The 273,694-nt window shown below is 46.9% G+C and overlaps 7 protein-coding genes and 2 long non-coding RNA genes across 14 annotated transcripts; 3 read left to right on the top strand and 6 right to left on the bottom strand.

Annotated features, from left to right (window-relative positions):
* Positions 1-1,353: 1,353 nt before the first annotated feature.
* LOC144727711 (cilia- and flagella-associated protein 20) lies at positions 1,354-7,126 on the bottom strand. The gene is made up of 6 exons (XM_078606744.1): positions 6,562-7,126; positions 5,104-5,183; positions 3,689-3,800; positions 3,321-3,509; positions 2,645-2,755; positions 1,354-1,962 (listed from the first exon to the last, which is right to left on the bottom strand). The coding sequence occupies exons 1-6, from the start codon at positions 6,643-6,645 to the stop codon at positions 1,957-1,959; spliced, it is 582 nt and encodes a 193-aa protein (XP_078462870.1). The 5' UTR covers positions 6,646-7,126; the 3' UTR covers positions 1,354-1,956.
* Positions 7,127-11,417: 4,291 nt separating this feature from the next.
* Positions 11,418-20,893, bottom strand: LOC144727710 (casein kinase II subunit alpha-like). 2 transcript variants are annotated; one of them, XM_078606741.1, is made up of 13 exons: positions 20,799-20,893; positions 19,230-19,377; positions 18,450-18,561; positions 18,236-18,337; positions 17,681-17,731; positions 17,355-17,414; positions 16,814-16,897; positions 16,419-16,529; positions 15,826-15,927; positions 15,617-15,717; positions 14,943-15,091; positions 14,353-14,433; positions 11,418-12,787 (listed from the first exon to the last, which is right to left on the bottom strand). In XM_078606741.1, exons 2-13 carry the CDS (start codon positions 19,328-19,330, stop codon positions 12,669-12,671), a joined length of 1,173 nt encoding a protein of 390 aa, XP_078462867.1. In that variant the 5' UTR covers positions 19,331-19,377; positions 20,799-20,893; the 3' UTR covers positions 11,418-12,668. The 2 variants fall into 2 exon arrangements, with proteins under 2 accessions (XP_078462867.1, XP_078462868.1); XM_078606742.1 differs by having other exon boundaries at positions 12,125-12,784.
* Positions 20,894-44,598: 23,705 nt separating this feature from the next.
* On the top strand, positions 44,599-140,112 carry DNAH5 (dynein axonemal heavy chain 5). The gene is made up of 81 exons (XM_078606740.1): positions 44,599-44,773; positions 60,144-60,278; positions 61,163-61,247; positions 61,737-61,888; positions 62,460-62,714; positions 63,246-63,383; positions 65,004-65,180; positions 65,918-66,031; positions 66,941-67,048; positions 67,461-67,583; positions 68,137-68,352; positions 69,711-69,818; positions 70,658-70,743; positions 71,575-71,896; positions 73,524-73,742; positions 74,265-74,436; positions 75,779-75,924; positions 76,462-76,589; positions 77,655-77,935; positions 78,633-78,823; positions 79,983-80,079; positions 80,190-80,323; positions 81,367-81,568; positions 82,097-82,332; positions 82,974-83,192; positions 83,738-83,800; positions 84,448-84,686; positions 85,463-85,703; positions 86,565-86,764; positions 88,337-88,490; positions 89,050-89,213; positions 90,041-90,197; positions 91,256-91,468; positions 92,306-92,530; positions 93,132-93,304; positions 94,054-94,232; positions 96,029-96,216; positions 96,755-96,949; positions 98,076-98,210; positions 99,099-99,206; positions 100,554-100,707; positions 101,352-101,498; positions 102,103-102,344; positions 102,990-103,166; positions 103,707-103,911; positions 104,398-104,540; positions 105,333-105,467; positions 106,128-106,250; positions 106,986-107,199; positions 108,645-108,868; positions 110,347-110,545; positions 110,818-110,990; positions 111,849-111,979; positions 113,568-113,721; positions 114,720-114,987; positions 115,916-116,039; positions 116,451-116,558; positions 117,134-117,248; positions 117,583-117,759; positions 118,513-118,716; positions 119,122-119,301; positions 119,796-119,933; positions 122,240-122,375; positions 123,566-123,663; positions 124,499-124,717; positions 125,153-125,308; positions 125,857-126,039; positions 126,422-126,665; positions 127,517-127,631; positions 128,220-128,410; positions 129,108-129,229; positions 129,817-129,966; positions 130,620-130,865; positions 131,413-131,632; positions 132,062-132,267; positions 133,137-133,340; positions 133,969-134,184; positions 135,213-135,425; positions 136,010-136,162; positions 136,573-136,807; positions 137,418-140,112. The coding sequence occupies exons 1-81, from the start codon at positions 44,765-44,767 to the stop codon at positions 137,570-137,572; spliced, it is 13,884 nt and encodes a 4,627-aa protein (XP_078462866.1). The 5' UTR covers positions 44,599-44,764; the 3' UTR covers positions 137,573-140,112.
* A 1,800-nt stretch (positions 140,113-141,912) lies between these two features.
* LOC144727707 (uncharacterized) lies at positions 141,913-146,678 on the top strand. 3 transcript variants are annotated; one of them, XM_078606737.1, is made up of 5 exons: positions 141,913-142,015; positions 143,385-143,450; positions 144,527-144,578; positions 144,710-144,759; positions 144,962-146,678. In XM_078606737.1, the coding sequence occupies exons 2-5, from the start codon at positions 143,402-143,404 to the stop codon at positions 145,165-145,167; spliced, it is 357 nt and encodes a 118-aa protein (XP_078462863.1). In that variant the 5' UTR covers positions 141,913-142,015; positions 143,385-143,401; the 3' UTR covers positions 145,168-146,678. The 3 variants fall into 3 exon arrangements, with proteins under 3 accessions (XP_078462863.1, XP_078462865.1, XP_078462864.1); XM_078606739.1 differs by having other exon boundaries at positions 141,920-141,978; XM_078606738.1 differs by having other exon boundaries at positions 141,932-142,003.
* An 8,563-nt stretch (positions 146,679-155,241) lies between these two features.
* LOC144727706 (copine-3-like) lies at positions 155,242-179,994 on the bottom strand. Its single transcript, XM_078606736.1, is given in 18 exon segments — positions 155,242-156,272; positions 156,709-156,945; positions 157,360-157,496; positions 157,902-157,953; positions 158,109-158,163; positions 158,498-158,631; positions 160,786-160,845; positions 162,466-162,549; positions 162,805-162,903; positions 165,790-165,879; positions 169,688-169,771; positions 171,129-171,200; positions 173,266-173,337; positions 175,179-175,334; positions 175,868-176,036; positions 179,691-179,798; positions 179,800-179,876; positions 179,878-179,994. Coding segments are annotated over 18 exon segments (1,896 nt in total). The 5' UTR covers positions 179,980-179,994; the 3' UTR covers positions 155,242-156,164.
* Positions 179,995-187,006: 7,012 nt separating this feature from the next.
* Positions 187,007-249,260, bottom strand: LOC144727705 (copine-2-like). 2 transcript variants are annotated; one of them, XM_078606734.1, is made up of 16 exons: positions 248,179-249,260; positions 232,566-232,714; positions 231,337-231,516; positions 228,926-229,000; positions 227,348-227,419; positions 225,815-225,898; positions 220,777-220,866; positions 215,618-215,716; positions 209,653-209,739; positions 207,360-207,419; positions 203,080-203,213; positions 198,074-198,128; positions 193,993-194,044; positions 192,429-192,562; positions 189,973-190,209; positions 187,007-189,414 (listed from the first exon to the last, which is right to left on the bottom strand). In XM_078606734.1, the coding sequence occupies exons 2-16, from the start codon at positions 232,707-232,709 to the stop codon at positions 189,304-189,306; spliced, it is 1,614 nt and encodes a 537-aa protein (XP_078462860.1). In that variant the 5' UTR covers positions 232,710-232,714; positions 248,179-249,260; the 3' UTR covers positions 187,007-189,303. The 2 variants fall into 2 exon arrangements, with proteins under 2 accessions (XP_078462860.1, XP_078462861.1); XM_078606735.1 differs by lacking the exon at positions 187,007-189,414 and having other exon boundaries at positions 190,160-190,931.
* Positions 249,261-252,725: 3,465 nt separating this feature from the next.
* Positions 252,726-258,762, top strand: TELO2 (telomere maintenance 2). Of its 2 annotated transcripts, none has more exons than XM_078606733.1 (3): positions 252,726-252,769; positions 254,273-256,418; positions 257,520-258,762. In XM_078606733.1, the coding sequence occupies exons 2-3, from the start codon at positions 254,289-254,291 to the stop codon at positions 257,895-257,897; spliced, it is 2,508 nt and encodes an 835-aa protein (XP_078462859.1). In that variant the 5' UTR covers positions 252,726-252,769; positions 254,273-254,288; the 3' UTR covers positions 257,898-258,762. The 2 variants fall into 2 exon arrangements, with proteins under 2 accessions (XP_078462859.1, XP_078462858.1); XM_078606732.1 differs by having other exon boundaries at positions 252,732-252,815.
* Positions 258,763-259,029: 267 nt separating this feature from the next.
* On the bottom strand, positions 259,030-260,581 carry LOC144727703 (uncharacterized). The gene is made up of 2 exons (XR_013587432.1): positions 260,497-260,581; positions 259,030-259,943 (listed from the first exon to the last, which is right to left on the bottom strand). It is a non-coding gene; the product is annotated as an uncharacterized LOC144727703 (long non-coding RNA).
* A 3,098-nt stretch (positions 260,582-263,679) lies between these two features.
* LOC144727704 (uncharacterized) lies at positions 263,680-266,922 on the bottom strand. The gene is made up of 4 exons (XR_013587433.1): positions 266,830-266,922; positions 266,007-266,102; positions 264,928-265,099; positions 263,680-264,759 (listed from the first exon to the last, which is right to left on the bottom strand). It is a non-coding gene; the product is annotated as an uncharacterized LOC144727704 (long non-coding RNA).
* Between the last annotated feature and the right edge of the window lie 6,772 nt (positions 266,923-273,694).

Here is a 273,694-nt window from a genome sequence, read left to right as displayed (position 1 = left end):
CACAAACACAACGACAAACTCAACGCATCCGCCAACATCAGAGTGGCCTGAATGGGAACACATACTATATATAACAGGCGACGTTTCGGGCAAGGGCCCTTTTCATCGTACACGTGGTCCATTTTTTTGGGTAATGGCCTTGTCACAGCGCACGTGCTATGAAGAAGTGTTATTGCCCGAAACGTCGTCAATTTGTTCCTCTTTTAACGCAGCGTTATTGACTATTTGAGTTATGTTACAATATAGGCGATAGAGCAGCAGGTGACCATCTGCCACCTGGTGGCGTGGATAGTAATTACAGATATCTCAAACTCATAATTAAAGGGCAAGTATTTGTGCACAAATTATGTAACCAGCCCTGTTGTTAATCCATCACGAGATGCCCCCACACGCGGTGTGGGTCGTGAGTTATTTGACCATACTTCATCACACTGACCAGTGCACTGCCGTAGAATTCCCACAACGGAGCCATGTTTGTTCATGGTACATAGGAATGCTTATCTTGAGATCCAACGAAGTGGATATCATTTGGTCAGTCATATTAAAACATTGCTTAAAATCAGAATGCTCTGTATACTTTATAACGACAAGCCAAAAATGCCAAGCAGATAGCAACACAGCACTATCAAAGTTGTGATAAAAATTACCATATTTCTTCATTTGAGTAATTAATACTCTTTGTTTTTTTCGGTCGTCACGTACGTAAAAAATAATAGAAATGTAAACTTAACTAAATCACAAATTAAATAAATAAAAATAACCGCCACAGCAAAATTACGTCTTCAGGTTCAACCTGAAGATGAAGGCTTGTGTTGCTTCCAAAACGTCGTGATTAAACTTTTTTCTCATTTTTTACTTTATTTATTTAATTTAGTTGTTTTCATTTCTATTATTTTTTTACCTACGTGACTTTACCGAAAAAACCAAAGAGTATGGATCCTTGCAGTCACGAAAACTTCAAAGCTAGAATGAGTTATTAATATGCAACACGTTTAAGGAATACTCTATTCGAAAGCATGATACTTGCTAAACACTGTTTAGCTGCTGTGCCTCTTGCAAACCACTAGGTAATTTCACAATGCCGTTTAGTTTTCAAAATACTGACTACATCACGAATATGTATAATCTAAATCTCATAACATATGGCTGCTGATGTATTTGTATACATTTACAATATTGTTCGAGACTAAATTTGGAATTTGTATAATCACCAAACATTAGCTACCCATAGTACTCTACTTAATTACATCACTCGGTTAAAATAGCTTAAAGGGTTAAAAGTTACCCCTTTTTAAATAGTTTTTATAGTAGAAAAAACTGTGCATGTGTTCATTAAACCAAAAAAGTGTAGAGTTAAATCGACAATAGTGTTTATTTCTGTAGACAAAAACGGCTAGTCAGCCATTTTTGTCGATCGGTGGAGTAACACATAAATCAGAGCACTTGTCACATTAAGCTTACAAAATACTGTGAAGTTACCATTTGATGTGTATGACAGCAGCATTCAATGTACACTAAATCAAATTGTGTGAAAATCGTCACTTTCTTAAACAGAGCTAATAAATACATTTTACTTCAGCTAAGAAAAGGAATTACTGTATTCAAGTATAAAATTCTTTATTTAATTTACGAGTGTACCATACAAATGCAAGGGATGAACACTGCCTGGTTACGTTAGTAATGAATAATTAGTAGTGATAAGGTGAAGACTGAGTGGCCGTAAGGGTGACGTGGTAACCGATGTGTGTGATGGGGTGGCAACACCGATGGGAATGATCGCAGATTCACATGTAAACAAGGTAGCGTTAGCTATGCTATTTCACATTCCATTTCAAACACTGCCATCGTTAATGTATATTGCCAGCCAAGCAGTTGCTGCTATGGTGTGTGGGTTCGGAGTTGTCTTATTCTGTCTGCTTCTTTAAGAGTTGTCCTGCTTGGGGAAGAGGGGACCTGTTAAACCTGGAAGAAGAAAAATACCTGTTAAACCGAGCTTTATAAATGGTGATATTCTATAAACAAGCACATTTTTTCACATGTTTTTTGTAAATGAACAATGGTTTGGAGTGGCAATGTACACGCATTTGCAGGACACTTTGATATTATAAATGCCCCATATATTTTTTTGAAACAAATATAAACTCACGAAAAAAAAATTTTCTTTTTAATGTTCATAATAATGATGTCCCTTATGTCTCCAGACCGCTTTTTAGGATCTTGCAAAGGATACAAAATATATATATTTGAATGTAATGTAGCATTCTATGTAGGGTATAACATAACCAGATGTCTAAGCAGATGCAGCATCAGCTTAAAGGGTGGCCATCAGGTAAGTTGATGTTCGTCAATTTTCATGGGACTTATGGACTCTTGCGATTATATATTTATTTAACTGACTCATCATCACACGTTGTATGACATCGCTTGAAAGGATTGCTGCTGACGCAAAACTACATTTACTTGTGAACCTGTCTGAGTGGACATTTATATGTTATGGGTTGGGCGGGAACAACACAGCATACGGTGTCCACCGATAATGAAAACAGTAATTGTGTGTAATTACCAGTTTGCATAACAATTGTGTTGTGGGTGTGTCTGCATAACGGTCCTGTGTAAAAGGGCACATGGGTAACCGCAGAAGCACCTTTGTTTTATTCTGCACGGGCAAGTAGAGTTTGAACTCTGCCGGGAGCTCGTCTTCTGAGTAGAGGCGGTCCGAGAAGTAGACTCTCCGAACGCGGCAGTTGGCGTGAATCTTCCCAGACACAAAAACAACCGCAAACTTAGTACAATGATAGGACAAACTCACGTGATATTTGCTGTACAAAGGCGACTGAAATAAATGTATGTATTTTTTGTTGTTTATAAAAATTGTTATTACTGGACACTGTGGAATCAACAATGGTAACAATGCACCCCTATACACCCATCCACCCTTCCTTAGCCTCCCTACCTAGCAATTTGATTAATTTCATGGTCATAATTCGACTGAAGAATTGATTGTTTTTTAAATCACATTTTTCTTGTATAAGTTATATTTTCTGTCTTCACATTTTGTCTTATATTTTGTATTTGTTACATTATACTAAGAATAGAATTTGTATTCATTTTAATAGATTCTTCCATGCATAATTTGACACGAGTGTAAGAATTGGTTTTAATCGTTGAATCAATTAACCATTACACACCCTCTCAGCTGCTACACACCTATGAGCGGTAATATTCACAATGAAAGGCATGATTCTCAGGGCTGATTTTCCCATGCAGTGCAGCTTTCCACTGTGAACGTGGTGGAGGGGGTTGTCGGGGGGAAGGGGTACCTGCACGCGCAGTGTCTCGATGTAGTTGGTCCCGTATGCTCGGCGTGTGAAGTCCGAGAGGTTGAACTGAATCTGGTTCCAGCCATCGTCGAGGCGCATGGGCATGGTGCAGATGAAGGGCTTCACGCGCGTTGTGCTCTGGTAGTTGCTTGCTCGGAATCGCCGGCGCACGTTTTTGTCGTCCAGAACCTGTCCCATGTGAGAGGTCAATTGCGACGGTTAGAGGGGATTTACTGCTTTGTGATGATAAACATTTAATAAATTACATTTTAGAAAAATACAATTTGTTAATGTATGAACACTTGAATATAAATTTTCAACATAACAGCAAAAAAAAATTATTTTGTAATTGAGTGTTTTTAAATTACCTGCACTTCGAAGGTGAAATACTTCTTTAGATTCTTGATGATCATAACTAGAAAGGGAAGCTTAATGCCCAGGGTTTTCTTCGGATCAGCAGGGCATGTGATGTACGTGGTACTGCAGTCAGACAAAGGCATGCCATGTATATCACTACATAAAGAAAGCCACACACACCTCCGATTATCACAGTTGGCTACGTATGGTGCGAAAGAAGTTCAACATACTGTACTTAAAATTAAAACAGAACACACTTCACCTTAATAGTAGGCACTATATCAAAAATAATGCCTTTTTGGTCAGGGAGGGTTTACTGAGTACATTTTTCAGGAGGAGTCTATATTGAGATGCTGGTCAATTTCAGAAACGAATGTTTAGCTTTGTGGGGGAGGAAACTGAAGCGCCCCAAAAAAAGACTCTCTCGCATACGAGGGTGATAACATGAGGGAAATAACACAAAAATCCACACAGTATAACTTGAGTGTTATACTGTACAACATCCTGCCCACCTCATGTGTGTGGTCCTTATCAATCATGTGCCTGTACAACGGTCCCGAGACTATTCACTAAACGTTTTATGAAGATAAATTCAGCTCAATTTTCCTTGACATCTTTTTTTCTTTCTTGGTTCTTTCGGTAAAGTCACGTAGAAGGGAAATAATAAAATATTGTTTTATTTTTATTACCAAGAAGATGAATCCCTGCAGTCACGAAAGCTTTAAATCGAAATCTTTTTTGCCATTTATGTACAACCAAATCAGCTATCAACCAGTGTCCCCAGAAAAACCTATATTATGGACAACCAATGTACACAAGTGTGTAATATTTCATTTCTCAGTTCTTGTAAAATGCATTGCAGCCCTTTGTTTTTAGTAAAGTGAAATCCAGCAGTTATTTCGTTTAAAATGTAAATATGATGAGGTAGTCAGGTGACTCAGAGGTCAGAGTATTCAGCTGAAATTGCTGTGATCCTGGGTTCAAATCCAGGCAACCGCCTGTAATTAAACTCCGTTTTGAAGTGCAGTGAGTTTATGGTCGTAGCCAGGCAACCAACAACACAAAAAATGACAAAAAAAAACATTTCATTAAATGTGTTTCTTTACATTTGGCTAATAATAATCTCTTGAGAATTTAAAATATATATTTTGACTTGTCATTTGAAAAACATTGCTTTCTATGTCAGGGTGGGTAGGATAGTGCCGCCCTCTACTGTGTACACCAGAAGTTACTTGCAAGGATCCTTTGCCGTAGTTTTATGACATCTGACTGTGGCCCATTCTCTAAGACAGAGGATGTTAATGCTCTGCGAAGCATCCAAATGGAATCTTCATTTCATGAGAGGGTGCTGATAGCAGTCGAAATAAAATTGGGGGGAAAAAACGAATTATTGGTATTTTTCTTTATCTGCACTGGTGATGGTTACCTGACGTTGGTTCCCTCCACCTCCAGCACCAAGGACTGGATGTCGTTGTCTGTGATTCGCTTGATGTGCCCGTTCCGCACCTGCCCGTACGTACACACCAATCACCATCACAGCCAACACCGTCATTAATTGCATCGTGCTTTTCTTTCACAAAGGGCCTGAGAACCCAGCTGACCTGCCAGAATTGAGCTGCACAGCGCATTTTTTTTATCTACAGCAAAAGACGAAAACTGAAGTTACGTCTTCTGCTATAAAAAAAAAAGTTTGTAATTAGCTTTTTAAAATAATAGTTGTTTATTAAAGTAACGATTGTAAAACTGATTGCACAGCAAAAAATGTCACACCTTCATGAGAAAAACTTATCCAGCTTAAGGTCAGTAGCTGGTGGCATTAAATCCCTGAAAGGCAATTTTCCATGAGTGTAGGTACAATTATTAAAAAGGAAAACCACTTTAAGGTGCTTTATGCAATCAGCAACGACGTGTATTTACTAATCCTTATTTTGAGGCAATTTAGGAGGCATGCCGATTGCATAATCCCACTTATATGGTCTCCAGCTTCACCAACTTGCGCTGACCAAAGTGGTGAAGTATGGTCAAATAACCCCCCAGGAAGCAGACAGCATGGGAGACAGCATCATCCAGCAATGGACTGACAAAATATCTGTATATGAATAGGCAACATACATAATGTGTATTTGTGCAAAAGGAGTAATTTCTACAGTACAGGACTCCTAATTACAAATCAGTAATTATTATAAACCTCACAGATACAGTGATTATGAGGCCTTATGGAAAACCAAGGACCACTGCCATAATCATGATTTGGGAAACAACAATTCAACGTATACAGGGGCAGTGCTGGAAATTAAAGCCACATAACATTTCACGTCCCCCCTTGTCTGTGTATTCTCCTCGCACCTGCAACGTAAATTGTTCTTACACTGCAGTAGTGCCACAATCTAATCACGTTACAATCTCAACACGCACAGAATCCCAAGCATGGCACTTTTTATACGTTACATCCCCTAGCAACGACAGCTGCTGCTATTGAGATTGCCATTATTAAGAGCAACAAACGTGGAAGGCAGCAGAGGCAACGGGACGACATTGGAAAGAAGAAGGGATTGATGGAGGAGGCATTAGCACGGGGGGAGGAATGACAAACAGAACGACGCCGCATATCCGATGATCGCATATCCGATGATCGCATATCCGATGATCGCATATCCGATGATCGCATATCCGATGATCGCATATCCGATGAACGCATATCCGATGATCGCATATCCGATGATCGCATATCCGATGATCGCATATCCGACTCGCATGGTGCGGTGCAGTTTAGGCGAGCATGTGTAGGTTTGATGATAAGTTGTCCTTTATATGATCGCCAACAGTGTATGACTAAGTAATCGTGTAGAGAAGAATTAATAATTGTTATGACGCTGTTTCTCACCTTCTTGTCCCATATCTGAAGGGGCTTGCTGCCGATGCTGTACAGGATGGACAGGAATCCGCTCTGGAAGGTGTTTTTAAACATCGTCGCTCGAATGCTGTAACTGCAAGCTGCTTATTCGCGATAGTTATAATTTAACAACGTTTTGTTTTAAACAAAATATGAATTCAAGTGACTTGGAAGACGCCGCTCGATGTCTCCCCGCTGCCACTGCCGCGGGCCGCGTTCGGCCTCCTCTGCGTGGAGCCCCGAGGTCCCCGTCACCCCTAGCAACCAAGATCCCTCCGCGCGGCTTCCGCAACGGACAACCCCCAAAGCCGCACGGATTATTTTAATCGCCCGCTCGCCTTTTGCCAAACGAAGCTTGCCCCGGAGGTCTCGCCCCACCGCACGCGATGCAACGGTAGCGTTAAATCCGCCCGTCGGATGAAACAGTCGTGAGCCTGGGAACTTGGGCGCGCTCGCTCGCGTCTTGCTTCTGCTACTACTGCTGCTACTGCTGCCGCTGCGGAGGTTTCTGCACGCGGAGAGGCCGAGCGGTGGTGAAGCGGCCGCCCCCGCGTGTTTACCCCCTCGGGCTCGCGCGCGTTGCCATGGCGAGGGCTGGACGGCGCGATCTCATTGGTCGAAGACTCGCCCCTCCCACCCACTGCCGTTGCCCTAATAAGGCGAGGAGGTGGGAGGAGCCGTCGGATTTGGCGCCAAAAGAGGGCAGGAGGGCGACCCGCACGTGTTGTGGAAACGCGGGAAAGCGGCGTGGTCGCCAGGCGCAGTGCAACACGTGGATACCTGGCAGAGTGGGGAGGAGGAGGCACTTGAGATTGTGTTTATGAGCACTGTGGTAACAGCCCCCCCCACCACCCACCCCCTCTGGACAAAGACACGAAGCTTGTATTCAGGTTTCCATTGGGACTGTCTGAATTGAAATAATGGGGCCGTTACACACAATATTGCTGATACGTAACTGGCTGGGTTTGTGATAAATAATTTATGGGTTGAGTAGATTGTTGCCTTCCATGTGTACTTGTAATAAAAACAATAATTGATTTAGTCGTGAAAATCTGATTTAGATATTTCAAAGTAATTATAAATGACACTTCTGATTTATTGAAATACGAGTCATAGAGTACTCTAGCAAATTATAAATAGAGCTTTGCATTGTATTTTGAACTTCTTTTGCACCCTACTTAACCAACCGTGATAATCGGAGGTGCACAACTTATATCTCGGTTGCATTGTCCGGTTTGTTGGCCTATTTGTGGGCCTATTATCACTTCTCTGTAAAGTCATCTGTATCATCTCGTTTGTACCAATTTGTTCTGTATTGCTATGACCATTCGTCTAAATCAAGTATGTTTTACCTTCTTGATTTAAAGCTTTCGTGACTGCAGGAATCCATACTCTTTGGTTCTTTCGGTAAAGTCACGTAGGTAGAAAAATTAATGAAATAAAACCAAAAATAATATATCACGACGTTTCGATCGCAACACAAGCGGATAAAATAATCAATCGAAACGTCGCGATAGATTATTTTTCTACCTACGTGACTTTACCGAAAGAACCAAAGAGTACGTTTACGTTTTCAAGCATTTAATATCGACTCCTACACCCAGTATTCGATATCTCATATAAGCATAAAGGCATAATTTAATTTTTTTGCACGTTACTGTTGAATCATCCGTATATTGCGCAACATCCCGTGTTAAACACTGCGGCTTCGTCGACCTTGTTTTGCAACACAGTTAACACGCAAACCATCATTCTACTCGAGGCACAATTTCCTCCCCATCTCGCCCCCTTTGTCGAGAAAATACACTTTTGCAGACCATTTCCAGAACTAGGGCGATATAGACGGATAACACGGGAGTGTCATTTACCATGATAAAGGCAGATTAATCACGGGTTCTCTTATCGATACAGCCCGTCTCAGGCAACACACACACACAAAAGACAGCCCGTATTGAACAAGTCCTTTGCGTTACCATGACCCCCGTCCACCCAATCAAAGCACACCGCAGCCGATGCAACAGCAACACATTTCAAAATCGGGTTCGAACATTTTGTCACAAGTCGCAGACCCGAACACATTATACTCTTTAACTTCCACTTCGGCTTAAACGACGACGTATTCGTTTTACACGCAGAGCATTATCACACGCAACATTTGCGGTCAATTGTCGGCAGCACGCATAAAGCCAGTGCCATACTCCGTTATCGCCGTTCCAGTGAACTTTTCAAAATGTATACATTGTACTTCTTGTTCTAAGTGTACAGTATTCGTATCGCAGGGGTGTTCCTTGCAATAAACGTAGACAAATGGCGATCTTAAATAAAACTGAAATGAAGGCTCACTGTGACTGGTAAGGGATAACTGGTCAACCGTAGGTACGCAGAAACATGTTTTATTGTGAAATGTGGGTTTCAAACATTGGACAAAAATGTTATCCGGGTAAAATGGCCTAAAAAAATCAACTACGCGTGAAAGAAAACCCACCATGCTCGAAATTAGACAAAAAATATAAGGAATTGCGTTGGCAGTGATGTGCAGGCACCACACAAAACGTACCACATCCGTCATTAACACTGCCCTATAACAGGCTAACGTGTCGGGCAACAGCCCTTCTTCAGAGAAGAGGGCAAAGCGAATGACTTAGTTAATTTCCTACCCACTCGCTGATTACCCAGCACAGGAAAACACAAAACATCTCTTTAGAAATTTCAATCCTTTGATCAGTGCAACACCGCAAGTTGCCAGGACGCACGGTGGCCGCGCATTTGAAATGCAGCAACGGCTATGGCAACGCGACACCCAACGAGCGCACAATGGGGGGGGCAAAGCTTTATCACGTTTATTAAAGAACAGCGTTTACACCCCTGACCGTCTCCTCTCGTCAAACATCCACGCACACACACGCACACAGTCGCTGTTAAGGCGCATCCTGCACGGGGGGAGGAGGGGGACACAGACAGCACCAGTGGGCACATTGCAGGGCGGCGTCAACATTCAAATCAAGTCAGACCATCGCAACAGTTGTTATTACTACTGAAACTAAGAATTTCTTCTCTTCTTTTTTCAGTATTACAAAATGTGTGTACTGTATTGTAAGCAGCCACTGCGACGAACGTGGGCGCACCGCCGGCCATTCTCTGCGGCCGTGCGGCTATCGACTTTCCATTTCAAAAAAAAAAATACTGAATTAACAGGATTCGAGTGGAGGCCCCATTTCGATGTCTTCAAGGTCCTGGTTATTTATCAAGATATCAGGAGCCGCCCCCCTCTTCCCACCCCCCCCTAAACAAAAAACACTAAAACGCGTGCATGTTCAACGACAAAACTTATCATGAGGACTCGTGGCCAGACGTTTTGCGGTGGTCAGCACTGGGTAAGAGACGTTTGGCAATTCTCGTGACCCAAGCACCTTGTGTTCGTCAATAAATGTCATCCATTGTACCGTTTGGGTGCCTCTGTCCTGAAAATGTTCGGTGTCAACTGGTGGCGAACTTTGGGGGCAACTTAACTATCGGTTTATGCCTGCATGGGCCGTTCTTTGGGAGCAACACATAAGCAAGCCGAACTGAACAGACATGTCTGAGCACCAGGTTGGCCGAAGGCTGCCTCTGCACTCCGCCACTGTCACCCACAGTTTGACCATCAAAATGGCAGACGCTTCACGCATAGCAGGGCCCAAGGTGGAGTTGGTGGCAAGAAAAGCTCCCATCAACTAAACGCTGCAAACACCGCTGCCTTGCACGCTGCAACGCATTAGTATTGGGGGGGGGGGGTGTTTAATAGCGCGGTCACGCACAGACCACTCACGGACGTGTCGTTATGTTGGTGCCACTGGCCGCTAAACATGAGCGCTGACCACTAACCTGGTGGGCAGCGACGCCACGCACCCACACCCAACAGAAAATAGTAAATGGTACAAGGACTGTTGCATTTTCGGTACGGAACTCGAGATACAATACGCACCGTGTACTTTTACACTATTTGGTCAGAATTGCTTAGTCGCGGTCACATGTGCAAATCACACAAGCGCTGTTTTTACCAGTGTTCTCTCTTTTTAATGTGGTTCTTAAACATTTGGCGATCCCCTCCGGTCAATGCACGGGTGACAGGGAAATTCGAGGCGATGTTTGCAGCAGCAGCAGAACGTGAACGGCACAGATTCAAAAATAACAGTACTGTAATTTATATAAAAAAGATAATCGAAATGTGACCGCTGGCCACTCCGATATTCCACACCCTGCCAGCCAGTGGAAGCAAACGGTGTACGCGACCACTACTCAACAGCACAAACGCATTTTCAGCCAAAGACCGGCAAGGTAACACACACACAGCAGAGGGCCAGGCCTATTTTCAGCAGATGCTTCCATAAACAGTTTGACAAGTTGATTGATCCCCGTTTCTTTACATTTCATTCTCGTTATTTAGTTTTCACCAAGTAGGCTGTTGTTGCAATAACCCATCCACAAAACTATGTGAACAGGTCATACTATGGCTATGGCGGTCTGCCCAAAGGTAGACCTTGATGCGTTTTAAGTTATTTTTTTACTGGCATTAAACCTTTCCAATACATAAACAGCACAGCACAGATCACAACGGGGGGGCCTTTTCTTCCCACGACAATCTAATTTCCACATTGATCAAGGTCCATTTCAGCCTGCTGCACATCGAGTAAGAGCGAATGAAGGCGTCTTTCAAATGGACATTGGCTTGCATGTCCGCTTGTACAATTGTCCATGTAACAAAATAAAAATAATCCAAAACAATAAATAAACATCAGCGTTCGCAGGTTTCCAGCAGTTGGGAGGATATTCCATTCCATATGGAATTATTCATGTACACAACATAATTAGAAAAAATGATTTCCTTTAATGTAAATATTAGGTTTCACCCTTTTTAAACGTAAGCAATGTTCTCAATGCATTATTTCCACAAGTTGGACGAATTGATATTTCACATTTTTCAAGTGCTCTTTCTGAGTATGATATCTATTAAATTCTGGAGTAAGGCTATTGCTAAGCACAATTAACTGTAAAATTAGTACATAAGCATTTAAAAACTGGTTTAAGTTGACATCATAATAGCCCAAAGGCCAATATCAAAATAAATTATCACCTCAGCACTTGCACAGCCTAGCATGTTCTTTGCTTTTGCGAAATCAATCGCCATTAATTTCTCATGATGCCTTTTGCACAGGAATGCAAACCTTCCTTTCCGTACCCTATGTCATTACCATACACATCCTGTGGACTGCAGTACTGCTATTTTTACAAAGCCATGAAAAACGGAAATGTTAAGCACCAAAATGCAGAAAACTTTTTTCGTATTGTAGTCACAAAAGATGCTACATGAATGCATACTTTTTCCTTGAAAACATGGGATAAAATAAATTTGGGGGAAAGAAAAAGGCCCCTAAATAAGGGATTTCAAACACTGGAAAAAAACAACCTCACTGCCTTTAAACACGTGCTTTAGTAAAGGAACTCCTTCCCGCCTTATGCATGTCTGAATAACCTTGGGCTCCTCTCAAAGAACAGTCAGGAATCATTTGGTGAACATGGAAAGGGTACAAAATTGTACGGCTCCACCTTTATGTCCAAATGGCAACGCTGGATGCAGGTCAAATCTACAGAAAACTGCCCAACCTTGATTAGATGCCTTTTCAGCCGATACTGAACATGTGAACATCAGCAGTCCCTCCACAAAAGTCCGTCTGCAATAACATATTTGTGTTGTACCCGTGAGGTCTTGTACGAATGTTTAGTATATATTGCAGTATATTAATAAAAAAAATAACAAAAAAAATTAACAATAATAATTAAACAAGACCCTTAGAAAATTCTAAACCTTTGTACGGCCTGTGCATCACGACAAACTGTAAATCGGATTTCCAACCAAACCTGAGGAAGCCAGCTCACCCGTTCCGGACAACGCCAAAACCTGACCCATCCCCCGCTTGCTTAATGACATTAGTGGCAGGTTGGGAGATTTCTGTTTTACAGTGGCTGCCCCAACCGATTGCTCGGTCTCGGCCGCACACACGTGTGGCCACAGCGGCCCATCGCGACATCCACGGGGCCACACGGCACCCCCTCAGGAGCTACTGCTGTGACCCGCCGACCGCTGCTGCCGTTTGCAGGGGAGGGGTGGCGGGAGCCCCGGCGGGGGACAGCATGGCCCCCCCTGACGTCAGGCTCCCACGTGGTGAGCTCAGGCCTGCTGGAGAAAGAGATGTATGAGGGGGGAGGAAGTGACTAAAGGGCATGGCAGAGACACGGCATTACACACCGCCCAAAATATGCCTGATCTCACAGTATAAGTTGAGTCTGGACAGTGCTTGGATGGAGGGCCATGCTCACCAGTTGTCATAGGCAGCTGTGAGGCTACAGGTGGGACAGTAGAGGGGAGTGATTCAAAATCCATTGCTATCTTGTATTTCTTTGCTCCACACCTTCACCAACCCACACTGACCAGAGAAATTTGGACAAATAACCCCCACGACCTGCACAATATGGGAAGGCCATTGCAGTCAGTGGACAAAGGGCTGTGAATGTCTATGTTAACAGTGCTGATTTAGAGGCCCTCTGATGACTCAAATTCAGCACTCTTCCGCTGTGTTTTTTTCTGTGTCCTTCCCCCCAATATTATCCCGATTGTATTATTGGTGTTATTTTATTCAGAATGGCCCGAGGAAGTCGATATCACGTAACTATTTCCGAGATGCCTCTAAGTGACCTCTGATCAACACACTTGGGGGGCAGAACTTTCCCACCCACCCTGCTTCAAGGTAATGCTGTCCAGTGACAGTCCTGATGCTATTACAAATATTGTAGCTGGAATTAATCCAAATTAAGTGATTAATTTGTTGTTGTTGAGTTCATCATACTAAACTTAACCTGGTACAATAACAGCGACTGCCTGGATTCGAATACAGGACCTCAGCAAGTGCAAGCTCAGCGCTCTGACTTCTGACCCACACGGCCACCTCCATTTACACTGTTTCTATAAAACTATCAATTCAACTATACGTGATGTGCACCAGTGGGCCATCACATGCTTTATACACATTCTGCCACAAGTATTGCATAAACAATTACTAATGCAACACTTATTTGCTTGGCCAAAATTTATTGAAAACACTCGCCATTTGAACCTTATGGGCAGGTCCCCGGGGGCTCCATAAGCCCCCGGCTCTCGCGTAAACTGTGTTGCGACGTCATTGTAAATCTGTTGAAGGCGAACGATACGGCAATCTATTCCTCTCGACGAGCTCTACACGATGCGCTAATAAAAGTTGTTTCTTCTGCACATTCGTCCTCGCTGCGCTTGGACATGACAACAGAATGATCCACGCCAGGTGGGTCACGGCATTTATGTGCGCGGTGGGACGGAGTCGCTAAAAATAAATTACGATTTTGACTTGTTTATTTGGGACCCCGGGGTCCCGCCATAAGGTGAATTTATCGCAACACTGCACTGCTGTGTATAAATGCGATACATTGAGAATGATGTTACACTACGGGTTACAAAACAAGCAACAGTCTGCAAATATCATTCAGTATCTATCCTGTGTACACTGTGGTAGCCAACAATGAACTGCATATTCAATATCTTTATACCGTATTAAACAGATACAAATCATTTACCACTAAGTTATTGACCAAAATAGGCATTTCAAATCATGCTGTCACTCTCTCGTACATTTTTCTGGCTAAAATATGAAAATGTCACCCACGACTTGACAACAATGGCAATGATTTGCCAAGTCATGGAGCGATACAGACCTGGGGTGGAGCTTGGGGTCGTGGAGTTGCCAAACAAACCACTCATCGAGCCCTTCCTGCCGTGCTCCTTCACCACGGGGTCTGCCAAACACAACACAAACCATTCAAACGACCGCAACTTCACCTTCAAATACATATCAATGATTTGTTTATGCATTATGCTGAATCATTAAAATATGATAAACATCTAATATTTTTTTAGGCAAAATTATGAGGGTCAGACTGAAAATGTCCATGATGTTTAACATGCTCTCAGTGTGAAAATAGTGTTAAATGGTAAAAAAAAAAATCGGTAACCGTGGAAGGAAATTTATTTCACGTGGAACATGGTTAATATTTTATTATTCCAAGTATGCCTGTGTATGGTCACATCACTTTATTTTCAACACACTTTACAAGCTCTGAATGCCAAGGTCCCAAAGACTAATGAGTAAGTATTATTTGCCACATTGGTGTAATAATATAACAGGCATGCATCATATCAGAGGGACATTAGAGAAGCAGCAAGATGCATCACACTGTGTGTGTGTATATATAAACAACTTGGCAAGGGCAATGTGCACGCTGCGCTGGCACCGTGTCAGACGTACAAAAGTATGGATGCTCCATGGCCTCGCGTGGCGTGAGCCGGGTCTGATGGTCGTATCGCAGCAGCTTGTCCAGAAAGTCGAGCGCCTCGGGGCTCACTAGGTGCTGGTTCTCGCTGTGCACAAATCTCTCCCAGCGTTTACGCGAATGCCTGTGGGCAACATTGCAACACAAATCAGTTGGCTCGCGTTTGTGTGGTTTACAAGCTGCAAGTGAATATTTCAGCATCAGTGGTGGGGAATATTTTCTTGATGACCATAAATTACTTTCAAATACCTTTTGTAGGCCAAACATTACATACGTAGCATTATCCAATAAGAGTTCACCTTTACAGGGTGATTGATGTACTAAAATTACAAATGATTTTGCCTGGTCTAGCCAATTAATGTGGCCAAGATTCTTGCGGTGCTGCAAAACTATCGTTTGCAAGCTATTACGAAGTGGTAGGCCTCGTGTGGAAAATGGTGGCATGAAATAAAGTAACGGGCTGATTGCAGTTTGTGGGCCATAGATTCCTCACTCCCTTTAGTTGTGAACACACCATAAAATTCCCATAAGAAATGCAGCACAAACCATGCAATGACTATTGTTTCACAAGCCTAGTTACTAATGAAGGTTTGGTTGATACAGAAACCGTAACTTAACTACAGCTGAAATGAAGACCTGTGGAACCCACCTGCCCAGTATGTCATTGAAGCGTGGATCAAGATCGATATTGTACTTGTCGATGTATGTGTAGAGCTCTTCTGTGCCCAGCACGCGTGCGATACGCACGAGCTGTAGACATAAACATACATTCACAAAGAGTTGCACTGATGTTTTCAACACACACTTGAGCTGTATAAAACACGTGCAGTGAGGAAGTGTCCAATTTAAAGCTCTTACCTGGTCATAGTTGTCGTGCCCATGAAAGAATGGCTCCTTGCGGAAGATCATGCTTGCCAGCATGCATCCAAGACTCCACATGTCAAGGCTGTAGTCGTACATCTGACATCACAAAATCAACATCTTAATATCATGGCCTCGCCAATAGCCCTTCTGGGTAAAAAGTTTGACTACGAATGGTGCAAAAGAAGTTCACCATACATACAAAGGCCAAACTGGTAAGTAGCAACATAATTTGCTCATGACAAAATTACACAGAATGCACCTGATCTCATTACAATATCATAATCTAAGTGGTGTGGAGCCAGGACAGTGGTTGGATCGGCAATCAGCATGCACAAACAGGTTATTATAGGCTGCGGAGCTGCATGATGAACATCAGAGGGCAGTGCCGCACAACAATCCATTGTTGCACTCTACTTTGATGCTCCTCACCAATACCAACCAGCACTGATCATCTTTAAGTATGGTCAAATAACCCACACACAACCCGCACAGCGTGGATTGACATAAGTGCTGTATGTGTACAATGTTATTTGCAGGAAAGTAGATTGTCTATAATAACTTATCCCACTTGCCCAGTATCCACCAACCTGATAGTCAACCAGCAGCTCGGGGCCTTTGAAGTATCGGGATGCCACTCTTACATTGTACTCTTGCCCAGGGTGGTAAAACTCAGCCAGGCCCCAGTCTATTAGCCGAAGCTGTAGAAAGACATCGGACGTACAACACATCAGCATGGCTCAGCTGCATTTGCACAAGGCTGTAATAAAAGCTGTAGTGTAAAAACCCACAAATAATTGAGTTGACAGATGTCTATGAAACATAAGAATAAAGACAACTCTCATTAGGGGTCTTATTACCAGGAGCTGAGAACCCAAGCCTTGTAGCAGGAGTGAAAATAGCACATGCATGTTAGCTGTGAGCAGTACATCAATAAGTACTTGATCAGCATCTCTAACCATCTGCAAAACTAATGCGTTGTTACCTTCCGGTTCTCGTGATCAATCATGACGTTGTGCGGTTTTACATCCCGGTGCATTATGCCCATGCTGTGACAGAAGTCGAGGGCCTTCGGAAAAATGGCAGCAGCAGAATACACATCAGACTTTCTCAAGCACAAAATAATTTTATCACAAAACTATAGGTCAAGTGAGACGTTTCAACACTGCAAATTGCATCATAAAAGAACCTGCACTTTGGAAACTGAACTATGGTCTTTCCCCCTGACATCATATCCAAAGGTACACAGCTTTTTAAACTGTAAAAATCTACTGTCTCTTCCATAACTGTATGACATCATGCAGAACATTGTGGATGGGAGATGTTGACAGTTGCACCTCAAGTATTCTTGCCAAGTTCTGTCAGCTCATGAAATACGAATGAAAGTACAACTGGACTACAAACATTACAAGTATAAGTCGAAGAGAATGTATTCATATTCAGATGCAGGCATTTGTATGCCTTCAGTCTAGTGCTAAGCAACACAAGATAAGGTGTGGGATAGATGGATGGCATTAGTGCCTCACCTTCAGGATTTCATACATGTAGAAGCGAATGTCCTGATCTGTTAGCGTCTGGTAGAGTTGCTGTAACAAAAGAAAAATGTGGCCATGGAGGAGGAAAAACCTTTCAACAGTTTTCTGGACATTTTGTACAATGAAATACTTAATATGCAAGCCAGGCTTTTTAAGCCTAAAAAATTACCAAGTTGAACAGTGTACAGAAATTAATAGCTTACATAATTGTGTATATAGTGAGAACATGCAAAAGCAACAACTGTACACTACACAAAAAAGCTACAAAAAACAGGTTGCCAAGCTAAATGAGCATGTGGGAGGTAAAAATGCATTACCTTGTAGTCTGTGTTGTTAACGTATTCAAATACCAGGGCCGGTGTCCGGGACTACAGAACAACACACCACATGCCCATCAGACCATGGCAGCAGGGTAAACAAAGCAATGCAAACTTTCCATGCCATACCATTTCAACTACACAACAAAAAAAATGTTAGCTTAATTATTAGCCAAAGCATGATTACATTATTTGTTTCACTTGTGTCCTTTTAAATGTTGAAAGGTTCTCGTAACTGAACAAAAATGTATTGATTTACAAGGTTTCCTGAAGGTCCTTTCTGAGTGATGGGGAAAAAAATAGCCTCACAGGAAAGACCCACAGACATCACCTCTGCTAAATAGCAGGGTGGATATTCAAATAATTGTATTGCTTAAATTGACGACCATCCTTCTCCTTGCAGTACCATTTGAAGCAAACGATTGGGTTTTCGCCCTCAAGGACTTTAAGGACACCCTGCAGGCGCTTCTATGCATATTGCTCAGTGTGCCCTGCATCAGAGTGAAGGCAGCAGTCCTGCTCTGTGCAACAGCGGTCGTACGATTTAACACACACCACGGGGTCCTTGACGATGTCCAGTAGAGTAATTATGTTGGGACCTCCGCGCAAGTTCTGCAAGATCTTGATTTCTCGCTTTATCTTCTTCTTTTTGACTGGCTGCGCGCACAAGGGGATTTGCATCAGCCACTGCCAACACTAAAATAGCACGAACATCCAACACCGAAGCTTCAACGAGCAAGTGTGGCTGCAAGCAGTAATGCTTACCCACCTTGAGAATTTTTACCACGACCTTCTCGTTGTTGGTGATGTTTATGGCCTCGAACACCTCACTGTACTTGCCCCGACCCAGCTTCCTCACCAGCTGATAGTCGTCCTGGTTCCTGGAAAGTGTGAACAAAGCTATATTCACAATTCAAGCATGCACCAACACATGGTTCCAACCGCACCACCACACTGAGAAGCACAATGCACTGCACCGTCGTCTCCCAATCGAGCCCTCCCACACTACATGAACCAGGGCATTGTTTATTTATGCCGTACTCCCATACTCAAGGACAGTGGTTCACAGTGTGTCACATGCTCCTGGGATTTTGGACCAATGGTAATTTGACTATAAACCAAGGAGCCATAAAACAAGGAAATGCTTGACTGTGTGACAGCTATTTGCTTTTAAGCAATAAGGAACTATGGAGCAAAAAAACTCAACACCCGCCTACTGGACTAATGGAGCTACAACAGCCTGGTTTCAAAACAAGTTACAAACGATCTGCATGGTTCTAACCAACGTCTAGCCTGAGACACAAGCCTAAAATCTAGACAAAAGACAAGCAGCCATAAGGCACGCCACAAAAGGCCGGTCAAGCAGAGTGGGTGGGTCGAGATAGGGGGATTGTTCTGTTATATGGTAATTTGCTAGTAACAAAAGCAACATGTCAATGTGCCTGAACAAGAAAGTTTACATTATCATCAATTACACACACATATACATCAGAAATGTGAACAATGACGAACAAGATTAGACGCGGATGATTGTGCGCGCGCTTCTTACCCCCACTCCACGACGTGCGCCTCATAGTCCCAGTAGTCTCTCGCTCGGTGCGAGTTTGCCTCCGCGTACAACTTGGGTCGGCTAGCCACGGGGCCCGACATGGCGACCACAAGCGGCGGCACCCTGTCCGTGCCTCAGGGGAACGTGGCTGAGGGACGAGAGAGAGACGGGGGCCCGTGAGCGAGAGTGACGGTGGAATGAGGAAGAGCTGACAGAGTGTGCTTTGCGCGACGAAGTAGCCCGTGGTTGGGGTGGGGATATTAATGCCGATTGTATGGGGCTCCTTTCATCCTGGAGGGTTGTACTTAAAAGAAGCTTGCCTCACACGTTCCCGGGATCTGATTACGGGGAGCGATGGGATGCCCGCGTGATCTGGGTCTGACCAGGTATTGGTGATATGTTAAATTGGGGACTGGCCAGGTAGCTGCGTGGGGTAATAATACCTGATGCAAGGTTCACGTTGGGTTTTATAATCAGGACGGGTGTAAGGGTCGGGTCAGATATAGGACATAGGTCGAGTATAGACGGACACAAAGCTTAATTACAATCGCCAGGCTGGTTACGTGGAACTTACTTATGCAAGGACTGCTTGTATAATAAAAGACAAGCCCAGTACAAAGGCCAGTCCGGGAGTAGGGGCCCACGACAAGGTACGGTTGGATACAGGGATACGGATATTCGAACTCTTTAGAGGATGCGGTGAACAATTATGCCCTGCGATTGGATTCAACCACGGATAAAAAGAGACGTGGCACAGGATAGACGGCCCTGCTACTGGGTATAGCGACCAGGCTTAGAGTATAGCGATTTGGTAAAATAATCTGTTGTAGAGTACAACAGGCCGTACCCACAGAATCCAGATACGAGATAGAATGTGCTATAAGAACCGGCTGTAAGATATACAGCCCTGCTATGGGAAACAGGACCACGCTAGCGCTATTGTGGTACATAGTCCTACTAAGACTTTACTTTCAGGGGGGGGTCCATGCTGATAATGGATCATTTGGAGGTTCAAGCCAAACAGGGCCCTGCCGTCAGGATGTACCGGGCCCTGCTAGGGGGCTTAAGGCCCCCCCAAAACACACAACGCCATTAGGGGGTAGAAGGCCCTACTAGGCGGTATAGGACCCGGTCAGGGTTATGGGACCTCGCTATTTAATACAGGATTCTTCCAGGGGATATAGAAACATGCTGGGGGGTATAGGGCACATTTAGGAGGCAGAGCCCCCTCCGCTAGGGGGTACGGCACCCCTAGAGGACCCAGATAGAGGGGTATAGACCCCGATTAGGGGGCACAGGACCCTCGAGAGGACGCGGCTCTCAGGGCCCGGCTCGGGCCGGCACACGTGACCGCTAGGCCGAGGCCTCGTGCTCGCCTGACGGGGAGGTCTCAAACCTCGCCGCGCCCGCGTTTCACGGAGGGCGCCTCGAACCGCGGCGAATTCGCGACACACGACAGCAACAAAAAACCGAGCGGAGGCGAAACCGTCGTGATTCTTTTCTCCATCGAGTATTATTTCATTCGTTTAAAAAAAAAGTGGAATGGGGGTTAAAGAAGCAGCCGCTTACGTCGCGACGCGCGGCCTCGCTTGCGCTGCCCGGGCCGCCGTGGAGCCGCAATATGGCGGCCGCTCCCTCCCCGAACCCCTCCCCTCCACTCCCCCCACAGCCCCTCCCCTTCCCCGTTAGCCCCTCCCCCTTTACCACTAGCCCCTCCCCCGTTCCCACGGCACCTCCCCCTTTCCCACGGCCCCTCCCCTCCAACTACTCTCCCTTTCCCTTAACCACCCCCCCCTCCTCCCCTCTTCCTCAACTCACGGCCCCTCCCCCTTTCCCCCCCCGTCGACCCCTCCCCTCCGCTCCAGCCCGGTCACGTGACCGCGCGCGCCGATCGCGGGAAAGCGCGCGCGTGCGCGTCAGTGGGGGAGGGGAGGGGGCAGTGGGGGCGGGAGAATCGATGTGTTCATAGATTACAAGCGACTAAATAATCGATTAAATGTATTACAATCGATATTTCATCGATCAATTTAATCGCGAGGAAATTATTAAATACAGGTTCATCTGAATCGATTCATACACGTTGCTCGCATGGTGCGCTCAACAATCGATATTTCATCGATTATTGCTCGCATGGTGCGCTCAACAATCGATATTTAATCGATTATTGAGCGCACCATGGCGAGCAACGTGTATGAATCGATCAGATTAATCTATTTAATTATTTCCTCGCGATGTAATTGATTGTGGCGTTCGACTCGCGAGATTCTCGACAATTGATTTTGTCTCGATTTGAAGCTTTCGTGACTGCAGGAATCCATAACTCTTTGGTTCTTTCGGTAAATTCTAGATTTGAAGCTTTCGTGACTGCAAGGATTCATATTCTTAGGTTTTTTCGGTAAAGTCACGTAGGTAAAAAATTAAAATTAATAAAAGTAAAATAAAACAAAATAAAAAATCACGACGTTTCGGAGGCTTGTGTTGCTTCCGAAACGTCGTGATTTTTTATTTTGTTTTATTTTACTTTTATTAATTACATTTTTTTACCTACGTGACTTTACCGAAAAAAACCTAAGAATATCTTTCGGTAAAGTCACGTCGGTAGAAATGATTTTGTTTTTACACAGTGCTGAGTGTAGCGGCCTCTAGTGGCTGTAGGGAGTCACGCGAACGCATTTTACAAAAAGCATACGTTTTGAAAATTCTAGATTTGAAGCTTTCGTGACTGCAAGTATTTATACTCTTAGGTTTTTTCGGTAAAGTCACGTAGGTAAAACATAAAAAATAATACAAAATAATAACAAATAATAGAAATAATAATAGAAATCAAATAATAAATGGTGATTTATTATTTAATTTCAATTATTACAAATGGTGATTTATTATTTTATTTCTATTATTTCTATTATTTTTATTATTTATTTTTATGATTTATTTTTCCCTACGTGACTTTACCGAAAAAACCTAAGAGTACGTTTTGAAAATAAGTAATATTTTAAATAAATTCAAAGCACGCTTTCATGAAATGTACCGTACTAATAATGGCAGAACTCCACGATTCCAGGAAGTGGCCCCGAAGCTTGCCATAACGTAAGGAACCGTGGCCAATTACAGCCAACGTCAGTTTATCGTGGACAATTAGACCCAAGCCGAAACCAAATATAAAAAAGATTGTTTAAAAATATATATTTAAATTTTTAATGATAAAATGTAGTATTGTCATCAGTATGACATAAGTATACCAAGTTTGCAGTCGATACCACATTGGGAAGTTGGTTAAAAATGAGTTACAAATTTTGAGGACACAACAACAGTGAGTTAAATGAAAGCGTGTAAAAAAATAGATGTTTACACGCTTGATATAATCGACATTAATCGATAATTGTATGAATCAGTACACCCGGACTGAGCAATATGCGAATTCTTTAACCAGACCTATTTGTCCAGCCTAAGCAGGAGTTGAGCACGGATAGTGCTTAAATCGCCAAAAAGGACGCATATAATCATGCGTTCTAAGGCTGCTGAGGAGCTGTATTGTAATAATAATCATTTACAATTGTTAGTCGTATTTCATCCGTAGATCCCAATCAGTTGTACTGTAGTATGTTACCATGCCCCCCCCTCACCCAGCAGTGCTATTGGCATAGGGCTGCCTTATTAGCACCGAAACATAGATTATATTTTTGGATTTAAAGCTTTCGTGACTGCAGGGATTCATATCTTGGTTCTTTCGGTAAATTCTAGATTTGAAGCTTTCGTGACTGCAAGGATTCATATTCTTAGGTTTTTTCGGTAAAGTCACGTAGGTAAAAATTTTAAATTAATAAAAGTAAAATAAAATAAAAAAATAAAAATCACGACGTTTCGGAGGCAACACAAGCTTCCGTCTTCACCTGAATTTTAATTCTTTCGGTAAAGGCACGTAGAAGGGAAATAATAAAATAATAAAAATATAAAACAATACAAATTCTCAATCATCAGGTGTGATGATGATTGCTTGTGTTGCAGTCGAAACGTCGTGATAATTTTATTGTTTTAAATATTTTATTATTATTTTATTATTTCCCTTCTACATGACTTTACCGAAAGAACCAAGAATATAGAGTATATTGTTTCAGGCAACGGTCCTTCTGCAGAGCACAGAGGGGTTCAGTTTGACGAATTATAGTTGGAAATCGGCCGGGCAGTGGCAATTTTCCACGGAGTCTTTAACCCGACCCTGTGGATGCAGCGATGGTTGGTGTATCACACATAGATGTTGTGAAACTCCCTTCCCGTAAGGCATAAGAGAAGGAGCTATATCCTGGCTCACCAGCAGAAGGCGGTAGAGCAAATTGACTAATCTGTTTACATCTGTACGGGGATAGAGTGTTGCCCCCACGCGCAAATGGGTTTTCTCAAGCTCCTCCGGTTTCCTCCCGCTTGTATAAATACTGATCATTAATTGGCTGGAAAACATCTTTAACAAAATAACCCAATGTCGCATGACTCTCATGATAAAGGGTCATACAACTCAATGTACTATGAATTAATACGTAAAGAAAGCAAAGCTATTGTGTGTATGCAGTATGTGTTATACAGTGGAAGACTGTTAAAATTGCGAATCTAGAAACACTGATTCCTTCGGGGGACTTAGTTGCACGTATATGGAGTATAAGAATCGACTTTTAATTGAAACATTGTTGCATAGGTACACCCCAACTTAATAATAACGACGCCAGTGATGACAGTATTTCCATTTTTTAACCAGGGGGGTGCTCGTTGGGAAAAGCTGAGCTCTTTTGCAATAGAAGTCAAAGTCTCCCTAATCTCATTTCTGTTGGCAGCCCTGAGAAATCTGTACATTTCACATTTCCATGGCTGGTAACAGTCTATCCATAGGACCACCTCTGTTGACTTCCCACAATGTGGACATTAGAGTATGTACTCTGTAAACATGCAACGTTGGGGAAAGGTTGGTATTGTGGTTGGAACCGTTGGACTAATGTTGGCCCAACGTTCCATGTTTACTGGAAAGTAACTACTGTATTAGGCATGAGACGGTTCACCAACAATTCGATGATTAGGGGTAGTGATTTTCTGTGAGTCGATTATCCTTTTTCATGTCTACCGTCTTGTTAGTATGTTTTTAGATTATTGTTTTTTTCTGCTTAATTTGGACAATTTTCTTCATGTCGCTAGCCTACGTAACAAATAACTCGTTTTTCTTTTTTCAGCCATTTGTCAATTAACTGCTGTTGTGAATGTCTGTTGATCATCGGGGTTGTTTGAGAATACTTCAACCACACTAGTTCGTGCAGATAAAAGAGAGGCAGCAAGACAAATTAACATATAACTCGCCACTTATGTTAGCAGCGGCACTTATGATTCCACGCATCTTCAAATAGCACAGGTTGACGACGTACGGTGCGAAAGAAGTGCAATATACATACGGCAGGGAAATTAACTCAGGTAACCAGGTTCATAGTGTAGTACAAGTACAAACTGTGCAGATTTAATATTTAATGAATCGAATTAAACGGGGTGTTCTTTTAGTTGTGGTTGTCGATGTACAGGTGGCAAATACACCTACTTTGTCACATCATAACGTTCTATTTAAACGTAAGACAACGTTTAAGGTTCCTTTCTCAAACTCCGAGAGAGGAAGGAGGAAACTTTTGCAATGTGGCGACTCAGTCCATCAACATTCAAAATAAACACTCGGTTTTGCAAACTGTTTCCTTAAACTGTGTCATAATCTGCCGTTCTCATGTATGCTGTCAAATAGGGACTTTCACCCGGAACTTCATCGGCGGCTCTTCAGTAATGACTGGTCGTTTGGTGTTTACGTTTCCAGTAGAATCTCGATTATCTACGTGCGGTTTAGGGGCCGTCCATAATTGACGTCACGCACCTAGGGGGGGGGGAGGTCAGACATTTGTGACGATGTGTGACGAGGGGGGGGGGGGTGAGAAATTTGACGTGACATCAAAATGCGCAACTTTTAATAAATATAGACAACACGTTCTACTGAATTAAATAGACTTTTTAATAAAGGTTGTCTCCTACAACATCAGAGTGCAGCGCCACAGTAAATACGCACTACAATGACAATAGTTTAAAGCGATTTGAAGCATGTTTAATTTTTTGGGGGGAGGGGGGGTGTCAGAGCTTTGTGACGTCATATTTGAGCCGAATGGCTCACAGGGCTGTACCAAATAAATGAAAAAAAACTGAAGCGGAATTGGCCAAACATGGTGCCAAGGACACTCCTGAAGTCTTGACTCCAGGATGCTATCTCAGTTCTGCGTGGCGCCAAGAGGTGGCGCTGCGGTACCGTATACGGCCGGAAAAGTTTCCAAACCCCCAATCAACAAGCGAGAGAGAAATTATGACTTGCCGAGACGAGGCATGAAAGAACACAAGGTGGCCGTCCATAAATGACGTCACGCGATTTTGGACGATTTTTGACCCCCCCCCCTCGTCACACGGGGTCACTAAAAGTTAGCCCCCCCCCCCTCAAATATGACGTCAAAAAGCTCTGCCCTCCCCCCCAAAAATAAAACATGCTTCAAATCGCTTTAAACTATTGTCAGTGTGGTGCGTATTTAATGTGGCGCTGCACTCTGATGTTGTAGGAGAAAACATTTATTAAAAATTATCTTTAATTAAGTAGAACGTGTTGTCTATATTTATTGAAAGTTGCGCATTTTGATGTGACGTCACATTTCTCAAACCCCCCCCTCATCACACATCGTCACAAATGTTTGACCCCCCCCCCCCCCAGGTGCGTGACTTCATTTATGGACGGCCCCCAAGTCACAATTACGATACATATTCGTGATACGGGATACACTAATTTTTGGACCAAAACCGAGTAATCAGTCATCATTATTCCGTGACCTATCGATTGCTGGACGAAGGATTCCCAAGTGATCGCCGTCTCTCCACCGTCTCGCGATGCAAACGTCCGTGCCTGCTCCTTTGACACGCGATCTGATCTCATCGCTCCATCTCTGCGGTGGATGTCCTCCCGAGCGCGTTTCCCTCCTTTTGATTCCACTCCGTCGCTAGCCTCGACCACCGGGGACGTGTCCCGTCTCAAGTCCACTTTTCTTAACAGCCAGTGCATGTTGCAATATTTGTTCGAATACAATAAAAATAACCTATAGTGGTGATGAACTTACATTTGTTTTAGTTATCATGCCCTGCACGTTTGTTGAATAGATGGCAATTTTTCACATTTGATGACACCTCATTAGCAGTATCACCAAACGTGCTTTGAAGAAGGGCCATTGCTCGAAACGTCGCATCGAATATAACTTTCTTGTAAAGTTATTGACAAATATGTAAAAAAAATCCTCCTTAGACAATTACAGGCGGCGAAGTAAAAAGAGGTTTATGACTGCAAACTGCGCGTTATGGCCCATATACAGGGCTCCCCCATGCGAGGCGCTATACGTATTCACACACACACTGACACACACCTGTGGATATGGAATATATAAGGCAACGAGGGCAGAGGTCGGGCTCACAGATACGAGAGCGACACAGAGGCGAGAGCCACTCCAAGGGGATGGAGTCGCGGAGGTCACTGAAGGAGCCATGGAGCATCGTCAGAGGCAGGCTTCAATCCATCCTCATCCCGACGGCCAACCTTCAAGAGATACAGGTGACCGAGTTGCATTCATTGAGTTGTATATTACGCAATTACCGAACAGTGATATGTGTATATACAGGTAGTCCTCTACTTACGATGAAGATGCGATACGACGACCCCATCGTAAGTCAAAAATATTGTAAGTCGAAGATGGCCTAGCCTACCCATGAGTCTTAAAGAATGGTGATAATTTAGCAAAACAGAGCAATTTACAGTAGCGTACTGTATAAACTATATACTGTATGTATTTATTAATTACAATACTGTATTGCACAGTAAAATGTAAAGTAAAAAAACCAAGGCAAATTCTTAGCCTACCTATATGAACTGAAATTTAATAGAAAGTTTTTTCAGGAAACAATCCTATCTGCTATAAAAAAAAACTTTTAACATGCATTGAACGTATCGTATCGTGGTAACCCTAAAATGAAATCGCTAAAGCTACGTATCATACATGAATTGAACGTATCGTTCGCTGCTGCGTTTTCCTGCCGCGCGAAATTTAAAATATTTGACAATTTTGTCGTATCGCTATAGTAGAGGACTGGAGCGGTGGGTCGCACGTGCGGTGGTTAGCGCACTGCGCTACGCATTCGGCGATCTCGAGTTTGCTTCCAAGCCACCAGTAACATCGATGATGAGTTTTACGAGAACCGGTCCTTGGGCACTCCTCTGCATCGAACCGCACTGTTCCTGAGTGGTGAAGTATGGCCAAAACAACTTCCATGCCAGATATGGTATGGATGCCGTTATCCAGCAGTGCATTGACAACATGCTGTATGTACATTTGGTTTAACACGTAGGCTTTCGCGACCAATATTATTCATAATCAACGTTTTTGGGTTAGATCGCGTACTCAAAAATTGTACAAAAAAAATTAAATGTTGTGGTTTCACGCTTCAACACACCGGTGGGCTAAAGCAGTGAACTATTTGTCTTTTGTCAACGTGACACTTTTTTTGCTGATTGGCCGTGTCGGGTGGTGGAGGGTTACGACACATTTATAAATAACGCGATCTAACCCAAAAACGTTGATTATGTATGTACATTGTTAGTGTTACGCATTTACACATGCCAATACAATTACTATACTACATCACTACATTTGCAGTACGAATGTGTTTTTTTTCTCTCGTTGCATCCGAAACTTTTGACATCATCCTCTGACTAGAAGGAACCTTCGTCACAACGTGCACTGTTCGCTTTGTGTACTGGACTTCATGTAAGCAAGATTCATTATTCGTATTTGCAGCGCGTTGTCAATCCACTGCTGGATGAAGGTTCCTTTATACTGTACAGGTCGTGGGAGTTTTGTTTAGACCGCACTTCACCATCGCTGGTCAGTGCCGCGATGGTGTGTACATACGTATGTTGAACTTTCTTCACACCGTACCTAGCCCACCGTGCTAACTGCACAAAAAGCAGTTCTAAATAAATTAGTTTTCAACCTAGTTTTAAAAGTCCAGAGCTCCACGTGACTTCCTAATATCGGAAGGAAGAGCGTTCCAGACGGCCGCAGAAGCGCATCTACAAACGTGCGTGTGCATTTGACCGTCTTGCCATTTTTTTAAGTGCTCAAAAGACACACATTAACGGCGTGTCCCCGTCGTGCTGCTAAAGAAGTTTACAGGAAGCGATAGCAACTTTCGGGGCCATTCTACAAGGCGTGCACACTGCTCACTGCGAGAGTTTCACAGGGACGTATAAGCAATAGGCGTGGGCGGGTGAGTGTCGGTGTCAATGTGCCCATGCAACCAACTGATTCCGCTTCGCTGCCTTCTGCTGCCCACACAATAAGCACCGCGAAATAATTCATGTGGCCTGCACTACCACTTAATTAGCTGCACACATTACGAGCACCCTTCGGAGCGGAGGGTGGCTGGCCGGTTACTCACGGTGCATGAGAACTGAGCGGAGACCCCCCGTGTACCCAGGACAGAGAAAGACGATCCCACGCAGGGGCACATTTCATTATTTCCTGGCCACACATTAACCCATCGCCTGCCAAACGCGTTACCCTGGCTGGGCTATAACCGCATGGCTTGTATGTGCCCACCACACACAACTGACTGCCTATATATGCACTTCGGTGGGGTTCGACTCCCGACAGCGTTTTTGTTTCCGTTTGGTTTGGAAACACGTGTAGTACGACAATTGTAAACATCAGAAGTTGTAGAAGTTAATTGTAATTTATTACAAGGGACACGGTTGTTACGAGTGTGTGGAGAGGGAAGCAATGCGCGGGATACAGCAACAACAACAACATCAGCAGCAACAGCAACAAGCAGAGTTGACACCCGAAGAGGTGAGTTTGGTCGCGTGGCAATGTTTAGAGGGGAGCGGTGGCGCAGTGGTTGGCGCACTGCGTTACGTAGCAGCGGATTGACAAAAAGGACTGTAATAAGGTAACATCACCATCAGCCGTGATCTATCCGCTGCGTGTGTTGCCAACGCGCTCAGTCGAGGCAACGAGCTGATGGCTACAACAACACAGCGGCTAAAACAACTCTGCCGAGTTCCAGTAATTCAAATCGATTTGAGTCTGAGCACTGAGCGGCGTGGTGAAGTATGGTCAAACAACTCCCACGGCCGATACGGCGTGCAGGGGGTCTTCATGCAGCAGCGGATTAATTGACAAAGGGTCGTCCAGCACTCGTAACGATTCACATTCCTGGCGACGTTACATTATTTAGTCTCGTATTAAATGTCTTCCATTGTTTCTCGTTTTTTCTGTCACGTTCAATATAGCTTTGATCTCCTCGTAACATAGTAGCTCAAACTATCTATCTAATACACACATTTTCTTACGAACGAGATTCGATTCACCATGAGCCTAATAAGGGTACCGTCTACGAAACGATGAATCGATGCTTTGTTACACCTCCCAGTATTAAAGCACGTACAGTAAATAGTGTAATAGTTGTGTTTAATATCTCCTGCGTCTGACGATGATGATTATAGGAGGGATTGCATCTGATAACGCGTGCAGGTTGTTTAATTTTAAACTAATATACTGTACTCTATAAGTGTAGGACGTAATTAACTTTACGTATTCACCCATAAAAGTCCCGCCGATCTCTCTCGAGACTCTTTTTCAGGAGGGTCCTTTTAGATTTGGGATGTTTGGCGTCGTGTGGGAAGAAACCCGAGCAGGCGGATAAAACCAAGCCACGTACTGCCTGCCTTCTCTGGTCTATTCGTAGCCCCATGCCTACGACACCTGGCAAGCATTGGTAGTGGTCACCCATCCAAACACTAACCAGGCTCAACTTTTGCATGGCTCACGAGATCGGACGCGATTAGGCGCGTTGAGGGTAATTTGGTATTTTGCCAATTACTCGTACTGTAGGGCCATTATAAGTAGCCCTTAGCGGGCTTATATTGGCACTGCACTCGACTTCACCAATCGGAGATTCCTCATTTGGCCTTTGCCGTCCCTTAAGTGTCCATCCCCCACGTGTGTCTAGAGCAGGGGTCTGCAACCAAAGTAACAAGAGCCATTTTGGGGGGGGGGGATTCGGTAAAAAAGAGAGACAAAACTGTCTTTCAAGAGCCGCAATCCACGTGAATACGAGACGATGGTTCCGAATCAATGACGTCACGAAGCAGCAGTCCTTAAAGAGCCACATGCGGCTCCGGAGCCGCTGGTTACCGACCCCTGCCCATGGTGAACTGGACTCCCATGGTGAACTGGAATTCCATGGTGAACTGGATTTACACGTGGAACTGGACTTCCATGGTGAATTGGACTCCCATGGTGAACTGGAATTCCAAGGTGAACTAGACTCCCATGGTGAACTGGAATTCCATGGTAAACTGGACTCTCATGGTGAACTGGACTCCCATGGTGAATTGGAATTCCATGTTGAACTGGATTTACACGTGGAACTGGAATTCCATGATGAACTGGAATTCCATGGTGAACTGGACTCTCATGGTGAACTGGAATTCCACGGTGAACAGGAATTCTATGGTGAACTGGACTCCCATGGTGAACTGGACTTCCAGTTGTCAGGGGTCAGCAACCAAAATTACAAGCAGGGCCATTTTTGTTAGAATTTCAAGAGCCCGCACTGCAGTCCTTAAAGAGCCGCATGCGGCTCCTGAGCCGCAGCAGGGTGCCGACCCCTCGTCTCGAGCGTGAGAGCTCGGGGTGAATACAGCGCTGGTCACAACTCCACGTAATGGGATGTAGATTGTAAGCTCACCGAGCGAGGGGCCCTGAATAGATAATTAGCTTTCCACGGGAGCTTCAAACGCATGTTTGCCGAAGAGCCATCGTGTCCAACCGGATCCCTGACTGAAGTGGAGCTTGAGAACGGGCGAACATCAGCCCTTCAGTGACAGCTGTGTAGCCTATAAGCAATGTGTGTGTGTGTTTTTTGGTGGGGGATGGGGGGGTCAGTATCGTAGTGTGGTTGGCATGGGCCCCTCGTACAAGGCTTGAAATGAGCCCCCCCCCTGTCAAATCTCTCGCCCCCTCTCTTCGTAGCCCAGTGCCTTGGCCCCTGAGACTCTGGCCCGTGGGACCCGGTGCAGTTGTACCGCCTGCACACTCGCTATCTTCCACGCCACTGTTTTGCAGAGATGCGCGCTGTCTAAATGTCCATGCCATTGAAATATGTAGTTTCCCTCCATTTGAAATGTGGATTTTTTGTTTCTAAATTAAACACTCCAAAGAAATTGGTAATGGATGTCTAAATTTACACAAGACACTGTTCCTTGGTAATTTCTATATTTACAGTAATTACGTTTCCTCCAGTAGTATTTCATCGGAATGTGTTCCTCCCCTCCTAATCAATATTTGCTTAAATCATTAATTGTTGGGGGGTAGAGGGGGTCGGTGGAGTCCAGGGGTATCCACGTGGCTAAACCCTGTGCGAGTAAGAGTTGCGTTCGTGCAGCACGGTCGTTGTTATTGTTGCTGCATGAGGCTCTGGACCTGGGATCACCACCGCTATTGGGATTCTAACTGAGCCGTCGATGCTGCATGGCATGGCTTGGCAACAGGGCGTGGTCGGCTACAGGGTTTCAACGGACGCAGAAGTGTGGGTGAGTACATGCTCGCTAACATCACTTGCCCCAACAGTCTGTGAAGGCTGTTGGGGCACATCACCCCCATCGTGTCCCGTTCCGGCCTTAATAGATGCTCGCTAACAACACTTGTCCCGACAGTCTGTTAAGGCTATACGGGGATTTATTGAGAAATGGAGTGATATAGATGGTGCTTGGACCGCCTCTCGGATTTCATATTTCCATCGTCATGATGATGATCATCATCAATCGTCTTGGAGGACTAAATCGCCCGGAATGTGTTCGGTCTCGACAGATCTCGGAAGCTAAGCCAGGGTTTGAACCTCGATAAGTGCCTCGGATTGTATGAGCGCTGCAACGCAAGTGTTTAAAATACTTTTGTGGAGATATACCTCGTCGGCAACGGGCATCCTCGGCGAATTTCCATTGCCAAGCAGCGCCAACCTCCGACATTCCACCCACCGACCGGCGTCGTGAAGTATGATCGAGGAAGCCACCGCGACCCGCGCGGCGTGGGAGGAAGGCCCCCTTTTATCGAGCGGTTGAATTCCACCTCCCAATTGCTGTACGGTCAACGTTCGTGTGCTGTGCGGCTCTCTCTCTCGTTAACGTCCGTGCCCAGTGGCTCGCTCCGTCTTTGTCTTGACGCGCGCGTTACTTTGATGCACGAGCGCGGTCATTTGTAAGCGAGGACTTTTAGCCGCCCACGTGAGCAGACCACGCACGCCCTGTCATTCAAGAGGCTTATTAATAAATACTAATCAATGTGCGCTGCATTGCACACAGTTCTTTACACTGCAGCTGAATTCGTGTTAACTTGTATTTTGAGTCCGCTACCATGGGAGTGTGTACACAGCACTACATATATGCGACGTTGTGAGCAGTGCAGCAACATCTATACGGTCCATCTTCTTGGTTATTTCGGTAAAGTCACGTAAAATGTAAACAGTAAAAATAATATAATAAAACATAATAAAATAATTCTCACGACGTTTCGGCTACAACGCAAGCAGCCGTCTTCAGGTGAAGAATGAAACACTGCCAAGCTTGGAGCGTATATATAAGCTGGGTTGGAGGTGGAAGAAGAGCGCCTTGACAAAATAATTTGCATATCAAGAGGAATTTAGCATATTTATGGGAAATATGACTTTGAAACCCCCCCGCCCACCTCCTACGCATTTCCCATAAATATGCTAAATTCCTCTTGATATGCAAATTATTTTGTCAAGGCGCTCTTCTTCCACCTCCAACACAGCTTATATATACGCTCCAAGCTTGGCAGTGTTTCATTCTTCACCTGAAGACGGCTGCTTGCGTTATAGCCGAAACGTCGTGAGAATTATTTTATTATGTTTTATTTTATTCTTTTTATTGTTTCCATTCTACGTGACTTTACCGAAAAAACCAAGAAGATGAATCCCTGCATTCACGAAAGCTTTAAATCGAAATCTATACGGTCAATTAGTTGCACTGCACTTCTATGCTCCGACGCCTACATTATCTCCCATCTTCACCAACCCGTCACTGACCAGTGCGGTCATTAAGCACAGTACGTGTCAAATAACGCCCCACGACACTCGCAGGCGTGGGGAGGAGGTTCTATCATCCAGCAGTGGATTGCCAAGAGGTGTGTGCACACGTGGTATGCGTGGGGTGCGCGGTGTGCTTAATGTCCATTTCTCGACGTGCGTGGGATGTCCCCCGCTCTGTGCCCTTTCGTTGATTGTCTCTGCTGGATTCTTGGAAAGGCGAGCCAAGTCGTCGAGCTGAGTGCGGAGCGATCCATTGATTCAATGATTCGAGGAGAGAGAGACAGAGAGGGTGAGGGGAGAGGATGCAGAGGGGGGGGGGGGCAAAGGCGAATTCTTTGCCTGCCTGGCCAAGACGTTTCGATTGCAACACAAGCAATCAGCATCACCTGATGCTGATTGCTTGTGTTGCAATCGAAACGTCTTCTTTTTATTATTTTATTCTTTCCCTTCTACGTGACTTTATCGAAAGAACCAAGAATATGCTTGCAACTAATTACCCGTGGCAGACGACGGGACGGAGAGTAGAGTCAAGGATGTGCCGCATGGAAAAAAGAGAAAGGAATGGGAGAGGGAAGAGAAAGAATGGTGCGCAAGAGGAAAAGGATGGGCAAAGAACGGAGAAAAGGAAGTAAAAAGCTCAGGAAAGATGAGGCTCGGGAGGAAGAGGCTACGTTAGGCCCTAGCGGCTGCACGAAGCAGTGGCTGTTTTCGTAGGGGGCGGGGAAAGGGGAGGGATTTAGAGTGAAGGTGGCCACACATAAATTACATGAATTATAACCTGATGCTTGCGATATATAGATGTATGTTTCTATACACTTCAGGAGCTATCAATCCTGCATTAATATGTTTTGCTAGGTGCTGTAACTTGAGTAGGCAGTGGGTATGTGTGGGGAGCGGTAGTGTAGCGGTTAGCGCTACGCTGCGCTATGAACCTGGCGAACCGGGTTCGATTCCCGCTCACGGCCAACACCCAGTGACGATTATCTAAATCGGTCCTGGGCCTCCCCTAAGTCGACTCATCCTGAAATGAGTACCTGGTGTGGTGTGTAAACATCGCCACTGGGGAGACAAAGGCGGTCGGGCGTGGTGCTAGCCACCCACCCCCTCGTGTACCGTTCCGGCCTTCATAGGTGCTCGCTAACAGCACTTGCCCCTAAAGTCTGTTAAGGCTATACGGGGGATCTTTGTCTTTGTATGTGGGAGCGGGAGTGCAGCAGTTGGCGCGCTGCTCTACAAACCCGGCAACCCGAGTTCGATTCCCACTCACGGCCAACACCAGTGACGAACATCTGAACCGGTCCTGGACCACCCCTACATCGTAATATCTGACCCAATTATGCATCTCCCCTAGGTTGACTCCACCTGAAATGAGTACCTGGTATGGTGAGAAAAATATCGTCACTTGGGAGACAAAGGCGGTCTCGGTCGTGGTGCTGGCCACCCACCTCCTTGTATACCGTGCCGGCCTTCATAGGTGCTCGCTAACAGCACTTCCCCCAAAAAGCATGTTTAGGCTAGGCGGGGGGGATCTTTGACTCGTCGTATGTATGTAGTGTGTAAATGTCAGCACTAGGCAGATAAAGGCGACTGGGTGCGGTGTTGGCCACATGACCCCCTCGTGCAACGTGTCCACCTTAATAGGTGCTCACAAACAAACACGCAGTGTATCAGTGCTACACAGGGAGATCTTTGTCGTTTGTTTCCCTCTTGTGTGTCCACGTGTGTGTCCACGTGTGTGTATGTGTGTGTCGACGTGTGTGCGTCGTGTGCTAACAGCACTTGCCCCAACAGCCTGCGTCGGCTATACGGAGATCTCTGTCTTTGTACGAGTGTGGCACGATTGGCCCTTTTAAATAGCTGAGCAGAAGTCGTTTTCATTAGCATTTGTTCCGTCTCCCTGTCTCCTTGACTACAGACGCTGAGGCTGTGGGTCGGGGTGCCACGTGATGGGACAACACACACGAACTTTCAAAGCTTTATACCACGCTGCAACAGTTTTTCAGTTTCATTTATTTCAGTTTTCATTTATCTGGTATAGCCCTGTGAGCCATTCGGCTCTTGAATCGGGTGCAACCGCAACAAACAAAAAAACACATGAACAAGAAAACATCTTAAAGTGACTATGCGCAAACAGAAAACAACTGCCTTAATTCGCCACAAAGTGGCTGTGACGTCCCTGCCGCGATTGTGCCAGGCTAAGTGCACTTCGAGGCCATGTGACGTGTCGGAGCCTTGCTGGTAGGAGGAGGTTACAGGACAGACCCAGGTTTTATGGCTTAAATGACCAGGATAGCTGGCACGAACTGCTCCTTCCTCGTCCAACTTGATAGGTTTTGCGTCTACGGTATGCCCTCGTTATTCGCGAGGGATACGTTCCAGAGACGCTAGTGAATAGCACATTTCGCGGATAATGATATTGGTCTACGAGAAACCTATCTTTGAGGAATTACCTTAAATAAATACATAAATAAGCTATTCATTTTTTCGATTTAAATCTTTCGTGACTGCAGGGATTCATCTTCTTGGTTATTTCGGTAAAGTCACGTAGAAGGGAAATAATAAAATAATGAAAATAAAACATAATAAAAAAATCTCACGACGTTTCCGCCACAACGCAAACAGCCGTCCTCACCTGAGAACGGTTGTTCACCTGAGGACGGCTGCTTGCGTTGTGGTCGAAACGTCGTGAGAATTATTTTATTGTTTTATTTTTATTATTGTATTACTTCCCTTCTACGTGACTCTACCGAAAGAACCAAGAAGAAGAAGAAGCTATTCATTACTGTGCATGGAAAATATCATAACACGAACAAAAATTTGGTTATAATAAACATCCCACGCCATGGATGTCATAGCGTGGGATGCGCGCGTATCGTACACGAATTTAGTCAACGTCTGCAGATGCCTCTAAAGTTGCGTGAAGTTCTCTTATCTCATCGCTTAATATCATCGCTTTATCTTATAACTTTATCTCATCGCTTCGTCTCATCGCTTTATCGTATCACTTTATTTCTCTCTCTCTCTCGAGATGCAGTCATGTAGAGTTCCAAAAACGATTCGCGGAGAGCCAAACTCATGGATAGCAAATTGGTAAACAGGGAGGGAATTCTGCACTCAATGAACTCTGTCGCACTGCACGAGAAGTTCCACGCTGATGATGAATATGTCGCCGATGAACCCCAACTTCTCTTCTTGAGTGTTCTGTTGACCTTCCCCCGCACCCCCGATCAGCATGGTAGGCTACTTCCAGTGCGAAAGAAGTTCAACATACATACATATTGCCAGGCATCCTACGCGAACAGGACACTTATCGATTCCTCCCACATTTGTATTTGAATCAATATTATTTCAAATGAAGTTTATAGTTATTTTATAATTTGGAAGCTAGAGTACAACACATGTGGACTAACACAATTACCCCGAAAGCCCATTGGATTAAAATGGGATACCTGTGTGTAATGTTGGTGTGTGCGTGTATGTTTCTGTGTGTGTGAGTGACAGTACGTGTAGCGGTTGGCGTGCCACGCTACGAAACCGAGTTGGATTCCCGCTCACGGCAAACACCAGTAACGATTATTTTAACCGGTCCTCCCCTAGGTCGACTTAGCCTCATATGAGTACCCGGTGCGGTGTGTAAATATCGCCACTGGGAAAACAAAGGCGGTCGGGCGTGGGGCTTGCCACCCACCCTCTCGTGTACCGTGCCAGCCTTCATAGGTGCTCGCTAACAGCACTTGCCCCGACAGCACATAAGGTTACAATGGGATGCCTGTATGTAATGTTGGTGTGTACGTGTATGCTTTTGTGTGTGTGAGAGATAATGTATGTAGGTGATTAAATGTGTTGGTGTGTGTGTGCTGTATTGGAATGTGCATGTTTTGATTTCCGTGTGTGAGTGTTTTTGGAGTTTGTTGGTATGTGAGTCGAGTATGTTGGAACGTGAGGGTGTTGGAGTAGATTGGTATGTGATTGTATTGGTGTCTGTCGTGGTGGGGAGTGGTGATGCAGTGGTTAGTGCGCTAACCACAGCGGAGTTCGATTCCCGCTCACGACAAATTAGTTCCTGGGCATTACCTTGGTCGACTCAACCTCAGATGAATATTCTGGTGAGGTGTGTAGATATCAGCACTGGATAATAAAGGCGGCCGAGCGTGGTGTTTGCCATGCCACCCTTTTGTGCCGGCCTTCATAGGCGTGAACAACATTTCCCCTAGGTCTGTTAAAGCCTTTATGGGGGTCTTTGCCTTGTGTTGGTGTGTGTGCTCACACACCCTATTTGTGACCGCCTGTGGTCAGCTCCAGGGTGCTGATTATACCCGTGCCGAGTAATTAACGGCCCTTCTTGTGTTAAGTTATGCGCTTTGCATCTTTGCTGGCAACATTGGTCAATTAGTGGTAATTGTTGGGCCCTCAAATCCACGTGCGAAGGTGAAGGCGGCCTTCTGTGCGTGTGTGTTAGTTGTGTGGGGAGCGGTAGTGTAGCGGTTAGCGCGCTGCACTACGAACCCGGCGACTGGAGTTCGATTCCCGCTCGAGGCCAACACCAGTGACGAATATTTTAACCGGTCCTGGGCCTCCCCTAGGTAGACTCAGCATCAAATGAGTATCTGGTACAGTGTGTAAACATCGCCACTGGTGCTCGCCTCCCACCCTCTCGTGTTCATAGGTGCTCGCTAACAGTACTTGCCCCAACAGTCTGTTAAGGCTATACTGGGGTGTCTTTGTTGTGAGTGCAGATGCGCACCGCCTTCACACCAAGCAGCTATGCCACTGCCACCACATGCGAAACACATACTGGACATTTGTGAAAAGAGCTTCATAGCTCATCGGATTCCTCCCGTCTAAATACAGATTCTAATTTTGCCCACCAAACATCCCAAAAGCAGACATCCCACGAAAATGAGTTTTGAGACTCGGCGGGTCTTTCCCGGTAAATGAATGTTCTCGAAGCCATGAGGTCACCATATGATCGTGCGATGTGGGTGTGTGTCCATCTCCAGCGTCATCGCTATCGAGCGTGCAGACGGTCCAACTGCACCGGAGCTAAAATCCTAGGCTCCAGACTACAAGGGGGGGGGGAGAAATCAGAAACACGGGGACTCCGTTTCATTCCTTGCACCAGGGACCATTCTAATGACGTTGCACCACTGACCTGGCTTGACTCCTTTCCACCGTCAGTGTTGTCAGTGACCAACATCAGAGGCATTGGAGGCACCGGACGGCGAGTGGAAACTCCACATTACTGGTGCCGATCCGATTGTGTTGCACAACAGAAATTTTGGCTTGCCATGGAGCAAAGACGGTCACTGCATCACGCGCTTTCAGATGCGCTTCTGCGGCCGTCTGGAACGCTCTTCCTTCCGATATTAGGAAGCCACTGGAGTTGTGCACTTTTAAATCTAGATTGAAAACTAATTTCTTTAGAACTGCTTTTTGCGTTTAGTTTGTTGTCCTTCTCCCGCAATTCTGATTAGCACGGTTGGCTACGTACGTTGCGAAAGAAGTTCAACATACATACATAGTTGTGTTTTGGTAAACAGTGGCACAGCCCCCGTAACGTTTGTGTGGCGCGGCGGCGTGTCCTGTTGTGTACATTGCCATTTACCGGTGATTGGCATACTGAGGTTAAGGGGAGCGGTGTGGCATGCAATAACAGATGGGGAAAGACCGCGCGGCATTAGCCGTTAAAACTCACAGCCGAGCAACAGGGAGTATGCCAACTTAAAACTTCTACCTGCTGCGCTCGCAACATCCTCGGGAGTAGATAGCACGATAGATGTGAAGCTATAATTGTAGAGCGAGAACAACACAAATGTTGAATGGCAAATTGAAATTCAGTCGATGTACTTTGTGCAAAATATAATTGCTCCTGCAAACTATTTGAAGCTGGTGAGGAAGCGAGTGTGGATTCTGGGTGGTGCGCTGTGGTGGCACCGGTGGTCATGATCAAGAGCCGGAGCAACAAGGGCGAGAAATGGAGAGAGAGTGTGCTTCAGGTGATGCAGGTGAGTCTCGCGGAAAAAAAAAAACACTCGCCATAGAGATCGGCCGTGTCGTCCTCTAGGGATGTCATGATTGATCGATTTGTCAGTTAACGTCGATTCTTGAAGCTCGTGGTATGTGCAGCGTATTGCGTGTGTAAGGATTGTTGTGTTTAAATTTAGAGTGCGTTGTATTGAATGAGTTCACGTGACCACTGCAGCCACTAGACGCCGATACATTCAATGCAATATATATTTTTTTAAAGTTATATATTTATTGTAATTTTTGAAATATAACCCTCCACCACCCGACAGGGTGAATCAAGTCAAGTTGTCAGTTGGGTAAATGTGACCATTGATTTGGTTTTGCAGAGAATCGGAGGAATGTTGAAAAGCAAGCTTCACAATTGCCAACATTTGAAATTAATTGGCTCTGTTGGGTGGTGGAGGGTTTTAGTGAGAAATGTACGTTATGCCTTAAACTAAACTATTACTTTTATTTGACCAGGTAAGGCCCACTGAGCTTTTATAGCTCCTTTTCAGAAGTGACCTGGCCACAAATGAGAACTCAGCGAAGTGGCTTATCACGTGAAAATGTATAGTAGCAGCCAAATACTCTAAACGCACATGGATTCTAAATGTGGAAAGAAAAAACTGGCTACAGGGAGAGAGACATGCAAACTCCAAATATACAGCAGGCGTCAGGGTTGGGTTCGACCCCATGACCTCCTGCATACCAGGCGAGGGAGATAACATCTCACCACCGCAGCACACCTCTCATATTTGTCGTAGAAGCTGAGGTTTTAACAACAATCTAATCATGATCTTGCATCACAAATGTTCATTGTATGACATGAGAGTGCATCGTTACGCCACTGGCATCCTACCACTGGGTTGCTTTGGGGCGACGTCATTTAGGCCTGTTCATGCATTTTTGGTCTTTCCCATTAATAATACACCGGACAAAAATGTCAAAGCATTGGCCTGTCTTGCGGCTGCCTTATGTTTAATGACGATTGCATAACAGCCTTTAGAGTTACCTTTTTTTAATAATGAACCGACTGTCATCATGGCCGAGCATGACTGGGCTTGCAGTGTGCAAAGTAAACGAAACAGACTCTCGCAAATACCTAGCGCAACGGCGGCGTAGTGTGCTGTGGCACTTTTAGGACCCGTGTTGTGTATACACCCACACCCACGGTCAAACAGAAACAACTACGTACAAAGCTCCCCCATATAGCGTTTTAACAGACTGCCCGGGAAAGTGCCTGGCAGTAAGCGACTATGATGACTGGCACGGGAGAGGGGGGAGGGCAACATCACTGGCACGGCACGCACACATGCACACGTCTCCATGAATATAAGAAAAAATACAAAGATTGCCTGTAAAGTTTATGTTAGACTGCTGGGAAAAGTGCTGTTAGCGAGCGCTCAATAAGGTCGACATGACCAGGACTGTGCCCGACCGTCTTTGTCTCCCCAGTAGCAATGTATGCACATCACACCAGGTCCATACTTTTTGTTTTTTTCGGTAAAGTCACGTAGGTAAAAAACTAAATACAATAAAAATAATTTAGTTTGTAAATACATAAATATTTTTTTGACTTTACCGAAAAAAACAAAAAGTATGGATCCTTGCAGTCACGAAAATTTCAAATCTAGAATCACACCAGGTACTCATTTAAGTTTGAGTCAACCTAGGGGAGATACAGAATTGGTTCAGATATCACTGACCACTCATGTTAGCTGAGTCTGGGAATTGAACTCAGGTCGCCGGGTTAGTAGAGCAGTTTGCTAAGCACTCCGCCACAACTCGTTGAACACCAACACGCACGTTCGCACACTCATACATAACACGCATATACATGCAGAGTTGTACATGCATACACGTACTACAATAACCACCATTCGCCAATAAGTTCAAATGGTAGTGTTGGGCGGTGAGCGGGAATGGAACCCGGGTCGCCAGGTTCGGCTCTTGATTTGGGTTCAACCGCAACAAACAATAAAATTACAAGATACACCTAAACTTCATTGTACACAAATCTAAACATCACATTACGTAAACAATAAAATCCTACAGAAAAAGCACAAACCGTCCATGCTGCGTACAAAACCGCTTCCCGCAAAGACATATACACACGCACTGACATGGCAATGCACATATTACCACACATTAGCACACATGAATACAAAGACAAAGATCTCCCTAAATAGCCTAAACAGACTGTTGGGACAAGTGCGCGGTGCCGTCCTTCGCCGAAGGTGCTCACAATCATGCACACAGTCACACACACGGTGTGTTTATTCCCGCGCCAGATGCAACACATTCCTGCGGAGGGAGCTGGTAGGAACGTTGGGTTGCTCTGTCAATGGCCAGGGTCAACGGCGGCGTGGTGTATTCCGCAAATATGCCCGACTGTGAGGGCGGGCACAAGCCGGCGTGAGTAGGTTAAACATTGAGTTTTATAAGGGCACCACGGGGTCACAAGCTCCTCCCCACCCAGCCCCACCCAGCCCCACCCTCCCCACCCAGCCCCTCCCCACCCTCCCCTCCCCACCCAGCCCCACCCTCCCCACCCAGCCCCTCCCCACCCTCCCCACCCAGCCCCTCCCTGCACGACGGACGGACACAATAATCCCCTGTGGGCTGGTGGAACCAGTGGGTTCCTACCAGTAGAAAGCGATCCCTTGCCGAGTGTGGCAGCTCCGTCCGTGAGCTGCGACAACGTTTACGGGCAACCTGCGCGCACATGCACTGGCACTTGGGGGCCGTCCATAAATGACGTCACGCGATTTTGGACGATTTTTTACCCCCCCCCCCTCGTCACACGTCGTCACAAAAAGTCAGACCCCCCCCCTCAAATATGACGTCACAAAGCTCTGCCCCCCCCCCAAAAACATATTTCCATTTTGAAAATAAAACATGCTTCAAATCGCTTTAAACTATTGCCATTGTAGAGCGTATTTAATGTGGCGCTGCACTCTGATGTTGTAGGAGTGTTGTTATAATAATTAGTGTTGTTATAACAACTAGTGTTGTTATAACAATTCTATATTTATTTAAAGTTGCGCATTTTTATGTGACGTCACATTTCTCAACCCCCCCCCCCTCGTCACACATGTCACAAATGTCTGACTCCCCCCCCCCCCTAGGTGCGTGACGTAATTTATGGACGGCCCCTTGTGAATTAATCTGTCCCCCCCCCCGAGCGAAGTAGGGCAACGGGGTGGTAAAGATGCTCATGGTGACAACAGTCGGCACTTCGGTTTGAAAGGGACGATGGCGTCGCTCGCTTGCAGTGACAGCCAGTGCCGGATTATCCTCGTGGCACAAGCAGCTACATATGTAGTAGCTACATATGTAGTAGCTACATATGTAGTAGCTACATATGTAGTAGATACATATGTAGTAGATACATATGTAGTAGCTACATATGTAGTAGATACATATGTAGTAGATACATATGTAGTAGCTACATACACTTTCAAGGGCCCCGCGCTAAATGCGTTCAAGCGATCAATTCCGGTTCAGTGATTCTGCACTTGCTCTATTGCTATAGTACTAAACCGACTTCAACTTTTATGAACGACTGGGTGTTTAGGGTGAGCGATTTGTCGTATTATCTGGCTGTATAGCAAATGAAAAAATACGATTACTTGACTATGCAAGTAAAAAATGTATGTGTTTTAATAATTGTGTTTTTTATTTCAATTTAGGGCCCCTTTATAACATATGCTACAGACCCCGCACTAGCTTAATCCGGCACTGGTGACAGCATAATGAATTATCCCACCCCCCCTGCCACACGCATATCTGTAGAGGATCGTGTGTCCTTGCTCAACACATGCGGCTTGTCGTGCTAAAGTCTTCTCTTAGTTTTTTTTCACGCAACATCTCAATTTGTGATGCTATTGCTCAACCCAGAAAAAACCTCGCTTTTCTCAGAGGGATAATTTTTTTGAGAATGTTATGTCAGTCCTGTTTGCTTTAGTTTGTTTTGGGCTTTTGAATAGAAACCGCAGTGCTCGGAGAAACCCACGCTGAACAATGTAGAACGCTCAAACTTAACTTGTATATGTCAGTTTAACACATAGTAGGCTTTCGCGACCAATATCCATAATGGAGGGGATTTCTGTTGGGTTATATAGTATTAATGTAAATGTGTTGTTAAACCCACCACCACCCGACACAGCCAGTTAGTAAGGTTGTATTTGAGCCATTTGGCCGTGCAGATTTTGTCACGGTTGTACATAGTGGCATGTGGCTGAACGCTGAGAATGAAATGTGGCACTGGAGTTACTCCCTCTTACCAAATATGATTAAATAGTTCACATTGCACACATTAATTTCCTCCCTCAGTGGGGTACGCTCCCAGAATATTTTTTTTCAATTTTTGTTGTTATTGACCGCTTGGATAATAATTATGCATGTTAAAAAAATAAGTAACCATCCCTATATGATTTCAACAAGGTCTCCCACTATATACCACACACGCAATAGCTCTGCCTGCTTATCAGCAGCTATAATTTTTGTCAATTTCTCTACCCTCTCTGTCTCTGCTCTGAAGAAGGGCCATTTCCTGAAACATCAGTCCACTCTACATTGTCATGTTATCAGGCAGCCCTGTGTTAATATAACTGCTCAACGGAAACCTCTTCACACCCCGTCGGTCATACTGCACCATGCTGCTCAATGCGGATCAGTGAAGGAGGGTGCCAAGACCGTTTCAGATACCACTCACCACTGATGTTAGCTATGGCTGGGAATCATACTCTTTCTAGATTTGAATCATACTCTTGTTACTGGGTTCACAACCCACTGCGCCAACAAACCACCCCCGAACCCACACTTTACCTCACCAAAAACAATCTTCAGTACGCACACACATAAACATACACGGCACAAACATGCGTGTTGGCGTGGCATACATGCCGTTTGCGCACACTCGCGCGCACACACATGCACGCGTGTTGCTTTCAAAGACGCCTACGGAGCGGCGGGGTGCAGACGTTGTTTTGTGAGTGACCGCCGACCGTGCAGTTGTTAATAATCGGTGCAGCGGGGCGGTTAAGACTCCCTTTGCCAGGGGCCACGTCGCTCTCCCTGAGTATACAGCCGCTGTTTGCGCCCGTTGAGCGTCCAGAGGGCTGGACGTCACTGCCGTCCCCCTTTGCGTCTCCTCGCCGTTGGACGAACGAGCCGGCGTGCAAAGCGGAGATCGGTGGGGATTGGCGGCGTTGGGGCGCGGGGTGTCAGGGCGGCTCTCGGCAGGGACCGGTCTGCTCGCCGGTCACCGGCTTGAGACGCGCTGTCCGAGACGGGAGACGGCTGCGGTGCGAGCGAGCGCGATGCAGAATGTAAGTTGCTGCGTTTGGAGCGGTGATCGAGAAAGCGAGTTCGTAAATGTGACTGGGACATTTTTGCCGTTCGGTGAGGTTCATTTTTGCATGTATTTTGTTATCAGGGTGGATATCTCAAGAAGTAGACACAATTGTGGATGTATGAATCAGTAGGCAGAGAGTGCTGATTTTGGAATGGTGCGTCGTGTTGTAAGCATTGAACTTTGACCTTCTAATTTAAGTTCTGCTGCCTCTCCAACAGAAAAAAAAATCACTAATGTCTGGGTGATCAGCCTGGGGCTGAATACATAGGGAGGCAGAAAGAGACTTCCTGTCGCGGTGAGGAAAATTATAATTTGAGACGATCTGTCCCATGGGTAGAGGTTTTATAATCATGTTTTTTTTTCTTCCAAAGTTAAATATCCAATTGTGCTTTCACATCGTGTCATTAGATCAAATGCCCATTTGGAACTCTCACAGAGCACTATGGATAGGTATGTTGAACTTCTTTCATACCGTACGTAGCCAACCGTGCTAATCGGGGGTGAGGGGAAGGAGCAGTGCATCATTCTGTGTGATCGAGATCTGTCAGAATAAGATATCAAAGAACTGCTTCTGAGATAACTTGAAGTGATCTTTCATCTACAAATTAGGGTTGTGCGCTTTCACACACACCTTACTATAGAAATGTATCACGTGGCATTCAAAAAAATGTATTGGGTTTTTTTCTTCTTCTCAGAAATGTAATTTAGTCACATTAATTTAAAAACCACATTGTGACCGGGCTAAGACTATTAACCCAGTTTAATCACAGGCTGTTACTGCCTAGGTTCAAGCTTAGGACCTCAGCGCTGCTGGCTTTGTACCCGGACTCGTGAGCCACGCAGACACCTCTTGTAATAATGTTGTATTTTATGAGACCGTTGCGTTTACCGGATCTAGCCCAGAAGGAAAGTGGATTCATTTTTTGCACCTCGTTTTGCACGAGTGCCAGGTTGTCACATTACAGCTAAATTAACCGCCACAGCCCCGCGGGGTATTTGGCGGCCAGTGGTAGTGTGGCTGCTACGGTTGTGGCAGCGCGGCTGCACGCACCGGTGATCAGGGACGGTGCTCACGGGGCCAGGAATCCCAGACGCAAGGTTTTGTGACATTTCATGGACTACGTGATATCGTGAGTTGATGTCCGCGTGCGTTTGTGTAAATTTGCCTTTAATTTGTGTTACACGCGATGCAAATACTAACGTGGTTTAAAGTCTATATGCCCCGAACAATGCCTTTTGCTCAAATGGTGCCAGGTCTATGGATCGTTCTGCCTGATCGTATCAGGGCATCGACAAGTTTGAAAGCAATTCAAGAACACACTGAAGGCTAACTTCTTTCAAAGCATTCCTTATTAACAATGGATTGTGCATTGTATAAGGACACAGATGGATACAGATTGTTTACTTCGTTGTATTTTGTTTGAATGGGTTTTTATATCCGCATAGTAAGTGTAGTTTGTTGTGTTTATAGATCCCTGGGCATTTGGTTCATTTTGTATGCGCTTCGATATGTAATGACTGACATACGAGGCGCATTCAAAATACCTTATGAACTAAAACAGATCAACGCATTCGTCAACAATTAGTGTGGCCTTCAAATAAAAATGTAATTAATCGGTGACGTTTTGGGCAATGACCTTTTGCAGATGAGCCATTGCCTGAAAAATTACATATTTATATACTTCTTTTAAGGCCACGGTGTTGTTGACGAATATGTTGAGATGTTTTTGTTTGTTAATTGTGCGTGTGCACCACTGCCAACGCAGCAGCATCACCAAATAATTTCTTTACATTCAAAATATTAAACGTTAATGATAATAATGCACGATAATAAATCCTACATACGTAACGTGTGTACGAATACAGGCAACTGTATATAATTTCACTGGGGTAGCATCTATTCGTGTAAACGGTTTCTGTGAGCTGAACACACCGATTAGCACCTCCGATTAACACGGTTGGCTACATACGGTGCGAAAGACGTTCAACATACATATACACAAGAATCGTTTATACCCATCCTGGCAATAAAACAGGCGTTTAGATGTTCAAATTCCAAAGAGATACCTATTACAAGGCATCAGGTGTGCTTGGCTGTCTCTGGTGTAGTCCAATCAGTTTCAAAGACAATACATTTATTATCAGAGCATGTTTGTTTGAAAGTTTTGCCACAAGTACGTGTGGTTAATGCAGACTTGATGCCTTGCAAACGGTATCTGTTTAATGTTTGAATATCTTAACGCCTGAATTATTGCTCAGAAGGCTAAAGCCTCTTCTTACTTTTTAACAATTTTCATACTGGCAAAAATGCCCCATAGATAATACATATACATATATATAAGTATACACTTCAATTTATGCAATCGCCTGTAACATCATCACCATCATGAATGGTCCGTATCCCATAAATCATCCGCTGGCTTGTGTTTACCGGCCATCGCTAGGTTTCCGCAAAGAAGCAATCTCGCTGTGCAAACACGCGGTGCCTCTGCGTGTGTGGGACGTGGGAGCGTGCCAAGCAAGGGAAGGGGGGTGGTGTGTTTGGGGGCTTGGGGGGGCTGAGAAGTGTGGGGGGGGGAGAAGTGGCAGTGGCTACAGTTTCTAGGTGCTCAGGTGGTGCCAGGGTCGGCAACCTTTCAAAGAAGAAAGAGGCAATTTTTATTCTTGTTTTTTTGTCTTTGACCAAAATAGTTGGAGAGCCGCCATCAATGTGCAGAGCTCCTTGTACACAAACACAGCAGGTATACAGCAGACGGACAAACAAATTCTGGCTTAAATAAACAAAAGAGGTGATGGAATAAACCGCGTCTATTTAGTTCCCCACCCCCCTTCTTCGTTATTATTTTACAATACAGTTTGACTGTTGTACATTTTGTCGTCACCAAGACATTCCAGAGTGACCCATTCACTGCCACATTTAATAACTTATCTTTACGTTAAATAACGTTTAAGATTTACTTTTTATATTTCTAAAAGGCTGCCCGCAAGGGGGCAGCCAAAGAGCCTCAAGGGGGCAGCCAAAGAGCCACGAGGGGGCAGCCAAAGAGTCACGAGGGGGCAGCCAAAGAGTCACGAGGGGGCAGCCAAAGAGTCAGAAGGGGGCAGCCAAAGAGTCACGAGGGGGCAGCCAAAGAGTCACGAGGGGGCAGCCAAAGAGTCACGAGGGGGCAGCCAAAGAGCCACAAGGGGGCAGCCAAAGAGCCGCCATGCGACTCCGAAGCCTCAGGTTTCCGACCCCGTTGCCCCAGAGGGACACGGGTCACAGAGGTCAGGGCAGTGGAGGCGCGTGAGCGCTGTCCCTTTACAGCGGCGTGGCTAACTGTTGGCATGGCTCCCCTTTGAGACAGCTTGTGGGGCTGGGTAGGAGTTTTATATTCCCCGGGCGATCAGATCTCAATTCTAGATTTGAAGTTTTCGTGACTGCAAGGATCCATCACCTACGTGACTTTACCGAAAGAACCAAAGATCAGATCTCAAGATTAGTTTCTGTCAAAGTCATCATCGCCATAAAAACTCGACATGTTCATCAGTGCCACTGTGGCGTTAAAGAAAGGCGTATATAAACAGCGACGTTTTTGGAAATTACCACTATTTCATAGCGCACATGGCTATTTCATATTTTTTTCTTTTAGAGCCACGGTGTTATTGATGGAACATGTTGAGTGTTTTTGTTATTTGTGCTTGTACACCACTGCCAATGCAGGGACACCAAATAATGTGTATGATCATCATTATGATCATCATGATCGAACATACCGAGCAAATGTATTAGTTTTGTGTGAGGAAGTACTGCTGATTCCTAGTGACAGTCATCATCGCCACCTCCCGCGTTCTGTCATCGCGATTATAGCATTGGCACCAGTTTGGAAACGTGATGGAATTTTTTACGCGCTAAAACAAACAGGAATGTCGAGCCAATATTGCTGGGGCGACGTTTCAATAGCATCTGGCCGTGAGATCAATGTTAGGTTTCGATTTCTTAGCCCTGGACTGGGAGGATACTGCACGAGCAATTGTGGTGCTCGTTAAGCGGTAGCGATCGCTCGTGGCGTTCATTTTATACGTGGAGAGACAGAGACATACGAGGGAGGCGTTGCGATCTGCTAATCTGTGTTGTTGCTTATATTCTCCACAACGACGCTGACGCTTTGTTAGTTTGTGTCTCGTGTAATTGGGTCTCCCTCGTGTGCGCGGGCGGCACGTTTCTTCAAATCTCATGTCAAGCGCACACACGTGCACACACACAGGCACACACACACAGGCACGCGCACACACACACACGCGCTCTCGCTCGACAAACATTTGCGTCATTGGCAAACGGACGCTTAAGACGACGACGACGACTTAAACATCCATCCTCGTTTTCAACCGTGTGTTTCTGGAGGTGCACACGCATGCTCAGACTTGAGTTGAGCAATAAAGAAGGAAAACAATCTGCGCAATAAAGGAACCGCGGCGGCTTCCTTTGCACCCAGGAGTGTTTCGGCTCTCGCTGGTAACCGAGCGGTTGCGCGCTAGGGTGTGTCAGCTTTGTTTGGCTGACTCAGTGTTGTATGGCACGTGTTGCCACGAGAGCCCGGGCTTCTCCCGGCACCGTGTGCGGCGTTGATCAGCACAAGCCACCGCCACCACCACCGACACCACCCATGACCACCACTGCAATCACTCGCCGCTGCTGCTGCTGACAAAACCACATATGCCGCCACTTCCACTTATCACCAGTACCACCACCACTGCCATCGTCGTTACCGCTGCCACCACCACCATTGTGACCAATGCTGTCACCCCCGCCACCGTCGTGACCATTACCATGAACAACACCACCACATGACCACCACCACTACCACTGCCATCGCCACCGCTACCAACTCTGCCATCGTCAATACCGCTGCTACCCCTCGCCACCACTGACACAGCCAACACCACTGCCACCGTCTCCTCCACAGTTGTCACCGCCTCAAACACTGCAACTGCCACTATCACTGCCACCACCACTTGCACTCTTATCATCATTTCTACTGCTACTATCACTGCTAATACTGCCACAAATCATTACCACCAACACAGCCACCACTCACTACCACCACCGTCACCATCACAACCACCATCATTTTGACTGCCACGTTCATTGTGACCACTGCCATTGCCACCACTTATCAAGTGACAGAGGCAGCCACCACCACCATGTCACCACTGCTACCCCATGTGTCATTGCGGCAGGAGCTTCTCCCCGTTTCAAATGATTTACAGCCTGAGCCACCGCGTCTTTAATTTTTCATAGTAGGTCATTGCCGCTGCCCATTAGCAGGGCACACACAATGGGAAGGTGTGAACAGGTGTGGTCAGTGGCTGTCAGAGGCAGTAACTCGATCCGTCAGAGACGACATCCCTTCTTGCTTTCGCCCCTCGCCAGAGGGCAGCACAGGCTTGGCATATGGAGGAGCAGGTGAACAGGGCGGGAGGTGGGATGGTCAATTGCCACTGCGTTGTAAGTGCTGTGGCTCAAAGAGGGTGTAAGACTGGTGGCACAGCGGGCAAAAATTGGTCAGAGGGCCCAATTTCATTCATTGTTCATAATCAACGTTTTTGTACCAGTGTGCAACAGTGGCGAGATGTTAACCACCTCGCCTGTTATACAGGAGGTTATGGGTTCGATCCTGACCCAGACGCTTGCTGTATATTTGGAGTTTCGCCCTTTGATCGCGTGAATTTTTCTCCGAGTCCTACGGGTTTTCCCTCCACATTTAGAAACATACGCAACTTTGTTGAGCTATCATTTGTGGCAAGGTCGCTTCTGAAAAAGAGCTGTAGAGCTGAGTGGGCCTTACCTGGAAAAATAAAAAAAATAGTTAGGTCTTTAGTTTAACCATGCTATGCCAGTAGTGGGCTTTTAAAATATTTATTAAAACAGACCATAATTAAATTCCCCCCACTTTGAAGTTGTCTCACCTGGCCATGGGGGAATCACTTTGTGATCAGGGTTAGGCAATGTACATTCGAAAATTGGAGATTCTTGACTGGAGCACTTGCTTTTTTATGCACGAATATAAAAAGTATAAACTTTTTTTTTTCAGAATAATATATTTAAATGTATAATCGGTATAACTGTGCACCACACCCTGCATCAGAGAACTTCCCCCCGAAGATGATGTCACAAAACGACTTCTTAAGTCACTTTAACAGACCTCTTCTTCCACATTAGGGGACACCTTTTGTGTACCCTGCAAAGGCAACTTAATCTCGTGTCAATAAAACTGCGGGGTTTTGTTTCAATTCCGAGAGCCGGAATATGCTGTTTGACTCGGCCAAAACATCAACTCCTTCCTCTTGCTCGGGACACCGGATGATTCACCAGTGGCTGGAACGCCGATTCAAACCTCGTTTCTTCGCTGGACTGTTGAGTGCCATGATGAACCCCCTCTGAGCAACCCGGCAAACCCTCGAAGTGGGAGGAGGTTCTTGAACGACCGTGGCAGTCGCTGACCTGCAAGTGACCCCCCCCCCGTTGCTTGCTAAAAACATTCAGTGAACCATTTCTGGCCCAGATAACTCAACATTGCCATCGCCGCTGCCGCCCACACAAATTAGCCCTTGCGTGTCGATGTGGTGGTGCAGTTCGTGGTGTAATACTGGTAGGAACCTCCTGGTTACACCAGCCCACAGGGGATTATTGTGTCCGTCCGTCATGCAGGGAGGGGCTGGGTGGGGAGGGAGGGGCTGGGTGGGGAGGGAGGGGAGGGTAGGGAGGGAGGGGCTGGGTGGGGAGGGTGGTGAGGGGCTGGGTGGGGAGGGTTGTGGAGGGGCTTGGTGGGGAGGGGCTGGGTGGGGAGGGTGGGGCTGGGTGGGGGGTGGGAGGGGTGGGGCTGGGTGGGGAGGGGCTGGTCACCCCGTGTTGCCCTTATAAAACTCAACGTTTAACCTACTCACAGTCGGGCATATTTGCGGAATACACCACGCCGCCGTTGACCCTGGCCATTGACCGAGCAACCCAACGTTCCTGCCAGCTCCCTCCGCAGGAATGTGTTTAATGTTTTCCCCATTCTGTTTGTGTCATAAAGAGTCGCTGTTCAACCGGCACAATATTCAGACAGACAGAGAGAGAGAGCGCCACACCGTGGATTGCTGTTTGTTTGTCAGACGCGGACAAACACACGGAATCAACTTGGCGGCAGGATTCAAATCAAAACTGCGGCTGGATTATATCCTGCTAACTTAATTTGTATGAAGTAACCGTCGAGATGATGTAAATTTGCCGGTTGATCACCTCAAACGCAGCACTTTGCCACAGTACCGAAATAATAGTTATTTTAAAAAAAATTGTCGCTCATTTCTGAACGGCATATTCCCCATTTAGCCTGCTTCGTTGAAGCTCCTATTGATTGGAATGAGGAAACCCTTTCCCCCCTACCCCACACCTTTCCTTAACACAATGACAACCTACAAGACAAAACACTCGTTAAATCGTGCCCGTTTCCATCACGACGGAAGTGTGCGCGTGTGTGTGCGTGTGTGTGCGCGTATTTGTGCGCGCGTGTGTGTGCGCGTGTGTGCGTGTGTGTGCGCGTGTGTGTGCGCGCGTGTGTGTGCGTGTGTGTGCGTGTGTGTGCGCGTATTTGTGTGCGCGCGTGTGTGTGCGTGTGCGCGTGTGTGTGCGCGCGTTGCTGTGTTGATGCCTTCGCTGCTTGCGAAAGGAGCCGGCTCCCCGCACGAGCGTTATCAGTGCTGCAGCTGAGCCTCCTGTTGACGCACGCCCTGGCTCTGACCTTGCTAAGCTGCATCACGAGACGTACGCGCTCGCTCGTGCGTGTGTGTGTGTGTACGTGCGGTGGGGAGCGGTAGTGTAGCGGTTAGCGCGCTGCGCCATGAACCTGGCGCCCACAGTTCGATTCCCGTTCACGGCCCACACCGGTGACGATTATCAGAACCGGTCCTGGGCCTTCCCTAGGTCGACTCAGCCTCAAATTAGTACCTGGTGCGATGTGTAAACTTCGCCACTAGGGAGACAAAGGCGGTCGGGCGTGGTGTTGGCCACCCACCCCTTCGTGTGCCGTTACGGCCTTCATAGGTGCTCGCTAAAAGCACTTGCCCCAACAATCTGTTAAGGCTATACGGGGGATCTTTGTTTGTACGTTGAACTCCTTTTGTCGCACCGTACGTAGCCAACCGTCCTCATCGGAGATGCGGGAATGTGGTCGCGTTAAGACGCTAAGAGATGATGAGGGCGCAGCCCTGCAATCCTTACTCGTGCCACTGCTGGCAGAAGGGGATCCACAGGAGAGCCTTACTAGATAGCTTTTGGTCTACTCTTCCACACTGGACAGTCATCTTGTGGGTGGGGGGGGCGGTGGCGGGATTTAAGAAACTTGCATTATTGTCGCATTGAATCCAACTGACATGACAATGAATTAATTCAAAGTGTTTTGTAATGTACACGAGATAGCTGGTCCTTTGCTCTTCTTAGCACGTATTATGGAATGGCCCGCAGAGGAGATATCGGAGAACAACTTCTGAGTTCCTTTAAAGTGACCTCTGATCCACACCCTAAGTGCTGCTGCACCTTTCCTCTGCCTCTCCCACTGTAGAATGTTTTCCACGTGGTAGTCAATGGTAAAATCCTTAATTCTCAGAGATGGCAAAACTCAGCGAAAAACACAACTTCAACATTACAGTTGTTTGGGTTTCTCATAATTGCTATTTGGGTTATATCGCTTCTATACAAAGACAAATTGTATCGTACGCCCTCCTCGTATGTATGTGTGTATGTATGTATGTTTGTTGAACTTCTTTCGCACCGTACATTGCCAACCGCACCCCGCACCTCCTCCACCCGGCACAGCCAAACAAATCAAGTTGTAACTTGAACAAAACTTGCCCATTATTGATCGTTTTCAAGAAAACCATTTGCCTTGAAGACAATCCCCTTCAGCATTTGACGATTGCTTTATGACGAGCCGAGTGTTTGGATGTCATCGTGCCGAACAACCCGGAGCCACACAGCATACAACCGTCAACACCGGTGCAGTGGTGCGATCCGTGCAGCGTTCAAAACCACTTGGCCACATTTTGGCTTAGCCCCAACGCAACAACGGGGCAACCGTACCCCCCCCGCCTCCTCGTCATCTTCGTGGTGTAGCCGTGCCTCTGGGCGACCACACACAGATGGGAGATGGAGCGCGTGGCCCCTTACACCGCCGAGTGCCACGGTTCGTTCTTTGCGCGGACAAAGCGGGACAAGGCGACGGGGGTAGCCCACCCGTCACCCCTGCCGCTGCGGGGCTTTGTGTCCGGGAGGTTGGTGGAGTTGTCCAAAGGATGGAATTTATTGCCGATTGGCGGGGGTGCGGGGTAGCTGTGGGGGGTGGTGGTGGTGAGTGGGGGTGGTGTTGGAAGGCGGTGGAGGAGGACGAGGAGGAGGAGGGTGAGAGAGCGGCGCTGGGCGTGCGACATTCGCTGGGTCACGCGAACGTGCGCTCCGAGAAATCCGTCACGGCGCAGCGGCCGCGTTCTTCGGACAGCGACGACGGCTTCGACGAAAAAAAGCGACGGCAAAATAATTTTCAGTTTGACGTCAAAGTTATTTCGGCCCGGGGCGGTCCTCCGCCAATCTCTGCGGGGAAAGCCGTCGCTAACACAGCGCGATTATAAGCGGTACATTTATTCGCGAAGTGAAACATTATTCGGGGTTGTCAGCCCTGAGCTGGGGTGGTTTGGGTTGGGGAGGTGCCTTTTGCTGAGCTGCGAGTCACAGAGAGAGAGGGGGGGCGGCGGTGAGCGGAATTGCGAGCGCGAGGCGACCCTGAGCGGTGACGATTCCTGTGAGTCGTGGCTCGAGGGGGGCCATGGCACTGGTGGAGCTGGGCCGTCGCCGGGGGAGAGGCGAGAGCATGCAGACGGTCATTCCCAACAGCCAGATCACGGCCTACAAAGTAGGGATGCACCCCCCTCCCCTTCCCAGGCGGACAGCGTTGGCTGTCTTTGGGTCGTGTCGCGGTGTGTTTTTGTTGCTGTTTTGTTGTTTGCCATGAAGTATTGTGTACTCTTAGGTGATTGTGTTTTCATAGTGGCCAGGTTTTTGGGTCACCCGTTGAGGCAATTATCCAGTTAAATGCTCAATTGATATACCAGCTGCTGAGGTTTTCTTGAGTTGGTCAGTGGTCTATTACCGTAGGTTTCACATTTGTGTCTGATGCATGACGTTTTTTGCATTTACCGTGCAAGTACTGCATTGTCGTTTATGCAACCAACTGCCCTGTATTTGTGTTGGCGGATTGACATCTCCATGTATCCGTGTAAAGACATTTCTTAAAGAGACATTTGCACAAATAGCCTGGCTCAGTGGTGGTTTGCCGGTTGCACAAAGCACCCTAAATAATCTACCTCCGGCTTCACTTGAACCATTTTAAATGGCCGGTAGAGTGAATTCCACTCAGGATGTTTTGGGCCACCGACCCCAGGAATGTAGCTGCTCATCTGATGCCTGCCTCACTGGCGTCTATGAATCTAGAATGACTGCTCTGATATCAGCATACCTGTCAACCCATACGGTTTACCTGTGTTCTTGTACAGGGAAATTGAGTTTTCAGGTCCATACGGCGTACAGCCGTTTCAATACGGGCAAAAAAACGTCTATTTGTTTGTGTTTCTCCCTTGTGATGTGACTTTGTAGAATGAACGTTGAGATTTATAAGGGCACGGGGTGACCAACAAGGTCTGAATTGCTCTGTAATAAGGTGGGGCACTGGTACGGGCTTGACAGGTTTGTATCATAAACTGTCTCTAGGGATGCAGCGTCAAGCAACATTTGAAGTATCTAGCCTGTGGATATATCTAGGTAATAAAACACTGATCAGCATCTCCCATTAAAAAAGTTTAACTGCTGGTCTCAATGGACTTTCATCGTACTTCAGTATAATTTGCAGCAGTGCAGTAATGTATTGCTGAATGAAGGCCTACTGTGTCAATTGTAGGACTTGTTTGACCATACTTCACCACGCGGGTAGATTGATGAATGGGGGGAGGCCCAGGGCTGGTTTAGAGTATGAAAAGTAGACAGTCATTCTAGATTTGAAGTTTTCGTGACTGCAAGGATCCATACTCTTTGGTTCTTTCGGTAAAGTCACGTAGGTGAAAAAAATAAGAATGCAAATAAAAAATAGAAATAACTAAAATAAATCACGATGTTTCGGAAGCAACACAAGCTTCCCTCATCAGGTGGGACAACCACTACAGTAATTTTGTTTCTTGCTGTGGTTGTCCCACCTGATGATGGAAGCTTGTGTTGCTTCCGAAACGTCGTGATTTAATTTAGTTATTTTTATTTTTTATTCTTTTTTTCACCTACGTCACTTTACCGAAAGAACCAAAGAGTATAGACATTCATTAATGTACATTTGTGTTGTAACTTTCTGACCCGCTGCTACTACACATCTGGGGTAAAATAGCTTCATAGCTCATCGGATTTCTCCAGGATAAATACAGAATCTGATTCTGCACGGTAATGTTGTGCAATATACAACACTATTATAATGTATTCTTCTTCAGTGAATCACATTAATCCACAGGAAATGAATGGATGAATGATTCCTGAGACTCTTGCATTCCGCCCGCTCTTCAGGTGCAGGATTATGAGGGCCACTCAGAAACGTTTTCTGAGCGAGATGCTAAAAAAGCGAACGCTGCCCTAATGGAAGGCTCACTTCAAAGCCCCATCTCAGTGGGGCCAATCCCGCGTGTCAAGGAACACGGCGACCACCGCGGAGTTGTCGGCTTCTGCATCGACAAGTCAATACAAAATATTGGGTATCTTGACGTACGCGCATTCAACACGAATAATATGTTTAGAAATTCAAACGGTGTCCTGCGTACAGGAGCATCTGAAGACGCTGTACGAGGCAACCACTCAAATGCAAACTGCATGAAACGTAAAAAATAAACCCCAACGAAAATAAACAAAAATGCGAGTAGGGCGGATTGAGCAGCGGTGTGATGTGCCACCCGTACACCGTCTCACCCGCTGTAGCCTCCACGCTATCAGAATCAGACTAGGACTTTGTTAATTCCCCTGGCAAGGCCCCATGGAGCTAAGCAGCTTTGTTACAAGGACGGCCACAGCCCAAGACTGTCGGCAGTGGCGGCAGTGCAGAATCAGATTATTTATTTATACTGGAGGAATCCGATGAGCTATGAAGCTCTTTTTCACAGATGTCCAGTAGGGGCGGGTAAGAATGTTATAACACCAAACAAGCAGATCATTGCGGGGTGCAGGGAACCTGCGAACCGACAAGGAGCAAAACACAACAGCAGCTCCCCCCCCCCCACAGCTATATAATCCCTCGTCACAGCCATCTCTTAGGCATAATTCAGCGATTGTTTCTTTACTGTGTTTGTCCCCACCTGAGGACGGACGCTTGTGTTGTGCCCGAAACGTCGTGATTTAATTTAGTTGTTTTCATTTTATTTCATTTTTACCTACGTGACTATACCGACAAAACCAAAGGGTATGGATCCTTGCAGTCACGAAAACTTCAAATCTAGAATTATTTACACACAACCCACGCCAGAACTCACCGCAAACAGGATCAACAAAAATCCTTGTCACAGACTTGCAAGGAAATTATCCGTGTGCACAGCCTCATACATAATGGAGCTTGGTCGTAGCGTTCGTAGCAATAGTGGCAGAGGTGATCGTGCAGCGTGGCTTTAACACACGTGATATATGTGCTGCGACGTTTACTAAGCGTGGGAAGTGCTGTAGTGGCAAAGAGGAATGGGAGGGGGTGACGATTTGGATGTATGTGGAATTGTGGTTCATGTGACGAGAGTGTCCTGATATTAATGATGCCATTGTAAGAATTGTTTTTATTAATTGCCTTGTCTTCCAGTGCGTTGCTCGCAATACTACACGTGTATGTCACAAACAGCAAGGAGAGAGGACATTCCCATTGTACTAAACTAAAAATAAACTATTTTATTTTATTTTAGCAGTGAAGACCCACTGAGCTGTATACGGTAGCTCTTTTTCACAAGTGACCTGGCCACAAATGATAGCTCAACAAAGTGGCCTATTATGTGGACATTAATATCAGCCAAACAATCGAACCCAGGGCTCGCCAACCTGTAGCTCCAGAGCTGCATGCGGCTCTTTAAGGACTATTTCGTGACATTATTTACTGAGGACCGTCTCATTCACGTGCATTGCGGCTCTGAAATATCGTGTTTTAAAACCGACTTTGAAACAAAAAAAATGACAGCTCTTTTTATTTCGCTTGCCGACCCCTGCTCTCAACGCACGGCTCTCCGCTGACCAGGTCCTATTGAGATCACGTGTGCTGATAAACCCTCACCCTGCAACGGGGACATTGACTGGGAATTTGCATCCACGACGAGAAGCCGACCGTGCTGAAGAGCCGCGAGTGCCTCCGGATTGCTCCGTCGTTCGGCGCTGGTTCGGCACACTTGAGTGCCTAAACACCGGAGCATTGCCTTTCTCAAGGCACCGCCCGGCAATCCACTCACACTCGCTGCGCGTAATCGACCCCCCCACCACCACCCCCGCTCTCTCTCGCGCTTCGCTGGCGCCTTCGCACGTGAAGCCCTCGTTATCGCAAACAAGAACCCCGGAGATTTTGGGCGTCTTGTTTGAACGATTGAAATGCTCACGTTTATTTAATTGCCACTCCGGTCACTGCGCAGGCAGCGGTCTGAGTAGTGGTCACTGCTACCGATACTGACATAGAGGCCAGTGTGTGCATACTCTTTGGTTTTTTCGGTAAAGTCACGGAGGTGAAAACAAAATAAAATATAAATGAAACAACTAAATTAAATCACGAAGTTTCGGAAGCAACACAAGCATCCGTCATCAGGTGTGACTGCTCCAGCAAAATTACTGTTGCGTATGAAGAGAGCTATTTAGAGACACATGTCCATATATATTATACAGTAGTTTTGCTGGAGCTGTCACACCTGGTGACGGATGCTTGTGTTGCTTCCGGAACGTCGTGATTTAATTTAGTTGTTTATTTGTATTTTATTTTGTTTTCACCAACGTGACTTCACCTAAAAACCAAAGAGTATGGATCCTTGCAGTCACGAAAACTTCAAATCCAGTGTGTGCATGTTGTGTGCGCGTGAGATGTGTGTTCAACGTGTGAATTACTGCTGAACCGGGTGTGTGGGCGATGTGTGCCAATGCCACAAAACATACATTAACAATCTACAGTGTCTGGAAGTATTTAATTTGCAAGAGACATTATTGTTGTTATTAATCATACTGCGAGTTTATTTATAGTTGCGTGAGACTGAAATAATTGAATATATATTATGACATTTTTTGTGCCCTCGGTGACCGTGCTGAGACCATTTAACTCTGTACACTTGAGAACCCAATTTAAACTCGGGTTCTTAGCAGCGCCGGCTCGGTAGCACTCCACGACACGGTTCATTGTGATCTGCGTAAAACTCTCAGCCGCATCGCTTGGCCCATGGTTCCTTGCGCTGGTGGCAGTGAGCTTGTGAGCCTCTGCCTGATCTTGATACTGCACACTGGGCATGCATACACCCGTCCTTTTGGCAATTTTTTTCGTCTGTCCATCAATCCACCTGTCTGTCCATCCATCCATTCATTCGTCCGCCCATCTGTATGTCCATATGTATGTTGTCGGACAGTTTCATGGTCTGACGCGTGTTGTGACGGGAGAGAAAGCGGCCGGTGAGCTGCTGCCGAGCGTTTGTCGATAACAAAAGCCGCCCGTGCCACCCCAGTGAAAAGACCACGCAGCTCAGGGTGATTTGTTTCACCCTGGAACGCAGCCACGACGGCTACGGCAGTGACGTGGCAATGTTTTACGGCTGCCCGGTCCGAACGCCAAGTTTTCACTGTTGTTTAGAAATAAGAGTGAATTTTAAATGTGTGCCCAGGCCTGGCTCAATGAGAGTATGTATGTTGTACTTCTTTCGCACCATACGTAGCCAGCCGTGCTAATCAGTGGTAATGGTTGTGTTCTTGTCCTGGCTGTAAATTGTTTCGTGTTTGCCTCCGTGCGGTTGTTTATGTTCGCGTGTCACCGTGCGTAGTCTTCTTCCGATGTCGATTTATGGGTGTGCATGCATCCGCGCGGGGTCTGTGTGTGAGTCTGCTTGTGGGTAAATGATGGGGCGGCGAACCCGACGACCTGAGTTCGATGCCCGCCAATGGATAACATGAGTGAAGATACCTGAATCAGTACTGGGTCCCCCCCTTAGTCGATTCAGCCTTAAATGAACGCCTACATAACTGCCCGCCAACAGAACCCGCCCCAACAGCCCGTGTAGGCTACATCGGCTGATCCCTGCCTTTGCGTGCGCAGCAAAAGCTAAAGGAGGAGCGCGATGCCAAGCGGGCGCAGATGGACGGGCGGCACGAGCACGTGCTCGCCGTGGTCGCCTCCTGCCTGGGCCTCGAGTGCTCGGACGTCGAGGAGGCCGTGCTGGACGGCACTCAGGTGAGGCTGGCGCCGTGCGGCCCGATGGGGCAATGCGGGAAACGCGTCGGCGGCGACGTTAATATAAAACGAGCTCCGTCGCTCGGCATGGGGCTGCGCGGACGAGCCGTGAGTGCGCGCCGAGGTCATACCAGGCGTGCACGCACCCGGCAGTCGGGTCAGTGCAAATGAATATCGGTTCCCTCCCCATGTATTTGTTTTGCGTCAGGATGTGTGGCCAATTGCAATACAGAGGGTTTAGGAAGTGGGAGGACACCAGAGTACCCAGGCGACCAGCCCCGCACTTAATTGACCGTTGACCCTCGTAAGCGCCGTCGATATTGCGCGGTTCATGCTGCTGATCATCGTAGCGAGGGGTCGACGGCAATCAACCAATCAATTTCAAACTCGTAACCCGCCGTAATTGAGCGAAAGCCGAGACGGGAGCGTGGATGGCAGTGAACCAGACTGGACGTGAGGGGCGCTGGACATAAGAATTGTTGTTTTAATATGTGGGCTTAAAAACGCCGTTCATCGTGGTTGACCGGACGTCAGCAGGCAGCGCTGTTCCTGACCATCGAGGCCGCCGATGAGGAGCTCCATTCTGCCGACTTCAGCCGAGTTTGGTTTTACACTCAGCAGGTCCCTTCCTTGGCGAGTGTAGATTGCATGGGGGTGGTGGTGGTGGTGAATATGGGAGGATGACGTCGCTCGGGGAAGTTGTTGGTTGGCCGGTTGTCTGGTGGCCCTTTTTGTTGACATCCGTCGTGTCGAGGATTGGCTCAAAAGCACGAACAATTGACCAACTAAAAAAAAAACATTTTACCAGGTAAGTCCCACTGACCCTTATAGCGCTTTTTCAAATGCGACCTGACCACAAATGAAAGCTCATCCCCTCTGTGCAGATTGACAGGATGGAGCGGTTCTTTGTGAGTGGGGGGACCCCCCACCTCATGTTCTTCTACCAGGATGCAGAGCACGGGGACGCAGGTGAGGTCGGGCAGCGCGAGTGTGAGCAGTGGGGTAGTGGTGAGTGATCATTCGGGGGTGCGTGTGTGTGTGTGATAGCGAAATTCGGTAAATATGTTGGTAAGAATGGTGAGTAACAAGGAGGACGCTGTGTATTGAATGGCATAGGGTGTGCGCAATGGTGAGGATGAGTGTGTTAGTGTCATTTGGTATCATGTTGGTTGTGAGGATTGTGAGCATGTTGGTGAGGATAGTGAGCATATTGTAGACGATGGTGTTAATGATGACGAACATTTTTGAGGATGGTGATCAATGAGCAGGATTGGTGAGTGGGTGCATCAGGATGGTGGTAATTTTTGTGGTGAGTGTGATCGTATGTTGGCGGTGGAGGCCGGTGAGTATATTCCTGGCGAGGATGGCGAGTATCTGGCAGGGCAGCGAATCTGTCAGTGAGCGTGGCGAGCGACGATCGTGGCGGTGAGCGGCGCTCTCGCCCCCGTGTCTCGCCAGTGCCGAGCTCGCTGACGGCCGCGCTGTCTGCGCGTGCGCGGAGGCCGCGCGTCTTCGTGACGGACGGCGTGGACTGCGCGCTACACGGGGCGTGCGTCGCCTTCGTACGCCCTCACCCCGACCGAGCCATAACCATCGACAACGTGCACAAGGTGCCCCACGCCCGGCGCCGGTGGTGCGAGCAGCGGCGGCTTAGTAGTTGACGCACTGCGCTACGATCCTCTGCGCGGTGTAATGAGTCCCAGCTTCCCACTGGGCGTACGCGTGCGTGTGTAAGTGCACGTTCCTCTGTGTGTGTGGGGAGCGGTGCTCTCTAACAGCACTTGCCCCTACAGTCTGTTATGTCTATATGGGGGATCTTTGTCGTGTTTTTGTCTTGTGGGGAGCGTTAGTGCAATGGTTAGCGTGTTGCGCTACGAACCCCGGTGAGCCGAGTTCAATTCCCGCTCACAACAAATAACAGTGGCATATATCTGAACCAGTCCTGGGCCTCCCTTAGATCGACTCAGCCTTGAATGAGTACCTGGTGTGGTGTGTTGGCCTGCATAGCTGTTCGCTAACAACACTTGCTCCGACTCTCTGTCAAGGCTATATGGGGGGTCTTTGTCTCTGGTGGTGGTGGTGGTGTTGGCGGTAGCCTCCTCCTGTCCCTCTAACCCCGTGGGCTGCCTTGCCCCCCTACGACACTAACCCACCGGCCGCCACCGGTCGCGCCGTCGCCAGGAGGTGAGCGTGAGCATGCTGGACGTCGGTGACGCCGGACTGCTCGGCGCCCTGGAGGAGCTGCTCACGCAAGTCTTCCTGCCGGCATTGCGGAGCCAGGGGCAGGCACCGGCCCAGGGGCAAGGGCATGGCCAAGGGCAGGGCCAGAATGAGTCTGACGGCGTTCACGTGGCCGCCGCTCGGCTGAAGCTCGCCGGTGCCTTGGACAACTTCGTGGGGGTGCTCTCCGGAGCCCAGGCCAGCCTGGCAGAGAAGGTGACTTGACGCACGTGATGCATGCGCAGGGGGGGGGGGGGGGGGTGATGAGGAACTCGTCCTGCCCGCACCCTGAAATTGAATGGGGCCACTGTTTGATTGCGGAACTGATCGTTTGTGGCAGCCGACTGTGATTAAAGTGGGTGCTGCGGGTTAACCGTCTCAGTCTGGTGACCAATTACCTCACCCATCACGTAAAAAAAACATCATAATTTGGTTAAATTCCGCCTCTGAGAATAAAAAATACCATGTGAGGAACAATGTTTAAAGACCCGACTGTTTGGGTTTCTGGCCATGGCTAACATCAATTCTGAGGAGTGATTTCTAAACCGGTCCTGATCCTCCCCTAGGTCGACTCAGCCATAAACCGAGTACCTGGTGGTGTTTGTAAACATCGCCACTAGGGAGACAAAGGCGGCCGGGCGTGGTGCTGGCCACCATTCGTGTACACTCGCAGCTCTTGCCCCGACAGCCTGTCCAGGCTACATGGCGGATCTTGATCCCTCTCCGTCTCCCCGCCGCCGCCGCCAGGTGGTGCTGAAGCCGTGCTCCACGTACGACCTGCGTGGCGTGAGCAGCCCCGGCGACTTCGCGGCGGTGGCGAGCAGCAGCGAGAGCCTGGAGCGGGTGGAGGCGTGCGTGCGCGTGTGGCTCAAGCAGATCGAGCAGGTGAAGTCGCCGGTGCCCCCACCCCGCCCCCCCACAGCTCCCAAGATCCCCCCCCCTCCCCCCGCGACTATTAGGTGTGTGTAACCGTTACTATTACTGTTAACAAATATTAATCTAAAACTATTTCTCTTTTACCAGGTAAGGCCCACTGAGCTACGTAGCTGTTTTTTCAGAAGCGACCTGTCCATAAATGATAGCTCAACGAAGTGGCTTATTGCGTGGAAATGTATAGCAGCCACATCCTCTAAATGCACGTTGATTTATAAATGTCGAGGGAAAAACCGGAGGACCCGGAGCAAAAACCATGCGACCCATGGGGAGAGAGACATGCAAACTCCAATTGTACAGCTGTCAGGGTCCCACGCCCTCCTGCATACCAGGCGAGGTAGTTAACATCTCGCCACCATGCTGAGGTCGATCTCAAATGGAAAGGAAACGCATACTCTGCGATTGTTTGCTCGCACAACCGGTTGCACGAGGGCCTCCTCTATAGAGGTAGCTCTGGAGAGCTCCACTTGGGAGTGTTCACACTTTACCCCACCACGCGCGACTTGTCGATCGACTGACTGTTGCGCCCATTCATGCTGCTGGGTGCAGAGAGGCGGTGGGTTGTAGGCGGGGGCATGGAGATTGAACAATCTCACACCGCTGTTTCAATTGTTGTGCCTGCTGGGAGACTGAACCGGCGACCTCAGTCCAGTGCGCGCCTTAACCCTTGAGAAGCACAGAAGCATCCATTTACGCAGATACGAAAATGAAAACATTCTTTGGCACGTGTCGTGATGGGTACTGCAAGATCCGACCATGTCCGGTCCAGTGCTTGCCTAGCTGCATTGGCTTCTGGTTGCCGAACGAACACATTTTTAGGTCGCACTCATTACACACAAAGTGCTTGCCACAAATGAACCACAATACCTTGCTGATCTCGTCAAGGAGCATAAACCATCACGCGAACTCTGGGCATCCTCGCAGCGGATTTTGGTGAACTATTGAACGAAAAAGGTCACTGCATCACGCACTTTCAAATGTGCTTCTGCGGCCGTCTGGAACGCTCTTTCTTCCGATATTAGGAAGCGACTGTAGAAATGCACTTTAAAATATAGATTGTAAACTAATTTCTTTAGAACTGCTTTTTGTGTTTAGTTTGTTGTCCTTCTCCCGCACCTCCAATAAGTACGGTTGGCTACGTACAGTGCGAAATAAGTTCAACATACATACAAAGACAAAGATTCCCTGTATAGCCTTAACAGACTGTTGGAGCAAGTGCTGTTAGCAAGCACCTTTGAAGGCTGGCACGGCACATGTGGGGGTAGGCGGCCAGCACCACGCCCGGCCGCCTTTGTCTCCTCAGTGGAGATGTTTACACATCACACAAGGTACTCATTTGAGGTTGAGTGTACCTAGGGGAGGCCCAGGACCGATAATAAAAATCGTTACTTGTGTTGGCCATGAGCTGGAATTGAACTCGGTCACCGGGTTCATCACAGCTTGCTAACCGTTGCACTACCGCTCACCAAAACTTACATACAGATGCACACGCGTGTGGCTTTGAGAGAATCGCTCAACGACCCCCTGTCCCCCCGTGCCTGCCCGCCGCGCCCCGTCCTCCCGGCCCCGCAGGTCCTGGCGGAGAGCGACCAGATGCGCCGCGAGGCGGACGACGTGGGGCCCCGTGCCGAGCTGGAGCACTGGAAGAAGCGCACGGCACGCTTTGGCTTCCTCCTGGAGCAGCTCAAGGGGGACGAGGTGCGCTCCGTCCTCGGGGTCCTCACCGCCGCCAAGTCCAAGTTGCTCAAGGTGAGGCATCGTCTCGGTATGGGGGAGCGGGGGTCAGGGGTCAGCTGTCACGTTTTGGTCACGACGAGGATTGTGGGTATTGTAGTTGGCTTGGTGGTTCAGTAGTCTCCTCCACAGTTGGCACAGTAGGGGGGCACAGCTGGTGCATATTGCCAGTCATTTCAGTCAGTAAACCCATGGCACCTGGGTCTGTTCGGTGACCCTTTGTCAACGAGACTTTGACACTTCACTGGGCCTGAAAGGGCACCTGGCCTGGCACAGGGGCCGTGGCGATGTCACCGCCACTTCATGGCGAATGGCGGCTATTACTGTTGTTGTTGTTGGGGGTTCAGTGGGACTCATAATGGCCTAGTCAGTGCGCTGAGCTGATGTAAATGATATATGTTCCCTTATAGGAACCATTATACCCGATGGGGCACTCAATTGGTCCATTAAATGTTTATTTTATTTTTTATTTGGCATAAATGTGCTGTTTACGTGAATATGTCTGCCCTGTACATCATCTTCAGATGTTTATGTTTTCATGTATTATTAACATATCCATTATTATTGTCACTTATTATTTAACTGGTTTGAGTTGCTCTCAATCTGACAGCGCAATTGAGAACCCGGTTTAATCACAGGCGGGGCTGTCAAACCTGGAATCGATCCCCAGGATCTCAGCGATTGTTTCCCCGGTGCTGTGACCTCTGAAAGCACGTGGCCATGCCGTTCTGCGGTGGTGACTTTTGTTGCAGACGTGGCGAGCGCTTGACGCCCGGATCACGGACACCGCCAACGAGGCGAAGGATAACGTGAAGTACCTGTACAGCCTGGAGAAGTTCTGCGATCCTCTCTACAACAGTGACCCGGTCCGTGTGTGTGTGTATACACGCGTGTCTGTGTGTGTGGGGGGGGAGCGGTAGTGCAGTGGTTAGCATACTGCGCTATGAACCTGACGACCCGGTTCGATTCCAGCTCATGGCCAACACCAGTGACGATTATTTGAACCGGCCCTGGGCCTCCACTCGGAGGGACAAAGACCGCCAGGCATGGTGCTGCCCACTCACCCCCTTGTATGCCGTGCCACTCACTAACAACACTTGCCCCAACATCCTGTTAAGGCTATATGGGGGATCTTTGTCCTTGTGTGCGTGCTGACACTCTTTGCTCCAAGCACTCAGTAGTAGCAGCAGCAGCACGTTAGCACTTAAGGCGCTCATGTGAAATGCATTACGTCATTATTATCATTGTGGCTGTGATCGTGATCGTCATCACCGTTGCAATCGACATCACCGTTATAATCAGCAGCAGACGTGCTGTCAAAATCATCACCATCACCATTGCCAATATCATCAGTAGGATCAGCAGCAGCAATAACAGCAGCACCAGTAGCAGCAACATCACTGCTGCCAATACCACCTTTATCGTCATTGTCATAATTTTGTATCGTTTGCTCCAGGGCTTGTGTGTCGTGCACTGCGTGTGACATGGTGTGTGTGTGTGTGGTTCATGTGGTGTGGTCCGTGTCTTGTGCTGCGTATCCTGCGGTGTGTATGCTGTTTGAGGTGCATGTGCTGTGTGTGACATGGTGTGGTGCGGTGTGTGTGGTGTGGTGCGTGCGGTGCATGTGGTGTGATGTGTGTGATATGGTGCGGTGCATATGGTGCGGTGTGTGTGGTGCGGTGTGTGTGGTGCGGTGTGCGTGGTGTGGTGTGCGTGGTGTGGTGTGTGCGGTGCATGTGGTGCGGTGCGTGTGGTGCGGTGCGTCTGGTATGCAGGTGAGCATGGTGGACGCCATCCCAGGCCTCATGAACGCCATCCGCATGATGCACAGCATCTCGCGCCACTACAACACGTCCGAAAAGATGACCTCGCTCTTCGTGAAGGTGCCGTGCAATTCTGATTTCGTTACCAAACCAAAGACGTGCACCTCTTATTTTAATTAGTGGATACACACACCTCGGCGGTATGCCCCGGGCTATCTGATATGAGTTTGAGGCTCTCGTCGCATCTCAACAGTACAATGTGCACTCATATACCGGCATCTAAATGCGACCGCATAGTAAGACGCTGTAAAGAGAGTTGTGTATTTATTTTATCGAGAGAGGCAGCCGGTCGTAAAGGAACAAAAAGGAAGGCTTTGCGTCTCGACTTGAACAGGGGCAGGGGGTCGACAGCACAGAGAGCTGGAGGAACGGAGTTCCAGACTTTATGATAACGATGCTGCGCGCGTGTAATGAGACATTGCGGGGAATTGTATCTCTGGGAAACTCCTGTCATGACGTCCGCCGCTCCCAGGTGACCAATCAGATGCTGACGGCGTGCAAGGCGTACATGAGCAACGACGGCACGGCGTCCGTGTGGGAGCAGCCACAGGAGGCCGTGATCAAGAAGATCGAGGCCTGCGTGCGTCTCAACCAGGTACGCTTGCAGCCGCCCCTCCCTCCAGGCCCCCAAAGCGCGAGCCTCTCATATATTTATTTATTTATCGACGTCATAAAATGGCGCCAGGAGATATGAGAGAACTATTTATGTTGTTTAAATGTTTGTGAGTTTCATTGGCCGGTTGATGTGTGATAAACTATACATTGTTGTCGTATTGTTCTGACAGGGCCCAATAGTATCTGGCAGCTCAGCATCATTTGTTCATCAAGCTGACGAGGCCCAAGAGGTCGAAGACAGTTCAGAGTATACTTGCTGAAACAAAGGCTGTTGGACAATATTGGTCTGGAAAGTTAGTATGTTGATAGGCTGAGAAGTATCGAATTTTATGTGAACAGACAAATGGGTGTCTTTGTTAAATATTAAAAGCGGTGCAGTTATAAAATAAACAGCAGGGAGTGAGAAATGTTAGTGTTGATCGTGGAAAACACTTCAAATAACCTCTCCCGATGCCCCCCCCCCCCCATTTTCCCCATCGCTCCTGTGCCCCCACCCCCACCCCGTGCTCCCCCCACCCTCCGTACCCCACCAGGAGTACCAGCAGTGCTTCCACCGCACCAAGAAGCGGCTGGAGGAGACGCCGGGCGAGCGCCCGTTCGACCTGAGCGAGATGTACATCTTCGGCAAGTTCGACGCGTTCCAGCGGCGGCTCACCAAGCTCGCGGGCTTCTACAGCACGGCCGACGCGTACGCCTGCCTGCAGCACTCGCGCATCGAGGGGCTGCAGCCGCTGGCCGCCACGTGCCAGGTTAGGGTTTCCCACCGCGTCCGAGCTGTGAAAAACCCAGGAAGATATCGTGGGGAGAAGATTATCTCTCGATATCGGAAAGGGGGGGAGTTATAGAACTACAAGTAGTGGCATTGTCGTAGTAAAACATGTTGAAGCGTGGGGCCAACTTAACACAATTGTTGTGTGTCTAACTAACTACACGGAAACGCTTCTGGAAGCAACAACAGTCAATGGACACCAACTGTAACACGAAGGGGTACAGCCTCCCTTCTCGTGTGTCCTCCACACCCCGGGCTACGCTACACACAGATCCCTTGCCACGGCCGCTAAGGGAGGCGAAACCGACCCGACCCAACCAGGGTACGGGTCCCACCACCGGTCCGCTACAACCAGGCTCTGGCGAGAGCCTCGGTTGAGGGTCCCAGGGTGCTGGTCCAGTCTTCAGGTCTTCGGACGTCTGCAGGCTTGAGGTGGCGAACACTGCCGGACCCGTTCAGAGGGCCGGCTTTTATCCCCAGGTCGGGGGCTTACCCCTCCCCTCATCACCCCCTCTACAGAACCTTCCAGAAATGTCTGGGAGGTTCAGGAAAGGTCTTAAAGGGTCTTAAATCTCAAAGGGTTTTAAAATCGGCCTGTGGCCCCTATCCCCCCCAGCCCCCAGCCCTTGGGGGTCTGGGGTGTCAACCTCCGGTCACGGGCCACCCGGGGGGGGGGGGGGTTACCTTTGGTCATCCCCCACACACCTCGTTCTCTCTCTCGGCTGCCCCCTGTCGGCCCGTGAGCGTGGTGGCAGGTAAAGCGACCGACAGCGCCTTGGTATGGCGCAATACAGTCTTTCACGACCAATATTATCCACAATATATGTTTTTGTTGGGTTATATCACGTAAATATAAATGACATATACATTTAATGACACATTTATATTTACGCGATCTAACCCAAAAGAAACCTCTTATGTGGGGCCAACGTTGGCATGTAGTTGAAACCGTTGCGCCAACTTTGGCCCAACGTTCCATTTCTCCTGCTGTCTTGCGTCTCTTCTAAAACAATGTTTGAACTATATTCTTGGTTCTTTCGGTAAAGTCACGTAGAATGGAAATAATAAAATAAAATGAATAAAATATAATAAAATAAAACATAATAAAATATGTTTTATTTTTATTATTTTATTATTTCCATTCTACGTGACTTTACCGAAAGAACCAAGAATATTAATCCCTGCAGTCACGAAAGCTTTAAATCGAAAAATGTTTGAACTATTTCATTTGCATTTCTTTGCATATTTTACACACATAAAAATTTACAATTTATTCAAAATCAATGAACGATGACGGACTCGGACAACGACAAAGAGAGGAGTGCTCTTGTGCTGCAGACGATCGTGACGGACTTCACGAAGAAGCCCTACAGCGTGCTGGATCACAGGAGGGTCGACTTCGATGAGGACTACGATGAATTCTGCGCGCAGATCAGCGATCTCCATGTGAGCTCGGAGAGAGCAGCGTCACTTGGTTTGGGCGCCGCCCGCAATTGCTCCTCCACAATATTTACTCTTAAATGTATACCTACGCAAGTTTAACCGTGACCCAACGTTCTTAGCAATTCATTGTAATAGTTGTGGGTGAGGAGGCCGAAATTAATTTGCAGAGGGCTGAAATGTGTTTCAATTCAATTGTTTTGAAGAACTTTCGTTTATTAAAATATATTTTGGAAAATGTATGTAAAAAAACGAGAGAGCGCATGGTTTCCACTAGCAGTGCATGTGGTATGGTGGTCGAGCACACCTGGGTCTGTCCCATGACCACCAGCCAGTGATCCTTTGACATTTCACATGGCCTCGTAAAACTATAAAATCTTTTTTACTTTACCAGGTAAGGCCCGCTGAGCTACATAACTCTTTTTCCAGAAGCGACCTGGCCACAAATGGTCGCTCATAACATTTTAGAAGCTGGCTCTTGATAATTGTTTTTTTACCCTTTTATCTGGCAACAAAACTGACGCCTTTTGGCGTCATCTGGTCCAACCCATGTGAGACTAGGCTCTAAGGAAAACTGTCTCGGGTGTGGACCAATGAACTTCAAGGACAGTGCATTCATTATCAGAGTTATGTTTTTTGTTTGCATTATGAATGCAGGTATTGTGGTCTATGCAACCATGACTCCTCGTAAAAAAGGTGTCAGTTTTGTTGCCAGATAAAAGGGTAAAAAAACAATTATCATATTTTTTTACTGGCAAATGAGGTACCAATGGTGTAAAAGCTGGCTCTTGTTCAGCACATACACATTTCAAATGACGGTCTATTTGCTCCCTTCTCACGGCCAGGCCCAGATTCGCCAATTCATGGACAGTTCCTTCGAGAAGATCAACAGCACGGAGAGGGCCCTGGTCCTGCTGCAGAAGTTTGAGAAGTAAAGCCTCATGCCTCGACAGATCGTATCACAAGATCTTATCACGACAGTCGATGCTCGTCACGCACCGTGGCTATCACCACCGACTCGCAGTCGGAAGGATCTCTCTTCCCATCCGGCACGACAGTCGATGTTCGTCATGCACCGTGGCTATCACCACCGACTCGCAGTCGGAAGGATCTCTCTTCCCATCCGGCCACTCTCTTCCCTCCCCGGCTCTCCACCTTTCCTACTGGTTCAGAGTGGCGTAGCTGCGGAGTGTGCAGGCGGTCCAACTGCACCAGGGCCCATGGGCTGGAGGTGACCAGATGCGGGGCTACACAGAGAGGGGAAAATTGACAGCCCCCCCCCCTCCCCATGCCATTCCTTGTACCAGATTCCGTGCCAAAATTGTTTCATCCCCCTCTGTCCATCTTCCCCCTTGGTCCCTGGTTCCCCCCTCCTCTCTCTGTCCAGCCCCACTCCTTTCTCCCATTCTCCCCTCTCTCCCTGACTCAACTCCTTCTGCCTCTCCTCTCTTTCCCCAGAATTCCCCCATCTTCCCATCATCATCACTTTTTTTTTATCCCGTGTCTCCCAATGAGTACATTTCAAAATCATTACTCAGCTATTACAGACTACACAGAATACAATACGGAATAGGCAATATCTACGTCAAACGAAAACAAACAAAAACCAAAGTGCTCCACTGTGCTTGAGTCTACTCTCCTAGATCTCACCCTCGACCGTTTCCTTCTCCCCCTGACCCTTCCCACTTTCTCCCTCCACCGCCCGCCCCCCCGCCCCGCTGCCTCACACGCGTCCCTCCCACCCCCCGCTCTCCGCCGCTAGGCTGGGCATCCCGGACCTGGGCGTGGAGGAGAAGTACCAGCAGGCGGTGCAGGGCTTCGCGCGGGAGATCGAGGCCGTGTCGCGGGCGTACGCGCGCCAGAAGCAGGACCCGCCGCTGGCTCGCGACGCGCCGCCCGTGTCGGGCCGTGTGGCGTGGGCGCGCCAGCTCGTGCGCCGCCTGCAGGCGCCCATGGAGCTGCTGCAGCGCTGCCCGCGCGCCCTCGAGTCGCCCGACGGGCGCCGCTGCGTGCGAAACTACAACCGCGTGGCGCGCGTGTTGCTCGAGTACGAGATGCTCTACCACAGGGCCTGGCTGCGGCAGGTAGCGAGCGAGCGAGCGAGCGAACGAGTGGCGGCGGTGGCGTCGGCTGCCTCCCGGTGGCCGCGTTCACCCCAGTGAAATGCCGTGAACCCTCTCTATCTGGCGAGGGTTACGTTCTTGAAAGCGCTCGTGAATGCAGCATTCGCGAATGCAAAAACCTTGTTGCAACGGGAAAAATGGGGTTACGTTCCTGGTACGAGTGAACATGGGGGGCGAGGGTGGTAAATATTTAATAACAATGACTACCATGGAGGTGGTGTTGATGGTCAGGAATATCAGGAGGATGACTCCTCGGGAGATGCAAGGTGTTTGATAACAGCGCACAGTTGTCGCCAATAGGGAATCAATATGCATTTAGTAACTCGCGAATACGTGAAACTCGTCAATCCAGAACACGCGCACAGCGACGGTCTGCTGTGTTCACCCCTGCCTTGTGTTGCAACCCGACTACCCGTGGTGGCTACCTGTGCTCTCTGTCCACTTTGCTTTATTCACCCCGTCCTTTGCCCCTGTCCTCACACCGTACAATCAGCCGTGTTGGGGGCCATGGCGTGGCCTGGCTGTGGTGCAGAGGTTCACGATTCGAATCCACGTGTTGCAGTAAGAATCAGACCACCGTGAATGTTACTGCGGTGCATATTTAACCGTGATACTACTACGTGCCGTCGACTTCGCAGTGGACATTAAAGATCCCCCGACATTTCGTGACGGCATCATCATCATCACGGTCCATGGGCAGATTGCCCGTAGGTGTCCACTGCACATTTGGTCATTCGTTTCCACTTTCCTCTGTCTTGTGTCAATGTGGCTCAAGTCGTGGCCACATCTTTCTGGCACCAATCTCTTATGTGACAGCATCAGGGTACAAATTTGCCACTTTTGAAAACGACACCACCAGTGGCTCAATTGGGATGGTACAACACGCAGCCATCATTGCCCCCCCCCCCCCCCCCCCCGTCTACTGGCAGCAGACGAATGCCTCCCCAGGTCACTCTGCAAATGACACCTCATCCTGGTCTCTTGAGTTCTCGCTTGAGTTACACAAAATCAACTTGTTTACCCCTCCTGCGGTGCGTTGTCCACCCTGCCTCTCCTCCGTGGTTGAGTGGAGCGCTGCACGGTGTGGGCGCTAGGCGGCACCACACTGTGCGTTGGTGCGTCGCTGTGCCTTCATGTGTTGCCGCACTGCGTGCGCGCTCGTGTCACCGTTCATTCGCACGTGACCGTGCGCACGCTCCGAACGCGGTGACCCCGAGTTAGATTCTCGCTTACGGCCAACACCGGTGACGATTATCTGAACCGGTTTCTGGGCCTCCCCTAGGCCGACTCAGCCTCAATTGAGTACCTCGTGTGGTTTGTATACATCTCCACTCGGGAGACAAAGGCGGGCCGGGCGTGGCGCTGGCCACATCACCCCCTCGTGTGCCGTGCCAGCCTTCATAGGTGCTCGGTAACAGCACTTGCCCCAACAGTCTGTTAAGGCTATACAGTGTATTTTTGTCTTTGTGCGAGTGTGTAAGACTGTGTGAGTCTGTGTGTGACTATCTACGTGTGTGTGTGCGTGAGACTGTGCTTACCACGTCACCATGCACATTCACGCGCGTGTCCTCCCCCGCGTCTCCTGCAGGCGGAGGGCGTCCGTGGGGGCCTGCAGGCGTCGCTGCTCGTGCGGCACGAGGACGACGACGGCGCCCACGGCGACCTCTTTGTGAACCTCGACCCCCAGGTGCCGGCGCTGTTGCGCGAGGCCGAGCGGATGTCGCGCATGGGCCTCGAGGTGCCTCCCGTGGCGCAGGCGCTGCGGCTCAAGCACCCGCATCTTCGCCGCGTCTACGGACAGCTGCAGGTGCGACCACGTCACGGCGGGATCCTGTAAGAGCCAAGCGAGGTTCAGCCTGGTTCGTTCGTGGCCCGGCGCCATGTGTTGTAGGTGTGGAGCTCCGTGGTGGCTTGGAGTACAGCAAAGTGTTTGTGGATCTTATTCGTGTGGAGGTTTGAGTGTAATGCCCTCGTATGCGTGAGTTATCTCCGGGTACTCTGATTTCCTCCCAAACGTGAAACATTGGGATGCTGTGAGGTGGTGTGGCCAAGAGATCGTAGTGCTGAGTGTCACCCCCCGGTATAATGCAGGGTGGCTTTTCTCCCAGTTCTCCAGTTTCGTCCCTCAAGAAGCCACGCACTCGCCAATCGAATCGGTTCCTCGTTCCAGCACAGGAGCTTCCCGATGAGAGCGGCTAGGTGCAAATCTCTCGCCGCCACGCGTCCCAGTTGAGCCTCCCCGAAGTGTTGGTACAGCTTCACGCCCACGGTCAGTTTCCTCTGCATGACGGCGCTCGACGATGCCACCTCTCCCCCGCGCCCGCTGCAGGTGTTGGTGGCGGAGCACGCGCGCGTGCGCGGGAAGATTAGCGCCACCTACAGGAAGCTGCTGGAGCCGCACCTGGCGCGCGTCAACGAGGCGCTGCAGCCCGGCCTCACTACGCTCACCTGGACGTCGCTCAACGTCCACTCCTACGTGGAGGCAGCGCTCGCGGCCCTTGGTGAGGCGGGGCCCGGTTACCGATTGCCGTGAGGACTCGTCGGAGGGCAGAGGCGTAGCTAGTGGCGGGGGGGGGCAGGGGGGTACATATGTCCCCGGGCGCCAAGGTAAAGGGGCGCCAAAATGAGGCTTACAACGTTACATTATAACTTATTGCGGCGGGCGCGGCAGCCTGAAACTACTGCACAAATCTACACCTCAACCTAAAAGTTTATATATCCCGCCACACACAGCCTACATGTCATGTAATTACATTTTGTTATGTGATCAAACGGGGGGGGGGGGGCTTCAATTTTATAGTTCGTCCCCAGGCGCAAAATATCCTAGCTACGCCACTGTCGGAGGGACCCCCGGTTAGCGACCGATGCCAGGACCCGTTGAGTTCATCGATGTCCGCTGGATGAAGCGACTGCTGCCTGGTTTCATGAAGATCTCGGATTGAAACTGTCATTACTTCCTCAAAGACGAATCAAGCTGTATCTATGGGACCCTTTTTGCCGATATCAAGATGATGAAAAAATTATAGGCTTTACCCTTGCCGGAAATAATACAGGAGGTGTTTCGATGTTCAAACATAAAATAGACACCGATGGTAAGGCATCATCAAGTCTGCTGCATTAACCACACATGCTTGTGAAAAAACACGTGAACAAACATGGTTTGTTAATGCATACATTGTCCTTAGAACTGATTGGCCTACACCAGAGACAGCCTTCTTCATGGCCCGATCTCACAACCGGTGTTAAGACAAGAGAGCGCCAAAAAGCGAACAGCATGAAGACAATGTAAACATCAAATGTATGTGTGTTGAACAACCGTGCTAATCGGAGGTGCGGGGGAGGGACAACGAAGCATTTCAGCAGTTCTCTCAACTAATCAAGCCGTTGCCATGAAGCTGTCACTACCACCAATCACTTCTCTAAACCAAAACTAAAGACTAAACTATTTCTATTTTACCAGGTATAAGGCCCACTGAGCTACGTAGCTCTTTTTCAGAAGTGACCTGGCCACAAGTGATAGCTCAACAAAGTGGCTTATCACGTGGAATTTTATATGCAGCCAAATACTCTAAACGCTTGGTGATGTTGATTATAAACGTGGAAGGAAAAACCGGAGGACCCGGAGGAAAATCCACGCGACCGCGGAGAGAGACAGAGATATGCAAACTCCAAATATACAGGCGTCAGGGTCGGAATCGAACCGACAACCTCCTGTATACCAGGCGAGGTAGCTAACATCTCATCGGGCTCAATCGAGCGACGTGACCGCCGTCCTCTCTCGCGCGTCACGGCCTCCCCCCCTCACCACGTTCCCCGCCCCCTCCCGTTCCCCCCACCCTCCAGGCGAGCTGGAGCTCCTGCTGGACCGAGCCAACGACCTCATCGAGTTCCGCATCGAGGCCGTGCTGCGCGAGATGAGCGCCACTCCGCTGTGCTCGCTGCCCACCGGCGAGCCCTGGAGCTGCGACGAGTTCCTGCGCTCCGTGCAGGTGCGGACTTCACTAGCGGTGGTCGCTGCCGAGGTGGTGAACCGGGGGAGAGCCCTCGTGTAGCCTGTTCTTATAGACTTCGTCACCGCTGATGTTAGCCCTGGCAGGGAATTGGAACTCCCTCTAGGATCATAGTGCGGTGTGCTAACCACTGTGCCATCGCTTCGCCTGCATGTGTACAAGTACGTATACATGTGCATGGCTATGACCACATCTCTAATAATGCGCCCGATCTGATCAGATCTCTGAAGCCACTTAGGAATGAGCCTGGATAGCGCTTGGATAGGCGATCACTACTCTTAAAACGGATGTTATAGGCTGCTGTGGAGGTAGCTACTTTGTCGGCAGATGGCAGTGCGTCAAAACGTGTTGTTGTACTGTACTATTCTACAACGTATACGCTCGCCCACTTTCACTGAGCTGCACTCGCCAGCAGCGTGGTGATGAATGGAGGGCCTCATCCAGTAGTGCGTTGGCGAAATTGCTGTATTCGTGCGACGCGTGCGTGCGCGCGTGTACGTGCTGCGCTGTGTCCAGGACTTGTGCGCCAAGGGGTCTCAGACGTTGCAGAGTCGCAGTGCTCAGGTGGAGGAGGCCGCTAACGAGCTCATCAACCTGTTCGTGGACACAGAGCCGTCCGACCGCGACGGGGAACTGCCCGGAGATGGAGGGGACACCCAGCCCGGCACGACCATTATTTCTTTACTCGCTCTTGAGTCGACGTGCAGACCCACGCGGCACGATCACCGCAGCGGACGCTGAGTGGCAAGACAGTAAAACTTCTTGAAGCCTGACCCATTGGCGGTCAGGTCAGATTCTACGGCAGACTACAAATAAATATGATGCATTTATATGCTAACTGTAAGGCTGCATTGGCAGTGGCGCACAAGCACGAATGCTAAATATTCAACACATTTTTCAACAACACTGTGGCCTTAAAAGGATTAATATATAACTGGTGACGTGGCCATTTCTGGCATACACGGAAGTATGGCTTCACTGAGCCTGGCTTGGAGAAGTTTTACTGAATTTGGAGGGGCTGTGAGGCCTGTGGCCTGAACTTGCTGTTCAGCACCGTGGTGCTGTAAAGGGAGTGAAATGCGCGCAGTGATGTCTCAAGCGCCAGAGCTTTTAATTATGTTCTTTGGGTCTTTCGGTAAAGCCACATAGATAGATCACCTGATGACGATTGCTTGTGTCGCGATCGAAACGTCGTGATATTGTTATTATTTTTATAATTTTCTTTTATCTATCTACGTGGCTTTACCGAAAGACCCAAAGAATATGAATTCCTGCAGACACGAAAGCTTTAAGTCAACTTTTAATGATGCTCTTGGTTTCATGTCTTCAGACAAAGTGTCCATTCAGATCCCTCACACAGCAGTGCAAGCCTCTGTTTTAGAGAACGGCGCTCTGCTGGGCAAAGCTTCCCTAGTGCCGTGTCGGTTACATGACTCTATATACGGTCATTTTACATTATACAGTGTGTACTATTATTTTCATTAAGTCGAATTATCCTGCTGGAAATCAAGAATTGAGACTGTTGAATTACTCCCCAAGGAGGCCCAGTTCAAACAACAATCGCCACTGGCGTGAACCATGGCCGGGATTTCAAACCCAGAATTGTTGTTGTGTTCGTTGCGCAGACGACCGCTGCGCTACTTTTCCAGTGCGCTAACCTCCCCGTCTGGCACGTGCGCGACCCCGACTTGACCCCCGCCCCTCGCAGGTGAGAGCCGTAGCGAGAGCCGGCGGGCGCCGAGCCGGGCGTCCTCCACCGTGGCGGCGACACCGCGGGGGACGGCGGCGGCGACGTCGTCGGCGCGCTCGCCCTCGCTGAAGCGGCGCCAGCGGCGGCGGGAGGCGCAGGCGGAGGCGCTGCGCGAGGACGCCCAGGAGCTCCTGGGCCTGTACAGCGCCCGCAACTCAGAGGCGCTGCTGCGGGCCACGCGCAGCACGCTGGAGGCCGTGCGCCGGCGCATCCACTCCTCGGCCGCGCTCAGCTTCATGGGTGCGGGCTGAGCGCGGTCGTACTTGTGTCGGAGCGGCGGTGGCGGCGGCTGTGTGAAGCCGACTGGATGTGCTTACTTCAGCGATTGTTTATTTGTGCTCGTAATGTCGGTTGAGTAATTCGGGAGTGTTATTGAAGTGCCGCGACGTTTTGTTTCGTTATTGGTAATTGCTCAGTTGTGATTGTCATTGACTGCTGTTGGGAACCGTAACTACAAGTGGTACGAGATGTATGAGTGGTTTTGACGATAATGACTGCAGTGCCAACGGTGCTCATAGTGATGCATTAGTGACATTGGCGATTGATGACAGCGCCTATTATGGCAATGATGAGAACTATGGTGATGATGAAGATGATGACAAAAGTGATGATAAAAATGGTGGTGATTACGATGGAAATTATGACTGTCGCGATGATGACGATAGCCATGATTGACAAGGCTGATGATGACAGTATGAATGATGATGATGACGATCGTGAAAAATGCTTATCAGGATGCTGATAACATCATTAAAAATGACCATCATAATACTGGCAATATCCAGGACGACGACGATGATGATTATGACGATGACGAACCTATCTACGTGACTTTACCGAAAGACCCAAAGAAGACGATAATAACATAATGACGACGACGACGACAACAACAACAACGATAAATAACACCCCCATTACCACTGGCGGTGCCACTCAGAGAGCGATGGGGGCGGCAAGACGCGGGCGCCCCCACGGCCGTTCCTGCGCACGGAGGCGACGCTGGACATCCCCACGGTGGCCGTGCAGCCGGCGCTCGAGCAAGTGCAGCAGTTCATGAACCGCGCGTCGGAGAGCGTGCTGGCCGTGAGCCGCGGCGTGGCGCGCTGGAGCAAGGAGCGCATGTCCAAGGTGCGGCCCTTCCCCCACCCTCCCCCCACCCCTCTCTCAAGTCCCACCAATGGAGTGCATCATGGAAACAGGGAAATCATTTACACGTCATATTATATAATAATAATAATGAATATAATAATGCTATAACTATGATAATTGGTTTTTTACCCTTCTATCTGGCAACAAAACTGACACCTTTTTTACAAGGAGTCATGTTTGCATAGACCACACTACCTGCAGTTATAATGCAAACCAAAAACATAACTCTGATAATGTATGCACTGTTTTTTGTTTGCATTATGACTGCAGGTATTGTGGTCTATGCAAACATGACTCCTTGTAAAAAAGGTGTCAGTTTTGTTGCCAGATAGAAGGGTAAAAAAACAATTATCATATTTTTTACTGGCAAATGACGTTCTAATGGTGAATGCTATAACTATTTATGGCCTTTCGTAATCCACCTCTGAAAAAGCCCTGCTCGCACCATGTCAATACTTCACCATGCGAGTCAGTGCGGGGTGATCGCATCAAGGAGCATAAACCATCATCTGAATTCCGGTCATCATCGCAGCAGTGGCTTTTGGCTAGCCATCGAACAAAGATTGTCACTACATCGTGCGCTTTCAGATGCGCTTCTGCGGCCGCTTGGAATGCTCTTCCTTCCGATATTAGGAAGCCACTGGAGCGATGCACTTTTAAATCATCTACGTTGAAAACTCATTTATTTAGAAAAGCTTTTTGTGTTTAGTTTTTTTTACCTTCCCCTGTACCTCCGATTAGCACGGTTGGCTATGCATGGTGCGAAAGAAGTTCAACATACATACAAGCGGAATCTTATGGCTGCCTCCGTAATTGCTCGCTTCTGACAAGGGCCATGGCTGGGAGTCATTGTGGCCGCTGGATCTACAATTGTGCCACTGCTCCACCCACGGATTGATCCATCATTATTAACCTGCTCCACCATGCAGTCGGTCACGTCGTTGGCCCCGCGGAAGGGCCACTCAACTTTAAACGGTGGCTCCATCTCTGGCTCCCGTTCACTCCGGGGCGGTAGTAGGAGGCACGCGTTGCCGCCACCGTGTTTGGCCCCTAAGCTTAGGGGTTGGCGCGGTCAGGCGTAGGCCTGCGGCCAGCGGATTCTGTGAGACTACGGGGGTCTCGTCTTTGTGTCCCCCAGGCCAAGATGGCAGAGAAGAAGCTGGCGGAGTTGAGGAGGAGCAGTGTGAGCAGCGACATCACGGACATCTCCGAAGTGGCCTCGCGGGGAAACCAAAGTGAGCCATGCCGCACTGAGCGCGTTTCTCTCGACTTCCCGTGGAGCGCTCGTGTTTTCTTGAGTTGTGTTTAAAAAAAAAAAATCTCTCCTCCTCCTCGGTCGGCACAGACGGCAGTGTCAGTGACGTTGGGGGAGCTGCCGCCGCCTCCAAAGCACGCAACTATTACAAGCTGGTGGCAGAAAACAAGGAGATTGTGAAGCTGGTGTCTGTGCTCGGCACGGCCATCACCTCCACAAAGAAGGTGCAGCGCCGGAAGGGGACAGGTGGCTCACGGGGTTCACAATGGGCACGCCACGGTGGCGAAATGTAAACTCCCTCGCCTGGTACACAGGAGGTCGTGGGGTCGATTATGACCCTGACCCCTGTATATTTGGAGTTTGTACGTTCTCCGCTTGGTCTCATGGATTTTTCTCCGGGTCCTCCGGTTTTTCCCTCCACATTTAGAATCCATATGCGTTTAGAGTATTTGATTGCTATACATTTCCACATATGTCACTTTGTTGTGCTATCATTTGTGGCCAGGTCGCTTCTGAAAAAGAGCTACATAGCTTGGTTGGCCTTACCTGGTAAAATAAAAAAAATTGTTCAGAGTTCATAGTAATACCAGAGACATTGAGCTGGTGCCACTAAGATCTTAGCTTCGAATCTGGGATTCAGCCGCTTGTGATTAAACCCGGTGCTCAAGCAGAACGAGTTTTAGGATTCAGTTCTTTCACCAACGACTGCACACAAAAAAACATTACATTGGGGTTTGCAATGCATTTGGCAAAATTCCTCCTCTGTGAATTCAAATATATAGAATCGACTCCCTGCGCCTGTTCAAGTCAGGCCTCTCTTGCAAGTAAAGTCACTGTTACACAGACCACTCTTGCAAATAAGAATAATGAGAATAACCCCAAAACCTCTATTATGAAGGAGAATATCCCTGGTCCTCTGGAGTTCTCACCTGGTTGAACAAAATAAACTTGAAGTCCAAGCACTAAACCTTTATTTTTTCGATCTGCCTATGACTGACTGCTACTTTATACCAAAATGAATGCCCTCTGTTTTTGTAGAGTCACATTTACTCGGCGTATTAGAGGCGCAGTTATGTTTCGGTGGATATTAATAACAATTGTATTATGTTTGAATCTATGAATCGATGCATCGTTTGATGCCTAATGATTTTATAAAACCGCGTGGTAAATGCGAGTGTCGCGCCTTTTCCACACGAACCTCCGCCGCCCTCTGCGTCTCTTTCCCCACCACCCCGTTCCACCCGTGCCGGGCACCGCCGCACCGCAGGACGTGCAGACGGCACTGGAGCGATTCAGCTGCTACCACCACATTTGGCAGCGCGGCCGCGAGGAGGTCATCGGGGCCTTCGTCAAGGGCAGCCCCCTGTTGTCCGAGTTCGAGGCCCAGATCCTCTTCTACCGGGGTCTCGAGGATCAGATCATCAGCGAGCCCGAGTTCCTGTGCGTGGGCGCCCTGGCGGTCTATACCGGTAGGGCTCGGCGGGTTGGCTTGTCGAGTGAACACTGCGTCCGGGGCGGCAGCGGTACACAAGCACAATAAATAGACACGAAAATGTCACGTTTGTCGTCAACACCGCCCGATAACAGAAAAGTTGTGACCTTTGTGATGAGCTGGGTTTGGTGGTTTGGCAATGCATGCTTGCAATCCAGAGCTTGATGGATCACGTGCAATATTTTGAAACTCTCAAATTCGTTGATCTGCGTGGTGGCCAGCTGTCAGTACGGCAAGTGGGTGGGGCTATGAGTGTATTCCCCTCGTGTGAGTGGGCTCTCTCCAAGCATGCCCGTTTCCTCCCACATGAAGCCAAACGTGGCAAATGATGATGAAAAATGAATAACTGCCTTTAGCTAATTGCTACTACCCAGGTGTCCCTCTCGTCCGGTTAAATAGAGGACAGATAAATGGATGAATAATGTCCTCGAGATAAATGATCTTTTCTGCTCAATGTCAGATTCCATACTGCCGCCCCGCCTCTCTCCCGCCCCTCCCCTCTCAGCCAACCTGAAGCTGTCGCTGACGGCCGAGACGAAGGCGTGGATGGTCGACTTTGGACGCCACTGCAACCTTAAGTACCGCTCGGAGATGGAGGCCATCTTCTCGTTCATCGAGGAGACGAGCAAGAAGCTGAGCCGTCCCATCCGCGACCTGGACGACATCCGCATCGCAATGGCGGCGCTCAAGGAGGTCCGCGAGCAGCAGATCTCCATCGACTTCCAAGTGGGGCCCATCGAGGTGAGGAGGGACTCCCTTCGTGAGCGACACGGCTGTCTCAATTCAAAAAACCTTCCCGTCTCGACTCTCTTTCCCTGTCGTGCGCGTACCGCCCTGTCGGTCTTCCCCTGTTGCTCTCTTGTTTGTAACGTTTCCTGCTTGGCTTCGCTTTCTCTCACTGTCCTGTTTAAAATTTTTTTTAAATAACTATATGTAATAGGCGACAGTGGCCCTTCTTCTGAGTGCATAACTAGAGAGGTCAGAGATGCATTGTGGATGGTAAGAACTGAAGACTGCACTTTACACCATAATGATGAGAATTAAAAACATTTTTTGATGAACAGTTTTTTAATTGGCATATAATTACTTACCTATTGGAAGCTATTGAGTAACGGACATACTCTTCACTATTTAAAAAGTATTACTGACTAAACTAATTTACGTGAAAAATTTAATTATAAAATGTTGACACGGAGATCGATATCACATATATTTGCGCGAGTCATTCGAATGCCATGTCACCTGGTTTCTGTCGTTTCCTTTTATTTGTCGTTGTTGATAACATAAAAACATTTTTGATCCTTCCATTGCACGCACGGGCAGACGGTTTTAATTTTTCACATCTGCCCGACCTCCCCGCGGTTGGTGGTGGCGGCGAGCAGGAGTCGTACGCGATGCTCACCAAGTACGGCCTCGCCGTGGCCAAGGAGGAGGTGGAGAAGGTGGACGCGCTGCGCTACAGCTGGGAGAAGATGCTGAGCCGGGCGGTCGAGGTGCAGTCGGAACTCATCGCCATCCAGCCGGAGTTCCGCAAGGAGCTCATCACCAACGTGGGCACCTTCGTCGTGGACTGCAGCGACTTCTACCACGACTACGAGACGGTCGGTCCGGGGGAGGGGTTGGGGGTGGTGGGGGGTGGGGGTGGGTGGACTGCACAGAGGCGATCCAGTCCAGATTAAAAAAAGATATCTCAATTGGCATATTTGTTCAGCCTATGACCACATATATCTAGAATTGCGCCGATTTCGTCACATCTCAGGAGGCAAGCGGGGTTGGGCCTTGATAATACTTGGATTGACGAACACTGTGCGCCAACAGGTTGTCATAGGAGCGCTGTGGGGCTATGTGGTGAGCAGCAGAGGGCAGTGCAGAAAACCCCATTTTTATATGTTCATACTGTACTTCTGTGTTCCCATGTCTATGCTCCCCACCTGCACTGGCCCGCACTGATCCCAGCGTGGTTGAGCGTGGTCAAACACACCCTGCTATGCGCACCGTGCGGGGAGGCCCTCATCCGGCAGTGGATAGACAACGCGCTGCAAATACGAATAATGAATCTTGCACGTGTGTTGGGTTGCGGTGGGAGTCGGTGTGTTGGTTGGTGCTTCACTTGCGTGCCGATGACTCCTTGACTGCGTTTCTCCAGGAAGGGCCCATGGTCCCTGGAGTTGCTCCGCAAGATGCAAGCGACAGGCTCATCATCTTCCAGGTGAGATGTCCTCAACATGAGATGAAAGGCGTGAACACTTTCCATATGAGCTAGCTCACCTTTCTCTGCATATTCGTAGCCTTGGGCGATTGTGGGAACATTGCTGTGGCATGCGAATGACACAAATGCTGAAATAATAAACAAGGAATAAGCCCAAATGTTGCGTAAAAATATGATGGCACCAGACCATGCAAAATCCTCCGGTCAATGTTCGATTTATTCGAAAACAAAATGCACGGTGATGAAAACTGTGTTATACTTACTTTTTTGGCGCAAATAAACATGGAGAGATGTGTGCTTGAATTACACTGAGAGACAGACACAGGGGCAGATAGGCTGTGAGCATGTGCAGGTAAAAATATCGTGACTATCAGGAAAAGTACGTGGGCTTGGACATGGCACTGTGATAGAAAGGGGTGATGACCAGTGTTCCAGACTAACTGTGGAGATGGGAACTGCCTGCGAGGGTGTGCACTGGAGATGCAGTGAGGCAATCGGCTGATGTGCAGGCTCTATATAAATCGATACATCGCAAATCGCGATAGATGGTTACGGCTTTCGGAGGCCTTCATTTAGTGTTCCATGGCCAAAGATGATTATTTATGATGATGACGAATTTAATAAAAAAAATCCGTTAACCTTTTCAGAACCGCTTCGACAACCTCTTCCGAAAGTTCCAGACGTACAGCGACGGTGAGGAGCTCTTTGGGCTTCCCGTTACACAGCACCCGCATCTCGCCGAGATCCGGCGCCAGCTGACGCTGCTGCAGAAGCTGTACGTCCTGTACAACAGCGTCATCGACACCGTCAGCGGCTACTACGACATCCTGTGGTCTGACATTAACATCGAGAAGATCAACAACGAGCTCCTGGACTTCCAGAACAAGTGCGCGTGCGGTGGCTTTTGCCGTGTCAGGCACCTGTGTGTACTGCTACTGTTGATGTCTGCGCCGTTGATATCTGGTGCGTGAATTGGTGAAAAGGTTGAAAGCTTGTCAGGTGGCCAGATGGCTCAGGGATATGACACTTTATCAAGAGCCCTGCACCGCCAGAGAGTCCAGCTGTTAGCCGCCTGTCATTAAACTGGGTTCTGAAAGGAGTCTTCATCTCATGTTCATCCAGCTGGTATGATAAATGTTTTCAATTAAGCTAAATTTAAGTGATGAACCCAATTCAATATGATGCTTGTGTGCAAGTAATTGGCGACCAGGTTGATACCATCAACTTCACTACGGTTGAGAACCCAGTTTAAATAAAGGTTGCTGCCTGGATTCAAACTCAGGATGTCAGCACAACACTTACCTCTCAACCACCTGGCCACTTCAAAATGATGAGAAAAAAATATATTATTGCACAGCTAAATATTCTGCTTGTATTCCATCTATGGGTCGGGGTCTCTCATCGCCGCTGTTGCACATTTCATCACCACCTTTGCCAAAGGCAGATCTAGAAACGTCCCAAAGGTAGGCAGTTCTGAAATTTCATGGTTTTTAAATAGGACCCTATATTAACAAAAAAAATAAGTTAAATACTTTTTCTCTCGTAAATACCGATGAAATGCCATTTTTGGGGGATCTCGGGGAGGGGGGGGCATTGATTGCCCCATCGCCCGGTGGATAAAAGACAAAAACAAAACTCTGGGTTGGGATACGCGCCGCCCAGGTGCCGCAAGCTGCCGCGGGCGCTGAAGGAGTGGCAGGCGTACCTGGACCTGAAGAAGAGGATCGACGACTTCAGCGAGAGCTGCCCCTTGCTGGAGCTCATGTCCAACAGGGCGATGATGGCGCGCCACTGGAAGCGCATCGCCGACACCACGGGCCACGCGCTCGAGGTGGAGAACGAGGCCTTCAAGCTGCGCCACATCATGGAGGCTCCGCTTCTCAAGCACAAGGAGGAGATCGAGGTGAGGGATGAGGCGCGTGAGTGAGTGAGTGTGCGCGGTGGCGTAGCGGCTGGTGCACCGCACTACGAACCCGGCGATTCGGGTTTGTTTCCCGCTCACGGTCGACACCAGTGGCGATTATCTGAACCGGTCCTGGGCCTCTCATAGGTCGACTCAGCCTCAAATGAGTACCTGGTGTGGTGTGTAAACATCATCCCCTCGTGTGCTGTGCCGGCCTTAATAGGTGCTCGTTAAAAGCAGTTGCTCCTACAGTCTGTCAAGGCTATATACGGGGGATCTTTGTCTTTGAGTGGACTTGCCAAAGACAGGTAACATTAGTGCCAAGATCGGTCTGTATGGAGAAGGCTGGTGAAGGACGCTACTGGGCAGTTGGGGCAGTCACTCTCCAATAACAGTGGAGGGCAGCGGAGTGGCGCTCACAACAACGAGCAGAGCACCGGGCAGCTAAAATACAGCAAGTTGGTACAGTGGGGGGCACAGGTGGTGCATTTGCCAGTCATCTCGGTCACTCAACCCATGGCACCTGGGTCTGTCCAGTGTCCTCCTGTCAGCGAGCCTTCAACACTTTATGTGGCGTCGGAGTTCACCTGACCTGGCACAAGCGCCGTGGTGATGTCACCCTCACTTAGTGGTGAATGACGGCTGGTGTTGTTGTGTCCTTAATAGTATAGTGGTTAGCGAACTGCGCTATGAAGCTGGCAGCCTGAGTATTATTTCCGCTTTATGGGCAACATTGGTGAGCAATCTCTGACCCGATCCTGGGCCTCCCCTCGGTCGACTCTTCCTTAACTGACTACCTGATGCAGTGCATGTGAAAAGCACCGCTGGGGAGACACAAGCGCTCTGCTGTCCCCATAACAGGACATCTGCATCAGCGCGGTGAAGGAGCGTGACATCGAGTTCAAGCTGAAGCAGGTGGTGGCCGAGTGGGACGGAAAAACCTTCACATTCGGCAACTTCAAGACGCGCGGGGAGCTGCTGCTGCGCGGTGACAACACGACCGAGATCATCGCCACGATGGAGGACAGCCTCATGGTGCTCGGCTCGCTCATGAGCAACCGGTGAGGGTGACCTGAAATAAACCAAAAAAATACACTTTTTATTTTACCAGGTAAGGCCCACTGAGCTCATATAGCTCTTTTTCAGAAGCGACATGGCCACAAATGATAGCTCAACCTAGTGGCTTACCATCATGTGGAAATTTATAGCAGCCAAATACTCTAAATGCATGTTTCTAAATGTGGTGGGAAAAACCGGAGGGCCCGGGAGAGAACATGCAAACTGCAAATATACAGCAGGTGTCAGGGTTGGGATCGAACCCACGACCTCCTGTATACCAGGCGAGGTAGTTAACATCTCGCCACCGTGACGCCCATGGTGGCGTAGCTTCTCGCAGTTGCCGCAGTATGGCTCTCCAAAAAAACAACGCACCAGGAGAGATTGAGGATGTCCCGTTCCTCGTGCTGGCGCCCGGGCGGCCGTGCGCGCAGGCAGGAGAGCGTCCTCAAGGTCATGTTTATTTCAAGTTTATTTTGTTTAAGCAGGTGATAATTGAAGAGACCAGGATAAGTGTTAATTGCAGGAGTGACCTGGGGCATTAGTAGGGTGGATGATGATTGCCAGTAGATGGACGATGATTGATTTGTGTTTAGTCCCCATTGTGTAATTTGTAGGTATTTTTCGAATTTGTCACTTTGGACCCTGACGCCTGAGCACAACGGCTTACTCTTGCAACTGACATCAGGGAATCTTTGATGCGTACTCTGAGGCATGCGGTTTGTGCATTTTTATCGGTTTAGGATCAACAAAAATATTATTTTATCTTCGACTAATTCACTCAGAATTGTGCCCGAACTCGTTGGATCTCGGAAGCTAAGCAGTGCAGAGGCCCGGATAGTTTCTTTGAAGGACGACCACCAGCATCATCATTGTCGTGTGACCTCTGAACGAATACCTTACGGGGACACACACGCTGCACCACAGCGACTGACGGCACAGAGCGAGTTTGCTGAGAGGGTAAAACCACATTAGCTGAATGTATGTTGATGAACTGTGAATAACCCAACTAATAATAGACGTCAATTGTAATTTAAGTGACTACATTAACCACCAAATTAAATCACAAATTAAATTTAGTTTTTTCATTTTTATTATTTTTCACCCACGTGACTTTACCGAAAAAACCAAAGAGCATGGATCCTTGCAGTCACGAAAACTTAAAATCTAGAATTATGACATGAATCCCCCTCTGGTCTTTGCCCCTGATTGGCTCACATTGATGACATCACATTTACCCCCTCTTATTTAAGACTAAAAAAGGAGGTTTTCTGCACAATTCTGGCTGTTGCCTGATGATGCTGGTTGTAATTACTCGAATTATAAATGTTGTGGGTTTACTCTCCAACACACCAGCGTGCTGAACTAGCAAATAAGTGGCATGTTTTGTTTATGTGACAAACCATACTAATTGGCTGTGTCGGGTGGTGGCGGGTTTAGCGACACATTTATATTTACGTGATCTAACCCAAAAATACCTCTGTTATGCACACTTGTTGGCCTACCATGCGACGTAGTTGCTGTCTCTGACAACAACCAGCAACACCAGCACGATGTGCATGTGTCACGGTGTGCAGCTACAACGCCCCGTTCAAGAGCCAGATCCAGAAGTGGGTGAGCAACTTGTCAAACACGACGGACATCATCGAGAACTGGATGACCGTGCAGAATCTGTGGGTCTACCTGGAGGCCGTGTTCGTGGGCGGGGACATCGCTAAGCAGCTGCCCAAGGTACCCCCCCCCTCCCACCCCTGTCCGCCCCTGCCTCCCTACCCCACCGAGTTCGCTGACACGGAACCCCAGAGGAGGTGATGGCCGAGTGAGGAGCGTGTGCCTGCACAGGCTACATTTTAAATTGGCAGAATTGGCGCGAGAGCGAAGAAAGATTTGCAATGGGTCCTGAGAATGACCAGGGGTTGTGGGGCGAGTGGTTTATAATTTCATGTACATTCCAACACTAGCGATTTTATGCGTCGGATCATCAAGTTGAGAATCAATTATTAACAAAGCATGCAAGTGGTAATGCAAACCATTTAATAACCTTACATTGAGGAATGTGGAGCAAATAAAACTGTACAATATAACGATGCAAAATTTATTCATTATTGGATCGAATCCCTACCCTGAATCATGACAATTCATCGAAGGGTGAATCGTTACGTGGATATCGAATGTGCATTTTGGGACCTGAGACGTGGGAATTTCCGTTTTCGATTGCGCACCGAGCTTGGATCAGGATCGGCGTCGTCGTCCCCCCCCTCCCCCCCCCCCCCCGCTTCATCATCCGCAGGAGGCGAAGCGCTTCTCCAACATCGACAAGTCGTGGGTGAAGATCATGACCCGGGCGCACGAGATGAACAACGTGGTGCAGTGCTGCGTCGGGGACGAGACCATGGGGCAGCTGCTGCCCCACCTTCTGGAGCAGCTGGAGCTCTGCCAGAAGTCGCTCACCGGGTGAGGGTGTGTGGCCTGCAGCAGCAGCAGGCAGCAGCAGGCAGCAGCAGGCAGCAGCAGCAGGCAGCAGCAGCAGGCAGCAGCAGCAGGCAGCAGCAGCATCAGCAGGCAGCAGCAGTATCAGTCAGCAGCAGTAGCAGGCAGCAGCAGGCAGCAGCAGCAGGTAGCAGCAGCAGGCAGCAGCAGCAGCAGGCAGCAGCAGCATCAGCAGGCAGCAGCAGGATCAGGCAGCAGCAGCAGGCAGCAGGCAGCAGCAGCAGGAACTCACACCGAGGCCTCCTGCAGTGGGACATTAGGACCTCCTCTCTCATGGTCTGCGTTAGGTCTTGTTTGCTGAGACTTACTGCATTATGAGATTGCAGCATTGGCAGTAGTGTATGTTTGCTGAGACTTACTGCGCTATGGCATCCATTGCTCTGACGCCGCCCTATGCTAAGGTGTTATTATTCTCCCGCTTTGCTACGGTGAGTGAGTTTATTCACGTTAACATTAAAACCAACATTTTTCATTCAAGGAGTTGGAATTTAGACAAATAAAATCTGATGGCTTTTTTGCAGTAATTGTATGTATGTTGAACTTCTTTCGCACCATATATGTAGCCAACCATGCTTATTAGAGGTGACCAGCCTGGGACAATCAACTCAATACACTTCACTTGAGTCCCCGGTTTAATGACCGGAGGCTGCCTGGATTCTAACAGAGGAAGTCAGCAGTGCCAGCTCAGTGCTCCGACCCCAAAGCCACCTGGCCACCTCTTCACAGCATCCATCCATCCAAGCCACGTGGGCCTCCTCACCTAGGGCCCCCTTTATGTCCCCCATGCAAAGGTACCTGGAGAAGAAGCGGCTGCTGTTCCCACGCTTCTTCTTCGTGTCGGACCCGGCGCTGCTAGAGATCCTGGGCCAGGCCTCCGACTCGCACACCATCCAGGCGCATCTCCTCAACGTCTTCGACAACATCAAGACCGTGGAGTTCCATGAGAAGGTGAGCTCCTCTGTCTTTGTTGTATCTGTTGTTATTGTTACGAGTTCAATTGCATGATGGTGATGGCAGTGGTGGGAGTGGCAGTGATATTGGTGGTGATGGTGGTGGCTGAGGGTGGTGGTGTTAATGGTAGTGGTGGTGGCAGCAGCAGCAGTAGAAGTGGTAGTGGTGGAGAAGGTGGTAGCAGTGGTGGTAGTGGTGGCAGCAGTGGCAGAGCCAGTGGTAGCAGTGTTTGTGGTCAACGGGATTGTGTTGATATTCTTAGGTTTTTTCGGTAAAGTCACGTAGGTAAAAAATTAAATAAAATTAATAAAATAAAAATAAAATAAAAATCACGACGTTTCGGAGGCAACACAAGCTTCCGTCTTCAGGTGGAACCGTCACAGCACGATAGCTGTATCAAGTAAATGAGAGATTCCAAGAGATACGACCCCGTATATATACTGGTTGAGGGGGGGGGGATGGGCCAGAAACGCCCCACTTTTTATTATGGTAAGGTGCGGCTTGAGACTACGGCTAGTCTATTAATTTTAATTTTAATTTTTTACCTATGTGACTTTACCGAAAAAACCTAAGAATATGAATACTTGCAGTCACGAAAGCTTAAAATCTGGGAATGTGTTGGTGGCCGTGTCTGCAGCAATATGGCAGATGCAGTGGTGTAGTGGTGGATACGATGATAGAAGTGATGGTTGCCGTGCTAGCAGCGGTGGTGGTGATTGTTACTTAGCATTGATAGTGATTTTGGAAGCAGTGGTGGTTGTGGCAGTGGCATGGGTGGCAATATTGAGATTGCAGCATTGGCAGTAGTATATGTATGTATTTTGAACTTCTTTCGCACCGAACGTAGCCAACCGTGCTAATCAGAGGTGCGAGGCAAGTACAAAAAGCAGTGCTAAAGAAATACGTTTTCAATATATATTTAGAAGTGCACAGCTCCAGTGGGGGCGCGATGCGGTGACCATCTTCGTTCGATGGCCGGAGTTTGCGTGGATGGTTTATGCTCCTTGGCGGCGGCGGCGGCAACGTTAACGCCACGGGGATTGACTCCGACCCAGGTGTACGACCGGATCCTGGCGGTGTGCTCGCGCGAGGGCGAGACCGTCCAGCTGGATAAGCCTGTGATGGCCGACGGCAATGTGGAGGTGTGGCTCAACGCGCTGCTCAAGGAGTCGCAGCAGTCGCTGCACGGGGTCATTCGCTCGGCCGCCCTGGCCGTGCAGGACTCGGCCTTCTCCCTCATCGAGTTCCTCGACTCCTACCCCGCGCAGGTGCGTGCAGGGATGCCCACAGGTTCCCAGTGTCTTGTAAAAAAAAAAATTCGTATGCCCCGGAGTATTCTGATTCATTTGTGAATAAAACGGGCCCGTTAAAACTTGACTTAAAGCTTTCGTGACTGCAGGAATTCAAGTCACATAGATAAAAAAAAATCACGACATTTCGATCGCAACACAAGCGATCGTCTCCAGTTTAAAAAATACAGCAGGCAGACTGCTGAGGCTGGAAGAAATATAGCGAGAGAACTACTGCAACCCAAGGTTATATAGGTTTGAGATGGGTACAACCCAAGGGTAAGTGGGTGGGGGTAGAGATGGAATTTGCAAGTAAATGTAAGATCGCAGAGCTAGCTATACCTCTTTATTGGGGTTCTTTTTTGTGTAAAGCCTCGGGGGCAAATTGCCCCTTTTGCCCCTCCCCCACCCCGATTTTGGACAGTCTCGGATCCTGGGCAGTGGGTCCCTGTCCCTAGAAAGCCCAGGTTCGTTTCCCTCTAAGTAGATGACATGGGGAGCTCCCGAGGTGAGGTGTTTGTCCAGGAGTTGGGAACCTTGTCCTTATTGAGGGCAAAACGGCAATTGAAATATTTTTGGCTGCAGACCACACAATAATATACAACTTGACATGATCCAATAATAGCATTACAATGTATGGGTCCAAAGAAGCCTTTGTAGTGACAGAAGTGACTGAAGCTTGCCAAAGTTATAAATGTAGTGTTACAAGCTCCAAATGATATCCTGAGCCAGCGATGAAAATTCCACATTCCTATAGCCGGGGACAAGTGGATCCATAAGCACAACCCTATGCTGGGCGTTGCGCCGCTGGGCCAGGTGGGGCTGCTGGGCATCCAGCTGCTGTGGACGCGCGACTCGGAGGAGGCGCTCGCCAACGCTCGCTACAACCGCAAGGCGATGCCGCAGACAAACCAGGCCTTCCTGGTGCTGCTCAACCGCCTCATCTCCATGACGACGCAGGACCTGTCGGCTGTGGAGCGCATCAAGTACGAGACGCTCATCACGATCCACGTGCACCAGCGCGACATCTTTGACGACCTGGTGAGTGGCGGGCGTTGCGGCGTGCGGCATGCGGCGTGGTGTGGCACCCGGATCTTCCGGCCTTCCAGCAGTGCCCTGTCTGAGCGCAAGGCATGGGTTGTGTGCGTGACTGTAAAAGACTAAAATAATAATAATATTCATCATCATCATATTTATTGATTAGGATTTGCATTCATTGAACTCTTATTTTTTACCGTGTATTTTTCAATGAAGCCCCAGTTTCTGTGTCCCGGCTTGTGCTGCGGTGTTGCCCTCTCTCTCCGGCCTCCCTCGTGAGTTCCCCCCCTGCCTTCCACACCAACTTTTCTACCTCTAAGTAGTTTTTCATTTTTGTAGCGCATCTCGCGATTCCAATTGCTTTTAGTAGCTCGATAAATTGTATTAATTTAAAAAAATGTTGCGATGCACCCCCAGGCAGTTGAGCTCAGTTCAGTGAGTTTATATCGGATGAAGCTCTTTTGTAATGGCAACCCGGCCATAACGGCTGATTCGGTAGCAATCGCCATCACGATGGCGCCCCACTTGTGGTTTTTAAGACGTGGGGTTTGTACGGATCTCCTCCCCCTCATTGCCCCCCCTGCCCCCCCCCACCACCGCGCAGTGCCGCATGCACATCAAGAGCCCGACGGACTTCGAGTGGCTCAAGCAGTGCCGCTTCTACTTCAAGGAGGACGTGGACAAGCTGATCGTGTGGATCACGGACGTCAGCTTCATCTACCAGAACGAGTTCCTGGGCTGCACCGACCGCCTGGTCATCACGCCGCTCACCGACCGGTAAACGCTTGCGCACGTGAGATAGAAAGAGAGGGAGGGGCGAGCTTACAGAAGTGTTACGCGGGTGAGAGCGAATGCAAGACGATTGTGAGTGGGTGTGTGAAAGTAAGTGTTCGTGCGCGCGAAGTAATGTGAGTGTGTGATTTAGTGGACGATGTATCTGTCAGCCACCTTGGCCAGTTGACCTGTGGCACCTGGGTGCTGCCCCGTTGCCTCCAGTCAGCAGGCCTTTGACATTTTACGTAGCCTCGGGGTGCACCTGGCCTGGCACAAGCACTGTGGTGAAGTCTCCACCACTTAGTAGTGAATGGCCGCTGTTGTGCGTTACGGTGCTTGGGGGGGTGTGATTGAGTGTAATGGCCATAAGCGTATGTGAATGATCGAGTGTCAGCGCATGAAGGTGGATGTGTATGTGATAGTGTTACATCTGTAAGTAGTCATGGCTTCTATCATGCTTGAGTATTGAGCTCGTGTGTGGTGAGACTAATCTTAAAATAAATCTGTCTCTGGTGTAGACCAATCAGTTTCAAGGACAATGCATATTTTAATTATCAGAGCATGTTTTATTTGCATGTTCACCACAAGTACGTGTTGTTAATGCAGAAATGATTCCTTACTAAAGGTTTCTATTTGGTGTTTTAACATCTTAAAACCTGTTTTATTGCCAGAAAGGGTAAAACCTATTCTTATGTTTTCACATCCGTTCACTCATCGCCATTGATGATGATGATGATGGTGGCCATCGCCAGCTGCTACATCACGCTGGCGCAAGCGCTTGGCATGAGCATGGGCGGGGCGCCCGCGGGGCCGGCCGGAACCGGCAAGACGGAGACCACCAAGGACATGGGCCGCTGCCTGGGCAAGTACGTGGTCGTCTTCAACTGCTCCGACCAGATGGACTTCCGAGGGCTCGGGAGAATCTTTAAAGGTGGGCGCCGCACTGTCACGCGTAGCGCACGAGGCTGATCGGGAGTGTCCTTTTGCTCCGCGCGTTTGTTCTCACGGCGTCGCTCCTGGCTGCCCTTAGAGGTCCCCGCAATTATACGGTGCAACAGAGATGTGGGTTTGCAAGGGGCTGTCCATAAATGACGTCACGCACCTAGGGGGGGGGGTCAGATATTTGTGACGATGTGTGACGAGGGGAGGGGGGGGGTTGAGAAATGTGACGTCACATCAAAATGCGCAACTTTAAATAAATATAGACAACACGTTCTACTTAATTAAATAGACTTTTGAAAAAATATTTTCTCCTACAACATCAGAGTGCAGCGCCACATTAAATACGCGCTACAATGACAATAGTTTAAAGCGATTTGAAGCATGTGTTGTGTGGTTTTTCTTGACACCACTGGAGACTTGTAGATCCACACGGAGACGGAGCTTCATGTAAGGGCTTGCGCCAGTTATTTATTAACCACTCTTCACACGACTTTTACATTCCGAGTACTGCACACTCACTGCCTACACTGCACACCCGACGCCTGCCCCCGTTATGGTGCGCGTCAGAACTCTGGCCTGCACGTGGAACTGCCTCTATTCTACGCCCCGGCACGGCTTCCCCTCGTCTGCCCCGGGCGGGGGCACGCCATCACCGCCCGGCGACGAGGTTGGGCTTTTAACCCTGTAGCCTTCCTTCGGCGGCGGCTGGGCTGTTCCCACTGCAGGCACACGTTCCCATCTCTACTCACACTCCACACCCCAGGGGAAGGGTACTGGGGATTCCTAGCACTCACACAGGCTACTCTAGCCTGGCGCTAATTTCCCCCTACCCTGGGTCCCAACTATCAACCTCACACCTTCCCGGCTCCTTGCGACGACCCGGAACACGTCATGGGTCCCACCCTAAATATCCCCGGGGGACATGACGTCACCGTCCCACCCACCGTGCATGACGTCACTCTCTGACGTCACTGCACCGGAGGGCGAGCGTGACGTAACGTCATCATTTACTACTCTACACATGTATTATTTTATTTTGGGGGGGGCAGAGCTTTGTGACGTCATATTTGAGGGGGATCTGACTTTTTGTGACGCCGTGTGACGAAGGGGGGGGGGGGGTCAAAAATCGTCCAAAATCGCGTGACGTCATTTATGGATGGCCCCCAAGACAAATAATTTACTTGTCTTGTTATATAATAATATAAAAAATGTAATGATGCAATAATTATTTATGGCCTTCTGAAAAAGCTTGCTCACACCATGTCAATAGTGGGGGTTGTTTGACCGTACTTCACCATGCTAGTCAGTGTGGGGTGATCTCATCAAGGTGATTAAACCATCACCACGCGAACTCCGGTCATCCTCGCAGCAAAGATGGTCACTGCATTGCGCGCTGTCAGATGCGCTTCCGCAGCCATCTGGAATGCTCTTTCTTCCAATATTAGGAAGCCACTGGAGCTATGCACTTTTAAATATTTTTGTGTTTAGTCTGTTGTCTTTCCCCCACACCTCCTATTAGCATGGTTGGCTACATATGGTGTGAAAGAAGTTCAACATACATACATACAGCCAACTGACTAGAAACTTTGACAAGATCAAGGCTACCAATATCTTCGGGGACAGGGAGGGAAGGTACTGATTAATGGAAATGGGAAGAATGTTTTTCTCGTAGGAAATGTTATATTGAGAATGGAGAGAAGGGCAGATGGGGCAGCTCTTGACGTGGGGCATCTCCCTCCTGACCCCTGACCCCTGGCATGCATTGCCCCCCCCCCACAACCCTAGGCCTAGCCCAGTCGGGCTCGTGGGGCTGCTTCGACGAGTTCAACCGCATCGACCTTCCCGTACTGTCGGTGGCCGCGCAGCAGATCGCCATCGTGCTCACCTGCAAGAAGGAGCGGCGCAGCCAGTTCACCTTCACGGACGGCGATCTCGTGGAGATGAACCCCGAGTTCGGCATCTTCCTCACCATGGTGGGCGGCCGCGCTCCGCGCACGGTTCGGCTATCGGTGGCTCTGCTCGGCAGAATTCAGTAGTGCGGAATCCGAGAGCGGTGACAGGTCGAAGCCATCATAGCGTTCTGCTGCGTGTGTGTCACGTGTCTTCGGCGTGAAGTCGTAGGTTGTTCACGTCTGAATTGTAAATTTTAACGAGGGACGTCCGAAACTCCAGCAATGCTGAGGAACAAAATCTGTGTGTTTGATACTGCAAAGTTGAAGAGGACATTCTGTGTGTGGAGGGGAGCAGAGTGAGATGGGATGGGAGAGGTAGAAGAGTGCAAGAAGATGGGGTGTAGTGTTGAATGTGAGGTAATAGGTTGACAGGGGTGAGACCGCGGAGAATCTTGAATGCTGAGTGTGTAAATGAGTACAGTCGAGATCCCATGAGCCACTGGAACACTGCGAGCCAATCACTTTGCTCGACTCACACGTGTCCCCGCGTGTGCCCGTGCATCATTCAAATTTTTTCGCTCCCATGCCGTTAAACTCTCCGCTTCGCATCCTCCCACAGAACCCGGGCTACGCCGGGCGGCAGGAGCTGCCCGAGAACCTGAAGATCAACTTCCGCTCGGTGGCCATGATGGTGCCCGACCGGCAGATCATCATCCGAGTGAAGCTGGCCAGCTGCGGCTTCCTCGACAACATCGTGCTCGCGCGCAAGTTCTACACGCTCTACAAGCTGTGCGAGGAGCAGCTCTCCAAGCAGGCGAGTGTCGCCAAGCTCGCCCGAGCATCGCTCTGCACCACTGTTCATCATTGCAAGGCCCGCGTGCCACTGGCGGGCCCTGGTGGTCTTTAGTGCGGCCCCTGACAATACGCAACATGTGAAACATCCCCCAATCATCGTGCTGTCAAACCCAACAATGGTTTCTGGCGATCTTCAAACTGATGATATCTCATCGGCGAAAGTGGCCCCCACTGCTCTGCACGATACCCGAGAGCTCGTAGAGAGGCTGAGCCGCTGAAGCCGTGTGACACGGGGGAGATGTGGGGTATCGATGCACACCTGGTTTTTTGAGATACATTTGTGAAAGCTGCAGGAATTATGTCAAAATGACCTGAGAAATTTCAAGCAAATGTGGAACGTTGGGTCAGCGTTAGTCTGACGGTTCCAACCATGTGCCATTGTTGGCCCAACATTGCATGTTTACTGGGTTTATGGTATTCTTTGAGGTTTTGTACGTATATACGTTGCACTTCTTTCGCACCGTACGTAGCCAACCACGCTAATCGGAGGTGCGGGATGTACAGCTTGAAAACATGGTTTGCAATTATGCTTCTTCCAATGCAGTGCATAGAGATGTTTGAGTCTCTAATTCTGCTGGATCCAAACACACAAATCTCTATCTTTTACAGCTCCATCTATAATATCTTGCTCTCTCTAATTAATTAACTCAGCGATTCTGTTATAATCCGGCCGCTTACAGCAAAGCCATCGGCAAAGTGCACACTTCGAACACTGCCCAACGTGAGCAACAGAGACGTAGTCAGCGCTTCCTGGCTTAACGTGAAACTCGCCACCGTCATGGTGAACGTTTCCCAATGAGAGACACCACGTTTTATTTGTTCGTCCATTTATTCGTTTCTCGATCCGCTTTTCTTGGTGAGGGTCGCGGCAGCAGCATGTTGTGTAGGGGAGTCCAGACCACCCTTTCTCTGGCGACGGACTCTAGCTCTTCCTGGGGAATTCCCAGGCGTTCCCAGGCCAGCCGGGCGACATAGTCCCGCCAGCGTGTCCTGGACCGGCCCCGGGGTCTTCATGTTTTGTATTAGATCTTATAAGACAGTGTCAATGATGAAAGTGTCAATTTGCCACCTCTGCTGACTCACAGGTGCACTATGACTTTGGGCTGAGGAACATCCTGTCCGTGCTGCGGACGCTGGGCGCCTCGAAGCGATCGAATCCTCAGGACACGGAGTCGACCATCGTCATGCGTGTGCTGCGCGACATGAACCTATCCAAGCTGGTGAGCTCCCCCTGCCACCCATGCTCGCTCGCCCGTCCATCCATGTGTTCATCCGTTCGTTTGGGGTGCCACGGTGGTGACGAGATGTTATCTCTCTCGCCTGGTGCGCAGGAGGTCTTGGGTTCCACCCCGACCCTGACAATGTCTGCTGTATTTTTGAAGTTTGTGTGTTTTCTTTCTCTCCTCGTGATCGCGTGAATTTTTTCTCCAGGTCCCTCGGTTTTACCCTCCACGTTTATAAACATTCGTTTACATTATTTAGATATGACTATAAATGCCCACGTGATGACATGAGCCACTTTGATGAGCTATCATACGTGGCCAGCTCGCCCCGTAAAAAGAGCTCAGTGCGCTTTACTTGGTAAATAAAATAATACATTGAAAAATAGTCATGTGTCCATGTAGTTCAAGCAGAATTCATAACAGGGAAAACTCCAGGTGAATGGTTGCGTAGATGAGAGGCAGCTATCCACGGTCGGCCCCCTCGATAACAAAAATTCACTGTTGAGCCTTCTTGTACGAGGTTAAGTCATTTTCTTTTTACGTGGTAGAGTAATCCTAGCCTTAAAGATTACTCAACCTCGCACAAGAACGCTTGATGGTGAATTTTTGTTATCAGCAGGGCCGACCGACCTTCTGTGCCTCTAATCTCGGCACCTATCCACTTGTAGTTCTTGTACAAGGTTAAGTAATGCTTAAGGCCTTACGTACTGTCCCTGCGTTTCCCCTCGTGTGGACCATCAAGGGGCATGAGGGATCCAGTTCCCCCACGTTCCCCTCGGTGGGCCACCAATGCAGAGACCAAGGCGAATCTGGTAACAGCATCGAGCGTTTAACAAATCTTCGCCCCTGACAATTGAAATTGCCCGGGCATGAGATGGTGTGCAGATTGACGAGGATGAGCCGTTGTTCCTGAGTCTCATTGATGACCTCTTCCCGGGGATCGCTCTCGACAAGGCCGGATACCCTCAGCTGGAGGCCGCCATCAACCGCCAGGTGAGTAGCGCTCCTGTGCTGGCCACCAGTGTCAAGATTTAAAACGAATTTCTTTCAAACTGCTTTTGTTTTTAGTTTGTTGTCCTTCCCTCGCACCTCCGATGAGCAAGGTTGGCTATGTACGATGCGAAAGAAGTTCAACATTCATAAATACACCACCACCGTCGCTGGTAGGCTGAATTAGGCCTAGAGACAGGACAGTAGAGTAGCCATAGCCATACTGGATGTGGGATGCCAGGTATGGAAATATGTTCTGGGTCACCCGAACTTGGACAGACAGGGCTGCAACTAAGCCCTGGTCTCACAGAAAGACCCAAGGACTTACGGAGACACAGTGACATATTGAGGCTCACAATCATACAAAGGCTTGCTGGTAAACTGGACAGACTCGGCTGAAATTAATCCCTTGGTTCATGGGACCTCCTTTGCCAGTACCAAAATATACTAATAGGGTTTTTCCCCTTTTTTCTGGCAACAAAACTGACACCTTTTGCAAGGAATCATGCTTACATTAACCACAATACTTGCAGTCAAATGCAAACAAAAAACAATACTCTGATAATGTATGCATTGTCTTTGAAACTGATTGGTCCACACCAGAGACAGCTTTCTTTATATGAGACTAGGCTCTAAAGAAAGCTGTCTCTGGTGTGGACCAATCAGTTTCAAAGACAATGCATAAATTATCAGAGTATTGTTTTTTGTTTGCATTTTACTGCAATTATTGTGGTTAATGTAAGCATGATTCCTTGCAAAAGGTGTCAGTTTTGTTGCCAGAAAAAAGGGGAAACACCCTATTAGTAAATCCCTTGGTTGTCACACCGACCTCCCCAGTGCAGGCGTCTCAACTGCTGATCTACTGTGAAGGGGCGCCACAGTGGCAGGAAGTTAACTATCTCGCCTGGTCTGCAGGAGGTCGTGGGTTTGATCCAAACCCTGACACCTGCTGTATATTTATAGCTCAGTGGGCCTTTCCTGGTAAAATAAAAATAGTTTCGTTTTAATCTAGATTTGAAGCATTCGTGACTGCAGGAATCCGTACTCTTTGGTTCTTTCGGTAAAGTCACGTAGGTAGAAATAACGTCGTGATTTACTTTATTTTATTTCTAACTACGTGACTTTACCGAAAGAACTAAAGAGTTTAGTTTTAGTTTACCGGTCCTTGGGCCAGCGGCTGAACCAATCCATGGTGCAGCCGGAGATGAGCGCGGGGAAGCGCAGGGCGCGCGTGCGGAAGCGCTCGCCGACGGGCGAGAAGCAGAGCACCACGTGCAGGTTGAGGCGCATGCGCGTCATGAAGAACTCGTGCAGGTATAGTAACAGTTTAATCCGTGGCGCCGGGTGCAGGTGGAGCAGGCCGGGCTCGTGATCCACGCACCCTGGAAGCTCAAGGTGATCCAGCTGTACGAGACGCAGTGTGTGCGCCACGGCATGATGGCGCTGGGGCCGAGCGGCGCCGGGAAGACGACGTGCATCCACACGCTCATGAGGGCCATGACCGGTGCGGCACGCGGGCTCGGGGCGTGGGCGATGGTCGTGTCGGGTGGAGGAATGTTTGACGACGCACATTTCATGTTAAAAATTTTGTGTTTAGTTTGTTGTCCTTCCAACCCACGCAGCACCTGCGATTAGCACGGTTCGCTATGTACAGGTGCGAAAGAAGTTAGTCACTTACGTACATACACTTACGTGATCCGATCCAAAAGTCAATGATCAATGGTAACGTTGGTCACGAAAGGCTCACGCATGAACCCATACCCTGTTAACCATAACCCTCACTATAGCCCTGAACATTGCCCAAATAATAAACCGCCAAGCAGGAATTTAAAATAACATATTTTTAATCCGATGAGCTCGAAAGCTCTCTTTCACAGATGCCCAGTAGGGGAGGGTCAGAAAGTTACAACAAAAAAACTAAACAAAAATTAATATTACAAAGTATAGGAAAGGTAGGCATATCACTAAAAATAATGATTCGTCCGCTCTAACTAGAGCGCAGGCAATCCAGATAAAAGTAGTGAAACGCTGAATCACAGAGACTTTTAATGGGCCCCCAAATGTCTGACGCCACAAGATTTTATCGCGCGCTGTGCTCGGTGCTCATCGTGCCGTGTCATCCCGCGTCCGGCTTCATGCCACGAGCAGAGTGCGGGTCCCCGCACCGCGAGATGCGCATGAACCCCAAGGCCATCACGGCGCCACAGATGTTCGGGCGCCTGGACGTGGCCACCAACGACTGGACGGACGGCATCTTCTCCACGCTCTGGAGGAAGACGACCCGCGCCAAGAAAGGTGCGGCCCCGGGGGGTGCGCCGGGGGGTCGGAGGTCGCGTCGAGACCTATCGGCAGAGTCCCCTTGGCAAACCGAAGCGACAGATGCGTAAATTCACGCCGAGCCGCCGTCGGTTCAGTTTCAACGTCCCAACAACGTCCAACCACTGAAATGCATCTCAGAAGTTCATTATCACCAATACAAGAGTGAACCGGGGGAGCATAGGAGCAGTTGTTAATTTTCGCGATTAGGTTTAGGATATTGTTCATATTTGTGAATAAAGATAATTTAAAAAATTTCAGTTGCTGAGCACAAGCCGAAGCGTCCGTATTGCTAAGCGGCCGGCAGCGACGTGGTGAGGGATGCGTCACATGGCCCGCACAACTTGTGTGGCGTGGGGAGGCCGTTACCTGAGAGTGGATTGACAAAAGGGATGAGCATGTATGTGCAGAAGAACTTCAGAAAAGGGATGTGCTGGGAGGGAGTATCACGGCCAGCGACAGCAAACACTGACAATCCTACAGGAGATAAGGGCATAACCCTTTTTTTAAATTGGGCGAGGTTAAGACATTGACGCTCCCAATCCTCGCCCTCCCCCCGCCTCTCCCCCACGCCCCTTCACAGGCGAGCACATCTGGATCGTGCTGGACGGGCCGGTCGACGCCATCTGGATCGAGAATCTCAACTCGGTGCTTGACGACAACAAGACGCTGACTCTGGCCAACGGGGATCGCATCCCCATGGCACCCAACTGCAAGGTGGTGTTCGAGCCGCACAACATCGACAATGCGTCGCCCGCCACCGTCTCGCGCAACGGCATGGTGTTCATGAGCTCCTCCGTGCTCGACTGGAGCCCAATCCTGGAGGTGGGTGGTGATGGTTGTTGTGGTGGTGGAGCGGTTAATGCGCTGCGATACAAACCCTGGGCCTCCCCTAGGTTGACTCAGTCTCAAATGAGTACCTGGTGCGGTGTGTAAACATCGCCGCTGGGGAGACAAAGGCGGCCAGGCGTGGTGCTGGCCACCCACCCCCTCGCGTGCCGTGCCGGCCTTCATAGGTGCTCGCTAACAGCACTTGCCCCAAGAGTCTGCTAAGGCTATACAGGGAATCTTTGTCTTTGGTGGTGCTGGTCGTTCCACGGGAAGGGGCGTGGACAGCGGTGTGGCGTGGTTGGCACGGGCCCTGGGTGTGAGCAATGATATGGGGCCCCCTGTCCAATTCCCGCCTCTGCGAAACTCAGTCCCTGGGACCTTCTCGCCCGTTTGCAGCTGCACCACCTGCACACGGGATAGCTGCACAATTGATGATGATGATGATAGGAGGTGGTTAATGACAATTGGATCATGAGGTAGGGGGATATATGGTAACAGGTCGAATGCACGTTATCAAGTGGCCATTTGTCAGCGTGCTGCTGCTGCTTGCACGGCAGCTTGCACTCGCCCACGCTCGCTCTGCCGCTGTTTGCCCGGCGCATTCACCCATTCATTTGGCATCCCGGTTGCGCCGCACAGGGCTGGCTCAAGCAGCGCTCGCCGCAGGAGAGGGAGACGCTGCGGAGCCTGTACGCGAAGTCTTTCCTGGAGCTGTACCGCTATGCGGCGCACTCGCTCTCCTTCAAGATGGACACCCTGGAGGCCTTCGTCATCGGGCAGAGCCTCAACATGCTGCAGGGCCTCATCCCCAGCAAGGTGACTTGGCGGCGACACGCCTCGTGTGCGCGATCCCTCCTACTACTACAACAACAACTACAGCCGCCATTTGCCACTGAGCGGCGGTGACATCATCACGGCGCCTGTGGCAGGCCAGGTGCACTTTGAGGCCACATGAAGTGTTGAAGGCTCGCCGATAGGTCACGGAACAGACCCAGCAGGTGCCCTGGGTTGACTGATATGAATGGCAGATGCCCCAGCTGTATCCCCAACTGTGCCAACTTGCTGTATTTTAGCCATGAGCGTCACTCCTCTGCCCTCCGTTGTTGTTGGAGGACGACTGCCTCCAACAGCTCAGTAGCAGCGTCCTTCACGAGCCTCCTCTACAGAGACCGATCTTGACACTGCTGGTACCAGTCGTCAGCAAGTCGACTCAGCTCCACATCCACCCGAACCGCAACAGCTCCATCTCGTGCCCGTTTAGCCCCCTCTATCCAGTCAAGCAGAAGCTCCTCCTACGCACGCACACACGGACATGCTGATCGCACTGAGCTTCCACCGTCCGTGTCCTCCAAGCAGGATCACGGAGGAGAGGTAACGCCTGAGCACCTGGGCCGGCTCTACGTGTTTGCGCTCATGTGGAGCGTCTGCGCGTACCTGGAGCTCGACGACCGGCGCCGCATGGAGCTGTGGCTGCGCTCGCACGAGTCCATGCGGCTCGACCTGCCGGCGGTGTCACCGAACGGAGAGGACTCCATGTTCGACTACATGGTCGGCGCCGACGGTGAGCGCCGGCACGAGGGGGCGTTTTGTCCGCACCTTGACGGACCGAGCGACTTCGTTAAAGTTCAAGACCAAAAGCGGCGGCGGCGGCAGCTGCAGCAGAATTGGTAGCAAGGAACGAGTGGGTTGGTGTCAGTGGAGAGTGGCAGCGTGCAGGTGGCGCAACTGCCCCGGTGCAGTTGCGCTTGCCTGCAGCCTCGAGAGCTATGTCGCCCATGGGTGTGAAAAACAGAATCAGAATATGTATTTATACTGCCAATGTTGTCCAAAAACAACATTGCATTTATGAAGCAACTACGTGGAGCCGCATTGCCAGCATTAGCGCAGCACGCGAGGTTCGGCGCGGCGCGGGCAACGGTTGACGCGGCGGTGCGTCGTGGGAAACGGGGCGAGCCGGTGTTGCGAGCGGCGTTCCGCAGGTGACGCATGGTGTGGGGCGACCTCCTACCCCCCCCCCACCCCCTCCCCGTGGCGGTGCACGGCGCAGGGCAGTGGGTGCACTGGAGCTCGCGCGTGGAGGAGTACGCCTACCCCGGCGACCACACGCCCGAGTACAACTCCATCCTGGTGCCCAACGTGGACAACGTGCGCACGGACTTTCTCATCCATAACATCGCCAAGCAGGGCAAGGCGAGTGCCGGACAGCACCCACTTGACTGCCCCCCCCCGCCTCCCCACCTCTCTCACCGTGTGCTGTGAGGAAGGGACATTGCCTAAAACGTCACCTCTTGTTATACTTTCTTTTCTTTTTAAGGCCACTGTTATTGATGAATCTGTTGAGATTTTATTGTTTGTGTCACAGTTGCCCTGTACATCAATGGTGGCTCCTGTCTCCAGGTTGTGGAGGATACAAATGCCACCTTAGTATTCTAGTCCGACGTGGCATCTGCAGGTAGATTAATGGGAGGGCTGAAATGCAAGGCAATTGTGTGATGATTGATGGTGATGACGATTCACCAGTATTTCTTGTCAAGTCTCAGATTTACTTTATTCATTTTAAGTTTGCAGTGATCCTTCCTCCCTCTCCTCTGTCATCTCACTTCCCTTTACGGCATGTTGTCTCCGCCTCAACAATAAAGTCCTGCTTCTTACAAAGTCCGCAGTCAACCTATGTTCCATGGAAGGTCGTCGCCCTAAACCTTATAACACCACAGTCTATTTTAAAACTTTTGAGCGAGAACTAAGGGAGGAGGATGGTTGAGGTGGCTCCTCTTAGCTTTCCACAACGATGTTTTAAAGGGTGACATCAATTTAACATCACACCCAGTTCCCCGGTCAATCCGCACACATGCCTCATCCGATCCTGGAAACCCCTCACAATGGTGGTTTGTAGCCTCCTCAACCTGAAGCTGCGAGCTCACGACGATGTCGACTGGGATAGCTCACTCTGTCTGTAACGTCTTGACGTGTTTGCATGTGCAGAGCGTGCTGCTCATGGGCGAGCAGGGCACGGCCAAGACGGTGATGATCAAAGGATACCTGAGCAAGTACGACCCAGAGACGCACCTGGCCAAGAATCTCAACTTCTCATCGGCCACGACCCCGCTCATGTTCCAGGTGCGTTACCCATCCAGCTCCTCCCAGCACACCAACAACAGCAGCTGCCGTTCGCCTCTAAGTGGCAGTGACGTCACCACGGGGCTTGTGCCACGCCAGGTGCACTTTGAGGCCACGTGAAGTTTCATAGGCTCGCTGACAGGAGGTCACGGGATAAATATAGGTGCCATGGGTTGACTGGCTGAGACGACTGGCAGATGCATCGCCTGTGCCTCCAGCACATAATGGGTGCCCACACAAACTTCCCCTTTCACCCCTCCCTGAAAGAGGTGCTTCTTTTTTTATCATAAAAATGTAACCAATGTTTTAGCAACATGGGATGAAGTATGAGATACTGGGATATTGTCAAACTTGGCCTTGGAGGAACGGTGTTGACTCTGCAAACAACTTTGGGAGGTAGCAGAAAGAAGAAGGCCATGAGCAAATTGTGGCAGTATCAGCGGTATTGGCCGTGGTTACTCCCTCGTCGTAAAATTGCAGTTACATCGCCATTGCAATGTGTGGACAGAAATGGGAGTTTTAAAGAGGTTTTTCACACGGTCGTGGCTGTCACACGGCAGTGCTTTTAAAACTAGATGCCGCGAATGTCACTCCGGAGCTGCTTGTGTCTCATTCTCCCCTCTCGCCTTTGTCTCCTCCCCCCTCCTCATCGTCGCGCAGCGTACCATCGAGAGCTACGTCGACAAGAAAATGGGCACGACGTACGGACCGCCGGCCGGGAAGAAGCTGACCGTCTTCATCGACGACATCAACATGCCCATCATTAACGAGTGGGGCGACCAGGTGAGGCACGGAGCTCATTCGTTTGACTTTCCTTTGTCGGTTCGCAGACCATTGTCAATCCACTGATGGATAAAGGCCTCCCCACGTGGAGTCATTTACAGGGGCTTGTTTTGACCTCCGATTGACACAGTTGGCTACGTACGGTGCAAAAGAAGTTCAACGTATATACATACATGGACATATTTTACCACTCTGGTCAGTCTGGAATGGTGACGTCGGTAGTGAGCGAGGAGTGGTTCAGATGTCACTTGCCACTGATGTCAGCCATGGCAGGGAATTGAACTAAGGTCATCAGGGTCAAGGCACATTACGTGAACCGCTGTACCACCACTCCACCCCATGTCATGAGACAAATAATCCATTCACAAATATTGCGAAGCAGTGATAACGATAATTACTTATCTACGCAGGAAACCTAATATTTTGATATTTTTAAGGAGGGTCCTGCATTGTATGCTTTTAATATTAAGATGTTTTCAGCCAATTAACGAGTGTTCATGCATGTGGAAGGCTCAGCCCTCTGATCCCTGGACAAGCCTGGCAACCTCTTGAGTTTATCTATGAACTCCATCAATGATGCACGACAGAACGACGCGCTTGACAGCGCTGTGTCATTCCGGCGACCTGGTTGTGCCATCGGTAACGCGAGCATCTTAGGGGAGCGGCACAGCTCGGATGCGTGATGGGTGAGCGATTCCAAACGGGGCTTTGCGGCCCCATTGCCCATTGGTGCAGGTCACCAACGAGATCGTGCGGCAGCTGATGGAGCAGGGAGGTTTCTACAACCTCGAGAAGCCGGGCGAGTTCACCAACATCGTGGACGTGCAGTTCGTGGCGGCCATGATCCACCCGGGGGGCGGCCGCAACGACATCCCGCAGCGGCTGAAGCGGCAGCTGTCCATCTTCAACTGCACGCTGCCCTCCAACGCCTCCATCGACAAGATCTTTGGTATGCATGTACACGTTATGTTTAACTTTTTTTGCACGGTACGTAGCCAACCGTGCGGCTCTCTTGGTGAGCGAATCTCGGGTCCCCTCACTTGTTCATGCTTCCAGTTTGGACCAGCCTAGGAATCTGTTCCCCTGCCACGCTTACCCAGCCAACTCTAGTTTCATTAAATTACTCAATTGGGATGACACATCGCAATCATCGCCCCCCACCCCCCCTCTTTTGTGAAAACTTGGCAGGACTCTCCTGAAAAAGAGTCATGAGACAGAATGAAGGTTTCCTGGGTAAAACAAAAACATCTCGAGGTAATGTTTTGGTTTCAGTTGATTTGGTGGCCAAATTTAGTGGATAGGTCATGAGTGGCAAAATTCTGTGTGGCTGTTTCAGATGGTAGAATTTAATAAGGGTTACATGAAGAATGGCCAATTCAGAGGTGGCTAAATCAAGAGTGGCCAAAACAGCGGTGGCCAAATAATAAGAGGCCCAATGAAGATTGACAAAATCACGAGTTGGCCAAATAAAAAAGTGGCCAAATTAGTGGTGGCCAAATCAAGAGTGGCTAAGTCAAAAAGTGGCCAAATCAAAAATTGGCCAGATTAATAGTGGCCAAATGAAGTGTGGCCAAATCAGTGGTGACCAAATTAGTGGTGGCCAAATCAGAAGTGGACAAATTAGTGGTGCCCAAATCAAGAGTAGCCTAATTAGTGGTGGCCAAAGCATAAGTAGCCAAATGAAGAGCGGCCAATTCAGAGGCGACTAAATCATAAGTGGCCAAATCAGTGGTGGCCAAATCAAGAGTGGCCTAATCAAAAAGTGACAATATCAATGGTAGCCAAATCATTAGTGGCCAAATATGTGGTGGCCAAATTGTGAGTGACCAAATAAAGAGCGACCAAATCAGTCGTGGCTAAATCATGAGTGGTGAAATGAAGAGTGGCCAAATCAAAAGTGGTCAAATTATGTGGCCAAATCAAGAGTGGCCAAGTCAGGGATGCCAAATTAGGGTTGTCCAAATGAAAGTTTGCCAAAGATACACAGCTTGTCAGAAACATGTTTACTTGTTTATGCTGGAACCCATTGGCCAATCTACCACCAATTCACCCTGCGCTGCGGGCAGTGCATTGCCTGCCATCAACTCACACTGACAAAGTGTGGTGAAATATGGCCTGCGGAACATGGGGGGAGGCTATCCTGCATATAGGATGATCACAAGTGAAAACCAACAAAGTGATACAATTAACAACATTTTTGCAAACGTGTGCGACATTGCGCATTTTATTTGCGAAACCTGGCTTTGTCTCAGCTGGAAGCCCAGTCCCGGGATTCAAACCTAAACATTGAGCCATTCTGATTCAGTGCCGCCCATCCTGCCCCCTCTGACCCCCTGGCGCTTGACGATGATAATGATGACTGAGCGTCGCTGCCTGCCGCCACCGCCGACGCAGGTGTGATCGGCACGGGGCACTACAGCGCAGCGCGCGGCTTCGCGGAGGGCGTGCGTGCCCTGGCGGCCCAGCTCGTGCCGGCCACACGCCGCCTCTGGCAGCTCACCAAGATCAAGATGCTGCCGACGCCGGCCAAGTTCCACTACGTGTTCAACCTGCGCGACCTCTCGCGCATCTGGCAGGGCCTGCTCAACACCACAGCCGATGTCGTGTCCTCGCCGGAGGTGATTCCAGGCTTGCGGCTCTCCCCGCTTCTTTACGCACTTTTTAGCTATTCAATTTTGTTTGTCAATGTCCATGCGTGTGATCCATACGTTAAATCAGGTCATGCACACCATATACATATGTTTATGTTTTTAGTGTGTGACAAGTTTGTGTCACTTTTCAGTTATATATGTATGTATGTTGAACTTTTTTCGTACCGTACATAGCCAACCGTGCTAATCGCCTCTTCATTTCATCATTTCCATCCCGATATGCCTTCAATAACTGCGCAGAGTATGTGTATACATCTACATTTCCCAATTATATCCATCAAATAATGATTTTATTTTAATGAGCACAATTTGAATAATAATATTATTTATTATCTTCCTACGCTTGTTTACCCAGGAAAGCCCCACTAAGTCTCATGACTCTTTCAGGAGGGTCCTCCCATATTTTTGTAGTAGAAAGGCGATGATTGCCACGTATATTCCAACGAAGTAACGATTTTGTAAGTAAAGATAGTTATTGCACACTCGAAATGAAGGACGTGGGCAGGTGCTCCAAATCGAGGGCAAGCACATTTATTTATTGTGGTTAATATTAATCTTGGGAAGAACCGCACCGTCACTCTGTAAAATGCAACAACACGTGTGTTACAACCAGCCTTGCTCCCGAGCTGCCATTAACCATGTGACTGGTATATCCGCGTGGTCCTTGAATAACCCTTTCTCTTAAACCCAATTCTACTACTGATAAACCATCTTTGTCTTTGACAATCACATTTGCACATCACTATTCGACTATTACTTTAATCCTAAGCTGTATGTCTATCTATACCCTCCACTTATATCGGTATATTACACCCATTATATGTACTGTATGTGTACAGTATACGTACTGTATCTCACCATTGTACAGCTTACTACTTTACATGTGTTCTATTCTCAATAGCATTGCAAGTAGTCATACTCTGGGTACATGGGCATGGTTATAGACTAAACAGTATTAGAGTTAGAGAATTACAATGACAGTAACTAATTACAGTGCGTCATCCCTTTACAATGCACAGTGCTAAAACGCCTCTAATTGCATATATCACAAACGAACAATTCAAAGCCAAGCTTAAAGTCTAGAACAAGTCTAGAATAAGTCCAGAACATTTATATAACGATCAAAAACAACCTTTGGGTCCTTTACCTGTCAAATGCAACAACGCGTGTGTTACAACCAGCCTTGCTCCCGAGCCGCCATTAACCATGTGACTGGTATATCCGCGCGGTCATTCAATAACCCAGCCAGCCACCTACAGGCCCGACTCAGTCATCACATGCTGCTGTACACACATGCATTGATGCACTGCACAGCACATCAGGACTTTCACAGAACCACACTTTACTCTCTTGCTGCACAAGGACATACTTTAAAGAGTGATCCATTCCTAATGTGCCACATAGTACCGCAGTTGAACTTTGCCCCGTGACCCGACCGTCCGCAGCTGCTGCTTCGTCTCTTCAAGCACGAGTGCGAGCGGGTCATCGCCGACCGCTTCACATGCGCCGAAGATACCGACTGGTTCGAGGAGCGGCTGGCAGCCGTGGCCAGCGAGGAGCTGGGCGCAGCGGCGGGGGAGGCCCTGGCGGTGGGGGAGAGGGCCTTTTTCGTGGATTTCCTCCGCGACGCCCCGGAGGCCACGGGTACGTGCATGGCGGGGCCTGACAAGCTCAGATATGTTTTTTGTTTTTTTCACTTTATTTGGCTGATTCCAGCTCCGAGCAAGTTAAGACAGATTGGCGGAGCGATCATGGTGCACCGCGGCGCCCGGGTGACACCAGCGGTGGTGAAGAGCACGGGGTCACAGGTCGCGTAACCCAGAAGCAGAGACAGGGCCTCCACACTCGGGTGATATCTGCTTCGGTTCATGTCGCTCTGAACAAATGAAACTGAATCACTTCGGCGTGTCCCGCAGGCGATGAGCCAGAGGATGCCGACTTCGACATGCCCAAGATCTACGAGCCGATCGCGTCGTACGACGAGCTGCGCGACCGCCTCAACTTCTTCCTGCAGCAGTACAACGAGAGCGTGCGTGGAGCCCGCATGGACCTCGTGTTCTTCACAGACGCCATGCTGCACCTGGTCAAGGTGCGGTGGTGGGCCACGGGCGCGTGTGTCCGCATGTCTGTACACGGACGTGTGTGTACGCGTCCGTGTGTCTGTACACGGATGTGTTCGTACGCGCACGCACACGCAGGCGCACGTCCACTACGGTAGAAGTGGCCGGGCCGGATCAGGGGAGCCAATGGCAGGATGAGAACAATGAGTTAGCGCTGATTTCTGAGGTCCGGGGTTTCGGTCGCTCGTGGCTGAATTGCATTCGCAAGTGAATTAAGTTGCTGGTCTCAGCCCAGTGACAGATAAATGCACAAAGAAACATCGTTCAAAATCTTCTTGGTTCTTTCGGTAAAGTCACGTAAAAGGGAAATAATAAAATAATAAAAATAAAAAAGAACCAAGAAGATGAATCCCTGCAGTCACGAAAGCTTTAAATCGAAATCTTTCAAAATGTTGGTTACTGCTTGATAAATCACGTCACGTCTGTGTGGCCACCCCACTCTGAATACTACCTTTCTTCTCATTCATATATATTTGAGCTCTCAATCAGCTCAAGCCTCCTGTAAATCACTTGACTTCTGTGTGGCTACCCCCACTCTGAAAAAAAAGAAGCAAAATTGTTGGTTACTGCTTATTTTAGTTTATTCCAGTACTGGGTGTTACCAATTTGAGTTTGATGACATTCGATGGGCACTCTTTGCAGGACATATCGTGTGGATAAAGAGGCCAATAGAAGCGACTTCAAAAGTAGCTCTGTGACTTCATCTCTCACGCATGGTGGTGCACTGCTCGCTGTGGTAGCTCAGAAGTGGCTATGTGACATCGACTTCCGGTCTGCAAACCACACAGAATGTAACATGCTATATAACACCGCCATCCGCCCTGCAGATCTCCCGCGTAATCCGGACACCGCGTGGGAACGCACTGCTCGTCGGCGTGGGCGGCTCAGGCAAGCAGAGCCTGGCACGCCTCGCTTCCTACATCGCCGGCTACAAAACCTTCCAGATCACCCTGTCCAGGTCAACATCCTCACCCCCACCACCACCCCCCCCCCCCCACGTGTACACGGTACCGCTGCATAAGCTATCGCGGTAGTTCTGCAAGGCTCAAAGTGCACCTAGCCTGGCACAAGCGTCGTGGTGACGTCACCGCCACTTAGTGGCGAATGGCGGCTGTTGTTGGTGTATGGCTCTCCGACGATATGTCATTGGGCTGTGCCTGGTGTCGTCCGGCACGATGCCCAACATATTCAGTTTGATTTGACATTCAACACTTTGCAAGCTGGTGAAGGCAGGCAGCTCAGATGTGCGTGCGCGGAAGTGCAGTGCGACAAAGGATTTGGCTGCACCGTTCTCTGCTGACTGCCAGGCAGCACAGCTCCACGGCCATCTGGTGCACACAGTGGTCACTGCTTGGAGCACTATGCAGGCTCACTTCTGCTTAGCTTCCGAGATCTGATGAGATCTGTTGAACTGGGCCCTGCAATTACCGCCGGGAAATTACCCCTTTAATCATCTCCACGGCATACATTTTTTTCTCTCTCCTTCAAACGAGATTGCTCGCGCGGCAATTACTGCAATGATTTGCATAAACAATTCATATCCCGTGCAATGAGTACAATTTTATCTACATATCTATTAAACTAATGCTGTAATACCATTATGGTTATTTTTCATCAATATCCCAGACTTGATTGCTTCCACATGAAATCTTCTCTGAAATTAGCGTTTTAAATGTGCAATCCCTGGGAGACACGCTTTGCTTACCGATGTTGGACCCGTGAGTTTCTGTTCTTCTCTGCTGAGCCCCATTTATTTGCCTTTGGTGCCCTTTTGCTTCCTATGATGCCATCAGATGACCCCATGAGGATCCTCGCCATTCACTTATACAGTCTCCGAAGCTTCACATGATACCCTGCACCATTCTTGTGAGGTTCCCTGTATTTACCCAAATCACTCTTGTGATTTTTTTTATTTTTAGGATGCCTTTGGCCATACCTGTATTCACCCCATGGTGCCGTGGGCCATTCGTGTCGGGTCCCCCATGGTTGACTCGTATTACCCATGTGACTTCACCGATGCTGCAACTGTGCCTTCCCGTAATCTCCTTGTCTGCCCCTACCCCTGTCAGTGGGCACCACGATGGCGAGATGTTAACATCCTCGCCTAGTATACAGGAGGTCGTAGGTTCGATTCTGACCCTGACGCCTGCTGTATATTTGGCGTTTATGTGTCTCTCCTTCTTTGGCCTTGTGGATTTTTCTCAGGGTCCTCCGGTGTTTCCCTCCACATTTAGAATCCACGTGCATTTAGAGTATTTGGCTGCTATAAATTTCCACTTGATAAGCCACTTCGTTGAGCTATCATTTGTGGCCAGGTCGCTTCTGAAAAAGAGCTATATAGCTCAGTGGGCTCTACCTGGTAATATAAACAATAGTTTAGTTTAGTCTCAGTCCATGCTTCTCGGAGTCCCTCATGGTCACGGCTCCGCACCATAAAGTCCGGGTCTCCCCACTGACGGCTCCATGCATCTCCGGCGCTTCGCCACATCGCTGCGCACCGACTCTGACGCCGCCGTACTAACCCCCATGGTGACCCCGGCGAGCAGGTCCTACAACACGTCCAACCTTCTGGAGGACCTGAAGGTGCTTTACCGTGTGGCGGGGCAGCAGGGCAAGGGCATCACCTTCCTCTTCACGGACAACGAGATCAAGGACGAGGCATTCCTGGAGTATATGAACAACGTGCTCTCCTCTGGGGAGGTGAGGCCAGGGATGGGGCAGAACAACGCGTTGATTTGTCTACTCATGATTTAAAATTTTCCTGTTTTAGGATTTGCTCATGATAAACAATATACAGAGACTCCTCTACTTATGAACAAGTTAGGTTCCAGAGGTCTGTTCATCAGTCAATTTGTTCATAGGTCAAACTTTACTCCTGTCGATTCCAAACATGTTGTATGGCATGTATACTAAACACAGGGCTTTAAAAGTTGTACAATCTCCTGTAGATGTAGATGGCACTGGTTCTCCACATTCTGCTGATGTAGATGCCACCACCGCCATTGTTTGTGCAGCGGTTGAACTTACGACTCTCGGTCCGAACAGGGACCTGAACATACGGACAGGTTTGTTCGTATCTCTGAAAGTTCGTAAGTCGAATGTTCATAAGTAGAGGAGTCCCTGTATTATGCTTGTATGTATGTTGAACTTCTTTGGCACCGTACATAGCCAACCATGCTAATCGGAGGTGCACCTATAAACGTATAGTAATATACGTCTGTAGGTGCTGTGTTTAGTTCCAATCGCAATTTGGGATCAGCACAGCCCATCCTACGGAATGGATACAATTTGTATAATTTCGTAGAAAGTTAACAGTGGTCAATTGGGAACCTGGTTCAATCACAGGAGGCTACATCCCAGAATCGAACCCAGGTTCTTAGCGGTGTTGGTTCAGTGAGCTCACCGCTAAGCCGACTGGCTATCCAGTTGCTCATATTGGAGTAGCTATTGGGTGTGTGGGTGATGCAACTGCTTTGGAGCCCTCAAGGCCTGAAGGTCATAGGCGGTTGGCTTTCAAAAAGCTACTAATTAATTTATTGCATCAGGGCCCATGCCAACCACACTACATCGAGTTCCACTCTTTCTTAAATGACTTCACAAATTCACTTATAACATACGCACCTCTTCCCCTCTACCTCGACCTCTCCCTGCCCCCCCTCCACCACAAACTCCCTCCACCACCGCCACCACCACCACAGGTGTCGAACCTGTTCGCTCGTGACGAGATGGACGAGATCCTGAGCGAGCTGGTGCCGGTGATGAAGAAGCAGCACCCGCGGCGGCCGCCCACGCAGGAGAACCTGCACGAGTTCTTCATGACGCGCGTGCGCCTCAACCTGCACGTGGTGCTCTGCTTCTCGCCCGTCGGCGAGCGCTTCCGCACGCGCGCCCTGCGCTTCCCCGCGCTCATCTCCGGCTGCACCATGGATTGGTTCAGCCGCTGGCCCAAGGACGCGCTCGTGGCTGGTAAACTTAAACCAAAAACGAAACAAATGTTTTATTTTACCAGGAAAGGCCCACTGAGCTATAAAGCTCTTTTTCAGAAGTGACTTGGCCACAAATCATGTCTCAACGAAGTGGCTTATCATCGTGTGGAAATTTATAGCAGCCAAATACTCCAAATGCATGTTTCTAAATGTGGAGAGAAAAGCCGGAGGAAACGGAGAAAAAGCAACGCGATCATGAGGAGAGACATGAAAACTCCAAATATACAGTCATCAGGGTCAGGATCGAACCCACAACCTCCTGTATACCAGGTGAGTTAGTTAACATCTCGCCACCGTGGCACCCCTGATGGAGTGGGACACCGGCGCTGGGTGGCAGTTGCCATGGTTTTTGTTTGTTGGGTTTTGGCCGCACCACGTTGAGTCGAGTTGAGGTGTGCGACGATTCACCCACCCTTTCCCAAGTGACCTGAGAGGTATGGCGAATTGTCACGATTTTGGGCATCGTGATTCAATACGAGAGCCGATTCAAAGCTTGCGGGTGCAAGTACTAGCTTTAGCCAACTCAAATCAACATCCTCAAGTGGGTCAGTAATATGAGTGCCATTTTATGGAAATGTCAACATGAACCCCCTTAATAATTCATATAATATAATGACACATTTATATTTATGTGATATAACCCAAAAAAAACTCCATTATAGATAATATTGGTCGCGAAAGCCTACTGCGTGTTAAAATGAACACCCTTGCTGTACTGCCACCTCTTAACCACCTGGCAGCGCAGAAAGGTGGTAAGTTTCACAATTGTATCCACCATCCCTTACCTCCAAAGTGGTGGATCACAGGCATGCACAGCCACAGTACCCAACCTCGATACTCATGCTAGACTGTCGGACAAGTGGATGAGCAGACGAGTCATCCTCCGTGCGTTGCACATTGCCCTCCAGTGTCGGAGCACTTCCTGTCGTCGTACACCATGGACTGCACGGTGGAGGTGAAGCAGGAGGTCGTGGCCTGCATGGGCTCCTTCCAGGACGGCGTTGCCGAGAAATGCACCGACTACTTTCAACGGTAGGGCCAGGGAAAACACACAGAGCACCGGCAATTTATAATGCACACGATATTTCACAGATATAAGTGGTGATATGCTGCTGCTGTACCTGAGCACAAACCTTGTGCAATGACCTGGAACCAGTTACCGGCAGATGTTCTAGGTCTATCCTTGAGTCTGAAACAGTTTTACAACAGACTGAAAGCAGTGTTGATCTAAAGCGCTCACGCTGTGTGATCAGCTCGGCACATTCGTGATGGACTAGACTGGTAAGAGTGCACGATAACAAATGCTAAAAGATATTATGGCGTCAAATTGGAGGGTAAATTACTCAAAGACCTGACAGACAGGGACACGGTAAAACATAACCTCTGACCCGAGCTCTTCGTCTCTCTCCTCTCTCCCCGATCCGTCGCGCTGGGCGATTGCAGGTTCCGCCGCTCCACCCACGTGACGCCCAAGTCGTACCTGTCCTTCGTGCAGGGATACAAGACTGTGTACAAGGAGAAACACACGGAGGTGCAGACGTTAGCGAACAGGTAAGCCCTCCCCGAGACCCCCCCTGAGCCCCCCACTACATAGTGAACCTTCCCGCTAGGCACGTGGAGTCTTAACTCTGACTGCCGTGGGATTCCTGCTTCAGGTTTACTCAGAGCTAAAAACTAGTACAGCACCGACTGCAGTTTGTCAGTAAGTTTTAGGGTTTGGGAGGTTAGGTTGTGTGTTGTGCATGCATATACACGCGTGTGGGTGATGTTTACGCTTGAGTAGTGTGGTGCAGCAGTGGTTAGTTCACTGCGCTTCAAACCCGGTGATCTGAGTTCGACTTCCGGTCACACAGCTAATTTCAGTGACCAGTGATATCCAACCCTGTCGTGGGCCTTCCCTAGGTTGACTCAGCCCTAAATGAGTACCTGCTGCAGTATTTTAAACATCAGAACAGGGGAGACAAAGTCAGCTGGGTGAGTTTCTGGCCTCACTACTGCTTTGTGTGCCGTGCCCGCCTTCGTAGGTGCTCGCTAACAGCACTTGCCCCAAAAGCCCATGGAGTTCTCCACGAGGGATCTTTGTCTATGTGTCTGTGTGTCTGTGTGATCTACACGTGGGGTGACAGGATGCAAATGGGGCTGCAGAAGCTGAAGGAGGCCTCGGAGTCGGTAGCCGGGCTTAGCGTGGAGCTGGAGATGAAAGAAAAGGAGCTGCAGGTGGCCAATGAGAAGGCTGACAAGGTACGTCACTGACACGACGCCGCTACGCGTCACTACGGCATAATGGCAAACCACAGGGCCATATGGGTAAACAAGGGGAGGGGTCTCATAGGGGCAGTTCAATGCATTTTTAAGAAATGCTAAAAGAGAAGAGAGGACAGCACTTGCCCCAGGAGGTTCAGGCATTTTGGGAAAACTAAAAAAAAACGCTTTTCCCCAATTTTTCCTGATTGAGCCATCATCATCATCATGTCCCGAGACGAAGTATCCGTTCAGAACTCTCGCAGAGTGGTGCGACCCTTTGTTGTTGGGGAAAGGCCCACGGTAGGCCCGTGCTGTCCCCGTGGTCGTGCAGGTGCTGAAGGAGGTGACGGTGAAGGCGCAGGCGGCGGAGAAGGTGAAGATGGAGGTGCAGAAGGTGAAGGAGACCGCCGAGCGGATCGTGGACAGCATCTCGGTGGACAAGGCCGTGGCCGAGAAGAAGCTGGTGGCTGCCAAACCGGCGCTGGAGGAGGCTGAGGCAGCACTGCAGGTGCACGCCAGTGGTTTAGATTTGTAGAAACAACATTTTCCCCCAAAATGTATCCCAATTGTGCCATGTCATGAGATGGAGAATCCAACCGTTCGTATTAGAGAAGGGCCCACGCAAGCGGATTTCAGAGAGCTACTTCTGAGACACATTCATGTGACTACTGGTTCACACAGTAAGGGCACCAATTTCCTACCCTGCCACTGCAGAGTAATGTTTGTCACATCACAGTCAAACTGATATTTAACATTCTCAAAGCTGGAATGCAGCCAAACCAAGTGCAGAACCAAATTTGACGTTACGGATTTTTTGTTATAAATTTAACACATAGGCTTTCACGACCAATATTATTCATAATAAAGGTTTTTTTGGGTTCGATCGCGTATATATAAATGTGTCGTTCACCAACCACCACCCGACACAGCCAATTGGTAAGGTTTGTCATTTAAGAAAAACGTGCCAATTAGTGACTACTTCAGCACACCGGTGTGTTGGAGAGTAAACCCATGACATTTACAATTTGAGTACGACCTTTATGCACTTCCTCGTGACCAGGCTGAGGAAATTAATTCACTACATTTGATTTGAGAACCTGGTTTAATTATAAGCGGCTGCCTGGATTTAAACCGAGGATCTCATTGGTGCCAGCTCTGACTTGAGCTCCCTGACTTCAAGTCACGTTCATCACCGCTGTACAACTTCCTCCTATCTCCTTGCCTCCCTCCCTCTCTCCTTACCCCCGTTGTGCCGTCAAAGACGATCAAGCAGTCGGACATCGCGACGGTGCGCACCCTGGGCCGTCCGCCGCACCTCATCATGCGCATCATGGACTGCGTGCTGCTGCTGTTCCAACGGCGCGTCAACCCCGTGCGCATGGACCCCGAGCGCGGCTGCGTGACGCCGTCCTGGCAGGAGTCGCTCAAGCTCATGACGGCCGGCAACTTCCTCGGGTCGCTCAAGGTGTGGGGGCCGTCTGGGGAGGAGGAAGCATTTGGGGGAGGAGCCGGTGTGGGTTCTTTAATATGAGACCTCGCAACATGAGAAGTCCTCTCTCTCCCCAGGGAGACCTAACACAGGGGAGGTTCTCGCCTAAAGAGGGCCCTCTCCCAGAGAGACCTCATTCAGGGAAATCCACCCCGTGGGGGGGAAGCTCCGCCTAAGGAGACCTCAACCAGGGAAACCTCACCAAGGGAGGGTCCTACTCAGTGGGGAATCTTCATGAGAGAAATCTCTTTCAAAGCGGTTTGTGGTATCTCAGCGCGTGCTTGAACAGCGCAGCTCTAAGTTTAAGGATTTCTCGAAACACTCACGGATCAGAGGTGCTAATCTCAGCTGCCCATCCCCCCCTCTCACCTCTTGCAACAGCAATTCCCTAAGGACACAATCACGGAGGAGGTGGTGGAGCTGCTGCATCCGTACTTCGACATGCCCGACTACAACATTGACACGGCACGCAAGGTGTGCGGCAACGTGGCGGGCCTGTGCTCCTGGACCAAGGCCATGTCCTATTTCTTCGGCATCAATAAGGAAGTGCTGCCCCTCAAGGTGAGCATCCAACCCCCCACGGGGAGACCTGCAGCTTCCTGTAAACTGTTCCGCTGCTGGACAGGCGTGTGTTTTCCCCACACCCACCTGAGGTGTTGATCGACGGCTGCATTCGGCCTTCTTGACAATGCTGCTGCCTCCATCGTATTATGGGTATCAATCATTATCATTAGCCGTGATCAATCAACTGCTGGTTGAAGGTCTCCCCAAGCCGTCATTCTCACGGTCCCACAATGTGAGAATATGTAGGCTACACGGAGGACTCTTGTTTTGGTGTTTGTGGGAAGCAGTGGAGCAGTGACCCACGCACTGTACAACGAACCCGATGAACTGACTGAGTTTCCCCGGGCATGATTAAGTGATATCTAAACCTGCCATGGGACTTCCTTAGGTCAAACTGAGCCATAAAATTATTACCAAACGCGCTTCTGTGTGAACATCGGCCCGGTGGGTAGTAGTGTATAATCATGAGGCGTTGTCTGTTCCGTTCGCAGTCCAACCTGGTGGTGCAGCAAGGCCGCCTCAACATCGCGATGGGCGACCTCCAGAGCGCTCAAGCCGAGCTGGATGCCAAGCAGGCCGAGTTGGATCTGGTGCAGGCCGGATACGAGAAGGCCCTGCGCGAGAAGCAGGTGGGGCACGGTTCCCAGAAGCAGAGGCGTAGCTAGGATATTTTGCGCCCGGGGACGAACTATAAAATTGGCGCCCCCGCCCCCCGTTTAATTACATTTTCCTTTTACATCGAATAAGGAATAACAATTTACATTTTAATAAAACATTGTATTTAAAGAAGCTAATTTATAGAAATTATATTACATGGCTCACTCAGTCACTGTCGTAGACTGGTTGACATAGTCTACAAGAGATTAATTTTTCTTGATTTCACTGTCGCAAGCTGGTCAATCACGTAATCAAAATCTGTTTTTTCCAATGTTTCTCTTTCAACGCTAAGAAGAGCAAGATCGCTGAGACGATCTTGTCCCATTGAAGCACGCAAATACGACAAAATAAGTTTCAATTTGCTGAACGACCGCTCACAGCTTGCAATTGAAACTGCTATTGTTAATACAATTTGCAGTGAAATTCGCAAATTCGGAAATATGTCGTCTCCATAAAACACAATAAAACCAAGAAGATCCAAAGGATTTTCTGGTAGAACTTCATTCCGGTTACTGAGCAGCATTTTGCAATCTCCAATTTCTGTGAAAAATTCGTGGCCATTGATGTCGGTGTCATAGAAATTTCCAAAATCTGTGCAATTTCGACGAATTGCATCGACATCTGTATCGGATATAAGAGTTTTGACGTCCAGCAGAAATCCAAATTTTGTGTTCAGGTCTTTTAGTCGTAAAAACCATGTTGACATCTCCTGTTGAAGTCGATAAAATATGCTCTTCATAACGCGCACAATTTCTTCTTCTGCTGAAAGTCCTGCATCTCTTGCCAGTTCTCCTGGCATCTTCCGACGTCGCCTAATTCTTCTGTCCACATCGATCCCCCAGGCTATGCATCTTGTTTTGGCGTTTTCTGCAGCAACTTGGCTCAAATTATCACGAAGCGTGACAAATTCATGCTCCAAAGATTCAAGATCAGTTGCTGCTTCCTTGAAATTCATAGTAGGATCCTGTAAGCGCTTCTGAACACGATCAATTTTTCCAAGAATGACATTCCAGAAATGTAATAAAACTATGAAGTTAAAATTTAATATGCATGCCTGTAACTGTTCTGCATCACTTCTGGTTTCAGGCATCATAGTTACTTCCTCCGATAATTTGTCTAGCAGCCCTACTAGTTCATCCAGTCCTTCATAGATAGCTTTAACAGCTTCTGATCGTGCACTCCAGTGTGTTTCAGGCCGTCGTAGTTTCCGCCACCAAAAAACAGGCCAGTGACTAATGCTGAAAGACTGCGCCTGTCTGTTGTTTGGGACGTTCTTCCATGTAAGTTCTTAATAGGTGCGCGTACCAAAATGTAATTACATGACATGTAGGCTGTGTGTGGCAGGATATATTCACTTTAAGATGTTTTTTGTTCATGTTTTAGTTTTTTGTTTGTTGCGGTTGCACCCGATTCAAGAGCCGAATGGCTCACAGGGCTATACCTAATAAATTAACTTGAACTTGATATAAACTTTTAGGTTGAGGTGTAGATTTGTGCAGTAGTTTCAGGCTGCCGCGCCCGCCGCAATAAGTTATAATGTAACGTTGTAAGCCTCATTTTGGCGCCCCTTTACCTTGGCGCCCGGGGACATATGTACCCCCCTGCCCCCCCCTAGCTACGCCTCTGCCCAGAAGTTGATCTTAAGCCAGGGGTAGGGGAACCCATGGAACCACGCGCCGGATACGGCCCCATGATGGGACTTCATGTGGGCTGAGGCCACATGAGCCCTCCCACTTCAAATTGGCCCACACATTAAAAATTTAAATTTCGCCATAAGTATCCTAGCCACACTAATTAGGTACTAGAGTGGATTATTTTTGACCTGGAAACAATGTGTTTCAGTAAAGGTGAGCCCTAATTACTTTTGCATTTTCATTGGATGAGGCTATGTTGTATGTTAATGTGTGGTTCCTATTTGTCCCACAGTCAGGAAAAGGCTCCCCACTTTGGTCTTAATCCCTGACCTGTGGTCCTAACCCACTCTGACTGACCTCCCCTGCTATAATCTGCTGTCTATACAGGCTTCAGTGGTCAGGGTGAAATCATCAGCCTGGTTGCCACACGTCAAGAAAGGAGATGTCACTAGAGTAGTGGACTGAACTTCTCTGCCTGGAGCTCATATTCTTTGGTTTTCTGACTTTCACATTCCAAACATTCATCCCAATACAGCACTCCTTTGTGAAAAGGAGTCTTGAGACTGAGCAAGGCTTTTCCTTGTTAGACAGAGGACGTTGGTACGAATATTGTAAACGCTGACGAACATTGCCTGCCCGCGCAGGAGCTGATGGACGATGCGGAGCGGTGCCGGCGCAAGATGCAGACGGCGTCAGGGCTGATCAGCGGCCTGGCCGGGGAGAAGGAGCGCTGGACCAACATGAGCAAGGAGTTTGCAGCCCAGATAAAGAGGCTCGTGGGTGAGACGGGGCCGTGGTGTGGTGGTGACGTGTGTGTGTGTGAGAGAGAAAGTAGCTGATAGTTGCTCACTAACAGCACTTGCTTTGGTTCGACCAAGTAAAAATAAGGGAGGCAAACGCATTACCATCGTGTCAAACAATACACAGAAACGTGGAAGAAGCACCAAGCCTTTGTGCATCATGCAAAAACCATCAGCAGCTCCCGAAGAAGTATGTTGTGGTCGCCATCAAAATAAATTTGAGCAAATATGACCGACTTGACGAGCAGCCATGATACGGATATGACCAACTGTAGACTGGTTTCATCCTCTTTAGGAATCATTAGTCCAGTATCGTTACCAATTGTCATCATTAGTGGCTTTGCACTCCCACGTGGAAGGAGCAAGAGAAGCAGAGGCCGTCCACACGAGCAGCGGACTGACAGCGTGAAGGAGGAGGACTCGCGAGAGGCAAGCGTAGGTCCGCAGGAAGCCGTCTCCCTGACCAGAGAAATGGAGGAGTGGAATACAATTGTCCAGGGCTCAACATCAGCCGCCATTTGACGAACAATGGAGGAGAAGAGAGGGCAGCACTTGCCCCAGGAGTTCAACCAGGTTAAATAAGGGGATCTTTGTGTTTATGTACTATAAGGGAGTAGCTATTGCATCCTGGTGAATAACATTTGCACGGGTGTTTGTATGTGGGGAGCGGCAGTGTAGCAGTTAGCACGCTGCGCTATGAACCTGGCGACCCGGGTTCGATTCCTGCTCACGGCCAACACCAGTGACGATGATCTGAACTGGTCCTGGGCCTTCTCTAGGTCGACTCAGCCTCAAATGAGTACCTGGTGCGGTGTGTAAACATCGCCACTAGGGAGACAAAGGTGGCTCGACATGGTGTTGGCCACCCATCCCCTCGTGTGCCCTGCCAGCCTTCATAGGTACTCGCTAACAGTCTGTTAAAGTTATACAGGGAGTCTTTGACTTTGTGTGTATAGATACTCTGCCTTAAATGTTAGCTGGTACCGAGTGTAAACATCAGCACTGGGGAAACAAAGGCAGCCAGATATGGTGCTTGCTACATCACCCCTTTGTGTGCTTTCATAGCACATGCCCCAGCAGTCCAGATAGCCTGCACATGTGCGCTCAACACCGGGTGATTTGCTGATAGCCGGTGTGTGTCGGTACGTGCGCATTTCTACCTGGCACCAGGGGATGTGCTCATGGCCACGGCGTTCCTGTCCTACGCCGGCCCCTTCAACCAGGAGTTCCGGAACCTTCTGCTGGGCGAGTGGCAGCGCGAGCTGAAGGTGACGACACACGACCCATGGCGATCCAACGGCGCTTTGCACAATACAACAACGAGCGTTAGCACCCACTGCCGGCACTGTCCGGGCTACGTATTAATCGAGTCTGTTTGGGTCAGTGACACGGAAAATAGCTCCACATCCAGTATATGCAGGGCTTCCCAGAGGTTCTTAGAAGCCCGGATCAGAGTTCCACATCGGAGCCCCTGTTTCCACCATCTGCAGATTCACTGTGGGGCCTTCTTTTGTGTGAGGCCCAAGGGAATCTTCCCTGTTGCCCCCCCCCACTCCCACCTCTGGGTGGCCCTGAGTAAACCTGTCACTACGGCTGGGGCTATTAGTGACGTGCCACCTATTCCAATCTACCAGCGACACAGAAATGTATTCCTCAACCAGCACAAAACACGCAGTATTTCACTATGGCTACTAATCACACAACCCCGGTCTACTGGCGACCTGGAAAATCTTGAATGGGAAATTTTAAGCTCTGGGCATGGCGATATAAATGCCTAAGCCTAAGTTCGATCCTGACCCTGATGCCTGTATATTTTTAATTTGCATGTTATCCCCGTGGTCGCATCAATTTTTCTCCGGGTCTTCTAGTTTTTCCTCCAAATGTAGAAACATGCGTTTAGAATATCCACATGATAAACCACTTTGTTGAGCTATCATTTGTGGCCGGTCACTTCTAAAAAACATATATTTTGCTCAGTGGGCCTTACCTGGTCATAAAACATAATTTTATAAAAGTTCAGTGTAATAATTTTTAAGCCACCTCTCTAGGGTTAAAACGTTCACAATTCCCCTAACGGCTCCATCATCCCCGCGGTGCCCGAAGGTGCGGCGCATCCCCTTCACGGCCGAGCTGGTGCTGAGCGAGCTGCTCAGCGACAGCCCCACGGTCAGCGAATGGGGGCTGCAGGGCCTGCCCGGCGACGAGCTGTCCGTGCAGAATGGCATCATCGTCACCAAGGCGGCGCGGTACCCGCTGCTCATCGACCCCCAGACGCAGGGAAAAACCTGGATCAGGAACAAGGAGAAGATGAACGACCTCCAGGTACAGGAGCGCTGCGCGTGGCCGGTGGCGTGCTGTGGCTCCGGTTCAGGTTAGGCAGTTAGCACAGGGTTGTCACCTGATGGCGATCTTGTGATAACTGGCTTGAAAAATCTGTAAGTGTTCTCAGGATTTTTCATCAGTTGTATAACAACACACCACTCAAGACAACGGATTTACATGTAGTTCTCCCCGCATATGGCATGGTGAATTATTTGTATTCCTATTTCTTCCCCCAAATTTTTTTCCCTTGCTATTTTTTATCTCGATTATGCCAATGGCTGTCACGATTCGAGACGAAGCAACCAGATGGGAGGAGGGGGAGGGGGGTCAACCCTAGCGGCACCAAGTGACGGCCGGGATCACCACAGGGTTCGTATACCAGCACTCATGCGGGGCCGCTCGTTGCGGACGTCCGTTTTGCACGTTGCCTGGCAGGTGACGTCCTTGAACCACAAGTACTTCCGCACGCACCTGGAGGACAGCCTGTCGCTGGGCCGCCCGCTGCTCATCGAGGACGTGGGCGAGGAGCTGGACCCGGCGCTCGACAACGTCCTCGAGAAAAACTTCATCAAGATCGGTTCCACCTTCAAGGTGCGACTCACGTGTGTCCTCTATGCTCACTGAAAAAGCAGTATGAATAATATAAAAAAATTTGAGTAGGTGGCCGGGTGGCTCAGAGATCAGGGCACCGAGCTGGCACCGCTCTGAGATCTTGGGTTCACATCCAGGCAGCCAAAGAGTGTAGAGAAATAACGGGTTCAGTCCAGTTAACAAGGAATGTGCTAAATTCCAGGTTTGAATATTACAAATAACAGTTTGACTTTTATGCAGCCAACATTTATTCTCGGTGGCAGAGCGGGTGGGTTGCAGAACTTAGAGAAAATGGAGGCAAAAGTATGCTGAAGGTGCGGATGTAGACCACACAGGAGAGAATGTCCCTATAGGCAATGAGAAGAAAACAGCTTCCCAGAACCCTCGATCTCTGTTTGCAGATGAGATCGTGAGTTTCAATGAGGACACTCACCTGCTCAAATAAAAATAAAAAAGTCGTCGTAATAATTGGGACGAGCACGTCACGTGACATGTGGGCGAGAGGTGGGAGAGTGAGACGAGCACGGGGGGCTGTGTCGATGCTACAGGTGAAGGTGGGCGACAAGGAGGTGGACGTGATGCCCGGGTTCCGCCTCTACATCACCAGCAAGCTGCCGAACCCGGCCTACACGCCGGAGGTCAGCGCGCGCACCTCCATCATCGACTTCACCGTCACCATGAAGGGGCTGGAGGAGCAGCTGCTGGGCAGGGTCATCCTCACCGAGAAGAAGGTTCGGAGACACTGGTGGAAACCAACAACGGTTCCTCTGGATATTTGTTCTTGAATATATATATACGAGGGTCGCCTGAGAAAGTAATGCCCCCACTTTTTTTTGTCTCGGCCAAAATGTATTGAAAAAAAGTGTAAACCTACCCATAGAATTAGCAGATGTATGTGTGTATGTTGAACTTCTTTCACGCCGTACGTAGCCAACCACACTAATCGAAAGTATTGGTTACATGCGCATAACTTTTCTACATGAATGGCCGCAGACCGCACCTGGCCTGGATGGCAAACCATCGCAAATTATGGCTCGCCATCCAGGCCACGCGATGAGCCAGCGCCAACAATTTCCCGAGCTCTGCCGTCCTCCATATATTGCCGTTGCGCAGGAGCTGGAGAAGGAGCGCACGGAGCTGCTGGAGGATGTGACGTCGAACAAGCGGCGCATGCAGGAGCTGGAGGACAGCCTCCTGCACCGGCTGAGCAGCACACAAGGCTCACTGGTGGATGACGAGAGCCTGCTGGGTGTGCTCGCCTCCACCAAGCGCACGGCCGAGGAGGTGACGCAGAAGCTCGCCACGGCCGCCGACACCGAGCAGCAGATCAACACGGCGCGCGAGGAGTACCGGCCTGGTAGGACGCCGCTCAGACTGGGATGCAGCCGCTCGCCTGTCTCACAGAAGACAGATGCTGATGCCACTGTCGTTTTGTGTATAATGCCAATTCGAATATGTGTGTTTACAGCATCTAATGTATATTGATAAAAGTGTTTTTTTTTGACGCATTGGAATCTTGCTTTTCGTTGTAAAGTTCAGCTTTCAAAAAGCACTCCTAACCACTCTCATCTGCTTTTTTATTTAATATTTTTTATTGCAGTCCACCTTCAGCAACTGCCCTAGTAATACACACTCTGTTGTGCATTACAGGTTTGTCCCTCTGACAGATATTTACAGATTCTAGATTTGAAATTGTTGTGACTGCAAGGATCCATACTCTTTGGTTCTTTCAGTAAAGTCACGTAGGTGAAAAATAAATAAATAAATAAATAAAATAAATATAAAAATAACTAACATGTCCAGATGTTTCGAGAACTTGTTGTACGTAACTTTTGCTTTCGTCTCATCTTCATCTTGAGGCCAACTTTGCAGCCTTCTTTATTATCTTCTTGCCGATGGTGGCATTAGATTTCAGAGCTAAATGCCAATGTCAAGGTGTGCTGGCCATGAAAAGTTTTCAGAAGAGCGTTTGTGGAGTTTTTCTATTACTCTGTTGAAGGAGCGCAGACAACAGTGGACGACTATATGGTCCATGTGGGCCTTTTTATTCAATTCTTATAACATTTCCAGAAGTGTATTCCCATTGAACGCTATAACAGTGCCAACGTGAACGTTAAATAAAATAGCTAAAAGTCTGAATGGTTGGCCAAATGCGTTGGGGCTGCTATTAATGTACACGTTTGTTCCCCCCTCTTCCCCTGTGAGCAGTAGCGACACGGGGCAGCATCTTGTACTTCCTGATCGTGGAGATGAGTCTGGTGAACGTCATGTACCAGACCTCCCTGCGCCAGTTCCTTGGCCTCTTCGACATTGGCTTGGCCAGGTACCCGCTGGGACCACCACGTGACCACATGGGATCTTGTAGGAAGATGTAGCCTGGGAGGTGGCCGGATGACTCAGGGATCAGATCATTAAGCTGCCATCACTGCCATCGCTGGATTCAAATCCATGTAGTTGCAGACATCGCCAATGTCTGCACAAAATAACATTATTCATACGAAGTTTGGTTCTGCGCTTAATTTTTCGAAATACCACCTCTGAGAATTAAAAACAACAGTTTGTCTTGTGATCAATATGTATCTCTCTAGCAGGGATAGGTAGAAAGATGTTGCTCCCTACTGTGTGGATGCGAGATCATTTACACAGATCTCAGAAGTAGCTTCGTGATATCTACTTCCATTGCACAATTCTGTAACGTGAAAGGTTGCACTGCTCTGTGAGAGATCCAACATTACTAATTGCCCCCACGATATGAGACAAATAGCACAATTGTGATAGAAGTAGGCAAAAGAGACAAATATTTGATAAAGATTGGAGGCTGTCTTGTGTCTTGGGGAGCTGTGCGTGCGTAGAATCAAAAATCTGACCCACCCACGCCTAACTGTTGTCACGTAACCTCTGCTGTCTGCAGGTCGGCCAAGAGCCCCATCACCAGCAAGCGCATCAGCAACATCATTAAATTCATGACCTTCGAGGTGTTCAAGTACGCGGTGCGTGGCCTCTACGAGGAGCACAAGTTCCTGTTCGCGCTGCTGCTGGCGCTGAAGATCGACATGCAGGCGCGGCGCGTGAAGCACGAGGAATTCCTCACGCTCATCAAAGGTGGGCACCGTCTCCTGCCGCGGCAGTGCCAACGAGCACAGGGGGTTCAGTCATAATAGAGGGTTTTTTGGGTTAGATCGTGTAAATGTAAATTTGTCGTTAACCCACCATTACCCGACACAGCTAATTAGTAAGGGTTGTCACGTAAACAAAATGTGACAATTAGTTACTACTTCAACACACCAATTCGTTGGAGAGTAAACCCACATCATTTACAATTTGAGTACGACGTTTCTCTGGTAATTACTACCAGCTTCATCAGGCGATTTTAGTTGGGAAGCCTACATGTTACATTGTAGGAGTTCATATTAATATTTACCAATGAAGGTTGAAAGTGTTTATGTATTAGCTTCATCCGTCCATCCATCCAAAAGAGAGGACCGCGATAAGTCTAGTAAAGATGATCTGCCACGAATGAACCTATCGTATGAAGTTGCGTTGCTATGAGGGACTTTCCTGATTGAAAACTGAAAATAATCCCTGGGTTTACTGAAGTAATAATTTTAAAAAGTTTAATTACGATCACTCAGAGGAAACATAGATTTTAATATTTTGGCTGACTGGCCTGCATGAGGAAATATTCAGTACTTCGCTCAGTAGTTCCTGGTTTAAGCTTCTTTCTGCTATAGCTGAACTTTCCACAGAATTCTCGTTTCTTGAGGTGCGCCATGAGAGGCCATTTTGACTTCGGTTGTAGGCGGCGCGTCGCTCGACCTCAAGACCTGCCCTCCCAAGCCCGCAAAGTGGATCCTGGACCTGACGTGGCTGAACCTGGTGGAGCTCAGCAAGCTGCGGCAGTTTTCGGACATCCTCAACCAGGTGCCGACGCACTCTGCCCGGCGGTGGTGTCATACCGTGTCGTCCCGCGCGTTGTCCAGCGCGTTTGTCCGACATTCCCCTCCATCTTTGCTCGAAGCTTCTTCAGCATGTGCCGAAAAGTTTCGAACGTCGTGCCAAACAACACGCGGCACAACCCAACATCACATCGGAGAGAGACACAGCGCGACTGTGAACACGTAAAGGGTAGCATTACTCATATCGCTCTGTTGGTGGGCCAACGTCACATGCCCATTACAGGGCTTCCGTTTACAATAGAGGGATTTTATAGGGGTCACGACTACCCACCTCTGACCAAACCATGCAGAAAGCGACCGGTCTCATTAGATCTCGGAATCTAATGAGGTTTGAGCCTGGATAGTGTTTGGGTGGGTGACCATGATGCGCATCAGGTTGTTGTAACCTGCTATGGGGCTACGTGGTGAGCAGCAGACCTGAACGCAGCCAGGAATACCCGTGAACGGCTAGAGACACTTGGGAACAGCCTTAAGCATCTGGGCAACAGCTAGGAATGCCTGCACATATCCAGGGGCAGCGCAGCTGTGACCCATCGCGGTGGTGCCTCGCAGATCACGCGCAACGAGAAGCAGTGGAAGAGCTGGTTCGACAAGGAGGCGCCCGAGGAGGAGCCCGTCCCCAACGGCTTTGACCAGGCGCTCGACTGCTTCCGCCGCCTGCTGCTCATCCGCTGCTGGTGCCCCGACCGCACCATCGCCCAGGTGCGCCGTGGCCTCCGGAGCTGGCGCGAGTTTGGGCCTGTCGCCGTCGCCCCGAAATGTTTCAGTTGAGGAGATTTTTGGCCAGGTTCGGCGTGCCGCTGAATGTTTAGTTTTTTTGTTTTGTTTTGGGCTGAAAATGTGCCGATTATGCAACGCACACAACGATGCGATTTGTCAACTGAAATAAATGTTTGTGCTCGTGATACGTACATCACATCTTTTGTGTGCGTGTGTGATATTTGATTGTTTATAATTTGTGCAAATTTATATGCCAATTATAGGCCGTTACATATAGGCTATTATGAGTGAACAAAGGTGTACAAATTAGGCAGGACATACAAAATTAGGCCGGACATATAAGAGTACACGAGGTTGCAAAAACAAGAATTTTTTTTTTTTTATAATCTAATAGTAACCCCACATGGGGATAATTCATGGAATATCTAAAGAGTTTAATCTCGACATACCTCATGCGAATGTCTCCATCGCTCGCCAACAATTTAGCCAACTGCCACAGCAATGTATTTCGATAATTTTGTCAGCATGTGAGAGTGGCTGTTTGTCATCACTTTCAGTTTGCGGTGTATAAAGTGCGCTGGATGTTAGCAATTGATGTCTTCCCTCTCTCGCTCGCTGTCGCTCACTCTCCCCAGGCACGCAAGTACATCACGGAGACGATGGGCGAGAGCTTCGCGGAGGGCGTCATCCTGGACCTGGAGCGTACCTGGGAGGAGTCGGACCCGCGCACACCGCTCATCTGCTTCCTGTCCATGGGCTCGGACCCCACGGACTCCATCATCGCGCTGGGCAAGCGGCTGCGCCTCGAGACGCGATACGTGTCCATGGGCCAGGGCCAGGAGGTCCACGCCCGCAAGCTGCTGCAGCTCACCATGGCCAACGTAAGGGGAGACGCCTGCTCGCCAGGCACACCTGGGGTCACTTGGGGGTCACCTGGGCACACCTGGATACAGCTAGGCACAGTGAGGATCACCTGGGCACAGTTAGGATCACCTGGACATAGCTAGAAACACGAGGGCAGAGCTGGGATCACCTGGGCACAGTTCGGATCACCTGGGAACAGCTAGGATCACCTGGACACTGCTAGGATCACCTAAGGTCATCTGGACACACCTGCGCACACCTAAAAACACCTGCTATAATAGGGGAGAAGATTTCAAATGCATAATCTATTGTTATGGTTTCTTAAAGTAATAGATTTACTTACTGACATGTTTGCGGTCACGTGGGCAGGAGCAGGTAATAATTGAACCGGCACACGTAAAGATATAAATTTTTTCGGCATCACATGCAGCTAATCCTGAGCCCAGATAATCCGTCTACTGATAATTGAGAGTTGTCTGTATATAGCAGAGCCATTGCTTGCCTGCGTGAGTGACTGGCACACAAGCACAATGTGTTCGTGTCCACGCGTCTGCGTCCGTGCAGGGCGGCTGGGCACTGCTACAGAACTGCCACCTGGGGCTGGGCTTCCTGCCGGAGCTCATGGACACGCTGACGGAGGCGGAGGGCGTGCACGAGACGTTCCGCCTGTGGATGACCACCGAGGCGCATCCGCTCTTCCCCATCACCCTGCTGCAGATGTCCATCAAGTTCACCAACGAGCCCCCGCAGGGCCTACGCGCCGGGCTCAAGAGGACATACGCCGGTACAGCCCACGGGACACGTGGCTCGGCCTGCTCTCAGCGGATGCAGTTTCCTTCTGTGTGTCTGTCTATCCGCATGTCTGTCTGTCTATCCATCAGTATGTTTGTGTCTCTCTGTCCCTGTTTGTCTTTCTGTTCGTGTGCACGTGTCTTTTCCACTGTCCATTTGTCAGTCTCTGTATCTGCATGCCTGTCAATGTGATTATAATGTATACCTCTCCACGTGTTCGTCTCTGTGTTTGCAGATTTCTATTTAATTTCCGAATGCAGGGGAATTAAATATTACACGCACGTTAAAATGCTAATTTATGACCAGTCTGTTCCCGTCCAGTCTCCGGACCTATGGCTCACATGTGTACATATTGGCTCATCTCTGTGCGTACACGTGTGCCTGCACATGTGTGTGCGTGTGTGCGCACGTGACATGACAGCCATCAGCCAGGAACAGCTGGAGGTCAGCAACATGGTTCAGTGGCGACCCATGCTGTACGCCGTCGCGTTCCTGCACTCATGCGTCCAGGAGCGGCGCAAGTACGGCCCCCTGGGTTGGAACATCCCCTACGAGTTCAACCAGGCCGATTTCAACGCTACTGTGCAGTTCGTGCAGAACCACCTGGATGACATGGACATCAAGAAGGTGGGTGCCAGCGCTGCCCCCCACCCACTCAGAGGTAACTCTGTGATATCTGCTTACTTGGGCTAGATATCTGAATTTAGACTTTAACTAATTTCTTGAGACACTAATTTCTTTAGAACTGCTTTTTGTGTTTAGTTTGTTGTCCTTCCCCGCACCACCGATTAGCACGGTTGGCTATGTATGGTGTTAAAGAAGTTCAATATCCATACATACGATTCAGGAGATGACACTCATAGATGGGCTATCCAATTATTTAAGTCATCACTCACTCTGGCGATTATCAGATCGATTCCTCTACAAATTAAATATCACGAGAAAAGTTGAGAAAGTCTGACTTCTGTTCCCACGTGCACCTCTGGATGAAAGGTGATTGATGGGACTGGGTGATGTCATCGGTATCATGAGCGATGTCATGCCAAGCATGGCTCATTAGTGAGTTTCCCACCTTCAAAAGGCAGTACATCAGGGTGGCCACTGTTTTTGACAGGGCCTGAACCCACAAAACAAGTGGTCGATTGCAATTTTTTGTCGACCTTTCTTGCCAGTATCAAAATATAAGAATAGGTTTTACATTTTTTGTCAATAAAACAGCTGTGTTAAGATGATAAAACATCAAACAGAAACCTTTTGCAAGGATTCATGTCTGCATCAACCACACATACATGTAATCAAACATCCTCCGATAATGTTTTGCCACAAGTCCGTGTGCTTAATGCAAACATCTTAACACCTGTTTTACTGCCACAAAGGGTAAAACCTATTCTTATATTTAGTTGACGAATCAACCGAATCGACCCATCGTTACAGCTCTACGAGTGACCGTCCCCTAACCCGCACTGGGGGGGTGGGGGGGGTGTCGTTCCCACCAGGGCGTTTCGTGGACCACGGTGCGCTACATGATCGGCGAGATCCAGTACGGCGGGCGGGTGACGGACGACTACGACAAGCGGCTCCTCAACACCTTCACCCAAGTGTGGTTCAGCGAGAACATGTTCTTGCCCACGTTCTCCTTCCACAAGGATTACACCATCCCGCGCTGCACCACCGTCGACCAGTACCTGCAGCACATACAGGTGCCCTGGGGGGGGCGGGGGGGCGGGGGGCAGGGGTGGGCCTAGAAGTCTTAATTCGCTCGTGTTGCAATTATTGTAAATTTTCATCTTCATAATCATCATTATCATTACCATCATAATCATAATTATGATCGATTGTATTTATAATGTGCGGTTCGCAGCAAAGGTGGCAGTGTTTACAATGTACAGCTTCCGGAAATATTTGTACACATTTACGTGATATGTGCTTTTTGAGAGAGTACTATTTTTGTAAGCCCGTAAAGAAAATGACTGCACGATTTCTAAAATGTATATTGTGTATGCAAATCAAGAGTAATAGGGACAAGCATTTCTGTGTTGTGGAGTGTGTGGAAAATTGCACCCATTAGTGTGTGGATTCAAAAAGGTAATTTGAAGGAATCTTGGAAGTAGTTATCTCCTTCCATGGGCCATTCTCCTAACAGTCGTGGAAAAAGACAAAAATGAAAATCCCACTGCGTTGGTTTTCGTGTTTTTGCCGGGCTGTTCTCCAATGTATTTTCGGACTGTGCCGCATATCCTGCTGAGCGTCTTCACGAACTCAACGCGTATAGTTTGGAGAGCTATAACGAAAACGTGGTCGCGCTTCACTCCGACTCTCCCACGGCAGAGCCTTCCGGCGGCCACCACCCCGGAGGTGCTGGGCCTGCACGCGAACGGCGACATCACGTACCAGACGACGGTGGCGCGCGACGTGCTCGACACAGCGCTGGGAATCCAGCCCAAGGACAGCGCGGCGGGCGGCGGGGAGACGCGCGAGAGCATCGTCTACGCCAAGGCGCAGGAGATGCTGGAGAAGCTGCCCCAAGACTACATCCCGTACGAGGTATGCTCCGGCGGTGGTCGGATAGCCATTGCTCTTCTTGTTCGAGCGAGGACGATGCGGACTCGGGGTTTTAAGGGTTTCGGAGCGGTAATGTGCACGCGTGTGGGTTTGTGGTGGAGTAATTGGAATGTTTCTGAAGTAAACTATTTAAATCATAAAACTACGTAAACTATTTTTTTTATGCTCTCAGGTAAGGCCCACTGAGCAATACAGCTTTTCCTCGGAAGTGACCTAGCCACAAATGATAGCTCAACAAAGTGGCTTATCATGTGGAAATGTATCGCGGCCAAATACTCTAAAGGTATGTTTGTAAATGTGGAGGGAAAAACCGGAGGACCTGGAGTAAAATCCACGCAACCATGGGGAGAACACGCAAACTCCAAATATACAGCAGGCGTCAGGTCAGGATCGAATCCACGACCTTCTGTATACCAGGGGAGGTAGTTAACATCTCGCCACCGTGAAGTGGCTCCACCATCAGTGCTTTCTCTACTTGACAGGTGCACGCAGCCGATGTAACTTGCCAGGAGAACTGGACTGATGCAGCTGAACAAATAGCGAGAAGGGGCCCTGGCGAAGCGCCAAGAGTCGCGTTAGGTGTAGGGCCAGTAGCAGGGCTAGTCCAGGCTAGAACACTGGCCAATTGGCTGTTTGACTAGTTGGTAAGAGTTAGGGCTTGCATTTGGTTGGCTCGTCTGCTTGACCCCAAAACTGAACGTACTTTCTTTACATTGCAATATTTTGGCATTTCAGTTATTGCAAACGTTTATATTGGTGTTTACAGTGCAATACTCACATATCTATCGTTGTATGGGTGCTGCCAAAGATATAAAAATCAACTTTTACAATGAAAAGGTGATTTCTTGTTTTCTATGGATAACCTTTGTACATATTATTTTGCTTCCATTCTCTACACACTTTTCTGTCGGATCAGAATTGGTTCATCAAAAGCACATTTGTAATTTGTAAAACAAAGTGATGGCGAGTGACCTCCTGACCTCCGCCCTCCTGCTCCTCTCCTTGCGAAGGTGCGGGAGCAGCTGCAGAAGATGGGGGCGCTACAGCCCATGAACATCTTCCTGCGGCAGGAGGTGGAGCGCATGCAGCGCGTCATCTCCCTCGTGCGCTCCACACTAAACGATCTGCGCCTTGCCATCGAGGGAACCATCATCATGAGCGAGGGCCTCCGCGACGCGCTCGACTGCATGTACGACGCGCGCATCCCCGCACGCTGGCGCAAGGTACGCACGCAGCGGGGGTGGTGGGGGCCGCCTCGGTGTTCGAGCGCTCTGGTGTCCGTCGTCGTTGCTGCCGTTGCTGCCAGCTTTGTCGTGATCACCGGCGGCATTGTCACAGTCATTGTCATCACCAATGTTTTCGTTATTACCATGACCACCACCACCACCGTAATCATTGCAATTGCCTTTGTTGCAACTGTCAATACCACCAGCTCTTTTCATTTCAGCTGTAATTGTAACAAAGACAAAGATCTCCGTATAGCCTTAAGACTGTTGGGGCAAGTGCTGTTAGCGAGCACCTGTTAGCGAGTCATTGTAACAAGTCATCATCATCATCAACACTATTGTTCCGTCCATCAACAATGTGACGATTAGGCACAGTCATCGCGAGATGTACACTAGATGCGGTGCCAATCCAGGCAGACCGAGCTAAAATGAGTCTCTGGGTGGTGAACTTCTCCCTTCTCCTCCCTCTGGTTTGCGCGGAATCATGTCTGAATGTGGGCGAGCGACCGAGTGATGTGAGAGCTACGCGCGCCAAGTGCTGCCTGTGCCCATGTGTGTGTTGTGTGTGTGCGGGACGGCAGGCCTCCTGGGTGTCGAGCACGCTGGGCTTCTGGTTCACGGAGCTGCTGGAGCGCGATCGCCAGTTCCGCTCGTGGTGCTTCCAGGGCCGGCCCAGCTGCTTCTGGATGACGGGATTCTTCAACCCGCAGGGCTTCCTCACCGCCATGCGACAGGTGACCCCGGCGAGCAAGAGTTTTGATTCTTTTTTTTTTGGGGGGGTGGGGGGGTTTATGAGGAGCTTTAAGGAGAGTGCCGGGGACTGCTGTAATTTGCAATGCTGAGACTGTGAAAGTTGTTGAGTTAAGATTATTAGTAATATTTTGCTAAAGCATGAGGAACACATAGATTTTATTTTAATTATGTACACATTGTAAATAAAATATGTTACTTATAGACAAGTTGTTTGAGTCTTTATCTACATTTTATTGTGTTATCCAGTGGTACCGGGTGGTTGCGATCCAGGATGAGCGGTTGGGTAACTGCAGTCTTCGTGACCCTCGCGGCGCAGCATTCCATGAAGCACTTCGACAAGATACCCAGCCTGACCGTGCGCGTGTTTTGCATGCGACGCCGACTCACCCAGGAGGTGACGCGTGCGCACAAGGGCTGGGCGCTGGACAGTGTGGTGCTGCAGAACGACGTGACGCGCTGGCTTCGCGAGGACGTGACGCGCTCGCCCGACGAGGGCGTCTACGTCCACGGCCTCTTCCTTGAGGGCGCTGCCTGGGACCGGCGCAACGGCCGCTTGGCCGAGGCGCGGCCCAAGGCGCTATCTGAGCCCATGCCGGTCGTGCATATCTACGCGGCCAACAACCCCGGTGAGAGCTGCGGCTGTGCGATGAGCGGGGCGAAGCGTCGGAGGTGGGGGGCGTGCGCTCGCGTGTGGTCTGTCAACGTGCAAAATTTCCACGTGGAAATATTCTATGGGTGGACTGAAATTATTTTATAGGGGTGTGAAAACATATTTGTTCTGTTAGGTTGTCACTAACAGAGCACATAGTCGACCGAGACATAGAAAGAGGTAGTCAGTCATAGGCGGTGGGAAGGTTTTGTGCCTGGACTCGCCACGACAGATTTCTGGTAGAGGGGAGTTTCAGATTTTTGCGGCAGTAGAGAAGAATGCATGACCTCCCATTGAGCAGAGGTTGCCTGGCGACTTCCATAGACAGGCTTCATTGCCGGAGTAGAGGGTGAACGGAGGGCAGTAGAGATTAAAGGAGAGCATTAGGCAGGAGCAAGTTTTATAGGATCGTGCGGTTTTATCAGTGCAGTATTTAAATTGATCTGGGATTTGATTGATAGCCAGCAGAGGAATCAGTGTTGGGGTGATGTGATCACATTTTTGGGTGCGGGTTAAAAGTCCTGCAATGACCTTCGCATCGATGATGGTCTCATGGTCTCGATCCCCTGTTCCCTCTCACCGAGCAGCTGGGTCTAAGGACACGCAGCTCTACTCTTGCCCCATCTACAAGAAGCCGGTGCGCACCGACCTGAACTACATCGCCGACGTGGACCTCCGCACGGCGCAGCCGCCCGAACACTGGATCCTGCGCGGGGTGGCCCTGCTCTGTGACGTCAAATAACGGCCGTGCTGCCCTGAGTGGAGGGGGCAAGGTGGAGTGCGTTTGGAGGGAGGGGGCGGGGGGCCAGTCACAGTTGAGGGAGGCTCTTCCATCGCCAGCTCAAGAACGACTCGTCTATGCGTGTTGTTGTTGGCGGGAGCTCGTTGGTGCTGTGCGATGGGAGGTCGTGAGGTTTCGAGAAGGAGATTTATTTTACGGGGTTGCGCCAGCCTGCCGTAAGGCTTTTTTTAACCTTATTTATATTTAATATAACAATAAACACTGGAATAATTGTGTTGACATTATTGAAAAATGATCCAATAATAAGTGAGTGAATACACAAAGGGTGGTTGGGTATATAAATATTTATGATCACGAATTGGGGCAGCAAACGTTTTTGTATTTAACCAATAAAGCATTTCCACTGCAACAAAGGATATTGTAATTCATGATCGCAATGGTGAGGTATTTTAGACTCATGGTTACTATTATGGCCTTGCTTTTATATCATCTGGCTTTATAAAGCATTTAAATGCAGCTGCAGATCAAAAAATTTGAAACATTTAAACCTTCTAATTCATTCAATGAAAAGTCAGGTGTGCCATAATCTTGTCATCAATAAATGAATATCTGTCTCTAATTATATGCCCGGCTCTCAAAATATCCAGAACATCTGCATGAGCACGTTGAATTTGATCATTCTCAGTCTTTTTTTGATGGGCTTGTGATTACTCTTTATTCTGCGATGTTTACATCTGGCAGAGCTTGAGCCCCCCGCGCTCTTTTAATCGCAAGGGCTGAATCGCCACCACGAATGCCAGGTTTCCACAACCACTTGGAAGGGTGTCAATTCGATTCGTCAAGGAGGGCTAACGGGCTTGGGCCGGGTTTCCATGGCAACCTCTACCAGGCCAAGAGGGCACTGAGAGGGCTAACAGCACCCAGTCTTGCGAGCTCATAGTTCTAAAAAGAGAGCCACTCACTGTCACCTGGACCTACCTTCTGAGCCAGTTGCGACATCTTGACAGGGTCAATGGGATGTGATGGTCAGTGGCGGCGTCAATGGCATAGTTCACCTTGTTCACCTTTTAGGCTGTGTTTTTGCAACAAAAACTGTTTACAATAGTAAATTTTTCTTGGGATTGGTTGGCTTAACCCAAGCCTACGTTAAATGTTTTTAAGATCGCGTCTCTCTGACCACTGTTGGTATGGAGGAGAGCCCAGCGAGCCTTGTGGATCAACAAGTGTGGGGATACAGATTCCGATCCGTGCTGTTAATCCTAGAAGCTAAATAGGTCGATCCTGGGCCATCTAGCGCACTTACCAATGGCGGTGGAAACGTAGTGCAAGTTGGTCCCATGGTGAGACGGGACACTGTAAGACCCCTGTTTAATTCATAGGGCAAACATTTTTTATGAACAATCATCTCTTGTCTTGAGAGCAGGTGTTAAATTGGAGTCTTCTAAGTCACAAAAAAACTGTTGACTGTAGATTTTTATGTAAATGTAACTGTCATTATATACGTGTTTGTTGTGAATCCTCATTTGACTTTACTGTGCTGTCTATTCCAAAGACCAAATGCATAGTTATAAAATGTTTTGATTTTTTAAAATGTTTTTTCTTAATTGTTGTAAGTAAAAATATCCATGAGCCGCAAGCATGTCACTAAGGGTCTCTTGCAAATCGCTTTACAAAGAGCCACACAGACACAACTCTGTCAAACGCCCCAGTCACCCTTCGCTTAGTGGGGGGGGGGGGGTCGCTCATTCTCCTCTGTTGCCTTCATACTACAGAACTTTGTTTACCATGCAACATCGTTGCAACTGATGCAAATAAGTGGACGTTAGTGGAAAACAGGTTAAATATTAGTTCACGAAGATAAGGAGAATAAGGAAAGTAGGTCAAAGAGACGAGTGGCAAGTCGGGGGGTAACTCTTGCATGCACGTCCACTCATATAAACACAGCTGTCAGCGTGCCAGACTGCAAGCCGTTTCTGATTTGGCAAATTCTCCGATTTAATCGGCACCACTCAATTGGTCACCAATGAATTTGCCGCCACTAAATACGCCACACCTGATTGGCCACCACTAAATACGCCACACCTGATTGACTACCCCTAAATGGCCCACCAATTAATTGGCCGCTACTGGCTTGACCACCCCTGGTTTGGTTACCACTTCTGGTATTGTTCACCGCTAAATTGGCCACCCTTTATTTGGCCACCGCGAATTTGGTCACCCCTAATCTGGCCATAACTGGCTTGGCGACCCTGGATCCGGTGGTCACCCCTGGCTTAGCCACTCATTTGGTCACCGATTATCTTTACTCTGGGTTCACAAATGACAACACACCCCTGCCTTCAATTAGCACCCTGTGCCATGCACAAAACGCGCGTGTAGTGTACCATGATAATTGTTGTAACAGCCCTCCAAATGCTTTTCGTTTTACATCTAAGCTACTTTATGCGTGAAGTAATGTGTATTTGCAGTGACAAGTCTCTTGTGTGCAATCAGCCTGGTTATTTTTATTTCCCTGAAATTTAATAAAGTATTTAAAGAAGGATGTGACATGTCTCATTCGTAGGCACGTTTGCACTTTATCGGATTATTTTTGTGTCAAATCACCGTTGGGATCTACTTATTTCATGATCCATCTGAGATTAATGAAATGCGTAGTTTAACACTCATCAGTAGGTCAGCAGTGCTTGCCCTATGCGTTAAATGGTTCCTGCCATTAGGATTGTGGAATTTCTACCGCTGAGTCAGGACTACGAACAGATGCGCACCGACCAACACTCGGAAAAGGTGGGAGACACGTCGATCTTACTTTGACATCAACCTGGATCTAGGCGTTCCTGACACCTGGTCTAAGCATGACTGCCCCCCAAAAATATTCTAAGGAGCCGAAGTAGATTGTCGAGCAACAGCCGTGGACTGTCAAAGCTCAGCTCTCAGTGACCCCGAGCCCTCACTTGACACTTAGAAGCCAACAAATGGAGCAAGTAGCGGAACAGCCAAGAGGGAGTTGTTGTGGGCCTTGTCTGTCTGGTACCTGCGACTCATTGTGTATCTGTATAAGACTGTCTGCCTACATCTATTTACATGCCGGTCCAGATGCCTTGTGCCCCCCCCCCCCCCCCCCAATGAATTGACCCAGAACATTTTTTCTCCTTTGCATATTCATTTCTGCTTAAAAGAAACCTTACTTTCAAAATATTAAGTTTTAGATAATTAAATGGAGGGTCACAAGATGTCTGGACCACCCTGTAAATGTAATTCTCCTTTTCTCTGTTTATATTTATATCTGCCTCTCCCCGTGTGTACATCTGCTGTCTCCATGCCTGTCAACAACCCCTTATCAGTGCCTACCTTATTACAGGCCAATTCAGACCTTATTGGTCACCCCCGTATCCTTAGAAATCTCAACGTTCATCCTACAAAGTCCCATCATCACATGCAAATAGAGAACAGGTGTTTTGTTACACTATTGAAACGGCTGTACGCCGTATGGACCTTCAAACTCAATTTCCCCTCTTACAAGAATACGGGGAATAAACAGTACGGGTTTGACAGCTGTGTGTCTCTGTCTCTCTATTGTTGTAGTACGGAGTTAGACTGGTGGCCTTAAGCTAAGTTGTCTTGTGGTTGTTGTTTGACTTGCATCCCACTAGGATTTTTGCACAGCGTTGGTGTACGGTGCTTTTTCTGCAATATTTTGCTGTCTTTTCTTGGACTTTCTGTTTGCACTCAGTCACATAGTCACTTTAATATGTTTTCTTGTTCATGTTTTTTGTTTGTTGCGATTGCACCCGATTCAAGAGCCGAATGGCTCACAGGGCTAAACCAAATACATTAATTTACACTATGAGATCTCTTTTACCAGTGGCAAAATATAGTAGTAGGTTTTTACCCTTTTAAACTGGTACAAAACTGACACCTTTATTCAAGGCATCATGTTTGCAATAACCACAACACAAGTAGTCAAAAAAGCAAACAAAAAGAAGCAACTCTGATAATGATAATAATATGCACTGTCCTTGAAGTTGATTGGTCCACACCCGAGACGGCTTTCTTTAGAGCCTAGTCCCCATTGGTGTTGGACCAGATGGCACACATACTTCAAGGACAGTGCATATTATTATCATTATCAGAGTTGCTTCTTTTTGTTTGCTTTTTTGACTACTTGTGTTGTGGTTATTGCAAACATGATGCCTTCAATAAAGGTGTCAGTTTTGTACCAGTTTAAAAGGGTAAAAACCTACTACTACAAATAAATGAAACTGAATCTATCCGGCATCCCAAATCGATCCAGCCGGGAATCGATCACCGCACGCAAATGGATTATGTTGAGGGGCGGGAGAATCGAATCGCGTGACGTCACACCCAACCACAATCCCTTGCGCGGCAAGTCGAGTTGACGAGCCCAGGCAAGGCCCCAAAGCAACGCTCGCGGTGCTGACAGCGGTAACTTTGTAATTTGAGATTTTTTATTGCGATTAAATGTATTAGCGATTACATCCCGTACGAGTTAATTGTGACTTTATTTCATTGCTATTGTCCGCAGTTGCGCAGAACTATGTAAATGTATATCATAACATTAAGGCCTGGTCGCTTTGAGAGCATTGGCCAGGCTTATTATCATGAATAATTTGATCCTGTCAATAAGTAGGCCGTTCATTGTATAACGTTAACAATCTCATTGTATTATCAATTCCATACTTAAAGCTTAAATATTGCGAGTGCAAATGTTGGGGTCGGTACACTCAATCATCTTTAAATGGCCGATAAAATTGCTACCATATTAAATTTCGATTTAAAGCTTTCGTGACTGCAGGGATTCATCTTCTTGGTTCTTTCGGTAAAGTCACGTAGAAGGGAAATAAAATAATAAAAATAAAACATAATAAAATACAATTCTCACGACGTTTCGGCCACAACGCAAGCAGCCGTCCTCAGGTGAAGAACAGGTCTGTCTTTCCGACAGACCTTATGTTTTATTTTTATTATTTTATTATTTCCCTTCTACGTGACTTTACCGAAAGAACCAAGAAGATGCTACCATATTGTGAGAAGTTAGCAGCGGTCGTCCTACGGAGAGACTTTGCTATTCGCTTTACTACAAGTGCGGAATATCCCCAATAGAGATGAGCAAAGCCTCAAGAGTTTGTCGGATAGATTTAACCGGACAAACCGTTCTACAAACTCAATTTAAACGGGCGTAAATCGTCAATATGTTGATGTGCGGATCTCCCTTACACTTGTGTGCTTAACTCATTTTCAGAGGAGAGCCACTTGCGCCAATAAGACATCAAGTTTTTCGTTTTTTTTTGGTAAAGTCACGTAGGTAAAAATAAAAATAAATAATATAAAGAATAATATAACGAAATAAAAACCTTTTACTTCTATTATTATTTCTATTACTTATTTTTACCTAAAAAAAACCTAAGAATATGAATCCTTGCAGTCACGAAAGCTTCAAATCTAGAATTAAGACATCAAGTGTTAGGGGCCGCCACACATTGAAAACCATTGACAGCACGATGATGGGTGGGGGTGTTTCCACGTGTTGTGTATTGTCAGGGGTCGCAATAAAGGCCACCAGGGGCCGCTAGTGGCCCGTTGGCGATGAAATGAAGAACACTGCCTGCCTTTGAGTGTTTTTGAAACCTCGAGTCGTCTAATTGAAAATCAATGTGTAATGGAAAGAAGTGACTGCGCATTAAAATCAATCGCGTAACATTTGTAAAACATTTGTAAAATGTTACATGCACAACGCGCAGATATTGTCAATGTACTCATTGCTCGCTTGTCTCGAATCAATTTTGTGTTCTAGGTCTATAACTGAGCATAATGGATCGGCGCAGCAAGAAGTCAAGTGGGGATGCTTCCCGACGAACAGGTGCGCAGGTCACACCTGTCAAACATACGGCCAAAGGAATGTGGAATTAACACATTTAGTGAAGCCATATTACATAGTAACAAAAATATCCGATTTGGTATAGAATCGCAGGTTAATTCAAAATAATGTCTCCAAAGCATGGACTTTGTAGCATATAGGAATGTGGAATTTCCACTACTTTTAACAGACTGCAACAATTGCTCATTTGAGCATGGAGACACTGTAGTAATAGGGTTTTACCTTTTCATCTGGTACAAAACTGACACCTTTATACAAGGGGTCATGTTTGCAATAACCACAACAAGCAGTCAAAATGCAAACAAAAAGAAACAACTCTGATAATAATGATATGCACTGTCCTTGAAGTTGATTGGTCCACACCCGAGACAGCTTTTCTTAGAGCCTAGTCTCCATTGGTGTTGGACCAGATGACGCCAAAAGGCGTACAACTCAAAAACAGCGCACTATCAATACTCTGATAGCGCACTATCAATACTCTGATAGTGAATTGTTTTTTGAGTTGTACGCCTTTTGGCGTGGTCTGGTCCAACACCAATGGAGACTAGGCTCTAAGAAAAGCTGTCTTGGGTGTGGACCAATCAACTTCAAGGACAGTGCATATCATTATTTTGTTTCTTTTTGTTTGCATTTTGACTACTTGTGTTGTGGTTATTGCAAACATGACCCCTTGTATAAAGGTGTCAGTTTTTGTACCAGATGAAAGGGTAAAAACCTATAACTATATTTTGCTGCTGGTAAAGGAGATCTCATAGTGTAACATGGAGACACTGTTTTAAAATGCAATTTAAGCGTAGTTTCAGTATGTATTCACAGCCCTTGTCAATCCACTGCTGGATGAAGGCCTCCTCATGCTGTGGGAGTTTGACCGTCCTTTACCATGCTGGTCAGTGCAGGTTGGTGAAAGAGTGGGGGCTGTGACCAGTTCAGATATTACTCGGTGGTCATGTGGTTCTTAGCATGCAATACTCCCAACCACTCCTGTTTCCTCGTGAAGATGATGTCTTTACTTGCATACTTATGTTCTATCCACGTTTTCGCGAAATGTGTTTTTACAGATAAAACAAGCCCCGTGGAATGTAATGACAGTGCCACTGCAGAAGTAAATGGGTAAGAACAACGTTGCTCCCCTGTTCTTCAGATTCATGACAGTGCATATATGCATGTCAGATATATTTAAATGCAAGCTGAACATTTGTACCCATGTCAAAATTCACATTTATTGTTTGTTCGTTTCTTAGGATTGCCACTGCAGAGGATCAAGTTAAGCCAAAGAGTGACGTTGTTCAAGGTGTGTAGCTTGCATCCTTCAGTATTTGTATAAGAACAGCTCTTTTTTTAGCCTAGGTCACCCTGTGTGGTTTTCATGCTGCTTGTCTGTACTCTTAATATGTTACATGCTATTTTACTTATTTGTGCCTGTTCCTGTTTTAGACCCAGATATTCCTTAAAAAAATATTTGATATGAAAAATATGATGGTGGTGATATCCAGGAAAGCGCACAGCATACACGGCGGGGCTGGTGCTGGTGCGCAGACCGCCGGCCATGAAGTGCATCGCAGTACGGCCGGGGCTGGCGCCCCCCGCCTCTGACAGCAGTGGCAGCGAGTCGGACTCCAGCTCGGACAGCGATGAGGAGCTTGGCTGCACGGGGTGGATGCTGCCCACGTCCGTTACCAACGCACCATCCACCGGATAACTGGGCACTCCTGCTCCGGACACTGCGTCTCTCCCCTGTGCTTCGTCTCTTGAGAGATTTCGCTAACTGACGCAAGTTTTTGTTGTGCTGTAGGCTCGGCTGAAGGATTTGCGCAAAAATTTACCCCAGTCACATGCACAGTTAACTCTCGATTGTCCATGGGTTATCGACTAATTGTGCTCATTCGTGCTTTTTACATGCATGCTGGTTTGATTATGAGTAGATCCTTGTCGAGGGTCAGTTACTCGGTGCCCAAATGACCGCAAAAATGTCCCCAAGTAAACATTTAAGATACAGTAAAAGCAGATGACACGTTGAATGTCTTCATCCCCAGTCTACATATGTAAACAATGTTTTCATTTCCTATTTTTTGCAATATCTGTGCATACTTTCCCTCCATTACTCCAGATAATTGAGTTGACTGCAGTGGCACTAACATGTGAAAATGAGTTCATGCTTTTATTGTGTTATTTGTAATCTACATACAAACATTTGACATTTCTTTTTGGTAATGCTTGTTATGTTTAATTTCATTTATGAATTTCTATTTTATGTAGTTCAATATACAAATGTTTCACTACATGCTGTTTATTACACAGCCATGTAATAATTTTGAAGTGATGATATTTGTACTTGAACATAGGATTGTAGTATTTAAATTGTTTGTAAGCATGCTGCAGTCATGTATACGTAGGTCTGCTGTAATTCTTTGTCTTTTTCTGCTATTTGAGGAGTTAAATACTTTCTTTACATTAAGATCACCTCTACCACACCTTATGATGTGTATTATATTTAAATTAAAACTAAAATAAGTCGTGTTTTTCATGAGCCTTCATGGTTTTTGAAGATGCTTGGGTAGTGTTTAGTGATGCAAATTGTAAAAGCTCAGCCTCTTATTATGTTTTTGATGTCCTGTTGCCAACTCAGCTTACCGGCCTTGTATTTCCAATTCCATGTTCCATGGCCAAACAAAAGCTAACTGGGGGGGGGGGGTTCCTTGTGAGTACAAGCCAACAAGCCATGGTTCTATAAAGGATGTGGCTCACAAAGCAAAACGTGGAAGTTGGCTTTAAACCAAATGTCTTAATGGGGGCACATTTTTCAACACGACAATTTCGACAACTGGAACTTAATTCGCACCCGAATATCACCCCTTCTGTAGATTTGTCCTTGGGTTGGTTGGATTGACATTTGAGCCATGGAAATAACTCCATCCTGATCTGTGCCGACTTGGGATTGAGGGCATTTCAGATTTACAATGTGCTCCAACTTTGATTAATATATTCCCAGCCACTCTATGCGCTCATTCCAAAGTTGAGGCAGGATGTGAGTGAGGTGTTGGAGGCATGGAATGAAGAGGGTGCCTGATTCAATGCTGGCTTTGTACTCGGGTTATATCACGTAATCATGTTATATCACGTAATCATGTTATGTACAGTGCTTGGTCAACTGTTGTCGGTGAAGGGACAGCCAGGACCGGTTCAAATAAAAGCTGCCGATGTTAACCGTGACCACAAAGTCGAGTTCAAGTCATTTGGTTGAAAGCGGTACACAGTTTCACAGTTACCAATCCCCTATCTCCGTTAAAATACAAATATCGTCGATTCGCGACACAACTTTAATGCATAACTCAAAATAATTCGCATAGTTGTGGAGAATATAAAATAGATACGCAGACGATACGTCTCCCTCGTATCGATTACACATTAAGATTGTGTTAATTTGTTAGACAGCTGATCCCGTTGAGCCAGTTTCCCGGCTACAGTATTTTACAATGGAGATCCGTGGTGCGTGAGCACAGTAACAACAAGACAAAAGACATCGATATTGCAGATGAGTATAGGATCCTTAAGTAATATTGCACACCATTTACACCATCCGCGGTCTACCAGGTGAGGTAGTTTGCACCTCGTCACCACGGCGCCCCATGATTAAGCGGGCACCGCAGATAACTGGGTTCTAATGCAGGCAGCTACGCTCGTGGTGGGTCACGCAGATTTGTGAAACGACCAAACCCACTGGGCTGTGAGGGGACCAGAGGAAGGCAGCACAGAAAATTGGTGTGCTCGTTAATCGGTCTGCGTGTCGTGGAGTTTCTTTTGCTCCAACACGAGACCAAACGCTCAATTGAAAAGGATCGCCATGTCTGGCATTGCAGGGCCCTCCAGAAAAATGTTGCAATATCGCATTGCCAACGTGCCCGATCTCGTCAGACGTGTGATTTGATAGGTAAGCGCTTTATGTAATAGTAGCTATCGGGCGCGGGTAGTAAACAAAAGTAGTACGTTTGTATGCTCCTGCGTCTGTGCTGCTCCTTTACTGACCTGCATGGTAAAGTATGGAGGTCTTAATCCAGCAGTGGATTGACGAAAGGCCTGTACACGTGTAGTGTCCTCTTTCCTCCCGTCGTGTGTGTGCGTGTTGTGTGCGGTGCACACACTCAGTCGGAGATGAGGTAGTTGCAGGAGGCACCGCCTCTTTCTTTATTACCTTGTTCATACCAACTCCGGCCTCCTCTCTCCCGACCATCCTGCCGTACAGCCCGGCCTAGACACAACCCTGAACACTTTGCACCGACGGCGTCGACCGAAACGGCCAACTACTGTCCAGCCGCGCAATGATCTGGCGAAGGCGGCAGCGACAAAGGCGAGGACAGCGACGATGAGACGAGTCCACTTCCAGAGTCGGCAGCCCAGAGCTCCCGCTCTCCGCTGCTTTTATTCTACTCGGCGCAGCCTGGCTCTGCCCTGGCCGCACCTCCCTTCTCGAACCCACCAGAGGGTTCCAGGGGCCTCCCCACCAGGTCTACCGTGACCCTTGCTCTAGTTCCTCCGCCCTGCCGGCATACCCGTGTATATGCTGTCCACCGCATTTGCTGCTGCTGGACAGCAGTCGGCGCTGTGTCACTACACACGTATTAACCATTTGACCCAATGGTTGAGTCCAGCGATTGGTGCAGGGGGAATTAATCCATGATAGTTGATGGGCGCACATGTACTGGTGTTATCCAATTCCAGTGCAGTATAGCGGTCGACCTGGATCGCTGTTTAACCCTGGTTAAATTGTCTCGACGTGGGTTGTAAGAGAAACCGCTCCAGTGTTTGAATGTAATCACACAAATGCTGCAGTGTAATGAACATGTTAATCTGGGCATTTTCTCCCACTCAGTTGCCATTTTTGGAGAAAGATCACCGCCTTTCGAATGGATACCAGCAACGCTGCTACTTGAATGTTGCACAAGCATTGAAGGGTTCTCCACACACTATTACTTTTCAAAAGTTAAACCGCATTACTGCCATACCAGTCAATTGGATAAAATATTTGTTTTATTTCAAACATTTAAAAAATGTATCAACGCGTGCCACAGATGAGAGTGGTATAAAATGACTTTGTCTGGTATTATATGTCAGAGCTGTAAAACCTAAGGCGCCAATTCCTTATACTTTACTTTTTTTAGCACCAGGTTTTTAACCCTGTGCCCTGCTGAGGGAAAAGCCATTAAAAGGCAAATTTAACACGAGAGCCAAAAACCAATATGTTCTGAACTTTTTCGCAATTGTTTAAGTTATAAACTCTGATCCTAACACTGGTGAGACAATGCCAAAATGTGTAGCCCAATCAGTTTCAAAGATTGGTATCCCTTAGAGCATGTTTGTTTGCATATTTTGCCACAAGTATGTGTGGTGAATGCAGATTTCATGGCTTCTATTTGGTGTTTGAATGCCTTAACTTGTTTCTTGCCAGAAAGGCTAAAGCCTATAATTTGTTTTATTTTTTATACTGGCAAAAGGTTCCAAGATACAAAAGGCTGTTTTGGACAAATGCTCCAGTGTGCTTGGCAAGCCACATGTCCTAACCACACAAATTTACAAAGTGAACATTGGAAATGCACAACCAACACAAAAGCCTTACAACTGTTGGCCAAAACGCATAACCTCCTTCACCAATGCCATATATAAAAATTGCCAAGCCACCGGAGCACGTCTAACATGGCAGAGGTCTTCGTGCAGTGGTCGCTCCCCAGTTGAAACAGCTTCATGCAGACATGAGCCTCCTGGTTGGACTTCACGCTCTGTAGGCTCGGCAGAGCAAATACTACAGCGATGATCAACCCATTTCTCCCTATATTCGAGAACACACGATCACATGTGTAGTGACACAGCGCCGACTGCTGTCCAGCGGCGGCAACTGCAGTGGACAGTTAGCGCACACGCCGTTGACCCATTTACACGGTGTGTGTGCCGGCAGGGCGGAGGAACTGGTGCACGGGTCATGGAAGACCTCATCGGTAGGCCCCTGGAATCTTCTAGTGGGTTCGAGAAGGGAGGTGCGGCCAGGGCGGAGCCAGGCCGCGCGGAGTAGAATAATAGCAGCGAAGATCAAGAGCTCAAGGGCTGCCAGTTCTGGGAGTGGACTCTTCTTGTCGTCGCTGTCGTCTTCACCGCCTTCGTCGCTGCCGCCTTCGCCCGATCATTGCGTGGCCGGACAGTAGTTGGCCGTCCCGGTCGGTGCAGCGCAGTCAGGGTTGTGTCTCGGCCAGGCGATCCTGTGAGTGTGAACGGCCGGAGTGGTGTAACGGAATAAATGAGAAGGTGCCTCCTGCAACTACCTCGTCTCCGACTGTGCTACACACACACCGACAGACCACTACACATGTACTACAGCCATGAACAGTAAAAGTTAACTTTTCAAAGCAAACGTGTGCGGTAGTGCCATTCTAGAAATTGACTACGTGGCGTGGCCAGAAGATGGCAGCGGTGCCACTCTGCGTGATGTGTACTCCAGATTTTTTTTTCAAAAATGCCCAATGCCGCTTTAAAAAGCGGAAGCATTCCTAGATACAAAAAAGTGTTTTGTTATTTACAACCCTCTGGCAATCCCCTTCACCCGCTGTAACATGAATCGCTCGCGATTGCGGGTTTAGTTGGGAGTTGGCCCAGGACCAGGTTAAGTTAACACTCGCCGCTGTTTGTAGCCGTGGCCGGGATTGGAACTTGAGCCACCAGGATCGTAGCGCAGGTCACCAACTCCGGCACAAATTAGCCGTTATAATTTGCTTCACTCTTCGTTAATAGCCCCGGTCTCAAACTAGCTTGTGGCATAAATTTCACACGCATATGGCAGAGGCAAGTAAATCCACTGATCCACCTGATAAAATGTGCAAAAATGTTATAAATAACAATTAGACAATCCTTAACGTACGAACCGTTCGTAAGTCGAACTGTTCGTAAGTCGGGAACAATTCGCTTTAAATGTCCATACGATCGGTGTACGCTTCAAAAAGGGAAACCTTGTTAAACTCCTAAGTAATATTGTACATTTGCATGTAAATCATGCGATTACTATATCGTAAATATAAAAATTAAGCAACTCAAAAGAGAAAAGCGTTTTATTTTCGCTTGCCTCGAGTCCTGATGCTGCCTTGTTCGTCGGAAGGGGAGTAATGATTCCCCACACCAACGATTCCCCCCGTATAGCCATAAGGCTTGAGGCCAAGTGCTGTTAAGCGAGCAACTATGAAGGCCGGCACAGCATACGAGGTCGGTGGCCAGGACCATGCCCGCCCGGCCGCCTTTGGCGACACACCAGGTACTGTACTCATTTGAGGCCGAGTCGACCTATGGGAGGCCCAGGACCCATTCAGATAATCAATGGTGTTTGTCGTGAGTGGAAATCGAACTCGTTCTTAAGGAGCGGATGTTTGCAAGTCGGGAGTTCATAAGTCGGGGACTGCATTACGTGCTTAGGAATTCATAGCTCACCTGCACCAGGTAAACGCCAGGACACACGTATAGAGGTGTAAATGTCGTGCCCTTGTATTCTCCACCGCGTGAAACCTGTGGGGGAAAGGGAGCAGCTGGGGCTTTAGCACACAAACACTGCGGTCTGCACAAAGACAACGCACGATCAACCCAACAACGTTGACGCGACATGCACACCTCTGCATCAGTCACAATTCCATTACTTTCTTGCGCAAGGCAGTAAATACGTTCGGAAGCCAAATGCCAATACGGATGTCTGCCAGCCGCGACGAGAGTGCTTCAGGAATGAAGAGTATGGGGTAGTTTTACTGGTAGGAACCAACTGGTTCCCCCAGCCCACAGGGGATTATTGTGTCCGTCCGTCCGTCGTGCAGGGAGAGGCTGGATGGGGAGGGAGGGGCTGGGTGGGGAGGGTGGGGAGGGGCTGGGTGGGGAGGGGAGGGGCTGCTGGGTGGGGAGGGGCTGGGTGGGGAGGGTGGGGAGAGGCTGGGTGGGGAGGGGAGGGGAGGGTGGGGAGGGGCTGGGTGGGGCTGGGTGGGGAGGGGCTGGTCACCCCGTGGTGCCCTTATAAAACTCAACGTCGGCTTGTGCCCGCCCTCACAGTCAGGCATATTTGCGGAATACACCACGCCGCCGTTGACCCTGGCCATTGATCGAGCAACCCAACGTTTCTACCAGCTCCCTCCGCAGGAATGTGTTGCCTTTCCTCCGTTGAAGGAACCCAGGACAAAAGCGGGTTACACACACGCACCACACACACGCACCACACACACGCACCATACTACCGAGATAAATGTTTGTCACACGCCAGTTACTAGAATGAAATCTCAGATGTTGAATTTAGCCAATTGGAAATTACCTCTCAATTTTAATGTTTGTTTTGTGACGTGATTTCGGACAAAGTTGAGCCCAATCAACCTGCAACACTTTTTAAACGCATTACGGTACTCGCATATTTAGTTACAATACACTCGCATAATTACATGCACATTCTACAAGTCAAGATAACTGCGTAATTAAGGGTTGAAAATCTGAAATCCCCCTTATACCGCTCCGCAAAGCTCATCGGAAAACTTATAATAAGTAGTCAGTTAAATGCGAACCAGGTCAAAATTTCGAAACGCACGATGCCCTTTGGCACGACAAATAAATGTAAAACCTAATTAGCGCCTGGCGCTAATTATTACATATTCGCTCCAATTTACAATATCCAGGCGCGGGGCGCGTGCTCCGTTTCTAAATCATACAGTCGGTAGGTATTTCCTTTGGGAGGATGGTGTGTGTGTGTGGGGCGAGAGAGAGAGGGGGGGGGGAGGCTGGTGATAAGAGTTATACACCGTCGATTCTCAACGGGCTTCCCACGAACGAGTGTTTGTATATTGGCCAAGGACTCCCGCAGAGCAAACGCAACCCTCTCTGCGTTGAACATTATAACCAAAAACCTGTGCTCGCCGCCAGTGAGAGCGCCGATTCAATCGTCGACATTTGATCGAGCACCGCCGTTCATCTCAACTTTGCAAATCTCTTTTTTTTTTGAGAAACGGCGGTGTCATAGTAATGGAGAGCATCTTGATGCATTAAGCAAGACCGAGATGCATTACGCACACCCCTTTAGAATTTTTATGAACGTCGTTTTTCTTTGTGGGGATATGAGCTACCCCGGAGGCCAACATATATCATTTATGAAAAATAAGAATAGGTTTTACCCTTTCTGGAAATACAACAGGTGTTAGGATGTTCAAACATCAAATAGATAGAAATATAAGAATAATCTGTTTTGAGACCTCCTTTGCCAGTACCAAAATATGAGAATAGGTTTCCCCTGTTTTCTGGCAACAAAACAATAATCTCAACAAAACAAACAATAAACAATACTTCTCAATAATCTGTTTCAAAGACAATGCATATATTATCAAAGCATGTTTGTTTGTTGCATGTTCAACGCAAGTATGTGTGGTTAATGCAGATTTGATTCCTTACAAAAGGTTTCTATTTGGTGTTTGAACATCATAACACCAATTGTATTGCCAGAAAGGGTAAAACCTATTCTTATTTTTCATACTTTGATATTGGAAAAAGGGTCTTATGATATATATCACGATGTACAAACTCAATTCAGGCAGTTTTTTTTCTTTACAGATGGGTTACATCGCGTAAATATAAATGTGTCGTTAAACCCGCCACCAACCGACACAGCCAATCAGTAAGGTGTGTCACGTAAAAAACATGGCAATTCGTGTCTAGTACAGCACACCAGTGTGTTGGAGATTAAATCTGCAACATTTACAATCTGAGTACGACGTTTCGCCAGTGATTACAATTAGCATCATCAGGTGATAGACAGATTTGTGGATAAATCCTCCTGTTTCGTTCTTAAATAGAGGGATAGATGTGATGTCGTCACTTGTGAGCCTCTCACGTGAGGATGATACTTTTCTTCAATCCAGAAAATTGGAGAAACTCCGAATCAATATGGATGAAGCTGATGTCTTTGCTGGCGTTCCTCAAAAGATGCATAGATTCAAAAGTAATACCACACGCAGTTAAAGTAACTCATCACATGAAGTTATTTATGGATATTCTCGCGAAAGCCTACGTGTTAAAGATTATTTACACCAACAATTGTTTTGATTTACATTTTAAAACATACATATTCCCAATTTTTTAACGTCGTTCTCTCTGAATATCTGCTCCTGAGGGATTACGCCATTCATGTGAATTAATTTGCACGTATGCGGCAGACAGGTCAGATTGGAAATTTAGATGCACTCAAAACCCTCCCGCGAAGAACGGCCATTGCTGGAAAAGTAACCGATTATATATTTGTAAGGCAGTATTATTGAGCAATGTGTTGACTTTGTTTTGTTGTGCACAGCTGGCAAAGCAGCATCACCAAATGATTTGCAAACAAATATATCCATCCTGTATCTCGACCTCCCCTCTGTGAGTTCTGTGCACCCTAAGACTGTTGGGAAATTTCAGAATGACGATGGCTAAATCTCTTTGCTGTACTCCAAACATTTTACTTTTTTAAATAATGGGGCTGGCGTGTCCCAAATAGTTATGCAGATGTTTGCATGCTCTGTCATCTTCAAATGGCTCCGACAATTCCCCAATGTCAACAACATTCTCAGCAGGTCACCCGTGCAATTGTCTCAGCTTCCGAAGATTGAAAGGCTTTGTCTCCAGCTCCCCAGGGTTGCAAAGGCTACGGATGCCAACATCACCAACCTGCCGCCGTGTTGGTCTTATCTCAACTCATGGCCACTAGCCACAGCATTGCGATTGTGAACATGCAACTATCGCTATGGCCTTCACAGTAAACCACTGTCGTCTGTGCTTCTTTAACGGAGGAAGAGCAAAACTACAACAACTCTCTCCCCAAAGCCATCTTGGAGCTCGCAGACCTCCAACATTGGCAATGAGATTATGAAAGCACTGCTGCCATACGCAATGATATAATTAGAAGGGCAATTTAAGTCGGCAGGAGGCAGTGCTAACCAGTGTTCGATTGGTCGCTGGAGACGGATGGCAGCAAATCTGGTGCCTGCACGGAGAGGAAATCGCAGGCCAATTTTACCCGGATAAACTTCCCGTTTTCCTTTAAAAAAAATAACGAAGCATTTGTCTAATGAATAATTTAAATAATTTCACGAATGTTGCTATCGGTCTCACCTCGTTAAACGAACGACCCACTTGGGTCTCCCGTAAAAGAGTGCAGCACTTTGTGTTGGAAAACCCATGGAAATGAATATCAGAGCTATCCGAGATCCCTTTGAGTGACCTGTCTTCTACACAGTAAGAGGTAGCACTTTCCACCATTGGGAGTAAAAAAAACTCAACACGTCTGTCAATAACACTGTGGTCTTAAAAGGGAAAAAAAGATATAGCTGACGTTTTGGACAATGGTACTACTTCATAGCACACAAGAGATGGCCCATTTCCCAAAAACGTTGTTCTTGACAAATATGTTGAGTGTTTTATTTTGCTTTTGCGCCACTGCCAACGCAGTATCACGAAATAATGTGTTTACTGGGATTAAAGTATGCCGCATGACAAATCGATGTTTAATCCTTGCAGCTGAAATTTAGCCAAATTACGTGCAGAACGAAATTCAATGGATTTGTGTGTGTGTGTGCAGCAATGGGATACCAGGCTAGTTTAACCACAGGTGGCTGAAACCTGGTTTTGAATCCAGTGGCACTCTAGCACTCTGACCTCTGAGCCACTCATTCACCTCCACAATACCAAACTTTAACGAAAGCGTCATAACCCATCAAAGTGAAAGAACAAAAACACACGATGACAAAACTTAACAGTTGTACGAGTTTTATATAAACATATAAAATGCATTATGTAAAACAATATCCTTACGTAGTAATTAGTAATACATTGACCTAATCTGGTTAAGTACATTTCGCTCAAAGATATACCGTATACATTTTCAAAGAGTACATTAACCCAAATAGCAGTAAAGTGAGAGCGGCACCAACGGTGTGTAGACGTTTAATACTCAAACCGCATAATTAATGTACTCCGACAACGTGTTAGCATCTTTGCAGGTAAGCAGATCGCATTCTTCCATTATAATACCATAGTATAATCCATACGAATGTTAGCTTGAGACTAGTTCCTCTCCCCCTCCCACAAGCAGTTCACCAACCCCAACTCTAGAGTGACATGGGTGTAATGTTCTGGAGAGCATACTGGGTAGAGCTGGGAGGCCAAATGTTTAGTGCAAAATGTAAAATTGTCCACGTTGGCTAACGTCCGCGTGTCCTCCACGGGGATGGTGCCACATGTGCGGTGCCAGAGGGTGCGTGCGGGTGTGGTATGTAAATGTGGACCCAAGCACGCCGCAACGTGGGACTGAATTAGCAGCTTGGGCTGCGTGCGATTGTTTTCTGGCAAAAATAATTTGAGCAAAAAAAAATCTTCCCTGCCATGATGATGTAAATATAGCACGGTACGATGCTTTTTTGCAACAACAAAAAATGTTAATGATTTTTTTTATCCATCCTTTGCTTTTTCCCCCCCTTCTTTGTTGATTTTTCACATTTGCATTGTTTAATTATGTGTGAAAGACAGCTTAAAACCCAGAGCGAGCCGTTGATTTCATCAATCACTGTGCACACAATACGTCTCGGTGAAAGCACGCCGCGGTTTCTGACGCGACACCCAGAATGGTTGACCTGGAACAAAATCTCGTGTGCCACCCCACATGCAAGATGAAGTTTAGGGGCTGGTCATGTTTGGCGGCTGGAGGTCCATCTGATGGAAGTACTGCTCCACCTGATGAGGAATCTCTTCCATCACCTGCTCCAGGAATTTTTCCACTGGATCCTGCATCCACAGCCACAACGACAGGTACACGACACGCAATACACAGCGATAGTGGTCAGCTGGTGCTATAACAATAACATCGATCGTATTGCTATCAATTCCTGGGAAAGCAGGGAATGAGGGTTATCACCTGATGTCATGGATAGAGAAATATCTCACAATACCAAAGGAGGGGAGAATTGCATGTGAATGCATTGTATTGAGTGTTGTATTCAACTAAACAATTATATTTTTACCAGGTTTATCAGCTCTTTTTTCAGAAGCGACCTGGCCACAAATGATAGCTCAACGAAATTAATCAAGTGGAAATTTATCGCAGCCAAATACTCGAAACGCATGTTTCTAACATGCTACCTCAGAAAGAGCATGCCATGGGAAAACCAGGATGGAGATGAAAACCCTAGTGGGCACCATGATTTTTCACGCGGGGGCGTACCCTGGCGAAGTCGAGGTACGGCACGAACTGCACGATGTCACGGAAGGCGTTCTCCCCCGATGGGGCCGTCAGGATGGTGTCGTCACTGTCCAGCTCCACGAGGTCCCTGAAGTCGTTGCTGCCCACGCCCACGAGGACAATGGAGAGGGGCAGCTTTGAGGCCTGCACGATGGCCTCCCGTGTGGCCGGCATGTCCTTCACCTCGCCGTCCGTGATGATGAAGAGGATGTGATACTCCTGTGGAGGGCAGAGAAAGTAGCGTGCCTTTGCAGGATAGCGGGCGGCGGTAGATCAATCCACTTGCTGTAGCGTTACCTCCTGGACACCTCACTGTCGAGCGGGTTTTGGAGTTTTTTAAACACATTTGTCTGATGCACCAAATCATCGCTGCCACCGTATTGCTCAAAATTTACTATGGAAGTAGAATTGGCACTGTTGTCTTTGGCAGTCCGTGGGTAGGGAACTGACTTATCAGTGGCATAGCTATCCAGTGCAACTGCAATAGGGAGGTACAAATGCAGTGGGCCCCATGGGCTGGAGGGGCCCAGGCACGGGGCTATATAAAGAATTGGGAAATTGGACACAGAGTACCCCATGTTCATTCCTCGCACCGTAGCCCATTGCCAACCGCACTTCGCCAGTGTCACTCACGTGAGCCATTTTACTCTGAAACTTGATTCTTTTAGCGGCGGTGGCAACGCGGTTGATGACTGGGGCAAGGTTAGCTGGCTCGGAGAGTTTCACCTTCGTCAGGCAAGACTTGTACGCTTTGATCAGCGCTTGCACACCTGCAAAGAGGACAACCGCACACGGCAAACATCACGGACAAATTATCAGGCAACGCGCCCAGCATTTTAATTTCTCACTGCGACGTTGCAGAGGAGAGGTTTGGTCTGTCAGTCTGATTTCTAAAGACCCCCAGTAACAGCTTGTCAAAGACAAAGCAATATAAAAAAAAATACGGCTACAATTACCATCAACATGGAGGTTGTGGTGATTGTGGCGTTTTAAATCACACTGCTGCCCAACTTTTCACATCTCAATGCGGAGGACAGGAGTTCGTAATACATCTTCATAAATAACTACAAATTTTGAGTGAATTCCATAGCGTATAATTGTATACCAATGAATATTTTAGACATTGTGTTATTCAGGCACTTACGTGTACTTAAGCGATGATCAAAATGACTTACCGTCGCAATTTGGGTTATTAGCGTTCAATGTTAACGGGAAATCTTGCGACGCCTGCAACACAACAATACTCGGACTGATAGAAGAACCAATTGTAAGTGACAATACTCAAATACATGTGCACGGTGCATTCTGATCGTACAATTGCATAGCATGCACTCTTCTTGCAGCATTTTGTGATGACACGGCACAAGATCTCAGTGTCTTACCTTCTCCTCGGATGGCAGCTGTGCCCCAAATCCATAAGCTGGAAACTGCTTGTCTCTGATTAGATAAAAGACAACACAGGAATTTGTACATCACACGCAGAAAGCTGCATTGTTTCCACAGTCTGCTCAGTCTCAAAATCAACATGCTATTTATATGACGACTACTTTTTTTTGCATCATATCACTAAAAGTTTTGGCATATATACGTTCCTGGCAAAAACTCTAAAAAAATTAACGATGAAATGCACCGCTGGCAGATTTCTTGGGACTGTGTGCACATTTGACTGCAGGGAGAAGGAGAGAAAAAAATTGAAAATGTCGGTGGGAAAAATTTGTGCATTGTTCCGCTTGCACGCCAGAGATCTCCGTTGGCCAGCTGGTGTACGCACGCGTCGTAATACTGCAGGGTCCCACCCACGGCTCGGATGACCATCAGGTACTGGTTGGCGTCGTTGAACCCCGTGTGGTGCAAGGAGTCCAGTTGCGACGGTGGCTTGTTGGAGGCCGTGAAGTCGATCGCCATCTGGGAGGCGGAGCACAGAGAGGGCACGCGACCCGTGTGGGAACTGCGGTCACAACGGTGCAGCCTTGAGGTCACCGATCTGACGCTTTGTTGCTGAATCTTCATGGTTTGCGCCTCTCACGGTTGCAGGGGTTACATGAACTCAACTACGTACAATGCATATTAATCGACAACATGTATATGCTATTTCACTAGTTTTTTTACAGTTTTTTATTTTAACAGGTAAGGCCAACTGAGCGATATAACTTTTTTTCAGAAGCGACCTGGCCACAAATGATAGCTCAACGAAGTGGCTTATCACGTGGAAATGTATAGCAGCCAACTACTCTAAACGCATGTTTCTAAATGTGGAGGGAAGAACCGAAGGACCCGGAGAAAAATCCACTTGACCACGGGGAGAGAGAGAGAATACAAACTCCAAATATACAGCAGGCGTCAGGGTCGGAATCAAACCTACGACCTCCTGTATACCAGGCAAGGTAGTTAACATATCGCGACCGTGGCGCCTTAAGAATTTTTATGAAATTATAAATTAATGCCAATTTTCACCCTTTACGATATCCTGTTTTTGGTTTTGGGGCACTTGCCATCTCGTTAATAGAGCTACTCTGGATATGGAACTCGGGACACGAGCTGTGAGGGCACTCGTTAAGGGATGCGTCGAATAGCGAAATTACCAAGCGGCAAAAAACATTATCGCAGATGAATCAACGATGTAATGCTGATTAGTCGAGCATTAAATAACAGGACCTGTATTAGTGGCGCATTGCATGCTTGGGTTTCATAATGCGGTGTACAAGGGCCTGACTCGCGGTGTGTACCTTATACAACATTGAGAAAATTCATCACAAAAATAAATGATAAACTCGGATAATTTATATATATTGTATATGGGATATAACGCTGAACGTAATGATGCATTGATTCATAGATTAACACCGTAATATATGTGTAAAACCGTACGTTTGAGAATTCATCATTTTCAGTTTGTATATATTGTAATGAAATCACATAACCACTGCAGCCACGAAGGTTACCTATGTTCATTAATTTTCAATGAATCTATTCTTCATTCGAATCGCAACCCCATATCATGACAAGTCGTCATTATAATGCCTTACATATATATCATTACACTGTGTATCAAATATATATTTTTGTTCCTGGATAGTAAGTGTTATTTCCTAATTTCTTATGCCTCAAAAGTACAGAAAATGGATATTATTCCCCACAAACTTTGCTTTTGTGACCAGTACATTGATATTTTGAAATTTACCTATTTAAATGAGAAAAATGGGCGAATGCGTCTTTTCGTTCACATAAAGTAAAAAAAGACAACATCGGAATCAAAATTTACATGTATTAATACTAAATTAATACAAAAATTACTATTGGAGATGCACAATGTGTTCTTGGGAATGAAATGCTTCTGAATTCATGGCCGATTTAGTTTTGGCTCTCAGTGCTTCCCCTCCCTGCGGGTCATGCCAAAGGGAACAGAGCTCATTCCTCACGAATATAAGTTTCAACAACAACAACAACAATTTCAATGTATGCAGCATCTACATTACAATAGCATGCCTAGATGATTTACAAACAACCTGCATGAATGTAAAAGGGAGTGGGGCTGGCTGGGGAGAGGCAACGTCAAGGAAACGTTTGGCGAGAGAGGAGAGCGAGGGAGCAAACGTCACGGCGCATCCCGGGAAAAAGCGACCAAAGTTAATACCTCAGTGGGCTTTGCCTGGTAGGATGGGGATGGTTTAGTTGTATTTGTATGTTTTTGGGTGATTTGTTTACCTTTATTGTACTTTTCGCTGCTATTATTTTTATTATTGTTTGTTGTTGTAACGTCTTTGCCCGTCCCTACTGGACATCTGTGAAAAAGAGCTTCATAGCTCATCGGATTCCTCCAGTATAACTACATATTCTGATTCTGAACCAGGGCTCAGCATCAACAACGGCGAGCCCCAGGGACAGCCGAGGCAGTCAGGGAAACGGCGACAATTCTCAGCGCGTCCTCAGGTTTGTGCCGGAACCCATTCAACCAATGAAGGTTCGGGACCTTAACCAACAAATTCAACAACGCACGATCCATGGTTCAACACACGTACGGGTAGGGCAGGTGCATCGTCAATACGTCTGGGAGCTTACGCTGAATTGCAGCTTGCAGCCTCCGCGGATGTAGTCCAGAAAGGTGTACTGTCTGCAAATCTGCAATCAGGAGACAAAATATGCACTTTGCCAGTCTGTTTAGTTTTCGGGGTTGTGGCGTTTCACACGGCGAGGTCTCCTGCTGCTTTCTCAGACTGCCTAACCCGGGTTTTTGCTTTGCTTTTATGTTGACAATTTTTAATAGTAGTTTGTGTGCACTGTTTGCATTTGTATGATTGCCATGTACAGCAGTATGAGGTGCTCCTTGATATTAAATTCCATACAAGTTCAGAGTTAGCTGCAGAGGTTCAACTTGAAAACAACTTGAAAACACAACAGAGTGGGTATTGCCGAGCGTAATTATTGAAGGGGATTTTGGATCACAGCGACGAAATATAAAAGGGGAACAAGATCAGTACAGCAACCCCGTAATATTCGTGGGGGGTTTCTCATCAGGCTTTGTGTACAGTATTCGCGACAAATTTATGGGAGTGCTATTTCAAATTGTATTTTAAATATTCGCGGCCAGAGCGAGCGACCGCCCGGCAAGAGGCCGTGAGGCGAGGAAGCGACACGGATCGTGGGAGCGCAACGCCGCTCTCCCTCCCGGGCCGCCTCTGTCTGCAGCACCGTTTACGTGCGAGTGCTTTCTTTCACACATTTTTGGAATTATGTACTACGGTATATGATATCAAAATATGTATTTAATCATTGAAATTGCAATTTTAAATGTTTTTGTTCATGAATAATAATGCTTTAATTTCATACAACATCATTCACGCGAATAGCATCCCATAACGCTGTACATTAATTATATAAGGACCAAATTCCACATACAGCCACCACCAAGCAAAGAAAACCCCTACTACCAAGCGACATCTAAAATGACTAAACAATTAAGAAATGCCACCAAAACAAAAAGCACAATCGACAAAAAGTTATCACAACAAATAAATTATTCCATTCTTAAACGGAAGTCAAATAACACAATACCACTATACAATAAATATATACATACGGTTTCTATGTTTAAAAGTAATCTGTTAACTTCTCTTAACGCTATTTTCCCTATGAGCTTTGAGTATTAATATTCACGCCGTTCTCCAGTAATGTATCCCCTGTAAATATGAAGGGTTTACTGTATGGGGAGCTATAGAAAAACGTCATTTTCATAATGAAAAGCGACATACAACTGTGCCTTGCACGGCGTGAGATACGCATTAGAAATATGGCCATTAACAAAAGAAATTCAACAAAAACTGAACAGTGTGCAAGGAAGCGTGAGGAGATGCGTGTCTGGAATGAAACTAACGGAAAGAAAGAGGAACGCTGGCATTCGGGGAAAAGGAAAAATTAGATAACTGTTAAGAAAGTGGGCTTGGGCGGGGACACATCACTGGAAGGGTTGATGGATGAGGGTAAAGGCTGGTGATGAAATAGCAGCCAAAGTACAGAACACACCCGATGTAACTACCGCCATGGAGATGTAGCGATGAGATTAGTTAATGTGCAGAAGTGAGATGGGAGGGAGGGAGGGATGGCGACGATGGCGTGGGGAGACACTCATCCAGCAGTAGATAAACAATTGGTGCTGTTGCTGCTGATTCTGATCATGCATTGTATCATTAATATTTTAAGCAATGCATTCTTTCTGCTGTACTTTGCGGCGACATCACTTACCGTACAGAGCACGACCACAAGTTGGCCCGAGTTCTTGTAGTTCGAGTTCTTTACGTTTCCAGGCAAGACAAGATCAAACATGACCTACACGCAGCCAGAGGTCATGTCGCGTGTTACGTTTACTCCCAGCAGTACAGGGTGAAGGTGCACAGCGTCGCCACTTTGCCTGCGCGCCACTCGACTCGTTCGTTGCGTGCAACATCACTGGCACGGCTCGGCTCGGCTTCTGAAGTTTAAAAACAACCAGAGCCGTGCCGGGCTGGCTCGGCATGGCACGGCACGGCACGGCTCGGCCCAGTGTGGTTTTGAACAGTGGGAAATGAAGTATACAGGTCTAACCGTGTTGTTCAGCTTGGCTTGGTTGAGCTGCATGACGGTGACAACGCACTCCCCGATGGGGTTGGATCGCCCATTCCGGTTCCAGTCGGCGCACACGACCTGCGAGCACAAGGCGGGACGAAGTGTGGGTTACGGTCGCCTCTCTCCGTTTTTCACTGGTGGGTACAGAATTGTCAAATTTGGCGAATGATAAAAATCACGGTCGTATCCTCTTTGTAAAGCCACCTCTGGACGAGGGCCTTCCTGCACCGTGCGAGCCATCGTGGCTGCGAGACTATACTTCGCCACACTGGACAGTGTGGGTGGGTGAAGGCAGGGAGCATAGATGTGGGAGCATATAAGTGCGGTACAATAATTCGGCACTGATCTCTCCTGACAAATATGTAGTCCCGTGGTCTTTAAGATCTATTTGAAAAGAGGTTAATTGTAAAATACATTGAATGGAACAAAAAAGCACGTCAAATGTTTTGTAAAGCAAATGCAACTGGGATCCAATATTTAATTGACATGATAGGGATTCCTTCCCATCACTGTTATAAGCATGACGCTACTGTAAAAAAAATGCACAATGCTGTTAGAGAGAAACTATTCCGCCTTGTAGTACGGCACGATATTGAACTTTCACGAGTCTAAAAACAAGGCAATTTTGATTCAAGTGTATTGAGCTATTTTTCTTACTTCTTCACGGAAACCGAGTGAAAGCTTGTTGCCTTTGGAGGCAACCGAAGAGTGAACGGTTCCGTCAGCTTCAGAAATTGGCCCGAAAATTCGCATGGCCATTGAGGCACAGTTGGGCTGGAGCGATGGTGCAGTAGTTAGCGCAAGGCATTTATGAACTCGGTGACCCTGAGATAAATTTGCGACCACAGCTATCAACAGCGGTGGAGCGACATCCAAACTGATCTTGCCCTACCTCCTTCACCAACCCGTACTAACCAGCGGGGCGAAATACAGTCAAACAATCCTCATGCACCCCCGGTTAGCGCGGTTGGTTCCCGGACCTCGTATTTAGCACGGTTGGCTACGTACGACGTGAAAGAAGTTCAACATTCATACATTAATGTACAATATGGCGTGAGGGGGCCTATATCCAGCAGTAGATTGACAACGCGCTGTCAGTGACTGTTATTTTTACCATTTATACGTATGCATGTTGAACGTCATTCACACCGTACGTAGCCAACTGCGCTGATCGGAGGTGCGGGGGACAACAAATTTAACGCAAAAAGCAGTTCCAAATAAACGAGTTTTCAATCTGTATTTGGGAACACAGTGGGCGGCAGTGACACCGACGCTCCCCCACCTCAAACATTTGGCCGCAGGGGGGCACACTGAATACAAGTTGCTGTTCTGTCACCTCGATCAACAGTCTTCACCTCCTCGGCTACTTGACACAAGCCCTCAGGTCTAACACTGCCCTCTGCAATAATTATCGACCCTGCAGTGAGAGCTCTTTTTCTATAAGACCAGTCATACCCAGCGATGGGGGGTGTTATAACACACGTTAAACAAGTGTTGGACAACACTTAAACATCGCGGAATTGGGCTCTAGTTCTTGCCCACTATATATTTTAGGAAAGACTGCGACACCGCCCGTAACTTAATTGGCCGTAAGATCTTGCAATGAGGAGCTGAGCCTTCAGCAGGTGAATCTTAAGTTCTTTCCAGACCCCCCCCCCAACTCTCCGACATTATGGGGCGACCAGGAATCATTGCCAAACACCTGAAATTTCTTGTAAACTAACGAAAGTCTGCCCACGCTCCGTTCGCCAGGGAGGCGAGACGAAATGACCGCATGTCTCTTTGGGCATTGCTGCAGTCAATGCGCGCTGCCCTTGGGCACCTCAGGTTGTGAACGAACGGCCCTCTTGGGCCCAAACATCGTTGCTACACGCCATTAAAAGTGGCAAATGAACAAACAAACAAGCCAAAAACGACTCGACGGTTCTTTAAACACGGGGAGTGGTGCGGAAGGAATAAGCACATTGATGCTCCCTGGCGGGTATTAATGGCAGCCAAGACCCCGCGGAGGGCAGTTCGCTTTAGAGTCATTAATTATATCCGCAAGCACATGCATCAGTCCCTGTGTAGCCGCATATATGTTATTATTCAGCCGAAAAGCTCTCCATCTCTGTGGCTGGCTTTTTTTTAATGCACTGACGCGCCATTAATATCCTCTCGGGGTTAAATTGTATTTCGTTACTGATAAACGCTCAAAAGAATTTCGCTCGGGTCTATAATGCAGAATTTTGATGTTATATTTTGAAAGGCACGAGCTTTTTTTGTTATCGGGGCTGCCACTGGTGTTGAAAATGGCTGTTGGTGGCTTGTATTTCCCTGGTTGTGTATGCGCATGTGTGAAGCGGGCGTGCGGTGGTTATCGCACTGCGCTACGAACCCAGCTCCAACTATTTTCATTCCTGGCCATGGCCAACATCCATGGTAAATATCCGAACCGGTTCTGGCTCTCACCTGGGTCAACTCAGGCTTGTATGTTTGTTGAACTTCTTTCACGCAATACGTAGCCAACCGTGCTAATCGAAGGCGCGAATGAGCACCCGGTGCAGTGTGTAAACATCAGCACTGGGTAGACAGAGGTAGCCGGGAGTGGAGCTAACCACACAGCCCCCTTTGATGAGCTCACTAACAGCACTTGCCACACGGTCTACTTAAAAGCTACGTGGGGGATCTGAACACGGCACACAACAATGGTATCGCAGGCACAAGTGCTCAGAACTCGTGCTCCTTTTGTCCACTTAATTGACGGAAAGCAGACACCGCCGCTGGTGCTGTAGGGGAGCGCGTGGCGGTTTAAGTTCAACATACGTATGTGTGTGTTGAACTTCTTTCGCACCATACGTGGCCAACCGTGCTAATCGGAGGTGCAGAGGGTTATGGTGCGTGAGGGTAGGTGGCGGGAGGCGTTTGCGCTGTGCGGTGGTGGGATTTGCAAGGTCGTAACCGGGACTGCGGGAGACGCGGCACCTTTATGGGCTTGGCGATGTTCCCGTCGCACAGAGACTGCAGGTTCAAGACGATGTTCTTCCATCGAGGATTGAGGGTGTTTTTGTGGACCTGAGGAATGCAACACCGTGGAACAGCAGAGAGTTAAACATTTCCCCTTGTCCACTGAACAAAAACAAACACAGATGCCCCAGTTTACTGCAATATGGATTAAAAAATATGAAAAAAGGAGTGGCCTAAATTTACCTAGCTTGAAATGTAATTTCAAGAAAAAAACTCATAAAGGGTTATTTAGGTGAACATTTACATGTATTCTAATCTATATTGGAACAAAAACTATTCCTGATGCAGAAAGGAGCAGAGGAATGTATGTACTGTAACATCATGTTCATATATTAGATATATATCATGATACTCCTCCGCACCTCCGATTAGCACGGTTGGCTTTGTACGGTGTGACTGAAGTTCAACATACATACGTAGATACATGCTAATTCATGGATCCTTGTGCACAGCATTGCATGTAACAGAAAACAAATGTGTTCTTGGGCAGCTCACGAGGCGTAATAATTATTCAGTATGAACTTTAGACAACAGTCGTCTTGGCTGCCCACTGTGAGAAACAAAGCCTTAAACCCCCCCCCCCCCCCCGACTTCTGAAGAAGACGCATCCATCGCGCTGGTTATTGATGAGCAACAAAGCAAGGCGAGCAATGCGAGACGGTGATCCGATACAAACTTCTGGGGGCAGTGGGGGGGTGGCTGAGCATTTACGCGTATTAATTATTCATCCCTTGCCAAAAGGAAACACAGTGCGATTAACCCCCCCCCCCCCCGATCACATTACCGCGGCCCAACAAAAGACGCAAGGTGATGTTGGAGCAAGGCGTGAAAACAGCAAAAACGTTCAGGGAACGATGGCTCTGGTTACGCTTGGGCTGAGTGTAGCTGCTGCTCAGCCTTCGCAGTACAAGCGGCTTTAGAAGCGCCTGTGACTGATCTTCCTTTGATAGCGGGCACGCATTCGGTGGTGGCGGAACAATGGGATTTGATCGGAGGGATGTTTTTGCATCGCAAGACTGCGAGAGACGGTGAGGGTTTGGGGAGACCTTAATCCAGCAGTGGATAGATTGTGGGTTTTCTGTTACACATTTAACGATTTTTCTATAGTTATTGAACCCAGGTATCCATTGAAAATGTATCCTTCAGGGTATCATTCCCAACTTGACCATCATCTATGATATTCGTCAGGTTTATTAGAAATACATAAATAAATAAATGCTTGTCAATAAATCCTTTACCAACAATAGGGCATATGAGCAAAGTGACTTGTTTCATTAATGCCGGGAAGGATGCAAGCAAGTCTCATTGGGCCGTTATCTGGTCACAAGTAAAGGTCTACCACTACCCTGCCTACGAAAATCAGCTTGCAGAGCCACACCAAGACCCGGCATTGAAAATAAATACGAAAAGGAATGGGCCTTACAAAATCCATCACGTTTAATTTCGTTTTCTTGGTTCAAACAACATTCACGGTCACCGGCAGTGACTTTATGGTTTTTGTTTAAAGCAGGGGTCCCCGACCCCCGGGCCACGGACCGGTACCGGTCCGTGGCCTGTTAGGAACCGGGCCGCACAGCAGCAGGAGGTGAGAGCGGTGAGTCCGCGCGTGGCCTGCCCCATTAATTTATTATTGACCACTTCCATCCGCGCCTCTTTCCCGCACTGCGCACTTGTCTCAGTCACAGTTTTGGTAAGCACACAAGCTGCTAACCCCTAGTAGCCACAATGAGTACAAAACAAACGTCGCTGGAGAGCTTCTTTGAAAAGGGGGAAAGACCCAATGATGAACCCCTCCCCTCCCCAGTCCGTGAAAAAATTGTCTTCCACAAAACCGGTCCCTGGTGCCAAAAAGGTTGGGGACCGCTGGTTTAAAGGACAGCGTGTCGCCACGCGATTATAACTTCACTCAACAGCAATGAACATCACACACCCCCCCACTGCCCGTCGGTATTTGCAGAGGTGAGCGGGACGTGATTGTACTGCCCAGAATTTCACACCGAGGTGGCACAACCCATGTTTGCACGGACATAATTTCAGCCGGGTTTATCCGGCTCGGGGTGGCCTTGAAACATATTCTCACCTGGGGACACCCACACCGACTGTTCCTCTAGCGATGGCTGTGGCTGCGAGTCAACAAATTGCTTTTTCCGGTATAACAGCGAACATGGAAAATATTTTTACGTAAAATTAAGCCCCTGCTGTTTGCCTCTTAATAATAATTATCGCCCGGCGTACGAAGGCTAAACGAACACTCGAACTGTAAATGTTGTAGGTTTACGCTCCAACACATCGGTGTGCTGAACTAGTAACTAATTGGCATGTTTTGTTTACGTGACAAACTTTACCAATTGGCTGCATCGGGTGGTGGCGGGTTGAACGACACATTTATATTTAAGCGATCTAACCCCCAAAAAAACCTCTATTATGGATAAATTAACACTTTTGGTGGAACCATTCACTTCGCCCCACCCCCTCCTAAAAAGCGAGTTGATGAAAGGTCACGATTCAGGGTCACAATGTGGTTCAAGAACCGCTTCTTTTTGGTTTGTGGCGCTTGTGACTTGGCCTAAGCAGAATGAACCAAAACTAAAGGACATAAGGTAAGAAGGAACCTGGATTATTCGAACATCAACACAAACGCATTGCTTTTAAAAAACCTAATACACAACAGCGTTGTAGACACTCAAGAAAAATGCAACCCAAACACAAACTTCCCTATCTCGTAGGGATGCACTTATGCTGTGTGACATGCACTGAAAGAAATGCAAAGCTTCATGACTGAAAAAAAGCTCAACTTTAAAGTGACTTTCAGGGGCACAATAGTATATTCACTGTAGCTATTTATTAAACAATTCAGCAGTCGCACTGGATCAGCACCAAAAGAGTGCACTTTAATGAAGCTTCCAAACTCGTGTCGAACACCCTGGGACACACAGTCAAGGTCGCGTAGCTACAAGGTAAGAACAGCTGCTTGTCTTTTTTGCGTTTCACCTGCCTTTAATGAACACTCAAAGGTAACGGGAGCGCATTCATCGCTGCTCCCGAGCGCTCGATTAAATATATCCCAGTGGTTACCACTAACAGGGCGCGCGTGCATGCGAGGAGAGGTGGAATTCTACGCAGGCAACCCACGGAGGGCCAGCACAACGTCTTATAGAAAGACGTGAGAAGAATAGTGCAGTGACCTTGAGGAACCCCAAATATATTATCAGGAGGCGGGGAATGGCGATAAGGTCAGCGACGGTCCCTCGTGGCCTTGATGAGCCCACAAGAGTGCATTAACGGGGTGGGAGGGGGGGTGAAAAGAGGCACTTTGTTTTTTTGTAAATAAGCTTGGCAGCGTGTACATTGGGAACGATGCGCTTGGGACGCGATCTAACATGCAGCGATGTGCTTGAGAGCAGCGCTGGTGGGGGAGGAAGGATAAATAATAAAAAATCAGGATTCGGGGCCGCGCTGCACAATTTTTGCCATCGATTGTCAACAGCGATAGATTCCGCGCAGTTTTACGTTGGCGAATGAAGTTTCAGTTGCCCACATCTGGACAAATCTGCTTCTTTTCGATGGGGGCAACTGAAATAAACTTTCGGATCACAGACAGGTCACATGCCTACCCAAGGTAGTGTACTGTGCTGACCAATTAATGATTGTCCATCAAACATATTCCTCAACATATTTCCTGTTTTCGCTGGCCGGACACAACTCCGTAACGTTGCTCATTGTAAATGTGTTGCCTGTGACAATCGCGAGTGATGATTGCCCGAGTGACTCTTGGCCTCGAGGTGTGTGTGCTTGTGGGGTCGGGAGGGCCGATCCACATTAAGGTAATCAACTCTTGGCCTTGCAAACCACTCACCTCTGTTCGATATACCAACTTCCACTTCCCAATGGACGTTTGTTTGTACAGCTCCAAAAAAGGGTCCGACTTTCCAAACCAGTCCTGAAAATAGCAAATAGGTGATTCAGCAGGTATGACACAATAAATCCGAGCTGGAATGTCGCTCATATACGCAGTCTGTTCTCCTATAATGTGGTAGTTGCGTTCCTGAAGAACACTGCATTATGGAAAAATTGCGTTATAACAAAAAAAATATAATATAGGGTAAAGCACAGTCCGCGATAACGCGTGAGATGCGTATGTAGGCTGAGCAAATACCGAGGCACGTGGGTAGCATCTAGAATCATCCATTAGCATCTCGCCGTGGATGATGTTATGCTGAGGCATGACGTAGTTCAGTTCACTCAATCGCGTCATAGCCAATTCGCATCTGCTTTACAAAAACGTGTTCCCTAATACATTCATCGCGTTATATATCCAATTCGCGTTATGACAACGACTGTACGTATACATGCATGTATTTTATTACTTTAAGCATGCAGAGGTGTATGCTTCTTTGGAAACTTATGAGATTTTGTTCCAACTGATCAGCACGTCACAGCACACACATGACTGTGTTACTTTTTATCCAGTCCCTGCTCTCTAGAAATACTCCAACCCACTCTCGTCTGCCCTTCCAATCTGCTTTGCCTGCCTCTTCATTCTATAATTTTGACCCCGGTCAGCTTTCAATAACCAACCTCTGACAGATCAGAGAACATGCACAAGTTAGAGGCATCATATTAGCTGTGAAGGAAAGGGGCCTTGCGAAGAAGACGTCACCAGAATGAACGCCAGTATAGATTTGAAGTATTCGTGACTGCAGGGATCCATACTCTTTGGTTATTTCGGTAAAGTCACGTAGGTATAAAATAAAATAAATTAAATCACTACGTTTCGATCGCAACACAAGCGACCGTCATCAGGTGGAACAGATACAGCAGTTCTGCTGTAAACGTATGAATGCCAGTGGTCCGGACCAAAGATGAATTTGCAGCCAAATGAGAGAACACCCCAGCGAGCAGTCCACGGTGGAGATGGGAGTGATGGGAATCAACCTGGCGTGAATTAACTACGTGGATTTTTGCTTCGCAGAACCGTGACAGATGGTGACGGAATGGGGAGGCCTTCATCCAGTAGTAGATGCATCATAGACGATGATGTTGAGAAATGATACCGACAAGCCAAATAACGTGATGCTACTCCGAACCATTGGTAGGCGGGATTTACCTGATGATATATCTCTGCGCATCATTTCATTTCCATGCGTGCCTTTACCTAGAAGAGATCTCAAAGATTGTGCTCCCATCTCGGTGCCCGGCACAAATTGGCACGGCGACGGAAAGTGAGCAGAGCTCGGAGAAGGAGAGTGGCGTTGGTCGCTTCGATGATGGCACGACCCTCGGGTGTAACAACCTACCTTCTTGTCCAGAGATTTCCCCTCGAGTTGCAGGGTGATGAATTGACAGTCGGAGATTAACTGAGCCGAGAGCTGCAAACAGAGGGCAGAAGAACCCATCATTGCTCATGCTGCTGTAGCACCATAAGTTAGTGCCAGACAGACACTGTATCTTCCAAATACTGAGCAATTCAGGTGTGGGGTTTCCCTATTTACACATTTTTTACAAAACCCCATTATATCACGAACATCACATTAGTCACATTCACAGCATGTAATGTTATTTTTGAGCACTCAAAAATTCACATCGTATTGAAACACACATCGTATTAAGGTGTAAAATAACTTAACACATGAAAAATATAGTTACTTACGAACCCGGCGACCCGAGTTCGATTCCCGCTCACGCTCAACATCAGTGACAATTATCTGAAACAGTTCTGGGCCATCCCTATATCGACTCAGCCTCAATGAGTATCTTGGTGTGATGTGTAAACATCGTCACTGGGGAGACAAAGGTGACCGGGTTTGGTGCTAACCACCCACCCCCTCGTGCGCCATGTCGGCCTTCATAGGTGCTAACTTACATTTTTATTTAAAACTTTCGTGATTGCAGGAATTCATATTCTTTGGTTCTTTCGGTAAAGTCACGTAGATATTTTATAAAAATAACAAAAATGAAAATTAAGTGAATAAAAATATCACGACTTTTCGATCACAACACAAGCGGTCGTCATCAGGCAAAGGAGTTAGCCTTGGTAGGATGGCTCCTTCCTTGGTAGGAGAAATCTGAGGATCCAATCAAAACCATCACCCTGCCATACATAGCAGGAGTAACCAAAAATATTTCCAAAATCATGAACAAACACAAGATCCAGGTCCGATTGAACACAGTGCATAAAATTCGTGATCTGATCCCATCTGTGAAGGACAAGATTCCTGACATGCAATATCCCGGCGTCTACAAACTAAGCTCTATCTGCGGTAGCAGTTTCATTGGGGAAACTAAGTGACATGTCTCGGACTGTGTTCGTGAACATAAGGCAGATTTGAAACACGGTAGGACCAATACTTCTGCCGTGGCTGATCATTATTTTAATGCGGCTGGCTCACAAGAAATTGATTTCTCTAAGACGATGGTACTTTGCAAGCCTATTGGCTATCAACAAAGATTCGTTCATGAAGCCATCCATATACAGGTAGTCCTCTACTTACGATGGAGATGCGTTACGACGACCCCATCGTAAGTCAAAAATATCGTAAGTCGAAGATGGCCTAGCCTACCCAGGAGTCTTAAAGAATGGTCATAATTTAGCAAAACAGAGCAATTTACAGTACCGTACTGTATAAACTATATACTGTATGTATTTATTAATTACAATACTGTATTTCACAGTAAAATGTAAAGTAAAAAAACAAGGTAAATTCTTAGCCTACCTATATGAACTGCAATTTAATATAAAGTTTTTTTCAGGAAACAATCCTATCTGCATCACACAAGGCGGGAAATGCGTACATCCCGGCAGCGCCCCAACGTAAGTATTGTACCTCGTACGCTGCTGCGTTTTCCTGCCGCGCGAAATTTAAAATATTTTTCAATTTTGTCGTATCGCCATCGTAAAATCTAAATATCGTAAGTCGGACCATCGTAACTCGGGGACTATCTGTATACAGACACAGAGACAATTTCAACCGAGAGGAAAGTTATAGACTCAGCAACCACTGGAAAGATGACATCAACCACTTTGGGTCATGACTTGACTTGTGTTTTCTTGTCAATCAACCTCCACTGTCATCAGTGTGGTGTGTGGAGTGGGGTGCAGGGATTTCTTGGCGGCCCTTTGCTGCATTGGCATTGTTGCTGCATTGGCATTGCTGCATCGCCCATGCTCCTGGTGCTGCTGATACACTTGGGCTACGCCCATCCCCAAGCCTTTATAAACAGTTTGCCTTTAGAAGCTAACTCCTTTGCCTGATGACGCCCGCTTGTGTTGCGATAGAAACGTCGTGATATTTTTATTCACTTTCATTTCATTTTATTATTATTTTTTCTTCTATCTACGTGACTTTATCGAAAGAACCAAAGAACAGGTGCTAACTTCATCTGCCCAAACAGTCCATTAAGGCTATACGGGGGACCTTTGTTTTTGTCTCTCACCAAAATATTACCCGTACTGTTGGGTGTGCCAATCTGCATCAGGTTCAGCGTGAGGTTTTTCTTGTGAATGATCTGTGGGATTTAACAGAGAAGTGAGATATTAAAGAAAAAAACATAAATAGGTTATGTAATGTATAAGTCTAAAATCTTGATGAAAATATTCGTCATTTATAATAAAGTGCCCTGGAGGAGATGCATAGCAAGCTGACACTCTATAATTAAGACCAAATATGATTATTTTATGATTGTCACATTGTAATGATGTGACTTTAGGGATTACACGAGCAGGATAATAACTACGTTTTCAAATTAAGCATGCACACACACACGTGGTGGAATAGTAGTGCAGTGGTTAACATACTACGCTATGAATTCAGCGATTTGAGTTTGACTCCCAACCCCGCATTACATCAACGGCGAGTGATATCTGAACCGGTCCAGGGCACAGCTTGTTCACCAACCAGCATTGTCATGCAATGTTGAAGTCTCATCTAAAACGGTCGTGACTGACACAGAATGGTGAGGCCTTCGTCCAGTTTAACGTGCAGTAAGCTTTCACGACCAATATTATACGTTGGATCATGTAAATGTGTCGTTGAACCCGCCACCATCTAACGCAGAAAATTGTCACGGTTTGTCACGTAAACAAAAACATGCAAATTAGTTACTAGTTCAGCACACCGGTGTGTTGGAGAGTAAACCCACAACATTTACAATTCGAGTACGACGTTAAACCGGTAATTACAACTAGCCTCATCTGGCGACAGCCAGATTTGTGGAGAATCCCTCCTGTTTCGCTCTTAAATAGAGGTGGGGGTAAATGTGATGTCACTGTGAGCCAATCAGGTGCGAAGACCAGAGGAGGGGTAATGTCGTCATATAAATTACAATGGATATCTAACACATTCCTGCGGAGGGAGCTGGTAGGAACGTTGGGTTGCTAGGTCAATGACCAGGGTCAACGGCGGCGTGGTGTATTCCGCAAATATGCCCGACTGTGAGGGCGGGCACAAGCCGGCGTGAGTAGGTTAAACGTTGAGTTTTATAAGGGCACCACGGGGTGACCAGCCCCTCCTCACCCAGTCCACCCCTCCCACCCCCCACCCAGCCCCACCCAGCCCCACCCTCCACACCTAGCCCCTCCCCACCATCCCCACCCAGCCCCCCCCCCACCCAGCCCCTCCCCACCCTCCCCTCCCCACCCAGCCCCTCCCCACCCAGCCCCTCCCTCCCCACCCAGCCCCTCCCTGCACGACGGACATAATAATCCCCTGTGGGCTGGTGTAACAAGGAGGTTCCTACCAGTATTATTGGTTGAGTTATTCACAATTAATTAACATGCATAATGTGTGCACATGTATGCACACATTATGTATGTACATTACGTATGTACATAACGTATGCACATTCTGCAGTTTTTTTTGGTCCTAAAAATCGCAATACCTATTATTGGCTGCTCACAGTTTATCACCATCGATGTATGGTGACCTGGAAAGGCACGCAGTTAGACTGCATTACTTGATAATACGCTTCCAAGCAGCACCAAGCCTGTTGCTATCAGAACGGTTACATTTTTTTCTCTCTCAATTTCAATAGATTATCTGATTAGTCTTGGCCAGTCGTAACTAGTAAGTGACTAGTTTAAAAATAATAGCAATAACTTCCAGTCCTTGTCAATCCAATGACAAAGGACTGGAAGTTATTGCTATTATTTTTAAATTCGCACACAGTGGATATGAATTACATCAACTTTAATTTCCAATTAATGCTTCGTCGAAGCGGATTTGCAAAATAATTCATCAACTTTGGCCTGGTATGAATGCCTTTTGATTTGGATAATTGGATTGAAGAAAAATAACAGAATGTTAATTAAAACGCATCGTTGAGATCAGCAGCCCTGCTTGCCCACATACCTCCTTAAGGGTGGCCTTCGTCTCCCCGACAACATTTTTCTTGCCGCTAATAACCAAGAACTTTAATCTCTGCTCCTTAGAGGCATCATAATCCAAGTCAATTTTGTTGGCAAAATGTGGATTCAGGTCTTTGTTGATTGTCTCTGTTCTGAAAATCTGAGCACACACAACAGGGCAGTTTTAGGATTTAAAACGATAATCCATTCTTATTTTGACAGGTAAGACCCACTGAGCTGTATAGATCTTTTTCAGAAGCGGCCTGGCTATCAAAAATGTAAGCTCAACAAAGTGGCTCATCACGTGGAAATTTATAGCAACAAATAACTCCACATCACCTTATTTTGCCCCAAAGCTGTTCAAATTATTATAATATAGCAACATAGCGTACAATAATATACGGTGAACATGGATAGACATAGTGGTAGTGCCTTACACCGATCAGCCCCCTACTGACCCATGCTGGCCGAGCAAGTGTGACCTCGAAAGTATCGAGTGAGAAATTAAGCCCTGGCTGCAGGGCCGTCCATAGAGGGGGCGTGGGGGCCGGGGCCAACCCCACCGTGTCGTCGAAGCACGGGCCCCCCAAAAGCGCGGGGCCCGGGGCGGTCGCCCCGATTCGCCGTACTCCCTAGGGACGGCTCTGCCTGGCTGTGCTGCGTTGCCCCACTGGTAACACCGGTGTCAAGTACCTCGTTCCATTGGTCAACATTATCATCATACTCTTGCACGATGACGTAGGAGCTGGCGTCGTTAAACCAGCTGCTCGATTTGACGAGGTCGGTGCAGCTGATGGATACCTCCAGGTGTCTGCTCTGCGGCACATCTGGAGGCAGAGCCTCAGCCATCCTCCCTGGGGATCTGCAATGGATAGAACACACACACACAACGGTGTCCCCCCAGTAGCCTGTATCGTGATCAGTATGCCATGGTCAATCCGTTGCTGGATTAAGTCACCCGACCACACCCCAAGCCGACACTACTTGTCACAATCCAGCAAAAGAAATAATTTTTTGGACAAGCCTGAATCTGATGATGAGACCGAGAAGGGCGAAATCTGTCCAGATTTTGATTGCTTAAACAAATGCTGCTGGATAAAATTTGTGATTATTAGGTCGACGGCTGTTCTGGCCGGAACCACGCTGGGCCATGAGCACTGGTGTGCCCAGTGCTCGTGTTTTCCACACCGCACCAGGAACTAAGGCTGAATCGACCTAGGGTATTCACAGGACAAGTACTAGTCCTGCTACCACTCTCCACTGAATTACCGTAAGCCGGGGCCGAGAATTTGACACATTACAAGGCGGTCCAAATGTCTTGTGACCCCCAGTTTATTGACTCCTAACTTTTTCCTTAGAATATATATTTTTTTGAAACCTCACTTAAAAAATACATTAAGCTTTAGATAATTTAATGGGGGTCACGAGACATCTGGATCATCCTGTACAGTGATACTGTCCACCAGTGATCTTCACAAATTTTCAGACTGGGGTCACTTTCGCAGATAAAACATCATCAGTGTGTGTGAGGGGCCGCCACACATTTGAAACCATTGTTGGGTTTGACAGCACGATAGGGGGTGTTGTCACGTGTTGTGTATTGTCGGATGCCGCACGTCAGAGGCCTTGCAAAGAAGAACGCTGTTGTTGCCCTCACTACTGCGCCATCCAATCGAGAGAACACACACACTGTTCTTGATAAGCATGCAGTCAGCTAACCTTAATTACAGATAGCAGAGTATCAAAGACAATGCCAAGACATGGCCTTACAAGGAAATGTACAGCCTCTCTCTAAGGAGTAGCCTATATTTTGACCCGCCCCTCCCGACTGGACATCTGTAAAAAAAAAGCTTCATAGCTCATCGAGTTGTTCCAGTCTAAATCAATATTCTGATTTTGAGTATGCCATATGTTTGTCCAGGGAAGTATCAATGAGTCTAAGGACTCTTTATTTCAGGAAGGCTATACATTGTGATGTTTTTTCTTCTTCTAATTCAAATATTGAGTGTTTGGCATATGGAAGGAAATTGGTTTACCCAAATAAAACCCAGGAATGCAAGAGGCTAACACCCAGCAAATTAGTTGGTTATACTGTACTGCTGAGTTGGCAGTGGTGCACAAGCACAAATAGCAAAGAACTCAACACGTGTCAATAACACTGTGGCCTTAAAGCAAATTACCTACTAGAATCACTCAGAATGTCTGTCCGTCCCGCGCGTGACGTCACTCCACATGAAGCCCACCCCCCGCGTGACCTCACTCCACTAGATGCCCACCCCCCCTCATTAATATTCATGAGTGGGTGGATTTTTACACGAACGCATAGGAAGATCGAGCTGATTTAAATCATTTATTACGCAAAGTCGCTTCAAATATGACGTTTCTTTACAGAGTGACGGTAAAAAATAAATCTACGCAGCACAGTGCTACATCCGTGCGTGACGTCACTGAAAAAGAGGCCCCTCCCCCCTTCATTAATATTCATGACGCATAAGGTCGCGCACTCCACATGCCATACCCCTCCCCTCATTAATAATCATGAGCGGGTGACGTCACTCCACATGCCGCACCCCTCCACAATAACCATGAGGGGGTGACGTCACTCCACATGCAGCACCCCTCCCCAATAACTATTAGCGGGTGACGTCACTCCACATGGGGCAACCCCCCCCCCCCCTCATTAATAATCATGAGCCGAATAATTTTTCTATTGAATATTTCAGATTTACTGCAATATACACCCGTCCTTGGACGGGCCAAAAAGTTAGTATAAATATAATAGGTGACGTTTTGGGCAATGGCCCTTCTTAATAACACAGTGGCCAGAAAGATCGAGTGGATAAGAGTTGAAGTCTGCACTTTGTACCTGATTATTACATTTTTAAAACGTTTTGTTATGAACAGTTCTTAAATTGACAAATGAACAGTTACCTATTACAATAGAATAGCTGTGCACAGGTGGATTCAAGGAACCCGTAGCTGTACCTCCATCTCCTGGTATTACCCAGGCAGCCTCCCATACACATGCTAACCCGGCTTGACGCTTAGCTTTCCAGATCCAGCAGCTTCAGAGTGACGTGCTAACACAGTACACGAGGGCAGTGATGAGTTCCAAACCTGTGGTTCGCAGACCGCTGATGAGTGATCTACAAGCCCGTGGGAAGTTGTCAGCAGATTTCCCACTGCCAATTGCACAACTCTTTACCGTATTAAAAGGGAAACTATAGAAAAATAAAGTTTTATGGCTTTTAAATAAGCACTTTACGGAGCTTTTAGAGTAGGTTAAATCCTGTCCTGAAAATACTATTGGTGTACGTAAGGGGCCGTCCATAAATTACGTCACGCACCTAGGGGGGGGGGGGTTCAGATTTTTCTGACGATGTGTGACGAGAAGGGGAGCGGTTTGAGAAATGTGACGTCACATAAAAATGCGCAACTATAAATAAATATAGAATTGTTATAACAACACTAATTGTTATAACAACATTTCTACAACATCAGAGTGCAGCGCCACATTAAATACACACGACAATGACAATAGTTTAAAGCGATTTGAAGCATGTATTATTTTCAAAATGGAAATATGGTTTGGGGGGGGGGCAAAGCGTTGTGACGTCATATTTGAGGGGGGGGGGTTGACTACTTATGACGCCGTGTGACGAGGGGTGGGGGGGGTCAAAAATCGTCCAAGATCGCGTGACGTCATTTATGGACGGCCCCTAAGGTAGTTGGCGGGTCCGTGGGTCCAGAACTGTTGAGAGCCACTGGACCCGGGACTCGGGAGGTCAACTCCCTCATTGGGGGTCGACTGGCAACACGTCAGCACTAAGCAGCATTTGTATCGCAGCGTTTAACAGGCCTAACTGCTGGTGAGACTCAGAGAGTCATAACACGTCTCGAATTTGCCTGCAGAGACAAGTACTGACTGCTATCATTTTCATTGGTTGCAAAGGCGCATTGCCTGACAGACTGGAAATGTGATTTAAAAAAATATATTATGTTTACATGGCGAGTGGGACTTCACCGTTCACCTGACCTGCCCCCCCTGGATATCCGGAGAGACCATCACTGAACAGTTTTCATCCCAAAGGTCCTCTAAAACAAATCTAACAATTGCCTAAAGGACCACTTAGTGCCTCTCTCTCCCGTAGCATCAAAAGTGGCTCCTGATTCCGCCTAAAAAAAATCCTGAAACTTTGTTTGGTAAAAGAAGTCTTGCTGCTCCACGTTTCTTAAACACTGTTGTCGCTCATCTGTAGTCTTTGTTCAACCCCCTCATCACTCCCCCTCTTTACTTCCCTCTTAGGCCAGGTGTCCCTTGCTCCCGCATGTTTGCGCATGATTCGTTTGTTAATTGTGCAATAATCCTTAAGGGCCCTGCAATATCGATGGGTTTCCGTGTTTGTTTTTGTCGCTGCTGTGCTCACGGCACCGCGGACCTCCCGTGTAAAATCGCCAGCGAACTGGCAAAAGCGGACCCCCATCCGTGTGACACATAAAACAAACTGAAACTCACCTTCTTGTTTCGAGGCACCGACGTCGCAGTTCTCTGGCGTGCGACTGTGCTGATGATGCGGGAGCGCGCGGAGGAGACGTCAGAGTCCCAGATTTCAAGTGGCTCCTTCTCGACCTGTGTGGTCCGTCTTCTGTGACGACGAGCGTGAGCACGAGGAAGTGGGCGTATCGGTGCCTCACCCACACGCACAACTCTTCTCTGTAGTGTCAACAAGACATATTTGAAGGCTAAAAATATAGCACCAATCTTTATGACTTATCGATGAAAAGAAATGCCTTGGGTCTTTCATGGATTTCCCCGGTACGTGGTTGGGTCTGTTAGGTTTGCAGGGTGGATGCTTGACAATAGCATCATGAACAGGTATGTAGAATTTCCATATCCTCATGACGACTCCCTCTAACCCTGTCCACAAAATGCAAATTCAGTGTCAGAATCTCGAGTTCTCAGCCGCTGGTGCCAATTTGACAAAGACAACATTGCACATGCAAGTAACATTAAAATAGCAAGTGCGGTTATGTTAATATAAGCAATACAAGCACCCAGGTATTGACACAACACACTCGTAACACTTTACGTGCATTGAACTTCTTTGCGCACCGTAGGTAACCAACCGTGCTAATCGGAGGTGATGGGATAAGTGCAGCAAACTAAACACGAAAACAGTTCTTACATTGCGTTCACATAATACTGGTAGGAACCTCCTGGTTACACCAGCCCACAGGGGATTATTGTGTCCGTCCGTCCGTCGTGCAAGGAGAGGCTGGGTGGGGAGAGAGGGTCTGGGTGGGGAGGGTGGGGCTGGGTGGGGGAGGGGAGGGTGGGGCTGGGTGGGGAGGGGAGGGTGGGGAGGGGCTGGGTGGGGAGGGTGGGGAGGGGCTGGATGGGGAGGGGCTGGGTGGAGAGGGGAGGGTGGGGAGGGGCTGGGTGGGGAGGGTGGGGAGGAGCTGGGTGGGGAGGGTGGGGAGAGGCTGGGTGGGGAGGGTGGGGCTGGGTGAGGGGTGGGAGGGGTGGGGCTGGGTGGGGAGGGGCTGGTCACCCCGTGGTGCCCTTATAAAACTCAACGTTTAACCTACTCACGCCGGCTTGTGCCCGCCCTCACAGTCGGGCATATTTGCGGAATACACCACGCCGCCGTTGACCCTGGCCATTGACCGAGCAACCCAACGTTCCTACCAGCTCCCTCCGCAGGAATGTGTTCATGTTCTTATGCTAATAGTCTACAATCTTGCCATCGCTCATGATGTATATTGGGCAAATATGACTGAGAGGTGGACGCCATTTCATATGCGTGCACTTTCACCTACTTTATTTAACAAACTTGGATTTTGCGACCAATGTTATGATTCAATTAAAACAAACTGGCACGTTCACATGATAATTATTTGGGGGCTAGACACGACACACATCGGCATTGTTCTCACGTGATTTACCCCCCCCCCCCCCAAAAAGATGAATCCTAGCTTTATTTTACAACAATCGCGATTCGTTACGAAGTGGCGCCGACGTCACCAACGCCAGACTAGGTGCACCTTGAGGCCACGTGACGTGTGGAAGGCTCTCTGCTGACAGCTGACGGGACACACCCAGCTGATACGGCTTGACAGATGCAACCATCGGGGCTCTCCGCTTGCCAACGAACCGCGTTGTCGCCGCCCGGCATAAATCAGCATCAATATTTCGTTAATTAAGGGCGGACATGAAACACACGTGAGTGTTAATAATAGATCTATTGCGTTCTTTTGACCACGAGTGAACAACAACCAGAAATGAGGGACACGCTTTAAGATCACGTTTGTCTGATGTAGCTATTTTTTGCGCTCTCAAAGCTGTACCCCAGCATCCTACACCGGGGAGACCGAAGCATTCACAGGTTTTTTGATCGGACGTGGGAGAAACCTTTACGAAGGAACATATTTCGCTTCAGGGGTCCACATAAAAAGCTAGCACCATTTAGGTGCTGAGCCCACGTCCAGGTTTCAGACACCACCACAATTAAAAACTAGATTATCAAGTGTAGCAAGTTTATGGTCTCAGATAGGTCATTCATGTCTTTACAGAAATCACGTCACGTGAGATTTTCTTTCTCCTTAAATTTGGTTAAATTCCAAATCAGATCATTAACAGCATTTTGACTGTTAGGCGATTTTTTGTTTGTTATTTATGTAGGTAGGATGTATGCTTAGTGGCCTCTGGCATGTGGACCATACGCCACTTGAAGTAACTTACTGATCCGCCCATACTGAACATCTGTGAAAAAGTGCTTTATAGCTCATCGGATTTCTCCTCCAGTCTCGATAAAGATTCTGATTCTGAAGGGGTCACTGAAGGAACTCCCCTCACGAGCTGTTCTCGAGCACATGAACACTTTGTCACATGACACCTACAGCACAGTTGGAACACAATACTGTACAGAGAGTACACAGAAAATAGTAAATACATGTCCTAGTTTTGTGCAGGATAACATTTTTATAAAATATGCATATTTGTTGTTATTTATAAATTCTTCATTACTCAAATAAACAGCATTGATTTGAGCACCACACCAAATTGGATACTTTGTTGGTTTCAAAATCCCTCCACGGTGCCCTCCCAGCACACGTAGGGCTTTGATTGCTTTGCCGACAGTTGTGTCGTCATGTTGTTTGGAGATAAGACGATTACAACTATCGCCAGTTTGGTCAGGCATACCTTGCAATGTCATAACTTGTCATGCTTTCGTAACGCATATATATGTCACGTAGAGGTTAGACATTGTTAGAGTGAGTAGAATGTGGAGTCAGTGGGAAACAAACCTTTCCAAACCAGTTGCTATGTATGCCGTGTCTTGACACTCAAGTTTATTTCATTCCACTCGGGCTTGGGCTATATTGTAGATTGCTTGTCTTGTCGGTCTTGTCTAGATTTGTTTAAAAAAAACATCTTTCACATTACGCGTCATCAACAGAACACTGTATACTTGCCAATAAAACATAAAATACCATCAACCACAAAGTTAAGTGCCCTAACAAGATGCAATGATAGTCAGCATCATAATTAGCCACTGTCTCGCCACTTCTAGATGAAAACATCTCTCCTTGCCATCGCCATGCCTTACGCTCCACTGCTGCTTCCATCCATCTCACTCCTGTGCATAAACTGATCTCAATGGCTCCATCTCCACGGTGGCCGTCTTCTGCTCCTGTGGCTACCAAGTCCGTCACCAGTCTCGTCCATCAGCCATCCTCCCATCTCATGGGTGGTCCAGATGTCTTGTGACCCCCATTTAATTCTCTAAAACGTAATATACATTTTCAGTGAGGTTTATTTCGAACGGAAACGAATATGCAAAGGGAAATATGTTAGGGGCCAATTAATTTGGGAGGGGCGGGGGGTCACAAGACATCTGGCCCACCCCGTAGAAATGTTTTCTACCCAACCCCTGTTGTTACCTTTAATAATTATCAGTCCATATACTCTCTCTGATTTGTGCTTCTTCCCTAACCCATGGCATTCCTTTCTCTCTCACTGTATATCCGCTGTGTGTTCAAGCATGCAATCTGCACACATTTTTGTGTTGCGAAATGTTCAGCCTTTGGCTCAGTTTCCATTGTCGGTGTCCATGTTTTTGATCCATGACGGTACAGCTATAATTAAGGAAAGCCTCGCCGACTCTCTCAAGACTTGTATTTAATGAAGGGTTTATTTCAGTAATGGGTGTTTTTGCTCTCCGTTTGAAGTGCAGCCAGAGTATCAATAAGCAAGAGGATAACACTGATACTCTTTGGTTCTTTCGGTAAAGTCACGTAGGTATACAATGAAATAAATTAAATCACGACGTTTCGGGCGCAACACAAGCGACCGTCATCAGGTGGAACAGATACAGCAGGAGAACTGCTGACGTAGGAGAAAGAGCTGCTGCTGCAACGAGAGTTTATATATCGGATTTTGGTGGGCTCAAGCCAATGGTAAGTGGGAGGTGCTAGAGAAGGAATTTGTACGTAAATGTAAATGTGAGCGATTAGCATGTCAATGTGAGAAAGTTCCCAGCCACCAGGGGTGGTGGGAATCCTATGCCTGGGCTGCCACACAGATATTTAGCCTGGTGATGTACTCGGAGAGTCGGAAATAACAGCTGAAACAGGCAGGTAGGATGGAAACATCACAGTCAGTTAAGACTTTACTTGGTTAATAGCGTCCTTCCAATGATTGCTCAGTTTGTATCCATCTTCCTGGTTGAAGTTATGTTTATGTATATATATAAAACACTTCGTGAGATCCGTACAGACGGGTTCACGAATCCACTTACGGGACTGCCATCACCTGTGCTGTATTGCATTATATTTCTAAGTTTACTAGGTGTGTTTTCTCTTTCGTTTGTACCTGATGATGATTGCTTGTGTTGCAATCGAAACGTCGTATGCTATTATTAAATTTATGTTCTTTCTACGTGACTTTACTGAAATAACCAAAGAGTAATTCCTGCAGACACGAAAGCTCCAAATCAAGTTTGTTTAAGGGTACTTTATAAATTATTATTACAAATGAGTGCCACTTTGTATGGAACTTCAACTGCGGTTGTCCTGTAGATAGAATACACCCCACCCCCACACCATCGGATTGTGAAATTTCAACTGCCGTCTCAGCTCTGTAAACAGAAGGGCTCCACAAGCGATTGAACGTGAAACCTGTTAAACCCTCTTGTAAGTGCGATACAGTACTGGATATGGGGGAGCAGCAGTGGTTTGTGCAAACTCGCGTCCAAAGTTCGATTCTCCGCCATGGCCAACATCAGTGGCGAGTTTTATCTGAACCGGTTCCTGGGCCACCATCTTCACCAACCAACACTGACCAGCGGGTGAAGGGGCCGTCCATAAATGACGTCACGCACCTGGGGGGGGGGCGGGGGTCAGACATTTGTGACGATGTGTGACGAGGGGGGGGGTCAAAAATCGTCAAAAATCGCGTGATGTCATTTATGGACGGCCCCGTAGAGGCCTTCATATCCAGTAGTGGATTGACAAAGTGCGATAAAATAGTTCTGCAAATACGTCCCACTTAAAAAAAGAATTTGAGTAATGAGATGCTCTAATTTTATGAAAACTTCACTGAAGACTTTGTGCCGTACGCATTATGCTGTGCGTAAAGACTCGAGCTTTCGCCTAAAAGGTTGAACCTGTTTTTTTTTATACCTTGTGGCAATGTCACATTCAGGGAGTTTCTTTTTAAAACACCCTTACAATAATTAGCCTAAAGCGGTTGGGGAAACTCTACAGTGATGGGATCTACCATGCCAAGCCCGTCATCACATTGCCTTTAAGGGGCCGTCCATAAATGACGTCACGCACCTAGGGGGGGGGGGGTCAGACATTTGTGACGATGTGTGACGAGGGGGGAGTTTGAGAAATGTGACGTCACATTAAAATGCGCAACTTTAAATAAATATAGACAACACGTTCTACTTAATTAAATAGACTGTTTAATGTTTTCTCCTACAACATCAGAGTGCAGCGCCACATTAAATACGCACTACAATGACAATAGTTTTAAGCGATTTGAAGCATTTTTAATTTTTTTGGAGGGGGGGGGTCAAACTTTGTGACGTCATATTTAAAGGGAGGTCTGACTTTTTGTGACGCCGTGTGACGAAGGGGGGGGGGTCAAACATCGTTCAAAATCGCGTGACGTCATTTATGGACGGCCCCTAAGGAGGGTCCTGCCAAGACGTTGCAGTCGGGGTGATGACTGCGATGTATATTATAATTGAGTAAATCACTGTTAAAATTTCCAATTTGGATGACAATCGGCACACAATGGCCTACTCTTGCGAATTACGTCACGGAATCTTTATGGGTCCACCGTGAAACAGGCGGCGCGGTGCGGTAAATACACCCGCAGTAATAATCAATTAAGGCGACCGCTTGATTCAAACGGTGAACCTCTCTGCAAAAGAAAGCGGTGCACGCACTACGACTGGGTCATGTGAATATCGTGTCATCCTGCTCAACATTGACCAACTATCTACGTTCAAAGCGGAAGCTGACGCGGATAGATGTATGCATTGGATACGCTCGTTCCTCTGCCTCCTGGACTTACGATTAAAAGCAGGTTTTGTTTGTGTACTTGCCAAGGATCAAACCGCTTGGGAGAGAGATTTTAAGATGCTTTCTTGTTCGGCACTCAGAAGCGCAGCTTGGAACGATAAGGCCCTTGAATAAGTAGATTTGCGAGACCACTGTATTGCTGATGTTGTATTTACAGCCCTGGAACAATTATAACCAGCCTTAATGTATGTTGAACTTCTTTCACGCTGTACATAGCCAACCGTGCTAATCTGAGATGCGGGGGAAGGAAAATAAACGAAACACAAAACGCAATTCTAGAATTAGTTTTTAAATATCATGTTAGAAAGACATATGTCTGTTAATTTAAAACTAGCTTATTTGCCCGTCCAAGGACGAGTGTATATTGCAGTAAATCTGAAATATTCAATAGAAAAATTGTTCAGCTTATGATTATTAATGAGGGGGGGGGGGGGGTGCCCCATGTGGAGTGACGTCACCCGCTAATGGGTATTGGGGAGGGGTGCGGCATATGGAGTGACGTCACTCCCTCATGGTTATTGTGGAGGGGTGCGGCATGTTGAGTTCGCGACTTTTTTGTGCGTTTGTGTCAATTTCCACGCGGGCATGAATGTTAATTAAGGGGGGGGGGGGCTATTTTGCAGTGACGTCACGCACGGATATAGCACTGTGCTGCGTAGATTTATTTTTTACCGTCACTTTCTGTAAAGAAACGTCATATTTTAAAATGATGGAATTAAAGTACTTTCAATAATTGTTGCATCTGAATGTACAAATGCAATCGACTGTTTCTGCAAAGCAAATGCTCCGTCATGCCTTCAAAAACATATTTAAGGCTTTCTGGAAGTGGTGCCAAAAGGACGGAATAAATTTTTTTTCAAGTGCTAGTTGGAGAGCCCTTTTTAGGGAGTGGTGGTGCAGCGGTTAAGAGCTCAGCGCTACGAACGGGTTCGATTATCACTCACGGTCAACACCAGTGACGATTATCTGAACCGATGATGGACCTCCCCTAGGTCGACTCAGCCTCATAGTAGCTCTTGTGGTGTGTAAATATTGCAACTCAGGAGACAAACGCGGCCGGGCGTGGTTCTGGCCACCCCCTCGTGTGCCGTGCCGGCCTTTATAGGTGCTCCTCCAGTCTGTTAAGGCCATATGGGGGGATCTTTGTAATTGTCTGAGTCTCCGATGAGGGCTCATAGCCAACTCAACATTATTTTCCACTCTCCCCTCCCAACTAAAACACAACAGAAGCAGAAGCATTTTTGCCAAAGAACTTTAATAAAGGAACAAAACACCTCACCACTGTAAACATTGTTGGAAAAAGCCTTTCTTGGCGTATAAAGATTAAAATTGATTATGAACGTAAATGTCAGTTAACATTTTTTTATTGGTGTTTTTTAAACCATTTTTTACGTTCCGATTCTTTTCTATTTCAGCAAATTGGTGTCTTACTCAACTTTCGATCACAACTTCGGAACAAAGCAAGATCCCATTGCATAAAGACAAAGGGAAATAAAGAACACTGCTCGATAGAGGCCACGACTTGGCGGCATTTGTACAAAACATTTTCGAGTGGCGAGTCTCATGCCATTCATTGCTGCTGCTGCTTTGAATGTCAACAAAGGCATGCTTTGGCTGAACATTACATTGGCCACAATGTGTGTGTATGACTGTACATAATAAAAAAAATGTAATTCAGGTCCATTTTCGTCTCTCTTTTTCTCGTGATACAATTAAGACCAGCAATGATGATGACACAATGAAAAAAAAGTACAGCTCATGCATAACGATGATGGCACGCGCTTGCGTACGGACGTTGAGGACGCTGTCGCATTTGGTCTGCACGCACGTGCGCAATTTACACTTTTGAAAATGATCACAGTGGAGCGAACCCAGGGCCGCCGCCTGGAGCATCAATCACTCGAACTATTTTTAAACTTAGCGGGAGCGATGACAAACCCTTGTGTAGCCTCCAACATTCGGCAGGAGGCTGTCCTGCATGCGGCGTCAACGTAGAACAAAGCGGCTGCTACGCTCGACCCAGCGCGACCTGTCTTGCGACGTTGTTGAACGTTTCCATTAGCGGAGGTCAGGCGCTGACGCTGACCGACTGCATTAAGCAAAACAGGACGAAAAATGTTGGTCTCGTTAACTCACTTGAACCCAATTTCCTCATCAACTGCAGTACGTAAAAAAGCGAATGGAATTCCTCGCGTTAAAAAACGAAATAAAATGCTTTTTACAACCAAGCATAGTAATTGTTACATATATTCTCGTTATGGTATACAAAGGGTCATCATTAGTAACCGACGCTACCGTCACGAGCCATTCAGCGCGACAATGCCGAGCCTACTGATTTAAAGTTACACTTGACAGAGCGCTTACAAAAATTACATTATTAACAATACAAGTACATGACAGAAACAATCTAGCGTAAATGAAACATTTTACATTCGAGTGACATTTACACGGCACTCATCATTCTCACACAGCACCCGCGGCGAGGCGCAGACGACGGGTAAAACCCGATGTTGTCACTGGCCCCCCACGTCTCAAATCAAACGGCGATTGACAACGCCGGCTAACAGCAAAGCCTTACCGATTCGCTCTTGTGAAAGTGGCTCAATGATTCCATCGCGCAGCTTGCGTTCAAGTGGCACCCGTTCATTAGCAGGAGTTAAGCAACTAAGGCGCGTGTGAGACCGCCTAAACACTTTTGTCGGAGTCATCCTCCCGTCACAAATTGAGCAGAGTTTTCACGGCGGCACCGTTAAACGTCACACCGCGCGCTAGATCGCGTACGGACAAAGGGCAGTCACGGCGAGGAAAGCCACCACTGGAAGTGGTGAACCACCACGAGGTGTTCCCGACGACACCTCCAGTGTTGGTTTTCTCCCCCAGACACCAACACCCTTGTTTGGCATTGAGTTCAGAATGTGTGAATATCCCCCCTCATCTCCACTGATGCTATTGATACTCCGGCGCAGTTAAGAACAAATTACAGTCATCGTTAACACACTGCAACCTTGCCCCAACACCTGCATTACTGGGAACAGCAAATATTACAGGTGGGGGCGAGAAGGGGGCAGCAGGCCAACCGCGTTCAGTGGAGAGAGGGCAGCTGCGACAGCAAAACAATAAAACAGAAATTAAATAAAATCTGGAGAACTGTTTATTTATCAGTGGAGACAAGAAAAAGCTGTACCTACAAATATGAGCGACGTCATTAAAGCATGGGCGGTTACATCCCTCAGTGTTACGGGACGAAGCATGCTTAAAATATTTATGGCCTTGAGCCCAGTGCCGGGGCAAACGCTGAAGATCGTCGCGACTGTGACGATTAAAAAAATTCGGAGGTGCAAAACTAAAATTAACGGCTCCAACATATAAAATAGCGACATAAAAAGTACCAAATATTCTAACAAGGATAACACTTTTTCGTTTTGGTTGTTTCCACCGCACGGTTCCAGGAAAAATCAGGTTGTTGAGTGAATTGGCAAGAGCACAGGCCACATTGAGTCTCCCAGCAGATGGTGAGGTTCCTTGGGACAGGGTCAGTCGGTGTGCGTCGAGTTGACTGGAGACAGGTTCCTCTGACGGAAGTACTGCACCACTTGACCGGGGAGCTCGGCCAGGACGCTTTTGGCCAGTTCCTCCTTGGCTGCCTGCATACACGCCCACGAGTCGCACATTTATTTTTATATTATACAATACGTCCAACCACCATGGAGGTGGAGGGATGAGATCGGTTAATGTGCAGGAGTGAGATGGTTGCTAGCAGGAAGATAAAGGCCAGAGAAGATCATATGAAATCTTTAAAAAGTGCAATTTAAGACATTTAATCGACAGTGATAGCTATGTGACTTTACCGAAAGAACCAAAGAGTATAGTGAGAGTTAATTATAGACAGAAGTGTCTTCTGGCCAAGAGGAAGCAGTACAGAAATACATTCCCAAAAGCAGAGAGTCTTGAAACTCAGTTATTCCTCATAGAACAAAATATTGACGAAATTATTTTATTGATTAACAGGCGACCCGAACAACAATCAACTCTGTTGGGTGACCCCTGTACATGGAGTTATTTTTAAACAATAAACACTTAATTTAATATCATCGCTTAAACCTGGCAAATGTCTGCATTCCGCAAGGGAGAGCTGAAAAGTGAGGGTAAGGCAGAATCCACCTTCGTCATCACCGGCCGCACGGTGCACGCGCGCGACTCACGTAGCGGAACTGGCGAAAGGGCACGAATTGCACGATGTCGCGGGCAGCCGCCTCGCCGGAAGGCGCCGTGAGCACGCGGTCGTCCGAGTCGAGCACCTCCATGGCCTCAAAGTCGGCGTTGCCGACACCCACGATGATGACGGACATGGGGAGGCGCGATGCCTTCACGATGGCTTCGCGCGTTGCCTCCATGTCGCTGATTACGCCGTCCGTGATGATCAACAGCACGTAGTACTCCTGGCCCCGGGACCACGCACCATCGGATGTGAGCTCAAATCAGAGGTTGGGAACCTATGGGCCAGATTCAGCCCGCAACTTAATTTCATCTAATCCGCGGCCACAATAAATCTCCTGCGATATTTATCCCATTACCGCAAGAATCTTATCCGCACTGATTGAGTACTCGAGGGGCATATATTTGACCGAGCACCAACGCGGTTTGTAATGCTAGTGTGCCCAGTCACCTGTAAAGGTGACCCCTAAATAAGTTTTAACTGTCTGCACTTGTCGATGATGCATTTAATTCTTTATCGAGTCAGCTTATTGGCAGATGGTAAAGATGAATAAAACTCCTCGTGGTATTTGAGATTCATTGAGATTCAACTCACCAAACCGTCTCAAAGCAATACCGAGTGTGACAATCACTTGGCTACCCAGTGACTATTACTTTAAAAAGACTATCTATTAATTACTGCCAATTGAAGGTATGACAGATATGAAATATATAATATTCACAATAACTATAAAGTGTGATTTTTGAAAATGAGATTTGAAATTAGATCGAAATGAATTCCCATTTTTTGAGATGGCACCGTCATTCATGATGCATGATAATATGATAACCAATCAATGTAATTAGTCTGAATGGGAGCTGGCTGTCAAACGTATGTAATCCCAAAAGAAAGATTTGATGTGCAGGATTTGTAATTTTCCAAATGACAATGGGGATCCGGCCTCAACTGCAACACAGGAACAGTGATATGTCAATTTTCACATTTCAATTAATTAACATATTTGCACAATTTAATTGTCGCAACAAATCTAGATTTGAAGTTTTCGTGACTGCAGGGATCCAAGCTCAACAAACACCGTACAAGGCTGTATTTGACATTTCTTAGCCGTACACCAGAGCTCACACTTAACCCTTTCCCGTCCCGAGACATCTGCAAGTTGCAGGATGGGGGTCCCGTTCCCCTCTGAATCTCGGAACACGCAAGCGGCTCAGCATTAAATTTATTTAGAGAGGCGTAGCGCCGTTGTTTTTAAATAATTGTACAGTAAAACCTTGGATTGCGAGTAACTTGGTCTGCGAGTGTTTTGCTAGACAATCAAATTTTTAAAATAAATATTAATATTCAAATATTAATTTGATAAACGAGCGAGGTCTTGCAATACTAGTATGTATACGCTTTGTCTGCCGAGCGTCACGTGATCACAACTGATATACGAGTGCTTTGGATTACAAGCACGTTTCCGGAACGAATTATGCTCGCAATCCAAGGTTTTATTGTACTTACCGCAGAGACCTGTAGCGACACGAACGCACTATATGATAGCTGGCACCGAGCCATGCCACATACCCTCTGACATGGCCTTGAGGGAGCCTCAGTACCGATAAAGTTATTTTATTTTAGTTTTTCTTCTGGTTTAGATTTGATGTAGACTTAAGTCATCGGAATGGAATCAGAAGAAAAACCGATGATGTACACGTTCTGTTGACGTAGTTGTGTGCAGCGAGGGGTGGGCAAGGCTTAAGGAGGTATTTTTTTTGTTGTCGTCATAACTACTAGCTCATGCGGTACTTACAGCTCCCATATTTTTCAGAGGTAAAAACTAAAAGTAAATCTAAATTGTGTGAAAAAGATGCTGTTATAATGGGCTCCTTGGGCTGGTATGAGGGACAAATCTGGATGTCAACTTGAATGATTGAAAAATAATATTCTTTAACACTATCAAAATACATGCAGGTATCGCTAATAAACTAAACGTTTATTTTACCAGGTAAGGCCCACTGAACTATATATCTCTTTTTCAGAAGCGACTTGACCATAAAATGATAGCTCAAAGAAGTGTCTTATCATGTAGATATTTATAGGAGCCAAATAATCTAAACGCATGTTTCTGAAATGTGGAGGGAAAAACCGGAGGACCTGGAGAAAGCCCCATATGACCATGGGGAGAGAGACATGCAAACTCCAAATATACAGGCGTCAGGGTCGCAATCGAACCCACGACCTCTTGTATACCATGCAAGGTAGTTAACATCTCGCCACCGCGACACCCGTATTAGTACTCGTACTCGTACTAATACTAGTACCGTGGACATAAAATACGCACGGGAAACCCATTGAGATTCAACAGCTCCCCCACCCCTCGCTGCACACACACAAGATCCCCGATGACCTACGTTTATTCGTACGATGAAAATAATATGGGATATGGTGTATGTAGCATACCGAGGCGGAGGCACTCCCGCTGGCCGTGTGCGCAAAGCTGGCCACGTGGTTGATGATGGGAGAGAAGTTTGTAGGGCCATATAGGCGGATGTTCTGCAGGCAGAAGTGGTACGCGGCAACGATTCCCTCGATGCCTGGTGGTGTACGGGGGGGGGGGGGGCGACGCGGCACGCAACGGTCGCATGAGCCGCGGAGCAAACACAATTACGCAGGTAGGAGTTACAAACCAGTCAATGCCGTGTTGGAAATGAGCTGTGTATAATTAAAAGCAGGCACACATGCATCATCATCATTAGCCGTGATAATCTATCGCTTGCTGTACAAAGATGTCCCGATGCTGTGGCCATCCTGTGATGCCACAATCCATCTAGTTGCTGCGTAGGAGCTGATCTTATTGCTCCATATGCATGGTGGATGCCTCTCTTGGGTGTGTTCACTCCTTTTACTGCCATTCTGTCACCCTTCTCATCCATCGGCCATCATCTGCTCACTTTCCTAACAAGTTAATGCAAATAATAAAAAAAACTACTTGTAGTTTTTTGTTATTTTATTGCAACCTATCTACGTGACTTTACCGAAAGACCCAAAGAATATGAATTCCTGCAGTCACAAAAGCTTTAAGTCAAGATTAAGTTAATGTAATGTTTATAGTTTCTCCGATCCATATGTTCCTCTCTTCCTCTGCATCTGTGTAATTACCAAAATGTATGTGAATATACCAGATCCAAAACACATCGCAACTGTTGTGTTCATAAACACTGACTTAAAGCAGAAAATATATGTTATTGACCCACGTTTTGGGCAATGGGCCATCTTCAGCACTCTGGATAGCCTGCTGCAATACATGTTACATTCCAATTGCATGTCAAATCATTTTTTAAATGTACTGGGAGGTAAGCAGATTGTCAGCTGGATTCAGCTAGAAAATGTTAGGTCAACCGCACATCAAGTTTCAGAGGACACTTAATTTTACACAGGTCTGTAAAACCGGCAACAGGCTACTCTGGTTATTTTGCCTCTTCAGCAGAAAAAATTGGCGCAAATTTGATTCGCTCATGCATATACGTAAAATTAAGTTAACGAAGGCAATGAAAACGGCCACTCCCATATTGTGCGAACATTTCTAAATTTCTCTCTGTGATATTTCAAACGCGACAAGGGCCTGCACGATGATTAAAAACAGTGACCAAGCGGAACGCTCGGCGTGAACCTCCCCCGCTGCTATGTGCGCGTCTCGATGGGACACAGCGTGCGAGAGATGCGTGCACGTGTTCAGCCCTTACATAATTGAACATCGCACAACAACAATGGTATCGCAGGCACAAGTGTTCAGAATTAGTGCTCACTTTGTCCGCTAAATGACGGAAAGTGGACACTGCTACTGCTGTTGCAGGGGAGGACGTGACGGTTTCATTTGAGCACGTATATATTTTGAACTTCTTTCGCGCCGTACATAGCCAACCGTTCTAATCGCAGGTGCGTGTTTGGTGGTTCAGGTAATAAGTATTATGCTACATAGCTTGGTGGAGGAAATACTGCACCAATATTGATTGTGCAACGTTACCTGTGCAGAAAGGGTTGGATGGGTTAAAATTCAGCGCAAAGTCATGGTGCACCTTGGTGGGTGAGGGGGGGGGAGGAAAAAAAGCCATATTACACGTGTAATTATGGATTTTAAAAAATGTATAACAAAATAATGCACCAAACATATGCAATCCCTTTTGACTGACAGTACCCCCAAATGAAATTATATTTAACAATTGATGGATAAACAGCTCAGGGCTTCTCTGCAGAGGACGGACACGCAGGTGGCACCGCGAATAAGGACAACACAATTTGGATTTATCAAGCGTCTAAAGTGTCAAGTCTAAATCCCCGTGGCAGCTAGAATGGCTCCAGTGGCATGACGGGCAAGATTAAGATGCTAAGCCGTCCCTACTATTGCCTTCCTGCGCCAGGTGAATTCATCCGTCAGTGTATTTCGCTGCTGGCGAAAGCCCTGGAATTATTTCCATTCATTAGGAACACGCTCGTGAATTATTAAGTTTGAGTGTGATACGGATGTGTGTATTGAAATGCTAATTGTTTTAATTAGGAGTAAACATTGAGGATTATGTTACATCAACACACGTGAGACTTGAGGAAGGTAAGTGGATGGGCGATGTGGCGGTGGCGGTGTCTGTCAACGTGATAATTGCGCGGGAACGAGACAACCTCCAGGTCCGCGTTTCGGGGCACAGTGTGCACTCCAGACATGGCGATGGGACGACAATGCGTGTGTTTTTAATCGCATAACACACATTGCTTCTGGCAGGGGAGGAGTCGAGAAGATGGATACACGCAGAGCAAGGTCAAAATCCTTTGTGAAGACAACAATTGACAACCCCTGGAGACACGTTCGGCGATCCACTCATGCTCACTTTGCAAAAAAAAAACGCTGCAGGGACATGATGTCACCCATCTTTGCGTGTTTGGTTCCAGCTCGGCAAATTGTCATTGAAGGCCCTACGCTGGCTCAGCTTGGATATGTCAGTGGAAAAGGGGGTCTAACAGATCACTTCTAGGTGAATTCTGCAAATAGGTGCCACCTGAGGACACGTGAGTAATATATATGCATAATTAATTGCTCTTGTTTGTTTAGCATATTTCAGAAACAATCTTTTGTAAGAAAAATAAAAGGACCAAGTCACTCCGAGCCTTTTATGATTTTTAAAAAACAATACAGAGTGGCCAACGGGGACACGGTCACATCCCCCCCAGCAAGATAAACATGTTCTTAAGTCATCGCGTGACATTTAAACAAAGCGTAAAATAATTTAACCATTTTTACTCTCGACGTCGTTTGTGAATGTTAAATAATTTATGGAACCGTTTACACCTAAGGGATGAGATGATACTTGCTGGGTAGTTCTGCTGCTGATAGGGTATTTTTTTTTTTGGGATGCAGATGTAAAGTATGAATGTGATCTAACAGAGAAAACAATGTAAGTTAATTGTTAAATTAAACTATAAACAATTTGGAATTTACCAGGTAAGGCCCACGAAGCTATAAAGCTCTTTTCAGAAGCGACCTGGCCACAAATGATAGCTCAACGAAGTGGCTTATCACGTGGAAATTTATTACAGCCAAATACTCTAAACGCGTGTTTATAAACGTGGAGGGAAAAACCGGCAGGCTAGGTAGTTAACGTCTCGCCACCAGGCACAGAGGGTGTGTACCTGTCTTGTGGAAGGGAAAACAATTCTGTTACATTTGGTGCAAAAAAACAAGTTAACTGAATAAGACGGCCTCTCAATTCCAATGACATTACTATACAAATTAAATCAATGTTCCAATTGATTTTTTAAAATGTTAATACAATTGTTGAATGAAGTCAACCGGTGAATGTTGACAACCTATGCTAATGAATGCTCTGCAAAGAGAATTTACCCTGCAGAGGAAATTTGGCACAAAATGATGATGGTTTATTGAGCTACATTTTCAACTAGATTATCTCACAATAATGACCAGATTCCAGCTACAATTAGCGACCAAAACGAAAATAGTACTACTTTTAGGAAATTTACATTAGATTTTAACTTAAAAGCAGTATTGCTCCACCTGGCATAGGATGTAATGTATTTATAGAGAGTAAAATATATTAGCAAACTTTAAAAGGGAAAAAAAAGTGAAATCAGATAAAAATTCGATATTACAGACAAAAACAGCTCACTGGTGTGTTTGTTGTGCTACGTGGTGTTTCGACAGATGTCTAAGGGTCTGCAACTAATGCCGATAACTCATTCAGCAACGGAGAGAAAAGATCAAGGGAGGGCGATGTAACAGAAAGTGTTTCAACAGGATACAAACACGGCAATCTTGGCCTCTCCATTCTAATGATGCTGCGGCTGCTGCTAGTTCCCATTGCAATAGAAAAGCAGGGGCCAAGTTAACCCCAGTAGTCCCTTGTTTAACTTAGCTACTGTTACGTTACACCTCTACAAAATGTGCCATTTAAAAAATAAATTTACTCTCTTTGTAAATGTTGCCACAATTGTGTAAGTATTACCTAGCCACTTTTACATGTAACCCTTACAGGACTTGCCATTCTATACAGGTGGCTTATGGATAGACCTATATAGCTCAGTGAGTCTTACCTGGTAAAATAAAAAATAGGTGATATAACCTGGCTCTTCCGGTGGATATCACATCTTTCATAGGTAGATGACCCCTTTTATAAGTTGGTCGATTTTGTTAATTTGTAATATGCTTTTTTGTTTCTCTCAGATGTAAGCACAGTGGTGTATAGGCACTTCCCCCCCCTCCCCCCATGACGGAAATGACCAAGATTACACCGTGACAAGTTAAACAAGAACACCATGGGCAATGCTGCCAGTCGCCTGTTCTGACCGACAAGAGCTCAGCTCGCTCGGTGGACAAGGGCCACCCGCTCGCATTAATTATCTTACTCCCTCATCAGTCACGGAGCGTATTTTTAGCGGAAGGGTCTACGGTGGCCGTACCGCAGACTTGACATTGCACGTCCTCGCGGGCGCTACCCCCTCGCCGCTCGCGAGCGTTCCAGGCGGTGCTTATCCCCGGTGGCTCGGGCGCCGGCGTTTAATTGTCAACGGCAAAAAACGCGAGGGTCCGCGACACACGACACGAGGACCCGCCCACCCGGGCCACGTAGCTCATGGGTCATCTGAGTCACCAAGGCCACTGACAAAGTCCCCACTTTGTAACAAAGAAGATCTCACTGCGCTACACATATGACTGTTACCTTTGAGCTACAATTTTTTGTATATCTTTCAATTACGACATATAAATGCTAACATCTTGAGTGGTGCATTACTATGCAACTCAGAATTAGAATATCTATGAGACCTTTTTTCCAGTATGAAAGTATGAAAAATAAGAATAGGTTTTACCTTTTCTGGCAATAAAATATGGGTTAAGATGTTCAAATAGATACCTTTTGCAAGGAATTAAGTCTGTATTAACCACATGTATTTGAGGCAAACCATGCAGAATTAGAATCTTTATTTAGACAGGAGGAATACAATGAGCTATTAAACTCTTTTTCACAGATGTCCAGTAGTAATATCCAGTAGTAACTGCCAAAACAACAGGGCTTTTAACGTCACAGGAAGGCGTATGCATTTCCCAGCACAACTACCGCAAAAGGAGGATGATCCTTGGAAAACCAGGACAGGTGGCAGCACTGGCAGCACAACAACGCTTGTGCCAAAGTGGCACGCGCTTGATTAGACCGGCACGGGAATGCAGGACAGTACCGTGACAATACCAACACTCTTTCCGTATTTTTAGCGTAGCTTGCGGCGGACACGTGGAGTGGTTGCCCCTCCCTGCGTACACTCGTGAATACGACAATAAATAATCAATGACTCTCTGGTAATGAAGGCATCTCATTGTCAACAACGGAGCACCAGACAAGCAGCCGAGCCCAAGTTCAATGGCCATCACTGGTGCCGGCAGTGTGTGCTCCCTCAGTGGTGCGGTTGGGCACTCCCGGTTTTGCTTGGCATTGGTTGCGCGTTTGAGTATCATGGTGGGAGGTGGCACAATTGGCGTCGATAAGTGTGCCTGAATGAACCCCAAGTCGGAAACACCATTGCATGCTCAGCGTGAAGAAAAAGCATACCTTCCAGTCGGGAGGAAGCTGAGCTCCAAAACCCAATGCTGGGAAAAGCTTGTCCCTGCGAGACAGAGAGAATAACACAGCTTTAAGGCTGAGGCCGTTTAATGTCAAGTAAATTATTTTATGCCCAGAGAGAGAGAGAGAGTGACTACTGCATTGTTTTTTGTGGTTATGCTGTAAAATGCAACCAGTAAGACGCGAATAAAAACACCGGCCTACGAGCTTATTTCTAATACAGAAGAACAGTGGACTATTTCAGAGAGGCCACTGTGCCTTCTGTAAAGGTGCAAGGAGAAAACTAGAAGACTTAGCCACTGCTTTAGCAGTCAGATGCAAAATCGTAATCAGGGCCTGTCTTCAAAACCGTTTTTCCCAAAGAAAACTGCAGCTTCGAGATACGATTTCCTCGGAAGAGAATGATGGAAACATTGCCATTTTCGCCCAGAAAAAGGCCACACCCCACACAAGCAATTTCTGAATCAGTGGGATAATTGTGGAGGCTCAGCAGCACTACAGACTTGACTTTAAAATTGTTACCGCCACATGGAACATAGCACATTTTGTGCAGGGAACACTTAGAGATGTTCATCTGGGCCACAGCAGCTAGCCGACTGTCATGGGGTGACAGCGCATACAACTCTACACAGGACAATGCACCCAACACATACATTGTCTCTAAGGTCAAGAGGTCATCATGGCTAAAGCTGTAGATGCCACCAGAGTGGAGCATAGCTATACTTCTGCTAGAGCTCACATTTGTAGTAAAGTATCCAAATCTATTTCATCTGTAAGTCTATTTAAAAATTGCAGCGCATGTACTTTTGTATTATTAATTCTGTCAGCATGACCTTCCAATGCAAGCACAAGCTCGGCTCTGTATACACTTCTCCGGCAGACGGCTGCCTAATACGACCTTAGGGAGCCTCGTACCTGGCAAGTCGGAGGCATGACTAAACCAATGATGTAATTCCCTTTGTGTCACGAACAGTTTCAAGCCGAGTGTGCGCAGAGCCATTACTGGCTGATCTCATTGTCACACGTGCAGAATTTGCCGCCATGGCACTCCATATAATTCACCACTCAACATAGCAGGGGCAGTGGCACGAGTCTATCCAGAGCGGAGTGTAAAAGACAGATGGGCCACGGGGCTGCCCGGTACTGGCCGTGAGGGCAGAACGCTCACTGCACAGGGGCCGTATTGTATGAGTGAGTCCGTGGAAGGGCACGGATTAGGGTGAAAGGCACAGCTGAAAAGGCGTCAGGGCTTCAGCGCCACTTCCTCCCCATGCTCGGCATCGCTGTCACATTAAAGGGGGAAATCGCTCAGCACGTATTTAAACGGATGAATTATTAACAAAGCTTAATGTAGGTATCGGCTCGCTACACAGCCGATCGATCGTTCCATTGCCGCTGCCCTCCCGTCCATGCTGCCTTTTCAAAAACGCGGCTAAAACGCCGCGGCGTGAGCGATACCGTCAGCCGAACGTCCCTGTGGGAGCTTGTGATGTGCGTGCGGGATGAACCAGCGAGCCCGTGCTAATGAGGGCTCAACCATGGAACGTTGTTGCTTGGCGGAGGAGAAAATCGGCACGCATATTGTTTTGTCGTCGTCTGTTCGCGTGTGCTCTGAGTTTGCGTGAACGCACGCCTATGTACAAACAGTTCCTTCCTCTCGTGCAGTGCAGTCGGACGTCAGAGCCTCTCCCTCTCAATACCCCCCTACCATAGAAGGTATGTCCGCATCAATTTATCTTTCGCTGGCATTCAGGATGTTGTTAAACTAAGAATTTACGAGAAATGTTATATTATTGCCTCCTAGATTTTTCTCCCCTATCCCCATCCACCTGAAAAGTTGTTGCAGATTGCGTGAGCAATTCCGTGCACCCACGCCTTAGAAGGGAATAAGTTGGTGATAGTTTCTGTATTATTAGTCATGTTTCTATTCACCTAGGTAAGCACCCCACTTTGCGGGAGACTCATTTTAGCAGTAAATGTCGGTAACATTCGTAGGGTATTGATTTTCACATCACTCTCCGAGGACCGCCAACCAGCTTTTAGGAAAGAAGCTATCATTTCGGTTCGTGTATATTTTTTTGTGTAGATTCTTGGCGACGGAAAATTACAAGTAACGATCGCCCCCGCTTTGTGCACGGAAGCGCACGATGTGTCGCCTCACGCAGGGCGGCGTCTTTTCATCGCCCGCCTATAGCAAGCTTGCGACCACTCCGATCTCTCCTCCCCACTGCCCGCCTGAATGCCTGACCCTACCCCTGCCAGGACAGCTGCTCGTTAGCCGCTTCCACGCCACGGGGCTGCATGGTCGGCGAACGGTGGGGTCAGTTGGGCTCCTATCGCAACCACCACCACCACCGCCGCCGCCGCGAGAACACGCCGGTTGTTTAACGCGACGAGCTCTGACCCCTGACTGCAGGCGTCAAAAGGTCAAAGGGATATTGTCTCTCTGCTCCAAGGAGCATTGGTACTCCACTTAAGGGCCTGAGCAAGTGTAGGAAATTCCACATCTCCATGACCAGGGCTATTCACACCACAGGACGACTGCTGTTGACTTTCCCCAAGGCAGTGCTGCTCGTTTTACCAATGCCGGAGAAATGATGCTGACTAGGTCATCCCCTGACCAGGATTTGAACTCACAATTCTTCCACTCAAGCTATAGCGGTACAACGCTGATTTTCAGCCATAACACATGGGTGGATAAAACAAATTCCGCTATAGGGATGTCAAAACAAACAATGTATCACCTGCTGCCAATGGGTTAATATTTGATACATTTCCGTGAGTGAGAGTGTATGGCATTTACATGGCCTGCAAAGGAATATATTATTGCCAACATTTTAATCACTTTAATAATGCACTGGGTGATTATGAAAGGAGCTAACGTTTTAGCGATTTGTATTCACAGCCAGGCGCATCAAATTGCACAGCCAAGGGAAGAAAGCGAACGAGCATTTGCGAGCCGGCCCCGCGTGACAAAGTCGAACAGGTTTTCGGTTTTCAATTGCCTCTGTGGAACAATGAAGATGAACCGGTACGCTGATCGCACTCGGAGGCTGTTAATGTAGGGAAAAAAGCACATTAAATAAACCCCTATTTATCTTCTGCAAATTTAATTTGTGTAGGAGACTTCACTGAAATGAATCGCACAGCCTTTGCCAAATGAATATCATAACACTGCAGCTGTATGCGACACACACTGGATTTAAAATAATTGCAATGTTACCATTCAAAACTGTGGCATGTGTTATTCTATACTCTCCGGTTCTTTTGGTAAAGTCACGTAGATAGAAAAATAAAATAAACACTAAAATTCGGTCGCAACACAAGCGTCCGTCATCAGGTGACAAATGCTTGTGTTGCGATTGAAACGATGTGTTTCTTTTATTATTTTTTCTCTATCTACGTGACTTTACCGAAAGAACCAGAGAGGATGGATTCCTGCAGTCACGAAAGTTTCAAATCAAGAATGTGTTATTCTGTTCATTGAGCTGCTGTATTTTTACCCAACTTTCCGCAAAATTAAAATGTAATTTGTTAATGATGGCTTTATGAATGCGGGACTGGAAATAAAACGTGACACGAAGCGACCATGTAATGGTACATTGCCCTCCTCCAAATCTCTCATCGGACAGGGGTGACCCCTCGACCTACAATTCCCAGAGCGTGGAAATAATGAAATTAAATTATGACAAAGTGGCTCCATGTTCTGTGTCTCACGCCCAGGCTGCAATTTTCACAAGGGATCCATATGTTTCTCAATGACAGTTTTAATAAACTACAATAGCATGATATGTTAAGTACATTTTTTCTATTCCTCTTCACAATGTTCTTTTCTCTCTAAAGAAACAAATGAAATGAGCAGAAGCTGAACTGCCAGTGTTCCAAAAACCACGGAAGGTTGCTGATTAAAAAAATATATTTCTCCAACATGACGAACACCCCAAGCACCTATTGTCTAACCATTTAAACACCGAACAAAGCACCTGTTCAAGACTGGAAGAAATCAAATCTGGAGAGTCCATTATATAGACCGAAGATTGATGTTGACCATCGTCGTCTCTGAGCTTATTCCCCAACCAATGTCTCACTGGCCAACATTCTTGACAAACCCTAAACATACAACACGATGAAACACGGAGCTTGGGTTTCTCCCAAAAATAAATATACCTCGCAAGACGCCGGTTGCAAATAAAAATTACTGGAATCATCAAAATTCATAGCGCAGTCGAGGTAGCAGTTAAGCAAATAAAATAATCCCACAGGTAATGGGGTTAAGGGCCCTTAATGTGCTTCCCGTGGGCGTGATGGGATCTGCCAAGCCAGTCGAGGCATTTCCACACCGAAGATTGACAGCGGCATTAAGCACGTTTCTATGCCAGTGAAAGGGTGGCCGTACAATTCCCCTTGCACTACTTACCGCAGAAGCCGAGCCTTAAATCACCGCATGGCGTCAAAATGATCAAAACAGCCATGCTGGGAATCTATCCAAAATTTTGCCTTTAAAACCGAAAAATCTGACAGCAAGCGGTAACTACGCTGGGAGGACATCACAAGCCTCCAGACCAAGATGAACACTTGTGCCAGCAAGTACTTGTTATCTGTCATGAAATGAAAGACATTCTCGATCACTGATCTGTTTTTTATTTTTCTATTCTGCTTCCAAACTGCTTCCAAGTGTAAATCTGGGGTGTGAAACGCCAGAGCTCGAGGGGTGCAAACTTGCGGGATTTATAGATAATATGAAATCTCCAACTGATAAACATCTCGAAACAAGCAAAGCAGGTCTAATTAAGCAACTTATTTGCTCAATTAGGGGCGTAATAGGGTAAATGAAAGCTCATTTAGAAACTAAAACAAGAAAACACTGTGACCCTCTATCACAAGGGTTGTGCAATCTCTGGAGTCAACTGAACAGCTTCTCAAGTAAAATCACGTTCACAAATCCGTTTTCTGCTTGGATTGAGCTGGGCGATTGTTGCGCACGTTGCACTTACGTGTCGTAGTCCTGGATGATCTGGCCCACGGCCCAGATGGCAGCCAGGTAATCATTCATGCCCGTGGGGCTGATGTAGTGCAGCGAGGATGCGTCCCGTGGGTTTCCGTTGGACGCCGTGAAGTCTATGCCCACCTGCAAGCACGCACACGCGACAACTCCTCGCTAGGCAACTCGCATTGTGACGCAGCACAGCCAGAATGAAAAACATGTGCACAAAAAAGACAAAAAAATACATTCGTTCCGGCACCAGCATTTTTGGGGCGGCTAAGGAATGGAGGACAGGTATTGTGAGATGCTCTTCACTAAAGTCTGCTGTTGGATCAAGGGTTTTGCTAAAGGGATTTGGATAGAGTGGCGCTTATGGCTGGAGATGTGGGTAACAGTCTGAGGCAACATGATAGAAGGCACGTACTGTTTATAGGAGATCATGTCCAGCACAACAGCCGACATTCACCACTAAGTGGCGGTGATACCACTAAAGTTCTTGTGCCAGGCTAGGTGCATTTTGAGGCCACATAAAGTGTCAAAGTCTGGCTTAGTAGGCAGTCAAGAGACAGATCTAGGTGCCATGGATTGACCAACTCAGATGACTTGTGGATGCACCACCTGCACTCCCCCGTGCCAACTCGCTGCATTTTAGCCGCCCGGCGTTCCACCCATTGTGAGTGTCACTCCTCCGCCCATTGTTGCTGGAGGGCATCCTTCACGAGCCTCCTCCAGAAAGGCTGATCTTCACACCGCTGGTTCCAGTCATTAGCAAGCCTACACATATCCAGTTCCTCTTGCACGAGCCCATCTCCTCTTCAGCCTGTGACGCACTAATTTATCTCCATATATTTGGCCAAACGCAAGCCGCTTGGGCATGTGGTGGTATGCTGATAAGCATCAGAAATTCACACAGGCTGAGCAGCAACTGGTCATTGGGTGACTTTTGACTCAGACATGAGAATGGAATCTTGTTTGAGAACACTATGAAAATCTGCACACGGGCCAGAGCCTATGCTCATAAGCACGCACATTAGCGCACACGCAGACCTCCGATTAGCACGGTTGACTACGTACGGTGCGAAAAAAGTTCAATATACATACAGACCACATCACACACTCGCAACGAACATAAACACACACACATTCCCGATCCACACCCACGCCGCACAAAAAAATTAGGAACGCTAACTGCTAAATCGAATTACCAGTATTTCATTTTTATGTGCCGCTATAATTGTACACTTTTCATCAGACTAACATATCTTCTCCTCTGCTATTATTAGTTATTATTTAAACAGTTAACACGTTCGGGCATGTTTTCCCTCCACGGAGACAGGCAGAGCTTCGTGATTTGGGGGACGCAGGTGCTGACAGATTTGCCGTGCAGGCTTATACAGGTCACCTCGGCATACGCAAGGCAACGTAACATTTTCTTTAAATGCCTCCAACCCACTTACAATATTGTAAAACCCATATTCTAGTCAACTGCTAAATGAAGGCCTCTACTTGCCTGTCTGGGTCATGAGGATAATTTACCATACTTCACCATGCTTTTCGGTAACAAATTGGTAAAGGCTGGAACCACAGATGTGGGAACACAGGGCTTTGAGCAAGGGCAGGGAGTTCACAGCACAGATTTCTGAGGGAAGGTAACTATGGGGGCAGCAGAGAAGAACGTTTATATTGTTTATATTGTGCTGAACGCAATGCATTGGGACAATTCCGCAAAACGAATTTAAGAGGAACCGCTAGGAATGTTCTGACCTGAGGCTAAATCGGGCCGCAACTCGTGGCCTCGGAGACACACAGCCGCTTGCGTGCTGCGGTGAGTGACGCCGACCTAAAACGATGTATAAAATCTTAATACGGGGAAGTAAATGCCCATGCTGAAATGCATGGTGGCTAACATGAAACTATTTACTCAGACAATATTGACGTGCCTACACATACGTGCAGAACACTGAATCTCACGATAGGTGAAGGCGCAGCCCTGAAATTGCTTGCTCACGTCACTGCAGGCAGAAGTGCCTCTACTATAGGGAGCTCTAGAGAAGCCCCTCTAACTAGAGGGCATTTTGGCTTATTCTCCTATTTCGGCATTTGCTCGTCTCCATTGCTAATGTTCATATATCGTAGCAGGTACTTATATTATGCCACGTCAACCGAAGTAGGCCTAGGGACCAATGTAATTGTTGCTCGGCACTTATGTTAGCAAGAATCAAACTGTAGCCAGTGGTTCCAATGCAATGCGCTAAGAACTACACTATGGCTCCCCCTAACTCATATACATAAGAGAAAGATCCTCCGTATAGCCTTTAACAGACAATTAGGACAAGTGCTGTTAGTGAGCAATATGAAGGCTGGCACAGGACACTCGGGGGTGGGTGGCCAGCACTACCCCCAGCCGCCTTTGTCTCTCCAGTGGTGATGTGTACACATCGCATAAGGCTCTGTTTTTAGGCTGAGTTTACCTTAGGGAGACCCAGGACCAGTTCTGATATTCATAACGAAGTTGGGCTGTGAGCGGAAATTGAACTCGGGTCGCTGGGTTCGTAGCGCAGTGTTCTAACTACACACACACACTGTTGTGCTCTGCATGCTCTGCGCTTTTACAAATAAGTACACTGTCTATTTGTCTGTAAATTATTCAGGATGGATCTGGGGTGAGCACCAGGGTAAAACAGAGTGGACTGCAGCGGAGCGACATCTTCTCAATGGTGCGGCTCGCGTTGGTACAAGGGGGATATTAATAGGAGCGAGTAACTCGAGGAGACCTCCGCGCATGAGATTGCGAGAGTGTGCTCGCATCTCCCGCATACCTCACTAAGCCTCGCGATCAAAGTGTCTGACCCATGCGAACCCCACAGCCTCAACAGCCCCCACCTTTATCCCCAAGGAGCCTACTTGCAAGGACACGACAGGGTTCTCCCCGTTTACTAATTTTTACCGATCGCAAGCACAGGTTAACACCAACCCCCACACCACGGCCTCTAACAGTGAGCCGGGCTGGACCGCCGAAGCAGTTTGGTGTGAAAGGGTCATGAGAATGCCTTCTTTACACCGCAGTCCAACCCAACGATGGCTCTTCATCATGCGTAAGTAATGGAGTGCAGTGCTTTGTAATTTAACACCCAGCGAGGAGCGCCCCCACACTTTGTGAACGGGATGAGGCAGTCATAAATTAAGACGCTAGATCTATGCAAGGGCGATGTGGCTATTATGCGATTATTATTTTTCAGTGCCTTTCAGATGAAACCATGGCGTTTGACACAATGCATCTCCTCCCGTCTCCCCCTGCGCCTTTCTCACTGACCATGGGAAACAAATATTTCCGAATCAGTGTTTTTGCTCAGCGTGCAGTTTTTCCTGCTGGGCGAATAATCCAATAGATGGCTCCAGTCATGGCCTCCCCCCAGCTGTGAGTTGTGAATTTGTGGCAGACTTCCCATTCCTGTCGCATGCAGAATCATGTTTTGTTTTACTCCGGTGTCTTTTCATTTCTTCCCCACCTCCTCCTCAGTGCCCTGGAGATTCTGCTCAGAAGTGGATCGCTCCGCCATCGCGCCTAGAACATCAAGCCAACGCTCCTATTCCGTGTCACCCCTGCACTCGCTCAAGCAAAATTGCCTTTCAGCTGTCAGAATTGGCCGAGGTTTATACATGTTTTGTGTAAACGTATTTGCAAGAGGACGTGTGGTGCAGCAATGGAGCGATGAGATCAGCTCGTGCACATGTGTTGCGTGGATTATTCCACCACAGGACCATGACAGATTCCGACGGTTTAGGAGTTAACGTGGCTGCTGATGATGACATATATGCAGACCTTAATATTTTCACTATAAGCATTCTCCGTACTTCCAAAAAATTGCAACCTTCTGTTGAAAACGCAACCGACGGAACAGGATTTGGGAGGGTAGGCGGCACGTGTGAGCGAACGCGAGGTGCGGGGAACGCGCAGCACGCTTATCACAAAGGCACGGCCAAGGCGATAATTTACACCTCGTGGTTCTGTCTGCACTCACCTTAAAATCCCATCCACTCCCCCACAGAGAGACGGAGTAATGTGAAGAGAGTGACAGATGGCTCTTTCCTACAAATATGGGAACCATTCAGTTTGGCTCAGTGCGAGTACCAGCAACATAACTTTAACCGAAATATACAATTCGTCGCAGAAATGCGGGCTGAGGGTTTTAGGAGGGAAGTGTTGAGAGGGGCATGGGGAAGCAGTGAGCCGGGTGGGCGGGCCAGGGCGAACGCACAGGAGTCGAAACAGGGCAGTAGTCATCGTACCGTGAAATGAAGTTGGCACCCTCCAAAGATGTAATCCAGGAAGGTGTAGTCACGCGATATCTGTGTTACGTCGAGGGCAGCATGACAGAATGGAAACAGCAGCATCAGCAAGCGGAAAACGTAGTAATCTCGCAGCAGACATATATTAGCTTTTTTAAACGACGCTAAATTTTTTTTCTTGCCTTTGCAGTCACCTACCTTGCACCGTGTTCCAAGCACACACCACTGGCATTTCCAATATTGTACTCAAAGGTTGTTAAGGCTTTCCTTCCCGACAGCACTTTTAGATTGAATGCAATAAAGATCATATTAATGAAAAGGGATACGATGCACACGGGCTGTGTATGTCAAACTGCGCGGGCTGCGGTGGTCTCTTCAGGGAAAGTAGAATTACCAACTCAGAAGCAGATTCCAACAGCAATTCGTAACGAGTACAGTGGAGTGGGCTTCTGTCCATAATAATCCCATTCAAAATCATTTAGCATTTTGTACAACTCCTGAGTACAAATGGTGCCAAAATATATTTTTTGTCAATTGCTTCTGTGTATTTTGAAATAACTACATCTTACCAACATCATACTCCTAAAAATGTTTTCTAAATAAAGCTGTCCTGTCATTCTGTTAATTACTCAAGAAACAAACATAGTGCAAGGATGGGCAATACACTATAAATCAGCAAAATACATTCTCCTGAAAATGCATATTTGTTTTTTGAGAGGGTGGGATCTGACCTGAAGAATGGGAATTTTTAAAATTAAGTTAATTGTGTGTTATTTAGATTTGTTTTCACTAGAAAATACCTACTGACAGATTAAGAATTAAGATTTTTTTTTCAAATTATCATCACACTACCACCAATCATGCTACTGATAGACTGAAACGTGTTGCCCATCATTCCACTATCAAAACCGAAAGTATTACAAGACCCGAGCAGCGTTGCTGTGTGCTCGTCCGTGGTGGCGAGATGGTGCCAAAAAGTGTTGCCAAAACTATTTGAGCGCTATCCAGAACACAAAAAAACACACAATTCTGACTAATTTTACAATGACCAAAACGGTAAGCAGAAACTTGGAACCTGCCATGAGGTGTCGGTAAGTTTGCACGGGCGCTTAACACGGCTTTAGCGGGGCCTTGCTTAGAGGGTGCATGTTCATTTACCATGGGGTTAAAGGCTCCGATAAAAATAAATAAGCGCTCCGTACCCTGTAGTGTGCGAGTGCAGCGAATCGCAATTAAGCCTCCGAGGTTTCTAGGCGCGGCCACTGGTCCAATTAAACATCACTGAAGGCTTTTATATATTTTTGAAACGTTCCTGTTATTTATACCTTCACTCACTCACGTACTTATTTAATTTAAGCAGTGCTCAATAAATACCTTCCACATTGACCATGCCAGATTGGTCGGTGCGACACAAAGCACTCATTGTTTCCGGATTTGCATTCGAATTTGTCACTAAAACCTCCACTGAAATACATGACTGCAGTAGGGTGAGGATTAGGCTTGTAGACATGCTTGCCAACTTCCTTGCATTCTACTGGGGCAGCCCTCAGGAATAAATGCTTGTTAAAGGAAGACAGAGCCCAAAAAACGTTTGTTAACAGGAAGAACATATGTGAAGTTAGAGGCATCATGTTGACTGTAAAGACAGGTTAGTGGGCTCGGGCAGGGCACGTCGCTAGAAGGGATTATGGCCGGTGGTCGAGACTAACAATGGAGTAGCAGCCAAAGGAGTGAACATGCTGGAAAACATGTCGACCGTGGAAATGGAGTAACTAAATTAGCTTGTGCAGGGGCTAGATGGATTGTTACAATGCAGGAATGAGAGATGTGGCATTCATCCACAAGTTGATAGATCATGGCTGATAATGATGGTGTCCCTATTGATGGGCCACAGTGGCAAGATGTTAACTACCTCGCCTGGTATACAGGAGGTCGCGGGATTGACCATGACCCTGACGCCTGTATATTTGGAGTTTGCAGTGTCTCTCTCCCCTTGGTCACATGGAATTTTCTCCGGGTCCTCCGGTTATTCCCTCCACATTTAGAAACACGCATTCAGAGTATTTGACTGCTAAACATTTCCACATGACAAGCAACTTCGTTGAGCTATCATTTGTGGGTAGGTCGTTTCTGCAGTGAAATCACTACAGAGATATCAGGATGAACATCAACAAAGCTTTGTGTTCTGCGCTGTGTCTTCATTGAACATATATTCGCATCCCACGGAGTTGATCACAGCACCACTATTCTCCCAGTGCTCCTCCATGCCGTTGCCATGCGACAGCATACCAACCTTGCACGACTTGCAGATGATGATGCCTGAGTTTTTGTAGCTCTTCTTTTTTTGTTTCTTCTTGTTGTTAATGCACTCAAACTCCACCTGCAGAGAGCATGGGTGGCAGGGAGGACAGAGGAGGAGAGGCAATCCATAAAGTGGAGATGTCGCTATGCGGGGCATGGGAAGAGGGGAGTGGGTGGTGTTTCTGATAACATCATGCTGGCCCCATCATCTGGAACTCCCTCAAGCCATCCTAGTCAATGAACCAAGACCAGATATTTTACTTGTCGGTACCACCTGAAAGGGTATAACTTTAGCAACTTGCTTACCCACCCCTACTGGACATCTGTGAAAAAGAGATTCATAGTTCATTGTACATCACGTCCCTCTCCTCGCGTCCACGCAGCGGTCCCCCTCACCCTACCCCACACCCCCCTCTCTCTCCCCCCTTGCCCCTCCCCCCTTTCTTACCTATATAATCTCTTACCACGGCATCTCTCTCCCACTTCAGGAAAAAAAATATATTGCCGTGGTTTTCCCACCTGATTATGATTGCTTGTGTCGCAATCGAAACGTCGTGATTTATTTTATTTTATACCTACGTAACTTTACCGAAAGAACCAAAGAGTATTCATTGTATTCCTTCAGGATAAATAAAGATTCTGATAGTGGTTCCAATTTCTTTATGTGGCCAATAACAGTGAATAATGTGATAACCATTTGAAATCAGCAGACTTACCAAGGAAATAACCCTTATTGGTCGTATTAATAATAGCTAGTAACGATTTCTGTTCTGGCCCATAGACTATCTATGCTGTCACCAAGACCAGGTTCAAAACCTATTTTTTTTGTTCTTCTGCCGATGGCTCTGCCAGTCACTCACTCAAAAGTCTTACTTGCACAACAAGCATGGGGTATTTTTCAAGTGTGATGTGTTGGGGTTTAACAATTATATGTATTTTGAACTTCATTTGCACTGTACGTAACCAACCGTGCTAATCGTGGGTGCGTGAAATTGCACGTATTCATAAATTCTTATCAATGCTTAAGCTGTCGTGACACACATTGCATTGCTGGCATGAGAATATTTTTTTATCGATGAATATAAGTTGTGACATGTTTGTGTGAACAATGCAGTCAATTAGTGGCCGCTGAATTCACCAGTGTGAAAAAGATAATATATTCACAAATCGAATTCTGATCTTGATTTGCGGAAATTCATCAAATCACTCACCACCTGGAAGGAGGGGAGGGGGGAAGGGGTGAATCATTACACCCCGAGTAATGATGTCACACTATTATTGGCTGTAAGGTCGAAGCAATTAAGATGTAACCCTGCACGCTAGAATATGGCAAAATGCACGAGACCAAGAAGCTCTTACCTCAAAAATAACTATTTCTGAAGCAAACGTCAACATCTTTTAGATGAACTTCAAAAATAAATGTATACATGTTCTGCTGGTTGCTGGTAAATGTATTTTGTAATTGTAAAACATTTAGAAGCAATAAAGAGCAGACTTTAAAATTTCAACTGCTCATGAAAAGCTGTCCTTTAGGCCACAATGATTTTTTTTAAACACCAATGAAAACCTCTTCTTGGTTCTTTCGGTAAAGTCACGTAGAAGGGGAATAATAAAATAATAAAAATAAAACAATAAAATACAATTCTCACGACGTTTCGGCCACAACGCAAGCAGCCGTGAAGAACAGGTCTGTCGGAAAGACAGCGTCTCATTCAGACGCTCTCTTTCCGGCAGACCTGTTCTTTCAAGCGTCTGAATGAGACGCTGTCTTTCCGACAGACCTGTTCTTCACCTGAGGACGGCTGCTTGCGTTGTGGCCGAAACGTCGTGAAAATTGTATTTTATTATGTTTAATTTTTATTATTTTATTATTTCCCTTCTACGTGACTTTACCGAAAGAACCAAGAAGATTAATCCCTGCAGTCACGAAAGATTTAAATCATCAATGAAAAGTTCATTTGTTCTTTCAATTTTCTCTGGGACGCCAGTTGCACACAAGAAATGCTCCACAGCGATGTCTCAATGTGCAACAACTACAAACAAGAGGCTTTATCTGCCATGTGCAGCACGCGGCTGACAGTGCGGCTCACAGGAGAGAAAACGGGCCATCGTCTTTGACCGACAAATCTGTCCGTCTCGGTCGCTCACTCTGCTGGGTCAGTGAAAAATAATGTGCGCTTGCAATTGGCAGGGCAAACGGGCTGAATGTAAACGAGCCACGCAGCGTGGCACAGCCCTCTCTCCCCAAGCAAAAGTCCGTAAGGCACGCTACCGCGTGCACCGATGTGTTTTAAAAATAACGTCTTTATTGACCTACTCGTAACCACCCGTGCGCACGGCGGGTAAGGTTTACCATGGCCGGCCGTAAGTGACAAATTTATCCGCTGCTACAAATTGTATTTTATTCAGGAGCCATTGAGATGCACGATGGCACCCTGTGCTCAAAATAAGTTGCATGAGCTCCGGTAGATCGGTAAATCCTGCACCACTATACTATCGCTGACCCGAGCCATCACTTTTTCTCTTTCACTCTCAAAAAGCTGTCAAATGCATTTAGAGTGCAATGGTCCATGTGAGGGAACATGAGCAAGGGGGCGCGACAACACTGGGGCAGCTGAAACGAGACGTGCACCACCAGCGACGAGAAGTGTGGTGAATGACTGACAAGTGTCTTGCCGGCACTCTGGGCCACTAACCATAATAATTTAAACGAGCACTTAGAATGTTTAGAACGTCTCAAAAGGCACGGTTATCGCTGCACAGTAAAACAAAAATTTTCATGCAGTTTTTTTGCTCACCTTTCCGCTATGCAAAACGTCTGCACTTTGAAGTGCATGAGAATTCACCGCTTTTTAAAATGATCCCCAAAGAAATTTCTGCGTGGTCATTTATCAATAATAGAGACACATTTTTACATTTGATCGTGACAAATTACTACAAATGTAGAAGCTGTGGCCTGCACAGAAAAGCGTTTCTTTCTCACTTACGAGGATAGGAGGGCCAGATTGTGACACTGTCATGGTCTTTACGGATCCACAACAAGGGCAATCTGATAACATCTTCTTGGTTCTTTCGGTAGAAGGGAAACTTCCCTTCTACGTGACTTTACCGAAAGAACCAAGAAGATGAATCCCTGCAGTCACGAAAGCTTTAAATCGAAATCTGATAACAGTCAACGAATAAGTCACCGGTGAAGAGGGCACACTGCCAACGACATTCTCCTGCATGGCATGAAGAGGCCATTAAAAAAATAGGAATCCAGAATAATCAAAAACCCGTCCTGGTGTTAAATGAGATTTTTTTACCGATTGCACGACTCACTAGAAAATGAGTCACGTCAAGCAATACAGACGGGTCATTTAAATTCCTGCTGCTAAGGAGACACTTGCAGGCAGAGTCCTGTGCTTTAAACCCCCCTCGTGCTTGCACACTCCCTTCCCTCTCCCTTTACCCCCCTGGCGCCTGCCTCACTGCGGTCATTACCGGCCTTCGCAGCGATTTCACTCTAATGCTGCAAGCGGCGTAATTGCAGAGGAAAGGAAAGACAAGAGTTCACCTCTGGCGTTTGCAGAGACGCCCGGGGAAATGGGGGTCTCTGCTAGGCCCCCCACCCCTGGGAATCTCGAGCTGAGGTTGCACATTACTATAATGGTAACGCTCACTTCACCGAGGTTCCATAAACCCTCACATGCCCCCCAAACTCTGGGCATAAACCTTTAATGCCCAGATGCATCAGCATGCAGCGTCCTGGCACAGGGGCCCAATTAAGTCCACATTTATTGCATTATGCTGCATTACATGCACCGTCAGAACTCACGTATGCTGCTAATGCTGCACAATTATTGAAGGAAATGAACACGAAGCCACGGTGTCTATGCCTCCCTGCCGCCCCCGCCCCCCTGCAAAACGTTTCACAAGTGACGAACAGCCACCAGCTCTTAAACTAATGGTATGTTTCGCATAAATTGCCAAAATGTCAAGTGTTCTGCTGGACGATTTTAGCGCAAGTATTTGCTTAGATACGTATCAGCAATGAAAGGTTAGTGTTGTGTAATGGTGAGTGTTTATAGCAGAGGAGATTTTTCCATGATCTTTGAATATATATTTTTATATAGTCATGTGACACTGGCCAATCAGACAATGGGATCCTAACGAAACGTGGTATGCTGATGAGTGCTTAAAGAACCCAATATGAGGATTTTGTCAACTGTGAAGCTGTTTTCCTGCATAATTCAACCTTTTGTTGAGCTAAAAAAAAGGCATTAAAAAGTCAAATTAAATGTCACTTACCCAAGCAAAGCGATCTTGCAATAACAAGACCTCCAATCTTTTCATAGCCCTGGGGTAATATATACTCTGACATGTCAACGCAATACGGAGGCTGAATTCCATTAGATTTGTATGTTTATGATTCAGACAGTAGCACAACTAACCACGATGCCAAACAAGAACCTCCAACACAGCTCACGCAAAAAAAAGGCATCGATTGACATGAAACCCACGCTGCTTGCCTGTGCCCGTGTATATTTAACAATTTCACGTTACACAGGAGCACACCGCGAGTGTTCTTGCGGCAAATGTTGAGACTGTGCGCCGTAATTATAATGGTATATCGACGCGTTACTGTACATTCTCCTTCAGTAAGATTGCATTCCGCGCGGCTCTTTGAACCGAGGAATTTTCACTAAGTCCCACAAATCCTCGTGATAACAGACCCCTATAACCCCTTTTCAGGGCTTTCTGGCCTGGTAGTGGCGGTCCGCCTCCTGGCTTACACCTTGAACCCCACGCGGCCCGGTCGCCAATGCATTCCGCCGCAGGGCAAAGCCACGCGTTTCATCTCCTAAGCATTGCACTCCACTGTACTGCAGAGCCATGCACTTCCAACAGCCAAACATTTCCGACTGTGGAACTCACGTTCACGGCACTTTTGTCAAAAGCTCACAGCACTATGAGATCTCTTTTACCAGTGGCAAAATATGATTGTAGGTTTTTACCCTTTTAACTGGTACAAAGGTGTCAGTTTTGTACCAGTTAAAAGGGTAAAAACCTACAATCAGCTCACAGCACATTGGGAGTTTTGTCTCAAAGTCAATAATTGTATGCTTTTTCACCAAGTAAGGAAATAGGAACTGCCAAGCTATTCGTGATGCCGCTCCAACCGAAGCTGGATATAAGCACAGTTCTGATGTAAGCAAGACAAGTTACACTGATGGGGAGAAGGTGAAGGATAACTTCTATACAAGCACACTTTGGATATAAACCACCTTCTCTTACTCCCAAGCGATGTGCTTATATCTGGCATCTGCTGTATTAAATTACAGGGACTGTGCGTATGGTACCACTCCAAATGCTCACTTATGCAACTCCGATACCATTTCTAATGAGATAACTGAGAATAAGGCTCCGCATCCATCTGTTGAAGTTCATTAGTATTCGTGCCTTCATTATGGACTGAGGTCTCAATTGAACAGCCTCTTGTCAAACACGAACCTCAAGATAATTGCTGGACAGCGCGCCTTCACCTAAAGCGCTGTGTGTGTATGCAACAACTCACCAGCTGACATCTGCAATACGGAAAATAGCATTTCATTACCAAACTAAATGACCATCTGTGGATAATTTTTCAATGGTCTTTAGCATTTCAAACAGTGGCATCACTTCGTGAAAATCTGGCAAATCACTAAGCAGCGGGTGAATCATTTCATGGCTAAGGGGACAATATTGTTATTCTAAACCTGACCAAACTGGCAGTTTTGCAATATTGCCTAATATTTAACTGATTAACCCAAAGTATGTCACTGTCAAAGTGGACAAAGTACACTTAAGGGGGCAGCATCAGCACGTGATGTTAGCTGAAAGGTGGAACCATCTCCTGTACAGGCACCTGCGCAAATTCTGCGGCGGTAAAATGGCGGGTGGCAAGCGAGAGTGGGGTCCACCGTGGTGGACGTTACCTCCATGCTGCCGGAAGCCTCCTTGAGGCGAATGATGTTGGTGTAGAACTCGCCGATGAGGTCAGGGCTACCGTGCCGGTCCCAGTCGTAGCACACGACCTGCACGCGACAGTGGTGGCAGCAGAGAGAAAGTAACTGTTTGTGAAGCTGCTATCGTAAAGTTTTCGCAGTAGTCCCGTACAGCTCTCCGATGCGTTTTTCGGGTGTACTGTGTATTCTTCTGCATGATGACACGTCATGGACATCATTCCGAACAATACAGGATACAAGCCGAAAATACATCCTTCCCCCACACATCCAATTAGCACAGTTGCCTACGTACGGTGCGAAAGAAGTTCAACATACATACATGAATACATTAAAGAGCTAGCTATTTGCGTCATGCGTTTCCTGCCATTGTTGATCAAAGTAAAAATTCTAAGTCTGTCACTGTTTAAATTAGATGTGTGAAGTGTTTATCTCTGTTCGTGGCCCAGAGACAGCCAGCATGCAGTTCAGCCACTGTTGAATTCGCAAAGCAGTTACTGATTTTATCCAATGAGGAACGATGGGCTGTGTTGACCTCCCCCTCCCCGGACTGTAATTTGTACTTATGACCTGCCGAGTACTGTGACAATAGCAGCAACCGCCTCTAGGAACCCCGTTATTGTTTTGGTCATCACAAATTGGTAATGTTTGTGGACAAATGCATTTTCTACCAAATTATTTGCATTTGGAAAGGGTTTGTGTTTGGTAAAAACATGCACGGTACAGCGTTGGAAATTGGCCAGGTTAGGTGTGAGGTTGAAGGACGCTGACACAACGGAGATTTAAATGACCAGGAATTATGCAATGTGATGAACAATGAAACGATAGAAGAGTTAAACAAATGTGTTTTTTTACTTGCATTGAATTAGCGCCTTTACATGAGCATATAAAACCATCAAATAAAAAAATTTGCATGTCACTCATCTTTCACGGCAATGAGAAAAAAAACGCAAAATAAACGTTCCATAAACATATCTGAAATCTCGCTGAAGGATACAAATTATAGTTGCAAATATTAACGCATTACCAGACTCAAATTCATCATAATCACGATCCATGGGCAGATAGCCCATAAGTGTCCGCTGCACGTGTTAGTTAATCTCCATTTTTTAAACATTAAAAACACATTTTTATTATTTGTATTAACAATTGCCACGTAACAATGACACACTGTTCTCACAATTAGCATTCTGCCGTCGACGTGCATCTTCCCCAAAGAGGCGCCGTGCTCTTCTTTGCTTTTTTAGCGGCTTATCTCTCTGCGCACAGCCCTGCTTCTCACGCGGCCACACGAGCGGCACCGTGAACAGAACAGCCGTAGCTCCCCCACTTCTACTGCCCCTCCGCTCGCTGCACCGTCCCCACTACCCCCCAACCACAACCAGCGCAAGCTATCGAGGTGTACCGTTCACCCTCCCCGAATCGGAGAACGCAGTCCATCAATTGAAATTAATCATCTCCTTTTCATTAAAGCGTGGGAGAGCACACACTCATGCAGCTGCTGTTCCAGCCGCTACGCCCACCATGAACGCGAATATTTACAAATTGACGTGATGATATTTGTGAGAAGGCAAAGAAATATCCAAGGTACTGGACTGTCACGGCCGAACGGGTCATCGTGACATGTTTCTTTGTCGTTGGGTTAAGCCGAGAGAAAAAAATAAATCTCCACGTTGCATTTCTCACTCGTTTTCTTCTGTGTGGGGAAAGTGTTAACTTTTACATTTCAAATTGGCTGGAAAAAAGATAAAGAACTGCCTGCTGTCTGCAGACCAGGAGCATGAGGGACAAAAACCCACCAATTAGTGTCAGTTTTATGTAAATAGATGCACTTACTGCAATGTAGATGCAATCTCTGCTGGTTAGTGAGCTCTGACCTAATGATACAAATAACGTGCACCAAAAAGCCTTTTAAAAGGCAATAATGGGCATATTAAAGCTTCAGTTAGACATGCTTTTTAATCGTGGAAAACTTAAGTGACGAGAGATGTGCAAAGCAAATTAAGAACGTCGGTATTTTTTGTGCTGTTATATTTCATGTTCCACGTGGGCCCCTCGAGCAAAAAATCATTTGTAATTTTTTACGACAAAAACAAGAATTATCTTCATCTTACCCAATTAAAAGGCGTGCAGTAGAAATGTAAGCTTTGAACGCAGATCTATTTACGAAACATGAAAGCATTGCAATTTCTACCCATGTGCATTTCTACATGTCATGTTATGTAAAAGTAGAGTTCAAAGTAGCGTTCTTACAGCGTGCAGGAAATAGATTCCTTTCAACCCAAAACGAGCTTAACGTACGAGCTTTAACGAAAGCAAGCAAGTGCGTGTGCCACTTGGACAACACAAAGAAGGAGATTTAAGAGCGGAATTATAATCATCATCAGCCAAGATGAAGGCCTCCCTAAGCTGCCACCATCTCTCTTAGTCTCACAGCACAACAATCCATGTAATCGATCCATATTTGTTTTTTGCTGAAGCCACACAGGTTATCTTCTTGGTTCTTTCGGTAAAGTCACGTAGAAGGGAAATAATAAAATAATAATAATAAAACATAATAAAATAATTCTCACAACGTTTCGGCCACAACGCAAGCAGCCGTCCTCAGGTGAAGAACAGGTCTGTCGGAAAGACAGTGTCTGAATGTCACTGTCTTTCCGACAGACCTGTTCTTCACCTGAGGACCGCTGCTTACATTGTGGCCGAAACGTTGTGAGAATTATTTTATTATGTTTTATTTTTATTATTTTATTATTTCCCTTCTACGTGACTTTACCGAAAGAATCAAGAAGATGAATCCCTGCAGTCATGAAAGCTTTAAATCAAAATCCACACAGGCTAGTTTTACGTCAAAAATCGTTGTCATTAAACCTCAAACCACCCGGCAATATTGTTACGTTTACAAAATATATTACTTATATTTGCCAAAGTTTGGATTAAATACTGACCAATAAAGCTCCTCACCAATTACTTAAGACTTTTCATGACTGAACTTAACATCAACATATGATGTGTCGTTCAAACTATTTAACTATCGCAGGTGACTCCCGACTTACGATGGCTCAATTTGCGACCCCCCACTTTTACGACCTTTCTTACTACCGGCTCGTCGCCTGATGGCACTCCTTTGCTATTCCGCCGTATGCGTATGTACATCAGTCTGCAGCTGCGCCTAGAGTAAACGCAGCAGCGTCTCGTTCACAATGCTCTTCACTTTTTAGTCAATTTTCTTCACATTTAAAAAACATTTCGCCTTTCGTTACCTCTGAGAAGAGGAAATGTAATGCAAATGCATAAAAGGTACGTAAGAATGATCAAATGTAAGTGTTTTCTTTTACTTAATAAATAGTTGTAAAAAGTTATGTTCAGTTACAATAAATGTTTGAGTTTTTACATTTATTTTCGTGGTCAATTCAAGTATTTTTATGGTATATAATCGGTTTCCAGAAGCTGAATCCAAATTTATAACAATGTGCCTAATGGGAAATAATGGTTTGACTTACGATGGCTCGACTTACGACCGTCGGCCAGGAACCAATTAGGTTGAAGGTGCGGGGGTTGCCTGTAACAATTTATATTTTACCAGGTAAGGCCCACTGAGCTAAAGAGCTCTTTTTAGAAGCTACTTGGTCACAAATTAGGCTTAACGAAGTGGCTTATCATGTGGAACTGTATAGCAGCCAAATACCCTGAAATGCATTATTCTAAATGTGGAGAGAAAAACGGGAGGGCCCGGAGAAAAATCCATGCGACCACGGGAGAACATGCAAACTCCAAATATACAGGCGTCAGGGTTGGGATCGAACCCATGACCTCCTGTATATCTGGCGAGGTAGTCAACATCTCACCACCGTGTAAGTGAGCTTCATCGGAAAGTGAACTTGAAGACTAAGCGAGGCTGCCTCAGCTGTGTGCTCTCAAGTACCCACCGTGACAACAATGCCAACCTCCTCTGTCTCATTGTAATTTGGGCCTGGCCACCTTTAATGTGATTATTATTTCAAATATCCTCAACAGAAATATATTTCAAATCTATTCTAAAGCCAAAGTGAATTATTTCAACATTTCAATAAAAACGTAAATTTTTTCTCCAAATAGGGCTTCATTGACATAGATTCCTAGCCTACTGCATGGTGTTACTTTGAGTGGTTATTGAGTTGTCATGCTATTTTTACAATTTAATCATCAGGTTACATATGTTGTGCTGGTTCTGTTGATGTATAATTGGGTTTAGTCTGTAGTACTGTACAGTTTAAATATTCACTTGTTTTTGAAAACGTGGTGCCATACAGAAATTACTTTATAACTATCAGTTCTAATGAAGTTTTTTTTATTGATCTCTATCTCATTTGTTTATCTGGTTACGCGTTGCCATGACTACCTATTTTTGCATAAGACTTGCATTCACAGTGTCCATCTCCTTGACATGCGTTTTCTGCAACAGCAGATGCATTACACTGTGAGTATATGATCCGTCTCTGGTGTTCCTTCCTTCAGATGCACAATGATTCTCCTGCTGGTCTGGCCAACACAATGAAGGCCACAGCTACATGTAAATCTGTATACACCTTTCTTGACAGTTTGTCTTTAACAGGTGCTTGCAGTTATTGTACATTGTGGAAGGTGCCGAACCTAACCTAACCTTGATGTTGTGTTTGTTTAGGCTCCTGGTGATTCACCAGTGGTGCCTGCAATGCAGGTTAGTTTATGGCTGTAACTGTAAGTGGTTCAGAGCCATCAGTTGTGCTTTGTTTTGTCTGGAGGTTTTTTTAATCTGTTGTTAGCTATAACCATTATACTGTAAAGCTTACTGGAAATGCAATTCCATGTTTAAGCACACTCCATCGGATACTGTTCTTACTGCACGCATTAGCATCTTAATGTTGGAGGAATTCATGCACAAGTGGAGTTATCATGGCTGACGATATTAACAGACGCAAAATCATAAAGACGCAAGTCGTGATGGGCATGCCTTTATAGAAGGGCTCAGCTTCACTACTTAAGAGAATCAATGTCAAACAAACCAGGTCCTCCTCATAAGGATGACTCAGAGATGCAGCTCCCACAGGTGCACAGCAGTTACCCAAGGGTGAATTTTCTGTTATTGCCTCCCTGCTTGCACATATGCATACCTTGATGTTCTTCTCCAGGTCCCCATTGCAGAGCACCTGCAGGTGGAGGGTGAATGGCTTCCATGTCGGGTCCAGAGTGTTCCTCACCACCTGGAGGCCGCCAGTGCAGGACGAGAGTCGTGTGAGAGATTGCGTCCACACACATCGAGGATCACCCCCCCCCTCACCCCCTGCCCCTTCCATTGCCCTTCTATACTCACGAGTATGCATTCAAGCAGAAATCACCTTCTTACGCACATCTGACTAAAACTGGCAGAGGCTAGTATTGTGACAATTGCAATGCAAAGCTGTCCTTGTGCCTATGTGTGCTGTCCCGTTTTTACTTTCAGAGGCACGTAACCGAGCATTCAGAGTATAAGTGCCTCTAACAGAATGGACAACCTTCCCATTCATTAGGAAGTTGTCTAGACAACCTGAATGTACTGGGCTCACGCCCACTAACATCCTTCAGCGCTACACCTATTGCAGGTGCTCAAACAATAAAATAAAGCGTTTGCGTGGGTCTTGCGGTTGCGCTGCATACCACTCCTGTGAGTTTTAGGTTGCACGGTGTGTTTGTCCGGCATGAATTGCAACAAAGCCCCTAGCTGAATCCAGTTCCTGAATTCACTTCCTGAAGAAGCTCCCAGCACGGTGAGGTGAAACATCAAGACATCGCACAGAACATCACACGGAACAACCTGACAACATGATAATTGGTTCTTTACCCTTCAATCTGGCAACAAAACTGACACCTTTTTACAAGGAGTCATGTTTGCATAGACCGCAATACCTGCAGTCATAATACAAACAAAAGAACATAACTCTGATAATGTGCACTGTCCTGTTCGATGCAGGTCGATTAAATAATTCAGATATCACTCACGACTGATGTTAGCCATGGCTGGTAATCGAACTCAGGTTGTTGTGTTCATAGTGCAGTGCACTGACTACTGTGTCACTGCTCCACCACAGAATTATTATTATTTTTAAATCATGATACTGATTTAGCTTGATCATGGGGTCATGGACCTATTGCAAAGTGTTTTGTGGAAGGATGATATTTGTTAGTACTAGGCATGTGACGATTCGCTCCCCTCATGTTTCTACAAATGTTCACGATTTAGGGTCACAATTAAGATTTTATAGCTGATATTTATTTTTCTATTGTGGTGAACGATAGCACATCTTGTGGCTGCAGAGGTCACGTGAACCTATTTCATACAACATATACAAAAAAAACTGATTCTCACAAGTATGCTTTAATGTAGTGATTATTAACCTTTACTGCAGCCTGCACCCCTTTGGTTCTCAATCGTTTAAAACATATTTAATGTTAATAAACACGTAGGTTTGATGAAACAAAGTAGTTGTACCTATGTACCTGTGTTTAATTTGTGTTTTTGATTATCTACCTTCTAAAAAAAATCTGCCATGTTTTGCACCCCCAGAAAGGGCATCTTGTACACCCCCAGGGGGTGCGTGCACTCCAGGTTAAGAACCACTGCTTTAATGCGTGTATCGTGCATACAAATGTATTTTAAATTGATCAATCAATGCATTGCTGCATGCCTATGGGCCCTCGCTTTGTTACCGTACTGAGCTAGAAATCGTTAAGCCTGTAGGCCACAGGTAAACATACTGTATGGGTGGGCTGTTATACATTTGTGGTGGGGCTGAAATATTTGTTTTGAAATAAAACACGTTTTTAATTAAACATATATTCCATACATATATTTCTTTCTTAAGAAAATCGATGTCCAAAAATGAAAGAACGCAAGGTTGCGCAAGCGCGTAATAGACTGACACGTCTGGGGGCATTAGTTTACCAATTGCTTCAGCCCTCTACGGGTGCTGTTTGTAATGACCTTGTGCTAGCTTGCACAGTCCTGCTTCGGAACATTGTAGAGCACAGGCTGTATTTGAATAAAAGCTAGTGAGGAGGTTTGAGGGGGCTAAGCCTTGTTCGTCCTAGTCGTCTTCTCCCTTTAGCTCGTGCTACATCATTTGCTGAATACCCGTTCGGCTTAATATTATGAAGCCCAGGTGCATCTCACCCAAAGCTCGTGTATTTTCTCAGAAAAAAGAATCCCTCACTTCGGACTTGAATGTAAGCCTGGCATTAAGAATTATTTCAGTGGGCTAGCCTGGACAAGTGCAATTAAATACCCACAAGTCACGACGACGCTGGCTTACAAAACATTAAATAATATTAATAATGTAATGAAAATTAAATTTGCCGATTAAAATTCCTGGGGAAAAAATTGGTTAGAATTAATACTTCCACTTATTGAGTGACCTCTGAGCACTGAGGATAATTGCTGCCAAAAGTATCCACAGCTCTTGCATAACAGCTCCAAATCTAATTTAAACCAACATAATTTGGCCTGAAGTTGATTTAAATATAAATCTACATTCATGACTGAAAATATATTGAAAACTTTTTTCAGGAATGTCAAGAAGCTGTGTTTGCTTGACTTTGCTAAAGCAAATATATTTATTGACTAGCTTTACTACCCGGGTTCACCCGGGACTTGGATTCACCACGCCCAGCCCCCTCTCTCCCCCCAGTGGCGATGTTCACACACCACACCAGTTACTCGTTTGAGGCTGAGTCGACCTAGGGGAGGCCCAGGACCAGTTCAAATAATCGTCACCGGTGGTGGCCGTGAGCGGGAATCGAACTCGGGTTGCCGGGTTCGTAGCGCAGCGTGCTAACCACTGCACTACCGCTCCCCCCAACACACACACACACGCGCGCGCGTCCATAGGTACACCTACACGCGCTTGCTGCAGACACACACAACTTTTAGGGTGCGTACGGCAGTAAACAACTCAAATAATAAAGCAATTCTGCGCGAAGAACGCCTTAGACCTGCAACACAATTGTATGGCACTGCACTCGCGGAGGGTTGGGGGGGGCGTGACGTCAGCAGGCACACTGCGTGACGCTTCCGCATGCGGGTGACATGACAAAGGTGTGACGTCACAGCTCACTTGCCGTGCAAAATATATCCATTATTGCGCCCCCCCCCCCCCCCCCAAAAATACAAAAGTCTATTTTTATAATTTTTCCATGGTGTACAGTCTGGAAAGTACCCACGTGCCAAATTTCAAGTTTGTTGCATGACGGGAAGTATGCTAAACATTTTGAACAGACACACATATTCACAAAATTTCCCTTTTATATATATAGATATGTTCAAAAAAAATTGTGAAGGAAAAATGTGCAAAAAGACTGCAAAAAAATCTTAGGCTACTGATAATGGTATCATCATCAGCCATGATCAATCAACTGCTGGATGTAGGCCTTGACAAACTGCCATCGTGTTTCACGATCCCGGGATTCGATCATGTTACACCAATGACCAAATCACTCAGAATGTAACTTCAGCTTGTCAGACCACAGAAACTAAACATGGGTGAGTCTGGATAGTGTTTGTAATGGGTGACCCTAATGTAAAATCCATTGTTCTACTGCAGTTCTATGCTCCCATGTCAATGGTCCCCAGCTTCATCAACCCCAACTGACCAGCGTGCAAAAATCGTGTTGAAGTATGGTCAAAAAGTCCCCACGACCAACTGCATTTATGAGACCATATATAGTTATGTTGTTAAATATATAAATGTATGGGTTAATTCTATGTGTGAAAATAGGTTTTCCCCTTTTTTCTGGCAACAAACAGGTGTTAAGATGTTAGAACACCAAACTGAAACCTTTTACAAGGTATCATGTCTGCATTAACCACAATACTTGTGGTCAGAATGCCAACAAAAAACATACTCTGATAATATATGCATTGTCTTTGAAACTGATTGGTCCACACCAGAGACAGCTTTCTTTTGAGCCGAGTCTCAAAACGGTGTTAGACAAAAGGCGTACAGCACAAAGACAAGCATTATCAGTGTAATGAGATATAATTCAATGTGTTTTCCGGTCTGCACTAATTTTTTATATTGTGATGGGCGTTCTTGTCATTTACATATTTGAATAATCGAGACCATCCAGAAGTACATTTATAAAGGGCTGTATATTATTATTAATATTATACGGTGACTATTACATGAAACCGTGACAATCAGGTTAATGGTGTGAGAAACACGGTACAAGCGAGAGTGGACAAACGAGATGGTAAAAACGAGGCAAAAAATAATCAACTCTCAAATCAAATTTAGCGATTTTACCAAATCGCTCGGGGAGGCAAACAGTTTCATTGCCAGTAAGGAGCAATCAGTCTCATTGACTGGACCGCTCAATGAAAATAATGTGCTTGACTGGTCACTAGCGACTACTCAATTCAAATGACTGGAGTCACTAATCAGTGGCAATGATTCGACTGACTGTCCACTCGTTACCAGCCCATCTCAACGATTTAATTGGTCGATGCCAATGATCAGCACGGCTGGTCAGCAGTAACTGGATTTAAATGTCAGAATTTTTTTTTTTTAAGTGCTCATGGCTAAAATGAGAGTTAAACCGTCTCATCACTACCACTTCTGAAGCGATAGTGTCATCACCACCGCTTCAGACAGACCGCCATGAGCACGTTCATCATCACGCTCGGCTCTTGGCAACCTCCGCTTTGTCTGTAGCTCTGACATCGCTGACTTCTATGAGCATCGATCCCTCCGCGTGAATAAGGGGTATTTATGGTTTGGCCAATCACGTGACTTGTTTGAGGGGACGAGGGGTGTGCCCAGAGGAGAGGCGTCGTTAGAGCACAGCTGGAGTGGGCACCGAGCCACGTGTCGGGAGTGTGGGCGGAAGGTGGTGCTCGCAAAGCACAACACATCCTGGTGGCTATTTATGGCTGGGCCAGGGAGACTAAAGGCCCCCTAAATAGATAGGTGCCGATTGGGGGAAGCACGGCGTATGTGACGTTCACCGGGTTTTAAGCAAGACACATTCGAGTGGTGAAAGCTGGTGATAAGGGACTCACAAAAGATGGCAATGAATTTCAGGACAACAGCACTGCTGATTACTATAATGGTGACGTTCGTGATCACGATAATGCCAAAATAAAGAATGCAGGAATTAAGTAATATGACAAACACTCACTTCGGTTCTGTGCACCAGCATCCAGGTGCCATCAGGGCTCTGCTTGTAAATCTCAAGATATGGGTCTGATTTTCCAAAGAGGTCCTGCCAGAAAGACACACAGGACAATGGTAAACAAGAATCAGGGGCTTGACACAACACGTTTTTTAGGCGAGGAAATGCAGGCACCATCCCGATTGAAACCCAAATTACCCGGACCATACAAAAAACCCCAAGCCCATCTCATGTTCAAATACAGATAGAATGCTAGATTGATTACATTTTGCCCGACAATCTACACAATGAGATTCACATGATTGTACTGACAAAAAAAGAATAGTTCATATTCTCCATGTACGCCGTATAATGTACGCTTCGTCTGACTCCCTGTTATCTAAACTAGCACGGCTCTTGTCCTAAGCCGCCCCCATCCCTCCATCCTCCATAATCCTCAGCACACCAGTTACTCTTCCAATTACCGCTAGTAGCCTAGGTGCCTTCACTCCCGTCACAGTAACTGAAGTATTGATTTCTGATTTAAATAGCTTGCTCACTTCGCCTTCCTTGTAACAGATATGAAAGAAAAAAACCCTCTATATTCCTAGTCTGGCCAAGCAACAAAGTCGCAGGAACCAACATTAATGTATTTATCTAGACATAAAATCCCTTTTGTTGACCACCTGTCAAGGTTAGTGCATAAACAGTACAATCTCACTCAGGGGAACAGCCCGCCACTGTAACTAATGAACATGAAAACACCTCTGAACATTTATATAGTGGAGGGGGGAGTGAAAACAGTTATTCTGTAATCACGATCGTATAAATCATTAAGCATCGGTATCGTTGTGCCAAAAATCGTAGTATAGTGAGAGCTTTCTCGAGCAATACCGCACACCAACAGAAACCATCCCTGCAACACCAAACCAGCAGCCTCAGTCAATCAACTGAACGAGTGTTCAATAATGGATCACCTTTACCAACGTTCAAAGTGAGTGAGAATGTGTTTATTAAAATAAAACGATTTCACTGCAGTTTCCATCAGGGGCTTTTGAAGTTGGGTTTAATAATCCTTCTGCTAGAAGTCCGAGCTACGTGTGGCTTTCAAGCTGCCAGAAAATGTTTAGCATTTTTTTTATGATAAAGAGGGTTCACTTGTGAAACCAAATAATAACAAGAATATTATTTTAAAAAGCCAACTCTGTGGGAGGCTGAATAAGCGGCGCAACATAACAAGGCCCCTGTGAGCATGCCTGCTCAAAGGTCGGAGATAACAACCACAATGAGCATTATTGTTCGCAATCCGTGTGATTGCGCTGCAGTGGGCGTCTGCGTCATGCATAAAGGAGACATGTCTGCAGTTGAAAAGAAAACAAATAAAGAGCGAAAAAAAGCGCCGGACCACCTGACACATAGATGCAGCGGGTAATTTCGTCGCCCTGCTTTTAATGGGCATGTGGAGATGTGGACACACGGGGCCCACGATCAAGCCTCGTGCATCGAGCCTCACGGAGCGAGTGGCGATAGCGGCTTGACGTGCTCGTATCTCACACGTACCATTTTGTCCAGCTTGCGCCCCGCCATGCTGAGGGTGATTATTCTGTTGTCCGTGATTTCCTCGGCCGATATCTGGGATGCGGCACACACACACAGTCGAACACGCTTAGACAAACGAACTGAGTTACTCGTTCCCTCTCTCCTCCTAACTGCCCCATACAGGCACAGCTCTACTACAATCCTCATGAGGAATATATGCATTCTAATGGTGCTTGAAGCCATTGCAGATGCTCCAGATCAAAGGGGCAATTAGGGTACAGAGACAATCACTCTCCTATTCCATTTTCTTATCAGGAATCTACTATATATATCCAGAATTCTAAATGTAGTAGAAATAAAGATGAGCAGTTCCTCTGTATGACGTACAACAGAAACCTGACCACATCAACTGAAGACAATAAAATGTTTGATAAAATAGGTGTAATTTTCATCCCACGCTAGAAAGGAGTGTGAAATTGAAGGGTTCACACTGTAACGAGCGGCATTCTCACTTTAACCGCTGCCACGGCCGGCTGTGACCCGTTCTAGCTGACTATGACCTCACGCATAACATGTCTATTTCCATGCACCACGCCCGCCATCATCTGATATAACCCTATTATATTACATGCATTTGTATAAATCCATCTAGCAAGCAACATTTGATTGAGAGGGTTGACTCAGTGGAAATAAAAACACGTGATTTATTGGATACAATTTTGACTTAAAGCTTTCGTGACTGCAGGAATTCATATTCTTGGGTCTTTCGGTAAAGTCACATAGATAGGTTCAAAGAAAATAACCAAAAATAACAGAAAACTACTACATTTAGACCGCTTGTGTTGCGATTGAAACGTCGTAGTTTTCTGTTATTTTTTATTATTTTCTTTGCACCTATATACGTGACTTTACCGAAAGACCCAATAATTATTGGACACATATATGCAACACACTGCTATGCTGTTTAAAATTAAATACACACGTGTACACGATGCAGTACATTTAAAATATGTGAGCCTGACAGCTGCAACTGATTGCTGGTCGAGACACATCAAGTCACCCTGTTCACCCAGCATATAATCGCGATGGGGATTGCTGAAAAAATTACTGTAAATTCTTATTCTTGAAACCAAAAGTCCGATTTTTGCAAGGGGTCAGCTGCTTGCAGTTTATTTCTCCATGTCCTTCTATTCGTGACTTTTCTCTAAGTCACATCCACTGTCCCAATATCTCATTCCACCACATCCCTCCATCTCACCCTACTTCTTCTCACTTGCACCGGCATCTCTATTCTAATTCTTCTCATTGCATGTTCTCAACGCATGCACAAACTATGCAAAATTCGTATCAACTTTGAATTGGAGACTGTTAATTAAGAAAATAAGTCAAGAACATTTAAATCTAAGAATGTGCCTTTCAGTCACAGGTTTCGTATCTTCAGTATTTAGCAGCTGGAAGATGTCGCCATTAAAGGAGATGACACTGCGCTCAGCCTGAGAACCTGTGCGTCTGCCCATGACTCCACAGGGACCCCGTTCCAAGGGATGGAGGACAGCCGTGTAAACCCAGAGTGAAAGCGGCGCAGGGCACTTGCCATACCGTGATCGTGCCTCGGCCAGCAGGTCTGTCATCTTGCATCAGCAGTGGACGTGTCAACGTTCTGTGCGATACTATCTGAAAAGACAAAACCCCACTCCCCAACATCAATTCAAGGGTATATACAAAGACAAAGATTCCCCACTGTAGCCATACAGACTGTTGGAGCAGGTTCTGATAGCGAGGAACTATTTAGGCCAGCATGGCATGTGAAGAGGGTGGGTGGCCAGCACCATGCCCGACCGCCTTTGTCTCCCCAGTGCTGATGTTTGCATACCGAACCAGGTACTCATTTAGGGATGAGTTCATCGACAGGAGGCCCAGGACCGGTTCAAATATTCGGAACCGATGTTCGCCATGAGCGGGAATTGAACTCAGGGCATTGGGTTCGTAAAGCAATGCGCTAACCAATATACGAACGCTCCCCACTCTTTCTCCCCAGTGTATGTGCACACACATAAACGTACAAACACACACATGTGCGCATGTGTTTGTGCAGCCACGGTACGCTCTTATAAGTGGCCCCATTCAATGAGTAAAAACCAAAAGCCGGTTGATTATCATTTTCATTCGAAATGCAAAATTGTGGAAGAGCACATCAATCGCGCTTTGTAATCGAGGTGACGTGGTGGCCATGGTGACGTGCGCTGTCACTGCACAGATGTCCCAGTTCTGATCCTCTCTAATTCTGTGGGGAACAAACTGCGACTAAACAACGATTTTCTTTTATGTCACCAACTGAATGGGCAACGAGGCACCAAAAAGATCAAATTTGCTGCGATAAAATATTCACGTTCGCTGTATAATAGGCAACAGTCTTGATGCACACAAGCGCCAAATAATGATGCACAATTAACCAGCGGATGATAGTTGGCGTACACTCACTGCTTTAATGTTTGAGGTGAAACAGAAAATTTGAGTGTGACTCGCAGTGCCACTAAATACATACATGTTGAGATTGTGCAAAGCCACAATGCTGCCACACTTAATATGTAGTCAAGGTAAAGGAGAATATGGAATTAAGGTGTGCCATTATTTTAGGAGATGTAGAGAAAGGAACGCGACACGGTGTGTTCCTGAAAAAATAAGTTCCACCAAAGCGTTAGTGCACTTAGAATTTTAAATAGTTGTTTCAAACGAGCTTCGAGTAAGCCAAGCCATCGTCACTTCAAAGTGTGTGATTTTTGCTCTCGCAGTTCAGCCCCTGCGTAAGTCGGGAACAAATGACAAATAAAGGAATGAATCCTCGCAAGCAACCGTGCTAATTTCCTTAAAACTAGGCCCGCTATTATAATTATTAGGCAGTGATGTATACATTAAACGGTGATCACGAATACATCTTATATAAACATGTACGTATTCATGCATTCAAAATACTCGCACTTAACACGCATACCCGCACTGCAAACATAGCATTGAAACTCGCACTGAGTGGGCATCAAAGCAAATTATAGCTTTAAAATTCAAAGGCAATCTGACCAACTGGTACTGGTATCGTGCCCTGTCAGAGCAAACACCACCAACACTTTCAACAAGAAAGAAATGTATACGAGAAAAATAAAAAAACACTGGCAGTTGTATTTGTCTTAACATCTGACTGAAAGCGCAAAAAATATATTCTAACCCGACGCCTCTATTAAGGCTGTGTCATGGCGGATGCCAGAACACGGCTGTTAAGGGAAACCATTCAACAGGTTTGAGGCGTGCTTCACTCAGCTAAATAATGCACGCAGAGACCCCCTGCAGCGAAACACACTCGCGAATCCTCATAAAACGCGGCCGCTCACGCAAACAACTCAACCCCTGTAAAAATCATCAGCCAAGCAACATTTGGCAGCCAAGGCCAGTCGATTGCAGCCATGCCAACCATTGCTCGTTGCCAGGAAAAAACAGGGAAGGTGGCAGAGAAAAAAACATCGTGCAAAATAAAACCAAAACCATGAACTCAAAGAGCAGACAAGAGCTGCCAAAGCTGGCCTCCAACCAAAATCACTCCCAACACACCCAATCTTGTTGGATCTCAGAAGCGGAGCAGGGATGGGTCTGGTTAGTGTTTAGATGCGTGACAACCAATGCATACCACATGTTGTAGGCATGGGGTTTCTAGGTGGTGGTCAGGAGATAGTCGTACAGTGATGGGCACAGTTCTAGCATAGATTTAACAAATTGCATCATCATGTTTATTGAATATATCTGTGTTATCCCTTCGTACTTGTGGGTTTCTCCAGTAGTCTGCTTTCTTTCCACATGAAGCCAAACACAAATTCATGGAAATGGACAAAAATCCCAATTCATGGAAATGGACAATTCATGGAAATGGACAAAAAGCCCTTCTTCAAAGTAAGCCATAACACACAGTGAGGCTCTTCTACATTATTAAAGGGCATTATAATTCATATTAGTATTATCATCACCTGCCCCAGGGTGCTGGTAATCTCGCCCAGGAAGTCGTGGTCGACCAGCTTGGCGGAGGGCGCATCCTCATCAAACAGCGCGAACTTGAGCTTCTGCACCTCCTCGAAGCGGTACTCCATGACGAGCTTGCGGGAAAAGTCTGGGCACAGCGTGTTCTTGATGGTCTCGGTGCGTGCCACCTGCCCATTTGCGCATGCAGAGTCACAGCAGAGAGCAGGCATTGCAAATTCTAGATTTGAAGCTTTCGTGACTGCAAGTATTCATACTCGTAGGTTTTTCGGTAAAGCCACGTAGGTACAAAATAAAAAATAATACAAATAATATAAATATAAATAAAATAATAAATCACGACGTTTCGGGGACTTGTGTTGCCTCTGAAACGTCGTGATTTATTATTTCTATTATATATTATTATTTATTTTTTACCTACGTGACTTTACCAAAAAACCGAAGAGTAGGCATTACAAATTTAAAACCTCATCTTCTACCTTTCAGTTTATACGACATCATCAGCATTGTCAAATCCCATCACTGTGAACAAATTGCTTTAAATTGTGCAAAATGTAAAACATATGTTGCGGCAGGATTATTTTTCAAGTGAACTCTACATATTACAAGACAGCAATAAGCATGGCCACGTAAATGTAGATTTCATAGCATTTATTTAATTTTGTATATAATCGTGTATAGTATCATATGGTTATATTCCAAGCTGTACTGCCAAGACACCACGTATTCTACCCACAAACAGTTGCTGTTGGTATCGGTTAAACAGAAGAATGCTGCAGCTAACATTGTCCGTGCCACCATTACTGTGCTGAAAAATATGGCTTAATTTTTTAGGCTTCTGACCCAAACAGTGGTGGGGTGGGGGGGTCCAGAATCAACCATGACTGAAACCAATCAAAACTGCATACATTTGAGACAATTTTCGCTCAAGTAATCTACCGCGGCTCAGGGTGGACCATAAAAAACTCCCTGTGTATGAGAAAGCCATCCAGAAAGAGTAAGACGGTAATATTTTCCATCTCATCTTGCCGGGGCTCCCAAACTTGGCACAGCAGGAGGGCTGGCATGGCTCTGCACCTTGCGGCACACCAAAACACCCACCCGCCCCCCCCTCACTTCTGAACTACACACAGCCACCCGCTGCACTCGCTTGGTGAGGCAGGAAAAACGCTCGCAGAGCGGTTGAGCGAGACGTGTAGTGCTCACAGCCGCTGCTCACCTCCATCCACTGCTTGTCGCACTCGATGAAGAGCACGCAGAAGGGGTCAGACTTGGTGAGCATGTCTCGGTCCAGGAGGCTGCGGCACGAAATGGTGAGCTGAACACGCGACACGCATTGCTGGGGGCCTCCCGAAGCTGCCATGCCTCCTGTACGTGTGCACACACATACACACACACACGTACGCACGTGGGTGTAAATATCAAGACGTAAAACGTCAAGTATACAATTACACACGCCGCATGCACGCACAACTACATCTGCAAAAGTAAACGCATACTCTGCAGGTCATACACTTATATTAAATGTACAGTAAATTCCTAGGCTGTTGGAAACATTTAGTTTTCCGTATTATATCTACAGCAGTACTTTATAGGTAAAAACAGCATGGAAGTAAATCACTGCAAAAACGCGCGCACACACACGAAAGGGCACTTGGGCGTTTGACCTATTGTTTAATGTTAAATAATCCAACTATAATTGGGCAATTCAAATAACGGTTAATAAAAAAAACAGATGCCCTTTCATGTGAACAATATATTAGCTTTACAGCAAGAGGAAAATGGCAGGTCACGGTGCCATGCCCTTTTAATATTTTGCTCAAAGCACAGAACTGCCCCTACTTGTATTTCCAGATACAACTCGTGCCCTCAACGCTGCGAAACGTGGCCACAAAGAACCACAGACATCTCACACACAGACATATTTACATTGAGCCCTCACAATCCCCGAAATGCATCTTACACAAATAACAGTATCTTCGATGCAGGCATAATAATTTAAACCACAAGGAATACAGCGGAAACTTTGCACAAGGAGGGGAAAAAAACACATACCAATCGTGTTTTACAGACGGGTTAAGGATCCATTAACACATAACTTACTTTATTGCACACGCAATCAACAGCACAGTGCACTGGTTCATAACAATTCACCGTTGCTAGGGATGAATGCTAAAAATAAGAATATTCGCTTGTGTGGCTCTCCTAATGCTGTCATCACGTTCTGTGGGAGCGCATGCACAAAGGCAGCAAGACCACTAAAATACATATTCCGATATGCAGGATTTTACTTTCAAGCTCAACAAGTAAGTAATAGATGCTACCGAATGCTTATATATATGGAGCGTATATATATTGCATTGTACCGCATTACATAATTTGCCTGCAAACATAACATTTATTATGCCACACTATGGTCTACACACAGTGAGCACATTGTATATGGACAAAAATGTCAGTCCTTTGTCAATCCACTACTGTGGATGAAGGCACCCCCACACCAGGTCGGTCATGGGTGTTATTTGACCATACTTCCCCAGGCTGCTGAGTGCGGCTTGATGAAGCGGGTGAAGAAACGGTTTAGATATCACTCGTCAACGATATTAGCCGAGGCCGGGAATCGAACTCAGGTGGCCCTGTTCATATTGCAGTGCGCTAATCACTGAGCCACTGCTCCACCTGTATATGCACACATTCATGCTGATTTTATGTACACACAAGGCGGGAGCGTATTTGCGGTGCGCAGCTTGCGGTCAGCGTAAACACCGAGCCACCCACATTCTCAACGCTATCCACTTCTGGTTTTGTGTGCAAGCAGCTGTTAATTCGAATTACACGCACAATCACACCTGGTGCCAAAACACTACAGCGGTGGCACGGGACAATACGGCACTACAGGTGGTACCACGCTTGGAGCAGGAGTGCTTCCTCGAAGGCACGGGCGACTGCAGCAGTCGCGATGGACAAGACCCCACAGGCAAGCGGTGGCGCCTCAACTCGCAACGAGGGCGTAATTTACAGGATGCATCCATGCCTTGGACAACCCAAGAACAAAAAAACAGGGGTCCTAATTAGGATGTAGGGAAAATATCCATTGAAAGATGGGGGGGTAAAAAACGTTGGTCAGGTTTGAGATAGCTGGGTTGTTCAGGAATCAGAGCACAGGGACGGCACCACCGAGTGCTTGGGCTCAAATCCGGGTTTCAGCTGTCCGTGAATAAACCTGGTTCTCAAGTCTGGCAAGCTCACAGTCTCAGCCCGATAAACAATGACTGCACACAAAAAACCCCATCACAGTAAATTAATTTTTTCACTGAATTTGGTTAAATTCTGTTTGACTGACATGGAACAAGCATTCTGTACAGGGGATATAAAATAGTTTCGTGAAGTAATCGTCCTGGGCCAATATCTGACACAGGGCGATGCACTGTTAGCTGCAGAGTTCTGAATGGTAATGTCTTTGCCTCATGACATTAAACCGATGCAACTGCTTGCTCCCACTATTACACGAACAACCAATTGTAGTGTACCCATTTACAGTGTATTGATAGATTTCATTAATTTCATCAGGAAGGGCACAATAACCTGTTAGGCTCTATTTCATGGGTGTCCTTGCAACAATAGAGATGTTATACTGGTGGGTGGACAGGACCGGTGGGGATATAAGAAACTTGTCCATTCTTTGAACTGCCGTGCCGGGAAATTTAACCGACCTCTGGATCGATGCCCACAGCACAATGGGAATTTAACTGGGGAAAAAGGTTTGCGCTTGAGTTAAATTGATTGGCCTCTTTGCTGGGTATGGTCGTGATGTCCTTTGCGATGACATTTGCTGCGATCCACCATTCAAGCCAGATTAGAGCTCTGAAGGGATAGGACTTTGCCAGTTTGGATCTAACCGCTGCTGACTTTTCAGGACACGGGTGCCTACCGGGAGTAATGGCCACATGAAGCAATGTCACTTCGGAGAGTGTCAATAGGCCAATTTACCGTGACTACTGAGGAATGAACGCACTGTTGCATGAGCTGGTCACAACTCTTTATGACTGGCTACAAATGTAGTCACTGTTCAAGAAACAAAAACGGAAATGTAACGGAAATGTAATCAGAGATCACTGTGCGGGTTATCAGAGATTTCAGCACAGGCCTTAAACAATATTTTAACGAGAAAAATCGTACCTGGAAGAATCTAAGCTTGACATTGGTCTCTTATCCACAAAGCCTATTTTCATGTTACCAAATCAGCTTTGCTGAAGCTTTTACAAATTAATATATATCTCACAAATGCGCAAAGGACCACATTCACACCTACATACATTCCATATATTCATACCTATGTAAATCCATGTTGACCCAGGTATCCCCACATGCATCAGCTATCATGAACATGCATTTTGGTAATGCTTTTCCATTGCATTTTGGAGTGTTTATTTTGGGTTATTAAAAATATGATAACAACGACGATAGTTTTGTCAATATTTAGTCTATTTGTGTCACATTTCATAAATAAAATAAAGACGTGACATGTCAATAATAAACAAGTAATGTTACACATCGGTTTATTGTATGGTAGTAGGGTAGTTGCAGTTCTTTAGCGTCAATATGCTAAATTCCTCTCTTGATATGTAAACTCCTTTGTCAAGGCACTCTGCTCCTCCCACCCAGCTTAAAATACGCTGCCAAGCTTAGCAGTGGTCATTGAGACGCTGTCTTTCCGACAGCTCTGTTCTTCACCTGAGGACGGCTGCTTGTGTTGTGGCCGAAACGTCGTGAGAATTTAATTGTATAATGTTTTATTTTATTATTTCCCTTCTATGTGACTTTACCGAAAGAACCAAGAATATGAATCCCTGCAGTTACGAAAGCTTTAAATCGAAAAAGTAATTGTGGCTAACATTGTTTTGGATAATGCCTTTCTTATGCTTGCCAATTTCTGCAATGACACCCGCGAGCATTATAGCTGCTTCTGGTGTTATGCTCCGTCTAGCCTATCGCAACACAATCTTTTCAATTCCTCTCACTGCAATGCCTACACTTGTTTGCAATTCTGAAAGCACCGTTAACAACAGGATTAGGATTAGTACACACGTAACATGCCTGTGTGACATTGAGGTGTGACCATACTATAGACATGGTTTTTCCATTTAAATTTTAATCCCAGGAAAATGTACCAGAGAAACATATTTCCCACTAATCCCAAAAGAAAAGAAAATACTTGGGAAAATGTTTCTTGGTATAAAATTTGCATGAACAACCAGACGCAGGAGGTAACAGAAAGCACAATACTTTCACCAAAGTGCCACTATGAAATTCAGGGGCCACTTTGGACACGAAACACAATGTTAAATTATATAATTTCGCTTCAGTAATTTCTGACAGCGTAAGTCCCCGCATTAAAGAAAATATGCAAAGCTATGTGCCGGTGCAACCAGACTTTCACATTTACCAAAGGCTTATGATGCACGAAGAAAATCACATCAAAACCACCCACATTAAGGACCGATTGCCCATAACACCATCACGCTCTTATGGCTCTATCATTCTTAATAATTTTGCTGCAATATGCTGGCATTACAAAACAAAGTACACCAAGCATACTGATCATCCGTGAAGCCAACTGCTGCTCCAAGTGCCCAGGTATAAGCAGCTTTCACACTCAGCCAGCCCCAATAATGAAGCACCGCAGGAGTTGGGCGCGCTTCCCACAAGCGGCTGACTCACGCGAGCTGCACCTCCACTTTGTTATGTATGACGCCCGGCGCCAACCTACACACACTGAGGAATGCTGCCCACTGATTCCCAGTGCACACAGCTTTCCGCACTCGTGCTTGTATCTACAGCACTCGTGAGTGGGCAGAAGTGCACGCTTGGGGGCCACGTAGTTTAGGCGTGTGGAAAAAAAGCAGAAAAGTGTGCAAAGAAGCAAACACTGAGAGACAGGAGATGATCAGAAAACCTAGGAAATTGTAGATATATTAACTTAACAGAAGTGGACCCGAGCAGGTTACATCGCTAGAAGGGCTGACAAAAGGAATGGTGGTTGGTGGTAGAGACCAACGACAGTGGCAGCCAAAGGAGGAGACCGAGATGGAGAGTTGCTTCACAAGACCATAATCAATGGTGAAGGCTTAGGAAGGCTGCCATCCAGCAGTGGATAGCGCATAGCTGCTGATGACACATTCACATTAATTGCTACATACCTACAGTTGTATAAGTACACATTGAACACAATCAGTGGGATCATGAGAACACCACGTGGACAGTGGCGTCTAGGAAGTAAGTGTTGCACGGTGGTTGGTGTGAATGGCTTTGTTGATAAAGTTATTGAGCGAGAGTTGGCAACGTTCTTGACGGGGAGACCAATGAGAGATACACAGAAAATAATGGATACAGATGCATGAACCCACGTAAAAGCATGCACCTTTACATGGATGGGGTGGGATCGCTGATGCACACATGCACATAGGTATAGACACACAGCAGAAGCGGCAGATGCCGTGATTAGTCTGATCATAAGCATACATGGCCAGGTAATTAAAACACACTCAATCCGTACAAACTCAGACGGGCACCTGCTCCCATTAAACCTGCACACAAGCGTAGAGAGAAAGCTTTCATCCATTTTGACAGCGAGCAGAATCCAAGCTCCGCAGGGCAGCGAATATGAACGTGTCCATAATGAAGAGTGATGCCAGAGTCAGGGGTTCATTTTGCAGACTCCCACACGCCGGACTTTTGAGCCATAATTGTATTTCTGTCCGTTAATTGGCTCCTACGCAATGCAAACGTCAGAGACGCCTCCGTGTAAAATGGAGCATTCGCCCGGGTATTCGCGGAAAGCCTCTCTCCAGATTCACGAGCACTTCCAGCAACAAGGAGTCACCCGCTCTCTGCAGTATCACACACGCGCAGTTGTATAAGGACTATGGCCATTACATAACCACCTTCAGTGAAAATGTACATTGATTTAGATCAGAGGCTACAGGGATTTTTTCATCGTGTACGTTTGTGCAACCGCGCCGGCAGTTGAAACAATGAAGCAAGTTTCTTAAAATCCCTCTGCCTCCTACACCGCAGTTGGGTCGATTGACAGGTCGCGTGTGGTGAAGAAAAGTGTAGGTACTCCCACTCCTAGATTTGAAGTTTTCGTGACTGCAGGGATCCATACTCTTTGGTTCTTTCGGTAAAGTCACGTAGGTATAAAATAAAATAAATTAAATCACGACGTTTCGATCGCAACACAAGCGACCGTCATCAGGCGGAACCGATACAGGAGTCCTGCTGTGAAATTTCAATTTAAAAGATTTCGTGACTGCAGGGAATATGAAGTCGCGCTGTGATTTAATTTAATTAATTTTATTTTATACCTACGTGACTTTACCGAAAGAACCAAAGAGTATACTCCCATTCCTTCCAATGTCTGGCCAGCGTCTAATAGTATGCCAAAATATCCTTTCGAGGTGTGCTCAAAAGCTCCCTCGAGTGTATATGCCCTCTTCCGCCAGCGGTGAAGTGACCAAATAATTGCAAGGCCGTGCCTGTGTGCTTTTATGCAACCGACTACTGTTCTGCAGCACCTTCTCTTGCCATGGGGGCAAATTTGTGACGAATAGCAAACTGACTTGTGCTTCAAATCACAATATAAATAATAATAGTGATAAATCAGAGCTGAAGGTCGTCCCTACCGTCACAATGCATTCACGACAATGAAACCTGACGACATCGCCTTTTCTAGGAGGAAAGGGAAATTAGACTGGTTGTCAGGACAGTAGTTGGGGGTTACCCACACTTTGCAACATCGCATGTGACATGTGATTAAATTACTACAGTAGATAATATTTTACTGCCGAGGGAGCTGGAGCAACGTTAGATGAAGAAACTCGGTGAACAACCAATTTGACCCGGCGTCAAACCAGGCGGCTCTGTCATGGAGGACGTAAACTCAAGCACCGAAGTAACAACTGAGGTGGAACCAACAACAGGAGTGGAACTCACCCAGCCTCCCAGACCTGCAGTCGAGAGGAGACTACCAGGGCACAGACCGTATGTGAAGTGGCCTGGCGCCAGTGACAAGAAGTTGTGGGAAACAGTGAATACTGACCTTACCTTGACCCTCGAGAAACTTCGAGGCACAGTGGAGAAGAAGTTGGAGAGGATGGGGGACATCATCTATGAGTACGGGGCAGAAAGCTTTGGAGTGCAAGAGGCAAAAGGCGGGAGAAAGGTTCCAACCCCACCAGTTTCCAGGAGGCAACAAGAAATCAAGCGCCTCGTTCAAGAAAGGAGACAGCTTAAGAAACAGTGGAAGAAAGCCTCGGAAGTGGAAAAGGAGGGCATAGAGGCACTTCAGGCTGACATCAAAACCCGGTTGGCATCCCTCCGTAGAGCAGAAAACCTACGGAAGCGCAGAAGGAAGAAAGAACAAACTAGAACTCGATTCTATAAAGATCCCTTCAAGTTCCTTAAAAGTCTCTTCACGAAGGAAAAAAGTGGAGTTCTAAAAACAACAAAGAAAGACCTAGAAGAGCACCTGAGAACAACAAACTTTGACTCAAAGCGACATGAACATCTGGCCATCCCATCAGATATCCCACCCATTGAACCCCCGGAACATCATATTGAGACCAGCCCTCCGACATGGAAAGAGGTGGAAAACACAGTTCGAAGGGCAAGAACAGCATCAGCCCCGGGGCCAAATGGAGTCCCATACAAAGTGTATAAGAACGCACCAGACGTCCTGAGGTTCCTCTGGAGGCTCATGAGAACAGCTTGGCAAAAGAAGATAATACCCAAAGTGTGGTGTAGGGCAGGCGGGGTCCTGATCCCTAAGGAGAAGGATGCAGTGAACATCAGCCAATTCCGCCCAATCTCCTTACTGAATGTCGAGGGTAAAATCTTCTTTAGGGTCATTGCCCAGAGGATGGCCGAGTACCTGCAAAGGAATGCGTACGTCGATACATCTGTACAGAAGGCAGGAATATCAGGGTTCTCTGGCTGCTTGGAACATTCCAGCATGATCTGGCACCAGATCCAAATGGCCAAGGTGGAGAAAAGGGACCTCCATGTAGTCTTCCTCGACCTCGCCAATGCATTTGGCTCTGTGCCCCATGAACTCCTGTGGTCTGCCTTCAGATTTTTCCACATACCGGACACCATCACAACCCTGGTGAAGTCGTACTTTCAGGATCTGCAGTTCTGCTTCACCACCTCAGAGTTCACCACCTCATGGCAATGCCTGAATGTAGGTATAATGGCGGGATGTACCATTTCTCCATTGGCATTCATAATGGCAATGGAGGTTATCATCAGATCCTCAAAATGGGTTGCTGGTGGACAGCGAGTCGACCCTGGTTTTCGCCTCCCTCCACTCAGAGCCTACATGGACGACATTACAACATTGACCACCACTGTCCCATGCACCAGGAGACTGCTCAGAAAACTCGAGGAAAACATCAGCTGGGCCCGTATGAAGATTAAACCACCCAAGTCACACAGCATCTCGATTGTGAAGGGAGTACTCTGTGACCTGAAATTCTTCATCGGAGATGACCAAATCCCAACAGTGTCTGAGCAGCCGGTAAAAAGCCTTGGAAGGTGGTATGATGCAAGCCTGAAGGACAAAGACCAGGTGCAACAGCTGCGCAAAGACATCAGTAGTAGCCTACAGTCCATCGACCACACCCAGCTACCTGGAAAGTTAAAGGCCTGGTGTCTGCAGTTTGGTCTCCTACCCCGGGTGTTGTGGCCCCTAGCAGTGTATGAGGTTCCAATCTCAACAGTGGAGAAGATGGAAAGAGGAGTCACGAGCTACTTAAAGAAGTGGCTCGGAGTTCCATGATGCCTTACCACCATAGGCCTCTATGGAGATGGTGTCCTCAAGCTGCCCCTCACCAGTCTAACCGAGGAATTCAAGTGTGCAAAAACCAGGCTCCAGATGACACTGAATGAATCTCGAGACCCAGTGGTGAGCAACAACGCGCCGACCTTGGCAACTGGGCGCAAATGGAGGCCAGGAAAAGCAGTCCAGGAGGCAACAGCAGCCCTCAGACATGCTGACATTGTGGGTCATGTTCAGCAAGGGAGAGGAGGCCTTGGGCTAACTAGCCGTGCTGCTTGGAGTAAGGCCACTGCACCAGAGCGGCGGAAGATGGTAGTGCAGGAAGTACGCCATCAGGAGGAGGCTGCAAGGTGGGCCAAGGCAGTCTCTCTTGCCAAACAGGGACAGTGGACTCGATGGGACAGTGTGGAGAAGAGGAAGATCAGCTGGAAGGATCTGTGGGCCATGGAAGCGAGGCGGTTGAGCTTTTCCATCAGAGCAACATATGACGTCCTTCCAACACCAGTTAATCTTCACCAATGGTATGGTGAAGATCCGGACTGTGCCCTCTGTTCCATGCCAGCCAACCTCAGGCACATTCTCACAGGGTGTAAAACAAGCCTCACCCAAGGACACTACACTTGGCGTCACAACCAAGTCCTTAAAAACCTTGCGTCCGCCTTGGAGGACAAGCGAGCTGCCACCAACTCCCTACCACCCCCAGCAGCATTACACCCCTTACGGACGACCTTTGTCCGCGAAGGGGCTAAACCACCGAAGAGCGGCTCTACACCAATAGAGCGAGACCAGCTGCGCTTGGCCCGCGACTGGAAAATGCTAGCTGACATTGGCCGGCAACTTGTGTTTCCTCCGGAGATCGCAACCACCACCCTAAGACCTGACATGGTGCTCTGGTCCCGTTCGCTCAAGAAGGTCTTCATCATTGAGCTCACAGTACCCTGGGAGGACTCAGTAGATGAGGCTTATGAGCGAAAACATCTGCGCTATTCCGATCTAGCTACCGAAGCACGGCATCATGGCTGGAACACAGAAGTCCGACCAGTGGAGGTGGGCTGCAGAGGTTTTGTGGCAACATCTACAACCAGACTGCTTAGAGACCTGGGAATTAAGGGCCAGAGCCAGCGTTCGGCAATCAGAGCTGTATCGGAGGCGGCAGAAGGCAGCAGTCAGTGGCTCTGGATGAAGAGGAAAGACCCCAGCTGGGCCCCAAAGTGAGAGGGCCAGGAGGTATGCAGTCAACAATGCTTGACTCAGGGAGGAGGACACCCCTGCCATGCATAGTCCCATGGGATGTTGGCTATCAACAACAAGGCAACTCCTATGACTAATTGGGAATGGGACGCGAGCGTAGGATTGATCACCCTGTCGCTGGCCGTCTTTGGGGAGGGTGTATAGTATGAAAGGCCGAAACACCCTAGGATCCAAAGGTTCACTACTGACGATGCGCTCCCCAAATTTCACCAGGCTCACTGTTCATGAACTCTTGGAAGTGCTTGCACAAAGGATAGTAACATCTCATCCTGTGTTCTTTGGAATCTGCAGCACCTTCTCTTGCCATGGGGGCAAATTTGTGACGAATAGCAAACTGACTTGTGCTTCAAATCACAATATAAATAATAATAGTGATAAATCAGAGCTGAAGGTCGTCCCTACCGTCACAATGCATTCACGACAATGAAACCTGATGACATCGCCTTTTCTAGGGGGAAAGAGAAATTAGACTGGTTGTCAGGACAGTAGTTGGGGGTTACCCACACTTTGCACCATCGCATGTGACATGTGATTAAATTACTACAGTAGATAATATTTTACTGCCGAGGGAGCTGGAGCAACGTTAGATGAAGAAACTCGGTGAACAACCAATTTGACCCGGCGTCAAACCAGGCGGCTCTGGATTGAGTGCAACAAGCCTGCCTCCATGTTAAGGTGGTCTCACACGTGAACATGTGCGTATACAAATCACAAATAGAAAAAAAAACTCTATTATGGATGATATTGGTCGCGAAAGCTTATGTGTTAAACAGAAAAAATATATAATCAGTAACCATGTATTGTGGTTAACGCCCATTTACTACTATAATGAGCCACGGATGTCTGTGTGTCCCGTGCGTGACACCACTCCACGTCGGCCAGCCCCCCTAATTAATACTCATGAGTGGGTGACGTCACACCCTATGTAGCACCCCCCTCATAAATAATCATTAGTGACGTCACACCACATGTAGCACCCCCCTCATTAATAACCATGAGCAAGTGACGTCACTCTACATGGAACAGCCCCCCACATGAATTATCATAAAGAGGTGACGCCTTCCAAATGGACACCCCCACCATTAATATGAATTAGCGGCGGGGGGGGCGAGGCGCCTCCTCCCCCCTCCTCAGCGTCAACTTACAACCCTCACTACAAAGGCAGAACCCTCACGTCACGCGATCTCCGTAACGCTGTTGAGACATAGAAGTAAAAAGGACGTCGTGATGAACAAGGGATTATAACCTTTAAATGAAATAAGTCTGTATCACCGCGGCCTTACAAATCGCACACGAATGGATGGATGCAATGAATATCACGTCTCGGTCTGCTTTTCGCTTGCAAGTTTCAGATTTACTGAAATACACCCGTTCTTGGACGGGCAAAAGGCTAGTTTCATTATATTATGTAAACGTGGATATTGCATTATCTGAGTTGAACAATAAAAATATGCAGATTTTGCATTTGTAACACAGGCAAAAATTTTGCACAATTACTATGACTAGGAATTGAATAAACACAAGCTTAGACATAAAGCGATGTAATATCACATGCAAATGGATGACAAAAGATTTTGTGTGTTTTGTATGGCCTCCCCTTGGTCGACTCAGCCTTAAATGAGTACTGTACCCGGTGCGTTGTGTAAACATTAGCATTGGGAAGCAAAAAGCAGCCGAACGTAGTGCTGATAATCACGCCATCCCCTCATTTGCTGTACCAGCTTTAATAGGTGCTCGCTAACAACACATTTCCTACAGGGTATAAGGCTATCCATGACCTTTTTATATATACATATACTGGGTCTGTGTGTGCTAAAATTCAATTTTCGTATTTACAAAATACTCTACACGGTACACTCATTTCCTACCATACTGTGAAAACAGCGGGTATCTAGTATAGTACCATAGAGAATTGTGTAATTTAAATCTTATGTCTCAGAACTTCAAAGGAAAAATGGATATGCTTTAACTTTACATTGTGTAAACGCCACATAAAACGTTAATGTACAGAGTGAACACTTCATTCGATGCAGAATCTGCCCAACTAAAGTCACGTCCACACCACTCATCAATGTCATTTGAAAGTGGCCCATTGTGATTCAGTGCGAAAGCTCACAGCGCGTAAAAAACCCAAACCGCTTTTATACAATAAGTAAATACTGTACATGAACCACTATACATTACTGTAAATGTATTACTATTGTACAATACTGTACATCACAACACAGTAATAACTTGAATCCCAACAACAATTCAGCTTGATACTGAATGTGGTACAGGTGGAGTGTCTATGACCAAATCACTCGGAAGAGTAAGGATCTCGGAAGCTAAGCAGGGTTTTTGAGCCTGGACAATAATACGATGGGCATGCATAACATGTATTGGAGGCTACGTTATGGGCATCATGCTCCCCACCTTCACCAACAAGGTGAAGCATTGTTAAATAACCCCCTTGACCCAAAGGCATAACGCATCAAACAGTGCCCTGACAAAGGGCTGTATAATTACAATACGCGGTGTTAAAATTCAGCATACAAAACACATAGAGCCCTTGGAAACTAAAGTATTTTTCAATAATGCAAATGCTGTAAAAATGTTTGCACAGCGAGGCAATACATTCAGCGTATCTGACCATGAACTTAAAACGAAGGATGACCCAAAGAAAATTGTCGAGAATTTCATTTTATTTGCTGTTTGCCGGACAAAACTGTTTGTTTGTGTTCCCCAGATAGACCATAATCTGACACCCTTATTTGACGGATTCACATTACATGTGTGCTGTGTGTGTCGTGTGTGTCATACAGAGTCTCGGCGAGACTGTTGGGCAAACCGAGCTGGGGTTTTTTTCTGGCCTCGTTCCTGGAATAAATTCCTATCACAGCTTCTAGCTTAGCGCCGGGATCTCGAGGGTGGGTAGACACCGAGAGCCCGTTGAGCATTGCGAGAAACATTCCGTCCCCATCGGAAACAGGAAAAGAAAACCACACCCACGTGTTGTTTCTCACAATGTGTGGTTTTCTGTCAATCCACTACTGGATGAACGCCTCCACCAAGCCGTCACTATTTATGAGGATCCTGCAAATGTAACAATGCACCGAGCACCTGCACACACATGTTGATTTAATCACTCCATCAATGCTTTGAATGCCCTCTCGGACGTGTAATAATCGCCTTTGGCTGCCACTCCATTGCTATTTTTTCCCAACGACCACCATCAGTGCCAGTGACGTGTCCTGCCCAAAGCCCACTTTTCTTTACAGTCAAAAATATGCATCTAACTTGCGTACATTCTCTAATCTCTCATTCCCCAAATACAAAGCCTTAATTGAAACCAGAAAAATGTGTTCAAATGGAAACTTTGAGGAACAAAATAAACAATCGTGATTACTTACATGATCATGGCAGCAAATGCTTTCATGCCCAAGTGATCCTGAGTCAGTGGTGCAAATTCTACGTTCTCATGGCAGGAATCAGAAGTGAATAATAGTACAGCTACTGTTGACTGCTTATAAGTCTGTTCAGGCATACTGGGTGTGACTCCTTATACGGTACTGCTTTGATCTTTTAAAAAATCTCTTTAAGGTTATGGATCACAGTATGTGTTTTATCCATTGTTAGAAGTAGGCCTTCCCCCACACACAATCTGTCACTCATGGGGCTTGTTTGACCATACTTCACCATGCTGGTCAGCGCAGGTTGGTGAAGACAAGAAGCATACAAGGTGAGAGCACAGACGTACACCTACAGCAAAGCAATTCATTTTGCTGCACTAACCTATGCTGCCCACAACATCGCCCCACAGCCTATAACACGGTGGTCACCCATCAAAGAACTATGTCAGACTCCAACCTGATTAGCTTGGGAGATCTGACGAGATCGGGCACATTCCGGCAAATTTGGCCACAGGCTCCAAATCGTAGTGACGTTAAAGACATTTCATTCGAGGTTATTATACTGTGCTGTTATATTTTTTTGGATAAAAAAAATCGTTGGCTTTGCAAATAACCACATACCGTACTATGCAATGTGACCCTAATCGTTCTGTTATACACTGCATATAGTGATGTTGGAAAAACTTTCAGCCTCAGGAAATTACCCACTTCCATGGAGATTGTGACTGGAGCCACTTAAGTTACATAACCAGGGTTGGATGTCAACATTCGGACGCTTGTGTAACCGAGAGCTCACTCGGTAAGTTCAAGAAAACGCAACTATTTGGTAGCACAAACGTGACCGTGGGTTTGCTCCATCGGTACACGTGGTGGAAATATGGGCCTATTCCCCCCGCATGCAAATATCTACAAAGGTAAAGACTAATAATGATCGGATGTGGGCTGACAGCCGTAAGAACTCACTTCTTACATAACGCCTTTACGATATATCCGCATACGGTACAGATACCATAATCAGTCCACTGCCGGATGAAGCCACCGGTAACCCCCCCAATTGTGTGCGGGTCGTGGAGGTTGTTTGACCACGCTGGCCAGATCAGGGGACGTGGAAGCATGAGTGGAGTACAATGGATTTTGCTGCACTTCAGTCTGCTGACCGGCACGTAGCCCTGTGACACACCACCCAGCTTGTGCACGATGACTACCCATCATCATCTCAAGTGCAGGACCGTCAAATCCAGGCTCAAACCCTGCTTAGCTTCCCAGATCTGACGAGCACCCAAGTCAGTGGATTGAGCCAATGAACAAATCACTCGGTATTGGCACGGTATATACGTACAATATGCATAATTTAAAAGATGTACATGAATCAGATATTACACAAATTACTTGTCCATTGATGGCTGCCGTTGACAGCGGTGGACAAGCACAAATAAAATAAATCTACACAATTGTACAGAAATCTTGATTTGAAGCTTTCGTGACTGTAGGAATCCCATACTCTTTGGTTCTTTCGGTAAAGTCACGTAGGTAGAAAAAATAATTGTACATAACCCTACCGTTAAAAAAAATTAACTAGAATTTGCGACGTTTCGGGCAAATAATTGAGCTGTGCAAAGGCCACTGCCCGAAACGTCGCACAGTATAGATATTGGCCCTTCCGCATGAGCATGTAACATTATTTACAAAAAAATAAGGGTCACTGTCCGAAACGTCGACGTCGAACAATGTTCCTTTTACGATAGTATTATTGACGAACGTAATCGGTAAATACACTCCATTGTACATCGACTTAGTTGAGACTCTAAACCCGACGCCGTGCAGCCGACACACGCCGCTCTCATAGCCGAACATCAACATCACCAACATCATCAACATCACCAACATCATCAACATCACCAACAACATCGCCAACATCACCAACATCATCAACATCACCAACATCATCAACATCACCAACATCACCAACATCGTCAACATCACTCAACATCACCAATATCACCAACATCACCAATATCACCAACATCACCACCAACATCATCAACATCACCAACATCATCAACATCACCAACATCATCAATATCATCACCAACATCATCAACATCACCAACATCATCAACATCATCAACATCATCACCACCAACATCACCAACATCACCAACATCATTATCATCAACATCATCATCACCAACATCACCAACATCATCATCACCAACATCATCAACATCACCAACATCATCATCAACATCATCACCAACATCATCATCACCAACATCATCATCACCAACATCATCATCACCAACATCACCATCATCACCAACATCACCACACCAATGTCTGAGCCAACTTACCAGACAGCTCCAGCCACTTGCAGCAGCAGCAGCTGGTTTCGCAATAGACGTGGCAAGGAGTCCGTCTTGAAGGAGATGAAGAAGAAGTTCTTGTTGGCTGTCGATGTGCTGAGATAAACAACAACTCCTTGTTGTTGTTGACTGAGTGACCAGTCACTTCTTCTTACTCAGGCGACCAGCCAGACCCTGACACGAACTGGTCGCACGGACCCCTTCAGCTGCGGATCGATGGCTGTTGATATTGTTGTGGTTGTTGTTGTTTCCTGTCGATGTTGTTGTTTGTTGTCGAGGTTGTTGATGTATTTATTAGTTGTTGCTGTTGATGATGTTGATGGGAGTGGTTGTTGTTGCTGTCTACGTTCTCGATGGGGTTCTTGATGTCGATGGTAGCGACTTGCTGCTGTACGATGTTGTTGATGTATTTATTGGTGGTTGCTATCGATGATGTGGTGCTTGCTATCGATGATGTTGATTGGAGTGGTTGTTCCTGCCGACGGTTGTCGATGGGGCCTGTTGCTGTCCAATATTGTTGATGTATTGATTGGTTGTTGATGTCGATGGGAGTGGTTGTTGATGTCGCGGATGTAGGTTGTTTGCTCTTGATGCCACGTCGTGTCGTCTCAGCTCGTGTTTGCTGTCGCAGGCAGCAATGATGATGAGGAAGACGTGTGTGTGTGTGCTCTTCACAGTGAGTCACACTTTAACACGCGATCTTAGCAGCGTAAACAATGGCAATAAACTTCACGCGCGATATCCTCGTGCTCGGTCACTAGCAATCACTTCCATCTCGTGCTCCCTTAACAAAATAAAAACCCTAAAACAATGAAAGTTCACGCGGCCACATGAATGTCCTCGTCGTTGTGGCCGGGTTCAGGGCGTCAGGGCGAGGAGCAAAAGCTCAACAACAACAAAGCTCAACTAAACTTTGATGTTTCGGTTTTGTTTTCCAATGTTCGTGGCGTCGCGCAACGGGAGAGTTTAAATGCGAGAGGGGGGGGGGCAGGGAGGGAGGGAGGGGGCAGCGACTGCGAAATCTGCGCAGCTCCACGCGCGCGTCCACGGCAGCCAGCCGCGAGTGAGCGACTCCTCGCCAAGCGCAACACTCCCCCCCTCCACCACCACCACCACTCCACTACAAGCCCCGCCCCTTCAAGATAGCCCCGCCCATTCGCTTGTGAGGCACCGCCCCTTCTAGGATAACCCCGCCTGGATCTACTACAGCCCCCTCCCCACTATAGCCCTGCCCCTCTACTATAGCCCCGCCCCTCTACTATAGCCCCGCCCCTCTACTACAGCCCCCCTCCCTACTACAGCCCCCCTCCCCACTATAGCCCCGCCCCTCTACTACAGCCCCCCTCCCTACTATAGCCCCGCCCCTCCACTACAGCCCCGCCCCTCTACTATAGCCCCGCCCCTCTACTACAGCCCCCCCACACTATAGCCCCGCCCCTCTACTACAGCCCCCCTCTCCACTATAGCCCCGCCCCTCCACTACAGCCTCGCCCCTCTACTACAGCCCCCCTTCCTACTACAGCCCCCCTTCCTACTACAGCCCCCCTCCCCACTATAGCCCCGCCCCTCCACTACAGCCCCGCCCCTCTACTACAGCCCCCGCCCCTCTACTATAGTCCTGCCCCTCTACTACAGCCCCCCTCCCTACTACAGCCCCCCTCCCCACTATAGCCCCGCCCCTCTACTACAGCCCCCCTCCCCACTATAGCCCCGCCCCTCTACTATAGTCCCCCCTCTCTACTACAGCCCCCCTCCCTACTACAGCCCACCTCCCCACTATAGCCCCGCCCCTCTACTATAGTCCCGCCTCTCTACTGCAGCCCCCCTGCCCACTATAGCCCCGCCCCTCTACTACAGCCCCCCCCCCCACTATAGCCCCACCCCTCTACTATAGCCCCGCCTCTCTACTACAGCCCCACTATAGCACCACCCCTCTACTACAGCCCCCCTCCCCACTATAGCCCCGCCCCTCTACTATAGTCCCCGCCCCTCTACTACAGCCCCCCTCCCCACTATAGCCCCGCCTCTCTACTACAGCCCCCCTCCCCACTACAGCCCCCCTCCCCACTATAGTCCCGTCCCTCCACAATGACCCTGCCTCCGCCGAGATAGTCCCGCCCACCAATTGTGAGGCCACGCCCCCCTTGTCCCCCACCCCCCTCCCGGCTCACGCCGACTGTGACGAAATGATTGGGCTATTCCTATGTTTACAAGTGGTGCATGTGAAATACGAAACGCAGAAGATCCCCATGATCTTTGATCTTCCACGAAGCTCATGGTCCACCCTAAACCGCACAAACTATGGCGGATACCTGATGCACAATTTGAAATAAAAAACTTTCCAGTGTACGACTGTGGTCATCCAGAACAGACCGTACAACATACAACGATTCAATGCCCCGATCCACAAATACGAAGGAGAGACATCACAGCGGAACACAATGCTGCTCCTGATGCGGTTATCTGGCTTGACTGCCTGAATGTGAAATTGTAGTCCCTCTGCATCTACGTCAGCCATACGAAAGGAGAAGTGGTGCATGTGTAACTTCGCCTACATTTATAAACAGAAACAGAGAAGACTCCGAAAATCGTGTACGTTTGAACCCAAATGGGTAACACAATTGAATAAAATATACTTACTGTTCCACACTTGGAACAATCGGTAGCGCCTCAACTCTCACTCTGACCGTTCTATTATAATACAACTTCATTGAAAGCTCTCATAACACAGGCGCTCTTTCTCTTCTCCAGGCTGAACTCTATAACTGCCCTTCCACCCTTTCTTTATCTGCCCTTCAATTCACTTAACTGCCTTAACTGCCTTTCAGCTCATTTAACAGCCTTAACTGCCCTTAACTCGCTTAATTGTATTAACTGCCCTAACATTCCTTAACTCTCTTAATTGATAGCCTTGTGTCTGTCCGCTCATCACACTCACAATGTGTCACGAGCTGGTGGGCCGGGGCTCTAATCCACTTCATGGTGGTGTTGGTGTTCACATTCAGAATTTTTATACTGGTAGGAACCTCCTGCCCACAGGGGATTATTGTGTCCGTCGTGCAGGGGCTGGGTGGAGAGGGAGGGGCTGGGTGGGGAGGGGAGGGTGGGGAGGGGCTGGGTGGGGAGGGAGGGGCTGGGTGGGGAGGAGAGGGTGGGGAGGGGCTGGGTGGGGGAGGGTGGGGCTGGGTGGGGGGTGGGAGGGGTGTGGCTGGGTGGGGTGTGGCTGGTTTGGGAGGGGCTGGTCACGCCGTGGTGCCCTTATAAAACTCAACGTTTAACCTACTCACGCCGGCTTGTGCCCGCCCTCACAGTCGGGCATATTTGCGGAATACACCACTGACCCTGGCCATTGACCGAGCAACCCAACGTTCCTACCAGCTCCCTCCGCAGGAATGTGTTTTATACTGGCGAAATCCGATGAGCTATTACGCTCTTTTTCACAGATGTCCAGTAGGGGTAGGTCGGAATGTTACAACAACAATTCAGCACCACGAGTCGGGAGTCTCATTCCTGTCATTCCCTTTTGTGGTGCCACATCCGTTATACCACGTCGCCCCTCAATGCCCTTATACATGATGCAATACCTTCATAAGGATTTTTTCACCACATGTGCATACGTCTAAATAATAATAAAAAAACGTAACACATTCGTAAATAACAATGTGGGATTAAAGTAAGCACATAATAGGTGACGTTTCAGACAATGCTCCTTATTTATAGCACATAAATAAAACTAGTTTTGCAAGAGAGATTGAGTGGATGAGATTTTGAGATTTTAGTAAATGTTTTAATGGTTCCCGATAAAGAGTTTTTTTTATTTAATAATAAAAAATATCATATTGGTAGCTATTGAATAACAGACAAGCCATTCAATACCCAAAGAGTACCACTAAGTAAGCTAATTTGGATTCAATAGAAATGATAAATGTTGCTGGTACATTGCATTGTCGGACCTATTATCGTAAATTCAATAAGAAAATCTATCGCACCTGCGATTAGCACGGTTGGCTTACGTATGGTGTGAAAGAAGTTCAGCAATCATACATTCTTACAATTCACTTAGTGATGCATGCCTGGGCTTAATCTAATTACAATTAGATTAGCTTTGAATAAATATCGCCTATTATATACCATACTTAACTTCCTTTTAAGGCAGTTATTTACGAGGTTAATTCGAATTTACGACTTTGTTGAGTTATTTTCTGACGAGTCACTTGCATGTCAAAACCGGGCCCAGAGTTTGATTGTCGTGGTGGTGGGGGTGGTGGTGGGGGGGTGTTGGGGGTGGTGGTGTTGGTGGGGGTGGTGGGGGGGGTGTTGGTGGGGGTGGTGGTGGGGGTGATGGTGGGGGTGGTGGGGGGGGTGGGGGGTGGTGGTGGTGGGGGTGTTGGTGGGGGTGGTGGTGGGGGTGATGGTGGGGGTGGTGGGGGGGGTGGTGGGGGGGGAGGTGGTGGGGGGGTGGTGGGGGGGAGGTGGTGGGGGGGTGGAGGTGGTGGGGGGTGGTGGGCGTCCTTGCAGCGTGACGTAGCAGTGGGCGTGCCCTCACGGTGACCCGGAAGTGAAGAGGAGCCTCAACGTGGTATGAGCGCCACAAACGCTTCATCATAAACCTCGATCTTCTCGCTGTAAGCATTACTTGCTCGCCTCATTCTGCACGTTTATTTCTATTTTCTTTCTCCCTTAATTTGCGGGGTTTTGATTATTTGTTGGTGTGGTGGTCGAGCGCTTGCTCTACGTTGTTGTGGGTCTACTGGAACCTGCCACGTGAATGTGGAATGGACGCCGCCCCGACTCGGTGTTGCCAACGGAGATGAGAGGGCCCCCAGAGGGACGCTGTTACTCTTCTCAATAGCCCACTCATTTTTATACCTGGCCAGATTTGTCCTATATTTAGGTGTGCACCCTCTTGTGTGTTAATCTACTGCTGAATGGGGATTATTTGACCACGCTGATACTACCGATAATTTCTTATTCCAAGCACCATCGAGACTCGAACCTGCATAGCTTCACAGATCCGACGAGATCGGACTCGTCATATAACGCCAGTACAGAATATAGCTCTGTTTGACGTTACTGCTGCTCGTCATAAGGTGAAATTTCCACCACTGTCTCAGGGCTGCCTGTGGAGATGAGCAGTGCCCCGTGACTGCCCAAGATGGTGTTTGTTTTTTAGGCTTTAAAATTACACGTGGGATTGTACTGCAATCAACTGCATACAGGGCGACACGTTCGATATGTATACTATACAGTCGCCACGGTGGCGAGATGTTGACTCCCTCGCCTGGTATACAGGAGGTCGTGGGTTCGATCCCGGCCCTGACGCCTGTGTGTTTGGAGTTTGTATGTAAGCTTCTCCGGGTTTCCCCTCCACATTTAGAATCATGCGTTTAGAATTTTTTGTGGCTATAAATTTCCACACTTTAAGCCACTGCGCTGAGCTATCGTTTGTGACCAGGTCGCTTCTGAAAAATACAACTCGGTGAGCTTTACCTGGTAAAATAAAAATAGGTAAATAGAACGCGTTTATGAACAAATTACAATGCTTTGTATACAGCTACATGTAGTAAATTCGTAGAAAGCAATACATACAGTGGATACAGGGCCTTAAATTGTTACATGTAGTTTCAATGCGCTCTCGTCTGATAGTCAATTTATTTGTGTTTACACGTGGCGCCTTTCCTGTCCCACCGATCAACACGGATTGTTGGATTTCTGCTGCGTAACAGAATGTGGAATTTCCTCCAATATTTCGAGTTTGGCGGCATTACACAGAACAATAATATACAGTGGACGCAATTCAACATTTTTAACTCACTTCACATGTCGGTGGAACTCAAAGCACATGCACAATGGTTTAACTTGCGAACCAAATGGCCACAAGTCTATGAACTCAACAGCCATTTATTTGTCCGAAAAAAATATACGGATACTTGCAATTTGACAAAATAAACATTCAGCATCCATCTCTTTTCTTGACCAAAGCACATCATTCCCACACTGTATAGCTGTTTTCAAAAAGAGCAAGTCTCGTGTCTTGAATTAATGCGATTGATCCAAATCCACTTGTGTTGACGGTGAGCAGGATCTGAGGAGTGAACATGGAGGCTGGAGACGCGCTGGACGTGCGTCAGGCTCTCGCCACGCTCGCGGCAGCCGGGGATGGTGGAGAGGCACGAAGCTCCCTCGAGCTCCTCACATCCTTCCTCCACACCTCGAGCTTGCGACGGGGCCAGTTTGAAGAGCTCTACTATGCCCGCTTCGTGGAGGTTCTGCTGGGCCAGCTGAGCGCCGACTGGCTGTCCACTCTGCGCTTTGAGCAACAGCGCAGCCTGGTGGATGCAGCGCTGCTCTGTGGCCCGCCCGACCAGGCTCTGCTGGCTCTACTGGCCGCTCTGGCCGGGTTAGAGGCATCAAGTCGCCTTGACAAATGCGTGTCCCTGCTGGAGACCTTCCTACGCCAGGGTCGCCTGGCCGAGTTGATGTTTCGCAGCTGCGTGGAGCAGCCTGGGAGCCTGTGCGAGAGCAGTGTCACGCAGGAGATATTGCTCGGGAAGATGGTTGCCTTGCCTGATTTGGCAGCCAACAAACTCAAGCTAAGCAACAGAGAAATGTTCAGGCCTGTGCGATACTTCGAGCTGCTTGCAACGGAAACGTTTGCCGCCCTTGAGAGGGTTTGTGCGGCGCTTAGAGATGGACGTGACTGCTCGCTGAAGTTCATCTCTGCTGTGCTGGGAAAGGCATGCACACAGGGTCACGCGGAGACCGTGTGGGGCTCGCTGATGCCTCGCCTAACCTCCCTCGTTGAAATGGACTTTCTGTGGCGGAGGATTGGCTACCGATTGCTGGAGAATGTGCCGGACCGCTGGAGTGAGAGCGTGATGTTGGGCCTTGTCCGCTTGGCACCGAGGCACACAGTCCTGTCCTGGCTTTTGGGGGACCTTGTGCTTAAAAATCCAAAGTTGCGTTACTTACTCACACAGAAGATGCTCTTGCTCAGATACGACAAGACGCACGTTTTAAGAAATATTTTGGGGTATCTCGCGGATGAAGCCAGCAGAAGAGGTTTGTTGATTGAAGCATTAAAAACACTCCTTGACACCTGGAGCAATGCCAGCTCTGTGAAGCATACCTCCTATGAACAGCATGCCTACATCACTCAAGCCATCCTAATTTGCTTAGGACTGCTGAATGAACAGGACAAAAAAAAGCACAAGCATACATTATTGAGTTTGATGATGGGTGGTGTCAAGTGTCACCTTGAGAGTAACATCGTATCGGTCAGACGACTAGGCATGATAACAGCTGAGAGTATTACATCTGTCCTGGAGCCAGCGGGTCACCAGCTGAAATTTGAGTATGAAGAGGATGAGGAAACTGTGCATCTCAAATCACTTTTAAATCCAGAACCAGAGCAGAATGAAGCGAAGATGCATTCCCAGGCTGCCATTGTGGAAAATATTTCTCAGGATCAATACGGTAAAGATCAACACAACCCAGAAATGAAGGGAAGCAAGGAGGACAAATCTAGGACTGAAAAAAAGCCAGCAGTTGAAGATGAGGACCTTGACAGTGATGATGACCTGGTGCCTTATGACATGTCTGATGACGACGATGATGATGACATGCCAAAACTTAAAAAGCCACATTACATCCGAGATTGCATGGAGGGTCTGCTTGCATCAGAAAAACCGGATAAGTTGGAAGCCGCGCTGATGGCTGCCGAGTCGTTAATCAGGGGTGACGCCACTTCCACAAAGGAAGTCAGCGTAGAACTTGTAAAAATCCTCCTACACTTGGAGGAACTCTGCAGCATCAAGAACTTCCAAAGTTTGCGTCAAAGGGCTATGGTGGCAGCGACTGCCACGGACCCAGCCAGGGTGGCCAGTTACCTCACTGCCGAGTTCTACGGGCCGAACTACAACCTCCGGCAGCGCATGGACATGTTGGACACCCTTGCTTTGACGGCACAGGAGCTCTCGCAGGTGACGCTGGCTGCTGTTAAAACTGCGCGTCCAGCGCATGTTTCCGAGATTACAGAGGGCGGGCCAACTCTACCCGACCCCTCCCTGCCGACCCACTGGACTGAGATCGTGCGACGTCGAATTGACAGCAAGACCAAGCGGTTCGCCAGTCCACGGGCTCCAGAGCCCACAGCTGTCCCGAATAACTTTGCTGCAGTTGCTGGCAATTTTTTCTTTCCACTGATTAGCAACTATGATAACAAGCTGGTAAGGACATATGAAGGTTATTTACACCCCTTTCAACGAAGTATGAATGTAAAAAATATGCCTAATGACCTTTTGTAAAACCGAACCATTATTTATTTTAGCTAAGTACATTTTTATTGTAATTACTCTGGCACCTTTAAGACGTTGATTTGCCAAAGCGCCGTTACATCGAACAGAAATTAATAATTTATTTTTGAAAGTATCTTTTTTTTTTAAGCACGAAACAATTTTTTAGTTCTTAGAATAATTCTCAACCACCATCCTCACCATGACTGACATCGTGTAAGTCATATGGTTGTAAGTTAATTGTTGTAAGTGAGCGTATAGAGATGTCTGTTGTAATTTGAATATAGTGATGGAGTCGATTGAGTGCATTATTGTCTTAAAGGTTATTCTATAGGTGTACTGCAAATGAAAATCACCTGTCTCCCATAGTTTTATAGTTGGGTTTTGGTGGGCAGAGGAGTGTTTGGGTTGAAGGGCAAAGAGATATGTTGGATTGTTTGGTCTGTAGGAGGTTTGTGATGCATGATAGAGCTTGGGATGTGTAATTCTTTGTCAGCAAGATGATTTTGAACAATTCATATTTAATTTTGACAGGTTTGATTTAAAACAGAATAATCCATCGTTGCATTGTATATGTATGTTCCCACATATATGCTCCCTACCGTCACCAACTCACATTGAACAGCGTGGTGAAGTATGGTAAAATAATCCCCTCGGCTGCATGACGTGAGGTGTTCACCCAAAAAGGGATTGACAAAATAATGTACGACAAAAAAAATACGCACGAACAAGTTTAATACACAGGAATGCACACATGTTTACAGTCTCCAGGGGTATATTACAGAATGAGAAATGTTACAAACACAACACCATTGTATTCTGAGAAATCTGTTGTTTCAAGGGCCATTTGACAACCCCCACCGCTTGAAAGAAAAGACGACCTCTGTTTTCTTCCTGTCAATTGTGGAATTGGCAGTTGAGTCTTCCATTCCTAATTTATTTCCCCAGGGACACACGGAATTGCTTGCTGGCACATCACTGTTGAATGACCGAATAGTACACACTTAACCTATTGCTTTCTGAATCCCAAACCAGGATACGTTTGACTTGCTCGGCGAGGATCACATGGTGTTGGCGCGCTTGCTGCACACGCTGGGCGCGATAATGCACGCTGCCTCATGCGCCCCGCTAGCTCCACGCATGGCTAAGACGCTGCTGGACTTCCTTTGGGCCCTGCGTTACCACAGCGACCCTATTGTGCGCCGCGGCCTGCTCTTCTGCCTGGCAATGGCCACAGCAGCTGTGCCGAGCGTCTGCGTTGAGGCCGAACTGCTCGGGGAGGCCACAGAGACCCGGGCCTGGCTCGAAGACATGATGGAGAGTGAGCCCGACCGTGAGTGCCAGCAGCTTGCACTCCAGTGCTTGCTGATTGTCGACGGGGCCCTCAAGAAGGAGCTGGCTGTCACGCAGTAAGCGGGGGGCGGCTGCTTGCCTAAGCACGGACATTTGTATTGGCAGCGACCTCAATTGGCTACGTTGATGTTTTTCGGCTAAGGGATATATAAGTGCAACTTTAATGCGGGTGCACTCTCAGCAAGACTGATGAGTGCCCTAAAAGGTATGTGCATGCACAATTAGGTTTTTCTTCCCCCAACCAGTGGCACACTGGTGTCAACACTTAACGTTGCTAATGCATGTAAACAGGAAGCAGACAGGGCGAGGCGGTGGATGGAAAAGTGTCATTCATCTGGGTTTCCATTACTTGTCCGTGGATGATGAAATTCACTCTTTGGTTTAACACACTTGCTCTTTGTCAAGTAAACCTCCACTATGTGAATTATCAAAATGTGTTGTGACATTGTAGATATAATGTAGAATTTGTACACAATTGTATATACTGTCCAGCATTGCTATGCTATGAACAATTATATTCTGACTTGTATCAAATATAATGGTATATGGCCTAATGATGATCGAAGTCATGTGTGTAATATACATCGATAAAAACTAGCAAAGCTAAGTAAATGCTTTTATAATAGATTTGAAACTGAAATGCAGCCCAAGTTTGTTGGCTGCAGCGTATCGCTGTTGGTGGAGTTTTATACACCCTGTTATTTGGCTTAGGTTAGTGACATCCTGCAATAGCAGTGTAATGGCAATGATCACCTGTGTTAAAAAGGCCATTAATAAGGTTTATTTGCTTTCGTACCTTTTTGGGAGGTAAACAGAATGTTATTTGACCACGTGAACATTTTGTGCAAGCTGTATTTGATTCCATAAACGCCTTGAGTCTGAAAAAAGGAATAAAGGGCCTGTATTGAAAGTGTGAATAACCATAGCAAAAGTATGGGTGTTTTTTCTTGGCCCTGCCAGGGATGTGATGTGGCAGGCACCACGCCCAGTTGCCACACTCGGAACAAAATGTAGCGATTCGAGGCCTCATTGAGTATTATTTTTAGGTCAGGTCGATCAGTGAGTGGCCCTCATTGGATATGGTGGATGGAATTGAACTAGAGTTGCAACAAACCAATGTAGTGTTGCAGAATGTTTTTAAAATATTTCCACCATTCACATTTAACAAAATAAATGTCCCAACAAAATGCAATGACAGTATTTCACCTATATTTATTTTTCACGTGACTTTCACAAAGCTAAATTTGACACGTAGAGAGAAACTGGAGTAAATAAAAAGCTGTGCATGCTCTTCCAGTAGTACACCTAAGGTGCTTAAAGTCTCAGGTTTATACTTTTCCTTTGTTGCCACTAGAATCCTGGAATTGTTAGTAAGAGGAAGTAAACACTATGACCCTTGATGGAAAGTGCACATCTCTAAGAACATCTGGGATAATTCCCCTAGACAGCCTTGGCCAATACTGTACTCGTGTCTAGAATAAATAATAATGCACAAGGCATATCTATACACATTACTAATACTTAGTAGTGGATCATTACTATTTAAAGTGGTGACAGCACTACACCAGTGAGACATTAACAGGAAAACCCTACTTGATACAAACTACATTTATTACAAATGGCATGTTAATACAATGTGCTATAAAATAGCCTTTAAAATCAAGGACTAGCTCTCATCGACAAAAACATTTTCTGTGGGAACAGTATTATTGACACAGCAATTTGCTGTACTTAGTCTTCGGCCAGAGGTAATGTCTTTGAGTGTACTTTGAGAAAAATACAGAAGCGTTTAACTGACTACTGAAATAAAATAATCAAATAACTAGCGTTTACAGCCTTAAATTATTATATGTAGATAGAGTACCTTTTAAGGCTATATATTGTTTTAAGAACTAGGAAAAGATAAAACCATATTTTATGGGTATACTTCGAATTAACGTCTGTCATTTAGACTGCACGCTTACAAGAAAAAGCTGACATCAGCTCCATTTAATTTTTGTGTAATGTTTAAAAGTGCAATCAATAAGTGGCTATCTTTTTCATCGATGGACAGGTTCCTTTGCTTTGTTTGGTGACGTTCTCCAAATCAGTCTTCAACAAGTTTATCTGAAAGACAATCACGGTGCATCTGTGAAAAATAGCATTATAGCTCATTGAATTCATCCAGTATAAATACATATTATGATTGTGAATAGCTGAACAAGAACTAAGTGTTGGATATGGTTGCACATGCAGTCACGAAAACTTCAAATCTGGAAGAAAATGTTGGTGGATCATGCAGATTTGTACAAATCCCACACTGCTGTAAGATGACCATTTCAGATCCACTGATGAGTCATAACGGATAGTAATGAAATACAATTATGAATAACTTGAGGCTACGAAGCGAGGCTAAAGATTAATAGCAAAACAAAAGTCATGTCCAGCTTTGACTTAACAAATGGGAAACCAATGCTGGAAAACACTAAAGAGTATGTATATCTCAGGAAATTACTGAAAGTGGACCAGGATCAAAATGGTGAAATATGAAAAGCAACATACCAGTGTACCTAAACAAGACATGAAATAAACATTAAGTAAAATTTCCATTGAATACACAGCACGGTAAAGGACTATCGATTCATTCTAAAGAGGTTGCATCCCCAAGGGTCTGTCTTACCTGGTAATGCGTGGTTTGAGGAGGGCTCACTTCTGGACTGTGCCAGTTCTGTTTCTTCTGGCTCCAGTTTGGGCCCCTCCCAGCCCTCCATTGACACAGGCACTCTCTCCTCTGCACTGCCATCCATCATCCCTAAACCAAAAAAACAAGGTCCCATTGCTGCACAGGAATTGGTGCAACATTTAATAAGTGCTGGCAAAAGCAAACATGCATTTTCCCTCGATGGAATATTTCTGGATTGGACTGCCATCCTTTGGCTCGTTAAAACTAACGCCAGCTGAACAGGTTTCACAAAGTGGTTTTCGAATTAAATACTTTATTGCATGTATGTTAAGCTTCTTTCGCACCGTACATAGCCAACCATGCTAATCGGAGGTGCGGGAAACTATATGAAACACTCCAGTTTCATAGCGATTTACTTTATCATGTAACATGAATAAAGGTATAATTCACATTTTGTCAATCTACTGCTGAATGAGGGCCTCCTGTGCCATGTGGATCATGGGGGTTATTTGACCACGTTTCAAGACCCAGGTCAGTTTGAGCTGGTGAAGGCAGGGGGCATAGATATGGCAGTAATCCAACAATGGATTTTTATGTATGCACTGCTGCACTGCCCTCTGCTGCCCATGACACAAACCCACACCTTTTGTACATGATGGCCCCACTTAAAAGTATTACCCGGGCTCAAACCTGCTTAGATTCCGAGATCTGGCGAGATCAAGTGCATTTTCTCATCAGTAGGTTATGTTTGAACATGGTTAGATCAAACATTCTCCAAGGCAATCGGGGTAGACAGGAACACTGCCTTGCACCGCACACTGAAATTCCAGAAGTAACCTCGGCCCAAATAATAACAGGTATGGCATGCCTTGATCGCAGGGCTCATTCTTGATGTCATGTGCTGGGTCGTCCTCCAGGTTTGCCTGGCAGCCCTGCTCCCTGGTGCGGGGGCCCCGGCGCGCCACACTCCTTGGTTGGCTCCCGCCTCGACCCCTGCGACTGCGCACAGGACAGGAAATTATGAAATTACATGTGGAGTGGCTATTTGGCTAATTGGCAAGTGTGAAAACCACCAGCCTATCCAGTCGCCATTCCGGCAGCCTGTAAGGCGGTTATAGTTTGCGTGTTGGTTGTAGCATAAACGACATTATTCTGTGGGCTACTAAATCAACTGATTTGTGTTAACGATACAAGGGATTGCCAAATGCTTTGTTTCCTGCAGTGCTTACGGACGCCGCAATGCCCTGCTGCCAGCGAGCTGTTCCTTGCTGTGGTAGCCGGTGAAGCAGCCGACTTGGCAGAGGTTCACGTTGCAGATCTGGCAGCCGTAGCTGGTTTGCACACTGCGCCCGCGCCGAGTTCTCTTGTTGCGGCTGCTACACAGGACACACACGCGCTTGCGCCCCGCGAACTTGACGCAGGCGTGCTGCTGGGGGCTCACGCTGGGTGCTGGCCACAGCACACGTTCTATACAGCGGCGGTTTTGGCCACCGCTGCCGCCACCACCACCACCACGAGCCCTGCCGACCCTCCGCAAGCCTGGGCCCTTGCGCACGTCCACCCCTCCCACCAGCTGCTTGGCCAAGAGCAAGCGGAACTCCAGCTGGCTCATGGCGTTGCGGGGCTGCGGCATGTTGCTCAGCCTGTAGAGGATGTAGGAGTTCACTACGGCAGTGTTGAGAAGGAAAAAAAACATGTACTTCCACCACTTGCGCCCCTCGCGGCCCAATTCGAACCAGGTTTGCAGCTGGCTGGCGATGTCCACCTTGCCCATGCACATGTTGTAGTTGAGCAACGGATGCGGCTTTTGGCTTCCCTCGACGTCATAATTGTGGAACCTCCTTTGCATACGCTCCGATTCTGGCCGGGAGTTGGAGGCAATGATGGCCATGTTTTCGGTGTTGGCTTTGTGGATGCAGGCTACCAGCTGCCCGCTCTGCCGGAACTTGGTGTCTCCGGGCTGCAGCCGCGAGTCACGTAACTCCTTGGGGAAGCCACGGCTGTTGGGTCGTACCAAGCCGCACCCGTATGTGCCACGCTGGAGAAAGTCAGAGAGCAGTCGCGCGCTGCCAAACAATTTTCCGAAATACACGTGGTGGTGGAACCCGTGCAGGCGCTCCGTCAGACGCATGGCAGCTCTGTATCCCAGGGGGAAGCTTTTGTTGCGTCGGCGCCACAGACCCCCAGCGACGACGATATCGTGGCCTCCGGCGTGCACGAGCAGCGAGTGCACGTAGCCTGTGGACGCGCATGAGCAGATGAAGACCTTGACGCCGCAGCGGATGGGGTTGGCGGGCACACATGGCAGCGCATCATGCCGATCCTTGAATTTGCTGAGCACCTCGTCGAGGCGCATGTCTCGGAATGGAACAAAGTGGCGAGAGAAGGCCCCCAGCAGGTGGTCAAGCAGTGGGCGGATCTTGTGCAGTGGGTCATAGCCGATCCGTCCTCTGCTTGGTGCTTTTTCATCATCGCTAATGTGGAGGTACCTTTGCAGAAAAATGGAAAAAAGATGGAAACAGTAAATAAACCACAAACACACCCATTGGCCAAAACTGGAGTGTAATATTCTAACAGCTCTTTTGCAACAAAGCAGCTACCTCAAAATTTCCCTGAACCTCTTGTGGGATATGGAGCGGCGGATAAACTGGTTTCCCAGGGAGTCATCGTCTGCCCAGTGGTATGGTAGTGCTGGCAGCATATTGATGCCCATGATGAGCACAACCCCCAGGAAGGTGGAGAGCGAGGACCGCGTCACGGGCCTTCCCTCACCCGACACAGAGCCTGGCCCAGGGCCTGTCAGGTGCATGTTGGCCCCACAGCGAGCCGCATGCCGATTGGTCTCGGTCACGATCCGGTCCAGCATTTCGTCTGTTAGGAAGAGCTTGAAGTAGTCGAGAGGTTGAGAACCGGCTGGGAGCGCATGCACGGGGCCTGGGCTGCCCTGGAACTCTTCCAACTGCACCGCATCTGGCTATTGATGGATTGTGTTGCCCCACACAGGAAAAAAAAATTGTCACATTACATTTTACAACAGCAAAGACCGAGTGTATTCAAGTTTACCGAATGCAGCAAAGAGTAATTCATAAAATGTAATATCAGTTTTACCCCTATCTTGATTTTACTGTGAAGTGCGAAAATGATCTCCTCACTCAACAACTTAGAGTAACCCTTCACCTGCAGTGTGCGCGTCCACTCCAATTCATAGAGCTGCTCGGGTGCTGGGTCCTCATCTGACAGAGAGTGCTCTTCTTCCTGTTCGTCCTCTTCCTCATCCTCTTCTACTTCTTCCTCAGAGCCTGAGGAGAGGTCAATCACCTCCAGAACATCGTCATCCACTTCCTCAGAGCCAGAGCTTATATCAATTACATCTGCTGCATTGTCCAGGGTCCATAGGTCTGCACTATCAGGTATTGCTGTAGTTGCCCTAGGTGTTTCAGTGTCAGGCTTTTCCTCCTTTACCGAGCACTGCTGCTCCTCAACCACTTGACATGGTTGATCAGTAACTGCCACACAAGGCTGATCTTCCACCACAACACTTGCCGGTGCCTGCTTCTGCTGCACCTCACAAGGGTGACTATCTGCAATTCCACATTCTTTGTCATTTTTTTCTGCAAAGGGTGGATCATTTGTGCTGCCTGCATGAGCTTCCTTCATTCCACCTGTTGTATCATCCCCCATCCCACAGGGCTGGTCTTCAACCGTTATACACAACTGATCCTTTACTGCTGGAGATGAATGATGTTCATCTGTGTCTTGTGGCTGATCGACTTTGTCAGGTTGAACTGCCTCTTTGTCACACGGCAGAGCCTTCACAATTGTCGATTGTGGATCCTCCACCATTACTTGTGGCCGATCCTCAGATATGTCGCATTGTTCATCATATGCTACTTTAGATGGCTCACCCTCTGAAGATTCACATTCCTCCATCTCGCAAGGCAGATTGTCTCCCATTTCACATGACAGATCCTTCACTATACCAGGTATTTTACCTGGTACAACATGTGGTTGATGTTCTACACTTTGTGCTTGATCATCTGCTGTGACAAAGGACTTAGTGTCTGCTGTAATCCATGATTGATCATCGGCTTCTCTAGATGGGAGGTTTTCCACCATATCACTGGGTTGAGCCTCCATCATTTCACATGATTGATCTTCCCCAGTCGCACATGGCTGATCTTCACCCATTTCACATAGCTGATCATCCACCATTTCTTGACGATGGTCAGCCACCGGTACCATTTCTTCCTCGCTCATTTTCTTTATGGAGAACAGAAGACAAGCCATTGAAAATTATTATTTTTTAACTCACAATATGTATACATGATGCATCTTACACATGTATTTTTTCAATGCACAGCGACATTTTTTAAAGAGCAAATATGGCAAATGTAAAAGGACATTCAACAGTTTATAGTGTAACCTTACCTCATGAATATCGATCCCAGTATTACCAGCCATCCACACTAAAGAGCACCGCATGCACCTAAAATCCCTGACTGCGCTCATGTAAGGTGGTGCAGACGACCACCCTTGGTGGGGACATGAGCAAATCTCCTGGTCATCGACTGCTCGTCCATCATCTCCCCAAGTCCTTATGCTAAGACAAGATGGGTATATACATTACAATGCAAGAATAACACTCCTTCCATACAATTGTATACTTTTCTATGCGTTTAATAGTTGTCCTGTGGAATAATTTATACTCATAATCAAGTTTATTTATTTAACCAGGTGAGAACCCAAGAGACCAGGATAATCTCATTTGCATGTGGCCTGGGTCACCAAAATTACAAAAGCTGAACAAATAAAGTACAGCAAATATAAATCAGCAGAAACAACTGTGTCACATGAGAAATCCTAAATATTGCGCAAACGTAAATGAATATTAACTAATGAATTCCCTGCCGCGTTAGTCGGCTCGGTCATGTCAAAATGACGAGGTTTCAGTTCACAGGATGGTTTACAGCTCGGACGAGACTTAAATGGGCACTAGATCAACATTCGGGCGAGGTGTAGGGCAAAGGCATGACTCTATTTGTACCCATTGCATCAATGTACATAGAGTATATTTATACGGTGGTGAAAGGTGAAGGAGGGGTGGCTTTCATTCGTTTGAACTTGTTGTAAGGCAGTTTAGGAGCGGGATTAATTGTGGCATCACAAATCTGAGAGATGTAAACAACTTTGCAATGCCTTTCGTCCAGCGGTGTATAGATAATGGCCGGTGATGAATTATAGAATAGTATTAGAAAAGTGGCGGTGGTTTTATTTTGTAATGAGATTCACGCACTGGATGCCCGGCAATCTGTAATTTCCACCACTGGCTCAAGGATGTAAACAGGAGCTGAGTGCCCAAACCCCTTGAGTAGAAAACCACTTTACTTGTTGGATTGCTACACGATACATGAATGCTTGACCGACTCGCACTGACCACGCTTGGTGATGAATATTCAAATCACCCTCACGACCGGCACGGCCTGGAGAAACCATCATCCAGTAATTACCATCATGGTGATAAGCCTTTCCGTCCGCATGCTTTGCCACGACCTCTTTCCGCGGGCACTTCAACAGGGGGAGGGGACGCGCGTTCCAAATCTCCCCTGGGAATGGAAAGTTGGACCGTAGTTAAGAAATTGCAATGGTTTATATATCAATGTGAAGCTTCGTGAATTGCTTGCACCGTTGACGACTTCTTAACTGAAATCGTGCATCACTGAGGTGTCATTAGATCAACACGAAACTGCTAAATTTGTATAGTTAAAATATTAAATACAGTATATATTGAGATTTTAATGATTACACGGCAAATCCGGTGTCAACACTACGTTAAGTAGTAGTACGTATGCAGGCAATTCATATAACGCTTATTTTGCGAGAATACACTAGAGAATACAATACATATGCACTGCACGAAGCAACATTTCATATTTGATATAAAGTTTCATATTAAATTAACCAAACTACATTATTGGGCGCATACATTTCTTTTATTAATTTAATTATGGAGGCGAACATTGGCAGTTAAATGACACAAATGCGATTCAGCGGACGCAGCAAACCCCACGCGGCACCAACGTAGCAAATGCCCAACATTTCGTACTTTGCAAACTGACGAGTTTAGAAACAATAAAAGAAACCCATCAATCGAGCCATTATGGACGCTAGCCTCCCATTAACACGGCAGCAGCAGCAGCGACGCAAATTTAAGCCGCCACGGACAGCAGCAAGCGCGCATTCGCCGTGCAATCGTTATCTTTTAACACACATATATCTCGGCCTCCGAATACGACGAAGCAGTGACGAACAAAACAAATCTAGGTGGAATACCGCGCAGAGATTGAAACGTTCGCGGGAAGCGAATTAAATCGCTAAAATTTGGGTGATGCCAATCGGCCCCGCGCGCTGCTCCTTTAAACTCCGACGGGGCCTCTTTGTTGTATGGCGCGCGCTGATTGGTTCGCGCGGAACGTGGCCGCACGAACCAATGTGAGCGCTCATCTTTCGCGTTGCCACGACGACGGGCGCGCGCCCGCGGTCTACTCTTGGACGGCGCTGTTGTTAAATGGGCAAGTCAGTAATAAATACATAATCAATTCAATTTGATCCGTAGGCTTTCGCGACTGATATTATCCATAATAGATTTTGGGGGGGGGGGGGGGTTAGGTAGTGGCGGGTTTAACGATACATTTATATTTACGTGATCTAACTCAACAAAAAAATCCTGTATTATGGATATATACAATGTTGCTAAGGGGTCAAATGACTCGTACATAGTGCATAGTGATATTTCCTGGCTCGTTTGAACATACTAGCGATTAAATTAACTCATACATTACACAGCAAAGTGCTTTGTACAATAAGCCCCTTTGGCAATGGAGTCATCTTGAGGCTGACGAGTTGATTCAATAAACCCACACGTGGACTTTCTCCAGTTTGTCATACAAAGCAATGTAAGTGAACGTTAAATATGTTTTATGTGATCATCAACGGGGTGCAGCACATCATATTCAATACAAAAATATTTAGACAACGCACAATGAAATAAATTAGGTCAAAATCTCAAATGTTTGAGACTAATCTATGGAGTTATATTACACGCTTTTATTTAACTCACTCTGTTGTTGTCGTATCCTCAAATCTTGTAACTCAATTTTAACACACTTCCCAATGTGGTATCGACTGCAAACTTCGTATACTTATGTCTTACTGATGACAATACTATATTATATCATTAAAAAGAACAAATATATGTTTAAACCATCTTTTTATATGTTATGTTTCGGCTTGGGTCTAATTGTCCACGTTCAACTCACGTTGGCTGTAAATCACCACGGCCCCTTATGGCAAGCTTCGGGGCCACTTCATGGAGTTGTGGAGTTCTTCCATTACTAGTACGGTACATTTCATTAAAGCGTGTTCAGTGCTCTAATAACGTGTCGGCTTCCTGAGCCACCTAGCCTCTTACAATATGGTAAACTATTATTACGTTTGGGGTAGTTTAATAGGTCGATCAAAACTATGCAGTACACTGTAATATTAAGTCCAATACCACCAGATCTTAACACATACATTCCTGCCACCCTAACACATGCCGGCAACCCTACTTCAAAAATAGTACATTTACATTTATAATCGCCATCGATTCTCATTTTAGGTGTATGGGAATCAGTTAGGTATCACGATACCCTTCATTCTGTAATAACAGCCATAGAGGGTTCACGTGGGGATTGCCTTGCCGGTGCTGCTTGTAGCCAATAAGGGTTAAGATAGGGACCATGGCCCAGGCGTGATCACGACATGGCATCAGGAGTGATTGGCCTAGCCATTCGGGGCCCCAGCTAATGGGGAGCCGGATGAGGGGCGTGGTCCCGGGATTGACAGGGAACCATCGAGAATGGTCGAAGCTGTCCATGGACGATTGGCTGGGGGGACCACGTGACGAAGGTATTAAGAGAGAGTGAGGGAGAACGATCGAGAGCAGAATGGAAACTGACAAGAGCAGGGTCACGCGCGGACGGGGCTCGGGGGTGCCACGTGCGCGGTGGGGACTTGGTGCGAAGTCTGTCCTCTCTCCGTTGTCTGCCAGCAACGGAGAGTGAGTGAGCGAAGTGTATTGTGGAGTGGAAATAAAAGGACTGATCCCGAAGCCGTCTCAAGAAAGATTATTACAATTCCATGCCCACACTGCGACCTGTCAACCCCCTGTTGGCCACTTTCACGCATTACCAATTGTAATAGGTTTTTACCCTTTTATCTGAGAAGACAACTCTGATAATGTATGCACAGTGCATACATTATCAGAGTTGCCTTTTTGTTTGCATTTTGACCGCAAGTGTTGTGGTTAATGCAAACATGATCCCTTGTATAAAGGTGTCAGTTTTGTTGCCAGATAAAAGGGTAAAAACCAATTACTATATCTTGCTACTGGCAAAGGAGGTCTCATAATGCATTACCAATTTTCAACTGAGAGGTCTGCCTGACCGTCGCTTATCGCTACCCCATTTAACGCTAATTCGCTTTGTGCTCTTTGTCCTGGATAATTTGTTTAACAACTAAAAATATAAAAGCGTACGAGAACACACAAAGCTGGTCGAGGAAATGCACCCGCCGTAAAATTTGTTTCCACCATTGCCTACAACATCTTAAATACTTTTTAAATAGCCATGTAAATATTTATCCTGGTGTTCAGTGGGATAGTTATTTTACGCAGTATATTTCACTAAACCATGTTTCCAAGCACTTTGACTTTAATAACACATTCAAATGAAATGGGTGCTCATTGTGTGCACACTTTGCAGCTGTAAGAGCCATTTTTGCAAATGAAACGAGTAAGTGAGAATGCAATATTACACCTGCAACTGTGCAATTTATTTTGGCAATGATGTAAATTGTGGACTGTAATTTGTGTATTGCATTCGAACTGCACACTATGCTCAAAGCAGCCAAATGACACGATCATTTTATAAGAGAACACAATTGATTAATTTCCATAAATCCCTGGAATGTTCATAAACAGCTTGCATTCATTTATGACGTTTCTCTTTCATATGACCACTTAAATCCACCATGCTGTTGTTCCGAAAAGAAAACAAATTGACTGCTCAAACTTGGGAAAGGCAACCATTGCATGCGTAAACCTGTCGAGAGCATACTGTACACATTTGTTTAACTTATACACCAAGCTTGGTCGGCTGGTTTAATATACATATAATAGTTTGTACTGCCACAATGTTCAATGCAGAATATTTATACAATAACCACAGGGCCCTAGCAAGCCAATTTGAAACATTAATGCATTTCCTTAATTTAAATGAGCCCCCCTCCCTCTCCCTCCCCCCTCAACTCGCTTTTAAGGGATTACATCTTGAATCATTGCCTCACTTGATACAGCTAATCTGGCTGTGACGGTCCCACCTGATGACGGAGACTTGTGTTGCCTCCGAAACGTCGTGATTTTTGTTTTTATTTTATTTTACTTTCTACGTGACTTTACCGAAAAAACCTAAGAAGATGATTCCTTGCAGTCACGAAAGCTTCAAATCTAGAATTTCCTTAATTATTAAATGCACACGGAAACTGCAGGATTGTAGTTATTCGTGAATTTAGTATTGCGCAACCTGCATTTACGATGCACATTTACTAACATAATTCAATAACTTTTGTTACCTCAATGTGCACATTTATAGTTGAATGCTCACAGCTGTGAATTTCTATTTAATAACACGATTTCAAATGTGAAAATGTGCTGTGCATCATGTAAAATGTGAACACACAATAGACACTGACCTCATTACAAATGGGTGCAGCATATTTTAGTCACATTCCATTTACACAGTCAAATTAAGTACATTAAAAGTCCATCAACATTACATCGTATTCTGAAAGCTCATATTGTTGAAAAAACAATACATTTACAAAATGCTATGCAATGCATATTTAATCACACATGCTCTCTGTTCTATGCAATGATAAATTATCAATGTTAAGAAAAGTAGTATGGTGTTTGGAATTCATTATGCTTACACAGTATACGCATTGCAATTTAAAACTACGCAGTCAAGTGAAAACATCTTCATAATGACTCATACAAATGTTAAGTTACGTATGGCAGTTTATTATCAGATTAAGATATCAACAATTTGTAGCGACTATCCTTTGAAATGCTAGCTCAAACTGTTTTGAAAATACAATGGTTTGGGGTGATATGCAACCGATCTGATTTATGATTTGCACTTACACATTTATTCTCCTCCCTGCCCATACCCACAATCACTGAGCTCAGTCTTAGCTGTTTCCATCATTATCCCATTAATGTACAATTCTATGTTCAACAGCTTTGCCTGTAATCACACTGCAATTAAACACCCATTGCAATTAACAGCCTACCACAATAAAGCAAAACGATTCAGACTGTTGTGCAACTCTCTTAACTTACAAATATGCATAATAATCAAAATCAACATTAAATTATTCACATAAAAATGCAATTAAGTACCGTAAAGCTACTGTTATTCAAAAATTATGAAGGCTGGCTGCATTGGCTTTGGGTGGATTAAACTACAAAACATATATATTGCTTTTTCGTAAGCGACCTGGCCACAAATTATATCTCAACGAAGTAGCGTATCATGTGGAAATGTATAACAGACAAATACTCAAGACGTATGTTTCTACATATGGAGGTAAAAACTGGAGGAACTGGCGAAAAAAATCCACATAATCAGGGGGAGAATATGCAAACTCCAAATATACAGCAGGTGTCAAGGTTGGGTTCAAACCCACGTCCTCCTGTATACCAGGCGAGGTAGTTAACATCTTGCCACCGTGGCGCCCCAGGATAGTGCTTGAATAATGTAAATCAATAACAAGGCAATTGGTTATTTACGTACATCACACCTGTTAAATAATTAGTGTGGTCCCAAATAAATATAAAAAGAGGCAATTAGCATTGCCTTCATGAGATGCATACGTTTTCCATGCATGTACACTTATGCTGCTCGGCCACTCTGCACTTTTGTTCTCTTCTTTTCGACGGAAGTTTCCCAAATACACTCCTTACCGTGCTTCTTCATTGCGAACTGTGATGAGACCTACCAAGGCAGAGCAAGAGCATTCATAAGTCGCAATACACAGGCACTATTTTGAGAGTTATTTTCATCTTTAAGATCAATGCATGCAAGTTTAATAACGCATGTGTGTATTATCTTACTCTCCGGCTGACGTTATGGTGACACTTGTAGGTTGTGGGCACAAAGCTGGGGCTATGGCAGCTCTTGAGGTGGAAAGACAGAAGCTGCTTTTGCTGGAAAGCTTTACAGCAGAGAAATCACATGAAGTGGTTCCCTCCAGTGTACACGTGCTTGTGCATGACCATGTGCCTCTCCTGAGACCAACACAGAGAGTATGTTGGATCCCCGAAGCCATGAAAGATACATTGTACTTCAAGGATTCATCAGCAACTGCATCTGGCTTGCGTAGACGCACACCTGGGCAGAGATGGGATTTTAACAGTGCTTTTGTTTGCTGGGTCATTGGGGGCGTGCGCTTTAAAAGTGAAAGCTTAGAACCTCCTATTTGCGACGACAGTGTCGCAGTGAGGGCAGGGCTACTTGGGCACATCATCCGTGTTGCGTGTACGCATCGCGTGCATCTTGAAGCTGCTCCTTTGCGTAAATCATGCACGGCATACACGGAACTCGAATGGCCGCTCACCTGCAGCCAACAGCCAACCCAATGTACAACAAAACGTAATGAGCATCCAAATGTACATAACCATTTAAAAGCACTGCATCGTTTGGAATCATTACCAGTGTCTCATGTGCTAATTAAGATTATCGGAGTATCCACAGCTATAGCTACATAAGCTGCATTTGATTTTGCATTCCATTTTGCAAGTTAGATTTTTGCAAGTTACATTTTCCAAATAAGTTAACAAAATAGTATTATTCATAATCAACGATTTTTGGGTTTAGATCGCGTTACTTATAAATGTGTCGTAACCCTCCACCACCCGACACGGCCAATCAGTAAAAAAAAGTGTCACGTTGACAAAAGACAAATAGTTCACTGCTTTAGCCCACCGGTGTGTTGAAGCGTGAAACCACAACATTTACAATTTGAGTACGACGTTTCGCTGGTAATTGCATCCAGCATCATCGGGCAATTCGCCAGAATGGTGAGGCTCTGCTGTGTCTCCCGTTCTTATATAGAGCAGCAGCAGGGTGACGTCATCATTAACTCATTAACTCATCAGGTGCAAAGATTTGAGGGGGGGGGGTGTTGTAATTATATACTTGATTAGTAATAAGGCTATTGTTACGATGCGAGTTGTAGATTAGTAATCATTTGGAATGTGTTCTATTGTGATTATGCTACATTAATAATCAGTTAGTGCTTGTTTCCCTTATAAGGAATTGTAATGCATCTTATTTAATAATACGCTTCCAGGCCGCACTAAGCCTGTAGCTGTCTGAGCGATTAAAGTTATTTCTATTTCTCTCAATCTCAATGGATTCTCTAATTAGTCTTTGCCAGTAGTAACTAGTTTTACACAACACTTCAACGTTGTCAAAATCAATTGAGTGTCCCTGTTGGCAAGCATGTTCTGCCACTGCCGACAGTTGTGTTTGCGATAGTTTAATATTTCTCTGGTGTTCTTTTAGTCTTACACTAACGTTACGCCCTGTCTGTCCAATATAGCATCTGCCACATACACAATTAATCCGATATACACCTTCTGTTGATAATTTAGGTAATTCGTCTTTAGTGCACGTTACTAGTTGTTGAATTTTGTGTACTGTACCAAATCTTACTGTAATGTTTTGCTTTTGCAAAACACGGGCTAATTTGTCAGTTACTCCTGAGATAAATGGTATTTTTATTGTTGTTTTAATAAAATAGTATTAAATTTCGTTTTAAAGCTTTCGTGTCTGCAGGGATTCATATTTTCTTGGTTCTTTCGGTAAAGTCGTCGTGAGAATTTAATTGTTGAAATTTTATTATTTTATTATTTCCCTTCTACGTGACTTTACCGAAAGAACCAAGAATATAAAAATAGTATTATTCAAACTTTAAATAAACTAACGATTCTTTTTTAAATCAATGTACAATTTTATGGATATAAAATAATTGATTCTTCCTTCCTTCCACCCACCCAAGATTTCCGATGCATTTATCGGGGGCGATAGAATCA

Source organism: Lampetra planeri, chromosome 26 (genome assembly GCF_965212315.1).
Source record: "Lampetra planeri chromosome 26, kcLamPlan1.2.h2, whole genome shotgun sequence".
Lineage (NCBI taxonomy): Eukaryota > Metazoa > Chordata > Hyperoartia > Petromyzontiformes > Petromyzontidae > Lampetra > Lampetra planeri.
Note: the sequence above shows the minus strand (reverse complement) of the source record. Positions and strands in the feature narration are given on the sequence as shown.

Excerpts from the sequence above, each read along its gene's own strand:
- LOC144727711 (XM_078606744.1), bottom strand. The coding sequence starts at position 6,645 with ATGTTTAAAAACACCTTCCAGAGCGGATTCCTGTCCATCCTGTACAGC. Across the intron at positions 3,801-5,103 it reads GTGGAGGGAACCAACGTCAG|TACCACGTACATCACATGCC; the intron begins GTAACCATCACC and ends GTCTGACTGCAG. Across the intron at positions 3,510-3,688 it reads ATTTCACCTTCGAAGTGCAG|GTTCTGGACGACAAAAACGT; the intron begins GTAATTTAAAAA and ends CACATGGGACAG.
- LOC144727710 (XM_078606741.1), bottom strand. The coding sequence starts at position 19,330 with ATGTCGGGCCCCGTGGCTAGCCGACCCAAGTTGTACGCGGAGGCAAAC. Across the intron at positions 15,718-15,825 it reads GGCACGACAACTATGACCAG|CTCGTGCGTATCGCACGCGT; the intron begins GTAAGAGCTTTA and ends TTATGTCTACAG. Across the intron at positions 14,434-14,942 it reads CATGGAGCATCCATACTTTT|ACCCCGTGGTGAAGGAGCAC; the intron begins GTACGTCTGACA and ends TGTGTTTGGCAG.
- DNAH5 (XM_078606740.1), top strand. Across the intron at positions 73,743-74,264 it reads GCGTCTACGGACAGCTGCAG|GTGTTGGTGGCGGAGCACGC; the intron begins GTGCGACCACGT and ends CGCCCGCTGCAG. Across the intron at positions 113,722-114,719 it reads ACGTGCTCTCCTCTGGGGAG|GTGTCGAACCTGTTCGCTCG; the intron begins GTGAGGCCAGGG and ends CCACCACCACAG.
- LOC144727707 (XM_078606737.1), top strand. The coding sequence starts at position 143,402 with ATGGATCGGCGCAGCAAGAAGTCAAGTGGGGATGCTTCCCGACGAACA. Across the intron at positions 143,451-144,526 it reads GGATGCTTCCCGACGAACAG|ATAAAACAAGCCCCGTGGAA; the intron begins GTGCGCAGGTCA and ends GTGTTTTTACAG. Across the intron at positions 144,760-144,961 it reads AAAGAGTGACGTTGTTCAAG|GAAAGCGCACAGCATACACG; the intron begins GTGTGTAGCTTG and ends GGTGATATCCAG.
- LOC144727705 (XM_078606734.1), bottom strand. The coding sequence starts at position 232,709 with ATGGCAGCTTCGGGAGGCCCCCAGCAATGCGTGTCGCGTGTTCAGCTC. Across the intron at positions 215,717-220,776 it reads ACCTGGAGAAGAACATCAAG|GTCGTGTGCTACGACTGGGA; the intron begins GTATGCATATGT and ends TGTCGCGTGCAG. Across the intron at positions 192,563-193,992 it reads ATCCAACCCTTTCTGCACAG|GCATCGAGGGAATCGTTGCC; the intron begins GTAACGTTGCAC and ends GTACACCACCAG.
- TELO2 (XM_078606733.1), top strand. The coding sequence starts at position 254,289 with ATGGAGGCTGGAGACGCGCTGGACGTGCGTCAGGCTCTCGCCACGCTC. Across the intron at positions 256,419-257,519 it reads GCAACTATGATAACAAGCTG|GATACGTTTGACTTGCTCGG; the intron begins GTAAGGACATAT and ends ATCCCAAACCAG.